Source organism: Bufo gargarizans, chromosome 5 (assembly GCF_014858855.1).
Source record: "Bufo gargarizans isolate SCDJY-AF-19 chromosome 5, ASM1485885v1, whole genome shotgun sequence".
NCBI lineage: Eukaryota > Metazoa > Chordata > Amphibia > Anura > Bufonidae > Bufo > Bufo gargarizans.
This window is the reverse complement of record NC_058084.1, coordinates 212,264,016-212,531,423: the sequence shown is the minus strand read 5'-3', so window position 1 is coordinate 212,531,423 and position 267,408 is coordinate 212,264,016. Positions and strand designations below refer to the sequence as shown.

Below are 267,408 nucleotides of genomic sequence, written 5' to 3'. Positions count from 1 at the left end.
TTACAGTGGAATGCAAAGATATTGTATTTAAAAAAAGTTGCGTGTTCCTTCCAAAGTCACATAATTGTTAAATGAGCTCCCTCTGTGCAAAATGTCATGGGAGTTTGAATACACTTGTTCTGAAAGTCCCTTGAGTCTGCAACAGTACTAGGCAACACGGAGAACAAGGATCTATCTAACTGAGTCAGAGACACTATACATTCCAAACGTTGAACACCCCATGGTGTACCATTGATCCACTAAAACAAAGTGGAACAAATAGACTGCTTGCCAAAACTCACAGACCAAGCAAGGAGGGCGTTAATTAGAGATTCGACTAAGATACCACTGATAACACTGGATGTGAGGCCTGTTTCACACTGGAGTTAATGGTTCATAACTACCAGGTGCAGCCATGCTCTGCCAGAAGTCCGTCGGGCCCCATTCACTATAATGGGGACTGGCGGAGTTCCGTTGGCAGAACGGCAAATATGCCAAGTGGCAGCCAGACAAATACTGCTGCACACAGCAGGTTTTTTTATTTATTTATTTTTTTGTCCGGTGCTCACCCCTGCAGCCTCTTCCTGTACTTATCAAACTGGCTTTTCTGAATTCTAGGTCAGACGAGCCGTGCTCTGAATGGTGAAGCAGGAAGACTTTTCCCCGCGCCACCATTCAGCCTGCAGACACGGATCACGCTGCTGGCCTGTGTGGGCGGAGCCTGAAGCCTGGTAATCTGCATAAGCCCCGCCCACACAGCTATCTGTGCCTGTAGGGAAGAGAGGACTGAGCTTCAGGAGCAGGACAAGGTGAGAGTTACTGTGTATTTTTGTTTTTAATACAGAGGGGTCACAGAGGAATTTTATTCCTATGGAGGGGCCACAGAAGGCATTACTACTCTGGAGGGTGCACAGAGGGCATTTCTACTATGGAGGGGGCACAGAGCCAGAGGGCATTGCTACAATGAAGGGGCACAGTGGGCATTATTACTGTGAAGGGGACACAATGGGGATTATTACTGTGAAGGGGGCACAGAGAGGGCATGACTACTGTGAGGGGTACACATCTGTACAAAACTACTGTGAAGGTTGTACAATGAGGGCAATACTACTGTGAGGGGGTACAATATTTTTTTTTTTAAGTATTGGAGGGGGGGTGCCAGAGAAAGGACCGCCCCGAGTGCCAAACACTGTAAGCATGCCACTGAAGCAGGGAACTATTTGCTCCCCGCTCCACCATTGAGCCGCCAGCGCTCCACAGCAGCACGATGTCCTCGCACATCGTTCTGCTGATCTGTGTAGGAGGAGGAGCTTGGCAGGCTGGGAATCGGCCTCTGCTCCTCCTACACAGCAGAGAAGTGCAGATCATGGGAGGAGCCAGTTGATTGAGGCGAGGTGTATTATTTTTTTTTTCACTTCCTGTGAAGGGGGCACATCTGGGCATAACCACTGTGAAGGGGGCACTGGGCACATATCTTGGCATATCCACCATAAGAGGGCACAAATCTTGGCATATCTACTGTGAAGGGGGCACATATTTTGGGATATGTACTGTGAGGGGGCACATATCTTGGCATATCAACTGTGAGGGGACACATTTTGGGATATCTACTGTGAAGGGGGTACATATCTTGGCATATCTGTGAATGGGGTACATATCTTGGCATATCTGTGAGGGGGGCACAAATATTGGCATGTCTACTGTGAGGGGGCACATATCTTGGCATATCTACTATGAAGGGGGCATATCTTGGCATATTTACTATGAGTGGGCACATATCTGTGAGTAGACCTGAGGGACTGAAACACTGGGTAGAAAATAAAAGTAGGCACATAAAGACTGATTCACATATTTCCGCTCTGTAGCATGTGCAGCAGCCCACTGTCAGGCGTCTGGGGTATCCCTTGCCCCTTAGGTAGAGGTTTCTACGAAATATGTCCCTCTTATAGAGCAAGTAGTTGTGACGCCAGTTGCAGTTAAGCAATGAGGACATGGAGTCCCCTTTGTAGATAGTAGTGGGGTACCCAGGTGTAGGTTTGCCAGAGTGGCCTACCATGTAACTGAACATGTTGTATACACGTGTTATGGTGCTCCTACCTGGATATTCTTGGATCTCAGGCGTGGTGGTCCAAAGCAAGTGCAAAAAGGGGTGATTAAAGAGGACCTTTCACTAGAATAAAAAAATCTAAACTAACTATACAGACATGGAGAGTGGCGCCCAGGTATCTCCCTGCACTGCCAGAAGTTAAGCCAATACCTGCTGATGACCAAGATAAAGTCTGGAAACTGTTTGAGTTACCGTTTATGCCAAGTAAAGTTGTGTTCAATGTTAATACAAAGTGTGGACTCCATTTATTCTACTTCCTTCATTATCCAAGTTAAAGAGGACCTTTCACTAGAATACAAAATCTAAACTAACTACACAGACATGGAGAGTGGCACCCAGGGATCTCCCTGCACTTACTGTTCTCCCGGTATAGTCTCCGGTATGTTCATATGTTAGGCTCCACCCAGTGGAACCTGCCGGCGTCTCCTTCTCAGGCTATGAGCTGAGCGCTGCTATTGGCCAGTGCTAAAGCATGGGAGAAAGAGACGCCGGCAGGTTCAACTGGGTGGAGCCTAACATATGAACATTGTATAGAGGGATGAGGGGGCACACTCATAAGAAGAACACTTACAGGGTGATGTACACTAAATTTAATAAGCAATAAAAACAAACCCCTAAAATACACATAAAACATACATCAAAAATAAAAATAAATTATGAATATGCGATATGCAGCAATCAAATGCAATATATTACAACAGGATGACGCCAATGTCCCACTGGTAGATGTAATTGCTGTCGTGTTGTTAGTACACAATATGGTGATGATATGACCTTTAGTGTTCCATTTGGGAATTTGTGGCGTCAAGCTTGTTGATAATAAGTGTCCCTCACTATAGGTGTAGCACTCTAGCCCCTTTGGGGTGATGTTATAGAGCCCGCACCGTGCTGTGTCTCAGGACACTATTCCAACTGGAGATTAGGTATCTCAGAGTTAAAGTCCTGTGTCTTTGAATACGTGTGGCACTCCGTTCACTTAAGATATAGTGACCCGGATCAAATGTTAAAGTCCAATGTATGACAGAGATGCGTGTGTGCCCTCCAGGTTACTTACTTAGATTCTTCGCCGCTATGTCTTTCTTTTCTTACCCCTTCCTGCTGCGTAGCTGCAGCGCTAGTCTCCCAGGTAGCCGTACACGGCTGTGGCGTCCCACGTGACCTGGTCTCTGGAGTTCAGGGTAGACGCTTGTGTATGACGTCACTAGTCTGCGGCAGTAACTTTGGTAATGGAGGTTAATCACTTTCGTTTTAAGATCGCTGATGTTTTTCGATCTTTGTTGATGTCCAGCTTCTTTTGTATGTTCTTAGGAATCCACGCTCACTCTGATATGCCAGACGCGTTTCAAGGTATTACACCTCTTCCTCAGTGGCCACCGAGTGAGTGGATTCTCACTCCTTATATATCCTGTTGTTCCACCCACCAATTAGTTGTGCCTATTCTAATATATGGGGTGGATTTGATCGCCGTTTTTCTTCCATAAAATGAATAACATTCACAATTACAATTGTGCTAAAAATATAAATGTGCTAAAAATATAAATAACAATATTCCCCTATATCTTAAAAAAATGAAAAAATGAGTATATTAAGGAAACAAGAACAAAGAAACACAAAAACGCATTAAATAATAATATAAATATATGCGTTTTTGAGTCCATTGACCTACATGGTATCTATATGATCTTGCTAGATACAAAAATGCAAAAACCGCATGTGACATAATTCACATTGATGCGGTTCCAATGCGGTTTTTGTAAAAATTTAGTCCTGACCATATAGGCTATTTATAGACCATCTCGAGCATGTTTTAAGATATAGGGGAATATTGTTATTTATATTTTTAGCACATTTATATTTTTAGCACAATTGTAATTGTGAATGTTATTCATTTTATGGAAGAAAAACGGCGATCAAATCCACCCCATATATTAGAATAGGCACAACTAATTGGTGGGTGGAACAACAGGATATATAAGGAGTGAGAATCCACTCACTCGGTGGCCACTGAGGAAGAGGTGTAATACCTTGAAACGCGTCTGGCATATCAGAGTGAGCGTGGATTCCTAAGAACATACAAAAGAAGCTGGACATCAACAAAGATCGAAAAACATCAGCGATCTTAAAACGAAAGTGATTAACCTCCATTACCAAAGTTACTGCCGCAGACTAGTGACGTCATACACAAGCGTCTACCCTGAACTCCAGAGACCAGGTCACGTGGGACGCCACAGCCGTGTACGGCTACCTGGGAGACTAGCGCTGCAGCTACGCAGCAGGAAGGGGTAAGAAAAGAAAGACATAGCGGCGAAGAATCTAAGTAAGTAACCTGGAGGGCACACACGCATCTCTGTCAACTTATACATTGGACTTTAACATTTGATCCGGGTCACTATATCTTAAGTGAACGGAGTGCCACACGTATTCAAAGACACAGGACTTTAACTCTGAGATACCTAATCTCCAGTTGGAATAGTGTCCTGAGACACAGCACGGTGCGGGCTCTATAACATCACCCCAAAGGGGCTAGAGTGCTACACCTATAGTGAGGGACACTTATTATCAACAAGCTTGACGCCACAAATTCCCAAATGGAACACTAAAGGTCATATCATCACCATATTGTGTACTAACAACACGACAGCAATTACATCTACCAGTGGGACATTGGCGTCATCCTGTTGTAATATATTGCATTTGATTGCTGCATATCGCATATTCATAATTTATTTTTATTTTTGATGTATGTTTTATGTGTATTTTAGGGGTTTGTTTTTATTGCTTATTAAATTTAGTGTACATCACCCTGTAAGTGTTCTTCTTATGAGTGTGCCCCCTCATCCCTCTATACAATATACCACTTTCTTTGGTCCTGAGGGTAGGACCTGAGGGTGAGCACCTTTCCATACAAATTACTAGTGAGCCGCTGTATTCTTTTTACTGTATTAACATATGAACATACCGGAGGCTATACCGGGAGAACGGAGCAGCGCCGAGGTATAACAGTAAGTGCAGGGAGATCCCTCGGCGCCGCTCTCCATGTCTGTATAGTTAGTTTAGACATTAAATGCATATATAAATATAACATCACTGTCCCTTGTGAGCAGGAGTAACACGTGACCCAATTGACCCTTGTGTAGTGCCCATCCCTACCTAGTGGGACACTACATATTCAGAGAGCTATCACTGTTATTTGTGGCGTTAAATATGACTGTAGGTGACAGATATTACATTATTTGTACTCAGAGAGTTATCACTGTGCTATTTATATTGTTACATAGGACTGCAGATAAGACTTTTATGGAATATTAACAAGAGTCATTCTCCCATAAAAGTAAATGGAAGCAGCCACACATGTTGAGCCACCTCTCCATACACTGCCATATACAATTGTTCTGAAGATGTAATGTCCCGGAGTGCCATTACCACTCCTTGCTACCACTTCCATTAGGCTAATATAAAGTGTCTTCTAATGCAGTAGTGTATTTATCTTCACCATTCATATTTATTCATGTAAAACTGCTATGTTCATGTAATTACCTGGTCTATCACTAGGTGGTGGCAACACTTGGCAGTGCTAGTTGCAGGGAATGGACTGGATTGTCCATTCTCTCTCTCCCTCTAGATCAGTGCTTCTCAATTACTTTCTGTCATGCCCCCCCTAGGAAGAAGAAAACATTTCGCGCCCCCCGTGCGACTGTAAATAGTATCATTTGTCTATAAAATTGTTATAAGTACACCTCTGCATAACATTGAAGTGAAATATTGTATGGGGGGGGGGGGGGGGGTCGTATCTACTTGTGGCTCCTGTAATGGATATTGACCCTTATTATTGGTGTCCTCCTGCGGTGTGCTTTGTACCCCTTCCACTCCCGCATTCCTGCTATTATGCCCTTTTTTATCTAGGTTACCTCCAGGGCTTAGTTTACCTGCAGAGCGTCTTTTTGCACCTTCCCCCTCCTCCTTTTGATCCAGGGTACTGCCTTCTAGTTCGTATACTTTTTCCTCCTCCATCCCCTGGTTACTATTTCTTTTCCCCTTTTCAGTTATATTATCAGATTTTGTGTTTGTCCTACCTCCTCTCCTTGCCCCCTGCCCTTCATGTTCTTTCTGTGCTTCAGCTCTTGTTTTCTCACCTGGTGATGCTGCGGATGTATCTTTGCGACTCTGCCTTGATGACATGCCGGCGTCCTGCTCTTTCTCCTCTGTGAGTGGCACTAGGAACCGGCGTATTGATTCCTGTATGTCTCCACGGGTCCTCTGCATGTGTCAAGTGCGTTGGCGGTCACGTGGTCCTCCGCGTCGGGCTGCTACTGGGGCTGCGCTGGGAAAATATCCAGTGATCGCGCCGCGCTGCTCTCTCTCTCCAGCCGTAGAGTTGCTAGGCAACCGACGCCGTGTGGGACGCCGCTTGCGAGTGAGTCGGATAATCCGATCTGGACATCCAATATGACAGTGTTTGCCGAGGTCAAACGAGCCCCCCTTTGCGGAGCCTCGCGCCCCCCCCCCCCTGGCGCGCCCCACTATTTGAGAAGCAATGCTCTAGATGGAGGAGAGGGAGGAGTTTAGTGTTAAGGAGAGTAGTCTAACCTACCCCCTCGTAGGGGAGAGATTGTGTGAGGTGTCTTGTCTCACTTAAACCCTGCTGGGGAAGACAACAGGCCTGGTCCTGTCTGGACAGGTTCTGTTAGTCCTACACCAGCCTTATAACTGGAGGTTGTGCAACACCAAGCATAAGCAAGCTTGAGTTACTCTAAGCCAGGACAAGAAGTTCCTAGGATTATCTACAGTAAGAAACTGACTACTGACATGAGCTGAGCGAGCTCCAGAGAGGATACAGCAGAGAGGAGTTTGTTGCAGAGAGAAGTATTCACCTGCCATTTGCCTGCTGAAACCTATTGATGACCAAGATAAAGTCTGGAAACTGTATGGAATACCGTTTATGCAAAGTAAAAGCAACTGTTTACCAAGTCTGGACTCAACTATGTTCTACACCATCCAAGTTCAACTACCCTTTTTTGCATTGCTTCGGACCACATCACGTCTGGGATCCATGGATATTCAGGTAGGAACACCGTGACACGTGTATATAACATCTACAGAGACTGTAGGCCACCCTGCACCACTCTGACAAAAAGTAGGCACATAAGGACTGATTCACATATATCTGCTCTGTAGCATGCTCTGTGTAAGGGATTTGGTAACATCTATAATACATGCAGTTTCATTGCTGCAAGTGTTATACCAAATGTCACAAGGGGGCCCACTGAGACTTTATCGCCCAAGGGCCCAAATGAACCTGGAACCGGCACTGGGTTTTGTTCCTGATAATCGTACCAAGCACTGGACAGTGTAAATCCAGCTTAAAGGGTATAGCCCTTTAACTCAGGATCCATACAAGATAAAATTACTCAATACATTTGATAATGTAAGTTGTAAAACTGTAAATTCTCATGCACTTGTGAGCGAGAAGTAGCATTTTGGGTACCATATACCAAGATACTGTATGTGAGGTGTATAACACTTTTTAACACTCGTTTTAATTCTAGAACTCACTGCTGATTTAAAGTGGAAACTCGCATGTAGTGGATGTTCAGCTCCCATGAGATAACCACTGACTCTGAGCATGGATCCCGAGGTGTGTCCACACCCTGTATACACTTGGAAAAGGAAGAAGGTGATTCCAGCGAGCGTAAAATAATGTCTTCTTCATTGAAACACATTCACAGTAAAAAAAACACCCATCTTGCACTGTGTCTGATGAGTTTTTTACTCATAGACGTTACAATCGTAACGCATCAGGCAGCACAAGATGTGCGTTTTTTTTAATGTCCTAATAATATCCTAATAATAATAACCCTGCCTGTCTGAGTGAGGATGGGGAGGAGCAGTGATGTGAGCTGTTCCTGTGCTGGCTTGGCTCCAATAAAGCTGGCCGCAGCACATTGGGGCGGAGTATCCTACACCATTGTTCTATACAGAGATTTCAGCGGAGGGCACAGGCAGGATCAGCTAGGTGTGTTCCTGCCAGTACAGCACTCACTGCAGTGTTATATTGTACTGTATGCATTCTGTATGCACTGCAGTGAAAAGTTCTTTGGAAAAGCCCAAACTTCTGGGACCACATTTGCTTGTAAACCTATAAAATCTATAAGGTATATTACAAAAAATAATAGGGTGTTTCTAACTATTTAAAAATATTTTTTGAAAGTTTAGATATACTTTAATTCATAAATTTATTTATTTTGCAGTTGTTTTTTTCCCCTGGTACACAGCTCCTAATTGTCTCCATATATACGGAGTGTGCTTAGAGACCACCAATGTTTTTATTCCAAGTCTGTCCAAGGTTGTCAGAGTTACCCAAGAGTTCACCCACTGTACTTTGGGCCCTGTGCTTTGTGTTCCTTTTTTTTTTTTTCCGGTAGCGTGTATGTACCATACCATACTTTAGCACTTTGGTTTATTACGTATATATATTTGTATGTGTGTGTGTTGTCCTGTACTGTTCCTTTAATTTTACATGTATACAATTGTTTGGTACTTGCTTCAGTACTTATGGTCTGGTGGCTGTTGATTGCTATAAGAGATGGAGGATTGTTGGCAGGTATTTGTCACCTTGACTGCTATGTTGTTGGAGGCTGTCATGCAGGGTCCTCATTGTTGGGGGAGATATGTTGTGACATAACACATAGACTGTGCGGTAAGTGCTCCACAGCACTAACTACAAGAAATTTGTGAACCAATAAAAAGTGTTGTTCCTGCCAGAAGGGTTGTTGAGAATATTCCTATGGTAGCAGAGTCAATCCAACATCAGAGAAGGTTCTAGTACATCACAGTGGAGCCTAAGCAGACCTGGTCCAGTGGCTTGAGGATATAGCTTCTGTGCACCACGGTAAACCCATAGAAAGAAGCTCAGTGGAGCCAGGTTAGAGAGCAGCCTAGGAAGTCTGTCATAAATTAATGATTTGTTGCTATGGCTGTTCACTACAGAAAAAGCTAAGATTAGGTGGGCGGAGGAAGGAGCTCCCCTGTGGGGAAACACTGTGAAGACAGGAAAAGAGGGTGGATGCCTTTACGGTACAAGTCAAAAGTTTGGTCACATCTTTTCATTCCATGGTTTTTCTCTTTCTTTTCATTTTCTACATTCATATTCAAGACATGAAAATGATGAAAGAACACATATTGAATAAAACAGTAAACAAAAAAGTGTTAAACAAACCAGAATTAGTAGAAGTAGCCCCGTTTGATGGCACCTTTTCATTCTCTTGGCATTCTCCCAATCAGTTTCATGAGTAGTAAACTGGAAAGGTTTTACAACAGTCTTGAAGAAGTTCCCAGAGGTTCTGCTTTTCCTTCACTCTGAGATCCAACTCATCACAAATTATATCAATTGGGGGAGGTAATTGTCAAAGATAGGAGGTCATCAGACACTCAATCACCCTTGTTCTCGGACAGATATAGCCTTACTACATAACTTGGAGGTGTTTTGGGGTCATTGGGGCATATTTACTAAGGGACTTACGAGTATTTTAGACGTAAGATAGTCGCAAGTCCCATTTTTTTAACTACTCGTGCAATAATATTTAGTTGCACGGCCAGTCTTAGGCCTCTTGCATATGACCGTATGTATTCTGTGTGGTCGGCAAAAAATACGGATGACTTCCGTTTGCATTTCGTATTTTGCGGAACGTAACAGCTGGCACTTCATAGAACAGTACTATCCTTGTCTATAATGCGGACAATAATAGGACATGTTCTTTTTCTTTTTTTTTTTACGGAACGGAAATACGGAAACGGAATGCACACAGAGTACCTTCCTTTTTTTTGCGGACCCATTGAAATTAATGGTTCCATATACGATCCGCAAAAAAAAAACGGAACGGAAATGGAATGAAAACATGTTCATGTGCAAGAGGACTTACGCTGTATCTGCCAGTTGGGCGTGACAGAGCAGGATGGCGGCATGTCAAGGGCCGTGTCATGGCTGGGACTCCGGCCCTGGCAAATTTACTTACATTTACATCTTGAAACAGGCGTACTGTAACAGCAGCTGCTGTGCGCCGTTGTTCTTCTGCTTACTGCTGCTGTCCTGGGCGGGCTGCCATAGATGCGACTCGTCATAAATGAACTGAATCTAATGGCAGCGCAGAGAGGAAACTAAGACTGACGTAAGAGACGGTCTTAGTATATGTGACCCATTGTCTTGTTAAAAAGAAATGATGGGATGGCTTGTTGCTGCAGAATGCTGTGGTAGCCATGCTGGTTAAGTGGGCCTTGATCTTTGAATAAATCAGTGTCACCTGCACGCCATCACACCTCCTCTTCCTCCATGCTTCTTGATGAGAACCACGCACATCTTCTCTGTGTCTTACAAAAACATGGCAATTGGAATAAGAAAAATCTTATAGTTTAACTCAGAAGACCAAAGTACAGATTTCCACAGGTCTAATGTTCATTCCTTGTATTTCTTTGGCCCAAACAATTTATTTTTATTGCTGTTCCTCAGTAGTGGATTCTTTGCAGCAAATTGATTTTTGCAGTCTCCTCTGAACAGTTGATGTTCCGGTACTTGGTCTCTGTAAAGCATGAATGTAGGCTTTAACCTAAGCTAATGGTAATTTGTGGTTTCTGAGGGTGGTAAGGCTATGACTACACGGCACAGTTGTATCACAATGACGCTAATTAGGACAGCATCGTATAGTTGGTCTGTACTGTTAATGGCTGTGCAGTGTTGTGGTAGCCATTAACAATACAGACCGCCTAAACGGTGTGGTCCTAATTAATTTAATTAGAACCTGCTGCAGCTTGCAACCACAACACGACCACACCGTGTGGTCACATCCTAACAACGTTATCTTCTGCAGCAGAGGTAATTCTAGGTCTTCCTTTCCTGGAGAGGCCCTCATGAGAGCCAATTTCATTGTGGCATTTAGTAACATAGTACATAAGGCCGAAAAAAAGACATCTGTCCATCCAGTTCGGCCTGTTATCCTGCAAGTTGATCCAGAGGAAGGCAAAAAAAAAAAGAAAGTGAGGTAGAAGCCAATTTTCCCCACTTTAGGGGAATAAAAAATTCCTTCCCGACTCCAATCGGGCAATCAGAATAACTCCCTGGATCAACAACCCCTCTCTAGTAGCTATTGCCTGGAATATTATTACGCTCCAGAAATACATCCAGGCCCCTCTTGAATTCCTTTATTGTTCTCACCATCACCACCTCCTCAGGCAGAGTTCCATAGTCTCACTGCTCTTACCGTAAAGAATCCTTTTCTATGTTTGTGTACAAACCTTCTTTCCTCCAGCCGCAGAGGATGTCCCCTCGTCACAGTCACAGTCCTGGGGATAAATAGATGATGGGATAGATCTCTGTACTGACCCCTGATATATTTATACATATTAATTCGATCTCCCCTCAGTCGTCTTATTTCTAAAGTGAATAACTCTAATTTTGATAATCTTTCAGGGTACTGTAGTTGCCCCATTCCAGTTATTACTTTAGTTGCCCTCCTCTGGACCTTCTCCAGCTCTGCTATGTCTGCCTTGTTTACAGGAGCCCAGAACTGTACACAGTACTCCATGTGTGGTCTGACTAGCGATTTGTAAAGTGGTAGGACTATGTTCTTATCACGAGCATCTATGCCCCTTCTGATGCAACCCATTATCTTATTGGCCTTGGCAGCAGCTGCCTGACACTGTTTTTTGCAGCTTAGTTTGCTGTTTATTAAAATTCCTAGATCATTTTCCATGTCAGTGTTACCGAGTGTTTTATCATTTAGTATGTACGGGTGACTTGCATTATTCATTCCCATGTGCATAACTTTGCATTTGTCAGTGTCAAACCTCATCTGCCACTTATCTGCCCAAGCCTCCAATCTATCCAGATCCCTCTGTAGTAGTATACTGTCCTCTTCAGTGTAAATTACTTTACACAGTTTAGTGTAATCTGCGAAAATTGATACTTTACTATGCAAGCCTTCTACAAGATCATTAATAAATATATTGAAGAGAATAGGGCCCAATACTGACCCCTGAGGTACCCCACTAGTGACAGTGACCCAATCTGAATGTGTACCGTTAATAACCACCCTCTGTTTTCTATCATTGAGCCAGTTACTTACCCACATACAGACGTTTTCTCCCAGTCCAAGCATTCTCATTTTATATACTAATCTTTTATGTGGTACAGTGTCAAATGCTTTGGAGAAGTCCAGATATACGACATCCATTGATTCGCCGCTGTCAAGTCTAGAACTTACCTCCTCATAAAAAAACGATTAAATTAGTTTGGCATGACCGATCCTTCACGAAGCCATGCTGATATGACATTTTTTGCTTATTTCCGTTAATATGCTCTAACATAGCATCCCTCAGAAAACCTTCAAACAGTTTACCCACAACAGATGTTAAACTTACCGGCCTATAGTTTCCAGGCTCTGTTTTTGGACCCTTTTTGAATATTGGCCCCACATTTGGCATGCGCCAATCCTGTGGGACATTCCCTGTCAGTATAGAGTCCGCAAATATCAGAAATAAGGGTCTGGCTATGACATTACTTAATTCCCTTAGGATACGGGGGTGTATGCCATCCGGTCCTGGCGATTTGTCTATTTTAATCTTTTTAAGTCGCTGATGTACAAACCGGATTCCCAAAAAGTTGGGACACTAAACAAATTGTGAATAAAAACTGAATGCAATGATGTGGAGATGGCAAATGTCAATATTTTATTTGTAATAGAACGTAGATGACAGATCAAATGTTTAATCCGAGTAAATGTATCATTTTAAAGGAAAAATACTTTAATTCAAATTTTCACGGTGTCAACAAATCCCAAAAAAGTTGGGACAAGTAGCAATAAGAGGCTGGAAAAAGTAAATTTGAGTATAACGAAGACCTGGAAGACCAATTAACACTAATTAGGTCAATTGGCAACATGATTGGGTATAAAAAGAGCTTCTCAGAGTGGCAGTGTCTCTCAGAAGCCAAGATGGGTAGAGGATCACCAATTCCCACAATGTTGCGCAGAAAGATAGTGGAGCAATATCAGAAAGGTGTTACCCAGCGAAACATTGCAAAGACTTTGCATCTATCATCATCAACTGTGCATAACATCATCCAAAGATTCAGAGAATCTGGAACAATCTCTGTGCGTAAGGGTCAAGGCCGTAAAACCATACTGGATGCCCTTAAACGACACTGCACCACAAACAGGAATGCTACTGTAAAGGAAATCACAGAATGGGCTCAGGAATACTTCCAGAAACCATTGTCAGTGAACACAATCCACAGTGCCATCCGCCGTTGCCAGCTGAAACTCTACAGTGCAAAGAAGAAGCCATTTCTAAGCAAGATCCACAAGCTCAGGCGTTTTCACTGGGCCAGGGATCATTTAAAATGGAGTGTGGCAAAATGGAAGACTGTTCTGTGGTCAGACGAGTCACGATTCAAAGTTCTTTTTGGAAATCTGGGACGCCATGTCATCCGGACCAAGGAGGACAAGGACAACCCAAGTTGTTATCAACACTCAGTTCAGAAGCCTGCATCTCTGATGGTATGGGGTTGCATGAGTGCGTGTGGCATGGGCAGCTTGCATGTCTGAAAAGGCACCATCAATGCAGAAAAATATATTCAGGTTCTAGAACAACATATGCTCCCATCCAGACGTCATCTCTTTCAGGGAAGACCCTGCATTTTTCAACAAGATAATGCCAGACCACATTCTGCATCAATCACAACATCATGGCTGCGTAGGAGAAGGATCTGGGTACTGAAGTGGCCAGTCTGCAGTCCAGATCTTTCACCTATAGAGAACATTTGGCGCATCATAAAAAGGAAGGTGCAACAAAGAAGGCCCAAGACGATTGAACAGTTAGAGGCCTGTATTAGACAAGAATGGGAGAGCATTCCTATTTCTAAACTTGAGAAACTGGTCTCCTCGGTCCCCAGACGTCTGTTGAGTGTTGTAAGAAGAAGAGGAGATGCCACACAGTGGTGAAAATGGCCTTGTCCCAACTTTTTGGGGATTTGCTGACACCATGAAATTCTGATTCAACATATTTTTCCCTTAAAATGGTACATTATCTCAGTTTAAACTTTTGTTCCGTGATTTATGTTCTATTCTGAATAAAATATTAGAAGTTGGCACCTCCACATCATTGCATTCAGTTTTTATTCACGATTTGTATAGTGTCCCAACTTTTTTGGAATCCGGTTTGTACTTCTTCCTGGGTCAGACAGGACACTTTTAATGGGGAATTTATTTTTACATTCTGCATGGCATCTGACAGTTTATTTTCCTCAGTGAATACATTGGAGAAAAAAATATTTAACAGCTTTGCTTTTATATAATTGAAGTTTTTATGACTTCACTTGAGGATACCTTCAAAGTTATTGACATTTTCAGGACTGATTGACCTTCTTGTCTAAAATGAATGATGGACTGTCATTTTTATTTACAATGCCTTCATGATACAATATTACCAACATATATGGTCTTTCTCGGTCATCATAACTTAAAACTAGATTCAACATACAGTGCTTCAGCCACTGCTGATATCTGGTTCACGTGATTGGAAGATAAAACCAATCAACATGGCCATTTCACTGGCAAAACACCTGTACTGGCTTTCTAGTAGCTCATCTCTACACTACAGTATGTAAAAAAAAAGTTAAGTAAAAAAATAAAAACGCCATGAAAAACAGGGAGATTTATCAAAACTGTTGTAAAGGAAAACTCACTTAGTTGCCCATAGCAACCAATCATATTCCACCTTTCATTTTAAGAGCTTTTTTGTGGGATGATGTCCCGCTGGGAGCACAGGACCTTTCCTGCTACATACAGTGAAAAGTGAGGGGCGTTTAGACAGGTGCACTCCCGTCTTGACAGCCATTAAAATGTTCCTTTGCTTTTAAAATCCTAAGCCTTCTAACGTCCTAAAAAAATGTAATAATTATAGTGGATGGCACTCCTTGTATAACTGTCGGTGCTCAGTGGTAGTGATCAATATGAAATAGGAAAAGACCACGGCACTCGTTTAAAGTTATCAGAAATGGTTCTCCTATTTCACTAAAGAAATAAAATTACATTTTTCCCTTTCATCCACGACAGCACGGTGAGAGAGAGGACCCGCCCCCAAAGACAGGAAACCTGTACAATAAAAAAGGCAGAGACTCTCCTCCACTTCAGTGTGGTTTCCTGTCTCTGAGGGGAAGCCTACATGCAAGAAAAGGAACTCTTCTTTATTTTTGCACCCCTTATCCAGGCCCCTTGGCCTTGGGCATACCTGCAGTCCCCAGGCCGATGGCGGGCGGCATCACTGATGAGCCGGGGGGTTCCTTTGCAGAGATACCGCAAGCCTCCAGAGGGAGCTCTTTGGGCTTTGGGGGATAGACGTGGCATGGGTGGAAGGCCGGGCGGAGGATTCCTGGTAGGGAGGAGTGGAGCTTCGGGGCCTGAGCAGCGGTAGCAAGATGGCAAAGCGCAGAGCGCCATGTGGAACGCAGCGCAGAGCGTCATGTGGGATGCAGTGCTGAGTGCGCTTTGATGACATCACACGCCGAAAGGGTGCGTGCTTGCGCGCCGGCAAGCAGCTTTTCTCTTCTTCCATAAGTACACAATAGATATATAAAGATTGCATGGTGGTGTATATTTCTCCTTGAAAATGGAGGAGGACAAGGTGTAAGAAGATGTGGGGTCTACCCCTACTCTTACCCTAGTACCTGAGTGAGAGGGTGAGTGTTGGCTGACAAAATATAATTGTCACCACAAATAATGAAATATGTTGTATAATCCTACAATATATCTGACAAGTCATTATAAATAATATGACCATCTTTTAACTAATAATTTATTCATTTCTAACTCATATTTTATGTTCAGTCATAGAATAGCATTCATACATACTTACATGCACCTACTCTCATAACACAGCAGCTGCTCACATCACTCTTACATCATCACATGCTCATATAGCCAATTAACGTCAATTAATAAAATGATGCAATAGAACCCATAAGTATGTATATTTTGTAATGTGTATTATAATAGAAATTTCAGTTATAAACCTGAAATACTACATTTCTGGACCACAAATAAAAACTATATAGTATTTTGCATAAACTTAAGAACCTTGAATTTCCAGAATTTTTGTCTTTCTATACCATTAACCTATTCTTAGACAACACAAATGTCATCATGTGTTCCTATCAATCAACTGACCACATGCTTTGACACAGGCAGTGTGGGGGGAAAATTACTTAATGGGGGCAGTGTGGCGGACAAATTTATTAATGGGGGCAGTGTGGCGGACAAATTACTTAATGGGGCAGCGTGGCGGACAAATTACTTAATGGGGCAGTGTGGGGGGCAAATTACTAAATGGGGCAGTGTGGGGGGCAAATTACTTAATGGGGGCAGTGTGGCAGACAAATTACTTAATGGGGGCAGTGTGGCAGACAAATTACTTAATGGGGAAAGTGTGGGGGCAAATTACTTAATGGGGCAGTGTGGGGGGCAGTATTACTAATGAGAGCATTCTAGAAGGGAATTACTATTGGTAGGACTATGAGGAGTACTATTACTATGGGGGGCACTAATATTTCTTCAGGATAGTATTTGGGGGTATTGGGGAGCACAGCAAGCTGCAGGATAACACTGCGGGGACTCCAGGTTGGGGGATGATGATAGAAATGTGAGGAAGCTAAGATGTCTGTGTGTCACACTCTGCAGAGACAAGGCGGCTGAGGAAAGTGTCTGGACTGAATGGAGAAGATGATGACAGAGAAGATCTACATCCAAGGAGACGTCACCTGGAGGCCCTGGATATGACAGATATGTGCTGCTTTTTAGCAAATACAGCAAAATGCGGTGTGTGGGGGGAGGATCGATTTAGAGAACTGGGCCAGGGTTAATGCAAAGTGTTAATATGCACTGTGAATATAAGCCCCGTACTGTGTTGTCACTGTGCATATTAACCCTTTACTGTGATGCATATTAAAGGGGTACTCCGGGATAGGAAAATAAATCTCCTATCCAAAGGATAGGAGATAAGTGTCTGATCGGGGGGGGGTCTGGCTTTTGGGATTCCCCACGATCTCCTGTATGGTACTCCGTATCTCCTTGTGCCCGGAGCGGTGGTCAACACTCCCCCTCCATGTATCTATGGTAGAGCCACAGATACAGCATTTGTGTATCTCCGAGTCTTCCATAGAGATACATGGAGAGGGAGTGTTGACCACACTACCGCTCCGTGCGGTGGTTGACACAGCTTATTTCTTGATGACTGAGCCAGGGCACCGTACGGGAGATCACGAGCATCCCAACAATCTTCGTGGGGGCCTCATGTTCGAGTTTCGCCTAAGGCCTCACAAAGTCTAAAGCCACCTCTGTCTATGTAATTATGAAACTTATTTAGTAATGTGGAGAAAATTGCTATGGAAGGAAGATTTTACTCATTTCGGTCAAATGCTGCTTCATAAGAAATTTTCGACTGGAGAAAATATAAAAATGGAAAATATTAAATACAACAGAAAATATATTTCCTAGCAAAATTATCTGTATAAAGAATATACAAAAATCTTATTCTTCTATTCTCTGACCTCCTATGGTTTAGAGAGAAATGTCTCTAGACTCAAGACATATGAGAATAGGATCCTGTTACTTTTACAATTATAGCTTCTGTCTCCTATACCAGGCATGCTCAAACTCTATATGTCCTTGTACAAAAATAGAAAAGAGAGGATGGAACCATAATCTAAATACATGGTTTATCCTACAATGTGATTATCTTACAACAAGTATCACATTCCTCTGTATATACTTATGTATATCATACATTGTCTTATAATTAATCAGAACTTTTATTTAGCTAACTTTAATGGGAAAAACTAAATCTTATCCTTATCCAGGCCATTACTAATATGTCTGTCCTCAATAGACTTATTTCTAGCCAATACTTAAACCTATTCTCATAACCATTACCTCTCTATTGATGAGATCCTGAAATATCTTGCTCAATGTGACTGGTTTAGAAATATAAAAAACTATTAGTTCATTTAAGAAATCCATTGACTGCTTTTTCTTAAAGGGAACCTGTCACCTGGATTTTGGGTACAGAGCTGAGGACATGGGTTGCTAGATTGCCGCTAGCACATCCGCAATACCCAGAGCTTGAAAATATTACTCTTCTCTGGTCACACAAGTAAGATATGACTCTTTTATGTTAATTTACATAATAGGCGGGAAGTACAAAAATGCATAATACTTATTGAATTTGTCTGCAAATTAAATTAAAAGTGTAATTTATATGTTTAGGGAAACACAATAAATTACTCTAACAAAATAAACCTTTAGAAATGCTCAGTGAGGGTAGCATAGTAGAGGTGACAGGTTCCCTTTAAATGTTTCATCAATAATGACAGGATAATCACATTTAAAACCCATCTGGTTCTGAATGTCTATACCTTTGTCCTCTAGATTATCTCCCTTAGAAATTTCGATCTTTTCCCTTCTGCAGATCCTTCTCTGAAGTCAGTCTATTTAGATCTACCTCAGAAATCTGTTCAATGACAATGGTATCTGTGGATTTGTGTGTGCGACTGATTTTATCATATGATAGGGTCTAAACATTACATGTATTTTTCTGCGTTCCTCATAAAGATTATCTTTGCTTCTTTTACATGTATATGATATTTTAGTCTTTTTAGGCCGGAATTTGGTATTGTTACATCTGCCTTTGTATGTGATGGAGACTGCTTCATATTTTTTTTCTTCATAATGTCCAGAAACTTTGCAGCCTGAAATAATGTTTGTTTCTCTGATGCCAACACTAATATAGAAGGCTCTAAAAATTTGAACTTTCTGACAAACATGTGAATGATATGTGAAAGTTTGGCATTCTCAATAACCATTTTGTATGTTCATTCAAACATGGACAAATTCAAATGTGGATTCCTTTCTGCCAATTTTTTATTCCTTTAGAATTTCATATGTGGACATACTGTCACTTCTAGTGCACCAAATCAGCTCTTTTAATCTTTGTACATCATTATGAAAAATCCATTCTTTTGAATCATTATCATCAACCGGTTTCATTGCTAGACTCCTAAAAAAAATTCACAGAAAGCCACAATCTATATAATATATTCATTTGTTTATTTGATAATTCAAATCCGTCTGCGAGGCTCTCAAAAACCTCAGAATTCCTGCACACATGGAGGTTTGCATCATATGTGGGGATTTCTTTGCATATTTTCATTAATTGCTTCTGCAATTTTAATTGTAAGCTGGCCTCTTTAATATGCAATGTCTGCTGGTGTAAATACTTGTTATTGTCTACTGACACAAAGTCACCTTCAGCAGAGATCTGCAATGTCTTCTCTTGTTGTACTGACCCTTCCTCATCTATATGATTAAGGTCACCTTCAGCAGAGATCATACATATATGTTTCATCTCATCCTGCTGAGTTCTCATATCACCATTATTCTTACTTTCCTCTACTTTATTGTCATTTCCACCCTCAATTAATCCATCTTTGCAGATCGCAGCATCTGCGGTTGGAACTTCACTAGTACAATTATCTGACAATAATCTGTGAAAGACCTTCAGCATATGGAAAATATTCTTTATTTTCTCTGTCTCTTTTCTGACTAAAATACGCTTACAGTAGTCTATCTTTTTGTTTTCCTTTTCACATTCTGCATATAAATCAAACCAAATCTTCTGCAAATCATGCTTTTCACTAGGCTTAAACGTAAATTGTAATCTACTCTTATCAGCAATAGAATTTATTATTTCCATACTCACAACCTCAGTAGATTGAAGGCTGGGCTTCTGTCATCAGCACGTCTTGGTACGTCTGGCACTTGTTGTCCTCCTGCAGAAGTTTCTTAGATTCTCTAACTTATTAAAGTTTGATAATTCTTTTTGAGTTCTCTCTTCCCCCTCTTCAAGCTTGAATATGCGGTATGGTAGCTCGCCAATTGTAATAACGCTCCAAATGTAAAATATTTATGTATGAAAAATGTATCAAACTGATTTGGTAAGCCTCTCCAAATCTAATGTATGCTTATTTGGAGTAAAGAATACCTGGGGTACTCATCACCAGGATTCAACAATAGTTATATAAAAAATTAATAATGCCATTTATTTTCAGTCTTCATAAGAGTTGATTACTTACAGAAATAGTTTAGGAAAAGTCTTAATCTATTGTCCATGAATGAATGTTGAAAGTCCTTGAAGTATAATTGTTGAAGGTCAGGAATCCCCTTCTCAAGGCTCCATGTGTCTTCATCTCTAGCTAGCAATAACAACCCCCAACAGACTTGAGAGTAAGTGTAAGAAGACCACCCATTGTCTGTCCCTGTCAGTCATTTATACCATAGATACAGGTGTGTCTTTACTAATGTATGTGCTTATACATTGTCATATATGGTAGACTTCAAATATAGTTCTTGACGTCCTCACACAGACATCACATCACCCTTGTGTATTACTATAAATGGTGTGTAATGTATGATTTAATACATACTTTATATTAAATATCAATTTATATTATGTCACATATTATTTAACAATAGTCACCTTGACTCCCCATTAGGCCAGTACTCCTCAGATTCTGAGTTAGAGGAGGTATCTAATATATACCCTGAAATTTCCTCTTTTTCCTCCTCGAATGAGGAAGGGGGAGACCTTGCTTTCCAGCAGAGGATATAGATAAATTACTAAAAGCAGTAAGATCTACTATGGGGATTGAGGAAGCTAAGGAGCCTAAATCTTTTAAGGACGTTATGTTTGGAGGGTTGGAGTCCAGACATCATAAAACCTTTCCGATACATAAAAATGTCACGAGCATGATTAAAGGGGAATGGAAGAAACCAAATAGGAAGGTTTTTATTTCTAGAAGTCTAAAAAGGAAGTTTCCCTTTGAGGAAGATGATTGTGTAACCTGTAAAAAGGCTTCAAAAATTAATGTTGCAATTGCTAAAGTCTCCAGAAATTGTTCTTCCCTGATTCTAAAAGACTAGGGTCGAGCGAACCCGAACTTTACGATTTTCAATCGGTGGGAACATCCTCGCCAAAAGTTGGTACAGTACGGAACACCTTGACGCAGTTAGATAAATATCTTAAATTCCCACCTCCATTAAGTAAGACGAGGAGCAATCAGAAACAGTGATGAAACTGAAAATCTGTCAAACAGGGTAGGAGAAAATAGGGCATTAGAGGAAGACAATCAGATGAGCAATATTGACCTCAAACTAGCGGACATACTGGAGGCAGTTAAAACAACTAATCAATCTTTAAGCACTTTGACAATAACGGTGGCAGCAGTGCAGACTGACATCTCAGTAATTCCAGATGACCTAAACAAAATGAGGAAACATATAAAAGAGTCCGAAATGTTAACTACAGAATTGCAAATAGAAACCAATCAGATAAAAAAAGGATTGAAGCAGTCGAAAGTGACAACAAAGCACAAGAAAAAATGGCGGATTTGGAGGACAGATCCCGGAGAAATAATCTTAAATTAATGGGCTTTCCGGAAGGAGCAGAACGAGACGATCCTAAGAGCTTCATCCAAAAATGGTTATCAGACAACGTAAGAGTCGCAGAAGGAGTTCTAACACATACAGTGGAGAGAGCGCATCGCATCCCAATAAGAAAATTACCACCAGGGTCAGCACCAAGGCCACTGTTAATTAGAATGGCATCCTCAAGAGACCGAGATGACATCCTTAGATGGAAAAGAGAGATACAAATGGTGAAATATAACAACGCTAACATAGAGATATACCCAGACTTTTCCAAAACAACGCAAGACAAAAGAAGAGAATATAAAGATGTAAATAAGAGATTGATACACTCCCAACTAAAATACTCTATGATGTATCCAGCGAAATTACAGGTTATCTATAAAGAAACAGTTCAATTCTTCTCCAACCCAAGTGAAGCAGCAGATTGGATGGACTCTAAGGGCATTAAATAACTTATCTGCACTAATATAGAGGGGAGCTGGGGGGGGTTGACGGCGGGGGGGAGGGGGGATAGCCTATAGTTAGAGACCTATGAGTCACATTTAGCGACTCGCAGGTCAGTAAGGGAGTAGGGGTGGGGGGGTGTGAGGGAGGATTTTTTCCACGGGGGACTGTCGAGGTATTGATGGTATATTGCTGGGTGTGCCCCTGCCCCTCCGCCGTGTGCTGTCATGGAAAAAAAAATATATATAAAAAAAATATACATATAAAAAAAAAATTGCAAGAATATTGACATGGAATATTTGCGGTTTTGCAGATAAAATTAAGAGGTGCGCTGTGTTTGACTTAGTCTCTAGACATCTACCGGCTATAGTGGCCCTGTTAGAAACACACCTATCAGGTGAAAAAGTGGCAGCGCACGGCAGAAGGAGATGGGCCTCTCACGAATACCACTCTTGTGATTCCACATATTCTCGTGGAATTAGCGTTTATGTGCATAAACAGGTAGACTATGACCCAATAGAACAATTAATTGATCAAGAGGGTCTGTATATTTTCCTCCACTGTCGTTGGCAGGGTCAAAGGAGTATTATCGCTTTTATATATATATTCCACCTCCTTTCACAGCAATGGTGCTACGTAAATTGATGGATTATATTTCAACACGAGAGGAGTGCTGGTGATGGGCGATTTCAACTCGGTCATGGACGTAAAAATAGACAGGACATCCACCATAACCAAATATGAACAAAACGCCAGTTCAAATACATTACTATTCAGAATGTGCAACGAAATGGCACTGGTTGATATATGGCGATCTCTCTATGGAAATAAGCAAGTATTTTCCTGCTTCAGTAACACATACAGGTCCATGTCGCAAGTTGATCTGGCCCTCGCCAGCCCCGGGCTCATCAACCGGGTAAAAAAAATGAATTATGAAAGTCACGGTATTTCCGACCACGTTCCGGTCATGGTATTAATCGATAGCTTCAAAAAACCAAACAAAAATAGGATTTTTAAACTTAACCCACATTGGATGACCTTGATTAAGGATATGGATAAGATCAATGTAGAAATACAGTCCTTTTGGAGTGACAACATTAATTCAACACATATCCACATGGTTTGGGATTCGCTCAAGGCATACCTCCGAGGTATAGATTCATACCAAATTAGGAAACAGAAGAATTCCTTTGCCCAAACTCAAAAAGAAATAGAAGAGACGCTTCACCGATATTGCAGGAGATCACTCAGGTTAATACCCCAGAAAAACAACATCAATTAAAAAAAGCGCGTGACGAATATAAACAATACCTATATAAAAAAGCGCAGAATAAAATGTTCTTCCTGGGGCAGAAAACCTTCAGTGAATCTGGTAACCCAAGTAGATTGCTATCCACAATAATAAAAAATCAAAGAGGGAGTAATAATATTATGGGAATTAGGACAGAGGCAGGAAACATCCTACGAGACCCTGATGACATCTTAGGAGAATTCACTCGATATTTTTCCATGCTATACCAGGCAGGGCCTATAGATCAGGGAGGAAAAATAGATCAATACTTAGACAACATTAAGATCCCGGAGTTTGAAAAACAAGATATTGAATGGTTGAATAGACCGATACAACTGATCGAGTTACAAACCACACTGAAATCCATTAAGGGCAATATGTCTCCAGGGCTGGACGGTTTTTCATTCAAAATATACCGTAAACATGAGGGAATTATCCTTCCCCAAATGTTGGAAGTACTAAACCAATCCTGGAAACTGGGTTCTCTACCTCCCTCATGGATGGAAGCAATCATGACATTAATCCCCAAAAAGGAGAAGGACCCGTTGTTGGTAACCTCCTACCGCCCCATCTCTCTGATGAACACAGATTATAAAACTCTTGCTAAATTGTTAGCCAACAGATTAAAAAACGGTCATTCACAAAGTTGTCCACGTGGACCAAACCGGGTTCGTTCCAAAAAGGAACATACAGGATAATGTAAGGAGGGCGTTTTTGAATATACAGATGGGGGATGGGGAGGACTGCTCCATCCTGTCTTTGGACGCGGCCAAAGCTTTCGACAGGGTGGAGTGGTCCTTCCTCTGGAGAGTGCTGACACGGGTGAAAATAGGTGAACACTTGTCCAGATGGGTTCGCATTCTGTATCAAAATCTGTTATCCAGAGTCTGGATTAATGGAGAATATTCCTCCCCGTTTCCTTTGACTCGAGGACCGCGTCAGGGATGCCCCCTCTCCCCTTTGCTCTTTTCGTTGTTCCTGGAGCCAATGGCATGTAAAATCAGAGCAGATGAGGAAATATAGGGTTTTGGGTGCGAGGGAGAAGTTGACAAAATAAGCCTATACACAGACGATATTCAGCTTTTTCTAGGGAGGGGGTATTTGGATCTGCCTAAGGTTATGGAAAGCGTGGACAACTTTGGACGCCTATCCGGATACGAAATAAATTGTGAAAAATCAAAATTTCTCCCATTAAGACATCCAGTTCCATCGGGTTGTAACTCTCGGGTTAGTACACTTGGCCCCATCATACTCTTTATTTTATCTGGGCATCCACATAGGGACTAAATTAGAATATTATACGAAACTGAATATACTCCCAATAATAGATAAAGTAAAGGAAAAAATCAGAACATGGTTAAAACTTCCCCTGTCACAAATCAACCGTATAGCCCTTATAAAAATGACACTTCTACCAATGTTATTATATGTACTAAATACAAGTCCAATAACTATTGAAGATATGTTTTTCAATAAACTAGAGACCCTTTTTAATGAATTAATATGGGGGTGCAAACGGGTTAGAATCAAAATACAATACTTGTACAAAGAAGAGGGAGGAATCTCTGTCTCTTTTTTAAAGGGATACTATGTAGCCGCACAATTAAGATGGTGTGTGAGAAACCGAAGGAATAATTGTATTCGACTAATTTTTAGGGAGCACTGTAGACCCTGGGAGGATCTCTTTTATATCCTTGAAACAGGTAGCATTGAGAAGAAAACAATAATAAACCCGTTTAGTAGAATGCTTCGGCACATTTGGAAACAAGTTAGGCTCATGGTCGGAATATCTCAAGCGGTTCAGTTTACCCCTCTGTGGGGGAACGTTCACTTACCACAAGTTATGCAATTAGTGGATATTGAATATTGGGAAAAACAGGGGATACACTAAATTTCACAGGTTTTTGATAGAGGACAGGTTAAGCCATTAACCAAAATCCTTGTAGACACTACATTAGGATTCATTGATAAATTTCGATATGAACAGTTACGACACGCCATACACTACACTGAAAATAAGAATTAGTCAATTATCGCACGGAACACTTTTCTAGATTTCTGTTATGACACAACGTTAAACACTCCTGCTATATCTCATATTTACGCAAAGTTAAGATATGAGTACATAAAACTGATCACATTTAGAGGTGAGGTAAAATGGGAAAAAGACCTGCAGAATGTGGAACCGATCCCATGGGACATTGTTTATAGAAACATCAAAAGGTCTACGGTCTCCCCTGCCCATACATGGATCCTCTTGAAAATTATACACCGTCTATATTACACACCAGCACTATTACACACTATTTATAAAGACAGAGAACAGAATTGTTACAAGTGCAATAAAGATAGAGGAGATTATAAACATCTACTGTGGGAATGCACTGGCATAAAGGATTACTGGTTCAAAATATTCTGGAAACTGGAGAACAGCTCCCTCATGAAATATGAAGCATGTATTGAATATGTGATCTTGGGTACTCTTCCAGAGATAGATAAAAATAAAACCGAGCAACTTCTTTGGTTTCGGGGCATAGCCCTGGCCAAAATAATAATAGTTAAACATTGGGGTTCCACAAAATATCCAAATCTCCAGGAATTGTTGTGCTTTTTCATAAGTGTAAACAGTTATATCTACTTATTTTAGTTATAATGGGTATTCATTGCCTTTAAGAGCAATGTTGATTTATAGTCACTGTTTTGTATGAAGTTTCATGTAGGCCAAAGTAAGTCCATGAGAAGATTACTGTGCCGTTCAAAAGCTAGTGTTATTGTAACAATATATTATACATTTAGAAAGTTAGAAGATACACCGCACCTGCAGATTCTGAGGCTTCATTGTTTTTCCTATCTGAACATGAATTCCACAGTGTGAGAATGGTCTAGATGTTCCTCAAAGTATATATTCATGTATCAAAGTTTGTCCCTCAGCCCTGAGACAAGGCCTCTAGATGTCAGAGGTGTGAAGTATTGAAAATATTAGGCATGTATGAGTTAACCCTTAATGGTATGATGTTTATTGCTTATACAACAGTGCCACCTAGATATAAGCAGTTAATACTACATCAGTAGCAAAAGTGCATTCTGGGTAGTATTATGACGTCATGCTCCTTATCAATGCACACACCCATCCAACAATTATTGGAAAGTTGCAAACTCTGAGGCCGTGTTCATCTGATAAGTTTTGGGTTAAGAAACCAGTTACCAGACAAAAAAAAAGGAGAAAAAGAAAAAAAAGAGAAACAAACATTTGGATTATAGATCTCTAGAGAATCATTGGGATTATCGGGAAAAACTCTTGAGAGCTGGCTGCCCCAAGACTCTGCACATCACTTGACCATTGGGTAATGTATATTTTGTTTTATGTAGTATTGATCTAAATTAATTGGCTTGATACTTAGCCAGATACCCGCTCATTTGCGGACGTGTAACGTTAGTTGCTACTTCAGTATTTTCTCTGATTTTAGTTACGATGCATATAACTGAAAAAAGGGGATAATATTGGAGAAACTCTTTGTTGGGAATCTTTGTATTCCCTAGTTTGATATCAAGCCAATAATTTGTAAGTTTTGTTGCAATACTACCATTATCTGAAGATTGGTCATCATTTTTGGGCGGAGCAAGGGCTCGTATCTGTCATCTTCTTGATTGAGTTTTCCGCATAATCCATTGATTATATATCTCTCACAGATTTAAAGCTGTATTGCATAATATTTTTGTGTTGGTTGAGTAGTGTTTGTTGGTATCATATAGTGGTGAATTCTGGGTACTGCATATCATTGTATATTATTGAAATTTATGTTGATTCATTTTTGTTTGTATTTTAACCTATTGTATAATAAACCATTTATATTTTTGCATAGACGCTTGTACCCTGTTTTACTAATTGCACAAAATAATCAGGTTCTTGATTGAACTCTTTTGAGATGTTTATGTCCATCTCACAGGTCAATATAGTTTGCATAATTTTTTTTTGGACCCGATAATTTTTTAAAATATTTATATAAAGCATTTGCTTTATATACCCGACATAAAATGGAGGCCCCAGTAGCGAGATCGAGTTAATTCTTTGATTATTTGTGCAAATAGTAAACCGTTCCATACGTTTCTTGGCTAACCAGATTATTCATAGATCTCTGTATAACTTTATTGTAAGAAAATGAGTACAGCCGGTAGTGAAGCCGGTTGTGATGTTGCAACAGGAGATTGTCCATCTAGCCCGGAGCAGTTAATCCATAACGTTGTTGAATATGTAAATTCACATTTAGATTTGGATCATGATGTGGCTGCATGGATAAGTGAGTTGGCAAAAGCCAAGAGAGAATGTGTGGATGTATGGACGCCACTTGGCACAGTCAGGAGACAACTAACTTATCTTGATGTGCTTAAAAATACTGCCGGCAAAAACCAACACCTTTTAAAGATGTTTTCATCAATTTTGTATGCATTATTAGAGGTCAGCATTTTCTCAGAGAGTAGACATATGCATATAACGAAAATAAAAGCATGTATATCCCATATGGAAGAAAGATTAGAATCTGCAAAGGCTTTGATCGAGGACTTAAAATGTGAGCTCGATCACAGCCATGCTGCCTATCACAATTTAAAAAGTGAGGCAGAGGAGCTGCACATCCGTTATAGCAGTCTGCAGCAAACAAATGAACTAAGCCAAACTGTAGCTAATGTTCAAAGTGATCTGTCTGATCATGAGGGATATCCAGACCCTCCAATTCTCACACCCCAAAATGTAGATATGTCATCATCACATGCTCTTAAAGCGCAATCCATCCGAGACCTTAAGCCCCCTGAGGGTGATGGCATGATTGCACAGGAGGCCTTAACCCAATTAAGTCAGGCGTGTCAAGCTGTAACCGCCTTACTAGGCGCTAGCGACGCAAAAGGCCGCAGAAGTGCCCCTCCACGTCCTCCTCTAGAGAGGAATGTTAGGGTTAAGTCACCTGTGCCAAGTGGGTCTGATGGAAGTGAGTGAAGCGTAAGTGATTGTGACAGTGAGGTGGGAAAGCGTGTGATCCATTCCATACCACGCAGGCATAAGATTGCTCATCAGGGGGATGAGCGTTTCAGACGACCAACATATGCTGAGGTGGTCTCTAGAAAGAAAAATACTCAGTGTTCAGAAAAGGATCAGAACTCCTCGAGTATTATTACGTTTTTAAATGTCACTGTGCCTAAATTCTCTAAAAAGGGTTCTCCTGAAATTGCCGATCACTCAGAAGTGTACCAGTCCACCATGGATTCTTTAAAATTGTATTTTGATGCGGACAGGATCAGATTCCTACCATGGGCATTTGATGGTAAATATCGCCACTACTTTACTTCATTTAGGGAGAGGGGAATTCAGGATTGGCAGGATGTTTTGCATGAGGTCAAATTAGAATTTGGACCTTATCGTACTGTGACTGCTGCAAAACGTGATATCTATAAACTCAAATGTAGACCCAATCAGAGTCCCCGGGAATTCATCCCTATCCTCAAAAATGCCTATGGGTTGGCGTATAGATCCCCAAACTGGGAGTCTGAGGAGTTCAAACAGCTGTTTTATGATGCAATGCCCATGCAAATTAAACTTAGCTTGGCTAGAGATCTTGATCTCAAAGCTCCCTTGGACAGGTTGGTGATGGCTGCCACCTCACTGTATAACATCAGTGAATGCCATGCTACAGGTGAGAGGAGATATAAAAAGTCCAAAGAACAAAGCATAGCAGAAGCTAAGGTAAACCCTAGCTTCAAATTTGAAACGCAGCCACGTAAATACCCTCAGTCTACAGGACCTGTCCAAATCAACACCTAGCGACAACAGGTAGGACCCAAGCAAGCAAGACCTCAGAGCTCCAATGGGCCAGAGGGGAATAACTCCAGTGCTGGGAGGTTTAATTACCGTCCCCAGTATTACAATAGGGGTCCCCAGGGATACAGGCGCTGAAACAACAGGCCCAGACAACAGAAGGAAAATAGGCCTGAATCCCCTACCTCACCTAGAAGTCGGTCACCCACTTCTAATAAGGGCACACCAGAAGTCCAAACTGTGCGCAAACCAAACAATCGTTTGGATCAGTCGGCAGATAAAGTGGCCAAATTACAGGAGATCGTTAATAAAATGTCCCAGGTGTCAACTGGAAAACAGCCTGAGTCTTTATTAGGGGCAACTGCAGGACCCAGCTCAGCCCCATAATGCAGGCAGGGCAGGGTCAGAGCTCAGGCCGGTGCAAGGCTACTGAGATGGTTGTAAAAGAATCTAATGTGATTTCTAATCCTACTTTGCCTTGCAGTGTTCTTGTCCCTAAAATTGAGGCCAAGGAGGAGATGTCTAACATGTTGTCTATATTACAGTCTAATCATGATGATTCCTGCACTAATGTGTCTTCTCCAGTTAGTGATCTTATCATCTCAGCGTCAACCTACGAGCTGCCGTCTGTAAGCTGTGATGTGATCCAGTGTTCTCCAAAGGTGGGGGCTGCTGCTGCCACCGTCGAGCAGCTGGAATTCCAAGAATTCATCAGAGGCCGCGACGCTGCAGAAAGGTCAAATCCTTAACAAATGTCAAATAAGTGATCATCCGAATTTTTTATGTGATTTGTTTCAGATAGAAGGCCGATATTTTCTTAATTTCTATCTCCAAGGTGAACTAATCGGACTAATCAGGGGTTTACTTGACACAGGATCACAAGCCACTATATTGTCATATAGTTATTTCCAACAGGTATTGGAGGTGACAGCAAAGAAGCCAAAACTGAAATCGTTTGATGGCTCTTTGATATGTGTCAACAGAGACACTTTGCAGCTCACCAATACATGGAGAATCCACGTAAGCACCTTCAACATGCTTTTGCATTTGCCCAGAAGAATCTGGAGAAAGCAGCCATAAGCGCCAAAACCTACTATGATCCGAAGGCTACTCAAAAGGAGTACCAAATTTCCGATCAGGTTTATCTCTATAACTTCGCCCGGGATCAGGTGAAGAAAAGTAAGTTCCTGCATTCCTGGAAGTGTCAGAACTATTGGGTATAAATAAAGTCCATAAGTATAAGGCCTATATAAGATGTATGGACATGAGCCTAAGGGACAACCATTTTGTCTTATTTTAAAAGTGCAGGGTGAGTTCTGGATTTTAACTCTGAAATTACTAATCTAAGGTTTACGATGTGTACCAAAGTGTTTACCCAAGTCTGTTTTTGTGAGAAGGAGATGTCCCAAGATCTAATGAAAAGTAATTGCCTAGATAAGACAATGTATTAGAAATGTGCTGAGTTTTGATGATTTTCAGTGAATAGAAAGACTCTAATCTTTCTTTATGGTTTTTATATTAATCAATGTATGAGTAGATTGATTTTTATATCATCAATTTGAATACGTGTGCTGTATATATAAGAGTATGGTCCTTATAGCTATATTCAGTTTTAAGATTAGAAACGAGGTACAAATTCCTCTGTCATTTTTAGAATCTCTCCCAGAAGCAAGTTAATTATTTCTTTCCTTGAGGTTTTCTTGAATGGAGAAATGTGGACACAGGTGATCATAAACAAACCCTGTCTTTTCCCCAGAACAATGACTTGAGAATGGTCATGTGTATCTTGATTTAATTAGGTCTGGTCAAAAGATTTAAGAATTAATTTAGTCAAACAAGGTGTTTGACTAAAGACAAAAGCCATTGTCTATTCAAGATCTTTTCAAGGTTTTGTCTGAAACCTTAGTTAAAAATTATTTCTAGTGAATAAATAAGAGAAAGAAGTGTGTGCTTCGACTTTTGTATGGAGTACTAGTGCCATCTAGTGTTAGGGTAACATAAAGATCTAGGGTGTATTTTCCCTAGAGGGAAAATACTAGAGGGAGGTTCTATTAATTATAAAGTGAGGTCACTAGTTAATAATAAAACTTGGCCAAGCCCTTTCTAAGATAGGATAAAAAGATGGTATGTGCTGACAGAAAGGATCAATCTCTAGAGCTCTCTCTCTCTCTGACCATCTTCAAAAAGACCATCCTGAAGGGACGATCATCAAGGGAAAAGACCAGATCCAGCCCTGACCACCTTTTCAGTCATTGGAGGCAGCCATCTTAGAACCATTGAAACTGATTTCTGCTAGCTGACATTTTGGTATAGTATAACCTTACCAATATTTTATAGGATAATTAATTATTTTAATACATATCTATATATATTCAATTAACCATACCTTGTGTATAGTATCTGTTTTGGAATAAGATTGGGGTGTACCTGCAGCATCATCCTGAAAATTATTCCAATGCAGGGAGATTGATAATATACTGGTGAAAACACGGTATTATCTCCAAGGAATTGAATTCAGTTCTAGACCGATATGGTTGATTATATATATATATATATATATGTATATATAGAGAAAAGATAAACCAGATTTGGGTTTAATCAGACATTTGTCGGCTGAGAGAAATCAAGTATTAAATTGATTTTAAATATAATTGAGGGGTATCATTATAAGAAGGCATAATTGTGTATATATATATATATATATATATATATATATATTCTCAATTATTTTAGACTTTCTCACTATTTTGCATATCATTGATTGAATTTTATTATCACCATTTTTTTATATATATTATTTTGCACTATAAATTGTATTAATAAATTACATATATATTTTGTCTGTAACTGGGTTTTGTCTTCAATTTAACGCAGATCACGAGCTTGTTTTAGCGTGATATTTTTGATAATAAATTAGAATCTCCTTTATTACAGATTTTAATTTATTCACATAAATAATATAGACTGTCAATCGGAGACAGCATAAATATTCCGACAGAAGGGACCCTATGTCGTCACTGACAAATTGTCACCTGTGGTCTACAAAATCAAAATTCCTAAGAGGGATGAATTTATAGAGAAATGGGTGCACATTAATCAAGTACGTGTTTGTCATCCTAAGTCACAACTTCGCCAAATGGAAGGATTGCCGGATGATGAAGAGTAAAGAGATATCAAGGTTCCAGCTAAAGACGGAAACCCAGGATTGGTATAGTATGAACATACAAATGTACTAACCTATCCTCATGTATTTTCCTCTGTAACTAATTATCTCTTGACTCACTTTTGTATCGAGAACTTGCTCTGTCTAAGAAAAGAAATGTTACCAAATCAAAGATGTATGGTAGTGTTAACTCTTTTCTTGCAGGAGTGATAAAAAGTGGAAGATGTATGTACTTATATTTGTCATACAATATATTACAGGCGCAAAATGGCACAGAGGGTTGTTGCTGTTATCTACATCGTCCTGATCTTGGGGAAGGAGTTCCAGGCCGAGCCGATTGCTGTACCAGGCCCTTTATCTGGGATCATGCTACAGGATACCACGGGATTCATCTTGATGAATAAGAGGGTTCTATCCCAAAAGATCTACGTCAGTTTGGATCCACGTGTCTTCGTCGAGAGACAGTTCAACATTTCTGAGATTTTGTCTCCGGAGATAAAGATTTGGTATCAAATGCACATCGGCTATTCCCAAGAAAGGATTACACAGATCCTGGAACAGACGAGGAAAACCATTACCAGAGAACAGTTTTCAACAAGTTGACGACCAAAGCGGTTAATTTCTGCAATTATAGCCGCCATAATATTTGTCGTAGTGGGCACTGTCATTGCCACTGGTTTATCAGCTGTTAATTCCATCTCCATTAAGACATTGGAACTTGAGATTGGTTCACTGAAAAGGAACCTGATGAGTATTCATGCATATTCCATTGTAGAGGATACTATCGTTACCACCAACTTACACTCAAAGTTGTTGACTCATTCAATAAATCTTCATGAGAGTCACGAACAGTTTAAACAAGAACTAATGTCTCTGAAGACTCCGAATGAAAAGCCCTTTGTGACATTCCAATATAGTCCAACTTCTCTATTGGATTACATTGTAATGAAGGGGGATTTGTTGTGCTTTTTCATAAGTGTAAACAGTTATATTTACTTATTTTAGTTATAATGGGTATTCATTGTCTTTAAGAGCAATGTTGATTTATATTCACTGTTTTGTATGAAGTTTCATGTAGGCCAAAGTAAGTCCATGAGAAGATTACTGTGTCGTTCAAAAGCTAGTGTTATTGTAACAATATATTATACATTTAGAAAGTTAGAAGATACACTGCACCTGCAGATTCTGAGGCTTCATTGTTTTTCCTATCTGAACATGAATTCCACAGTGTGAGAATGGTCTAGATGTTCCTCAAAGTATATATTCATGTATCAAAGTTTGTCCCTCAGCCCTGAGACAAGGCCTCTAGATGTCAGAGGTGTGAAGTATTGAAAATATTAGGCATGTATGAGTTAACCCTTAATGGTATGATGCTTATTGCTTATACAACAGTGCCACCTAGATATAAGCAGTTAATACTACATCAGTAGCAAAAGTGCATTCTGGGTAGTATTATGACGTCATGCTCCTTATCAATGCACACACCCATCCAACAATGATTGGAAAGTTACAAACTCGGAGGGCGTGTTCATCTGATAAGTTTTGGGTTAAGAAACCAGTTACCAGAAAAAAAAAAAAAGGAGAAAAAGAAAAAAAAGAGAAACAAACATTTGGATTATAGATCTCTGGAGAATCATTGGGATTATCGGGAAAAACTCTTGAGAGCTGGCTGCCCCAAGACTCTGCACATCACTTGACCATTGGGTAATGTATATTTTGTTTTATGTAGTATTGATCTAAATTAATTGGCTTGATACTTAGCCAGATACCCGCTCATTTGCGGACGTGTAACGTTAGTTGCTACATCAGTATTTTCTCTGATTTCAGTTACGATGCATATAACTGAAAAAAGGGGATAAAATTGGAGAAACTCTTTGTTGGGAATCTTTGTATTCCCTAGTTTGATATCAAGCAAATAATGTATAAGTTTTGTTGCAATACTACCATTATCTGAAGATTGGTCATCATTTTTGGGCGGAGCAAGGGCTCGTATCTGTCATCTTCTTGATTGAGTTTTCCGCATAATCCATTGATTGTATATCTCTCACAGATTTAAAGCTGTATTGCATAATATTCTTGTGTTGGTTGAGTAGTGTTTGTTGGTATCATATAGTGGTGAATTCTGGGTACTGCATATCATTGTATATTATTGAAATTTATGTTGATTCATTTTTGTTTGTATTTTAACCTATTGTATAATAAACCATTTATATTTTTGAATAGAAGCTTGTACCCTGTTTTACTAATTGCACAAAATAATCAGGTTCTTGATTGAACTCTTTGAGATGTTTATGTCCATCTCACAGGTCAATATAGTTTGCATAATTTTTCTTTTGACCCGATAATTTTTTTAAATATTTATATAAAGCATTTGCTTTATATACCCGACATAAAATGGAGGCCCCAGCACATGGGGCACATTATTAAATCTGACAGAGATTTGAATATGATACTCACCTTAAATCCATCAGTAACATACAGACGGGGCAGGAACATTAAAGACCAGTTGGTTCATAGCCACCTAATGGAGAAGGGAGAAAATCTAGAAAGACCGGTTGAAAGATACCAGGGATCTTCTCCATGTGGTGACTGCTCCTTTTGTAGATATGTCCCTCGTATCAAAAAGTATATAAACCCTATAGATAAGAAAGAATATGAAATTAAACAACTCATAACGTGTAAAACACAGGGGTAATATACTTGGCATCATGTCCATGCCCAAAGCTATACGTGGGCAAAACAGTACAGGAGTTGAGACGTCATATCTCAGGACACATCAGTAGTATAGAAACCGGAAAAGATACATCAATTGCCAGACACATAAAATATTTCCATAATAACAAAAGCTCTGTTTTACGATTCTGGGGCATTGAAAAATTAGTCCTAGGACCAAGGGGGGGAAACCTTGATAAAATACTCCTACAGAGTGAGGCCCGATGGATTTTTAGGTTGGGCACAATGAGTCCACAAGGCCTTAATGAAGGATTTTCCTTCACAGCCTTTATCTAAACACTAGTAGGTACACCTTCTGAAATAATACTATGAAGAAAAATATATATATATATAAAAAAAGAAAAATACAATACCTGGAAGAATGAAAGATAGTAACCCTCAGATCATTGAACCACTCCGAATCGCATCCCTCACTAAAAAACATAGGGACAAAAGATAAAAAGAACGGTTAAATACATAAAATAATAATTATAAGGGATTAATCCCAAGTACCCCATTAACTAGGGGCATATATATGTACAACGATGTCATTCCTCTAATCTGGAGGTCAGAAAGTATATGCATGCGTAATAGAAGTATAGAAGTACTGTCATAAGGTTCATGACCCTAGATGTACCAGCTGTAGTATATCATTGAAAATCTAAGAGTCTACATGCAGGCGTAAAGTAATATATGAATATTAATATAAGTACCTGGACGCGAAACCTTTGACTTACATAAAGTCTCACGCATGCGCAATGTCATTATAAGTTGAGAATAAGAATAAAGCGCTTGCGTGAAAATACTATACTGGAGAAAGCTAAGGACCTTATACATGCGCACCGGAGATTGATAAAATGCGATGAGAGCATGTGGAGAACTGAGGAATTAGCATATACACAGAACATATGCCATCGAGAAAAGTTTAAGATCTTGCGCATGCGCACTCTCCCCTAGACCGGAGTTTAATGCGATGCGAAAAAATAAGGCACAAAGCTAAAGATCTTGCGCATGCGCATAACTTCATCTCCTTCCGGATCGGAGGTTAAAGTCCCTCTGCAGACGCAGAATCAATGAGCAAGTAAGGAAGTGATCGGATGACGGGGAAACACTAGGAAGACACTATGATAGGGTTACTAACCTGTCACACAGGAAAGCTTGATAGTGAATGGCTACATATTAAGTAACGATCCTCCCCTAACATTTAAAAGGGTGTAGCAGGAAAGCATTCTTGTTGACAGTAGCTCCATCCCCTGAAGAAGCCACATCTAATGGTGAAACATGTTGGGGGAGCTCGTGTGTTAGTTTTTAGATTAGGAGCGATGGGGACCGAGTGTTGTAGCAGGGAGTAACTGCAGACTCAAACGTGCTTCAACACCAGTGATTGAGAATCACCTAAGAGAAAAGTGATTGCAAAAGCAACGATTTAGGATTAATGCTAAAGTCTATCTCCAGCAATTGCTCAAACAGACAAATAAAGGAAACTCACCGCTGACAAAATAAGCGTTGAATGAGCGAATGCTAGGAGATAGTATATAAGGGTGAGGCAACCCTTTTCTCAACCACCAGATTCCCACCGCACCTATAGTTTTAAACTATTCTTTGTTCTCCCACCAGTATATATTTTTATAAATAAAATGAAATAAATGTTATGTTTTAATAGACCAAAAACTGGAGTTTATTAGCCTAGGCAACTAGACTATTTGAATTAAATTAACTGTTTTACTGATTGCACAAAATAATCAGGTTCTTGATTGAACTCTTTGAGATGTTTATGTCCATCTCACGGGTCAATATAGTTTGCATAATTTTTCTTTTGACCCGATATTTTTTTTTAATATTTATATAAAGCATTTGCTTTATATACCCGACAGAATGGACAGAGTATATGAATATGGTAAAGGAATATGAACAGAGTCTTGCCCAAACAGTGGGGAAAAAAGCAGCCTGGCTGCGGATATGTGGCAATTGGAAGTGAGAACATTTAGCGCCATGACAGTGGCTTCGCGGAAAAAAGGGGGAAAGGGGGATAGTGGGAGGGACGGGAGGGTAAAGATAAGAAGGAGATTTAACACATGGTGAAATAATGCTGTATTATATTTCTTTTGATATTGAATTGGCATATTGTAGATTTCTATTTTTGAAAATAAAAAAATTACTAAAAAAATAAAAAAATAAAAATTGTTGGTTGAAAAAAAAAAGCACATTTTTTGTGCTAAATAGTACATTTGCAGCCTGCGCTGCATTTCTGACATTCCACTAAAACCATGAATTACTGCTGTTACATTGTTGGTTGAAAAAAGTACACTATTTGTGCTAGATAGTACATTTGCAGCCTGCGCTGCATTTCTGACAGTCCACTAAAACCATTAAATACTGCTGTTATATTGTTGTTTGAAAAAAACATCCTTTTTGTGCTAGATAGTACATTTGCGGCCTGCGTTGCATTTCTGACAGTCAAATAAAACCGTTAAATACTGCTGTTACATTGTTAGTTGAAAAAAACTCACTTTTTGTGCTACATAGTACATTTGCGACCTGTGCTGCATTTCTGACAGTCCAATAAAACCGTTATATACTGCTGTTACATTATTGGTTGAAAAAAAGCACACTTTTTATGCTACATTGTACATTTGCAGCCTGCGCTGCATTTCTGACAGTCCACTAAAACCGTTAAATACTGCTGTTACATTGTTAGTTGAAAAAAACTCACTTTTTGTGCTACATAGTACATTTGCGACCTGTGCTGCATTTCTGACAGTCCAATAAAACCGTTATATACTGCTGTTACATTATTGGTTGAAAAAAGCACACTTTTTATGCTACATTGTACATTTGCAGCCTGCGCTGCATTTCTGACAGTCCACTAAAACTGTTAAATACTGCTGTTACATTTGCGTCTCACTCAGGACACGTGGGAACTGCAAAATTACTGTGAAACGACATTATCACATTACATGTCATTTTGCATTACAACACCTGTTGTATCCCTGTTCATACGCTGGTCTTTTGTAATTAATACATCCCACCACTAGATGGGGATAGCACTTAGGTCATATAAATACTTAGGTCAGGCTTAGTGTAAAAGAGGGAGAGTGTGGAGGAAGGTAGAGAAAAGTGAGGAGATGAGAAGAGCCAGTTGTTAAGCTGAGGCTACACACCACAGATCAGTGGGTGAAGCCAGCTGCAGAAATGAGGTAGAGCCAAGGTATGAGGCACAGGAGAGCGTTTTCCTTCTGTGATCCTCTTAGTTCCTGCATCATACAACCAGAGGATAGTGTTTTTGTCCCTGGAAGAAACCCAAGCTAAAGAGAGATATCGGTGATAATAGCCACTATTAAAGGCTTAATGGGCACCTTTGCACATGGTGGAGGACAATCTAGCTACAGGCAGCCTCACCATGCATTGAAGAATACAGATTAGCTACCTGTTCAAGGGCTTGGAAGAAACAGAAAGAATAGGACTAAGCATACCAATAAGCATTACAGACACCTCACCAAATAACTCTGGTTCACAAGGGACCTGAAGCAAAGTCACCTACCAGAAATACTCATATAGAACCACAAGCTAAGTCTAAACCCAGCCAAACCTATTAACAGTGGATCAACAGAATTTCTCTAAAGACTGTATTCTGTCTGGATGTATATGTCGCAACTGGAACCAACATCAGTAAAAGTTGTGAGTTGTATCCTACCACTGTCTACTTCATTGTACCACCATTAACGGTACTGGCGTCACGACAAATAACACCAAGGGACCCAGCCACCACAAGCACCCTAAACACCACTGCCATCAAGGGCACCTCAACCTCCATCTAGGCTGATGCTTCCCTACCACAGAGCGTGCCCTGGAGGATTTCGTGCTGTCTTCCTCAACACTGTGCTGCCAGCCCAGGGAGGCTTTCTGCTAACCATGAGTAAACCGTTGAACTGTGTTATTATTTGGCCCCTCATCGGCCCACCGTGCACCTCATGTGTTGCCCCTGCGGTTCTGGCTGGCTGCACATTGTTGGTTGAAAAAAGCACACTTTTTGTGCTAGATAGATATATATTTGCGGCCTTCGCTGCATTTCTGTCAATCCACTGAAACCAATCAATATTGCTGTTACATTGTTGATTGAAAAATTCTAATTTTTTGTGACCGTGAAGTAATGGTATTAAATTCACCTGTCACACTGTTGTGTGACCTCAAGATTTTTTTGCTTTTCTTTTTGACACTGGCACAGCCAGTTCAGTCACTGAACTTAATTGCTGACTATTGGCGGTTACATTGTCGCCTGACATCTGTTAGTTTGGTGGGTCAAATAAGGGACGTGGCGCTGGTCGTGGTGCTCCTGGTGTTGGTGGGGCTCCTGTTGCAGGGAGAGGATGTAGTGCCAGCTACACGCACAAGTGAAACACCTTCCTCAGGTGCGAGTAGGCGACAGAACCTTCAGCGTTATTTGGTAGGCCCGAATGCTGCTCTACGAATGGTGAGGCCAGAACAAGTACAGGTGATATTAGATTGGGTGCCTGACAGCGCCTCCAGTTCCTTCACATTGTCTCCCACCCAGTCCCCTGCTGAAAGATCAGAGTTGGCACCTGCTGCCCATGGCCATTAGTCTTTCACATCACCCCCTTGCAAATCAGTCTGAGCCCCAAGTCATGCAGCAGTCTCTTCTGCTTTTTGATGACTGGTTTCCCAGGGCCATCCACATAGCCCTGCCCCAGAAGTGGAAGAGATTGAGTGCATGATGCCCAAGCACTTATGTTTCAGGATGAGTACATGGGAGGACCACCGCAGCACGTCTTGGATGATGATGAAACACAGGTGCCAGGAGCTTTCGAAAGTGTGCAGACCGACAAGGAGGGCAGGGGTGAAGATTGTGTGGAAGATGATGTGAAGGACAATGAGGTCCTCAAACCCACATGGAATCAAGGTCATGCGAGTGACCTGTGTAGTTCGGAGGAAGAGGCGGTGGTCGCACAGAGCCACCAGCACAGCAAAAGAGGGAGCAGGGTGCAAAAGCTGAGCGGCCGTCCTCTAGACAGTATGCCTGCACCAAGGGACCGAGCACACCAAAGCCAGTCCAAGGAGTTCCCTGGCATGGCAGTTCTTCAGACAATGTGCTGACGACAAGACACGAGTGGTTTGCACGTTGTGCAATTAGAGCCTGAAGTGAGGCATAAACGTTCTAAACCTGAGCAACCTACATGACCAGGCATCTAAGTGCAAAGCACTGGCTGCAGTAGAGTAGACACCTCAAAATCCAAGAAAGGTCTCTGGCTCCTTCTGCTTCCTCTCCTGCTGCAGTCTCGGCCTCTTCACCCCCCCTCTGGAGTGACAGTGGCACCTGCCACCCCGCTAACAGAGGATGTGCCAACAGCGCCACCACCTCGATCACCAAGCATCTCCACAATGCCCCATGGAAGCGTTCAGCTGTCTATCTCCCAAACACTGGAGCGAAAGAGGAAGTACCCCCCTACCCACCCACGATCCCTGGCTCTGAATGCCAGCATTTCCAAATTCCTGGCCTTTGAAATGCTGTCATTCCATCTGGTGGACACGGACAGTTTAAAGAATCTGATGGCGGTGGCTGTCCCACAGTACGTTATGCCCAGCCGCTACTACTTTTCCAGACGAGCCATCCCTTCCCTGCACAACCAAGTGGGGGACAAAAGAGGTGTGCACTGCGCAACGCCATCTGTGGCAAAGTCCACCTAACTACGGATACGTGGACCAGTAAGCACGGTCAGGGACGTTATATCTCCCTAACAGCACACTGGGTAAATGCAGTGGCGGCTGGGCCTGAAGAGGATAGCAGTTTGGCGCATGTCATTCCACCACTGAGGATTGCAGGGCATTTCTCTTTGCTTCCTGTTGCTTCCTCCTCCTAATCCGGTCAGCGTAACACCTTCACCACCAACTTCAGCACAGCCAGGGGTAAACGACAGCTGGCAGTTTTGAAACTTATCTGTTTGGGGGACAAACCCCACACCGCACAGGAGCTGTGGACGGGCATGGAACAACAGACTGATGAGTGGTTGGTGCCAGTGAGCCGAGTCATTCCTTTTGCTCCTTTAGAAGAAATAGAGAAGGAGACAAAATAGAGATGGAAGACAGATTCAAACAACAAAGGAAAGGAAAATGCTTCTTCTTTAACCAGTCCAGTGGGGATAGAAAGAAATCAAATCTACAATGACGCCGGGGAGGGGGAGGGGGGGAGGGGGGGGCTAAGAGATTCTCTCCCTGCTTATATCTGTAAAGAATAAATCAACAAATCTCCCTGCTTGTTCTCTTATCTCCGGAAGCACGTGGGTCCTGGATATTATTCGTTCAGGGCTAAGACTAGACTTTTGTTTGTGTAGTCCAGACAAATTTGTGGTGACAAAAATGCAATCCTCAAGACAAAAATGCAATCCTCAAGACAAGGAGTTTCTGCCATGGAGGAAGAGGTCTTAAAATTAGTAAGCAACTCTGCCCTGGTTCTGGTTCCAGTAGGAGAGGAAGGAAAAGGGGTTTACTCCCCTTTATTTCTGGTAAAAAAAAGCCATATGGCTCTTACAGAACAATCAAACTTAAAAAAGCAAAATTTGTATATCTATGTAAAAAAAAAATCAAGATGGAGTCAATAAAGTCGGTAAGGAATCTGCTTTTTCCCTTCTGCTTCATGGCGGTATTAGACCTAAAGGACGCTTATTACCATGTCAGGAGCATCAAAAGTTTTTGAGGGTGGCAGTACAGGTGAAGGGAAATTTTCTTCAGTCTTACAGATAATAAAGAAGTTAGGTTGGATCTTAAACCTGGAAAAGTCACATCCTGTCCCCTCTCAGGTTCAGGTGTTTTTGGGTCTCACGCTGGACTCTACAGTCCAGAGATTTTTTTGCCAGAGGAAGAAATCTTAAACATTCATCGGTTAGTTTTGAACATATTCAAGAATCCAGTAATCTCTGTCAGACAAGGAATGTTGATCCTGGGCTCTTTCACAGCTTGCATCCTTGCTGTGAGTTGTGCTCAATTCCATTGCCCTTCAATGGGAGATTCTCTCCTTCTGGGACAAGGTGAAGGTTCCCTTAGAAGCAGTATTGAAGATCTCCGACCAGACCCTTAAAAATCTATCATGGTGGTTTGAAAGGGAAAACTTAGTTTAGGGAGTTCCTTAAAAATTGGGGGAACTAGTGTGCCTAACTACAGATGCGAGTCCATGGGGTTGGGAGGCACACATTCAGAGCTCCTTCCTGCAGAGCAGTTGGGAAGGCATAGAAAGAGGGGGCTCTCCCAACCTCAAGGAATTAACAGCTGTGCGGGCTGCATTAATCTCTGCTCTCCCCATGCAAAAAGGTACAAATGTGAGGATTATGTCAGACAACAAAACAGTAGTGTCGTATATAAACAGACTGGGTTACGAGATGTTGGAGCCTGATGATGGAAGCTCAAAAAATTCTGACCATTGCGGAAGAAAACTATTTGTCAATCTCTGCGGTGCATATCTGAGGGGTGGAAAACCGTCAAGCAGATTTTCTCGGTAGCCATCCCCTGTCTCAAGGGGAATAGAGTTTGAATCAAGTAGTCTTCGAAAAGATCGTAGCCTTATGGGGTCGGCCAGTAATAGATTTATTTGCAACACAAGGTTCTTTTCCCTAGATCCCAGGGGATCCCCTTGTGGCATAGATGTCCTCCTTCACAGGTGAGATTTCCATCTCTGCTATGCCTTTCCTCCAATACCATTAATTCCAAGGTTCCTGAAAAAGATCATGGAAGACATGGCAAGGGTAATATTTATTGCTCCGTTTTGGCTAAGAAGGACCTGGTTTACGTGGCCCAGGATAATGTCGGTTTCAGACCCCTGGGTTCTCCCGGAATCCCAGGATCTTCAGAGTCATGGCCCAATTTTCCACCCCTCAGTAAAAAAAATTCCATCTGACTGCATGGAATTTGAAAGGAGCCTACTAGCCAGAAGATTTTTTTCTGATAAACTACCATCTTGAAAAATAAATAATGTCGCACTATTGCCATTTACTGCAGAGTTTGGCAAAAATTATTTGAATTTTCAGGCATAGAATTTGATTCTATTCCTACAGTACCTCCCTTAGATCAGATTTTGGAGTTTCTGCAGAAGGGATTAGAGTTGGGTTTAGCTTTTAGTTACTTTAAAGTCCATGTTTCCGCCCTTTCAGTACTTTTTGGCCAGGATGTCGCAAGTTTCCCATGGGTCTCTAGGTTTTTAAGGTGATTAGTAGATCTTCTCCTTTGTACTCCCCTATAGTTCCCCCTTGGGATCTGAAATTGGTATTAGGAGCCCTGACAAAAGTCCCCTTTGAACGTTTGAGGGAGGTCTCGATTAAAGTTTTAACACTGAAGTTAAGTCTCTTGATTGCCTTAACTTCCACCCGTAGGGTAAGTGAAATCAAGGCAATTTCAGCCAGTCCCCCGTATACTACCTTTTAAGAAGATAGTGTTTTGATCAGACCTGACCCAGCTTTCCTTCCTAAAGATGCCTCTAAATTCCACAGGTCACAGAACATTGTTCTCCCGGGCCTTTTTTCAGAACCCAAAGAATGAGGAAGAGAAATCTCTTCATTGTTCAGATGTTAAAAGGGCTATGTTGCAGTATCTGTATTGCACTAAGGAATGGAGGAAGTCCTCCTGCTTGTTTATTCTCTTCCAGGATATCAACAAAGAGAAGGCAGCTACAAAAAGCAACAATAGCAAGGTGGATTACTTCAGCCATATCCTTGGCCTATACCTCTTTGGGTCAGCCTCCTCCTGTGGGTCTAAAGGCACACTCTACAAGGATGGTAGCTGCCTCTTGGGCAGAGAGAGCTAACGCCTCTATTGAAGACATTTGTAGGGCAGCAACATGGTCCTCTACTTCTACCTTTTTCAAGCATTATGCACTGTGTCTGTGTTTTTATTGTTACAGGTTACAGGGTAATCTTGGCCACTACAGCTGCAGTGAAAATAAAACTACCCTAGTCTCACTACTGTGCATTTATTATAACACCCTTGGTAGTTTTTTTTTCTAAACAGCATTAGTGCCAATGGTGGATGAACCATGAACATGACCATCAATAATGAGCTATCTTTTGGCTCTTTATTGATCGTAGACCCTATGATTGGCACATGAACAAGCAAATGCTTGTTCATTGTTCAATCTTGTGCCCTTTCATATGAGCCCTTGTGGGAGTCACGGTCCATCAGCATCATCAGGAATTAATTAACAAATTGTAATTTTACAGTTTAATTAATGATTTCCCGATGATGCTCTGACATAACTAGTGTGATTACCAGAAGGGACACGCAAGGGACATACAGCTGTTAAAGGGGTATTCACATTAGACAATGGGGGAATATCGCTAGAATATGCCCCCATTGTCTAATAGGTGTGGGTTCCATCGCTGGGACCCGCACCTATATCGAGAACAGAGCGGGGAGCACTGTTGCTGGAGGACTACAGATTTCCCGGGGTCGTTCCAATACCAATCGCTAATCACCACCTCTCCCATAGAAATGAATGGAGGGCGGCTGCGCATGCGCAGTGCGCCCTCCTCCACTTTCGGGGCTCCGTTCTCAATATAGGTGCGGGTACCAGCAGTGGGACCCGCACCTATAAGACAATGGAGGCATATCCTAGCGATATGCCCCCATTGTCTGAGATGAGAAAACCCCTTTAAGGCCTCTTGCACACGACTGTATGCCATCAGAGACATATGGTTCGTGAGCGGGCCATATGTCCCATAGTGGCATTGATAGTGCGCACAAGAGTACACAGCATCATAGTGTACAATGATTCTGTGCAAGTCGAGCTGCCAGTGGGGCTATTGTCTAGCAATAATAGATCATATGAGTGTGGGACACAAGTGTGGGGCACAACATGGTCAGCATGATGATGCTATGTACTCCCGTACGCACGATCAATAACGATCAGGGACATATGGCCCGCTAACGAACACTATACATCTCTTAGTGCATGTAGTCGTGTACAAGAGTTCCAAAGGTGTGCTCTGTGATCAAAGCTGAAACCGGACCGACTTGGAATTTCAACAAGACGGCCCCGGAGAGATTAGCAACGGAGCATTTAATTTCTTCTAGCTAATGACAACCCTGGGGATCTGAATACATGAAGTGGGGGGACACTTTGAGATGCTACTCAATATAAAACAGATCCGCTAAACGGATGCAAAAACAGAAACGAACGTGACAAACGGATGCGCATTACAGACGGATCCATTTGTACGGATCCGTCTGAATGGCTTCCGTTTGTCTCCGTTTAGTCATTTTATTGACGGATCCGTTCCAAATGCGTTTCAAACGGATCTGTGAAATGCCAGTGTGAAAGTAGCCTTAGTTTGATGCATGTCCCATGCCTCGGGTGGATGAGCTTATTGAGAGGATGGCCAAGCCCTGTATTTTTCTGTTTTGGACCTCACCAAGGGTACCCTTGACAGAGGCTGCCAAAGAGAAAACTGCCTTCATCACACCAGAGGGGCTGTACCAATATAAGGTGTTACCCTTTGGTCTGCAAACTACCCAAAGTGCAGGCTGTAGTGGACTCCCTTAGGAAGGCTGGACTGACCGCTAACCCAAAGAAATGTGCAATAGTGTTAGAGGAGACCTGGGGTACATCATTGGACGTGGAGTTATCAAACCCTAAGTGAATAAAATAGAGGCAAGTAAAGTCGTTCCTGGGAATGGTGGGCTATTATATCAGGTTCCTTCCCCATTTTGCCACTTTAGCAGCTCCGTTGACAGGGCTCTTAAAGGGAAGGAAGTCCGTGATGGTCAGCTGGAATGACCAGGCGGAAGAGGCTTTTTCCACGTTAAAGTCGATCCTGTGTGGGTCACTGGTTTTGCTGATGCCCGACTTCAAGAGGGAGTTTGTGGTACAGACTGATGCCTCTGAAGTAGGCCTCGGAGCTGTACTCTCTCAGGAAATCAATAGAGAGGAACATCCAGTTTTTTTGTTGAGCCACAAACTTACCCCAGCCGAGTCCAGGTACAGTATAGTGGAGAGAGAGTGCCTGGTCATCAAGTGGGCACTCGAGTCTCTTCGCTATTATCTGTTGGGGAGAAAGTTCCGTCTGGTGACCGACCACTCTTCTCTCAAGTGAATGAGCCAAAGAGAGGACTGCTCGGGTCACCAGATGGTATTTGTCATTACAGAACTTCAAGTTTTCAGTGGAACACAGGGCAGGCCGCTTGCAGGGAAATGCGGATGCCTGTACCGGGTACACTCTCTGGCAAGTGTTCACCCCCTCAGGGTTGAACAAAGGGGGAAGGTATGTAGGAAGGCGCAAGGGACCGTCGTGGATGGAAGGTATGTGTCACCAAGTTTCCTGGCCTCGGTGAAGTATTTTATGTGTCAGCAGCAGCTATTGCTAATTGACACCTTGAGAGTTAGCATGGCTGTCATAGCTGATCTGGGACGGCCACGGCCGGCGCCACCTGTAAGGCGACCTAGGCAGCCGCCTAGGGCGCAATTTAGCAGGGGGTGCCGGAACCATCCGGTTTAAAAAAAAAAAAGTTTGTTAAGTGGCGCCGGCCCGCTACTAACTATAGGCCTGGACTGTGAACACGTGTAACACGGAGATGAGCGCTTCCTCAGGACAGCGATACAGATGGCTGTGCAGCAGAGCAGGGGAGGGAGAGGTGTGTCCCTTCCCCTTCCTCTGATAGGCTGCAGGCACTAGGCCGGCAGCCTATCAGAGGCCGGCGCAGGCGGCGCAATGACGTCATCGCGCCACCTGATCCCTGAGCCGTACAGCGCGGGACACAGGCCGGAAGAGGCCTGCATCGCATTGCTGATATGGAGGTAAGTATAAGTGTTTTTTTTTGTTGTTGTCAATACTGGTGGCTACCGGGCTGGCACATGATGGGGGGCTCTGGCTACTGGCACATGATAGAGATAGGGGGGTCCTATGGCTACTGGCACATGATAGGGGGGCACTATGGCTACTGGCACATGATAGGCGGGCCCTATGGCTACTGGCACATGATATGGGGGGCTCTGGCTACTGGCACATAATATAGGGGGGCTTTGTCTACTGGCACATGATATAGGGGGCTCTAGCTACTGGCACATGATATAGGGGGGCTCTGGCTACTGGCACATGATATGGGGGGGGGCTCTGGCTACTGGCACATGATATGGGGGGCTCTTATTACTAGCACATGATTGGGGGGCATCTATGAGGGCACATTATACTGGCACATTATTGGGGAACATCTATGGGGGCACTTTTTTACTGGCACATTGGGGGCACTTATTACTGGCACATTATTGGTGGGCACTATAGGAGCATCTACTAAGGCCACAAATAACGGCTATTTTATATGGGGCCTCTGTATAGGGGCATTTTATACTGGGACACATTATGGTGGGTACTATGGGGAAGACGGGAGAGGAGTACTATGTGGTCATCTACGGGGGCACTGAGAAGGGGTATTTTATACTTACAAATTATGGGGGACACTGAGGGCATCTACTGGGGCACTATATATGGAGCATTTTATACTGGTACATTATGGGGGGCACTAGGGGGGAGGGGGGAGAGGAGCACTATGAGGGCATTTACTGGGGGCACTATATAGGGGTATTTTATACTGGCACATTATGGGGGCACTATGGGGACATTAGCTCAACTGGGGGCATTACAAGGGGGTATTTTTTGCACTGAAACATTATAAGGAGAATTATTTCTACTGGGGGGGGGGGGGCATTATGGTGGGCTTTATTACTCCCCCATTTTATGACCCCTAGTAGCAGCACCAGCCTCTCCCTGCTCTGCTATTCCTCTGCCCCTTCTCCAAATCCTTATTATGAAATCTTTCTCATTAGGATAAAACACAACATCAGCTCCGCCGAGCCCCCGGCCAAAGTGTTGAATGGTGTCCGAGATCCCCAAGGGTCAAGCCAAGTAAAGTTTTCATATGAAATATGTTTATGTTATACACATATAGCCTACACTGTGCCCCACAATATACAGTTTCTTCTGTAAAAGTCATCAAGTGTCATGGGGGGGGGGGGGGGCCTTATTGTTTTTCGCCCCAGGCTTGTTTCTTTAGCTATGGCTTAAGTTATGGTAGTTATTCTCCACCATTCTTAATAGGGGGCAAAAAAATCCTTGCACCAGCCCTGGGGACGGCTCTTACTGGGAGTAGTCAAAGCGTTGGGTGGGTGACTACTCCCCATGTTCCAGGCCGGGTTTTGCCAGGCATAAAAACCAGCCAGCACTGCCAACTGCATGGATTTACCTCCCTCTGACAGTGGAGCTCAGGAGTCTGTGTGTCTGGATGAAGACTTGCTACCTGTTTGGCGTGAAAATAGGTTGGTGCTGCTATCAGCAAGGACTCTTTGAGGCAGACTTGCCTCATGGTGTGAATTAACACCAACACCGCAAGGTGACTTTTTGTTTGATTATGACTGCTTGTTTTGTCATTCGCCTGAAGTGTGAACATCACCTCTACTAAAGTGAGCTGGAGCTAACCTCTACACAGGGCCAGTTTTAGACAAAATGTGGCCCTGGGCGCAATTAAAAGCGGGGCCCCAAATTCTGAAGTAATGTATCAACAGTCACATTTATTCACTTGACGCAAGGGGAGAGGTCACCACTGTGGCCCACAATTGGTTGCAGGCAGCATCAAAATTGATGATGACATCCAGGGACCTGAGCAGAGGCCGGAGAGCACCGGACCCGAGAGCCAGTGTCAGGAAGCAGGTAAGGCCCAGTTCACACACTTCAGTTATTTGGTCCATTATTTCCATCAGTTATTGTGATCCCAAACCAGTAGTGAAGGCTACTCAGAGATCAGGTATAATGGAAAGATTTCCTCCTGTTCTGTGTTTTTGACCTGCATCTGGTTTTGGCTCACAATATTTGATGGAAATAACTAAAGTGTGAACTCAGCCTAAGGGCTCATGTAGAACGGCTGTTGCTCGTCTGCAATATATGGGCACCGACCGTGTGCTTACCATATCATGGATGCGGAAACATTCACTTGAATGGTTCTGCAATCCAGAAGGACCAGTGTGGAACGGAGGCACGGAACCCCACAGAAGCACTACGGAGTGCTTCCGTGGGGTTTATCTCCATGCCTCCACACCACAAAAAAATAGAACATGTTCTATTTTTTTGCGGTGTGGATGGATCACGGACCCATTCAAGTTAAATGGGCCTGTTTCCATCTGCGAAAATCGCACGGATGGTGCCCGCGCATTAGGGACCTCAATTTGCGATCCCCAAAGCACGGAACGTCCGGCACATGTTTGTGTGCATGGGCCTTAAGTATGCTTCCCTTAGCAACTTTGCCAGGAGACTTGCTTAACTTGCACTGTTTTTACCTGATGAAGGTGAGAAATTCCCCGAAACGCTTTGTATATCTTGCAATAAAGACCTCAACCTTCATTAATCTGGACCGTGGTTGGTTTCTTGCACCATGGGAGAATCTGTTACTTTGGAAAACAATCAGCCCTTGTTATTTATTGCAGCATAGAGAGAAGAGAGGGGCCAGCAGCAAATATTTCAGGTCATAAGAGAGTGACATTCTGAGCTCACAAGTAAACCATGGGAGCAGGCTAGAGGAGGCCATTACATTCACAGTGCAGGGCCTCCGGTGAGAGAGAGGAAGGGGGCAGGGCCAAGGTTTGCCTGACTACTGTGGAGCAGATGCTTAAGATGCAGCACCCAGCATCTCACTACAGCATAAGAACCCTGCGGGCTACAGTGGGCGGGAGACCAGGGACCAGCGCTCCTTGCTGTGCTGTCTGTGCTCTTCTCAGGTGCATCCACCAGCTCTCTTCCACATCAGCTCTCTTCCACATCTCAGCAGAGGGCCCAATTTAGGGATGGTGGTCCTAGGCAATTGCCCTGTTTGCCCCCCCTAATGCCAGCCCTGGATGTCTTACTACATCTGACAAGTAAAGTTCCTGTTTAGTTTAACTACTGTCTCATTCCTCATTCTTCTGCTCCATCTCTTAATTGCACCTTACGGTGCTGGCGTCACGAACACAGGGGCCCAGCCACCAAAACACCCTAAGCATACACACTACCATCAAGGGCACCTCAACTTCCATCTGGCTGGTGTTCTTTGGAATACAGAGTGCCCTGGAGGAGTGCTGTCTTCCTCATCACTGCACACCGATCCAGGGAGCTACAAAACCGTGAGTATGAATACTACCCCCATCAGCCCCCCATCTGCCCCTGCAGTCTGGTCCGCTGCAGAAGTATGAATCGAGCCACCAGAAGAGGCAATATGGACAATCACAATATATTAGTAGGTGCCTTGTATTACATAGTTTGTGAGACTTAAATAAGACATCTGTCCATCTAGTTCAGCCTGTTATCCTGCAAATTGATCCAGAGGAAGGTAAAAAAAAACTGTGAAGTGGAAGCCAATTTTCCTGATTTTAGGGGAAAAAAAAATCTGACTCCAATCAGGCAATCAGAATACAGTCCGGTCCGATGAAGAAATATGAATCAAGCCACCAAAGGAGGCAATATGGACAATCACAATATATTAGTAGGTGCCTTGTATTATATAGTTTGTGAGGCTGAAATAAGACATCTGTCCCTCTACTGTAGTGTCCCACTAGGCAAATGTGGGCACTACACAAGGGTTAATATGACCATTGTAAGGGATATGATGTTTTATGTGTGTTTTCCTATTGTCTTTGTATCAGGCCTGTTAGGGTGTAGTTCCTCCTCCTAGACATTAGAGGGAGATAGGGAGCCCCTAATATATATAGTTAGGCCCAGACAGGAAAGAGTAGTGTAGTCCAGGAGACTAGTAAGTGCACACTAGCCAGATTGAGGATATTGAGTCATAGTTAGCTCAGAAGATTTACACCAGGAGAATGGTTTGCCTCCTGAGAGAAACCAAGTTCCCATAATCAGAGCAGAGCCAGAATTCCAGCTAAACAAAGGAGCTGAAGGGCAGAAGGATTCCCCCTATAGCAAGGATATATACCTTATGAAATTTTCTACCAAGGATAAAGCCAGCATTAGGGCATACGGGCCTTGGGATTGAGACAGCCAGGAGTTCTAAGGAATAGTGCACAGGATTTCTGAGGAAAAGGTGCAGCCTGGTCTGTAAGTGTTTTTGCTCTCTGAGTATCTTGCAAAGAACATTGTACCTGCCATTGATGTAAAAACCTGCTATTGATTGATGCTGCCATGTGGAACTGAACTCAGACTTTATAAAATTAACTGTTTCAGTAAAGGAAGTTTGGTTCACAACAACGTGTTCCTCAATTATTACCACTATCAATCGATGTGCCACCGTTACAGGCACTGGCGTCACAAATCTTAAAGGGACCTTGCCCCAGGCACATTAAATACCTGCAACATCCAGGGCACCTCACCCAACATCAGGCCTGGTCCCTACATACAAAGAGTGCCCCAGAGGACCCCTGTGCCAGCCTCTCCATCACTGCTGTACGCCTGCCCAGGGTCCCCCTACAAACTGTGAGTAACCCAAAGCAACCCTCGTATGCCTATTAACTGTGACCTCACATCGCAATACCCTGCAGGGCTGCGTACTGCACTAGTTCAGCCTGTTATCCTGCAAATTGATCCAGAGGAAGGTAAAAAAAAAAAACGTGAGGTAGAAGCCAATTTTCCTGATTTTAGGGGGAAAAAAATCCCTGACTTCAATCAGGCAATCAGAATACCTACTCAATCAATGACCCTTCTCCAGAAATCTAATATTTACAGTGGGATGCGAAAGTTTGGGCAACCTTGTTAATCGTCATGATTTTCCTGTATAAATCGTTGGATGTTACGATAAATAAATGTCAGTTAAATATATCATATAGGAGACACACACAGTGATATTTGAGAAGTGAAATGAAGTTTATTGGATTTACAGAAAGTGTGCTATAATTGTTTAAACAAAATTAGGCAGGTGCATAAATTTAGGCACCACAAAAAAGAAAATAAATCAATATTTAGTAGATCCTCCTTTTGCAGAAATTACAGCCTTTAAACGCTTCCTGTAGGTTCCAATGAGAGTCTGGATTCTGGTTGAAGGTATTTTGGACCATTCCTCTTTACAAAACATCTTTAGTTCATTCAGGTTTGATGGCTTCCGAGCATGGACAGCTCTCTTTAAGTCACACCACAGATATTAAATTATATTCAGATCTGGGGACTGAGATGGCCATTCCAGAATGTTGTACTTGTTCCTCTGCATAAATGCCTTAATGGATTTTGAGCAGTGTTTAGGGTCGTTGTCTTGTTGAAAGATCCAGCCCCGGCGCAGCTTCAGCTTTGTCACTGATTCCTGGACATTGGTCTCCAGAATCTGCTGATACTGAGTGGAATCCATGCGTCCCTCAACTTTGACAAGATTCCCAGTCCCTGCACTGGCCACACAGCCCCACAGCATGATGGAACCACCACCATATTTTACTGTAGGTAGCAGGTGTTTTTCTTGGAATGCTGTGTTCTTTTTCCTCCATGCAAAACGCCCCTTGTTATGGCCAAATAACTCAATTTTAGTTTCATCAGTCCACAGCACCTTATTCCAAAATGAAGCTGGCTTGTCCAAATGTGCTTTAGCCCACCTCAAGCGGCACTTTTTGTGCTGTGGGCGAAGAAAAGGCTTCCTCTGCATCACTCTCGCATACAGCATCTCCCTGTGTAAAGTGCGCCGAATGGTTGAACGATGCACAGTGACTCCATCTGCAGCAAGATGATGTTGTAGGTCATTGGTGCTGGTCTGTGGGTTGACTCTGACTGTTCTCACCATTCGTCGCTTCTGTCTATCCGAGATTTTTATTGGTCTGCTACTTCGAGCCTTAACTTGAACTGAACCTGTGGTCTTCGAATTCCTCAATATGTTCCTAACTGTGGAAACAGACAGGTGAAATCTCTGAGACCGCTTTCTGTATCCTTCCCCTAAACCATGATGGTGAACAATCTTTGTCTTCAGGTCATTTGAAAGTTGTTTTGAGACCCCCATGTTGCTACTCTTCAGAGAAAATTAAAAGAGGAGAGAAACTTACAATTGACCCCCTTAAATACTCTTTCTCATAATTGGATTCCCCTGTATGTAGGTCAGGGGTCACTGAGCTTACCAAGTCAATTTGAGTTCCAATAATTAGTTCTAAAGGTTTTGGAATCAATAAAATGACAACAGTGCCCAAAGTTATGCACCTGCCTAATTTTGTTTAAACAATTATAGCACAGTTTCTGTAAATCCAATAAACTTCATTTCACTTCTCAAATATCACTGTGTGTGTCTCCTATATGATATGTTTGACTGACATTTTTTATCGTAACAACCATCGTTGTTACGGTATTTACGCTCCATAGATGTAATTTGATTGTAGTATCTTCAATATTGGGACCTATTCTTCTAATCACGACAATTAACAAGGTTGCCCAAACTTTCGCATCCCACTGTATAACCTGTAATATTTTTACACTCCAGAAATACATCCAAGCCCCTGTTGAGCTCTTTTAGTGAATTCACCATCACCACCTCCTCAGGCAGAGAGTTCCATACTCTCGCTGCTCTTACTGTAAAGAATCCTCTTCTATGTTGGTGTAGAAACCTTCTCTCCTCTAGAAGCAGAGGATCTCCCCGTGTCCCAGTCCTGCAGATAAATAGATGATGGGAGAAATCTCTGCACTGATATATTTATACATGGTTTTTAGATTTCCCCTTAGTCATTTTTTTTTCTAAACTGAATAACCCAATTTTTGACAATCTTTCTGGGTACTGTAGTCCACCCATTCCACTTATTACTTTAGTAGCCCTCCTCTGAACCCTCTCCAGCTCTGTAATGTCTTTCTTGTTCACAGGAGCCCATGTGTGGTAGTGATTTGTAAAGTGGCAGGACTATGTTCTCATCACAGGGATCTATGCCTCTTTTGATGCAACCTATTATCTTATTGGAGTATTAACTTTGTCTAAATGATAAATGACATTTGCTGAAGTGAGACAACCCCTTTGTAAAATATGGAAACCATTGTGTTCTTGGGAACTTTCAATGAAGCAGAAATGTTTTTGTATCCTTCAACAGATGTGTGCATCCATCCTGTCTCTGTGCTCTACAGGAAGTTCTTTCCTTGTTATGGCTTGGCTTTTGCTCTGATACACATTGTCAGCTCTGAGAACTTATATAGACAGCGGTGTGTCATCCAAATCATATCCAATCGACTGAATTTACCACAGATGGACTCAAATCAAAGTGTAGGAACATCTCATAGATGGTCAAGTGAAATGGGAGGCCCCTGGAGTGAATTTTTAAATGTGATAGCAAATAGTCTGAATACTTTTGTTTTTCCTTTTTATTAAATTTGCAAAAATTCTGTTTTTGCTTCCTCATTATGGAGCATTGTGTGCAGATTGGTGGGGAAAAATTGTTACTTTTGTATTATAGCACAAGGCCACAACATGACAAAATGTGGAAAAAGTGAAAGGGTCTAAAGGCTTTCCAAATGCATTGTAGATTAAGAAAAAAAGTACATGAACTTTCACAGGTTTCCCTCAAATCATAGAGAGCTAAGCTTTAAGAAGCTAAGATCTCCCTCTATCAGTAGAACAGATACACTGTGCATCTCTTTCTCTCATAGGCCCTAATCACCCCTCCTGAATTGAAGGAGACTGTAGCCAAAGGGACATGGTGGTCTACAGAGCAGCCAGTTTGTTCTAGGTGGGTGTGAGTCCCTGAAAACTTCTGATATGTCTCTTGTGATAGATCAGACAACAGAATTATGGCAGGTTTATTACTCTGTATAGTTGGCATTTTTGCTTGAAAAATTGATGATGTTTTTAACAACTTGACAGAAGGGAACAACTCAAGGACTTATTTTACTGGTGATTCATTATATTAAATTATTTTATTTCACGCTGCAATACTATTTTCGTATAACTGATTGAGCCACAAAAGTTTACATTGCATCTGAGCATCTCAAATTTCCTTGATTTTTCACACCTAACAAACCAGTCACAGTTGGAAAATGAAATTCCTTTAGGCTTAATTACCTAGTCTCACTTGCATAAAATATTTATCATGGTCATTTTTATTCCACTCAGATAGCTCGCATATCTGATCCAAAGATATCCATGTGAGCACATAACTGTTCTAAGAAAACAGTGTGGTACCGTGTTAGGCTTCTTTCACACTCGCGTTTTGCCTGATCCGGCAGGGATCAGCCAAAACGCTTCTGTTTCTGATAATACAACTGTCTGCATCTGTTATAAATGGATCCGGTTGCAATATCTTTAAAATAGCCAAGATGGATCCATTGTAAACGCCACTAAAAGTCAATGGGGAATGGATCCGTTTTCTATTATTTCTGATAAAATGCTGCGGTTTGCTCTCTGGTATGGGAACACAACCAAACGGAATGGAATGAATTTTGGAGAATTCTGTTCTGATCAGTTCAGTCTTGTCACCATTGACAATGAATGGGGACAAAACTGAAGCGTTTTTCTCTGGTATTGAGATCCTTTGCCGCATCTTAATATGGGAAAAGTGAAATGCAAATATGAAAGTGACCGCAGCCAGTACAAAACAGATTTATGTATCTCATTAAGAGAAACAAAATCAAAGTCTTGCAAAGTCTGATACTTTTTAATGGCTAACAAAAATAGAAGCAATGACGTTACACAGCGAACTGTCAAGACAACTTAGGTCTCTTCATAAGGCATGATAGTTTCTGAAAAAAACAGCAATTCATTTATATATTGCTGTTCTTTCAAATACTATTATTCCTGAGGAAGAGAACCAAGTTTTCTTGAAAGCTCGCTATGTAACATAATTGCTTCTATTTTTCTTAGCCATTAAAAGTTATCATGCCTCCAAGACTCTGATTTTGTTTCTTTTATAGAGAATTGGAAGGATGATCAATTTAAAGCTTAACCTTTATTGAAGTGCAATTAGAAGAATAGGTCCCAATATTGAAGATACTACAATCAAAAAAGGGACTTTTATCAATTGCCCTTTGCTACTATGTCCAATTGGAGCCCCATCTCGGCTTTGGACAATTTGTTTGGTATCAGGGCGGCACGGATGGTATCTATTTCCATGCGCCCCGGCTACCAAACAGCCCGCAGCTCCTTTGCGTTTCCCTGATGAGCTTTTTACTCATCATAAAGCGAAACGTGCATGTAGGGATAAGGCAGGAGAGGGCTCAGTAGGGCGCACCACTTCCAGGGTTAGGTTCCTGTAGCACCTGGTTGCAGGGGTCCGTGACTAGGTGATCAGGGATAGTGTAGGACCTTGCAGGGAATTTCAGGGCAAGGTAGCTAGCTCTCCTAACCCTTCCTTGTCATCTTTTATAGCCTCGGACGACTGCTATTATCTACCAACGGCGAGGCCACTGCTGTACAAGGAACGTATCTACTGGAGAGGTAGGACCAATGGTTACACTTATAGGTGCCGCCGAGCACGGTATTATTGCATCTTGAATACTCTTGGCTACCGAGTGTTAATACTTATCAAGGGTCTTCCTATTGACGCTCCATAGATGTAATTTGATTGTAGTATCTTCAATATTGGGACCTATTCTTCTAATTGCACATCAATAAAGGTTATGTTTTAAATTGATCATCCTTCCAATTTTGCTATATGATTTAGGTGGTCTGGTTCAGTTATCTAGTTATCACTTTGTTTATTCATTCTTTCATTGAGAGCAATAAATGACTTATCTGTTATGTAACGTTACCAAGGTTATGATATTTGCTGAACTTAGCTACCCAGCCTTTAAATGTCTCTAAAGGTTAACACTTGAGTCTTAATTTTCCTGCTTCTTATATCTGCCTCCTGTTGTCTAAGATTCTAAGTGCATAAATGTGATTATCTATCTATCTACAGTTAGGTCCATATATATTTGGACAGAGACAACATTTTTCTAATTTTTGTTCTGTACTTTACCACAATGGATTTTGAACAAAACAATTCAGATGCAGTTCAAGTTCAGACTTTCATCTTTAATTCAGTGGGTTGAACAAAATGATTGCATAAAAATGTGAGGAACTAAAGCATTTTTAAACTCAATCCCTTCATTTCAGGGGCTCAAAAGTAATTGGGCAAATTAAATAATTGTAAATAATAGTGTAATTTCTAATACTTGGTTGAAAACCCGTTGTTGGCAATGACTGCCTGAAGTCTTGAACTCATAGACAGCACCAGACGCTGTGTTTCCTCCTCTGCCAGGCCTTTACTGCTGCAGTTTTCAGGTGCTGTTTGTTTGTCGGCCTTTCTGTCTGAAGTTTGGTCTTTAACAAGTGAAATGCTCTATTGGATTCAGATCAGGTGACTGACTTGGCCATTCAAGAATATTCCACTTCTTTGCTTTAATAAACTCCTGGGTTGCTTTGGCTTTAAGTTTTGGGTCATTGTCCATCTGTATTATGAAACGCCGACCAATCAGTTTGGCTGCATTTGGCTGGATTTGAGCACACAGTATGTTTCTGAAAACCCCAGAATTCATCTGGTTGCTTCTGTCCTGTGTCATATCATCAATAAACACTAGGGGCCCAGTGCCACTGGCATTCATGCATGCCCAAGCCATCACACTGCCTCCACCGTGTTTTACAGATGATGTGCTATGCTTTGGATCATGAGCTGCACCATGCTTTCGCCATACTTTTTTCTTTCCATCATTCTGGTAGAGGTTGATCTTGGTTTCATCTGTCCAAAGAATGTTCTTCCAGAAGTGTGCAGTTTTTTTAAGATTTTTTTTTTTTTTTTAGCAAAGTCCAATCTAGCCTTCTTATTTTTGAGGCTTATGAGTGGTTTGCACCGTGCAGTGATTGTGAACCCTCTGTATTTACTTTTATGCAGTCTTCTCTTTATGGTAGATTTGGATATTGATACGCTTATATCCTGGAGGGTGTTGTTCACTTGGTTGGCTGTTGTGAGGGGTTTCTCTTTACCATGGTAATTATTCTGCAATCATCGACCACTGTTGTCTTCCGTGGGTGTCCAGGTCTTTTTGTATTGTTGAGGTCACCAGTGCTTTCTTTCTTTCTCTCTCATCATGTACCAAACTTGAGTTTTTGTTATCACAGATTGTTTCACCTGCATTGAGAGCTCCTTTGACCGCGTATTTACTTCTCAGCAAAATATTCAGAATGCAGGCGCCACACCTCAAATAAACTCCAGACCTTTTATGTGCTTAATTGAGAATGAAATAATGAAGAAATTGCCCACACCTGCCCATGAAACAGCATTTGATGGGCAATTCCTTTAAAAACAGGGTGCCTTTGGTTAACTTTGCGGAGGTGCATTCTCTTCCAATGCTTGCAGTGACCTTGGACGCCGAAAAAGCGTTTGATCGCTTACATTGGGATTACGCTTTTTCCACTCTCCGATGGATGGGGTTCTCAGGTCCGATTATTCATGCCATCTCCAGTCTGTACTCGCACCCCTCGGCGAGAGTATGGGTTAATGGTATCCTGTCGGATCCGTTCATAATCACTAACGGGTCGAGACAGGGCTGTCCGTTGTCGCCGCTTCTATTTATTTTGGCATTGGAGCCACTGGCACAACACATCAGAAACCTGCCCACCATCTCTGGGATTGTAGTTGGTAATAGAGCCCACACAATTACCCTATACGCTGATGACATCATTCTCACGTTGACAAACCCCTCACAATCCCTCTCGGCCACATTCGATGTGATCTCTCACTATAGCTCCCTCTCGTATTACAAGATTAATAGCTCGAAATCTCAGGCCCTCCCTATCAACATTTCACCTGCAGATTTAGCCACTCTGAAAGCTTCCCACGACCTGGACTGGCAGTGTTCAGAGGTTCCCTATTTAGGAATCAAGGTCACCTCGCCCTGTTCTTTATTATACACACAGAACTATGTCCCCCTTCTCAATACCTTGTCTACGGACTTCGCGAGCTTCTCTATGCAGACAATCTCTTGGGTGGGTAGGATTGCATCGTTCCAGATGATGACCTTGCCTAAGCTGATTTATATCTTTCGGGCCCTTCCAATCCCGATCCCAGCTGCATTTTTTCAGAAAGCCCAGGCATTATTGGGCAAGTACATATGGGGAGGTTCTAAGCCTAGGATAGCTCGCGAACTCTTGACCAGAAGGAGACGCGCTGGTGGAGCGGGTCTCCCAAACATTAGAGATTATTTTATAGCAATCGGCCTTTCCTTTGCTAGGGAATGGTGGGCGTCGAGTAATGAAAAAGCGTGGCAACAGATTGAGAGCCATGCGTTGAAACACGTTCCGGTTAGAGATTACTTAATCCACCTGTTGTGGGGTCCTGCTTCCCTCGCACCCACGCTGCTCACAATATCGCATGTGGGAGCCCTGTGGACCACCATACATAATGCATCGAAAGATGATTCATCCCAGCTCTTCAAAATAGCCTCCACACGGGCTATCGAGTTGTCCATACCCGACATTAACTTAGCGCCTTGGCGAGATAAAGGGGTCGTCACTATTTCCCAACTGATAGCTGACCACTCAATTCTCCCGTTTCCTACCATTCAAAGTGCTTTTGCATTACCTCACTCTGAATTTTTCACATATTTAAGAATACGTCACTTCCTTTCAAAGACCCTTCAATCCCCTCCACAGATCAACTCATCCGTGATGCGATTATTCCAGTTTCCCTCCCTGTTCAGAAAACACTCCACAAGATCACTTTATGACATACTGGGGGATAAAGCTTCTTTTGTTAAATCCCCTCCTGTCCTCAGATGGGAAAGGGATCTAAATAGGACCTTTTCAGAGGACTCATGGACTGATGCTATTGGATTTGTAGCTTCAAATTTCAAGTGTGTCACTCACTATGAGGCAGGTCTAAAAACCATCCTACATTGGTACTTTACCCCCCAGAGACTTCATATAATTTATCCTTCTACATCGCCATACTGTTGGAGAAACTGTGGAGGAGGCGGATCCTTACTCCATGTCCTATGGTCATGTCCCATCCTAAACGACTATTGGAAGTCAGTCTCCCGTTTGGTTTCAAATTTAGCGAGGTGGAAAATAGACCCATCCCCTGAGTTAGCCTTGTTGTTTATTGGGATTAAGGAAATACCGCTCCCGAATAGACACATTGTAGGCCATGTTTTGCTCAGCGCCAAATTGGTAGTTACCCGGCACTGGAAAAGTCAGATCCCTCCTTCGATTTTCGAAGTTATACAAGAGATTAATCAGACTTGCAGGTATGAACATTCATTACCCCCATCAACCATACCCATTAAATTGAGACAGGCGACTTGGAGTGAGTGGATCAGTAGTCCCTTCTACTCCCCTTGAGGAGGGAGTCCGGGATACAGGCGGAAGCAGCGGAGATACAGCTGAAATACGATACGGGTATTTCTTAACCCTTCCTTATGTGTGTTCCTCCCCCATCCCTCCGTTATTTCCTCTTCCCTAGAGGAGGCCTTACCCTAGGTTGCTCTGTGGTTATCCACAGCTCTTGGTTTGATCTGTTTATACTGTTGGTGTATACGGCGGCATGGCCTATGCTGCGGAATGTGGATAACACCTGTAGGTGTTTTGGCGTTACACCTGGGTTACTGCTGATATGTACGGTTATGGTGTATTGTGCATTATTGTGTGGCAGTGGCTGCGCCCACTGATGTATTGTCATAACGCATCTTCTCATCTGACTACTGTGATGGTGTCTATGTCCGAATACTTCTTTGTTTTATTGATAAAATAAAAAACTATTGAAACTAAAAACAGGGTGCCACATGTAAAGGAGCTTCATCAAGCTTTAATGTGGATACCCTCAAATGAAAGTTAAAAGTCTGGACTTTATATCCATGTCCATTATTTAACTATAACCTGAATACGTTTTAGTAAGCAGGTAATAAAAGCAAAATTTGTGTTAGTGTCCAAATATATATGGACCTAACTGTATCTATCTATCTATCTATCTATCTATCTAATCTGTCTAGTGTTAACACCAACATTATTCATAGTATTGCATTCAACATCTTTTAAAGTTAGGGGATGGGGGGAAACTAGATTCCACCAGATTTTTAAAAAATGTATTTATTTTTTGACTGGTATAAGGGATAGTAATGAGCGGCAGGGGAAATATTCGAATTTGCGGTATTTCACAAATATTTTGCAGAATATTCGCCATTTATTTGCAAATTCAAGATTATATTCTTGATTGTGAAAATCGGCAATGTATTATTCACATAATGCGCGCAAAATACTGGCGTGGGCCACTTATGCTACAGTTTTTAAGCTGCTATAAGTTCCCTGAGACTGGAGAAAATGGTTGGCACGGCAGAACATTAGAATAGCTTTATATGCAGATAGAGTGCTTCAATATATTTGTGCTTGAGAATTTTTGGCAATTAATGATGCGCATATTTTTTCACAAAACGTGCAACTTGTGACATCACAGCACTATGTATGGCCAGCAGAACCTATTACACTGCCTAACAACCTGCACTGGAACCTATCATCTACACTATAGATCAATCTAACCTAAACTGACTATCACCCCCTATCTGAATTATACCTATATATGTTAACTGTCTAATGTAATACAACAAAGCACAGAGCACAGCAATGACACTGCTGTCTCTTTCATAACTGCAATAAACTTTAGAAAATAGCTGCTGGGGAGGTTCTTATATAGTAAGGGGTAGGCAACTTTTCTATTGGTTGCTAGGGATGTTGCTAAGCTGTGACAAAGCCTTCTCATTGGCCCACAAGCTAGAAGAAGGGAGGGATGATCACCTGATGCATACTGTGCTAAAAAAAAATAATTACGAATATATAGCACTATATTCTAAATATTTGCGAATTCTCAAAGTGCCGATATTCAAGATAAAAATTTGCTTTTAAAATATTCACGCTCAACACTAATAAGTAAGGCATTTAAAAAGGTGTCAGCCATTGAATTGTGTGTGTGTGTGTGGGTGGGGGGGGGGGGGGGGGGTAGCGCACATGCTCTGATGCTGCCACATTCAAAATCACCTTCACCACTGATGTGCGGCAAGGTGGAACATGAGACCCCTGTTCTAGTGCTCAGGACAGAAATCATATTTTTATTACCTATGCTGTGTTCTTGGAGGAAATCCTCATAAAGATAGTGTCACACAGTTTTGATGCATTTTTTTGCACCAGAAGTGGGTTAAAAAGGGAATGAGAAATATAAGGGCTGGACTTACTGTATACTTCTTCTTCCTGCTGGATCCATTTCTGCCAAAGAAAAAGCTGTGTGCGATAACATGACGTTTGAAAAACTTTGCTGCTTTCTGCAACAAACAACACCCTTGTCCATGGGCTGTGCCTAAGGCCTCATCCACACAAGCGTGTGCCGGTGATATCAATGCATGGGCATTGACCATAGGGCTGTCGCATCACTTGAATGGGGTCTGCATCCAACGGTCTGCACTGTAAAAAAAAGTAGTGTATGCACTACTTTTTTTTAGGTGTGGATGCACAAACAGAAACCCCATGCCTCCATTCCGCATCAACCTTCCAGATTGCGGACCCATTGGTGAATGGGTCCGCATCCGTGATGCGGGGTGCACATGGCCGGTGCCCGTGTATTGCGGACCCACTGTTTGTGGGCCGCAATACAGCCACCGCCGGGCAACGGCCGTGTGCATGAGGCCTAATATTGTAATTCAAGCGATGCAGTTTATGGAATAGTTGTGCTCTTTTTTGGAGAAAGCAGCCATCTTCTTCTAGTCTCCTTTAACATTAGAGTGGATTTATATGCCAAAATTTATTGCGCAAAAGCAAGAGAGTCGTGGTTTCTAAACCAATGAACTAAATGTGTAAAGTAAATGCAAATATATGCGCACTACGTTATGGCCACCTACCAGCATTTGAAAATCCAGCATCTATTAGGGTATGGCCACATGTGGGAAATTTGGTGTGGAGTTACCTGTTATTTATGCCACAGATTTCACCCTTTGCATGGCAAAGGGCAAAGTCTACTGCAGAAATGTGTAAACTGCGAATCCGTAAAATGAAATTACAGGGTATACTCTATGTGTGGCTACACCATTGGGCTGCAGAGGGAACTCGCATACATTGCACAGGCTGGATGGAAGAGCATGCACGGACTGAGGACAGCAGCAGTCTATTAATGTTACACTGTTTGGTTATGTGGACATTGATGAAAGGAGAACTATTTTGTAATATATGTTGATTTTAATGTCCTTCTATTCATGGCCTAACCCTTTTAGGAGAGGATACAATTCAGTAATAATTTATTTTTAGTAAAATTAAGAATGATAAAATAAATTTTATTTATACAACAGTGCATAGTGAAAGAAAGAAATCGGAAATGTCAGGTACTGGTGGCACATAATCATCTCATCAGTGTCCACCTTGATCTCCAAATTGTTGTATAATTTCTTGATTGAAAGGATTCTGTTTTCCCAAAATTTCTGGCTGTTTTTGCAATATCTCCTCCCATATCAGATCTGCTCCAATAGCTGATGCAACCTGGAACAAATAGAGAATCAGTGGTCAAATCATAGTATATGCACAAATAGTTCGTTGCAGTATCTATCTGCATCAGCCAAACAAGTATTACAGTGCAACACCAAATACCACAGTGTAGCAAAAAATACTTCCCAAATACCACAAAAAAATATCAGAGTGATGCACAAAATACCTCCCCTGCAATGCCAAATAAATATGAAACAAAATACCTCCTCAATAGCACCAAATACCACATGGGAGCACAAAATACTGTGCCTCCCCAGAGGTGCCAAACAAATATCCAGTGCAGCACAACGTGCTTCCCAGCAGCACCAAACACAACAATGCAACATAAATTACCTCTTTTGCAGCACCAAGTGAAGCACAAAATACTTTCCCAATAACACTAAATACCACAGTGAATGACAAAATACTTCCCTATCATTGCCAAATATCTAGTGCAAAACAACATACCTCCTCAGGAGCACCAAACAAATACCACTGGGAAACACAAAATATACCCATGCAGTCACATCAAACAAATATTTCAAGGTAGATATCTCCCCAGCAGCACAAAATACATGCCTGTAACGGACCATGCCCAACAGTGCCAAATACCACAGTGCAACACAAAATACCTCCAAAGCAATGCCAAACATATACCAGCCCAGAAGTGCTAAGTAGCACCTTGCAGCTCAAAATAACTCCAGAAGTGCTAAGTAGCACATAGCCTCTCTCAGTTCCCTGTAACGGTACGTTTGTCCCATGATCCTAATAGAAGACCTCACACTAGCGTTAGGGATTACGTTATAGCTTTCCGTTATAACATGGTTATAACGCAAAATAACAGAATGCCCAGACAGAATGCAAAATGGAAGCCTTTAAAAGGCATTCTGTTTGCTTTCCGTCCTAATAGAAGTCTATGGGAAAGCATAACTGATCAGTCTGGGTCCCGTTATGCAAGATGGAAAACAAAGTCTTGTCGACAGGACTTTGTTTTCCGTCTTGCATACGGGACCCAGACGGATCCGTTTTGATTCCCATAGACTTCTATTAGGACGGGAAGCAAATGGAATTTCGCCTTTTAAAGGCTTCCGTTTTGCATTCCGTCATAATGCAAGTCTATAGGCAGAAGAACGCACAGAGCTTGGCAGTTACTAATAACAATCGAAAAGTCTCGTAATGAGGGCACACATTGTAATGTTTACAGTTTCTGGTGGACACACAGCTTAATGGTCATATTCGAAATAAGCTCCAAAAGCAACTCACACCAAACAAGTATCGAGTCAGCACAAACAGCCCTTTGTCACTTAGGTTGATTGAAGCCTTGGAGAATTCTGCTCTAAGGCACAGGCATTCTCCAGACTTTCAAAGCATCTAGTAAATCCGCCAGTAAAGAGTCCTTCTCAGACTCAGGCTAGGCTGCAACCCAGTACTGGTTAATAGAGTGAAGGTTTATAACACAAAAGAATGGCCAGACCCAACTCCTCACTTAGAGCAGGTCAGTTTGCTGCTGCAGTCCTCTGTAGGTACCATGAAGCTTGTCACAACCTGTTTTGCTCAATTACCCCCTTACTGTCACGGCTGAGGACGGGGAAAACCCTCAGCCGTGCGGTATCAGAAGGCGGATGGTCAATGCCAGGCCAGGACAGGAATCAGGGAGCAGGTCACCTCCTACACATCCCTAATTCTGACCCTGTCTCCTATCCGTATGAGCCAACCCTGATGGTAGGAGGGCTCATACTCCGGAACCTGATATTCCTGCTAGCCCTCAGGGTGGCCCTGGACTAGTTGCTGGGTAAGACGACCTGTTCCTCCTAGACACGGAGGAACAGGAGTCTCACTGGCCAAGCTACATAGAAAGGGGAACATGAACAGACATATGGCAATCACAGGTAAGTGAGACTAATACCACACTTACCTGCCACAGACACACAACCTGGAACCCATGTACAAGTGCTGCTGTCCACAACAACACAAAGGACACAGCACACAACAGACATCACACGGGAACCCAGGAAACCATATGCTGCAATAACAAGGAGACCAAACAAACATCTTCTAAACACCATACGTGAACTTATGACCACAAGGATGGCCCCCACTGGCAGATGGAATTACACAGGAGGCTGCTCCAGCTAGCCATGGCTGAAGTACCCCTCAGACTAGAGATATTCACTGAGGCTTTATAGGCCCAAGTAGCCACACCCAACAGACACACCCAGTGTTCACACACACAGAAGGGAATTAACCCTTCCAACACAAGGCAAGGGAAGACGGCCACTTAAAGGGGAAGTACACACATAAACCCACACTTCACCTGTTGCCGCGGGCAACGGCATGCGTGGCAATCATGTCCTGGGGATCAGCCATAGGGCTGAGACACTGCCACCACATGCACACAACACCACACGTTGCCACGGGCAACCAAGTGAAGGAAAGTGTCACAAAACACACCATAGGCCGTGACACTTACATATAGATTATGTTGGTTAGATTACCCAACTTTCAGTGACCCTTCTGGCAATTAGGCTAGGTCACTATGGATAAATTGCTGTGGGAGTGAGGCTTATCTATGTTGGTGGTGCTTGCTTAAAGGGGTTTTCGAGGACTTAAATATCCTCAGGATAAGTTTTCAATATCAGGTTGGTGGGGTTCTGACACTTAACAGACCTACTGATCAGCTGTTTGAAGCTGGCGCCGGAAACTAAACAGTGGACAAGGAAGAAAGAAGAAGACTCCACCTACTGTGTAGTGGTCATGTTGGCGTACCACAGCTCCCATTCATCCACAGTATCGTTTCTGGCAGCTGCTGAAAACAGCTGATCAGTTGGGTTGTTGGGAGTTGGTCTCCCAACATTCTAATATTGATGATCTAACCAATCTAATGTAAGAAGAGAGGTAACCGCTGCAGTCAGTTCTCCTGCAGCCAATCAGAAGTGTGTGAGAAGGGGGAACTGCTTGTTCTCTTTGGACACATAATAGAGAAATTCTATAAGTCATTTTCAGTTTTAATATGTGTGATCTGATAGGAATAATAACTAAAATACTCCACATAGCTAAACAGCTACAGTTTTTGCTAGCTCTTTTCATGATTTCTGTGTTTTTGTAGTGTAATAAATTGTACTTTAAAGGGAACCGGTCACCGGGATTTTGTGTATAGAGCGGAGGACATAGGTTGGTAGCTGGCCGCTAGCACATCCGCAATATCCAGTCCCTATAGCTCTGTGTGCTTTTATTGTGTAAAAAAACCGATTTGATACATATGCAAATTAACCTGAGATGAGTCCTGTCCCTGACTCATCTCACATACAGGACACATCTCAGGTTAATTTGCATATGTATCAAAATCGTTTTTTGGACACAATAAAAGCACACAGAGCTATAGGGACTGGATATTGCGGATGTGCTAGCGGTCATCTAGCAACCCATGTCCTCAGCTCTGTACCCAAAATCCCAGTGACAGGTTCCCTTTAACAGTTCACTGAAATGATTAATATTTACTATTTTAATGAAACTTTGGGAACAGAAAGTATAGTAAGTAGCAACCATTTTGCTAGAATGTGAACAGATGTCACTAGCTGAAAAAAACTATGGAACTGTTGAAATAGCACTAGACTTTGGATCAACTTAAACACTAATTAGAAATATGAATGACAAATTACAGACTAAAAAAACATTGCCTGCACTATTACTGAAAGTACACAACAAAAGCATTCCCTGATGCATTTATATGAATACTTGGGAATAACATGATTTCTTGTACAAGGACTAATGGAAAGAAATGAGCGAATCGATTCTAAACAAACCAAATTTGACCCAAATTTTCCAAAATTCAGGTTGAATCTGAATTTTGGGCAATTCGATTCCAGCTAATTTCTCAAAATGGCATCAGCCATTTTCCAGATCAGAAGACAGGAAGAATGAAGAAGGATGATCATATAACCACAGGGGATGTGTGTGTTTGCCACCAAAAAGTTACTTTTTTTGAAACAATTAAAAATATAGAACGTTAAAAATCCTACAGAGCAGCATCCCAGATGAAGATCAAATCATCTATATATCTTCTAAAAAATAAAATATTCTGGAGACCAATTCTCCATAGAAAGATTCATTTCCTATCTACAGTTGTGTTCAAAATAATAGCAGTGTGTTTAAAAACGTGACTAAAGCTCAAAATCCTTCTAATAGCTTCTATTTCCATACACACAAATGCATCGGGAACACTACACATTCTACTCCAAATCAAAACATGAAGAAAAATATATCAAATTTGTGTTGTTCCTCTAAAAGAAATTGAAGAAAGGTGAATATTAGACTGTTCAACAAAATAGCAGTTTGTATTCTTCTTTACAAACTCAGACATTCACTATATAAACTGAAAAATGTTTGAAGATTTTCCTTTCCTTTGAATCACTTAACTAATATTTAGTTGTATAACCACTGTTTCTGAGAACCACTGTACATCTGTGTTGCATGGAGTCAACCAACTTCTGGCACCTGTGAACAGGTATTCCAGCCCATGATGATTGGACTACATTCCACAGTTCTTCTCTATTTCTTGGTTTTGCCTCAGAAACTGCATTTTTAATGGCACCCTACAAGTTTTCTATTGGATTAAGATCCAGGGATTGGGCTGGCCACTCCATAATGTAAATCCTGTTGGTCTGGAACCAAGATGTTGCACGTTTACTGGTGTGTTTGGGGTCGTTATCTTGTTGGAACACCCATTTCAAGGGCATTTCCTCTTCAGCATAAGCCGGCATGACCGCTTCAAGTATTCTGATGTATTCAAACTGATCCATAATCCCTGGTATGCGATAAAAAAGGCCAACACCTTAGTATGAGAAACCTCCCCATATCATGATGCTTGTGCCACCATGATTCACTATCTTCACAGTCTACTGTGGCTTGAATTCAGTGTTTGGGGATCGTCTGACAAACTGTCTCCAGCCACTAGACCCAAAAAGAACAATCTTACTTTCATCAGTCCACAAAATATTGAGCCATTTTTCTTTAGGCAAATCAATGTGATCTTTGGCAAATTGTAACCTCTTCAGCACATGTCTTTTTTTAAACAGTGGGACTTTGCGGGGGCTTCTTGCAGATAGCTTGGCTTCACATAGGTGTATTCTAATTGTAACAGTACTCACAGGTAACTTTAGACCTTCTTTGATCTTCCTGGAGCTGATTATTGGGTGAGTCATTGCCTTTTTGGCTATTCTTCTATCCACTTGAATGGTAGTTTTTTGCTTTCTTTCACGTCTTTCAGGTTTTGGTTGCCATTTTAAAGCATTTGTGATCATTTTAGCTGAGCAGCCTATCATTTTCTGCACTTCTTTATATATTTTCTTGTCTCCAATCATCTTTTTAATCAAAGTACACTGTTCTTCTGAACAATGTCTGGAACGACCCATGTTCCTCCGAATTTCAGAGGGAAATGCACTGTAACCAGCATGTACAACATTTTCTGCCTTCCTTCCTTAAATAAGGGCAATAAATGCCACCTGTTTTTCAAAGAATTAATGACCTCACTCATTGAACTCCACACTGCTATTATTTTGAACATGCCCCTTTCAATAAGTGATTAAATTGCAGAGAATCAGCAGCATGCATGGCATGACTGTTGGCAGGGCTGGTTCTAGGTGAAATGGGGCGCTGGGGCGAAAAACAATAAGGGGCCCCCCATGACACTTGCTGACTTTAACGTCCTGTATTGACACTGGAGATTTAATTTGTGGACGTTCATACAAAAGAAACTGTGTATTGTGTGGTGCAGTGCATGCTATATGTGTATAACAAACATATTTCACTTGAAAAATTGCAATTACTTGTCCCTTGGGGATCTCGGACACCACTTTAACACTTTGGCTGGGGGGCTCGGTGGAGCTGATGTTGTGTTTTATCCTAATGAGAAAGATTTCATAATAAGGATTTGTAAAAGGGGCAGAGGGATAGCAGAGCAGGGAGAGGCTGGTGCTGCTACTAGGGGGTCATACCATGGGGGAGTAATAAAGCCCACCATAATGCCCCCCCAGTAGAAATAATTCTCCTTATAATGTGACAATGCAAAAAATACCCCCTTGTAATCCCCCAGTTGAGCTAATGTTCCAAATAGTGCCCCCATAATGTGCCAGTATAAAATACCCCTATATAGTGCCCCAGTAAATGCCCCCATAGGGCTCCTCTCCTCCTCCCTCCTAGTGCCCCCCATATTGTACCAGTATAAAATGCCCCATATATAGTGCCCCAGTAGATGCCCTCAGTGTCCCCCATAATTTGTAAGTTTAAAATACCCCTTCTTAGTGCCCCAATAGATGACCCCATAATACTCCTCTCCCCCTTCTCCATAGTACCCACCATAATGTGTCCTAGTATAAAATGCCCCTATACAGAGCCCCCATATAAAATACCTATTCTTTGTGGCCTCAGTAGATGCCCCTGTAGTGCCCACCAATAATGTGCCAGTAATAAGTGCCGCCATAGATGTCCCCCAATAATGTGCCAGTAAAATGTTCCCCCATAGATGCCCTCAAGCACGATGACGTCATTGTGCCACCTGCAACGGCCTCTGAAAGGCTGCCGGCCTAGTGCCGGCAGCCTATCAGAGGATCAGGGAAGGGACACACCTCAACTGCCCCACAGCACAGCCCTCAATCTCTGTCCTGAGGACGGCGATACAGATGACTATGGAGATGAGCGCTTCCACATTGGAAGCGCTTATCTCCCTTTGTGACCGTCTCCCTTTGTGACTGTCCTGCCGCCACTGCCCCCACTTGCTGCCATGAAAATATAGTTAGTTGTGGGACGGCGGGGGCCCCTAAGAACTTGGGGGCCCTGGGGCGATTGCCCCCCTTGCCTATAAGTGCCGGTGTGAACCGAGAGCAAGGCAGGTGGTTTGACTCCGCAACCAGAAAAGAGTGCGTACGCAGAGGTCAAGATTAAGAAAATTGCATTTACTATAAATTAATAAAAGCAGGTTAACAGTGAAGTTACAGAGATAAAGACAAGCAAAATATTCAAAACAGTATAAACAATACAAGTCAGATACTGCAACAATTTTCACCTTTGCTGTGTCCGTATTCGCAATGCAGACACTAAGAAATAACAGTCCCAGGAACTATCCCTAACTGACCCTAACTTTCAAGCGGGTGCGCACCCCCCTTATCCCAGTGGTCCAAGTGGACCTCTTACAGTTTGTGGAAGTGCACGGTGGGGCCCGATGTCGTCCTTTTCCTTTAACCAGCGCAACAAAGAAGTCCTCCTCAGCAGGCCGGAAAACCAGTTGAATATAATCCAGGATTATTACAGTTACTGTCCGGTACCTCGACAGCACTGTGAGTCTCTTTACTGTTTGGGGCAATCCACTCAGCACAATCTCGGCTCCACAGGTTAGTTGCTGCACAGTCCTTTTTAACTTGGCTTCACTAAATGCACGGTCTCTTTATACTCCATCCGTCTCTAGACTGAAGTTCACACAGCTTGGCTGCACAGGAACGTCCTTTAGTATCTCCACACACGTCTTACACAGCACAGAACTTGTTTTCTTTCTTGCCAAGATGGCAGCCGTTATAGTTCCTGTCTCTCTTCCTCTTTCTTCCTGCTCACACTGAGGCAGGCTGACATCATAAGGGGCGTATCACTTCAACACTTAACTGCTGCCTTAAAGAGCCAGTATCACATTAATACACTTTCTCTATGGTAAACTTCAATGCAAATTGGTCCTATGCTGCCATCTACTGACCAAACGAATACTGCAGGCATTTACATTTATCTGTATTACTGAAATAGCATTATACATTAAATTTTAACACAATTTACCAGGATAATGAAACTTAGAGACATTACATGACTGCTTCTTACACCGGCCCTGACTGTTGGATTTCCATTACTCTACTACACCTGCTAGTAAATTATTTGCCATGTAGAAATATTTCTACCAAAAACGGTGATTGATCAGGTTAGTGATGTCTGACTGCTATTATTTTGAAAACAACTGTAAATGCTAATGACTGGGGTATTTCCTTTACAGGGGCATGCAACAGGAGTAAAACAAAATTTTGGGATCTGGAGATTTTTACCCAAGGTAACGAAATTAGAACACGTACATTTTTTTAAAAGGTGGACAGTAATAGTTACATTGATTATACCAGTACACACTATGGGAAATGGAATCACAATATCCCTTTTAGTCAATTTAAGAGGATAAGCTCATTTGCATATTAGAAGAACATTTTACCCAACAATGCTGCGACACTCTAGATTCATCCAAAAGCAGTACCCTGATAGCATTATCACCGATGCTAAGAGAAAAACATCCACAATGACACAATTGGAATGCCTTGTCCCCAGACGGAAACAACAACAAGATTTCGACAAAACTCATATAGCTATAATTTCATTACTACTTACAATCAAAATCACAATGGTATAAAAAGAGCCCTAGGGAAACATTGGCATATTCTCAAGAGAGACCCTATTCTCAGCAAAATTATTTCGGAGGTACCTCTCCTAACCTATAGTAGAGCACGTATGCTGAAAAATATTCTTGCACCCAGTAAGATAAGATATGGGAAATTTCAGTAGTAACTACTAGTAACCCAGATAGAACGGATCTCAAAGGCAGTAGAAAATGTGGACATCTAAGATGCCTGTGTTGTACGACTATGGTATTTGTCAGAAAGCCTCTTTTATTAGCAGGGTTATATAGGGTCTTTCCCTATTCTCAGCAATTTAGACGGCGGCTCCACACGTTATTTACATACTGGAATGTCCGTGTAATTTACAATACATCGGACATACCATCCAAACACTGAGAAACAGATTAAATAAACATCGCTCTAACATCAAAAAGAAGTGCCCTAAACATAGTGTCTCTAGACATGCGGCTGATTGCCATGAGGCCAGTTCGGTTGGCTTCACAATCATTCCAATAGAACAAATTCCGCCACACCAACAGAAGGACGTCCAGTACATCAGACTTAAAATCCAGTCCGGTATTTTACCCCACCTGGATGCTGGGAGGAAAATATCTGTTTTCCCAGACAAAACCTCTCACAGTGTCAAAATATATATATTTGTTATCATTATTTCCACCTTCATCCATTTTTATTTTATTAACATTCATTTCTATATATTAATTTATTTATAAACAAATTGTTTTTAATACCATCATTTTTTATACCACGAGATGTGTCTTTCGACATGGTTGTTTAAGAAATGAGAAGTAACTCATTGCACCAGTTGGGGTTAAATAACTTGTTGCCAGCTGAAAGATAATCGCCCATGCAGTAATTATCCAATAGGAGGCTTATAACTATTTGCTTAGTTAAATCCAGGTGGCAACTTTTTGGGGGGACAGGCGGTGTATATTTATGCATATAAAATTTTATTCATTCATTTATATTGATTTATATTAAAAAATGTTATTATTGTATATGCATTGTTCACCACAGTCCTATTCATAGCTATTCTTGTGTGACACTTTTCACAGAGATAATAGGTAGTGCTGCGCCTGCTGGGATCCCCAGCTCTAAGGTAACAAGTCATGTGACACCTCAGCTCAGACCCCAATATGAATGACCCCCAATCAGACCTCAGATAAGAGCCCCATGCCTCATAGCAGCCCCCGGTGCCTCTCCAGCAGCCCCCAGTGCCTCTACAGCAGCCCCCCAGTGCCTCTACAGCAGCTCCCCAGTGCCTTTCATCAGCCAGTAATAACAGCCCGCCAATCATGTGCCAGTAATAACAGCCCCCCCAATCATGTGCCAGTAATAACAGGGCCCACCCCCATTATGTGCCAGTAATAACAGGCCCCCCCATTATGTGTCAGTAATAACAGGGCCCCCCCAATCACGTGCCAGTAATAACAGGGCCCCCTATCATGTGCCAGTAATAACAGGGCCCCCCCCATCATGTGCCAGTAATAACAGGGCCCGGCCCCCCCAATCATGTTCCAGTAAAATTAAGTATCGTATAGATTTAAAAAAAAACTTACCTCTTTGGAGCGATGCGAAGCAGGCCTCTTCCGGCCTGTGTCACGCGCTGTATGGCTCAGGCGGCACGATGACGTAATCGCGCCGCCTACGCCGGCCTAGTGCTGAGGAACTGTGTTTGAGCAGAGAAGCTAATGGATCCAGGAGTAATAGGACCTCCTCTGTGACCACAGCTGCAGCTGACTGAAGCTGATAGTTGTCCAAGAACCAGATCCTCTCCGGGGAAAGGAGGATTTTTTCCAGGAAGGCTAAGGAACATACCCTGTGGGACCTCATGTTTGCAGGAGAGACTGTTTGTTTGGTTCAGAGACATCAGTGGATAAAGAGCAGACCCGGGTCAGTAAGATCGTACACACATCAGTGGCGTAACTACCGGGGAAGCAGCTGCTTCGGGGCCCGGGCTGCTAAGGGGGCCCGGCGCCCCGGCAGCGTGTGTGACAGACTCAGTTTATTTTCAAGTTAGTTAAATATCGTGTTCAGGGCCCCTTCACAGCAGCTAGTATGATCTAATTTTACTGTCTGCTAAAGTCTCCTAGTCTGGGATTCAAACCCACAACCTTCAATCTAGCAGTGTATTAGTGGCAAAGCATTTACCCTCACAGCCATAAAGGCTGCATTACAACTCAATGAAAAAATATGAGACTTCTACTGTTATAGCCGGTTAATTGTACATCTATACACATGACAGCTGCCCAAACACACCTATCACTGCTATATCTCTATATGACAGCTGTCCCTGCACACTCAGCTCTGCTATATCTCTATATATGACAGCTGCCCCAACAAACCCAGCTCTACTACATCTATACACATGACAGCTACCGAAACACAGCCAGCTCTGCTACATCTATACACATGACAGCTGCCCCCCAACACACTCAGCTCTGCTATATCTCTATATATGACAGCTGCCCCAGCAAACCCAGCTCTACTACATCTATACACATGACAGCTGCCGAAACACAGTCAGCTCTGCTACATCTATACACATGACAGCTGCCCCCCAACACACCCAGCACTGCTATATCTCTATATGACAGCTGCCCCCAACACACTCAGCTCTGCTATATCTCTATATATGACAGCTGCCCCAGCAAACCCAGCTCTACTACATCTATACACATGACAGCTGCCGAAACACAGTCAGCTCTGCTACATCTATACACATGACAGCTGCCCCCAACACACCCAGCACTGCTATATCTCTATATGACAGCTGTCCCAGCACAATCAGCTCTGCTATATCTCTATATATGACAGCTGCCCCAGCAAACCCAGCTCTACTACATCTATACACATGACAGCTGCCGAAACACAGCCAGCTCTGCTACATCTATACACATGACAGCTGTCCCCAACACACCCAGCACTGCTATATCTCTATATGACAGCTGTCCCAGCACAATCAGCTCTGCTATATCTCTATATATGACCGCTGCCCCAGCAAACCCAGCTCTACTACATCTATACACATGACAGATGCCCAAACACACCTATCACTGCTATATCTCTATATGACAGCTGTCCCTGCACACTCAGCTCTGCTATATCTCTATATATGACAGCTGCCCCAGCAAACCCAGCTCTACTACATCTATACACATGACAGATGCCCAAACACACCCAGCTCTGCTACATCTATACACATGACAGCTGCACCAGCACACTCAGCTCTGCTATATCTCTATATATCTATCTACTGTATAGCAATACTTAGAGATATATAGATGTAGCAGAGCTGGGTGTGCTGGAGCAGCTATCATATATAGAGATATAGCAGTGCTGGGTGTGTTTGGGCAGTTGTCATGTGTATAGATGTAGCAGAGCTGGGTTTGCTGGGGCAGCTGTCATATATAGAGATATAGTAGAGCTGAGTGTGCTGGGACAGCTGTCATATAGAGATATAGCACTGCTGGGTGTGTTTGGGCAGCTGTCATATGCATAGATGTAGCAGAGCTGGGTTTGCTGGGGCAGCTATCATATATAGAGATATAGCAAAGCTGAGTGTGCTGGAACAGCTGTCATATAGAGATATATCTGAGATACTGCTATATCTGTATATGACAGCTGTCTCAGCACATTCAACCCTGCTATATCTCTATATATGAGCAGCTGTCATGTGTATAGATGTACACTTAGCCAGCTATAACAGTAGAAGTCTCATATTTTTTCAGTCAGCAGCAAGGCAGCTAGTATGGTCTAGTGGTTAGCTGCTTTGCCTCTGAAGCAGAAGGACATGGGTTCGAATCCCAGCAGAATCTTTTCTGAAATACAAGCACTGACTCCATATATGGACATACAAGGCTGGACACAGGAAGAGGCTGCATCGCATCGCTGACATGGAGGTAAGTAGAAGTGTTTATAATTTTTTGTTTAATACCCGACTGTTACTGCACATGGGGGGGAGAGGGGTTGGCACCTGATACTGGCATATGGGGGGGGAGAGAGAGTGGCACCTGATACTGGCATATGGGGGGGAGAGAGAGTGGCACCTGATACTGGCATATGGGGGGGAAGGGGGGGTTGGCACCTGATACTGGCACATGAGGGGGAAGAGGCACCTGATACTGGCACATGGGGGGGAGAGGGGTTGGCACCTGATACTGGCATATGGGGTGGGGGGGGGAGGGAGAGAGGCACTTGATACTGGCACTTTTTTGTGTGGGGGGGGGGGAGATGGCACTATGATACTGGGACATGGGGGGGGGAGAGGCACCTGATACTGGCACCTAGAGGGGAGAGGGGGGGGGGTTGGCACTTGATACTGGCACATGGGGGGGGAGAAAGGAACCTGATACTAGCACATGGGGAGGGGGAGGGAGAGAGGCACTTGATATTGGCACTTTTTTGTGGGGGGGGGGGGGGTGGCACTATGATACTGGGACATGGGGGGGAGGAGAGAGGCACTTGATACTGGCATGTGGGGGGGGGGGGTTGGCACTATGATACTGGCACATGGGGGAGAGAGGCACTTAATACTGGCACTTTTTTGGGGGGGAGATGGCACTATGATAATGGGACATGGGGGGGAAGAGAGAGGCACTTGATACTGGCACATGGGGGGGTTGGCACTATGATACTGGCACATGGGGGGTGGGAAGGAGAGAGGCACTTGATACTGGCACATGGGGGGAGATGGCACTATGATACTGGGACATGCGGGGGGGAGAGGCACTTGATACTGGCACATAATGGGGGGCATCTATGGGGACACTTACTGGCACATTATTGGGGGGCATTATGGGGGACACTAGGCCGGCAGCCTATCAGAGGCCGGACACTGAGGGGCATCTACTGGGGCACTATATATGGGGCATTTTATACTGGTACATTATGGGGGGCACTAGCAGGAAGGGGGAGAGGAGCACTATGGGGGAATTTACTGGGGGCACTATATAGGGGTATTTTATACTGGCACATTATGGGGGCACTATGGGGACATTAGCTCAACTGGGGGCATTACAAGGGGGTATTTTTGCACTGTCACATTATAAGGAGAATTATTACTACTGGGTGGGCATTATGGTGGGCTTTATTACTCCCCCATGGTATGACCCCCTAGTAGCAGCACCGGCCTCTCCCTGCTCTGCTCTCCCTCTGCCCCTTCTCCAAATCCTTATTATGAAATCTTTCTCATTAGGATAAAACACAACATCAGCTCCGCCAAGCCCCCGGCCAAAGTGTGGAAGTGGCGTCCGAGATCCCCAAGGGCCAAGCCAAGTAATTGTAAGTGTTCATGTGAAATATGTTTATGTTATACACATATAGCCTACACTGTGCCCCACAATATACAGTATACCTCTACACTGTGCCCCACAATATACAGTATACCGCTACACTGTGCCACACAATATACAGTATACCTCTACACTGTGCCCCACAATGTACAGTATACCTCTATATTGTGCCCCACAATATACAGTATACCTCTACACTGTGCCACACAATATACAGTATACCTCTACACTGTGCCCCACAATATACAGTATACCGCTACACTGTGCCACACAATATACAGTATACCTCTACACTGTGCCTCACAATGTACAGTATACCTCTATATTGTGCCCCACAATATACTGTATACCTCTACACTGTGCCACACAATATACAGTATACCTCTACACTGTGCCCCACAATATACAGTATACCGCTACACTGTGCCACACAATATACAGTATACCTCTACACTGTGCCACACAATATACAGTATACCTCTACACTGTGCCACATAATATACCTCTACACTGTGCCACACAATATACAGTATACCGCTACACTGTGCCACACAATATACAGTATACCGCTACACTGTGCCAAAGGAGTGGGGTTTACACAGGAGGAGGGAGATGCGAAGCGCGCTGAGGGGGGCCCTTACAAATATTTGCTGTGGGGCCTAGTCACTTCTAGTTACGCCCCTGCCAGGCCTGTAGTTAGATAGTTAGGGTCTCTGCTTTGTGTCAGTTCTAAAGAGTTGCTACTGGTACTACAAGGACTCTATTACTAATAGGGACATTGCACATTTGGGAGCTGATAAACACCCCCACAAAACTCTTCAATTTTAGCATTTTGCTCAGGAGTAATAATCAGGCACGTGTTACCGGAGTAGTCATGGGAGGGGGAATAATAGAGAGCATGTTAAGATTGTGAACTGTTGTGTTGCACTGCAGGCCGGCCCGTCCTAAACACCCAACCAATTGTTTGTGTTTGTTTCAGGGTAATAATAGGTACAGAGAGGCAGTTTTAGTTGTGCCTGCCAGTAGGTAAATTATGGCAAAATTTCCGCTGGCATCCATCAGGGGACGCCTTGCTGTGCAACACAGGGGTCTCAGCCTTTGGACTGGGTGTATGTAAATTTATTTTATGTTCTCAACATTTGTGGTTGTGTTTATTATCACGTGTTAGTAAAATTCGGTTTGGCAAAAGCTGGTGTTGGAGTTGCTTTCCTCGTTGGTGGCTTCACTGTATCCTGGGGAGCCCACCCTGGTACACGGGTTACAAACACAACAGTAATCATGGGTGTTACTATAGAGTGGGGAAGACAGCTGTATGGGCAACATATTCCACTGTATAATGTGGAGAGAGAATCTGAATCGCACCTCCTCATTCCTATACTAATGACTAGAGATGAGCGAACTTCTGTTTTAAGTTCGGCGTCTAAAGTTCGGCTTCCGGTTAGCGGAGAATCCCGATCTGGAACCGGATATGGATTCCGACTTCCGTTGTGGTCCGTGGTAGCGGAATCAATAATCGGCCATTATTGATTCCGCTACCACGGACCACAACGGAAGTCGGAATCCATATCCGGTTCCAGATCGGGATTCTCCGCTAACCGGAAGCCGAACTTTAGACGCCGAACTTAAAACAGAAGTTCGCTCATCTCTACTAATGACTACTGTACGTATTTTGTGGCTGTTGGATCCCGTTGCCTGCTGGTGCGGTGTGGAGGTGCGGTGGTCGCCGCGCAGCGCTGCGCTGTGGATAGAGTAGGTTCCCACTTAACAAGAGGCAACCTTGTCGCGGTAAGTGGGCCTATGCTCTTTGATCAAACTGTATACTAATGCCTCTTTTAGGGCACAGAAAATGTTTGATACTTGTGCTGTATAGCCATGTTTATCAATAGAAATGCTGCAAAATACGTACAGTAGTCATTAGTATAGGAATGAGGAGGTGCGATTCAGATTCTCTCTCCACATTATACAATTTATATGCTTTAACTTCTTTTTCCCCCCTCTGAGTCAGCACTCCTCCCCATGTGGCACAGGTGCTTTTAATTTAGCAGTAGTCTGCAAAGGGTTAAATAATTCCTACCCCATCTCAGTTGAAGTTCCTGAGAAGCCGTGAACAGGTGATCCCTTTGCACCAGTTCACATGCGGCGCTGGACGGTGGCCACCGCTGCTTCTGTGCCGTGTAGGTGGAGTGATGGGACCCGAGGCCTAGGTGGGGCTGCATTGTGGCTGTTGGATCCCGTTGCCTGCTGGTGCGGTGTGGAGGTGCGGTGGTCGCCGCACAGCGCTGCGCTATGGATAGAGTAGGTTCCCACTTAACAAGAGGCGACCTTGTCGTGGTAAGTGGGCCTATGCTCTTTGATCAAACTGTATACTAATGCCTCTTTTAGGGCACAGCAAATGTTTGATACTTGTGCTGTATAGCCATGTTTATCAATAGAAATTCTGCAAAATACGTACAGTAGTCATTAGTATAGGAATGAGGAGGTGCGATTCAGATTCTCTCTCCACATTATATAATATTCCACTGTATGCCTATGCAAAGGGACATGTTACAGTCTTCCATCAGATATATGCATGGGGGATACCTCCACAGAAGGCTCACAAGGTGAGGCTACTACAGTTCCATACTGCTGATACTTCACATCACAATGTTCAACCAGAAATGACCATGGTGACTGGTACCACTATATTTAAGTTGCTAAAGAAGGCACTACTCATGATTAAATTCACTTGCAGGTTCTATGACACCCAGTCACTTTATGGTGGTCACACTTTTACATAAAGTGCATCGTGGTTGATAACGGAAATGAGATATCTTTCTTATAGAATTTTATGATGTTAGAATACATGACTGCTCTTCTCTAGAAACAGCATCACTCTTGTCCATAAACTGGTATTTCAATCACTTAAATGGAGCTAAGCTGCAATACCAGACATACTGTAACCCATAGGCAAGGGTGGCATACTTTATAGAGAAAACAACCAGGTTTTTCTAATTTCATATTTATTGTCTTCCTGTGGAGCATCCTAGACATATTCCATATTCCATATGAAAAGCTTTAGACATAATCAGGCATGTATTAAAATATGATCCCATATGTTCCCTACCTGATTAGGATGAAATCCATCTACTGGCTCCAGGAGATCCCATGGGTTTCCGCCAAAACGCTCCCATTTGGCATTCACTGAGAAAAAAAAATAGATGTGATTTTACATGAAATGCTTGTTGGATTTTAAAATATTACTTGATCATCTTCTCTCTGTAATGGATAATTTGGGGTTTTCAAGTTTATAATTAGGGATGAGCGAACTCGAACTGTATAGTTCGGGTTCGTACCGAATTTTGGGGTGTCCGTGACACGGACCCGAACCCGGACATTTTCGTAAAAGTCCGGGTTCGGGTTCGGTGTTCGTCGCTTTCTTCGCGCTTTTGTGACGCTTTCTTGGCGCTTTTTGAAAGGCTGCTAAGCAGCCAATCAACAAGCGTCATACTACTTGCCCCAAGAGGCCATCACAGCCATGCCTACTATTGGCATGGCTGTGATTGGCCAGAGCACCATGTGACCCAGCCTCTATTTAAGCTGGAGTCACATAGCGCCGCCCGTCACTCTGCTCTGATTAGCGTAGGGAGAGGTTGCGGCTGCGACAGTAGGGCGAGATTAGGCAGATTAACTCCTCCAAAGGACTTGATTAACTGATCGATCTGCAGCTGTGGATCATTGAGCTGCTGATCCTCAATTGCTCACTGTTTTTAGGCTGCCCAGACCGTTTGTCAGTCACATTTTTCTGGGGTGATCGGCGGCCATTTTGTGTCTTGTGGTGCGCCAGCACAAGCTGCGACCAAGTGCATTTAACCCTCAATGGTGTGGTTGTTTTTTGGCTAAAGCCTACATCAGGGTGAAGCTGTCACACCAAGTGCATTTAACCCTCAGTAGTGTGGTTGGTCAAGCTATCACACCAAGTGCATTTAACCAGCAATAGTCTGTTCATTTTTTGGCCATATACTAAATCAGGGGCAAGCTGCGCCCGTCACCAAGTGCATTTAACCCTCAGTAGTGTGGTTGGTCAAGCTGTGACACCAAGTGCATTTAACCAGCAATAGTCTGTTCATTTTTTGGCCATATACTACATCAGGGGCAAGCTGCGCCCATCACCAAGTGCATTTAACCAGCAATAGTGTGGTTATTTTTTGGCCATATCCCAGTCTAATTCTGTCACTAAATCCATACCGGTCACCCAGCGCCTAAATACTAGGCCTCAAATTTATATCCCGCTAAATCTCTCGTTACCGCTGTCCTGTTGTGGCTGGGAAAGTTATTTAGTGTCCGTCAAAGCACATTTTTTGTTCTGGGTTGAAATACAATTCCCAATTTAGCAATTTAAAAATTTAGTGGTTTCTGCTGTATCAGAGCTATTTGAAATCTATCCCTAAAAGGGTATATAATATTCAAGGTGCACATAGGGTCATTCAGAATAACTTCACACACCCGCTACTGTGCATTTCCAAGTCTAATTCTGTCACTAAACCCATACCTGTCACCCAGCGCCTAAATACTAGGCCTCAAATTTATATCCAGCTAAATCTGTCCTTAGTGCTGTAGCTGGGCGAGTTATTTAGTGTCCGTTCAAGCACATTTCTTGTTCTGGGTTGAAATACAATTCCCAATTTAGCAATTTCATAATTTAGTGGTTTCTGCTATATCAGAGCTATTTGAAATCTATCCCTAAAAGGGTATATAATATTCAAGGTGCACATTGGGTCATTCAGAATAACTTCACACACACCCGCTACTGTGTATTTCCAAGTCTAATTCTGTCACTAAACCCATACCTGTCACCCAGCGCCTAAATACTAGGCCTCAAATTTATATCCTGCTAAATCTCTCGTTAGTGCTGTAGCTGGGCGAGTTATTTAGTGTCCGTTCAAGCACATTTCTTGTTCTGGGTTGAAATACAATTCCCAATTTAGCAATTTCATAATTTAGTGGTTTCTGCTATATCAGAGCTATTTGAAATCTATCCCTAAAAGGGTATATAATATTCAAGGTGCACATTGGGTCATTCAGAATAACTTCACACACACCCGCTACTGTGTATTTCCAAGTCTAATTCTGTCACTAAACCCATACCTGTCACCCAGCGCCTAAATACTAGGCCTCAAATTTATATCCTGCTAAATCTCTCGTTAGTGCTGTAGCTGGGCGAGTTATTTAGTGTCCGTTCAAGCACATTTCTTGTTCTGGGTTGAAATACAATTCCCAATTTAGCAATTTCATAATTTAGTGGTTTCTGCTATATCAGAGCTATTTGAAATCTATCCCTAAAAGGGTATATAATATTCAAGGTGCACATTGGGTCATTCAGAATAACTTCACACACACCCGCTACTGTGTATTTCCAAGTCTAATTCTGTCACTAAACCCATACCTGTCACCCAGCGCCTAAATACTAGGCCTCAAATTTATATCCTGCTAAATCTCTCGTTAGTGCTGTAGCTGGGCGAGTTATTTAGTGTCCGTTCAAGCACATTTCTTGTTCTGGGTTGAAATACAATTCCCAATTTAGCAATTTCATAATTTAGTGGTTTCTGCTATATCAGAGCTATTTGAAATCTATCCCTAAAAGGGTATATAATATTCAAGGTGCACATTGGGTCATTCAGAATAACTTCACACACACCCGCTACTGTGTATTTCCAAGTCTAATTCTGTCACTAAACCCATACCTGTCACCCAGCGCCTAAATACTAGGCCTCAAATTTATATCCAGCTAAATCTGTCCTTAGTGCTGTAGCTGGGCGAGTTATTTAGTGTCCGTTCAAGCACATTTCTTGTTCTGGGTTGAAATACAATTCCCAATTTAGCAATTTCATAATTTAGTGGTTTCTGCTATATCAGAGCTATTTGAAATCTATCCCTAAAAGGGTATATAATATTCAAGGTGCACATTGGGTCATTCAGAATAACTTCACACACACCCGCTACTGTGTATTTCCAAGTCTAATTCTGTCACTAAACCCATACCTGTCACCCAGCGCCTAAATACTAGGCCTCAAATTTATATCCTGCTAAATCTCTCGTTAGTGCTGTAGCTGGGCGAGTTATTTAGTGTCCGTTCAAGCACATTTCTTGTTCTGGGTTGAAATACAATTCCCAATTTAGCAATTTCATAATTTAGTGGTTTCTGCTATATCAGAGCTATTTGAAATCTATCCCTAAAAGGGTATATAATATTCAAGGTGCACATTGGGTCATTCAGAATAACTTCACACACACCCGCTACTGTGTATTTCCAAGTCTAATTCTGTCACTAAACCCATACCTGTCACCCAGCGCCTAAATACTAGGCCTCAAATTTATATCCTGCTAAATCTCTCGTTAGTGCTGTAGCTGGGCGAGTTATTTAGTGTCCGTTCAAGCACATTTCTTGTTCTGGGTTGAAATACAATTCCCAATTTAGCAATTTCATAATTTAGTGGTTTCTGCTATATCAGAGCTATTTGAAATCTATCCCTAAAAGGGTATATAATATTCAAGGTGCACATTGGGTCATTCAGAATAACTTCACACACACCCGCTACTGTGTATTTCCAAGTCTAATTCTGTCACTAAACCCATACCTGTCACCCAGCGCCTAAATACTAGGCCTCAAATTTATATCCTGCTAAATCTCTCGTTAGTGCTGTAGCTGGGCGAGTTATTTAGTGTCCGTTCAAGCACATTTCTTGTTCTGGGTTGAAATACAATTCCCAATTTAGCAATTTCATAATTTAGTGGTTTCTGCTATATCAGAGCTATTTGAAATCTATCCCTAAAAGGGTATATAATATTCAAGGTGCACATTGGGTCATTCAGAATAACTTCACACACACCCGCTACTGTGTATTTCCAAGTCTAATTCTGTCACTAAACCCATACCTGTCACCCAGCGCCTAAATACTAGGCCTCAAATTTATATCCTGCTAAATCTCTCGTTAGTGCTGTAGCTGGGCGAGTTATTTAGTGTCCGTTCAAGCACATTTCTTGTTCTGGGTTGAAATACAATTCCCAATTTAGCAATTTCATAATTTAGTGGTTTCTGCTATATCAGAGCTATTTGAAATCTATCCCTAAAAGGGTATATAATATTCAAGGTGCACATTGGGTCATTCAGAATAACTTCACACACACACGCTTCTGTGCATTTCCAAGTCTAATTCTGTCACTAAATCCATACCGGTCACCCAGCGCCTAAATACTAGGCCTCAAATTTATATCCCGCTGAATTTGAATACAATACATTGGGCCAAATAATATATTTGTTGTTGTGGTGAACCATAACAATGAGAAAAACATCTAGTAAGGGACGCGGACGTGGACATGGTCGTGGTGGTGTTAGTGGACCCTCTGGTGCTGGGAGAGGACGTGGCCGTTCTGCCACATCCACACGTCCTAGTGTACCAACTACCTCAGGTCCCAGTAGCCGCCAGAATTTACAGCGATATATGGTGGGGCCCAATGCCGTTCTAAGGATGGTAAGGCCTGAGCAGGTACAGGCATTAGTCAATTGGGTGGCCGACAGTGGATCCAGCACGTTCACATTATCTCCCACCCAGTCTTCTGCAGAAAGCGCACAGATGGCGCCTGAAAACCAACCCCATCAGTCTGTCACATCACCCCCATGCATACCAGGGAAACTGTCTCAGCCTCAAGTTATGCAGCAGTCTCTTATGCTGTTTGAAGACTCCGCTGGCAGGGTTTCCCAAGGGCATCCACCTAGCCCTTCCCCAGCGGTGAAAGACATAGAATGCACTGACGCACAACCACTTATGTTTCCTGATGATGAGGACATGGGAATACCACCTCAGCATGTCTCTGATGATGACGAAACACAGGTGCCAACTGCTGCGTCTTTCTGCAGTGTGCAGACTGAACAGGAGGTCAGGGATCAAGACTGGGTGGAAGACGATGCAGGGGACGATGAGGTCCTAGACCCCACATGGAATGAAGGTCGTGCCACTGACTTTCACAGTTCGGAGGAAGAGGCAGTGGTGAGACCGAGCCAACAGCGTAGCAAAAGAGGGAGCAGTGGGCAAAAGCAGAACACCCGCCGCCAAGAGACTCCGCCTGCTACTGACCGCCGCCATCTGGGACCGAGCACCCCAAAGGCAGCTTCAAGGAGTTCCCTGGCATGGCACTTCTTCAAACAATGTGCTGACGACAAGACCCGAGTGGTTTGCACGCTGTGCCATCAGAGCCTGAAGCGAGGCATTAACGTTCTGAACCTGAGCACAACCTGCATGACCAGGCACCTGCATGCAAAGCATGAACTGCAGTGGAGTAAACACCTTAAAACCAAGGAAGTCACTCAGGCTCCCCCTGCTACCTCTTCTGCTGCTGCCGCCTCGGCCTATTCTGCTGCTGCCGCCTCGGCCTCTTCCTCCGCCTCTGGAGGAACGTTGGCACCTGCCGCCCAGCAAACAGGGGATGTACCACCAACACCACCACCACCACCTCCGTCACCAAGCGTCTCAACCATGTCACACGCCAGCGTTCAGCTCTCCATCTCACAAACATTTGATAGAAAGCGTAAATTCCCACCTAGCCACCCTCGATCCCTGGCCCTGAATGCCAGCATTTCTAAACTACTGGCCTATGAAATGCTGTCATTTAGGCTGGTGGACACAGACAGCTTCAAACAGCTCATGTCGCTTGCTGTCCCACAGTATGTTGTTCCCAGCCGGCACTACTTCTCCAAGAGAGCCGTGCCTTCCCTGCACAACCAAGTATCCGATAAAATCAAGTGTGCACTGCGCAACGCCATCTGTAGCAAGGTCCACCTAACCACAGATACGTGGACCAGTAAGCACGGCCAGGGACGCTATATCTCCCTAACTGCACACTGGGTAAATGTAGTGGCAGCTGGGCCCCAGGCGGAGAGCTGTTTGGCGCACGTCCTTCCGCCGCCAAGGATCGCAGGGCAACATTCTTTGCCTCCTGTTGCCACCTCCTCCTTCTCGGCTTCCTCCTCCTCTTCTTCCACCTGCTCATCCAGTCAGCCACACACCTTCACCACCAACTTCAGCACAGCCCGGGGTAAACGTCAGCAGGCCATTCTGAAACTCATATGTTTGGGGGACAGGCCCCACACCGCACAGGAGTTGTGGCGGGGTATTGAACAACAGACCGACGAGTGGTTGCTGCCGGTGAGCCTCAAGCCCGGCCTGGTGGTGTGTGATAATGGGCGAAATCTCGTTGCAGCTCTGGGACTAGCCAATTTGACGCACATCCCTTGCTTGGCGCATGTGCTGAATTTGGTGGTGCAGAAGTTCATTCACAACTACCCCGACATGTCAGAGCTGCTGCATAAAGTGCGGGCCGTCTGTTCGCGCTTCCGGCGTTCACATCCTGCTGCTGCTCGCCTGTCTGCGCTACAGCGTAACTTCGGCCTTCCCGCTCACCGCCTCATATGCGACGTGCCCACCAGGTGGAACTCCACCTTGCACATGCTGGACAGACTGTGCGAGCAGCAGCAGGCCATAGTGGAGTTTCAGCTGCAGCACGCACGAGTCAGTCGCACTACAGAACAGCACCACTTCACCACCAATGACTGGGCCTCCATGCGAGACCTGTGTGCCCTGTTGCGCTGTTTCGAGTACTCCACCAACATGGCCAGTGGCGATGACACCGTTATCAGCGTTACAATACCACTTCTATGTCTCCTTGAGAAAACACTTAGGGCGATGATGGAAGAGGAGGTGGCCCAGGAGGAGGAGGAGGAGGAGGAGGAAGAGGGGTCATTTTTAGCACTTTCAGGCCAGTCTCTTCGAAGTGACTCAGAGGGAGGTTTTTGGCAACAGCAGAGGCCAGGTACAAATGTGGCCAGCCAGGGCCCACTACTGGAGGACGAGGAGGACGAGGATGAGGAGGAGGTGGAGGAGGATGAGGATGAAGCATGGTCACAGCGGGGTGGCACCCAACGCAGCTCGGGTCCATCACTGGTGCGTGGCTGGGGGGAAAGGCAGGACGATGACGATACGCCTCCCACAGAGGACAGCTTGTCCTTACCCCTGGGCAGCCTGGCACACATGAGCGACTACATGCTGCAGTGCCTGCGCAACGACAGCAGAGTTGCCCACATTTTAACCTGTGCGGACTACTGGGTTGCCACCCTGCTGGATCCACGCTACAAAGACAATGTGCCCACCTTACTTCCTGCACTGGAGCGTGATAGGAAGATGCGCGAGTACAAGCGCACGTTGGTAGACGCGCTACTGAGAGCATTCCCAAATGTCACAGGGGAACAAGTGGAAGCCCAAGGCCAAGGCAGAGGAGGAGCAAGAGGTCGCCAAGGCAGCTGTGTCACGGCCAGCTCCTCTGAGGGCAGGGTTAGCATGGCAGAGATGTGGAAAACTTTTGTCAACACGCCACAGCTAACTGCACCACCACCTGATACGCAACGTGTTAGCAGGAGGCAACATTTCACTAACATGGTGGAACAGTACGTGTGCACACCCCTCCACGTACTGACTGATGGTTCGGCCCCATTCAACTTCTGGGTCTCTAAATTGTCCACGTGGCCAGAGCTAGCCTTTTATGCCTTGGAGGTGCTGGCCTGCCCGGCGGCCAGCGTTTTGTCTGAACGTGTATTCAGCACGGCAGGGGGCGTCATTACAGACAAACGCAGCCGCCTGTCTACAGCCAATGTGGACAAGCTGACGTTCATAAAAATGAACCAGGCATGGATCCCACAGGATCTGTCCGTCCCTTGTCCAGATTAGACATTAACTACCTCCCCTTAACCATATATTATTGGACTCCAGGGCACTTCCTCATTCAATCCTATTTTTATTTTCATTTTACCATTATATTGCGAGGCTACCCAAAGTTGAATGAACCTCTCCTCTGTCTGGGTGCCGGGGCCTAAATATATGCCAATGGACTGTTCCAATGTTGGGTGACGTGAAGCCTGATTCTCTGCTATGACATGCAGACTGATTCTCTGCTGACATGAAGCCAGATCCTCTGTTACGGGACCTCTCTCCTCTGCCTGTGTGCTGGGCCTAAATTTATGAAAATGGACTCTTACAGTGGTGGGTGACGTGAAGCCTGATTCTCTGCTATGATATGAAGACTGATTCTCTGCTGACATGAAGCCAGATTGTCTGTTACGGGACCTCTCTCCTCTGCCTGGGTGCTGGGCCTAAATATATGCCAATGGACTGTTGCAGTGGTGGCTGACGTGAAGCCTCATTCTCTGCTATGACATGCAGACTGATTCTCTGCTGACATGAAGCCAGATTGTCTGTTACGGGACCTCTCTCCTCTGCCTGGGTGCTGGGTAGTGTTGAGCGCGAATATTCGAAAAGCAAATTTTTTTCGCGAATATCGCAACTTCGCGATTTCGCGAATATTTCGAATATAGTGCTATATATTCGTAAAAACGAATATTCGTTTTTTGTTTTTCCCCCCCCCCCCCACAAAATTACAGTACACATATAATTGATTGTTTCCCAAAGGTCCAACAGCTCAGATCTTACTCACATTGCCTAGAAAGTGATTGAGGCGCGAATCTTCGTAAGGCGATTTTATTAGCGCACATGCGAATATCGGCACGTCCCAGAACAGAGGCAAAGGGCTTTGCATTCATACATTAGTGATTGAATTGAGCTGCGAATCTTCGTAAGGCGATTTTATTAACGCAAATGCAAATATCTACACTTGTCCCCAGAACAGAGAGGCAAAGGCCTGTGCATTCATATAGTATAGCACCATATTCGCGAATACGTAGAACTTCGTAAAATTCGATTTACGAATATTCGTATTTTTTATTTTACTTTCCACCTTACAGATTACATTGATCTGTACTCTGTCAACTACTGTCATCACCCCCCACTGTATCTCGATTGATTCCCAAAAGTCTCACATTCCCTAGAAAGTGATTGAGGTGCGAATCTTCGTAAGGCGATTTTATTAGCGCACATGCGAATATCTACACTTGTCCCAGAACAGAGGCAAAGGGCATTGCATTCATACATTAGTGATTGAATTGAGTTGCGAATCTTCGTAAGGCGATTTCATTAGCGCACATGTGAATTTTGCATAGCATATGTATTATCGCATATGCGAAATAATAACGAATTTGAATAATCGCGAATATTTTACGAATATTCTTTCGAATATTCACAAAATTTCGCGAATTCGAATATGGGACATGCCGCTCAACACTAGTGCTGGGCCTAAATTTATGACAATGGACTGTTGCAGTGGTGGCTGACGTGAAGCCTCATTCTCTGCTATGACATGCAGACTGATTCTCTGCTGACATGAAGCCAGATTCTCTGTTACGGGACCTCTCTCCTCTGCCTGTGTGTGTGCTGGGCCTAAATATATGCCAATGGACTGTTGCAGTGGTGGCTGACGTGAAGCCTCATTCTCTGCTATGACATGCAGACTGATTCTCTGCTGACATGAAGCCAGATTCTCTGTTACGGGACCTCTCTCCTCTGCCTGTGTGTGTGCTGGGCCTAAATATATGCCAATGGACTGTTGCAGTGGTGGCTGACGTGAAGCCTCATTCTCTGCTATGACATGCAGACTGATTCTCTGCTGACATGAAGCCAGATTCTCTGTTACGGGACCTCTCTCCTCTGCCTGGGTGCCGGGGCCTAAATATCTGAGAATGGACTGTTCCAGTGGTGGGTGACGGGAAGCCAGATTCTCTGCTATGGAACCTCTCTCCAATTGATTTTGGTTAATTTTTATTTATTTAATTTTTATTTTAATTCATTTCCCTATCCACATTTGTTTGCAGGGGATTTACCTACATGTTGCTGCCTTTTGCAGCCCTCTAGCTCTTTCCTGGGCTGTTTTACAGCCTTTTTAGTGCCGAAAAGTTCGGGTCCCCATTGACTTCAATGGGGTTCGGGTTCGGGACGAAGTTCGGATCGGGTTCGGATCCCGAACCCGAACATTTCCGGGATGTTCGGCCGAACTTCTCGAACCCGAACATCCAGGTGTTCGCTCAACTCTATTTATAATCAGTTTGACACTGTGTCTGTGCTATGCTGAAATACAGATCTCCATGCCCCAATTTTCTGGTGGACATTTTTCACCTATACATCCTTTTGCAAAAAATATACATACAACACATTTGGAGGATGGACACCCAGCTTTTTGTACTTCATAGCAAAAGACACACATCAAAGATGACACAAAACAATGTTCGATTAATAGCTGAACATTTTGGCTTCATGAAACATATCTTATTAGCATTTGCTTCTCCAGAACTAGAGAACAAATTATGGAATCACCCTGTAATTACCATTTCTAAAAAGAAATACGTGCATAAGTCAAAAATGCAGATTAGTTTGCAGGTTAGGTGATTGTCACACATGTGTGTCCGAGTCAAGGTAACCGCACTGCTGGGCACACTTGGTCTAGCCACAAAAAACAACAAAGGTTCAGTCCAGGAGAACATGTATTAGTGCCCTAAAAGGGACTGTTTATAGATCTTAAAGGAAGTCTCTCCCCTTGTTTTTGCTTATTAAACTAAGCATGCTTTTAGGTAGTGCTAGAAGAGATATTTAAATAGTTATCACTCTTATGGTAAGCTGTTGATTCAATTAGCAGAAAAAAAGAGTTTGAACACATATGCAAATATATTGTTCGGTTCACCACAGGCAGGTCTTTTCCCTTTGATGCACAGTTTTTTCTTCCATTGCAGCAGCCTGGGAGTTGGAGCAGAGGATGGGAGTGGTAGTAGCTCTGGCTGTTACAGTTAATCACAGTGGCTTTCCTCACACCGTTGCTACCTAGAGCCATGCAGTGAAAGGAGGGTGCACCGTGATGTAGAGTGTTTGTATGGGTGCAAGGCAGGGCATATGTAATGGCCGACATATGTTGCAGGAGGCCAGACAAGTAACCAGGCCAGGTGTAGCAGAATAAACGTGTCTCTCAGGAGTTGTAGTACATTCAACAATAGAAAAACACATTTCCAACTGTACAAAGTGTAATTCTTCCCAGATAACAGGGTATGGATTTAGGCAAGGATGGGAGTTATGGCCCTCTTCCCTATCTGTCTCATGTCTCTTCAGGCAGAATTGATGGGGGCATTCGTACTCCTGCAATGGTGGCTGCAATGTCCACTGAGAGATACATGGTTTTAGAGATATTAGGTCGTGTTCAGGTGTGAAAGGTGTCCTTCACTTCAGTAAAGTAATAGCAGCTTTTGGTAATTACCTTACTGACTCTAATGAGGACTCCGTCTTCTCCTTTGTCTTATGTGAGATTGTGAAACAGCTCTTATTGCATGAACACTGTTATTTTGCCGTTTGGCCACAAGAGGCCGCTGTTTCTCCACACAGCTAAACAGACTGCTCAGACTCAAATATTCATAGGAGGTGGAGCTGTGTATCTGGAGGAAGGAAGCTGGCATCCATCTTAGTTGCAGACTGGAAAAGTGTGTGAGAAGAAATCCATTAACATCCAAGTGTGAAATCACCCTTTTGCGACCAGGACTGCAGCCAAGTGAAGCTGATCATGTCAAAGACCCGGATCCCATCCAGGAGAAGGAGTACAGCTGCCAGGATCGCTGATGAGAGCTGAAGAGCAAAGCAACAGACGCTGCCGTATCACACGTGTGTTGGATCAGCCTTTATTCAGTTCGCAGTCATCAGTGGAGACAGAGCAGACCTGGATCGGTAAGACAGAGCGTGCACGCACCTAAATACTAGAGACTGTTACGACCAGAGGATATGGATCTTCTGGGTCAGTGGATAGAGGGTTGGACTTTAGCCCTGTATTGCTGACTGCTGACTCTCAGAGTTAGGATACTGGTATTTGCACCAGTCACCCAGGACACTGCTAACCGAAGCTGTGTGAACAGAGTCTAGTACAGGCAGGTAAGCGGAACAGAAGAACTTTACTAGTAAACGGAAAACAACAATCACTTGCAGTAGAGGCAAAGACAGTTCAGAGTTATGCAGTGTGCATATTAAAGTGGTCGCGTTGTCAGGCGTAGTGCAGGGTCAGGAATCCAGGCAGACTTACAGGAGGTGGTGGGCAGATGAGTAGTCAGACAGTGCACAGGTCGGTAATCCAGGTGATCCAATAAACAGACGGCAGGCAGATTCGTAGTCAAACAGAGCAGAGGTCAATAGTCCAGGCAATCCAGCAAGCAGACAGTAAGCAGAGTCGGGGTCAAACGAGGCAGAGGTCGGAATCCAGGATATCCAATAAAAAGAACACTGAAGGAAGCTTCAGCGAGAGACAAGAGGTACAACAACCACGCTTGGTGAAGCTGCCTTAAATACTCAAAGCCCCGCATCCGGGTGGGGACGATAATCAGGACCCAGCTGCCTACTCCCATAAGACAGGGAGAGGGGCGCATGTGTTCAGTATAGCGCATCAGATGACACCTGGCATTGAGGACGGATGCAGCGATATGGGGGCGGACACCTGCGTCTCCTGCGCGGTAAACCAGCCCTGGGACCCATGACGTTGAGATGTGCAGACAGGGATCTGTCACGCTGCGGTGGGGACACGGACCCAATACTTACAGAGACTGAGATCAAACCTGCTGGTAGTTAGTTAGTGTCGCTGAGTGGCAGGCTACCACGAATTGCGGCTTGTTTGTCACAATGACTTATCAGTTAAAGATCGGGTTCGCTTCAGAGAACAGAGAGCACTTCACCATAATTTCCAGTTACCCCAGCATGTTTATTAGGAGTGATATATATTAGGCATGTGCCACATTACAGTTTGGGAAAAGGGAGGGGGATAGTACTGTATAGTCTGGTAAGATTGTAAGCTGCTGTGTCGCACCGCGGGCTAGCCTGTATCTCACACACACACACGATTGTTACTGTTCTTCAGGGTAATAACAGGTATGGCGAGGCAGAGTTAGCTCTGCTCGCAGTAGGTAAATTGTGCAAGTGTTTTCCGGCTACCATCGTAGGGCGCCATGCTGTGCAACACAGGGGTCTCAGCCTCCGTACTGAGTGTATGTAATCAGATTTTTTGTTCACTGCATTTGGAAGTGTGTTTGATATTCCGTAACAGTAAAACAAAGTCTGTTCTACAAGAGCTGGTGTCAGATCCATTTTCCTTGTTCGTGACTTTGCTGTATCCTGGGGAGCCCACCCCGGTACACGGCTTACACTTAACTTCTTCTCTCTTTCTGTGGATCATGCAGAGATCGATAAGCCCCTCTTATTCCTTGCTATCTGACAGGGCCAGACTTCTGAGAACCTGATACCGTAATCTTGTGTGTGTGTGCCATTTGCCAAAATTACAGAATACACTTTTCTTAGTACACTTCTTCTCTCCAGGACAGGAATGAAATGATGTACTGTGCATGCTAAAACTTTTTATATGTGTTCAAACTTTTGTACTTCTTCTGCTAATTGCAACGCTTACATAATAAAGGTAATGATTTAGATGTCTCTGCTAGCATTACCTGACTCTATGCTTAGTTTAATAAGCAAAATCAATGTGAATGATTCCCTTTAATGAGCTGTTGTATTTGGCTAATTGAAAGAAAACATATCCCCAACGAGAGAGTTGTTAGCTGACACAATGGAAAGGATTATCACACTTAGATAATGTTGATTAACTGTGTGTAAAATTTGGTGCAAGTATAAACAAAGTTATAAGGTTATTAAAAGGAAATATGCAGGTAGACCAGGGAAGACATCAAAGCATCAGGATAGAAAACTCAAAGCAAAATGGTCAGAATCAGTTCTGTTTGTGACAGAACTGTTAGGCTAGTTTCGCACTAGTGACAACTGTTCTGGTTTAGCTGGATACTACCTTTCCTCTCCGGAGCCTATTGACTATAATGGAACTCATCCGCCACGCAGCATTAGTGCGGAATTTAGCAGGACAAACTGCTGCTTGCAGTGGTATTTGTATGGCCAAATCTCAGCTCTAATGCCGGAAACAGGCCGGATCCCTGGGTACCATTACAGTCATAGGGGCCTGGCGGTAATCTGGCAATTTCTGGCTATGATGACAGATGTTATTAACTCCAGCAGGCTGTTACTCTACAGGGTTTAGCACTACTGTGAAACAAGCTTAAGGCTAATTTCAGATGAGCGTGTCCACTGCAGGAGTTCTCTCCTCTGTACTCTTCTGCTGGCTGTGAGGAAGTGTCTACAGAGCATTGCACAAGGAAGATATGTAGAGGGAAGATCCTGTGTGTATCAGCAATGTCATTACACTGTACAGCTAGGACTCCACACATACAACATGAGTTCCCAGCAGTCAGACTGCAAGCATGGCAGCACTTTTATTCACTCCCTTTGAAAAGCAGGGGAGGGGAAAGGCAGTATCTGTTGACACCCACAAATATTCATGAAGAAACCTGAGAGATTGTTGTTACATACCGCCACACCTCTGTAACTACATGTCAACAAAGGGCCTGAACAGAACTAGGGAAATGAGGAAATACAATCTTTTTCTTTTTTTTTTGCTTAAAATTTGCTTAGCCTATGTATATATTGCTAACATCACATTTACAGTGCTTTTTCTTTTTTTTACATAACTCAGACAATCCCTTTAAAGTGTATTTCCAGCTATACAACTGTTGCTGCTCCCATTCGCTTATAGGTTAAATCTTCGAAAGCAGAGATGAAGCATGGAAAGACAGGAGTGAATGAGTCCAAGCAGTCTGTTGGTTGGAGCTTGTGGAGTCTTTTACTGTGGGTTTTGACCACGTATATTCACTGTAACTCTGCAGTTTATGAGACATCACATGGCAAGTTTGTAAACCAAAAAGTGATAGTTGACACTCCTAGGCCTCATGCACACGACCGTTGTTTGGGTCCGCATCTCAGCCGCCGTTTTGGCGGCTCGAATGCAGACCCATTTATTTCAATGGGGCCGCAAAAGATGCGGACAGCACTCTGTGTGCTGTCCGCATCTGTGGCTCCGTTCCCCGGCCCCGCTAAAAAAAATATCATGTCCTATTCTTGTCCGCGCTTTGCGGACAAGAATAGGCATTTATATTGCCGGCGTCCGTTCCGTTTCTGCAACACGGGCGCCTTCTGTTTTTTGCGGATCCACGGTTTGCGACCGCAAAAAATGGCACAGTCGTGTGCATGAGGCCTTACAAAGTATTTGCCAAACCTTTCTCTACAGCCCTCAGATTATAGGATTTTACCACCTATAGAATTTATTCACATGTTGCAGTTTTTTAAATAACTTTTCCACGATGTGTGAATAAACCCATAATGAGCAAATGGACTATAAATTGAATCTAGATGCTTTGCTAATGCTAGAAATGGCTGTTTTACGTTAAAGTTTAGAGTAACTATTTAATTGCTGGAATCTTTGGTAACTGGTGGTTTAGAAGTTTACTCACAAGCATATTATCAATGGGCACCTCCTAACTGACTGCCATCAAGTGTCATACCAAGAATGCCAAGTGATTTTTCATCTTCCCCAAGATGCTGGAAATTGCACTATTAACTGTACCGCACAGAAAATATTTCATGGTCCTATCCTTTGCCTTTTCTGGTATAACTTATTTCTAATGAATACTGCAAGAACAGAATAAGCCGAAGCAGAAAAATAAGTTACAAGAAATAAGATCCATTTCTAAAGGGAATACCGCAAGACATTATTTTGATTAAAGATATTTATGCACATAAACCCAGCAAGCATAAATGACTGTAAATGATTGTAACACAATGCTCATTGCACTGCGAAGTGATACAGGCAGACAAGAATGCATTCCGGCTCTATGAAATATTTATATCTCAGTTCTGTAACATTAAATCAGACTTGATGCATACACGCATAGACAATTGGGTGAGGGAACTGAGCGTGGAAAAGCATTAGCAGTTTAACTTTATTCTCTTGTATAGAACCGCATTATATTACCATGGTGTTTCATGTAAATGTAGAAGCCTTATGGGTAAAAAAAAAAAAAAGAGCTCTTTTGTACCGAGTTATGTGTTATGACAGTGTGGGTGGAATGAAATATGATGGTACCTCTCTGAAATATTTAAATCAGTGACCTGGGAAGTTATATCCCAGAGACATAAGCAGGCAATATATTTCTCTTCCTCTGAGGTAAAGTTGAATATTTTATTAAAACGCAAAATATACAATTGGTGGTTTAAATACATTTTGAAAGGACACAAATGTGTTGGTACAAAATTAGGGGTTTTCTGGGAGTGTAATATTGATGACCTAGCCTCAGGATAGGTCATCAATATTAGATTGGAGGGGGTATAACACCCGGCACCCCCGCTGATCAGTTAATTCAAAGGGTTGCAGACCTCAAAAGTGCATTTCACCATCTTCACGTTTTTGAGGAGGAAAATAAGAAAAAAAATATTTTTTACCAAAACATGTGCTTTTGGTGGGCTTTGAACTAATGGTGGTCTGTGCATGACACTATTATGGGGGGATCTGTGGATGATGCATTGTTATGGGGGGATCTGTCGATGGCACTGTTATGGGGGGATCTGTCGATGGCACTGTTATGGGGGGATCTGTCGATGGCACTGTTATGGGGAGGGGCATCTGTGGATGGCACTGTTATGGGGGCGATCTGTGGATGGCACTGTTATGTGGGGGATCTGTGGATGGCACTGTTATGGGGGGGATCTGTGGATGGCACTTTTATGTGGAGGGGCATCTGTGGATGGCACTGTTATGGGGTGGGGGATCTGTGGATGGCACTGTTATGGGGTGGGGGATCTGTGGATGGCACTGTTATGGGGTGGGGGATCTGTGGATGGCACTATTATGGGGTGGAGGATCTGTGGATTACACTGTTATGGGGGACATCTGTGGATGACATGCTATATATGTGTCATCCACAGATCCTCCCCATAACAGTGTCCCCCAATACACCGGGCCCTGCCGCTCACAGTAGTAGTTCTAAACAGTAATCCTTAACCTCTTGATAACTTTAACTAAAGTTGCCCTCTCCCCTGTATCAGCATTTACTAACAAGCATCCGGAGCTGGCAGAGCGGCTGGCAGCATTACGTCTGACGTTGCGCACCTGCTCCGCCTGCTTCATTCAATGTCAGTGAGTGACGTAACGCTACCAGCCGCTCTGCCTGCTCTGGATGCTCGTTAGTAAGTGGTGAAACAGGGGAGAGCGCAACTTTAGTTAACGTTATTAAGAGGTTAAGGATTACTGTTTAGAAGTACTGCTGAGAGTGGCGGGGACAGAGTACAGTGACTGCCCCGGCGCCGCCACAAGTTCCCGGATTCCAGACCCTCCTTTCTCCCTGCTGCTACATCGCAGTCTGTGATGCTACAGCATCACAGACCGTGATTTTAAATGGCAGCATTCGCCCCATGGTGGGGAAAAAGTGCATCTTATGGGGTGAAAAATACGGCAAATCTCTGCTTTTTTTTGAACTCAGTAGCCATGTAAGTATTAGTGACTGTAAGTGTTCTCTGAATGAGTGTGCATACAGAGCTAGTTGTCAATCACTGATCGGATCGCCCACATGGCTACTGAGCTCAGAAAGAACAGAAATTTTAATAAATTTTAATTTTTATTATATATTTTCCCACAAAACTATATATCAATCTGTTCATCTACTTGTCACCGCCAGCTCTGTGAGAAGATCTGGCAGACGTTCTTCTCTATCTGTTGTATGATGTTCTTTGTTTTGGTTTCACTTTCTTTTTTCCTTCTCCCAGCTGTTACCTATTTGCATGGATTGTCTCCCTTTATATTCCCTCTCATACTGCCTCACTTTGCGGTTTATACTTCTTCCTGGATTGTGTTCACTGCTGGAGGCTGCTTCTCCTGATTCCTCAGATAAGTCTGTTTCCTTTTTTTGTGTTTCCATTCTGGCTTGATTGTAGGTGACCCTGACTCCATCCGTATTAAGTGCAGGTCGTGTCCCCTCACTATTATAAGGTTTTCAGGTGCCACATAGTAAAAGGTACGAGGGCATGCAATCGTCTACCATTAAGACCTTGGCATGGGCATAGCAGTCAGGGAGAGCTCTAGGGGTTTTATAGGGCTCACCCATATGCTCCTTAGTTTGGCATCAAGCCAGTCGGATGTTTATTTATAAGTTCCAGCTTTCTGCAACACCATCCATAACACTACTCCTGCTCTATAATATGCTGCCTGCAGATTCCACTGCATTTCATGGTGACAGGTTCCCTTAAACTTAAAAGGGTTTTCCGGGCCCTACTATATTGATGACCTATCCTCAGGATAGGTCATAAATATCAGATTGGCGGGAGTCCGGTACCCGGCACCTCCGCCGATCATCTGTATGAGCAGTGGTGAACAGGAAGAGAGACGGGAGACGGCATGTACGCATGTGCCATCTCCTCATACAGATGATTAGCAGGGGTGCCGGGTGTGGGACCTCCACCGATCAGATATTGATGACCTATCCTGAGGATAGCTCATCAATATTAGTGATGAGCGGCAGGTGCCATATTCGATTTCAACGAAATTCGCAAATATTCGATAGAATATTTGTTGAAATCGAATATTCGTCATTATTCTTGTTATCGCGATTAATATGCGATTTAAATAATCGCGTATTGCGATTTTAACTTAAAGGCTATTCTCCTATTGACATAGCAATGCGATTATTTCAAGTTATAATAATCAAATTTCGATTTTAACTTAAAGGCTACTCTCCTATTGAAATAGCAATGCGATTATTTCAAGTTATAATAATCGAATTTCGATTTTAACTTAGCACTGCTATATTCCATATTCGTTAATTCTAGCCTAATATGGAATATAGCAGTGCTAAGTTAAAATCAAAATTCGATTATTATAACTTGAATTAATCGAATTGCGATTTCAACTTGGACCTGGTTTACTATGGTTGGCTTGGTAGAATTAGCGAATATGACGAATATATTCGTTATATTCCACAAAACGAATATGGCGAATGTATTCGTTATATTCCACAAAACGAAGATAACGAAATATTCTCCATCTTCGTTTTAGCTACCTATTCATCAACTTCGCTAATTCTAGCAATCATATAGGAAAGTTTACTATAGAGACAGCTATAGAGAGAGCTTGGACATAATATCGCTATCATAACTACTGCTCTGCACGCAGCCAAATCGGCAGAGTGAGACAAAAATTTGCATAGAAAGATAGCCTAATCCCTAATTAAATAAATAAAAATACATACAGTACAAATATATATTACTGCATATGGTGTTACTTTACTTTATGAATAAAAATGAATAATTTATATACATGTATATGTGCGTGTATATAAATATATATTATAATTATTATTATTTATATTATAATATAACTTGTAATATATTTTTATATTTGTAAAAAATGCATTGCTAGTTATCAATAATATCAGTATTTACATTTCTATGCAGTCATGCATTGCGATTGGTAGTGGAACTATGTATATACACAATATACTGCTGCACTGGATATAAATATAACATAAAAAAATTCTGGGGACTTAAGCTTATATTAGCAAATGTATATCAAATGAACTTCACTGAGGCTCTGAATAAGGTTGCACCCCATACCCCCTCCCCCTACAGGCAGTCTGTGAATTAGATCGCACGCTATCTCTCTACACACTGATGCCCTGCCCTCCCATTCACTGAAAGCCGGTAGACAAAAGGAACTCCCTGTTTGGGGGAAGGGGGGTATTGTCTGCAGGCTGAAAGTGCAGGTTATTTTCTGGCTGGAGACCCTTTCACTGCGCTTCTGGTGGAGTACGTGTTTATTAACTAAAATCAGGACAATAGCTAAAATAATGACCAGCAATAAAAAATAGCAATACATATAAATAAGTGATAGATCCAGGAGCATACACAAACAAATAAATGAATATCCCATAAATACTGTAGGTCCTTCACTAACTGCCTGCTGTCTTGTTATATGGCAAATTCCATTAAAAGATCGAAGCGCTGACATTGATAGTTACTTACCAACTACTGACACCTTGTCTATACTGCAACAAATTGCTGTGAACTTTGATATATATATATATATATATATATATATATATATATATTCTCTATTCTCCTATTCTATGCTGCTACAATTATATTAGAATATGGAAGTGTCTTATTCCCCTCTGTGAATTGGAACACTATCTAACTTTGCTACATAAACTATGATATTTATGGGATATAAATTTATTTGTTTGTGTATGCTCCTGGATCTATCACTATTTTAAATTTATTGCTATTTTTTATTCATTGCTATATTTTATTGCTGGTCATTATTTTAGCTGCTATATTGATTTATTATATGTAAATATATTTTATATATGTATATTATATATACATTTACATATAGTATAATTAGTGTAATATTGTATTATTTTAATACAGAGGTTATCTATATATGTCCATTATACTGTACAATACATTATATCTAAATCACCATACCTCATATGGATCATGGAATAAATAATTATACAATATTACACTAATTATACTATATGTAAATTTACATATAATATAAATACTGTATTAACATTCAGCCACTATAGGAACATAGTTAATAAATACACTGTATCCACTACTTCAGAGAAAAACAAATAAATAAAAATAAATATGGAAAACTCCATCAAGATACAAAACAATATACACTTGAAGGATAAAAAAAAAACAGATGAATGCAATAATATTGATTGTGTATCTGACATACTTGAAGCAAACTATCTTATTACTTGAAATTGGGACATTCTCTAATAACTTTCTTATCCCCTAAACACTGAAGGTATTTACATGCAAATCGCGATTCATATGCTAATGCAGCCCTTCATTAAGGTTGCAAGTACATACCAAAGGATCGACTAATGGCGTACATTGCAGTATTATACCTCAGTATCGCTGACTACACTGCCTGCGCCTGACTGGAAGCAAACTATCTTATTACTTGAAATTGTGACATTCTCTAATAACTTTCCTACCCCCACTCTCAGTATGGCTACAATAGGATCTAAGGCCCCTTTCACACGGACGAGGAAGGGGTGGAGGGGTTAAAAATAGGGCTCATGGGGTTAAGAATAAATAAAAAATAATAAACTACTGTACAATGGACTAACTATACATTCATATATTTATGTACTGAATCACAATTATGATTCAGTACATCTAGAATATTAGACTATATATTTGCATATGCAGCTCTATAATATATCTGTATACACCGCTCCATTATGTCTTTAGATCTGTGATACAAGTGGATTAGATTTGGATAACACCTGGTGATACATTGTACCAGATTTTGTGCGGTCTACTGCATACAGATATATAATAGAGCGGTGTGTACAGATATATAACGAAGTGTTGTATACAGATATGTAATGGAGCAGTGAACAGTATACAGATATATAATGTAGTGGATATAGAGTGTATTTATTAGCTATGTTCCTATAGTGGCTGAATGTTATTGCAGTATCGAAAAACAACATGTACAGTATGGATACATTTGTATTTAGCAAAGCCTTTTGAACATTTCCTCCTTGAGGGCAGCCCCCCTCCCCCCCCCCCCCCCTTCTGCCAGGACAATTCCCACACCTATTCTTGCTATTCTTAATGTTGGATCTCTTTCTCCACAATTGCGCAATGGAAACCTAATATGAATTATGATGTTAACACTGACACCATTAAAACAAATAATATTGTTACATGAAAAACAAAAATAAATAATTAATACAGCTCCAGCGCTGGGTAAGTTTTAAAATACACCAAAAGTTTACAGGCAAAAATAGACCAATATATACAGCGTTGCTGCTATATTGATTTATTATATATAAATATATTTTATATATGTATATTATATATAAATTTACATATAGTATAATTAGTGTAATATTGTATAATTATTTTTTTAATACAGAGGTTATCTATATATGTCCATTATACTGTACAATACATTATATCTAAATCACCATACCTCATATGGATCATGGAATAAATAATTATACAATATTACACTAATTATACTATATGTAAATGTATATATAATATAAATACTGTATTAACATTCAGCCACTATAGGAACATAGCTAATAAATACACTCTGTATCCACTACTTCAGAGAAAAACAAATAAATAAAAATAAATATGGAAAACTCCATCAAGATACAAACCAATATACACTTAAAGGATAAAAAAAACAGATGAATGCAATAATATAGATTGTGTATCTGACATACTTGAAGAAAACTATCTTATTACTTGAAATTGTGACATTCTCTAATAACTTTCCTACCCCCACTCTCAGTATGGCTACAATAGGATCTAAGGCCCCTTTCACACGGACGAGGAGGGGCTGGATGGGTTAAAAATTAATAAAAAATAATTTAACTCACCTTAATCCACTTGTTCGCGCAGCCCGTCTTCTCTTCTGTCTTCTTTCTTCAGGACCTGGGTAAAAGACCTGTGGTGACGTCACTGTGCTTATCACCATGGTGATGGATCATGTGACGGACCATGTGATGAGCGTAGTGATGTCACCACTGGTCTTTTACCCAGGTCCTGAAGAAAGAAGACAGAAAAGAAGACGGGCTGCGCGAACAAGTGGATTAAGGTGAGTTAAATTATTTTTTATTAATTTTTAACCCATTCAGCCCCTCCTCGCCCGTGTGAAAGGGGCCTTAGATCCTATTGTAGCCATACTGAGAGTGGGGGTAGGAAAGTTATTAGAGAATGTCACAATTTCAAGTAATAAGATAGTTTGCTTCCAGTCAGGCGCAGGCAGTGTAGTCAGCGATACTGAGGTATAATACTGCAATGTACGCCATTAGTCGATCCTTTGGTATGTACTTGCAACCTTAATGAAGGGCTGCATTAGCATATGAATCGCGATTTGCATGTAAATACCTTCAGTGTTTAGGGGATAAGAAAGTTATTAGAGAATGTCCCAATTTCAAGTAATAAGATAGTTTGCTTCAAGTATGTCAGATACACAATCAATATTATTGCATTCATCTGTTTTTTTTTTATCCTTCAAGTGTATATTGTTTTGTATCTTGATGGAGTTTTCCATATTTATTTTTATTTATTTGTTTTTCTCTGAAGTAGTGGATACAGTGTATTTATTAACTATGTTCCTATAGTGGCTGAATGTTAATACAGTATTTATATTATATGTACATTTACATATAGTATAATTAGTGTAATATTGTATAATTATTTATTCCATGATCCATATGAGGTATGGTGATTTAGATATAATGTATTGTACAGTATAATGGACATATATAGATAACCTCTGTATTAAAAAATAATTATACAATATTACACTAATTATACTATATGTAAATGTATATATAATATACATATATAAAATATATTTACATATAATAAATCAATATAGCAGCTACAATAATGACCAGCAATAAAATATAGCAATGAATAAAAAATAGCAATAAATTTAAAATAGTGATAGATCCAGGAGCATACAAAAACAAATAAATTAATATCCCATAAATATCATAGTTTATGTGGCAAAGTTAGATAGTGTTCCAATTCACAGAGGGGAATAAGACGACACTTCCATATTCTAATATAATTGTAGCAGCATAGAATAGGAGAATAGAGAATATATATATATATATATATATATATATATATATCAAAGTTCACAGCAATTTGTTGCAGTATAGACAAGGTGTCAGTAGTTGGTAAGTAACTATCAATGTCAGCGCTTCAACCTTTTAATGGAATTTGCCATATAACAGAGACAGCAGGCAGTTAGTGAAGGACCTACAGTATTTATGGGATATTCATTTATTTGTTTGTGTATGCTCCTGGATCTATCACTTATTTATATGTATTGCTATTTTTTATTGCTGGTCATTATTTTAGCTATTGTCCTGATTTTAGTTAATAAACACGTACTCCACCAGAAGCGCAGTGAAAGGGTCTCCAGCCAGAAAATAACCTGCACTTTCAGCCTGCAGACAATACCCCCCTTCCCCCAAACAGGGAGTCCCTTTTGTCTACGGGCTTTCAGTGAATGGGAGGGCAGGGCATCAGTGTGTAGAAAGATAGCGTGCGATCTCATTCACAGACTGCCTGTAGGGGGAGGGGGGATGGGGTGCAACCTTATTCAGAGCCTCAGTGAAGTTCATTTGATATACATTTGCTAATATAAGCTTAAGTCCCCAGAATTTTTTTATGTTATATTTATATCCAGTGCAGCAGTATATTGTGTATATACATAGTTCCACTACCAATCGCAATGTATGACTGCATAGAAATGTAAATACTGATATTATTGATAACTAGCAATGCATTTTTTACAAATATAAAAATATATTACAAGTTATATTATAATATAAATAATAATAATTATAATATATATTTATATACACGCACATATACATGTATATAAATTATTCATTTTTATTCATAAAGTAAAGTAACACCATATGCAGTAATATATATTTGTACTGTATGTATTTTTATTTATTTAATTAGGGATTAGGCTATCTTTCTATGCAAATTTTTGTCTCACTCTGCCGATTTGGCTGCGTGCAGAGCAGTAGTTATGATAGCGATATTATGTCCAAGCTCTCCCCCCCCCCCTCCCTCCACCCTGGTGTAACAATCTGAATATACAACTGGGACATAATATCGCAATCATAACTACTGCTCTGCACACAGCCGAATCGGCAGAGTGAGAGTGGAGCCGGACACTGCGCTGCAGTATGTGCCGGTAGTATATAAGTCTTTGTCTTTGCTGTGGATAGTAGGGTTAGGAGGGGGAGGTGACTTGGATTGACAGCCTGGGGAAGCAGCCCTATGCTGGATGAAGGAGTGTGAGAGCGGAGGAATGTAATTACCTAGTTGAAATCGCCATGCGATTACTTCGAGTTATATTAATCGCATGACGATTTCAACTTGGACCTGGTTTACTATGGTTGGCTTCAATGGCTTGGTAGAATTAGCGAATATGACGAATATATTCGTTATATTCCACAAAACGAAGATAACGAATGAATTCGTCATATTCCACAAAACGAAGATAACGAAGTATTCTGCATCTTCGTTTTAGCTACCTATTCATCAACTTCGCTAATTCTAGCAATCATATAGGAAAGTTTACTATAGAGACAGCTAAGTTTAATTCGCTATGCGATTATATTACTTAGCTTTTTTTTTATAAATAGAATAATTATAATAATTATCAGGTATTATAATTATTCCATTTGTTTTTTTTTTAAAAAGCAGTCATATAATCGCATAGCGAATTAAACTTAGCTGTCTCTATAGTAAACTTTCCTATATGATTGCTAGAATTAGCGAAGTTGATGAATAGGTAGCTAAAACGAAGATGCAGAATACTTCGTTATCTTCGTTTTGTGGAATATAACGAATACATTCGCCATATTCGTTTTGTGGAATATAACGAATATATTCGTCATATTCGCTAATTCTACCAAGCCAACCATAGTAAACCAGGTCCAAGTTGAAATCGCAATTCGATTAATTCAAGTTATAATAATCGAATTTTGATTTTAACTTAGCACTGCTATATTCCATATTAGGCTAGAATTAACGAATATGGAATATAGCAGTGCTAAGTTAAAATCGAAATTCGATTATTATAACTTGAAATAATCGCATTGCTATTTCAATAGGAGAGTAGCCTTTAAGTTAAAATCGAAATTCGATTATTATAACTTGAAATAATCGAATTGCGATTTCAACGTAATTCTCAAATCCGACAGTACATTCTAGTATATGGAGACGTTCCCATGGTGATGGGGATGCTCCATGAGCACGCAAGTCGGCAGAAGCGGCAACGGGCACTGACTGGAGCTGCCAGGAAGCCAGGAATCCAAAGGACAGGTAAGAACAACTTTTGGGAAGTGGGAAAGAAAAAAATTAAAAAAAAACCCGAATATTCGAAATATCGAATTTATATCACTATATTCGCGAATTAGCGAAGTGCCGATATTCGCGAAAAAAATTCGATATTCGAATATTCGCGCTCAACACTAATCGATATAGGAGACCCTAGAGAACCTCTTTAAATTGTATTTTGCCCAATCACATCATGTCAATATCAACAAGGAAAAACAAAGGCAGATCTAGCCCCCTGTTCTAGTTTATCTCCACAGGCTGAAAACTCTTACAGACCTACACCTGCTCTTAGCTACAGTCATAACCAGTATATACAAACTACATCTGACAAAAAAAATAAAAACCTCCTCTGCCCTCATGGTTGACTACCATAAATCAGTGTAGGTAACATGAATCAGTCTAGAGCCATTTTCTAGTAACTGTTGAGCAATATGATTGTAAGATGACAAAATGGCACTTACTAATATAGTTATTGTTCATATTCTCTGCAATTTTATATACTTCATAAGGTATGCGTACTTGTTTTTGAAGTATTTTGTGGAGGTCCTGTCCATAAAATGGCTGCTGATGGAGGGTCATGTGACCAGGGTACTCATTCAGTTTCTTCCACTCAAATACACTGCACCTGCATTAAACTTATGTGGTGTATTTGAATGGAAAAGGCTGAGTGAGGTGTATTTTTTTTTTGCCTGGTCACATGACACTGCATCAGCGGCCATTTTATGTGTAGGTATCCTGTGTGGACAGCACAGGAGATTTACACGCCAAGTGGACATGAAATATAGCAAACAACACAGAAAATCAACAAAGGCTATATTAGTAAGTGTCATAAAGTTATCTTACTGTTGAGGAAGGGTTGAGACGTATGCATACATATATATCCATACATGCATGCAAATACGTGCATGCATGTGTGATATATATGCATGCACTGACTGCCACATCATAGGATGATGTGCCCAGATGTGCCCAGCATCTGTGCACATCTGCCCCTAGTGGTCATTGTGGCCCCTGTGGAAAATACATGCCCCACAAAACACTTAACCCTGGCATTGCTGAATCCCTAACCACCTAACAGGAGCATCCCTGTTCCCTATACTATCACTTGCAAGGTATTAACCCTTGCATTGCTGTATCCTAACAGGAGCATCCCTGTTATCACTTGCAAGGTATTAACCCTTGCATTACTGGATCCAACCCTTGCATTGCTGGATCCCTACCCTTTAGTTCCCCTTACCCTAATCCTACTCCTTCGTCGTACTCTTAGGGATAGAATTAGACAGGTGGGGTGGGCTGCTAATACGTGTGTGTGTGTATTGTATAGATAGTTTGTGGGTGGAATTTGGGAACCGCGTAGTGTAGTTTAGTGCTGTATTTATAGTACTGTATTGTTAGTGTATTGCGTGCGTAGTGTATTGTTGGATATAACTATCTGTGTAATGTGTGGTTATTAGCGATAGTTAGTTTAGTAAGGTGCATGCAGTTAGCTTAGTGATTAGTGTAAGGCAAAGTATAGTGAAAGTATGATATTAGTATATAAAAGGTACAAATAGGCGGAGTCATCAATAGACGGCTCCTCCTATTTATGAACATTAATTATTGTGCAAAAACTAGGGATGCTATAACCACCCATACTGAGCCTGTGTGTCATATAGCATGTCTGATACAAGGGAACAGGCTAATTGGTGGTAAGTATTCTTATTTCAAATATGAATTAGTAATAGTATTTGTCAGTTCAGTTTCATTAAATGCAGTTGGAAAGGTTTACCTTTCTGGTACAGATTTTCATAGTAACTAAGTTCAAAGTTACTGAACTTTACAGAGGTTGTTATTTCCCAGAGAACACTGGATAGCTGCTCAGCTCTCTAGAATAGAAAGTAAAACAACATCATCTACAAAATCCTAAAATAATAAAAATGCTACATATCAGATTACAACTTGTTAGTATAGATACAATACTCACAAAAAGTTTGAGATATTTCGCTTGTGGGTGACCTGCGCCGATGACCTCTTCTTTTTCGGTGACGTCATCGGCGCACTGAGGGAGTGCTGAGGAGGCGAGCCTCCTTATCTCAGAGCACCTGCGCCGAATCAACACAGGCGCGCGATTTTTGAAATGCTGACAGGGCCGGCCGGAGGAGGAGATCGTGGCTGGCCCTGTCAATCAACAGAAGGAGGGGGCAGTTTTCTGCGGCTGCTACCAGCAAGTAGATGCCCTACTTGCTGGTAGACAGGTAATTAGCATATCTTAAAAGTAAGTTTTTTGCTAAATCTACTGAACGAAAATTATTAATAACATAATGTATGGCAATATGGCAGTCTAGGGATTATAAGTATACAAAAAAAAATGAGTTTAGTGGGGTGACAGAAGCCCTTTAATGTGACCTTTTCTAAACTTCTGAATGCACATGTCCAACTGTTCAATGTTTCAGTACTTTTTACGCAACTTGCTGTTCTCTAACGAGGAGTTTAACAGCAAAATTCACAACAGGTGTTTGATCCATGAATCGCCCAATAAATTTCCTGGTTCAATTAGAATTGGTATTTAAACAGTCCTTATCATGCTGTTCACATTTTGACATCATGAGACCAAGACGACACCTAACAATTGATCAACAGTACCTCGCCATTGTGGGGCTTCAAGCAGGATGTTCTCAGACAGAAGTGGCCACTGAGCATAGAGTGTCATCAGCAGGTTGCAATAGAGATACAAAGAGACTGGAAGAGTCACAGAAAGGCATAGAAGTGGACGTCCTTTGTCCACATCCCATACTAATGACCTCTCCGTTGTAAACAATGCCCTGCAGAACCAGATGATGAATGCCACACAACTCCAGGCACATTTAAGGGAGGTGAGAGGGACCCAAGTGTCACGTCAGACCATTCAAAACTGTTTACATCAGTGTGGTCTCAGTGCTAGACTACCTTGAAGAGTACCTGATCACCAGCCTCATCGTTTTGCATGGGCCAGGGAGCATCTACGCTGGATGAGGGACCAGTAGGCCTCAGTGCTTTTCACTGATGAAGGTTGATTCACGCTGAGCAGAAATGATGCCACCAACGATGTTGGAGACGTCAAGGACAGGGCTATGCATCAGCCACTGTTGTCACCAGACGAGCCTTTGGTGGTGGTGTTACAGTGTGGGCAGATGTGTCTAGTTAATACAGAACTTTCCTATACTTTGTGAATGGTACAGTGACAAGCCCATATTACTTGAATAACATTGTGCCTCTGCATGAACAACACAGGCCTAATTTCATCTTCAAGGATGAAAATGTTAGTTCTCCCACCATACATAGTGTTTTGCATTTCGGCTGACAAGTTCAACTTTGGTCTCATCTGATCAGAGCATCTTCTTCCACATGTTTGCTTTGTCCTCTACACGGCTTGTGGAAAATTACAAACAGGACATCTTATGGTTTGTGTTCAAAAATGGCTTCTTCTTGACACTCTTCCATAAAGGTTAGATTTGTGGAGGACACGACTAATAGTTGTCTTGTGGACAGTTTCGCCCACCTGAGCTGTGGATATCTCTGTAGCTCCTCCACAGTGGACCATGGGCCTCTTGGCTGCTTCTCTAATTAGTGCTCTTCTTGCCTCGGATGTCAGTTTAGGTGGACGGCCATGTCTTGGTAGATTTGCAGTTGTGCCATACTCCTTACATTTTTGGATGATGAATTGAACAGTGCTCTGTGAGAGCTTGGGATATTTTTTTTATAACCTAACCCTACTTTACACTTCTCCACAACCTTATCCCTGACCTGTGTGGTGTATTCCTGTGTGCTGTTTGATCACTAATGTCCACTAACAAACCTCTGAGGCCTTCACAGAATAGCTGTAGTTATACTGAGAATAAATTATGCACAGATGAACTCTATTTGCTAATTAGGTGACTTCTGAAGGCAATTGGTCACCCTGCATTTTATTTAGGGGGTATCAGAGTACAGGGGCTGAATAAAAATGCATGCCACACTTTTCAGATTTTTATTTTTTAAATATTTTGAAAACAATGTATCATTTTCTATTCACACATACTTGCTACTTTGTGTTGGTCTATCACATAAAATCCCATTAAACAGATTTAAGTTTGTGGGTGTAACAGGAAAGATTGGGATTTTTCAAGGCACTTTAAGGATTGAGCAGTTGGATTTCAACCACCAGATCATTTAGTTCTTGGGGAGGTAAGCGACTGTCAGAGGTAACTGGCATCGGCTTTCTCCCCACTCCCCGTTCAGCACTTTTATTTGTATGGGTGGATTGGAGAAACAGCTTTCCGCAAACAAAATGCACATGGCCAGCCTTACAATCAAGGACAGGCAATTTTCACACAGTTCCACACTCTGTTACTACTATGTCATCTTAAATTATCTATAATTTCGAACAAACTCAGATTGAATCTAGATCATATGTTGCCACATACAGAAGAGATGGCTTCACACGTTATATATTTACACTTAAGAAAGCCTTGTTATCTCTCTACCTTTTCTTGCTCATCCGAGAGGGATGTTGGGTACCATGTGCCCATGTGCACCATGTGCCCTCCCTATAAGGTGTTTTTGACTTTGTAGCTACACATTTGTTGCTGCTGGAGATTTGCATTTAGAACAGCAACCCCAGCAAGGTAAGTACATGTCAAGGTAACATATTGGAAGTGGTACCCTGTCAAAGTTACTGAGTTCTTCAGAACCCATTCCAACGCTAATGATAGCATGGCGTATAGTTAATATTGTGCCCTTTTTAATAAGTGTGACTAAAATGGCTAAATCCACCAATTAGAAGGGTCATGCACATATCTTGAGCCATACAGCGCACAATGGCAAATACAATAAGCCTATTCATTTTAACACAACTAGAGGTAAATCATATACTTTCTGTAGACCATAATTCTTACCTCTGTGGTTAGGTTTCGAATAGTTTCATTCTTGTTCATCCAACCTTCACATGGATTACTCTATAATTAGAGCAAATAACACATAATTTAAATTCAGTATAAAGAATATGATTATTATGCAAATCAATTCAGATGAAAGAAGAACAAAAATAATTCAATGAGACCTGAAAAACTGAAGCAGTGACTGTTAACTCAGCTCACTTTTAATGAGGTGAAAGAGTGTCATAAATCAGGTGTCATTGCAGTTTTTCAAACCAATGAGCCTTTACACATGACCATTCCAAATAAATAGAACAAGGAGAAAATAATCAGCTTCTGTTGTTGCTCTGGGAGAAAAACTATTACATAGAGTCCTATATAAAAAAATTGAACATTTTGGTTACCTTAAGACAGCTCAGGAAGCTGTAGAACTGTGCATATGTGATGTCCTTATTTAATTGTCCTGTTCAAGATAAAACATAAATTTAAAGGCTATGTACACCTTCGGAGGCAAATTTTTGCCCAATTTTTTTTTTTCAATTGGCCTTTATTAAAAATATTAAGCCGCTATGTCACAAAGTCTTAACTGTTTTTCTAGCATTAGGACTTGTACTTTCACTTTGTGCTGGTCATCTAATAAACATTATCTCTAAATTACTGAGAGGTCATAAACACTTATTTAAGCCATATTGTTATCAGTAAGATATGAACTGCACTATAATGAGTGATTATAAGGTCAGAGAGCAAAGGTAAGGAGTCTATCAGCTCCTGGTCTAACGAAAAAAAAAAAAGAAAATCCAAAGGGTGCTACTAGAGCATCTCAGCTATGTACAAAAAAAAGGACTCCATATTTTTAATAAAGACCAATTCAAAAAAACACTTTTAGCTTAAAATGAGTATAATGCAATAATAGTAAAAATTGCCCCAAAAAATTTGCCTTTAAGCTGACATTTCACTCATCAGCACAGCACACACAAAATCTAAAGATAGATGGATACAGTAGATAGATAGGATAGATAGCTGTACATAACATACAGTAGATACATAGGATAGATAGCTTTACATAACATACTTTTGCACTAAATGCTTACATAATAATATTCTGGCTACATGTAGCCACCACTAGGTAGAGCACACTTCATATAGATTCATAGCTCTCATTGAATTTATTTGGAGTTAAATTTTTTAGCAGATTTTACAATTTCATTCAATGATGAAGTAAAATGAAGCAGTAGGAGCAATTCAATGCTAGGCCTTTTTTTCGCCACAGGCTCTATAGCAGAGGCAAAGTATGCCTTTATGGCAGATATGCCACTGATATCTCTACAAAGTAGGTATATGGAAGCAATACATTAAGTATAGATTACCTAATGGGTGATATCTATCATGTAAGTTATTCCAGAGAAAACGTCCATCTGCTAGTGACATTAAAATCACATGACTTCCTTTGGGCAAATTCATATCCAAGTACTCCAGTTGCTTCATGACATTAATCTTCATGTCCTTAGGAGTCGTCATGTGTTTCAGTGTGTCTGATAAACTTAAGGACAAGTGATATAGATTATTTACAGTTTTTTATTGGCAGGAATCCATTATGTATCACATATTTTTACATGCCCTCTTGTATTGTATTGTGTTCTCTATAGAGCAGCGCTCAAACATGCCATAGAGACTATGGGCATCTTTGCAACTATTTTATTGCTCTCACTGAAAAAAATGCACCAAACGGATATATCACTGACTATACTAGCTGGTCATACAAGCAGATATTAAAAGCTGAGACTTTTGCCAATATATTCCTGTCAGGAAGATATCGGAGCCCATCATGCACCACGTCACGGTCACTCAGCATGGCAAGGGGTCCTACCACTAAGCTACCTATGGTGTGAACAAGGTCTGAAGGTGATGTAATCCAGCTCACAGCCAAGCTTCCACACAACCGCATAGCAGGACAACTAATGCAATGTGAACACAGCCAGACTAAGCCACACCCATATCAGACCATGTGATGGAGGTCTCCAGGTGCAAAAGAATGTTCAATTGCCAAATAAAGGCACACATTCAATACATATAATATTAAAAGCTGAGACTTTTGCCAATATATTCCTGTCAGGAAGATATCAGAGCCCATCATGCACCACGTCACGGTCACTCAGCATGGCAAGGGGTCCTACCACTGCGCTAACTCTGGTGCACTAACTATGGTGTGAACACGGTCTGAAGGTGATGAAATCCAGCTCACAGCCAAGCTTCCACACAACCGCATAGCAGGACAACTAATGCAATGTGAACAAAGCAAGACTGAGCCACACCCATATCAGACCATGTGATGGAGGTCTCCAGGTGCAAAAGAATGTTCAATTGCCAATTGGTGCATGATGGGCTCCGATATCTTCCTGACAGGACTATATTGGCAAAAGTCTCAGCTTTTAATATCTGCTTGTATGACCAGCTAGTATAGTCAGTGATATATCCGTTTGGTGCATTTTTTTCAGTGATTTATATCATTGTATTTTCATCCGCACAATGCTCCAGTCTGTGTAGGATGCTTCTGTGGTGCATGTGGACTGCGCTGGCATCCTCCTTTGTACGCATTATTTGCTGGGGATGGTCGTTTGCTGCGGTCAACATGCGGTGGGACTGCTCCCCCAATGAGAAACACGCTACAGTGTTTGGGGTTTCATGAGGCAGCTCCCCCATACTTGCCACTGTATTTCTGTGGTTCACATGTGGTGGGACTGCTCGCCCAATGAGAAACACGCTGTGTTTGGGGCTTGGGCAGTTCCCCCATATTGGCCACTATAGTTCTGTGATTTTATTTTATTGCTCTAATGCATGAATCATTTATAAAGTTGAAGCAACTTTAAAATAGTCTTAAAGGGGTTACCCAGGAAAATATATTTATAACCTCACAATAGGCTATCAGTATCAGATCTGCGGGGGAGGGGAAGGGGGGGGGGGTGACGCCCAGGACCCCCGCTGATCAGCTGCTAAAAGAGACCTTTAGTGATGGCCTTGTTGCAGCTTAGCCACATTTAAGTAAATATACCTTAAGTCAGTATACCTAAACTTTCAAGAATTTTTTTAAATTGTTTGAAATACCAAAAATATTTTTTGTAATATCATTTCTTTATTGATTTTATTGTTTTACAAGAAAAAGTGGACCCCACAGTTCAGGCCTACCAGAAGGGCTCTTCACTGTAGTGCACACAGAATGCCTACACCATAGCCATATATGCAGTGCATGGATTCTGATTTCTACAATATACACTGTAGTGAGCGCACACCTCGCTGCTTCTACCTGTGCCCTCTGCTGAAACCTCTGCCTAGCCCTTCCCTGGCTGCTTTGCCATTGCCTGGCCCTGTCAGTGAAAGCAGCTAGGGAGGGGCTGGCCACAGAGTGAAGCTTGGCTGCAACAAGAGCACAGGTGATGCCCTCATTGCACCAAAGGCCTAATATTAAGAAAAACAAACATAACTCAAGAACAGAGCATCGGATCAGCAAAAGAAAAGCAGGTGAAGCACAGCTATGTGTCTATGCAAACAGTTGGGTAGAGAGGTTCTGTCACCTAAACATACTGCTTTATATAGTTAAAGAGTACCTAAGGCTACTTTCACACTAGCGGCAGGTCTGATCCGACAGGCTGTTCACCCTGTCGGATGTGTCCTGCCGCTATTTCGCCGTGCCGCCGGACTGCCGCTCCATCCCCATTGACTATAATGGGGACTGGGGCCGGAGCTCCGACACAGCACGGCAAAGCACTAAAAGTGCTACATGTCCGACTTTTTAGTCTGGCGGCCTCTCACCGTGCACTGTTGTGCTGCGCCGGAGCTCCGCCCCATCCCCATTATAGTCAATAGGGACGGAGCAGCAGTCCGGCGAAATAGCGGCAGGAGGGATCCGACAGGGTGAACAGCCTGTCGGATCCGTCCTGCCGCTAGTGTAAAAGTACCCTAAACTGTTGCATAACATTTTGAAATAAGCTGCCATATATGTACACATGATTGATAGCATTATATCCATCCATAATATGACATTATCTGTCATTTTTAACAGTTTTCTCCTTTATTTGCTGCATCTCTAATTCTCAATTGTCTATGAGCTGGTGGGTGGAGGGTGGGTGGAGAGCACTGTTCCTCACACCTACCCTCTCCATATACCTCTACAGGATGATGTAATTTGATCCTCCAGTGAGTAGGTAGCCTGTTCTGGTCTCACAAGATGGACATCTCCTCATTTAAAAAAGGGAGGGGGATGAAAAGAAAACAACTGATAACTTTAGAACAAAGACATTTTTCTCTGTCTATTGATTTATAAAAATTTGTTTGAAAGTACAGTGACCATTTAAGTCTACTTTCACACTAGCGTTTTTGCTGGATCCGGCAGGGTTCAAGCAAATACTGCTTCCGTTACTGATAATACAACCATCTGCATCCGTTATGAACGGTTCCGGTTGTATTATCTTTAACATAGCCAAGACGGATCCGTCATGAACACCATTGAAAGTCCATGGGGGGCGGATCCATTTTCTATTGTGTCCGATTGTGTCAGAGAAAACGGATCTGTCCCCATTGACTTGCATTGCTCCGCATCCCAGGATGGAAAGCAAACTGCAGCCTGCTGCGGTTTGCTCTCTAATATGAGAACGAAATTGAATCCATTTCGGAGTACTCAGTTCTATTCAGTTACATTTTGTCCCCATTGACAATGAATGGGGACAAAACGGAAGCATTTTTTTTCCGGAATTGAGACCCTATGACGGATCGCAATACCGGAAAATATTAACGCTAGTGTGAAAGTAGCCTAAATCACTTATAAGCACTGCAAAAACTCTAGTAGCTCAAGCCTAAAACAATATATACATCATCCATATTTTATCTGATTAATACGTACTGATTGCAGACATCATTACCAATCATGGCATAGAAAACTATTGCAGGTTTATCGAGTTTCTGATCTCTCGCCATACTGAAATAATAAAAAGTGAATTATTGAAAACCCGGTGCAACTTGAGAATGCACTGAATTATGTTGTTTGTACAACTCCATGATAAATATCATATTCTTTAGGAAGTTATAAAGCAGTCTATTGTCATTCATTGATACATACAGTCCTGATCAAAAGTTTAAGACCACTTGAAAAATGGCAAAAAATCATATTTTACATTGTTGGATCTTAACAAGGTTCCAAGTAGAGCTTTAACATGCAAAAAGAAGAAATGGGAGTGAGACAAAAAAATGTGAGCATTCAATTAATTGAAAATAACTATTAAACTGAAACAGGCTGTTTTTCAGCTGATCCAAATTTTAGGACCACATGCCTTTAAAAGGCCAAATCTGTGCAAAGATGTGGATTCATTGTCATTTTCTGTCAGGTAGTCACATGTTGTGATGGCAAAGGCAAAAAAACTCTCCCTTTTTGAATATGGTCGGGTTGTTGAACTGCATAAGCAGGGTCTCTCACAGCGCGCCATCGCTGCTGAGGTGGGACGCAGTAAGACAGTAATTTGGAATTTCTTAAATAATCCTGAGGGTTAAGGAACAAAAAAGTCAAGTGGAAGACCCCAAAAAATGTCATCAGCACTGAGCCGAAGGATCCAATTGGCTTTCCGTCAAGACACTGGACGATCCTCGACCCAAATTAAGGCCCTTACTGGTGCTGACTTGCAGCTCCATAACCATCAGACAGCATCTGAGACTGAAGGGCTTCAAAAACAAAAAACGTCTTCAAAGACCTCGTCTCCTTGAACGCCACAGAACTACTTGTTTGGACTTTGCAAGAGAGCACCAAACATGGGACATTCAAAGGTGGAAGAAAGTTTTATTCTCTGATGATTTTTTCTTTAACCTTGATGGTCCTGATGGTTTCCAACGTTACTGACATGACAAGCAGATCCCACCTGAGATGTTTTCTACGCGCCACAGTGGAGGGGGCGCCATAATGGTCTGGGGTGCTTTTTCCTCCAGTGGAACAATGGAGCTTCAGGAAGTGCAGGGGTGTCAAATGGCCGCTGGCTATGTCCAGATGTTGCAGAGAGCATTCCTCATGACTGAGGGCCCTCGTCTGTGTGGTAACGACTGGGTTTTTCAGCAGGACAACTCTACAGTTCACAATGCCCGCAGGACAAGGGACTTCTTCCAGGAGAATAACATCACTCTTTTGGCCCATCCTGCGTGTTCCCCTGATCTAAATCCAATTGAGAACCTTTGGGGATGGATGGCAAGGGGAGTTTACAAAAATGGACAACAGTTCCAGACAGTAGATGGCCTTCGTGCGGCCGTCTTCACCACTTGGAGAAATGTTCCCACTCACCTCATGGAAACTGCTTGCATCAAGCATGCCGAAACGATTTTTTGAAGTGATAAACAATAACGGCGGAGCTACTCATTACTGGGTTCATGTTTGGAAGTTGGATTTCTGTTTTGAGGGGGGTTTCTTTTTTTTTTTTTGGAGGTGTGGTCCTAAACTTTTGATCAGCTGAAAAACAGCCTGTTTCAGTTTATTCGTTGTTTTCATTAAATTGAATGCTCAAAAAATGTTTTGTCTCACTCCCATTTCTTCTTGTTGCATGTTGAAGCTCTACTTGGAACATTGTTAAGATCCAGCCATGCTAAATATAATTTTTTGCAATTTTTCAAGTGGTCTTAAACTTTTGATCAGGACTGTATGTTGCACAAGCTATGAATTACAGCTTTGAAATGCTCCTCTAAGAGAATCCAATGTGCTGTTGAGCATTTCTTCCCAGTCACCTCATTTCCTTCTATAACAGACTGTATGCTCCAGGATTTGGAACAGTTTTCCAGTTGATTATGATGCATTGTTTGAGCATGGGAGTAGTAGTAGAAAACATTGAGGTGGTAGTCCTTGTTTTCCATAATTCTTAGCAGTGAGGAGCAGAGCTTAAAATCACAAGCAGTATAACAGCTGCAAGATATGCTAAGCTAGGCCAGAAGCCTAAGACTTAGTCCATGCTATGAGGCCCGTAACTGAAGTGTTAACCTCACAGGATCATCTCACATTGGAACTGAGCACAGTGGAAAAACAATGGCTGTGTTCAAGCTGTGTTCTCCTCACTAGAAAAGATCAGGGAATGTGGTCCAGCCACACCAGTACATGCCCAAGACATAATTTAATTAGTAGTAGAAAACATTGAGGTGGTAGTCCTTGTTTTCCATAATTCTTAGCAGTGAGGAGCAGAGCTTAAAATCACAAGCAGTTTAACAGCTGCAAGATATGCTAAGCTAGGCCAGAAGCCTAAAACTTAGTCCATGCTATGAGGCCCGTAACTGAAGTGTTATCCTCACAGGATCATCTCACATTGGAATGAGCATAGTGGAAAAACAATAACTGTGTTCAAGCTGTGTTCTCCTCACTAGAAAAGATCAGGGAATGTGGTCCAGCCACACCAGTACATGCCCAAGACATATTTAAAGACTACTACCAGTGTTTTCAACAAGTAAAGGTAAAACACTACAAAGAATACAGCATGCTCCATTGAATGCAGAGAGATGTTAATATATCAAACAGCAAAAACTATTTGCCATTTATCTACTAGTAGTGTCCTGGTAGGACAATACAATTGGTAATGCACATCCCAAAGCAATATCTAATAGAAGGCTTAGGATTACCTTTTCAAATATTTCTGTAAATTTTCTGATGATCCTCCTGTCAAAAAATAAAATAGGAAAATCTAAATCTGGTAATGTTCCTTTCACTAATTTGATAAATGCTTGGATAATAACAAGACGGAAGAAGAACTGAGGTGGAACGTGATTTTAAATAAAAAAATATATGTAGTCTTCAACATTTAGCTGTTTATACTAGATCACACAAGGTAAAAATGCTATGGTAAATTAAAAAGTACTTTATTAATAACATCAGTGGCTGCTAATTATAGCAGAACTACTTTATGTTAAAAACCACACTGATGGGCAGAAAAGCATTGTAATCTGCAGGGGCCAACTAGAAACTTAAAGTGGCCCTGGAAAAAAAACTAAAATTGGCCCCATGTTGTAGGTGGGTCCAAAATGACAGAAAGCAGGGCAAGCAGAAGTAGGTAGGGCCAGCAATACCATAGTGCAGCACAAAATACTGCCTCAGCAGAACCAAACACCACAGTGTAGAACAAAATACCCCTGCTGCAGTATTCAACTGTATCACTGTCCTGAGGATGGCGATACAGTTGAATGCACGAGGATACCTGCGGCTGCCAGCCAGGGGCAAGAGCACCTGATACCTCTAGTATTCATTAATGCTCAGAGCTTCAGATCACTATGTACCTAGCCATTGGCTGTGAGGAGGGCTTGTCGGCCCCTGGGCAATGGCCCACAGGAAAATTTCCCTGTAGGGTCTATGGCCTGGTAGTCAGTATGATTATTCATATATAGTTCATGCTATTTATTCTCCATGTGGTCTTGGATTGATATGTTCCATATTGGTTTAGCACTTACCACTTTATATATAGCATTGGTCTGCAATTTATTGTCCTACCTAGAGACCTTCATTGGTATAGTGTGGTATGGAGTCCATGTACTTATATATACCTGTGATCTTGTAATCATTGGTACACTAATATTTGATCAGCTCTTTTATTGGCCCCATGTGCTCTGCATTTATTTGTGGATGCTCCATTTTTACATGTTTTATTGAGTTGTTACATCAATTAAATAAAGTGTGCCCATTCAATAAACATTTGAGATCTTGTTTGTTCTTTGGAGGTATTAACATTTTCTGATGTGTTTTCATAAGACTAGTTCCTACTGAGCCCATTTTTGTAAGTTGATATTAGAATAACTGAGTTAATTCACTTGTCTGGTCTGAGATTTGTTCAGAATATTTTATGGACTGGTGGATCAGCAATCTGGTAAAACCATTTATCTCTAGTCACACAACAGAGTGAAAACGGCCATTTATGTCAATGGAGAAAACAAATTAATGATTTGTTTTCTAAAGATACTCAACTTTTACATATAGTTACAAACCTTTTAAAAATAAAGAAGCTTACTTTAAGATTTCAAGGTAATATACATGTGCATTCAGTGATTGCTATGTATGTTATATGGCATACGCACTGGGAAATGCTCCTGGCGCGTTGCCTGAATGCACTCATAGCCCACTAGGGATGCTAAAAGAGTGTCCTAGGCTGGTATACATGGTATACTTTTACAAATATTGATCAGGGTATATGTCTGAATATATTTACCAGTGTATACTGTACATGAAATGGATGCCACAAATGTGATGTGATAAGAGTACTAGTCTTTTTTTTGGCAGCAAAATCTTGATATATGATATGCAGTAGTATGATATAGTACACAGTATCAGAAAGGGATGCCTTGGGCCCACCAATAAAATTATTTTTGGGGGCCCACTGTAAAGCTATAGGAAAATCCTACCTAATCATCCATCGGCAGCAGCAGAAAGATGCTGCATTATGATTTCTTACTGGCGTCCCTGCAGTAAAAGGCAGGTCCCTGGAGAAAGAGGATACTGGTTGGCCTGACTCTGTACCTACAAGTCATCTCAGCATCTGATGCTTCTATAATAATCAACTGGGTAGTTTGTTAAATAATCTGCCCAGTTTTTTATATGCAGACCTAGGCTGGTTGAGGTGCTGTATGCTAATTATCAATATGTAGTGCAGTAAGTCTACTGTGCCATGTGCCACTTGTGCAGGGGGCGAGGGACTAGGGGCCACCTTGCTCAAGGGTCCACCAGAAGATTTACCTGTTCCACTGTGGGCCAGTCCAAGCCTGCTAGTGTATTCCTGTTTGGACTTAGGCAATGGCTGCATGATCACATTTTTGATGTAGCTTTGGAAGTTATAATCAGAAGTGGATCATAAAAAGAAAGGAAGTATAAAGAACAGATACAACTTTTCTGAATTCACTCCTGGTTTTGGCTTCCAAAACTTCATCAGAAAACCTGACCATGTAGCCATACCCTTACAGTATGTATCCACAACTAGTTTGATTCCCTTGCATTTGTACGTAAATAGTTCTCTGTGAGGATTTAATAGTGCCGTCAGGATTATTTTTCTCAATGTAAAGATACATACCATTCCTAGCTATGTTCTGGTAATCTCTGTGGTTGCAACGGTTCCATTCTCTTAACCGTAGATATAATGACTGTGTCCATCCCCTAAAGAAAAGAAATACCTGTCACTTAGAAGCAGCGATATTCTAGTGGACAGAACAGGCTATATACTAGATTGCTGTCACCTGAAAGCTTTTTTAAAACATATTTCTTTACTGCTTGTACTATATTTTATTACTTGTGTTAAAGAATGAGAGGCACTGTTACTGGATTTCTTACTAGCTGTACCCCTGCATCCTGAATAATCATCTTTTTCTTGGGCACTAATGCAGGCAGAGTTTTCTGCATCAAAATTGTCAGCTAAAGGCGAATACAGTTGCTCACTTCCTCACCCTGATCACTTTGTACTGGAGTTTACCTTGTTTTTTGTGCAGGGGCGCAGCTAAAGTCTCATGGGCCCTGGGCAAGAGTTTAGCTTGGGCCCCCTTCTCTCTGTGCTTTGTGGCCAGAAGCAAGGAAGCACATAGCCTTCGTGCTGCCTGAGGCAAAAATTGAAAGGCACCCCCACCATGTCAAAATCTTGACTTTATCCCCTTCCCTCCAGCCAGAGGTGTAACTTGACCTGCATGTACTTTCTATAATTCTGTTGTCTTCTTATCTGGTCTTTGAGCCCACTCAGGCTTCTAGTCTTAGTAGCAACTGCTACCCCTTATAGCTGTGCCCCTGATTTTGTGAGTGATATCCCCTTAATGCTTCATACTGACCTGGAGAGCTCAAGATGAGACTGCATGCACTATTTTCATTTAGAGTGTGCACAATTTGAACCTTTGCCTATTTAGATAATCCTCAAGGAACGATTATTGTGATCATTTAAAAGGGATGACAGATTTCTGAATTATCTTTTTCTTCAGGAGACTTTAATTTACTATATATAATTTACAGTCCAGTGTCTTACCCGATTGTTGAGTTCTGAAATCCAGTGTATAAAGAAAACTGAGGCCAGTCAAGTTCATTAGAAATAGCAAGCGCCATGTTTGAAAATGAGCTCTAAACAATAAAAGAATAGTGTATATATTATATATTACATTAATACTAGATTTGGTGGAGAATGTGCTTTTTCTCTCATTGTTTTTTCCTTGAGCTGTAAGTACGAATGACATTAAATGAAAGTCTGATTCGTGAGTCATCACTCAGTGAGGACTGGAAATACCTGCAGAGTCTGTAATTTACTAAGTGACAATAAAATGGAGAAGAGAGAACAAGTTCCCAGGAAATGTCTCTTATAGACATTAGTTCTTGTAGTTAGAATTCTCACATGTGACTTCCAGGGTGAACTTCAACTAGACTCAACAACTAAAACTCTGTGTACTATGGCTGGAACTGGATTACTGTTCAAGGCGGTTGTTCCATGAAGGCCTTAAGCATATAGGTGAAGAGACGATGAGGATAAAAAATGGAGCTAAAATAGAGCATTGCTGCTATAACACTGGTTTAATGGGGAAAAACTTAAAGCTAAGTGCATGATGAGATGATAACAGTGCAACGCATTTCAAGAACGTGCCACTCTCTTTTTCAAGCAGAGGGAGTGGCACACTCTCAAAACGTGTTGCACTGTTCCTCATTTAAATGCAACATTTCAGCTCAAAATGAGCCTTTTTCATGCACTAACTACTGCATGAGAAATACAAAGCTAGCCTGGTTTTTGCTGGCATTTTCTTGCACTTTCTGAATTTTTCTGTGGCATATTTTGCAATTGGGTTTTTAAGTGCGTTTTTATTTTTAAGTAAAGACACCAGGTCCAGATGTTGGCTGAAGATCTATGATAAATATGAAATGCAGGGCACACAAGCAGTTTTTTGGCTACTGACGTTTTTGTTAGTTAGGTGCAATTTTTGTCTTCCTGGGTTCCTGAATGACATTCCATTTGTCCGCTCTATTTAAGTCTGATTGAATGATACAACTTTATCAGTGCTGCATGGTGGCTCATTGGTTAGCACTGGGGTCAAATCCAACTAAGCATAACTTCTGCTGGACACACTGATTGACTCTTTTCTATGATTACCTGTTGCCAGGGGCGTAACTACCATAGCGGCAGACCATGCGACTGCTATGGGGCCCAGGGCAAGAGGGGGCCCAGCCTTAGTTGGGATTATCTCCTTTTCTACTGGAGGTAAAAACTTGGTCAGGACTCTACCGTCTAAAGGAACAACTTTTCGTAAATAAGGCAGTGGAAAAATGGCCCAAGGGTCATTGAAAGGGGTTTAGGCAGAAACCTACTGTCCTGTGTGGGGGGCCTGGTTTGATCCTTGCTATGGGGCCCTTACTTATCTATGTATGCCACTGCCTATTGCCTTTATATTTAAATCATTAGGGGTGTTACTAGTCCTAGGTGTGCTGTGTCAGCTCCTAGGTGTGCCGAATGCTTGAAAAGGAAGGAGGGGGACTTCCGGTTCCGGCGCCGCCATGTGAGGACGCAGTGCACGGAGCTCCTGCTTACCGCCGACCACCGCTTTCATTTTGCAGCGCAGGGCACTGATCTTCGGCCCTAGGAGACGTCCGACTGGCACCGCTTGCGTGGACCGAGGAACTGATGGACAGATATCTTCTCCGGAGCGGGCAGAAGTTTACAGGTGCGCAGATGGCAGCCTCACAGAGCGCGGCAAAAATGGCGGACTCTCAGCCACTGATTTTTCGGGAGGAGGGCTCCCAGAGTTCTCAGGGTGAGGGGTCCCCCCTGGGTGGCTCGGTCCCTTTAGACTATAAACAGCTAGCCATTGAAGTGGCAATGCGGATCATGCCGGATATCCAGAAAACGCTGGAAACGACAATAATGGCCTCTTTTAACTCCTTGAGGGAGGAGGTCAATCAAACCAGCGTGCAAGTGGGGGCCCTGGAGAAAGAGCTGCGTTCTTTACAGCAGCAAGCAGGGGACGCTGAATCCATGTTAAAAGCCCAACAGCAGTCCCTGGATTATTTGAGATTTAAAGTGGATGACCTGGAGAATAGGTCCCGCCGCAACAATCTGAGGTTGGTGGGGCTGCCTGAGTCCGTAACGCAACCAGACCTTTTGGATATATGTGAAAAGGACTTGCCGGAGGCCCTGGGCTTAAAGTTTTTCTGTCGGGTGGAGCGGGCCCACAGGATTGGCCCGGATAGGGGCGCTACTAAGCTCTCTAATAAGGAATCTCCACGAGGGGGGGATGGACGGCCTCGTCAAGTAATTTTTAAATTGCTGGACTTCAATGACAAGGTGGCCCTACTTCGCAGTTTTCGCAGGAGAAGGCACCAGATAACTATCAGAGGTCATAGAATCTTATTATTTGAGGACTTTTCGGCTGAGGTGGCGAAGAAGCGCAAGGCCTTCAGCCCAGTCTGTACTGCACTTTACCAAAGGGACATCAGGTTTCAACTTCTTTTCCCTGCGGTTCTAAAGATCCACAGAGCGCGCGGCGAAACTATTACCTTTAGATCCCCTTCTGAAGCAGAGGAGGCCTTGGATGCAATTGTGGATTCCGAGCCGCGAGATGTCCCCTTATCTCCTCAGCGGCCTAATCTGAAGGACTCATTGGGACCAGCTGTTCGCCGAGGGAATGACCGCTCGCAATCTGACCTGGATAGGCCCTCCAGAAGGGGGCGCTGATACTCCTCAAGTTGCTTTTTGTTCGGGACTTATTCCTGAGGGGTGGTATCTGTTAATGCTGCTCATTTTTCCTAGCTCATGGATATGTGTTTTCTGCTCCATGCGTCATGTTGGGGCCTTCTTTTGGTCAGTCGTACAGTTTGCCATTGTTTAGGCTAGGTATGCAGGGGCTCTGCCATGGTGGAAAAAAGGAAAGTCTATAACTAGATTAAGTGACGACTGATACCATCTAGTTGTAACCTGCTTAGCAGGATATTATTTGCTGCCACACACCTAGGCAGGGTTATTGTTGTATTTCTATTGGTTTTGCTTTTTGTTTTTCCTCTCTCCCTCCCTCCTCTCTCCTTCCCTCTTCCCTTCTCCCTTGGCTTTCTCTGTCCGGGGATCCGGGCACACCAGAGCTGAAATGAAAATCATCTCCTGGAATGTCAAGGGGTTACGCACCCCACAGAAACGGTCCAAAATTTTGCGCCACCTGAAGCGTCTTCGGCCTGACGTGGTTCTCCTGCAAGAGACGCACCTGGAGGACAAAGATTTTTTTCGTATGAAAAAGTTCTGGGTAGGTTCGGTATATGGATCCTCGGCCAGAGAACGCAAAGCTGGAGTACTCACATTATTGCATAGAAATTTCTCAGGGAAAATGCTTTCAGAATCTCATGATAGTGAGGGCAGGTGGCATAGGCTTTTAGTTGAGATTGGAGGGATATCTTATAGTATTCATAATGTTTATGCCCCAAATGACAATAACACCCCCTTTTACGCTCTTCTGGAAAACAGATTGCTGGTAGATGGAACTCACAATAAAATTGTGGGTGGTGATTTTAATTCAGTCGCATCTGTTGTGGAAGACCGGAAGAGGGATGGGGGGCCGGGTGGAGTGCAAAGGCTCTCTGACAAGGTTATACCTCCCCTTCTAACCTCTACAGGGTTGTATGATACTTGGCGCTCTCTGCATCCTGATGACAGGGAATACACACATTTTTCGCATGCCCACAATGCATGGTCTCGTATTGACTACCTCTTCCTTCCCTTGCATATGTCATCTAGGGTGGTATCTGCCGAAATTCATGACCTGCTTATTTCTGATCACTCACCTGTCTCCATTTCTATGCAGGATTCTTACCCTAGAGGAACTGATTTTCTGTGGCGCTTTCCTTCTTTTCTGGCCAAAGATGACAACTTTAAAGATACGCTACAAGGTTGGTGGTGGGAGTTTCAGGGTGACAATCCTCGGGGTGCATCGGATGTTTCGAACCATTGGGAGACTGCTAAAGCGGTCCTGAGAGGTCGAATTCTCAGTTATGTTAGTAATTTGCGCAAGGTGGTGGCAAAACAATATCAAGAGGCTAGCGCGGCCCTTAGGCAGGCGTATACTCAATTCCTCAGGGTGGCTACCGCTCAGCACAAGGAGGCTTGGATAGCAGCTAGGAACACCTTCGAGGTATGGGTGGACAAAAGGGAGGAAATGTATAGGTCAGAATTCCAGACGGATCTGTTCAGATTTGGCAATAAGTCAGGCAAAATGCTGGCTAACCTAGCTCGGGGTAGGAGAGCTCCTACGGTCATAACAGCTCTGAGGGGGGAGTGGTCCAAACCAATCCTAAATTGATAAATGATTTGCTGGGGTCATACTATGAGCGTCTCTACAAGGACACTCCAGAGGACCCGGAGAAGGGTGCGCGCTTTCTATCTGGGGTCAAACTGCCGTCCCTGACTGAGGAACACTTGGGTTCTCTAAATGCGGAAATAACTGATGAGGAAGTACTCCGCATAATACGCTCCTTGCATAATGGAAAGGCGCCAGGCCCTGATGGATTCTCAGGGGAATTCTATAAAGTGCTTCAAGACAATCTTGCCCCCACGTTAACGGAATATTTCAATCACTTACTACACACAGGTAGCTTTCCTGCCCATGTAAATGTTGCCCACATCAAATTGATACTTAAACCTAATAAGGACCCACTAGATCCAGGCTCGTACCGCCCAATCTCACTTATTAACCAGGATTTAAAGATCTTGACGAAAATTTTGGCCGACAGGCTGAGCTTACTAATGCCTGCCCTGATAGGTCCCTCCCAGGTAGGTTTCATTAAAGGGAGGTCGGGGGTGGCCAATATCAGGAAGGTATTGGCGACTTTGGATTGGGTGCGGCGCCGCCCTCAGCCAGCCTCGGCCCCTATTTTGTTGGCTTTGGATGCGGAAAAAGCCTTTGACTCCTTGCGGTGGGACTGGCTGGGGGTGGTGCTCGATAAATTCAGGATTTTCGGGGATATTCGCACTTTTCTGAAGGGTCTTTATTCCAGCCCAGCGGCGCGCATCCATACGGGTGGTTTCCTGTCTCAGATCTTTCCTCTTCAGAGAGGGACTAGACAGGGTTGTCCGCTTTCCCCCCTCCTCTTTGACCTAGCCATAGAACCACTGGCTAGATTTTTAGAGGACTCTGACTTATACTCTGGTATCACGATTGGTAAGAAGGAGGTCAAATTAGCCCTGTATGCTGACGATCTTCTGATTTTCATGGACGCTCCTCAGCGACACCTAGGCCCCTTAATGGAGTTCCTGAGTTTTTTTGGGTCTTTCTCGGGCTATAAAATAAACTCGACCAAAAGCGAGATTCTGGAGTTACATGCCACTAACCCTCCGCAGATTTGGCAGGACGTGGGTTTCTCTCTCTCTGTGGTTAAAAAGTATGTCACTTACTTAGGGATCAAAATAGGGAAGCTCCCAGGGTCACTATACTCGCTAAATTACCCTCCCCTTATTGCGAAAATTCTATCAGAACTACAGAAGTGGCATTCCCTGCCCTTATCTCTGCTAGGAAGATGTCAGCTTATTAAAATGATGAGTTTCTCTAAGTTGCTCTACCCCCTCCAAACGCTTCCGATCCTACTGAAACACTCTGACGTCACTGCCCTAAACAAAGCGTTTACCACGTTTTTGTGGTCGGGCAGGCGCCCTCGTATCTCTCTCTCGAAGCTTATGCTATGGAAACCAGAAGGAGGGGTGAAATTCCCAAATGTACGGGGTTACAATTTAGCATGTCTTATGCGCCACATATCCGACTGGGTACATGATACCGATCTTTTCTCCAATAGGGAATTAGAACAAAACGTAGTAGCTCCTTGGAACTTGGTTTCGTGTCTTCACTCTAACATGGCCGCGTTGCCTGGGGATATTAAATCCTCGCTTTTATTGAGAGATACGATGGCAGCCTGGAAGGCGATTAGGAAGGCAATGGGTTTGCCTCATGCAATCTCAAAATGGTTACCGTTGTGGGGTCATCCAGAGTCTCCGCCAGGTACTAGTTTGAGACCCCCGGAGCTGTGGGTATCTAGAGGTTTGACCAAGGTGGAGCATCTGATGCACCCGGGGGAAAAGCGCTGGCTGACTCCAAAGGAATTGAAGGAGAGATTCACCCTACCGGACTCCCATTTTCTGCAAATAATGCAGATTTTGGGTTTTTGCTCATGTAGACTGCGTGATCTATCAAAGGAGGCGGCCTCAAATTCCTTTGACGAGATTCTTAGTTTCTCCCCCCAAACAGTTTCTCTCTCTAGGTTGTATAGGGCCCTCTCGGGCAATTTCACGAAAGCCAAAGCGTCTACACTTTTTAGGAAATGGGAGCTTGTCACCTTGGATGATGAGATTGGGGTGAAAATCCTGGAAGGTTGGAGTAAGGTACGTCAGTGTGTGATCAGTGAGACCTGGCGTGAAACTTTTTTTAGAATGATGCATCGAGCGATCTATGGTTTTAACTTCCCAGTCACGCCTCAGTTTCCGGACCGCATCACGCATTGTCCAAATTGCAAATTGGCGGCCACGGATTTCTGGCATGGCATGTGGACCTGTCCTGAGGTTGTAAAGTTTTGGGCTGTGGTGATTGCGTATGTCAAGACTACCTGGTCGGTGGAATTGCCTGCAGAATCCCAGACCCTGATTTTCCATTATATACGTCCAGAGACACCGACTAAGATACCGATTATAGTACACTCTGTCTTATTGGTAGCTAAAAGAGTACTGCTCCAGAGATGGCTCACGGATGCCATGCCAGACATTCCAGCAGTGGTTTCTGAACTGAGGACTCTATTGGGGTTTGAGAGGATTGAAGCATCTAGACACAAGGAAGGTTCGGCTTCCAAATTCTTCAATAAATGGCGTGCTTTTATTGAGGTGCATCTTAGTCCGACAGAGACTAGGGAATTGGTCAAACCATTTCAGTGTACATCGTGGTATCTTAAAGCATCTCTGGGTAATACCTTGGGACCCCTGGCAGTATAGTTCTGCCTCCCCCCCCCCCCCTGTCTATCCCCTCCCATTTCTTTCCCTTTTTTTTTTCTTCTTTTCTCTATTACTTTTGTTTTCACCTACTCGTTTAGTTAAAACTAAAAATGCAGTCAGATTTGTAAGTGCTGTACTCATGTTCCATGTGATACTGTGTTTGGCTCCCTGGCTTTCCCTGAAGGTCGTGGGGGGAAAGCATGTACAATGTATGTTGTTTGGATACATGACTTTTGTGTTATATTTCTTGTGATTCTGCTTTCAAATAAACAGAATTTAAAAAAAAAAGAAAAGGAAGGAGGGGACGATAAGTTGTTACTGACATGGAGACATTTTCTTGTTTTTTTGTAAAGATCCCTGCACCAGCCCTAGCAGAAGCAGGCAGTGCAGGCTCTGCCTCCTCATCCTTATGTTTGGTAACAGAAAGAGGAAGGATTTGGAGCCAGTCCTGAGTCATCCCCTTTTGTTCTGTCTAGCAAAGAGCTACTTGTATATGGCCACTGTTAAGGTGGACAGCATATTTATTATACGAACAGCAACTAGTGTCACCAGGGTCAGATTTTGAGTATCTGCTCACAACCATGGTCAGAGTTGCCAAACATCCAGATATTACTGGACAGGCCATAAATATAGGAGACTTTTCTCCAGTGTCTGTGAAAAAAATAGACGTGTCTGTGACTTTTTTTTGAGGCTGGTGGTACTTAAGAAGGTTACTGTGATTGTAAATATCATTTTACAGCCCACAGTAAATACTAGTGATGAGTTCTTATCAGTATATTGACCTACAGATATGTATTTATTATCATCTTTATCATTCATTATAGTTTTCCAATTTGTCCATCTGTGATTTTTGGATAAGTTGCCCATAAAAACAAAATATTAATCAAAAATCAAATATGCACATAAACATAGGTAGGGAATAGGGTCAAACATTTAATAAAAGTGTCAATATGGCAAGGTGAGGGAGGCAAGGGAAAAACTTGCCTAATAAACCCTAAGGCCAAATTCAGGCAGCTTTTCCAATTTCCATCCACAAAACATACCTGGACATCCGAATGGTGTCCAGATTAATTTATTTGAATGAATGTGTCTCGTACAAGAATAATACATGCAGAGAAGTGAAGCATGAATTGCATAATTTACTTTAAAGAGTTTACTTTTACTTTACATAATTTGCATAATGACATATTAATAATTACACAATTATATAATTATGTAATAATTATTATAATTATGTAATAATCACAACAGTTATGTAATAAAGCCATGCCTGGCTGTCCCCAATTTTTTTCAGGGACTTGGACAAGCAATGTAATTTTGATGTAGGGCCATTCATACAAAATGTACACCTGTCTATAAGAAAATTTGTGGATTTTTTTTTCTTATCATGAGGAAGTTGGCTAAAAAACATCTGTCCAAAATAATATTCTGTAATCTGTGAATGGATGAACATTGTGGTTTGATCCTTATTATTCTGTATGTGGGATTGTATTCTGAAATATAATAAGATTTATGCAGATACATTTTGAGAAGTATAGATTTTGCTACCATTGTGCCGAATATATTAAAGTAGGCAAAGTAAAAAAGAAACTGAAAAAAAGATTTTTCACTAAAGGCTGGTCGATAACCACAGGCGAGCAGAGCACTCATGTAATGGATTATAGATGAACAGAGGAGAATAGATGTTCTTTCTGAAATTCTCATGCACACTTGGTGCCTTAGATAGAAAGAAATACATCAATCTACCTAGAGGAAAAGAATATTTGTGGGGAGCCTGCTCCTTCTCTTATTTCTAGAGGATGTGATATTTAAGTGGAGCATGATCATAGAAAGAGACAAGATCTTATTACAAAGTATAGATGAACGTTGTGTTCAGATGTTTGAAGAGATAAAGACAGTTGTGGAAAGCCTCCAAACCCACTTCTTCTGTGACAGTTTTGATACATGAGGAGGACCATTTTGTGTGTATGTGTGTATACTATCCATTGTACATGGTTCTAGCTTACATACAAACCTTAGACATAGTCAACGGTGTCATCCACTCTGGGGGTATGTGGAAATGAGCAGCGGCAGAGTCTCCTAATATTATAATACCCTTTGAGTCAGTACCTGGAAAATACATTCAGTATTTATACAAAACCATAATGAAGTACATTGAATAACTGTGCTTAAAGGGAACCTGTCATGTGGATATTTGATTATAATCTAACTAATTATATACAATCATTAACTACAAAAAAGTACCTTAGATGTATTCACTTACTGGTGTGACAGATGGTTACCTCATAATATACACACAAAGATGCCACATGCCGCATGCTAATGAGCTGATTTGAGTCCAGCGTGATGTCATTGAGTCCAGCGTATATTTAATTCAGAGCTATAGCCACTCCCCTGCCCACCTGCTGCTGATTCATATGGAAAAAAACTGTCAATCAGCAGCAGGTGGGCGGGGAGAGTCAGAAGCTCATGAATATTCATGACTCATCATTATCAGCTGGAGCTTTTCAATACAAGATGTTGGCAGATTGACTGGGTCAATTAAAGAAAGTGACCCAGCATTTTGCTAAGAGAATCAGTCACTTATTTATGTTGCCCTTAGTTAGGACACCATAAAACTGGTGACAGGTTCCCTTTAACCACTTCAACCCCCCCTAGCTGAAACACCCTTAATGACCAGGCCACTTTTTGCACTCCTGCACTACACTACTTTCACTGTTTATTGCTCGGTCATGCAACTTACCACCCAAATTAATTTTACCTCCTTTTCTTCTCACTAATAGAGCTTTCATTTGGTGGTATTTCATTGCTGCTGACATTTTTACTTTTTTTGTTATTAATTGAAATGTAACGATTTTTTTTCAAAAAAATGCAATTTTTCACTTTCAGTTGTAAAATTTTGGAAAAAAAACGACATCCATATATACATTTTTCACTAAATGTATTGCTCTACATGTCTTTGATAAAAAAAAAAATGTTTGGGTAAAAAAAAAAAAAATGGTTTGGGTAAAAGTTATAGCGTTTACAAACTATGGTACAAAAATGTGAATTTCCGCTTTTTGAAGCAGCTCTGACTTTCTGAGCACCTGTCATGTTTCCTGAGGTTCTACAATGCCCAGACAGTACAAACACCCCACAAATGACCCAATTTCGGAAAGTAGACACCCTAAGGTATCCACTGATGGGCATAGTGAGTTCATAGAACTTTTTATTTTACCTTGGGGTGTCTTCTTTCCAAAATGGGGTCACTTGTGGGGTAGTTATACTGCCCTGGCATTCTAGGGGCCCAGATGCGTGAGAAGTAGTTTGAAATCAAAATCTGTAAAAAATGACCGGTGAAATCCGAAAGGTGCTCTTTGGAATGTGGGCCCCTTTGCCCACCTAGGCTGCAAAAAAGTGTCACACATCTGGTATCGCCGTACTCAGGAGAAGTTGGGGAATGTGTTTTGGGGTGTCATTTTACATAAACATCCAGCAAGTTAGGATATATAAATATAAAGTGGGTTATGTATTCAAAATTATTATAGTCCAGCTAACTAGTAACCCTAACAAGATTAATATTTATAAATTTTATTACTATATAAACAAAATGTCCAAACATGTCCAGGCGTACACCAGGCCATCCATACGATTAGGCCAGAGTGTATGAATTAGAAAGCCCTAAGCTTTGAACCTAAATCTTGGCCCTAAGCCCAGGGGCGGCCCCTGATGGTGGAGACCCCCTGTCCTCGAACCTAACTATACACTCCTATTGTACCCTAGTACTTTAGGTTAGTAAGGGGCCTAGATTTAAATGTGGTGGGCTGGTGTAGGCGTGGACACGGAGGATCAGTGAAAAAAAACGCACAGTGTATACAACCCTGCCCATGCAGAGATAAGCAGGTACACGGTGCAACAAGTTAAATCTACAGACACCAACAAAAAAGGATGGTATATAATATCACAGACTAAATCTGTGTAAATCCCAACCCCTTTCCCCCCACTATGTGGGATCATCAGGGGGTAGATAGAGATACGGTAAATAAATGAGAAAAACAAAAGAAAATAACCCTGTCAAACGGAAGGAAGTCCAAACGGTGTTGGCATATCCATGATATATCCGTATGGCAGGTGGTGTCAAAATAAAGACATACAAGATTAAAAGATTAGACAAATGAAATTCCTGGGAGGTCTTAGAGGGAAAAGGAATATTTATACCAGACATCTTGAGCTACCAAGTATGTGCATGTCACAACAAAAAGATGGATATCTGTAAAGAAAAAGAGAGAAGGTACATGCTACATAATGCGTCCAGGTGTACTTAAACATAACCACCCGGTAATGTGAGGCGCCACCACCAGCATATGCCAAATCAGGAGATAACTCACTGAATCAAGACAGGATATAGAGCACAATGGTGGCCAGGATTGATACCAAGAGGCACACATCACAGTCTTCAATGTACTGGTACTCAGTCTTATTATGAATGTCCCAGGATCATTCAGAATCAGCGTGACGACACACTAAGAGGTAATATAATACCACGTAAAGGTAAAGTCAAATAGGCCAGCGGACAGATGTAATAAAATGCGGAAGTTACCTTAGGATGTTGATTAGATAACGTAACCCGGCCTCTCAGGATATGGCCATCCACTGGTTAAAGTCCACTTAGTGACAAGAAAATGCATGTCACAGATAGGAACATGAAATCAGCTCATGTCTAGGCGTCATATAATAAAATTTACTCACTGTTGGTGGTGAATCCCTCAGGTAAAGTGGATGTCCTTGCCCTCCCAGGGTCCAATAGTTAATCACTAAAACTGGCCATATTTATACTAAATGCCTAATTGATAAATGGCATTACCTGTCTTAGGGCGGTCCCTCCGGAGCGTATATTCATATTGCCGCCATGGATACGATCTGTGCTGCAGTCAAAGCGGCGTGCGTTCCACTGTGGAACGCTCGCCGCCGAACATCCGGTTTCACCGTCCGGATGTGACGTCAGGGAGCCATGCGTTCCACTCTGGAACGCAGGCTGATCCCCGACCAATACAGCGCAAACCAAGCGCTTAGATGTGGCGTCATCAAAGTAGGCCCTGCGCTCCAAGCTGGAACGCATAGGGCCAAGTAAATATAGAAAGATTATCAAGGATCTAGACCTAACCGATACACATTTATAAAATAACAGAGGCTAGATAGCTCATGGGTGAAAACACACTATGAGTCACTGCCAGTCAGGCGATATTTAGAGATAAATTAAGCAGCAGATAGAAATCAGCTACACAGGTCGATGATAATAGATTTATCTGAATGAATATACAAGGAGGGATATAGAGAAACCCTAAAGACCTTTCCAGCGCGTAAATCAATAAATGGCCATTGTGAGGACAAAACGTTTATACAATAGTGGATATAAATCTAAAGATAGAGAGATAGTTAAACCAGTGAAACGGTTCATATTCACTGTTCACGATACTACATTTAGTGGGTACTTCACGCACCCGGCCCAGTTTCCATGGACAATACAGTCAACCCGAGCTCATATGTAGCCGGGATAGAGGACAGGGGTGGGGAAAAAAGGGGGAAGGGTAGGATGGGGAAAGAAAGGAAATAGGAACGTGGCAGGCAAAGGCCAGAGGGCCTAAAGGAAAAATAGGCTACAAAAAACAGGAGAAAGTCAGTCTTTCATTCAGACCGAGGGGGGATTGGGACCGGAGTCTATGGATCCATTCACTTTCCTTTTGTAGGATCCTCCTGTCCCAATCCCCTCCTCGTGGTGATGGATGTATTATTTCAAGCACCGTGAACCGAAGGCATGCGGGATCGCCCCCATGATGATCGTTCACATGTGTCGCTACCGGAGTGATCTCCTTGTTTTTAACATCATTGATGTGTTCTAGGATACGTCTTCTAAGTTCTCTGATGGTCTTACCAACGTAGTCAAGGGGGCAAGTGCACTGGCATAAATACACAAGTTCCCTAGAGCTACAATTAATGAAGTCGCGTATCTGAAAAATCTGACCTAGCGTGGATCCTGTAATGGTTTTGGCCGTGTTCAAGAATGCACAGGCCTTACAGCCACCACATTTATATACACCAACTGGTCTACGGTCCAACCAGGTACCCACTCTGACCGGTGTTGTAAAATGACTGGCCACCAAGCGATCCTTGAGGCTTCTGCCCCGTCGATAGGACACGGAGGGTCGTTCGGTCACGACCTGATGGAGATCGGGGTCCATCCTCAAGATAGGCCAGTATTTATTTAGGATTTTTCTGCTATCCGGATTAGCGGTATCAAAGTTTGAGATGATTCTCAACGGTTGGGGACTGTCTGTTGTCCTCATTTTAGGACTAAGTAGATCCTTACGCTCTCTGGTCCGTGCGTGCTTAAAGGCTTCCCTAAGGACCGGTTGTGGGTAGCCCCTAGCTGTGAATCGGTCTTCAAGAACCTTAGCCTCCCTAAAGAATGCTTCATCACTGGAGCAGTTCCTCCGTACCCGGAGATACTGTCCCCTGGGAATGCCCCGTTTAAGGGAAGGAGGGTGGTGACTGCTCCAGTGAAGAAGAGAATTAGTTGCAGTTGTTTTCCTGTGTATATTGGTTGATAAACGATCCCCCACTATTGTTACCTTGACGTCAAGAAAGGTAATAGTCGACGGATCGTATTCAAAGGTAAAGTGGAGTCCAATGTCGTTCACGTTCAGGTCCGAGACAAAGCGTTTAAATTCACAGGAGTCGCCCTTCCAGACGACGAAAACGTCGTCTATATAGCGGGTCTATAGCTGGATATTTTTGGACCACCAGACGTCGCGGTCTGGAAAGACATGAGTATCCTCCCACCAGCCCAGGAAGAGGTTTGCGTAAGTGGGGGCACAAGGACTGCCCATCGCCGTCCCCCTGAGCTGGTGGTAGAATTTAGAGTTAAAGAGAAAGAAGTTATGAGTAAGGGTATACTCAAGTAACCTAATAATAAAAGCATTATGTGAGTTAAATTGAATGCCCCTGGCGCATAAAAAGTACTCAATAGCCCTAAGGCCATGTTGATGCGGAATAGAGCTATACAGTGACTCAACGTCAATGCTGCATAACATGCACTCAGGGTCAAGGGTTAGGGCATCAATTTTGTTGAGGAAGTCCATTGTGTCCCTCGTATATGCTGGGAGGAAACAACGAACTCCCTCAACACCTTGTCCAGATATATCCCACAATTCTGGGTAAGTGAATTAATGCCTGACACAATGGGACGACCCTTAAGCGGGCTAGTCCCCTTGTGGATCTTCGGGAGCCCATAGAAGGTCGCAATCAGGGGTTTATTCGGTAGGAGAAATTCAAATTCCGATGGCCCGATCACTTGGTTCTCCAAACCGAGCAATAGGATCTGTTTAAGCTCGGCTGAAAATATCTGGGTCGGATTGGAGGGTAGAATTCTGTAACCCTCCTTGTCCTTCAACAACTCCAAGCACATATGCATATAGGTCTCGTTCTCAAGTACCACCAAATTCCCGCCTTTATCTGAAGGTTTTATTATGATGCTGTGATCCTGTTCCAGAGATCGTAAAGCCTTCATCTCTGGGATAGAGAGATTGAAGGCCTTAGGGCCTCGTTGATTAAGGTCTTCAAGGTCACGTATCACCATCTGCAGAAAAATATCTACGTATTCATAGTTGGCGGGTGGTGGCATTTTCTTACTCTTAAGTCTCAGTGTGGTAAAAGGGCCTGAGCCAATAATTCGAGTGTGGTCCCTGTTAAGGTCAGTGAGGGTTTGAAGGTCATCAAAGTCATCTTCTTGGAGACCAAGTCTAATACATGTGTCTCTATTCGAGACCCTGAAAAATTTCTGCCATTTTAGTCTCCTGCAGAAGAGGTGGAGGTCCTTAGTCCAAGAAAAAAGACTGAAATTAGATGTAGGCACAAATGACAGGCCTCTCTTAAGGACCTCCACCTCAACCGGAGTGAGACTTCGTTTAGACAGGTTAATAATTTGAAGGTCTGTCACTGTCCCTTGTCCAGTCGGCCACGCAGTGGATATGGCATCACATCTTTCTCTAAAAAAGAGGATGAAGAGGGTTGAGGATTGGTCTGAGTATGGTTCTGAGTATTGGAGTAACCAGAAGGAGGTGAGGAAGAGGAGGTATTCATATACCCTGATCCTCGTGTCATTTTACATATACCCATGCTGGGTGAGAGAAATATCTTGGCAAAAGACAACTTTTCCCATTTTTTTATACAAAGTTGGCATTTGACCAAGATATTTCTCTCACCCAGCATGGGTATATGTAAAATGACACCCCAAAACACATTGCCCAACTTCTGAGTACGGCGATACCAGATGTGTAACACTTTTTTGCAGCCTAGGTGGGCAAAGGGGCCCACATTCCAAAGAGCACCTTTAGGATTTCACCGGCCATTTTTTACAGATTTTGATTTCAAACTACTTTGCACACATTAGGGCCCCTAAAATGCCAGGGCAGTATAACTACCCCACAAGTGACCCCATTTTGGAAAGAAGACACCCCAAGGTATTCCGTGAGGGGCATGGTGAGTTCCTAGAATTTTTTATTTTTTGTCACAAGTTAGTGGAATATGAGACTTTGTAAGAAAAAAATAAATAAGAAAAAATCATCATTTTCTGCTAACTTGTGACAAAAAAATAAAAAATCTAGGAACTCACCATGCCCCTCACGGAATACCTTGGGGTGTCTTCTTTCCAAAATGGGGTCACTTGTGGGGTAGTTATACTGCCCTGGCATTCTAGGGGCCCTAATGTGTGGTAAGTAGTTTGAAATCTAAATGTGTAAAAAATGACCTGTGAAATCCGAAAGGTGCTCTTTGGAATGTGTGCCCCTTTGCCCACCTAGGCGGCAAAAAAGTGTCACACATGTGGTATCGCCGTACTCAGGAGAAGTTGGGGAATGTGTTTTGGGGTGTCATTTTACATATACCCATGCTGGGTGAGAGAAATATCTTGGCAAAAGACAACTTTTCCCATTTTTTTTATACAAAGTTGGCATTTGACCAAGATATTTATCTCACCCAGCATGGGTATATGAAAAATGACACCCCAAAACACATTCCCCAACTTCTCCTGAGTACGGCGATACCACATGTGTGACACTTTTTTGCAGCCTAGATGCGCAAAGCGGCCCAAATTCCTTTTAGGAGGGCATTTTTAGAAATTTGGATCCCAGACTTCTTCTCACGCTTTCGGGCCCCTAAAATGCCAGGGCAGTATAAATACCCCACATGTGACCGCATTTTGGAAAGAAGACACCCCAAGGTATTCAATGAGGGGCATGGCGAGTTCATAGAATTATTTTTTTTTTTGGTACAAGTTAGCGGAAATTGATTTTTTGGTATTTTCTCACAAAGTCTCCCTTTCCGCTAACTTGGGACAAAAATTTAAATCTTTCATGGACTCAATATGCCCCTCAGCGAATACCTTGGGGTGTCCTGTCGACATCAAAGGCTGGTTTTTTGTGCCATGGGATTATCTATTTTTGTCTCTTTTTTTTCCTTTGGATCCATTTGCCTTCCTGGGGACTCCAGGCATCCCTACGTGGAAGAGCTCGTATCCCTGGCTGCATGACCACCCACCTCTGGGGTTTGCAATACCCCTCTTCAAGCCCACAGTAGCATTGTGCCTATTATATGCACAACATGACAAGGTGAGCCTCCTTTTGGAGTGATTTATGTACATTTTACCTGATTTTATTACCCTATGGTGCGCCTATTTTGTTTTTCATAGAGAAACATCACTTGTTATACTGATAATTCAATAAATATCATAACAGTAGGCCTCATTTATTACTTAGTGCTATATCCAATCTAAGCCCTACCGTGTGCTTAAACTGGCCACATGTGAGGTATTGCTGTACCCTGGAGAATTAGGTGAACAAATTATGTGGAGTATGCCTCCAGTAGCATAAGCTGCACACATAATATTGGGCATTGAAATAACATATCTGCAAAAAATTATAATTTTCAATATGCACCAACCGCTGCAAATATTTTTTGAAACTATTTACTATGTAAACTTTGTGGATGCAAAAATCCTCCATGTGAACATACCCTAAAAACCACAATAAATATGCCATGTATGGGACCCAGTCTGGCAAGTTTAGGGTCCACATTTATGGCATATGTGTCCTGATACTTTATTCAAAAAATAACTACCAAGAGGAAGAGTCAGCTTACACTGCTTTTTATCTTTCACAGTATATCAGTGAAAATCAATTGGACACTAGATGAAGTATGGTGGTTTAATAGAGGAAGTTGAATGGCTATAGTTTCACATTAACTGCAAACATGGTACATGCCCATAAATGGCTGCATTATTATTATACCTTTTTGATTTCCTGCTTGTAGCTGAATTATCAAAAAAGTTAGCAAAGTTAAAAAAATGTATTCTGTAAAGTTGTTTGCTGCATAAATATATGAAAACTGAGCAACTTGGTTTGCATTGGGACTCCAATATACCTAGAGGATTGTTTTTTTTCCATGTAGCTAGAGAACGCATAATGGTCCTTTTAGATTTATTTAGCTAGGGACACAATGAGCCTCTACCATAGAAAGAAAATTACCACTAACTGAACGTGATATACTATATACAGTTTAGTAGAATCATCACATAAAGCAATATCATTTTGTATATACAGTATGCTATAAAAATAAGCCCACAAATATATAAAATATACAATAACCTTCACAGAATTTTTTCTCATATGGGAGTCCATCTTCTGGGTCAAATCCCTTGAAAATAAAAAGATTAAAAAATCTGATTGTTTCATTGGGTTCAGCAGGATGGAATTAACAATTTGGTCAGAAAATTGTGTAAGCCTTGGGTGACATGGTGAAGTCGCCTGAAAAAATGCTCCCCTGCAGAATCTTATCACTACCACCTTTTTTATTATTTGTAATTTAGAAAAATATAATGTGGTATTCACTTTTCCAATGTACCATTTACAATGGACCATATGACGTAAGTGAGCATGGTACTGAGTAATGGTGACATTTTTTTAATCATTTTTAGGACCAATATCACCAGATAGCACAAAGCCTATCCGGTCTTTTTCCAGTTGGCTTATTGGGTATGTTAAAGCTATCCCTGGGACCCCCTCTGTTCATGAGAAATGAATGGAGTGGTGGGTCGGGCATGTGCACAGCCACTCCATTCATTTCTGGTGGAGGTCTGGAGATAGCCGAGTACAGTTCTTGGATTTCTCAAACACTACCATAGAAATAAATAGAGCTGCTGTGCGCATGTAAGACCAGCCAATCCGTTCATTTCAAGGGGATCCAGAAGGTACGGGGGCCCCATTCTTGTGATCAGTGGGGGTCCTACCACTAGGATCTAATAATATCTAATAGTATCTAATAACTTAACATAACCGGAATACTGCTTTAAGACAAACTTAAAGGGAAACTGTCACCTATCTGAGGTGTGCATAAAGTAATGACAGAGGCCCTGATTCCAGTGCTCGAGTCTGTCCTGTACTGGTTTATTTGACCTAGTTTTCAGAAAATCAATGTTTATCAGCTGCAACCCTGAGTCCTTGTACTCGTGATCCGCTGGCTCTAGCTGCCCTCCTGCTGCTGATTGACAGCTTTTTCCCTTTTACTTTGCATAGGGAAAAAGTGGTCAGTTATCAGAAGATAGCCGGGGGAACCACAGCTCATAAATATTGAGGACTCCAAAGAATATGCACATGACTGACTAGACTCCAGAGCTGTTTCTCACTACTTCAAGCCGACCAGTAAGTGTCACAGTGCGGAAATCAGGGTTTGCAGTGACAGATTCCCTATAAAGTGAAACTGAATAGTCATCTTTTATTATTCATGTCATGCGTAGATCCATTTTTTTCGTGTTGTTTTTAGATCCATGAGTTAAAAATAATATGTTATCTTTAATTTATGGGTTGTCACATTTTTGGTTGATATGCACAAATGTGTTCTTTATTAATTTCTATGCAAATTATGGGTTCAATGCAGTGAGGGGCGAAGACTATCCATTCAGTGCAGCTCAGCTCTGCAGCTTTTCATACTGGCCATAACAGATGTAGGTAGGCCGTTACAGCCCCCTATTTCAATCACAACAAATCTCCCTCTCTTGACCACACAGGTACAACTTTTGTACTGTAGACCACTGAGGACAATGATTGGTGGCAGTGGTACCACAGAGAACACTGCTGAAAAAGGAGATGAGAATATGATGTTTTTTTCTTTTAGCTATTGCAGGGGTTGTCTGGGAATTCTTTATGTAATGTTTTTATTATTTTTATGAAATGTAAGTGAACATTTACAAAACAGTGATATATTGTCATATAATATTTGTATAATAGCTGGTCAACAGTACAGTTCATCTTTTACATGAAGGACGAAACTGTCTGTAATAGAAGTGTACATGGTTGTACCAAATTTCTGGCTTGCCCAAAAGTAGTTAGCGGTAGAAAGGGTAATACAATGACCCCCAAAGCCAGGATTCCCCATAGAACAAATAATTATAAGGTGTGAAAAATGGGATAATATAAAACCACACCTAGTCAATTTTTTTAGGGTTTACTATCCCCCAACTCTCCCAAAGCCACATCAATAACAGTCACTTTCAAATTACAATCCAGTGGAATCATCACTCTGAGAAATACAGACCCAAAAGGGCTAATCCATAAACTTTGAAAGTTGCAGTCTCTATTCAAAAGAACCTTCCACTGGGACTGATAGATCTATTAGTGCGGGTCTCCACCTGGGCCTCATTGACACCAGAACTACCACAAACAACTTACCAGGCATGCTCAACCTGTGGCCCTCCAGCTGTTGCAAAACTACAACTCCCAGCATGCCCTAACAGCCTACAGCTATCAGCCTACAGCAGGGCATTGCGGGAGTTGTAGTTTTACAACAGCTGGAGGGCCGCAGGTTGAGCATTCCTGACTTAGCTGAAAAAACAAAACAAATCTAAACCAGTAAAGTAGTGAACTAATGGCCAATCTAGTTTGGATCTCTCCTGTCCATCTCATTATACAGATGCACAAGAGGGTTTGATCACCCCTACTGCCTCATCAAGGCACAGGGCAGAGGACAATCAAGGGCACTATACAAATACAGGGACACCTGTATTCAGCACAGATCACCAGTAGCGATGAGCGGCAGGGGCAATTTTCGAATTCGTGATATTTCGCGAATATTTGGGTGAATATTCACCACATATTCGAGAATTTGCGAACTCTTGCTCTCCAGGCATTATTTTCTTGATTGTGAAAATTCACATAAAAAATTTGCATGAACAGGAATTAAAAAAAAACACGAATATTCGCAATTCAGAATATATTTTGCGATATTCGAAATATTCGCAAATTCTCAAAGTGCTGATATTCGCGATTAAAATTCACAATTCGAATATTCGTGATCAACACTAATCACCAGTAGGCCTGGGCATGCACAATACAATACTGACTGTGGGCAGGGGCATCGATGAAGGCAGCGTGGGAGCGTGGGATTTCAGGCGCAGAGGACAGTGAAGTCAGGAGTATACTAGGCTGACTTACAGCCAGACAGGGGAGGAGCTATCGCCTAGTAATGCCTGGGAGCCCGGGGACTTGGAGCAATAGACAACTCTTGCAAGTTTGATGTGTATATGGCTTTAAAGTTCATTTTTGGACCATCAGAGCAGCAGACAAGGCAATAAAAGGTACCATTTGTGAACTGTATTTGTGACGACAGTGTAATTTGATCAGTTGTACATCAGTAAAAGACTCCATTTAAAGTATGCTCCAGAGATTGAATATAAAGGGAGATACTATAGTTATATAAGTTAGTGATTGGGTATTATCCACTCCCATGAATGTATTTTTTATGTCATCATAGCAGAATACTCAGAGCCCATAGGGGACTGGTGGGCCTTTTAGCAATGGAAATACCTCGATAAGGAGCCCTTGTCCGAGAGTTCTAATTATCTGTGAGGCAGGGGCAGCTTAGATACAATAGTCTCCAAAAATATATATAAAACCTGATGCTTGAAACTAGTTGTAGTATACGGCTCCATACAAATGTATGATTATGAAAATGCTACCCTGGCTAGGTGCTAGGACAGCAAGCGTGCAAATCAGTATTTTCCATATTGTACTTATTAGAGTGAGAGAAAATATAAACCTCATTCAAACGCATGTTCATTTCATGTAAAGTATCATATGCAGATCATTTCCATCCATAATAAGAGTGTTATATAATTGTACTAAACTCACCCATATTCCATTGCAATTTGAATCCTGTAGAGCATCCCAGTCTTTGGGGCTAAATGAGATGATAAAAAAACACATCTATTAATCATTATTTCAGCTCAATGCTCCTTTGTGTTGCTTATGTGAGACATTATAGTTACTGACGACAGTTCTTTCCTTGTCCCTGCTGAATCAGAGTCCATTTCTGAAATCAGTGATTAGCATAATAAACCTATGAAATCTGACCATCTGCTGTATAGTTGAATTGCCCCTGGCTTGTCATTCAAATCATGTATTGTAATAAAAGAAAAATGATAAAAGCATTTCTACAAAACATTACAATTATTATAATACTGAATAAACCCGGAGCAGCTCCATAGTACACTTATTTTCTGAAAAACTATGCAAGACATAAGCATTGTGGACAGAGTCAATTTTGATGAGTTGAACATTTTTTTATAAGATAGCATTAAACCTCTTATATATGGCAAAAGTCATTTTGAAAAACAATTTGCAAGCATGAAAATCATATGGATCTGCACAATTTGACCATAAAGAAGACTCTCACCTAAAATAATAAATAATATGTATGCCTTTCCTTTTTTTTTGGTCCTGCACTCTGCTTCATAAGTTTCTTGCATTTAAGGGGTTTTCTGGGTGTTTAATACTGATGACCTATCCTCAGTATATTAAAGTAAATAATGTGGAGAGCAGCACTGCTGACTCTTTTAGGTATGCAACAGCCCATCCATGGCACCGGATCCACAGTAATCCATATGTAAGTATTCAAATAGAAGTTGACGACAGCATATTCATCTAAACGTCCTTTACTAGTCGTTACTCCATGAACAAGAAGGACAATAAAAAGCAGCGTTTCCACTACACAGCTTGATAAAGACTACTGTGTAGTCGAAACGTTGCTGCTTTTTATTGGCCTTCTTGTACATTGTTCATGGAGTAATGACTAATAAAGGACATTTGGATGAATATGCTGCCGTCAACTTCTATTTGAATACTATCCTCAGTATATGTCATCAATATCTGAACAGTGGGGCTCTCACCCGGCAGCACCACCAATCAGCTGTTTGAGGAGGCCGCAGCGCTATGGTGAGCTCCTTGCAGGTCACCAAACACAGTGGCCTCCATAGTGGCTGTGCTTGGTATTGCAGCTCAGGCTCATTCACTTGAAAGTGGTGACTAGGCCACATGACTGAAGAACAAGACATCACTAGACTAGCAAGAGGCCGCAGTGATTACTAGAGCGCTGTGGTCTCCTCAAATATGTGATCAGCGTTGGTCCTGATTCCCGGCACCCCTGCCAATCTGATATTGGTGACCTATATCAACCCTGTTAATAACCCCTTTAACCTTATGCCTGGTTCATATGTGATATGGAACCGCTTCAGTTCTGACATGCTGTTTTGGTCAGTCTCTTTGAAAAGTGACTTGTTTAAAAAATGGGTATTTTAAATATTTCCTTTTACCTTAACATGACACATTGCATATTATCTTGCTTCGGAAATTCATCCTGTATATTGTTAAAGTAGATCTTCTGCAAAATGATTCATGCCGTCTCCACATTATCGTAATGAAGAACACAATGTGCTCTGATGAACCTGTCCTTGGACCATAATACCATCATTCTGGGTGAGTAATCTTCAAGTAGAGCCATGTTATATCTGGATTCTAGAGCTGCTCATAATGCAGAGTAAGGACAAGTGCTCATCCCATATATCTCATGCGTTGTATAGAGCACTATAGGACACGTTCATTTAATTATGAAATAATTCATAATAATTCCATAATAATTAAATAATTATTTTTTTTCTCCTAGGCTTTACACTATATCACTCACATTATATAATTTGCCATATATCATTCGCACTATATCATTAACATTCACACTATTTAATTTACATTATAGCATTCACATTCACACTATACCATTTACATTTGTTGCTTGTTAAAAACATACCAAAATTATAGTCATAAATCAATCTCGTTCATACGCAAATACTTTACATACTGTATTGAAAATAGGACCAGGCACTCAAATATGGAACTCCCTAAAATGGCAATATAAAAAATTAATAAAATAGCAAATATCATTAAATGCACACAATAACAGCAATAAATAAATAAAATCGCATTATTACACAATAGCAGCAATGGATAATGCATATAAGACCACAATCAATTGATGTACATCAATAAAATTGGTCTCCTTTTGTCAATGGGCCTTGCCTATATATTATATGTTATATATATATAATTTTAGTTCCATATAATGTGGGAATACATTTGTTGAGGGTATGAATAATAGTTGCAAGATAAGTGAATTATTGCCCTTGCTGGATGAACGGTTGCATATTAAACATTATGGATGTTGACTGGCTTTATCACGGAATATGAGTTTGTTTTGAATTAAATTTTATATTAAATATTATCTGTATTGTATTTAAGCAGCAATAGCATATAAAACACAATGGGGAAAAAAACGCAAACGCACAGAAACCGCATTATCAAGGAAACATTCAAATATTGGAAAATCCGGGTCTTCTATACCTCTTTGGGATGATGTGATTCCGGTTCGGATTTTAGCGTCTGCCATAATCCAATATAAAAGGATGTGGGGAAACATTTCAAGGTTACTGTAACGGACCGTTTCAGCAGACAAGGGGTTAAAATCCATTTAGGCGATATGCCCCTTTCTAAGACACAGGCACAGCTACTGCAGAACACCAAACTCCCGAACTGAATACAAAATAGCACTCCAAACTGGAACCTCGCGAATAGCTGCTAGCAGACAAACAGGAAAAGCATACAATCAGCTTACACTCCTGGCAATCAGTCTCTAACAGCATACAGGGAATCCCCCCAATAACGAGACAAGGCTCCGTGTTGAGGGTCAAGCAGTGGTCTGACGTGCTGGCACACCCAGCCTGGTTTTTATTACAGTTGTTGCAAATACAGTACAGATACAACACATCCCCACAAATGCATCATGGTTTCCTCCTCTCTGTCCCGGAGACAACTGAGAAGTAATCCAATTATCTCTCAGGACAAAGGGAAATCGCCAATACACATGTGGAGACAACAGGACAGACATCACCATTTAAACACACAATGGGACAATAGAGACACACCCAGCATATTCCTCCCTTCTGTCTATCCACCCAACTATCTCCCAAGCTGACAAGTTATACTTATTATAAATTGTTACAACTTTGTGAGTTTACATTGTCCATACATATAACTTACATCAATTTAAACAGTATAACTTGGGGACAAACCTATCCAAAATTCACTTGAATAGGTTCAGGGGTTTAAGAGTTAGTATAGGCCATAATCCTGAGGCAAGAGGCTTTTAAACAGCCCCCTCCAAAACACCGTGGCGAGGTTGGTTTTGCCACACATCTCTTCCCCCCAGGGAAGACTAACCAGATACCTGACTTCACGCCGGTCGGTACCTGAGTTAGTCTGGCAGGCCACCCACAACCAAATACTGGACCTGTTGAATTTAGTAGCTTGTCTCTGTCCAGTGAATCCACCAAGGTTATATTGGTAGCTGGTACTCCTGGTCTCTGAGTTGCTCCCTGGCTTGGAGTGAAGGTTGCTTTGTGGGCAGGGATCAGCGGTACTCTGCCCTGGTACCAGCGCTACCATGGAAGAATCCTGGTTGGAGTCTGGTTGTTGGAGGGGGAAACCGACTGTCTCCCCTTTGGCTAAACAGCCCTGTTGCTGGGGGACAGGACCGACTGTCCCTACCCCCTGTGCTGTACGTGCAGAGACCACGGTCCCATCTGCACTGTTGTGGGGCTTACTGTCTCCCCCTGGTGCGTTAAGCTGCCGTTGGGGAGAGGGGGTAACGAGCTCCTCTCCCATACATACTTCCAGCCGCTGGGGAGGGCGACCGACCGCCTCTGCTCCCAATACAGTGTCCTGCTGCTGGGGAAAGGAGACTGGGCTCTCTATTCCCTGTGGGACACTCTGCCGCTGGGGGACAGGACTGACTGTCTCTGCCCCCTGTAACTCTGCCTGCCGCTGGGGAATGGAGACTGGGCTCCCAATTCCCTGTAAATCACCCAGCCGCTGGGGAATGGAGACTGGGCTCCCAATTCCCTGCAATTCACACGACCAATAGGGAGAGGGGGTAATAAGCTCCTCTCCCATACATACTTCCATACTCTGTGGAGGGAGACCGACTGTCTCTGCTCCCAATACAGTGTCCTGCTGCTGGGGAAAGGAGACTGGGCTCTCTATTCCCTGCTGGACACTCTGCCGCTGGGGAATGGAGACTGGGCTCCCAATTCCTGGCACATCACTCGGCTGCTGGGGAATGGAGACTGGGCTCCCAATTCCCAAAAAATTATGCTGCTGCTGGGGGGCAGGAACAACTACCTCTGCCCCCTGTAACTCAGTCTGCCGCTCGGGAGGGAGGACGCTGCTCTCATCTCCCTGCATTTCACACTGCCGCTGGGAATGGAGACTGGGCTCCAAATTCCCTGCAGGACTGGTGAAGAGACCTCGGTCCCATCTCCACCGGCCACCTGGGGTTCTTCCCAGTAACACTCCACAATATCTGCCCAGCTGAATGGGTCTGGATCCGGGTCTGTCATCTTGCTGTCCTGCTGAGCCTTCCCAATGGAGTGGAAGAGATCTCGGTAGTCCTTCTCCAATTCCCACTCCAGGGTTGCTAGGTGAGCCAGGTCTTGCTCTACCTCATGGGGGTCATCCCACTCATGCCTAGCCTCCCTCTCATAGAAAATGTCCTGAAGTCTGGACTGTGCAGGGCTCCCGAAGTCAGGTTCTGCAAAGGACTCCCATAACAAGCCAGGACCATCAAACTCCTCTCCCTCTGGCTTGTCATGTTCGGCTGTCCAGGGTATATACTGTGCCATATACCACCAGAGCGCCTGGTAGGCATCCTCCAGCCATAGCTCCTGCCATACCCGGTGCTCTAGTTCCTTCACCCATTCCTCCAGGTGCTGCTCTCCCAGGAAGGGCATCCGCAGGGCCACTTGCTTCTGCAACCGCTGCTCTTCACTGGGGAGACTCTCACCCCGCTGGTATTGTACATTATCCAGGGCCTGGTACCAGATGCCTTTCCTTAATGCATCCTGGCCATCCAGGTCCTCCTCCTCGTATAACACTGCTGGTTACATCCTGCAGCTGTCTGGGTCGCTGTACTGGGACATGTGTTGCCCTTAAATTGTAGAATCCACAGAAATGGTGTCTCCTGTAGCTGTCCTTCTGGCTGTAGGAACGATCCCGCAGCTTGCCACCAATTGTAACGGACCGTTTCAGCAGACAAGGGGTTAAAATCCGTTTAGGCGATATGCCCCTTTCTGAGAGACAGGCACAGCTTCTGCAGAACACCAAACTCCCAAAGTGGATACAAAATAGCACTCCAAACTGGAACCTCGCAAATAGCTGCTAGCAGACGAACAGGAAAAGCATACAATCAGCTTTCACTCCTGGCAATCAGTCTCTAACAGCATACAGGGAATCCCCCCAATAACGAGACAAGGCTCCATGTTGAGGGTCAAGCAGTGGTCTGACGTGCTGGCACACCCAGCCTGGTTTTTATTACAGTTGTTGCAAATACAGTACAGATACAACACATCCCCACAATGCATCATGGTTTCCTCCTCTCTGTCCCGGAGACAACTGAGAAGTAATCCAATTATCTCTCAGGACAAAGGGAAATCGCCAATACACATGTGGAGACAACAGGACAGACATCACCATTTAAACACACAATGGGACAATAGAGACACACCCAGCATATTCCTCCCCTCTGTCTATCCACCCAACTATCTCCCAAGCTGACAAGTTATACTTATTATAAATTGTTACAACTTTGTGAGTTTACATTGTCCATACATATAACTTACATCAATTTAAACAGTATAACTTGGGGACAAACCTATCCAAAATTCACTTGAATAGGTTCAGGGGTTTAAAAGTTAGTATGGGCCAAAATCCTGAGGCAAGAGGCTTTTAAACAGCCCTCTCCAAAACGCCGTGGCGAGGTTGGTTTCACCAAAGTTACCACTGAGGAAGGGTTTAAAAAATAAAAATAAAATGAAACGCGTATGGTTTATACCTTGTACCGGCATGCTGGGTGTACTGTCTTCTTTGTTAATGTGTGTGTTCATATGTGTGCCTACAGCGCCATCTAGTGACCTTTATATCGTCTGCCTTGTTAAACTATGCATATTCATTAGGTCACCTGACTTCCTGCTCACAGTGCTTTGTGGGAAAGAGACAGGCACCTTCCTCCTTTTCCCTTCATCTCATGGAAGGAGCAGCTGCACTTTGTTTGTCTTTTACTAAAGCATCGTCGGTAAGGGATTTATTAATGTTTTTGAATAGGTTTTGTGTACATTGTGCTGTACATTCAGTTATTGTATGTTCATTTTCCTATAGTTTACCTTATCTACTGCCAGTTAATAAAAACCACAGACTACAGAAACAAGTCTCATCTTATTAACTAGTAAAATGGTGATATCTGCCTGTTGAATTGCATATAGACCCCGGGGGTACATGTTGTGAGAACAGGACACTGGGATAGTAATTTCCCTGGACTTTAAGCTCAACGGCTGTGTTAGAGACCGGCGATCACTGAAGGAACCTTCGCCCAAAAGCTCCGGTCATATGAGCTTTAACAAGTCACGTGAGCGGACATTTAGTTGTCGTCTGGTTCATTGCGAACATTTCAAGTTCCCGTAAGGATAAGAAGACACCGGCTGCGTTAATAGGTGGGACAATGGAGGACATGTCCTCCACCTTGATACACTATCGCACTGTGTCTATTCGATACCCTAAGTTCCTGTGATTATTTGCTTACGTTTTGTTTGCCTGAAACCTTTGGTAGGAGCATTATACAGGACTGACCACCCTATTGAAGCTGAACGCAACCATTTGAAAGGGTGATATCAGCAAGTAATATACCAATATATGAATTGCGGTTCTACATTTTAACATATTTGGACCTTCTGATGTACATCAATTGATTGTGGTCTTATATGCCTTATCCATTGCTGCTATTGTGTAATTAATGTGATTTTATTTATTTATTTATTGCTGTTATTGTGTGCATTTCATGATATTTGCTATTTTATTAATTTTTTACACTGCCTTTTTAGGGAGTAAAACCTCCATTAAACAGATATTTCATCTGATTCCATATTTGAGTGCCTGGTCCTATTTTCAATACTATATTTCTTGCTTTCTGTGACTGGGTGGGTCACAAAGGCCAAGAGCACCTTATCCTGATTACTCAGCTGTAGCTATCCACAGTCATTTTGTTTGACTTTACATACTGTACCCACACTAAATTCCATGGACTGTGGCATGGATAATACAGTAACTGCAATTTGGCGTTGTAATGAAAAGCAGGAAGTGCTCAACCGCATATGCAGTGGCGCATCTATACCGGGGGGGGCGGGGGGGGGCAGATCCTGCACTTGTGGTCCGCTGCTAATGGCAATCCCCAGCAAAAATACATACAATGGAGGATGCCCGCAGCAGAGCACAAGTACCACAATAGACATCCTACACAGGATAGCAAATGTGTGGATGTGATAAACAATAAAACAAAATAACAATAACTTTTACAAAGACAGGTGCACTCTGCGGTCTTACTGAACCCTCATACTGATGTAAAATTGAGAGATTAGCCAACATATCCTACTGTGGAGAACATGCCTGAGCCCGAGCACCGCGCCAAGGTTTCTGAAGTAGCTCGGGACCTAACGCTAAACCTACCTGTGTCGTATGGGCAATACCAGGGGCCAGTGGGCAAATTACAGGAGCGTAAGGTCCGACTCACAGCAAACTCCCAGTTACCTCCAGCATGCAGCCATGCTTACAATGGGAGGAGGGAGAGAGCTTTGAGCCCCACCCAAGACTGGCTCATGGTATTGCCCATATAGCACAGGTAGGTTTAACGTTAGGTCCCAAGCTACTTAAAAAACCTTGGCGCTGTGCTCAGGCTCAGACATGTCCTCCACAGTAGGATATGTTGGATAATCATCCGTATGAGGGTTCAGTAATACCGCAGAGTGCATCTGTCTTTGTAAAAGTTATTGTTATTTTGTTTTATTGTTTATCACATCCACACATTTGCTATCCTGTGTAGGATGTCTATTGTGGTACTTGTGGTCCACCACGGGCATCCTCCATTGTATGCATTTTGGCTGGGGATTGCCATTAGCAGCGGACCACAAGTGCAGGATCTGCCCCCCCCGCTATAGATGCACCACTGCATATGGGGTTGAGCACTTCCTGCTTTCCATTACCACGCCAATTTGTAGCTTAAATATAGAATTGTTTGGAGGTGTAAGGTGTAAAAACTCCTAGTCTGAATGTGCCTTTATTTCCATCTACAGGCAACATTCTGGTGCACATGTGAGGCCTGGGCTATATCAGCCAGTCTTGGATGGGGCTCAAAGCTCTCTTTCTGCTCCCATTGTAAGCATGGCTGCATGCTGGAGGTAACTGAGTTTGCTGTGAGTCGGACCTGTAATTTGCCCACTGGCTCCTGGTATTGCCCATACGGCACAGGTAGGTTTAGCGTTAGGTCTCGAGCTACTTGAGAAACCTTGGCTCGGTGCTCGGGCTCAGACATGTCCTCCACAGTATGATATGTTGGCTAATCTCTCAATTTTACATCTGTATGAGGGTTTAGTAAGACCGCAGAGTGCACCTGTCTTTGTAAAAGTTATTGTTATTTTGGATGATACAGTAACCAACCGCATGGCAAATCCACTTCTTCAATCCTAAAGGGAACCTAGCAGTATGTTATACAGTAGTATTTGCTGAGCAATTTGATATACAGTTTTGTGGGAAAAGATTCAATATAACCAGTGTCTCTTTCTTTGAAGTCAAGTAGGCGGTCCTATCAGTGACTGACAGCCTTCCCTCTATTACTCTGACTACAGACATAGCTGTAAATCACTGATAGGTCCGCCTCCTTTTACTTCAAAGCCCATAATTAGCAGGAATTTAAATGAATGAAATGCAAATTATTCAGAATCTTATCTCATAAGATTATATCAATCTGCTCAGCTCCTTCTGCTCTATAACATTTTGCCAGTAGCTCAGACACCATGTTCAATGTGACAGGTTTCCTTTAATGTTCTATGCAGTAAACATACTACATATCCATGCCCATTCCATAATACAATCATTGTCAAAAACAAAACAAAAAAAACACTGGGATAGAAATACCAATGCCATGGCACAGAATTTTTCAGCAGGATAATGCTTGTCCACATACAGCAAGGGTTTCCCAGGAATGTCTCCACCAAATTGCAACTCATCATTGGCCTGCCTGGCTGCCAGATTTATCACCAATCTATCAATTTTGGGACTAGTTGGGATACCAACAAATATCAACATTATATTCATACATATAAAGTTTCATTTGATTCCAAAAACTTCTCGGAGCGTTATTTTTTATGTTAATGAGTGTATATTGATACTTGACTCGAATGTCCACTTTTGACAATAACTTTTTGATAAAAGTCACCCAACTATCAGCTAGTCACGGCTTGCTCTGTTGCTGGAACCCTCTGTGATCAACTGTAAACTGTGGGAGAACTCAGAAGCAAGTGGTCAATAAACCTGCAGTGCCACAATGGGAAAAAACAAGGAACACACAGTCTTCACTAAAATCAATGGTCTTTCTATGTAATGTACAGGTGTACTGGTTCCTTAAAGGCGCATTTACATGGAACTGGTTATTGGAAAGAAATGTTCACACGAAAGCTCGTTCCCAATACTCGGCCCATGTAAATGTGCCTCCAATGACCTGATAAATGAGCAAATGCTTTTTCATCAAGTAAATTCATCTAATAAATCTTATATGCAGCATCTAAATCAAAATTTACTGACAGCAGATCTTGATGTGTTAACAGCGATCTGCTGCCCAGAAACAATGAATCTGTACCAGGACAAGCAATATCAGTAGCCATTGCTCAACTCCATACAGTTACCATCTCTGATGATCAGGTAATTATTGGGAAGGAACTGTTCCTTACCGATAATTGCTTGTTCAGTTGCTGTATATAAATGTGCTATTACAGCAAGACTTTTTTTAACTGCTCTTTTTCTTAAATGTGCACATAGGTCTTTGTTCTCTTTCTATTGTACCAGGTTTGGGGCATTTATATGGGCATTTAACTGCATGCTATTGTTTCTGATATTAAGGTTGGTGCCTACCACTTCTTTGAATATGGTAACTCATTTTCCCATACAGTTCTATCAACTATATTGTCTAAAGGGAAAATAAAAACAATCTATTGAAAATAAAGAGATTAAGACACGGCTTTGTATTCAGAGTTTTGAATAGAGGTGGCTCACTCCCTGAACAATGAATAGGGTGGGTGCACCTACAGAAAAGATTTCACCCAATCTTCAAAAATGGTAACAATGTAGAAAAAGTAGTAGGGCACACCTACATTTGGGTACACATAGGAAATTTATTATAGATTTATTCATACAACAGTATATAATAATATCACATAAAACCAGATTAAACAAATATTTGCATGCGGTTACTGCGTAGATAAAAAATAAAAAATAAAATCGCTAAAAAAATGTCTAAAAAAATGCAAAATGTCACTGGACGAAATGATCCTAAATAGAGGAGTCTTTTCACTAAGTCTTTCTCCAAGTTGTAATATTAATATCGCAAGTCTAGTCCCTCAGTCCGTGTAATGTGAGGTTCCCAGAGCAGTTTCAATGTAATAGAAGGGTAATTTTGTTACTTATGTTTCTTTTACTTGAATCACTTTCTGTGTGTATATCGGTTCAACATTTATTTATCTACTCACACTTATGCTGGCTGTGTTGCGGTTTATCGTGGCGTCCCACGTATAGTCTGCTTGCAGTCAGCGGTATTACTTCCTGAGTGTGGATCCAGGGATCTTCGGTAGTGAATTGCAGGGGTGCCGTAGATAGGAATTTGTAAGTGAGAATCACTGCCAGGTGCTTGAATCAAGCTGCAGGTTTGTTCTTACTCCGGCATCAGAGTTTACTTTCTCCTGCCAATTCTTTTTAATACCGATCCCTCTCCTTGTGGTTAGTTTGAAGCGCTTCAATGTTCCAGCTGCATATCCAGTCTTATGGGATCCCCTCTCACCAAACGCGTTTCGGAGTTGGCTACGACTCCTTCATCGGTGGCTAGTGTTCCCATATGACTGGTCATCTTTTATACCCAGTTATCCAGGTGTCAATTGATTCAGGCATGTTCAAAACCTGAAATGGAATTCTCTGGGTATTCATACTGCCATTATGACGGCCGTGCTTATATCTATAGTTGTAATGCAAAACTTGAAAGGTTAAGTGCGATTCATAGATTACATATGATTGTCACCTTCATTGTTCTTTCCCAACATTGTAGCCAGCATGCGTTATTGCTGCGGTATTTCTTAAAGGGAACAGACATTGAATCATGGTGTCTTTTATGTGGCTTTCTATATTGCATCATATTGAACAGACACAAGTTTTTATCTCCATATTTGAAAAATTGTGACATATTGTATTCTATTTTCTCCCCTTTAAAATAGGTTAGTTGGTTGCTATGTCATGTTCCAGATAATTTTAACCCTATGCAGGTATTCCTGCCTTATATTGCATTCGCTCATAGGAATAATTTTTCTCCATTTTTTCGTATTATTATTCTCTACATATTTTATTGAACGAATGTTGGTATTGACAGGCATAGGGTAACTTAAAGTATATGGAACATATATTTTCAACTGGTTTATTAACGGTCTAAGCGTTATTCTCTGTTGCTCTTGCTGTTCTAAGTGGGTATTAACCCTTTTAGTAATATTGCATCTTTCTGTATCAAGGCTGAATAACTATTCTTTATAGTAACCTATCAACATAAGAATAAAACAGTGATATATAAAAGGTATTTATAGATAAAAATGAATATCATTAATGCAGTGTTATAAAAATATAAAATCATAAATAATTTGTAAGAATATTTGAAACGTCTTCTTTGATGACATGAGGTAGAATAAAGGGAGTGAGGTCGCCCACCGAGGAGGGGCCCGCATAGAAAACAACTCGCGGGTCCTCCCTTGGTGAAGGACCCCCCCCACCCTAAAGGAAGCCATATAACTCCAACTCAGCATTCAATCCTGCTGGCAGGAGAGTATTGAATTTAAAGATATGCCTAGATTCCATTCTTGACATCTTTTTGATATGGTGGGAACCATATCAAAAAGATGTCAAGAATGGAATCTAGGCATATCTTTGAATTCAATACTCTCCTGCCAGCAGGATTGAATGCTGAGTTGGAGTTATATGGCTTCCTTTAGGGTGGGGGGGTCCTTCACCAAGGGAGGACCCGCGAGTTGTTTTCTATGCGGGCCCCTCCTCGGTGGGCGACCTCACTCCCTTTATTCTACCTCATGTCATCAAAGAAGACGTTTCAAATATTCTTACAAATTATTTATGATTTTATATTTTTATAACACTGCATTAATGATATTCATTTTTATCTATAAATACCTTTTATATATCACTGTTTTATTCTTATGTTGATAGGTTACTATAAAGAATAGTTATTCAGCCTTGATACAGAAAGATGCAATATTACTAAAAGGGTTAATACCCACTTAGAACAGCAAGAGCAACAGAGAATAACGCTTAGACCGTTAATAAACCAGTTGAAAATATATGTTCCATATACTTTAAGTTACCCTATGCCTGTCAATACCAACATTCGTTCAATAAAATATGTAGAGAATAATAATACGAAAAAATGGAGAAAAATTATTCCTATGAGCGAATGCAATATAAGGCAGGAATACCTGCATAGGGTTAAAATTATCTGGAACATGATATAGCAACCAACTAACCTATTTTAAAGGGGAGAAAATAGAATACAATACGTCACAATTTTTCAAATATGGAGATAAAAACTTGTGTCTGTTCAATATGATGCAATATAGAAAGCCACATAAAAGACACCATGATTCAATGTCTGTTCCCTTTAAGAAATACCGCAGCAATAACGCATGCTGGCTACAATGTTGGGAAAGAACAATGAAGGTGACAATCATATGTAATCTATGAATCGCACTTAACCTTTCAAGTTTTGCATTACAACTATAGATATAAGCACGGCCGTCATAATGGCAGTATGAATACCCAGAGAATTCCATTTCAGGTTTTGAACATGCCTGAATCAATTGACACCTGGATAACTGGGTATAAAAGATGACCAGTCATATGGGAACACTAGCCACCGATGAAGGAGTCGTAGCCAACTCCGAAACGCGTTTGGTGAGAGGAGATCCCATAAGACTGGATATGCAGCTGGAACATTGAAGCGCTTCAAACTAACCACAAGGAGAGGGATCGATATTAAAAAGAATTGGCAGGAGAAAGTAAACTCTGATGCCGGAGTAAGAACAAACCTGCAGCTTGATTCAAGCACCTGGCAGTGATTCTCACTTACAAATTCCTATCTACGGCACCCCTGCAATTCACTACCGAAGATCCCTGGATCCACACTCAGGAAGTAATACCGCTGACTGCAAGCAGACTATACGTGGGACGCCACGATAAACCGCAACACAGCCAGCATAAGTGTGAGTAGATAAATAAATGTTGAACCGATATACACACAGAAAGTGATTCAAGTAAAAGAAACATAAGTAACAAAATTACCCTTCTATTACATTGAAACTGCTCTGGGAACCTCACATTACACGGACTGAGGGACTAGACTTGCGATATTAATATTACAACTTGGAGAAAGACTTAGTGAAAAGACTCCTCTATTTAGGATCATTTCGTCCAGTGACATTTTGCATTTTTTTAGACATTTTTTTTAGTGATTTTATTTTTTATCTACGCAGTAACCGCATGCAAATATTTGTTTAATCTGGTTTTATGTGATATTATTATATACTGTTGTATGAATAAATCTATAATAAATTTCCTATGTGTACCCAAATGTAGGTGTGCCCTACTACTTTTTCTACATTAAGACACGGCTGTCTGAAAGAAAATAGATTAGTTAATGGCCCATCGCTGCTTCTTTACTTTTGCAGGATAAGCAGAGTTGCAAACAATACATTGTACTGTCAGTAATGGAGATAAACTCACCTTCGTCCAGGATAAATGGAGCTGTTTATGTCATTACAATCTCTTCCTCTCCAGTGATATCCTCGCAATGACTGCAGACAAGAATGTACCAGCTTATCAATGAAGCACCAGAGCTTGATTATACTGCCCAAAGTTCATGCATTCTGAGTGCCGATGGATGAGAACACATCCATAGCTACTTTTTGCACCCGCCTGATTACACAGGCTAATGCAAACTGAATGTGACTATCGGCAGCGAGATGTGCTGTCGATAATTGGGCATCTTTCATTCTGATGAAAGATGCCTGTCAGCCAACAAAGGAACGTTTGCCCATTTATCGATAGACTGATAGATTGTACAGAAAAAAAACATGGAAAATAATGTACAATAGATGCAAGCATTATATACGGACTAAGCCCTCACTCTGATATGAAAAAATCTGAGACACTCAGCCAATATATTTTGATCAAAACAAATCTGTGCCCGCCAACCCATACCAAGGTTGTCTCAGTCAGGCAGGTCCTACTCTAAACCTACCTATGCCGTTCGGCATCTACATTAAGGAGAGCAGACACCTGTATGTAGATGCCCAATGGCATAGATAGGTTCAGAGTGGGATCTGCCTGACCGATACCACCTTGGCTCTGGTAGGCGGCACAGATGTGTTTTGATCAAAATATATTGGCTGTGAGTCAGCAGATTATATCATATCAGAATGAGGGCTTAGTCCATATATAATGTTTACTTCTATTGTGTTAGTGCATTCTTTTCCGTAATTTTTTTCTTTATAAATGTTGCCATGTACATCCGCATATTCAGTTATCATATCGTGCAGGATGTTTTGTATCACCCGGCGTATGAGACGACCCCCGACTTTTGAGAAGATTTTCATGTGTTAAAAAGTTGTCTTATACGCAGGAAAATACTATATATATATATATATATAAAGGTAACAGCCAAAAACAAGACAGATTTAGCTCACATTGAAGTTTGAACTCAATAATACATCTGTTTGCAGGAAACTCTATATCTATACAGGGAATGTATACCTTTATACCACAAAATTACTATAAATCCTATAAAGATGTAACATGAAAAAGATCTTCAGGTTAGGGTCCGTTGTTTCTTTCCTGATCTGTTCCGTTTTTTGCGGAACAGATCAGGACCAGTTCTGGACCCATTCATTTTCAATGGTTCCTGGAAAAAATCAGACAACACAATGTGTGCTGTCCGTTTCCGTTGTTCCGTTCCGTATGTCCGATTAAATATAAAACTTGTCCTATTCTTTTCCGCAAAAATCGGATCCTGGTACAATACAAAGTCAATGGTTCCGCAAAAAACGGATGACATTCGTATGTCATTACGTATGTCATCCGTTTTATGCGGAATCCGTTCCTGGAAATTAAATCCTGCCCACAGAAATCAGTTATTCACTTTTTTTTTTCAATTTTTTTTCAAAGAAATCCAAACAACTTTATTTGCTTTGTGAAATTTATACATGTTTCCGTTTTTTGCGGATCCGCAAAAAACGGATGACATACGGATGACATACGGAAACATTTTCAGGAACAACGGATCCGCAAAAAACGGACCAAAATTCGGGATATAGAAAAATACTGACGTGTGAATGTAGCCTTAGAGTTACACTTTAAGAATATGTTCTTAAAACAGGAAGAAAATTGAAGATTTTAAGTACACAAAATAAATGTAGTCAGCGACTTACAGGAAATGCACTAAAGTTATCCTGGTCATAGTCTTCTGCTGGTACTGACCTAGGAGATTATGTTAATCATTAGTAGTATGTCATTAGTAGGTGTAAAAATGTATAATAACACACTTTTTTAAATACATTTATGAACATTTGGCTTAGGACTTACATGCCTGTTTTGCGGCAACAGAAACCCAAGTTCAAATTATATATGCATTAATATATGTTTCTTATGTGAGAACAAATGTTTTCATTGCATATTAAGTGGATAGAAACATTAAGGGTCATTGGGAGTTATTAAATTGAAAGGGGTTTTCCAAGTGTTTAATACTGATGACCTATCCTCAGGATAGGTTATCAGTATGTGATCAGTGGAGGCTTGATGCAAAGAATGGAAAAGAGAGTGGAAATATCAAGGAAGTTCTATCATCTCTAGTATGTTGACGACAGGATTGACTGCACAAGCATCAGTGTGGATGGAGTACATTTCACACCTTTTAAACAATCACAATTCCTTCGAAGCACCTGGCTGCTTAATGAAATTCTGATGTTCTTGCAGTGGTCTGGAAGTAACACATTCTGTATGAGAAGCACTATTGTGCTCACAGCTAATTGCTAAATGTTAATACTTACGAGTCTATTGTTTGGCAAATCATTCTGAACAGCGGAAGTGAACAAATCTTCAACAGAACTCCAGAGAAGGTTTTGTAGTCTTGCTGTAAAAATGTATAATATCGAATTATGTTATTGAGAAATATGGACAAATGCATCTATTGTTGATACATCTTTTTTCACTCTGTGAAAGGCTATTAATATTGTGTGCCAGTTACCGGATTATATTCTATGACTAGCAGATTAGTGACTTTTATGGTTATGCCCCTAAAATACCAGTAAAAGAAATGTATTGACAACCAGGCAGTGAGCTGTGCAGCAAGGTTGTATTTAGGTTCAATACAAAACCTGGAAAAGGGCTTGGTTTGCCGGAGTTGGGAGAGAGAAGGGCGGGTAACCAACAGCCACTCCACTAGGGTTGGAGCTGTTAATGAGGCTAATTAGCAGATAGCTGGAAAGCTCCTTTAAACAAGCCCTAAGAGACTATGCTCCCACTCCTGACCTGGGGGGAAGGGGGGGGGGGGGGGGCAGGGCCAAGCCTGAGGGCGATACGAGCTGAATCTATATGGGCTGTATGGGTATGACCTGTATCTGTGTTTGAGGAACTGGGAGGTGGTCTAGGTTCCTGATAGTCAGGAGTTAATACCATGCTTCATTAATGCCTGGACAAGGCTAGGGGTTTGCTTTGCTTTACTTTGCACTGTGATGTGACTACTTGTTTGACCTGTGATGACAAAATTAAAACTGACAGAGGTCAGTTGCACCCAAATTCCTGTGTCCCTGCTGTGGATGCAAACTGGAAAATGATTCCAAATGAAAAATGTTTTGTATGATCGAACACTAAAGAAATTAATTTATTAATTGTGCAGCAAACGTGGAATGAATGAAATAATGTATAGACCAGCTACATACAAATATGTTTACATATATGAGAAGCTAATCCAGACACTTATGCAGAAGTATAAGTAACTATACAACTTATATTGACGTCAACTGTAGAATTTCCCAATTACTAGGACTAAGTGGCTTTCTTATGAGCTTACCATATAGTTAGACGCTCTCACTATCTTTTCAGCTTGCTTGATTGTTCTTTTTAGTCCATTCTGAAAAACAAAATTCAGTAATTTATAAGGCTACTTTCACACTAGCGTTCGTCGGTCCGCTCGTGAGCTCTGTTTGAAGGGGCTCACGAGCGGACCCGAACGCAGCCGTCCAGCCCTGATGCAGTCTGAATGGAGCGGATCCGCTCAGACTGCATCAGTCTGGCGGCGTTCAGCCTCCGCTCCGCTCGCCTCCGCACGGACAGACGGACAGCTGAACGCTGCTTGCAGCGTTCGGGTGTCCGCCTGGCCGTGCGGAGGCGTGCGGATCCGTCCAGACTTACAATGTAAGTCAATGGGGACGGATCCGTTTGAAGATGCCACAATATGGCTCAATCTTCAGGCGGATCCGTCCCCCATTGACTTTACATTGAAAGTCTGGACGGATCCGTACGAGGCTATTTTCACACTTAGCTGTTATATGCTAAAATAATGCAGACGGATCCGTTCTGAACGGAGCCTCCGTCTGCATTATTATGATCGGATCCGTTCAGAACGGATCCGATCGAACGCTAGTGTGAAAGTAGCCTAAGGTGGTTGTTTTTTGGACAGATTTTTTTTAAGTCACATGCAATATTCTACTTCCTTTCCAGGCTCTTTAAAGTCCTTGAAGGACCAGAGAAGGAAGGTGATGAGTGCAATGCTCTTCTGTTGACATCTTTACCGGAGCTCATCAAGAGAACAACAGAGTTGTCATGCTGTTATCCAAATTCTACTAATATACGATTTCACAAACAGATAATATCTTTCCCTCACAGTAAACTAACAACGGCTTCCCCATCCATATATGAGGTTTATCTATTTGTGCTGACTGCAACAGAAGAACAATACTTGTATTTAATTTTCTGTTTCAATAAGTCTTTATTGTTTTTGTTTTTTTTAAGAATTGTTACAATGTAGAAGCAAGTTTGTCAACTTACTTAGGCTTCTTTCACACTTGTGGCTGGGTGTTCCGGCCCCAGGTCCGGCAGACAGTGTTGGGAATTGGCAGGTCGAAAAAATAGCTGCATGCAGCATTTTTTTGTCCAGACAATTTTCAGCATGTTTGCCAGGTAGCGGGTGGATCTCTGCCAGACCCCATTATAGTTAATGGGGTTCTGCAGGCAGGTGGCAGTAAATGGCAATGCTGTGCCCAGAGAACTCCAGCAGGCTTTTCTCTACCAGAACAGCCTGCTGGAGCGCTTTGCCGCAGGTGTGAAGCTAGCCCTTTAATGAATAAGATAGTAAAAGCATAAACAAACAAGGTGGAGCCACATTATAATTACACAATGTCACATAATGTAACAATCTAACTCAATGTAGTCTAGATTACAGTAAGCTGAAAGTAATATTTATTATCCAAATAAAACAAAGTAATAAAAAGAGACAGAAAAAAGCAAAATATAAAAGGATCAACTGAGGTTCACTATCAAGCGCGGTTTACAGCTATTCTAGATCTAAATTGACATTGAGATTGTGTACAGGCTAGGAGCTCTGGGTTTTTGCAGATCTGCCCTGTTTGTTGTTACTCTTAGTTATGATTCTCAAATACATATACAGTATTTAATATTTACTTTCCTAACTATGTGTAGAATACCTGGAGCTATTGGAGTTTTTCCAGTTTTTTGCTGTAGGCTGTATAGAAGCTGTAAGTATGTGACAAAGAACCATTCTTTGCAAAGAAAGATACTTATATTAATATTCAATCTCAGTAAGTAGCATTCATGTAGCATTTACATCCAGATTTTGAGGGGTTGATTAAATGAGATTTGTAATCTCTAACCAGAATGGAACAATATTGTATTTAATTGTTGAAAGTAGAAAGAAAAACATGAATTCTTAAAAAAATAGTTTCCTATGAATATTGAGTTAAAAAATATGGTTTAATCTGTTTAAAAATGTTTCTGGGTGCCATGTTGGTGCCTAGGGCACACGACTGGAATTGGTTTTGGGGGCTCTCCTTATGGCTACAAGGAAATATTACCTGTTCTGTTTTTTTGTTTAAGTTATGTATTTTTATTAACATTTTGCTAAATTAACAGAACAAACAACCCCCCCAATATACAAATCCATAAATCGCTTCCAAAAGATGCTCTCCATCCATCACAGTCGAGTATGGTAACTTCGCCACCACATACAACAATAACTTGTATATCTGTACCTCACAACCCCCAATTCCCCCCTCCCAACATAGAATAAAGCACCAAAATATATTGCATACTATAGTGTCCGTGGGCGAGAGGTTCAGCTCGCCTCCATCCACCAAATGAACACCAACCACATAATAAAATAAAGGACCGCCAGGCATCGAGCCGTCGTTACTATTAGCATTAGAGTGTCATCAGCCTTAACAATCACACCAGGCCCAAGCGATATCTATGAAGTTCCCGGGAAGCCAATCCAGAGTTATCAATCCAAGACGCCCAGAGTTTCTCACATTTAGCTAGGGCCCCCCCTCTTCCTATAAACCCCCCTTTCCAGATTAAGCAGCCAAATAATCTTGGCTATATATTCAGTTTTACTGAGGCTGCCCTCATCCAGCCAATGCTTAGCAATCAGTTTACGTGCCATATACAGCATTCTGGCCACCGCCATTTTTCCTGGCTCGGTGCTTGGCAGATCCTCCACATATCTCAAGACACAGACAAAATGAGTCATATCCAGTGCAACAGAATACAAAGAATTAATAAGTTGTACCACAGAGCGCAGACCACAACATGTGCAGCATACCTGCCCCCTCCCCCCCCAAACCAGGGAATGGGATTTTTATTATTTTAAATTTGGGATTTTTATTATTTTACACGTTACTGTATATCGTATATCACAGACAGCTAGAACATTGCTCTATTACCTATGTGATGAGCCTAAATACCTAATTACAAGCTGGCATAAAATTGACAAAGTCTTTGACATCCACATTAATCTACCGGTAAATTATGTTCTTCCACCTGGTACATTTTCACGTCAAAAGAAGTAGGCATTTTGCCCATGTATGCCAACTGTGTCACTGATTAATGCGGGTGCTATAAAAGGATGTCTCAAATTAAGCATCTCAGTTTTGTGTCATTTTGCTTTTTTCACAAAATTGCTTTGCAGGCAACTTAAAAGGAAAATCTGAATACTGTATATTTCTGACAGGGGGCTGCCTGTGGCCAAAAAGTGCTTGAAATAATTGTTAAAGGTTATTTTCAGCTTTTTTGAGAGTTTGGTATATAACTTTCATAGTTATAAACCTTTGTATGAAACAACCTGCTGTGACAAAGTTTGCAGTTTTCAAAATTAAAAACTTTCCCTGATGTGCGGAATGAATTTGTTTTCTCTCTATACACAAGAGAAAACGTTAAAAGCTTAACTGGCAGCCAAATGTTCGGCTTTAAAAATTATTATCAGACAGTGAGTGTAAAGCTGCTCTTGAGTCACTGCCGTAAAATAAGAGCAAGCCATTAGTTTCTACTTTGTATAACAGCTAAATGTTACTCTCTCTAGCAAGGGGATATACAGTATGTGTCTAGACACCTACAGAACACCTATGTTACTGTATATACTCTTGTTGTACCAACTCTTGACGCTTAGCACCTTAGAAGCTGGAAAAAAAATCAAAAGGGGATGTAATTAGAAAAAATACACAATTCTGCCGTTGTTCTTCCCATCTTTGTTTTTATGGTGTTTACTGTCTGTCAAAATGACACAATGGACAGACTTAGGGCTCATGCACACGAATGTATTTTCTTTCCGTGCCCATTCTATTTTTTTGCGGACTGTATACGGAACCATTCATTTCAATGGGTTCAGAAAAATCGAACATGTCCAATTACTGTCCACATTATGGACAAGGATAGTACTGTTCTATTAGGTTCCATTCCGCATAAATATTTTTTATGGATCCGTTTTTTGCAGACCGCAAAATACATACGGTTGTATGCATGAGCCTTAACTATTAATAATGTGCCAGTTTGCAGAGTAATTTTCACTAAAAAGCAATGTACAATACATGAGCATCAAGTGCTCAAGACACTTTTCTAACCTTTTTATGGCTCACCTAAGGGGGTAAGGTTTTTTATGGGGAAATGGGTTTCTTAATAGAGATGTCACGAACATAAAATTTTCCGTTCGCGAACAGCCATAGACTTCAATAGGCAGGCGAATTTTAAAACCCACAGGGACTCTTTCTGGCCACAATAATGATGGAAAAGTTGTTTCAAGGGGACTAACACCTGGACTGTGGCATGGCGGAGGGAGATCCATGGCAAAACTCCCATGGAAAATTACGTAGTTGACGCAGAGTTGGATTTTAATCCATAAAGGGCATAAATCACCTAACATTCCTAAATTGTTTGGAATAACGTGCTTTAAAGCATCAGGTATGATGTTGTATCGATCAGGTAGTGTAAGGGTTATGCCCGCTTCACAGTGACAGACCAAACTATGACAGACCAAACTCCCCGTTTAACGCACCGCAAACAACCGCAAACAGTCCATTTGCACAACCGCAAACTCCCCGTTTAACGCAAGCTACTGTGACACCAGATATGAGTAGTGGGCACAGTACACGCTGTGGGCCTGACACACACGCTGGCAGGCAACTGCAATTATATTACAGTGAAAAAAAAAAAAAGCAGACTGATGTACTAGCCCTAAAGAGGGCTTTTTGGGGTGCTGTCAGACCACTGTCCTTATAGCAGATCAGATGAGTCTTTCAGGACTGGAGTGGACACTGAATACACTGGCCTAGCTATCGATTTCCCTATTAAATCAGCAGCAGCTGCACTGTCCCTCCTCTCACTAAGAATGCAGCTTCCGAATGAATCTAAGATGGATGCTGTCCTTGCTTTTTGATAGGAGATGGGAGGGTCTGGGAGGGAGGGTCTGCTGCTGATTGGCTGGAATGTGTCTGCTGACTGTGAGGTACAGGGTCAAAGTTTGCTCAATGATGACGTATAGGGGGCGGACCGAACATCGCATATGTTCGCCCGCCGCAGCGAACGGGAACTGTTCGCCGGCGAATAGTTCGGGACATCTGCTAATTCTTAATTGGAAGAGGTTTGGCTTAAATGTGCTTCTGTGATGAAAAAAATTACCAAAATTATGGTACTCTTTTAAAGTAAAACTAAGTTAACTTGTAGATGGTGTAAACTTAGGCTAGATAGTCTTTAGATGAGACAGATTTATCGTCCAGCATCAGCCACTGTGATGTCTTTCTACATTTAGGCCTCATGCACACGACCGTTGTTTTATTTGGTGTCCGTTGTGCCGTTTTTCGTGATTTTCTGCGGACCCATTGACTTTCAATGGGTCCGTTGAAAACCGGCTACTGCACAGTTTGTCATCCGCGTCCGTGATCCGTGGTTCGAGTCCGTCAAAAAAATATAACCTGACCTATTCAAGTCAATGGGACCTTGAAAAAACACGGAGGCACACAAGATTGTTAACTGCGTCCGCGTCCGTTATTTTCCTATCATTTGCATGGCAAACCTGTCATAGATTTTTTTTTTACTTTCCTTCATGTCTGGTGATCCTCCAAAAATAAAGCAAGACACACGGAAACAAAAACGGAAACGGATTACGGAACAACGGAACCCCATTTTGCGGAATGGAACACAACAATGGTCGCGTGCATGAGGCCTTATACTGTATTACTATTAGACAATATTCGTAAATCTACCCGGTTTTCTTTATTGTCAGTTCAATATGATTATTACTAAGATTAATAATAATAATACAAAATGTATATAGTTTTTGTATTTAAAAAAACTTTGACTTTTTTTATTTACCTAACTTTAAGTCCCCCTAGGGGATTTGAACATGTGATCATCAAATTGCTTCTACCATTGGGTTGCTTCTACAGGAAAATTGCTATGTTCTTCTTGCGCCCTGTGACCGAATGGCTCTGGATATCTTGCCCTGGGGGGAGGGGGGTTTGGTTATAGTATTTTTTTATTTTACTCACTTATTTAGTGCTGACATATTCCATAGCGCTTTACAGACATTATTGTCACTTGCTGTCTTGCACTGGAGCTCACAATCTAAATTCTCTGTCAGTATGTCTTTGGAGTTTGGGAGGAAACTGGAGGAAACCCACACAAACACAGGGAAAACATACAAACTCCATGCAGATGTTGTTGGACTGGAGCCTAGGACCCCAGTGCTAACCACTGAACCAACGTGCTTTCTACGCGTTATACCCTTTTCACTGGATAAGGGAAAACTATCAGACTAGTGGGGAGTCCAACTGCTGGGTCCGCCCATTTCAATGAAGACATAGCTTAGCATGTGCGATTCAAAGTCTGTGGGACTACTGAGCGCTGCACTCAGCAATCTCCAGTAGTGCCATAATGATGAGATGGAGCAACAGAACACGTGCTTGACCGTACATTCAATTCATATGGTGCATGAGACCTTCACAAAAATGAAGTACATAGTTTAGTGTCATTTGTAAAATATTTTACTATTCAAGCCTTCTACAAGATCATTAAAACAAGACTGAAGAGAATAGGGCCCAATACTAACCCCTGTGGTACTCCACTAGTGACAGTGACCCAATCTGAGTGTGTACCGTTAATACCCACCCTCTGTTTTCTATCACTGAGCCAGTTACTAACCACATACCAACATTTTCTCCCAGTCCAAGCATTCTCATTTTATATACTAACCTTTTATGCGGTACAGTGTCAAATGCTTTGGAGAATTCCAGATATATGACATCTATTGATTAGCTGCGCTCAAGTCTAGAACTTACCTCCTCATAGAAACTGATTAACTTAGTTTGACATGACCGATCCCTTATAAAGCCATGCTGATATGGTGTTATGCCTTTATTTTCATTGAGGTACTCAAAGATAGCATCTCTTAGAAACCTTCAAACAGTTTACCCACAAGAGATGTTAAACTCACTGGCCTATAGTTTCCAGGCTCTGTTTTTGGACCACTTTTGAATATTGGCACCACATTTGCTATGTGCCAATCCTGTGGAACACTCCCTATCAATATAGAGTCCTTAAATATCAGAAATTATGGTCTGTCTATGACATTATTTAATTCTCTAAGAATACAAGGCTGTATGCCATCCTGTCCCGGTCTATTTTATGTCTATTGTAATGTTTTTAAGACTGATGCACTTCTTGGGTCAGACAGGACACTTTTAATGGGGAATTTACTTTTACACTCTGCATTTCATCTGACAGTTTATTTTCCTCAGTGAATGCAGTGGAGATTTTTTTAATTTTTTTTATAGCTTTGCTTTCTACTTGCTCTATTCAACTCCCCCTTATCACTCTGTAAATGGTCAACACCTTTAGATTCATACTTTTTACCAGTTATATCATTGAAGAACATTTTAGGGTTAGTATTACTCTCTTTGGCAATGAATCTCTCTGTCACTAGTTTGGCTGCTTTTATTTGTCTTTTACATATTTGTATTATTTTCCTTATAGTTTTTTAATGCTTCCGTGCTGCCCTCCTGTTTTAGTGATTTTAAATGTTTTCTTTTTGTCATTTACTGCTTTCTTTACAATTCAATTTATCCACATAGTTTTTTTTCTTGCTCCTTACCCTTTTATTCCTATAAGGTATGTAACTCTCACAATTAAGCCTCATTCACACGTCAGTGTTCGATCAGTGATTTCCATCAGTGATTTTGAGCCAAAACCAGGTGCGGCTCTAAACACAAAACAGGTGGAGATCTTTCCCTTATACCTTATGTCTGTGGAGGCTCCAATCCTGGTTTTGGCTCACAATCACTCATGGAAAAACACTGACGTGTGAATGAGGCTTTAGAGTTTAGGATAGTTTTAAAAATATCAGATTTTGTGGCTGCATTTTTATTTTTGAGGAAATTGTCCTAGTTAATGTGGCCAATGGCCTCTCTTAGCTGGTCAAATTTAGCTTTTTTGAAGTTTGGTATTTTTGTGCCTCCCTGAAGAAACACATCTGTTGTCAGGTCTAAGTCCAGTATGGCCATCCCTCTATTCGGGCCCTTAACCAATTGGGAAAAGTATATGTCTTTGGTTATTGCCAATAACCTGCTTCCTTTATGAGAGCTACAGCTTTAAGTTTCCAAGTCTATATCTGGGTAGTTGAAGTCTCCTATAATATCAACCTCATTATGATTTGCTGACTCTTCTATTTCCCTTACTAAAAAAATAAAAATAACTAAGAACTGAAGCTCATAAACATCTAATTATGAAAAAATAATTTATTGTTACATAATAAATAGTTAATATATTACCATTAAAAAGGAAGGAAAGGAGCAAAAAACACCATCCCGGCAACACAGATCACTGACTCCAAATATATATGTATAAGATCAGGAATACATCAATAACATATATTATCATCATTTGTAAAAGGTGAGTCCTAGTGAATAATATAAAGGGGAGAAACAACAGATGGTAGTACTGCCCATGATGCAAACAGTACTCAAGTGAGGCACTTTTTAGTGTAATGCATCTTTAAGCTACAGTAAATACGATCTGAATCATGCAAGATATAATATGACCTAGTGTCCTGAATATATATATGAAAAACAATGTGCACTATGTAGGTGCAAAAGACTCACTGATGATGTTTAAGACCTGAATGCCTGGGATGGCATTACCCCAACGTACGTTTCGGCGTGCCATAGACTTCTATTATGATAGAATGAATAACGAAATGCCTCCAAAGGCATTCCGTTATGCATTCCGTCATAGAATTGCGTTATGGTCCGTGGTAACGGAATCCATAACGAAGTTCTGCTCTTACCACCAAAAGAAAGCGTGAATGAATTTCAAAATACGAAATTCGCTCATCTCTAGTGACTTCACATGTTCAATTCCCTCACTTATATGTTCCTGGAGTGTGGGCTTTAACTATCCTTTCTAAACAGACTGTAATCCTGTACGTTAACTGCCCAGTCATAGCTATCATCCAGCTATGTCTTAGTTATTCCCACTATGTCATAGTCCTCCTCACATATCACTACTTCCAGTTCACTAGTTTTATTAGTCAGGCTTCTGGCATTAGTGTACATACAATTAAGAGGTTTTTGTATGTTTTTTACCCTACACCTTTCCTTATGAACTGTTCTAGTCCCTACTTCAGTTCCTCCCCTAGTTTCATTACCTCGCCACAGGTCTCTATCTTCCTCTCCTATAATTGAATTACTTACCCCAGTCCCTAGTTTAAACACTTCTCCAACCTTCTAGCCATCTTCTCCCCTAAAATAGCTACACCTTCGCCATTGAGATGCACCCCATCCCTACAATACAGCCTGTAGCCAACAGAGAAGTTGGCCCAGTTCTCCAGGAACCCAAACCCCTACTTTCTATACCAGTTCTTGAGCCACTTGTTTACCTCCCTAATCTCCCGCTGCCTTGTGTGGCTCGTGGTACAGGTAGTATTTTGGAAAATACTACCTTTGAGGTCCTTGGCCTGAGCTTGTGACTAGGGATGAGCGAATCAACTTCGGATGAAACATACATTGTTTGAATACTGTACTGAGCGAGTGCTCCTTACAGTATTAGAATGTATTGGCTCCTATGAGCCAAAGTTATTACTTCACGAAGTCTCGCGAGACTTCGCATAACTTCATAAATCAATTTCTACTGCAAAAAAAACATTTCCCAAACTCCGGTTCGGTTCCAAGGTACCACTGAACTGACATCCCCCTCATCTGCTAACCTTGCAAACTTGTTGGGGTGTGCCAGGTTAACATTTGCACTAAACAGTGCCAGAAAATTGTTGCATTTTTTTAATAAAATCAAGCCAATAAATACATCCAAATAGTAGAATAATAGTAGAATTAGAGGTGGTGATAGACAACATTATTATTTATTATATTATTACTGATTATATTTATTTCATTTAATAAGTATTTCTAGAATCAAGCTATTATTATTCTACTTATATATTTTGTGTTATTTGATGTGTGTCTCATCTGTGACATTTCACTTCTGTGTTTGCTCCCATTGTTCCTTCATTATTTTAAATGTCTTGTGTCCTGCTATGTTTGTATACCATGATTAAGCGCTAAGTGTGCGAAACATGTAGGTCTGCTGGACATTTTTCTCTTTTATGGATTTTTTATGTTCTTCAATAAAAGCTACCAATGTTTTAGATGATGGATTTTCTTCTTTGTTTTGTATCTGAAAGCCAACAAATAGGTGGTGTAAAATAAGACTAGATTTTATAAATATGCACCAGAATCATCATCCAGCATAAGCCACCGTGATAAATCTCCTAAGTTTGCAGGGGAGCATATTACTCTTAAATAGGGAATTAATGGGCTAATGGCACAGGGACTAAAGCATTAGTCTGTACATTTTTGTTGGGTAGGAGAGGTTAACTACATTTGGGAGTACAGTTGGTAAAGTGTGAAGACCCCTCAAGGACGTCCCCAGATTTCCACTTCGTAAAATCTTTAATTATGTCATTATTTTATCAGGAGATTCTACAGGTGCTATTGCACAAAGTGAACTGCTCACAAAAGTAGCACCAGACAGTAATTATGGTATCACTCAGCCTGATTGAATAAAGGGTATCTTGTGTCCTGGCTACAGCTCGTAAAGATTTGCAGTGCTTTGTGGCCAATCAGAGAGGCAATGTAAGGTGCACACGTATCTTTTCAGGTTCCCTTTAAAGTATAACTGTCATATTATTATTTTTTGGAGTATTGGATTGTGGTGATTAATATCTCCTTGGTGGCCCTATTTCAACTTTTCACTGTGTATTCAATTACCCCTTAATTCCACAGTTTTGTTCCCTGTACTGCCTACTTTTACCTGTGTTTAAAATAAGGTTGCTAGGCATGGTCTGTCTATGTGTTGAAGGACAGAGGACACAGAAGCACGCAGCGTGCAGGGTCAGATTACTGACAGCCAGGGACTGTAAGTAAATGATTAAAGCCAGGTCCTCCCCTGCAGCTGATAACAGTACCTGGGCTGTGTGCACTTCTCCCTGTCCCAGCGCTTGGCAGACGCTCCCTCACTCAGCAGAGCTGGAGGATGCAGAGTTGAAGCAGCTCAGACCAGGGAAGGGAGATCTGCCATCTGCTCAGTGTATAAATGAAAGCAACATGTGGTAAGGGGACCCCTTTGTGCTGCAGGAGATTAACCCTTTAGGGGGAGGGCTCTGGTTACTGACACTTTTGGGGGGCTATTGTTACTGGCTAGTGAGTGCAGGCTGGATTAGCCTCAGGGTGAGGGCAGTGGCGGCCATCTTAACTGAATAGTGAAATTGCAGTTTTATGCAGACTAGTTGCTAAGGGCTGAATCTTATTAAATATGGGTAAGTCAGTCTAATAGTAACTGATTCTGGAATATCATGTTATTAGTAACTACATATATGAAAATTGAAATTAGGGTCTAAGTGTGACAGTTATCCTTTAAGAGCACTTTCATCTCAACCATTTACAGAGGCTGTAGTCAACTATATTTCCTATTCTGTAGCAACAGGATTATTAAGCAACCATTATTTAAAATTTCAGTGCTGCAAATATATACAATGCACATACAACCAGAGTTATATACAAACTGGACAAGAAATAAGCTTTATTAATGAACATGGGTTTGCTTCTTTCCTTGGTTCCATACTTTAAAGTATTGGCTCCAACCTAGAATCTCTCAGTTAATTTAAAAATGTTGTTTTTAAGATGCAATGCTGAAATACAGATGTCATTGGGATTCATCATTAACTTTCTTTATATTGATTTTTGTTCCTAAGAATATGCTTTAATTGGGAAAGCCATGACAGATGGGCACTGGCTAGATATGTTCTCTATACTGTAACAAGAGTAAGAAATGAATTGACTTAGAATTGATGATAATGTAAAAAAAACTTTAGACTATAATCTACAGCGCTCTGTTCTCCCACATATTAGATTTTCATTGCAGCAAAATTATATTAAAGAGGTTGTCTGAGTTATTAAATATACTCCCCAAAGAAATTGTATAAAATAACAAGATGCAATACATACCACCAGTTTAATCCTCCTCCAGCATCACTGCTCTGTTCCTCCCCCCTAAGTTGTTTACTTGGCTGCAGTGGTGATGTGATTGTAGGGGCCGACTGGGAACCTAAAGTTACCCTTGGAAAAAAAGCCTAAAAGTGGCCCCATGCTGTAGGCGTATCCAAATTGACAGAAGGCGAAGCAACAGAAGTATGCAGGCCAAAAATGCCTTAGTGCAGCATAAAATACTGCCCCAGCAAAATCAAATACCGCAATGTAGCATAAGATGCTGCCACCTCTGCACCAGTATTCAACTGTATAACCTTCCCGGCGATGGCAATACAGTTGAAATTAAGAGGGGACCTATGGCCACCAGCCACATGCATAAGTACCTGATGCTTTCAGCACTAATAAATCCTGAGAGCATCAGATCGTTAGGTACCTCGCTGGCAGGGAAATTTACCTGTAGGGTCTATTGCCAATTACTGGCTTCAATGAGGTGGGTACACAGGCATGTCACCAGTAAAGAAAGCATGCCAGGGAGAAACAGCACAGTGGTGGAGGGATTAAAATCACTTTGAGGAGCTTTTTGATATACTTGGACAGCCCCTTACATATATTTATACATAGCACATTTACATTTGTAATGTTCATATAGTACAGATATTATTAGTATTTCTTTGTAAGTAGCAGGCGCAATGACGGGGAATGACGATTGCACTTCCCCCGTCATTGAACCCCTCAGATGCAGTGTTCATCACTGATCTCGGCATCTGATATAAAAATAGAGGCCTTTCAGGGGTTAAAAAAATAAAACCTCATCCATTTGAGCATGAAGAGGCCACTGCAGCCATCTTGATTGAAGATTCCACACGAAATCTCGTGCGGTGCGTGATGACATCATCACATATATGTCTCCGCACATGAGGTTTCACACGGGACCTTCAATCAAGCTGGCCACAGAGGCCTCTTTGGGCTCAAATGGATGAGATGAGTATAAGGTTTTTGTTTACGCCATTTCAGGGAAAACTGATTTGTTACCACGAAGTACAAGGAAATTCGGCTTCACAGAGAATCAAATTTACCCAGAAATTCGTATCGAAGTCCACTTCGGATACTTCGATTCTCTCAACCATAGTTATTATTGTCTCTTTGCGATAACTTTCTGTATCTTATTTTACTTGTTGATATTTTGTTTAATAAAATATGATTATTATTGATTTTGATGTCTTTCAATTACAATTATCAATTACAAGTACAGTCAATTATTAGTGTTGGTCACTTATTTATTGAGGAAAATGAGTCTTGTGTTCAATCTCTATCAATCAATCTCACTGCAATCAAAGGCTGATTGATCTTCATATCACATGTTTGTGAAAGTGTATCATGCCACAAACAAGAGATTTCTGAGGACCTCAGAAGAAAAGCTGATGGCCATTAGACAGGAAAAGGTAAAAAAAACATCTCTAAAGAGATTGGACTCCACCAAGCCACAGTCAGACAGATTGATGGTCACTTATTAAGACTAGTGTTTTAGACGGAATAACCCCTATAGCTGACAGTGGATCCGCCGAAGTTATAAAGAGGCGCTGGCCACTACATAATTTAGATGTATCCAGTGCCAGTCTAAATGTAAGCCAGATTCCTTGCAAAAATTCCTCCAAGCTGATATGCAGGACTAATCAAGAATCTCTGGAAATGTTTTGTAGTATGTTCACATACTTTTGCCGCTCATGGACATGTAATACTGAATAATTTTTCTCAATAAATAAATTACCAACTCTAATATTATTGACTCATTTGTTTGCCTTGGTTATCTATATCTACTTTCAGGATTAGTGTGAAATCCAATATAGTCTGGGTCAAATTTATGCAGAAATATAGAAAATACTGAAGGGTTTACAAACTTTCAAGTACCACTGTAAATTTCAGCAGATGATTTGGGATAGACTGGATGCATTGGCTGTCATACAGACCGTGCCCAAATATACACTTTTGTTGGCCATTTGGCTAATGGACCTCTAGGGAATTTTAAACAAATTTGGAAAGCAGCTATTTATAAGTGGGAGACCCAGATAATCAGAAACTGTAAATGAAACTTATCTTCTCATGTATAGTTAAACTGAGATTTTGTTGAAAGTAGAATAACAGTTTAACTGCTACATAAAAATGTCAGATAGATGGAAACTGAATAGAGTTTACAGATTACTGCAGAGAACTCTAAAGCCTAGATTTACAAAAGTCTAATGGTTTACCAAAAAAGAGCTATGGCCTAAAACGTGCTGTTTAGCACCAAAATTATGCCACAATTCCGGAGTAAAATTTTGCCTCAAAGTAAGCGAAAAGTGCCTATCCCTGCACCACATTTATCATCCAGCCTGAGCCCCTGTGATAAATGTGCTTCAGGTCTAGACAGTCTAAGCTTACACCATCTCTAGGATCAGTAAATGTGGGCCTCAATGTTCTTCAAATAGCTCTTCATATACCTCCCACAACCCACAGGTGCCCCAGGGAGTATTTGTATCATACACTGCATGCAAATTATAAGGAAATTCTTTGTCCATGTGATATGTGAGTGCTCTCATTGCTACTTGAAGGCATCTTGGCTGTTAGGAAAGATCACTATCCGCATTCCTTATTATTATTGTGCTAGTAGATAGCCTGTCTCAGGATGGTGACCGTAATAGAAGATGCATCCACTTAAAGGAACACTGACAGGCCTTCTGAGCATAATTAGCTCTTTATATGCCCCCCTAGGTCTTATAATAAGTTTTCAATTCATATAAGTATTATCCCTGTGCGCATTGTAAAACGTTAAAAATAATCTTTATAATCACCTGTCCTTTCTGCCCAAGGGGCGTTCTTTGTGCCGCATTTGTGCCCAGCCGCGTCCCAACTGCTGGATCCTTAGACACGCCCATCTCATTAGTATTCACTTCGCTGGGTGGTATTTTCCTGTCCCCGACATTCGGAGATCCTGCACATGCGCCCGGCACCCTCGCTCGCCAGGATCACATTGCGCCAAGTGAATACTAATAAGATGGGCGTGTCTAAGGAGACGGCAGTTGGGACGCGGCTGGGCACAAATGCGGCACAAAGAACGCCCCTTGGGCAGAAAGGACAGGTGATTATAAAGATTATTTTTAACGTTTTACAATGCGCACAGGGATAATACTTATATGAATTGAAAACTTATTATAAGACCTAGGGGGGCATATAAAGAGCTAATTATGCTCAGAAGGCCTGTCAGTGTCCCTTTAAGGGCAGTGGATCCCAGACAATGACTGAAATCTGTTTATAAAAATATCCAAGTTCACTGGAATTACTTAGTGGAATTAGGAATAATAGTTGTAATTCAAAGGCATCAGCAATTCTGAATAAATAAAATATTCAGGACAAACTGCCCCACTGGTCTAATTTCGTAGACACTGCTGGAATCTACTCTCCAAGAGTGGACTGGGAACTTAAAGTGGCCCTGGAAAAAAAAATGTAAAAAAATTGCCTCATTGTTGTCGGTGGATCCAAACAGACAGAAGGCAGGGCATCTCAAGTAGATGGGGTCCATATAAGTTCTCAGGGTCAGTAATACCAGAATTCCATCCCACATAACCAAATACAGTACCACGGTGCAACACAGAATACCTCCGCAGAAGCTGTCCCTCTGTGGTGGCCATCAATAGCTGCCATGTTCTGTCCACCTCCATTTGTCTCTAATTAAGATGGCGTAGGAGGCCTAAAAGGTGAGATGTGGACCACAGCACCAATCCAGTCCTACATTCTGCCTGGTCTCTTCTAATAAGTTACCCCAGTAGTATGTACCAGGCCAGCTGCAATGAGGAGATATCGGGTAACCATATAGGCATCAGCCCACCAGGAAAATCCTCTGTAGGGTCTATGGCCAGTCCACCACTGCTACTCCCCATGCTTGGGCAGCAGGAACCGCTTAGCACAGGAGCCACTAAGCATGGACCCCTTGTGCTTGCTAGTGCTCACATCACACAGTATTTTACTGTACAGCGTTTCGATGTGGACGCTGAATGCAGCAGGAAGCACTGTGCACAGTAGCCAGTCACCACCTGGCGTGGTGCCACCCACATGACGCTGTACATCCCTGTACAGAGCCTCCATGTGGGGACTGAATGCAGCAAGAGCAGCAAGCCACAGGTCATGGCAGGGCACAATGGAGTGAGTTCTTCCTCCGCTTGTCACCACCTACATCACACTATCCATTCCTGTACAGCTCTTCAATGTGTTTTCTACTTATTAAACCCGGCCTGGTGGTTTAATCAAGTGGAGAGGTCAAGATCAATAACTTACACTCAAAGCACTACATACACTATATCTATATCTGACAAACACAGCCCTGCTACACACACACACACACACACACACACACACAGCACTGGATACACAACTAACAAACACAGCCTGCTACATATATATCTCTTCTTTACATTTACATCACAATATTCTCTTCCTGGTTCTGGACCCTTCCACTTGTGACATCATCAAAGGTTCTTTAGCTTGCAGTGATTGGAGTTTTTACTATACCTTAGGACCTTTCAGCATGGAGATGGCTGTATTCGTCTTCAAGATTGCACCCCCCCAAACCTGCTCTGATAATACAGGTCGGTGTCAGGCAGGCAGAGACAGAAGTGTGCTGAGGCCTCTCTCACTGATCCAGCAGAGCGCTGTATGAGGTCACTGCCAGATCATTAACCACCTCCGCCCCCCCTAGCTTAAACCCCCTTAATGACCAGACCACTTTTTACAATTCTGCACTACACTACTTTCACGGTTTATTGCTCGGTCATACAACTTACCACCCAAATGAATTTTACCTCCTTTTCTTCTCACTAATAGAGCTTTCATTTGGTGGTATTTCATTGCTGCTGACATTTTTACTTTTTTTTTTATATTAATTAAAATTGACCGAAATCTTTGCAAATAAATGACATTTTTCACTTTCTTTTTCAAATAAAACTTCATTTCTATATAAAATTTTCTCTAAATGTATTGTTCTACATGTCTTTGATAAAAAAAATGCAATAAGTGTATATTTATTGGTTTGGGTAAAAGTTATAGCGTTTACAAACTATGTACAAACTATGGTGCAAAACAATTAATTTACGCACTTTGACTTTCTGAGCACGTGTCATGTTTCCTGAGGTTCTACAATGCCCAGACAGTAGAAACACCCCACAAATGACCCCATTTTGGAAAGTAGCCACCCTAAGGTATTTGCTGATGGGCATAGTGAGTTCATGGAAGTTTTTGTTTTTTGTCACAAGTTAGCGGAAAATGATTTATTTTATTTTTTTCCTTGCAAAGTCTCATATTTCACTAACTTGTGACAAAAAATAAAATTTTACATGAACTTACCATACCCCTCACGGAATACCTTGGGGTGTCTTCTTTCCAAAATGGGGTCACATGTGGGGTATTTATACTGCCCTTGCATTTTAGGGGACCTAAAGCGTGAGAAGTAGTTTGGAATCCAAATGCATAAAAATGCCCTGTGAAATCCTAAAAGTACTCATTGGAATTTGGGCCCCTTTGCGCACCTAGGCTGCAAAAAAGTGTCACACATGTGGTATCGCCGTACACAGAAGAAATAGGGCAATGTGTTTTGGGGTGTATATTTGCATATATACCCATGCTGGGTGAGATAAATATCTCTGTAAAAGACAACTTTTCCCATTTTTTTTATACAAAGTTGTCATTTTACAGAGCTATTTCTCTCACCCAGCATGGGTATATGTAAAAATACACCCCAAAACACATTGCCCTACTTCTTCTGAGTACGGAGATACCACATGTGTAACACATTTTTGCAGCCTAGGTGCACAAAGGGGCCCAAATTCCAATGAGTGCCTTTAGGATTTCACAGGGCATTTTTTACACATTTGGATTCCAAACTACTTTTCATGCTTTAGGGCCCTTAAAATGCCAGGGCAGTATAAATACCCCACAAGTGACCCCATTTTGGAAAGAAGACACCCCAAGGTATTCTGTGAGGGGCATGGCGAGTTCCTAGAATTTTTTTTTTTTGGGCACAAGTTAGCGGAAAATGATAATTATATTTTTTTCCTTACAAAATCTCATATTCCACTAACTTGTGACAAAAAATTTAATTTTACATGAACTCGCCATGCCCGTCACAAAATACCTTGGGGTGTCTTCTTTCCAAAATGGGGTCACTTGTGGGGTATTTATACTGCCCTGGCATTTTAGGGGACCTAAAGCATGAGAAGTAGTTTTGAATCCAAATGCGTAAAAAATGCCCTGTGAAATCCTAAAAGTACTCATTGGAATTTGGGCCCCGTTGCGCACCTAGGCTGCAAAAAAGTGTCACACATGTGGTATCGCCGTACTCAGAAGAAGTAGGGCAATGTGTTTTGGGGTGTATTTTTACATATACCCATGCTGGGTGAGAAAAATATCTCTGTAAAAGACAACTTTTCCCATTTTTTTTTTACAAAGTTGTCATTTTACAGAGATATTTCTCTTACCCAGCATGGGTATATGTAAAAAGACAAATGATACAGGTAATGAGTGCAGAGTAGGAGGGCTTCTTAAAGAGGACCTTTCACTGGAGTTTGTTGATTGAGATAAGTACCTGTACTTGCGGAGTACCCCCCAACTGCCACCCTGCCTGTTTTGTTTAAATAGACCTCCTATGCCGCACTCTGCGCCCCGGTATTTTCCCCGCTCAGGAGCAATGGGGAGGAGACACAGTCTTTCTCTGTGGGCGTCTCCTTCTTCCCTGGCTGTAGTGCTGTCCAATCACAGTGCAGAGCGTCACAGGGAGAAAAAACCTTCCTGTTTGTAATGCTCTCTGATGTGAATGGACAGAGCTAGCCCCAGGGGAGAAGGAGGCGCCCACAAATAAAGACTGCGTCTCCTCCCCATTGCTCTGATGCTCAGTATTTGAACTGGGGAAAATTCCTGGGTGGGGGTGCACAGCGCGGTGTAGGAGTGCTATTTTAACAAAACAGGCAGGGTGGCAGCATCAGCGGGGGGTACCCCGCAAGTACAGGTACTTATCTCAATCCGGTGAAAGGTCCTCTTTAAAGAAAAACTAACAGATCTGTGAGAGACAGAATTATTGCTGGTTGGTAGGTGATCAAATACTGTATATTCCTGCGTATAAGACTACTTTTTAACACATGAAAATCTTCTAAAAAAATCGGTGGTCGTCTTATACGCCGGGTGTCGTCTCATATGCCGGTATACAGCGTGCTGAAACTTACTTCCTAGCAAGACTGGAGAAGCTGTCCTTCTCCAGCTTCAGGGACAGGCGCCCTCTAGCTGAGCCACCGTGTGCTGCATCCCGGCCAGCCGCTCCTGAAGCAGCCCCCTCTTCCTGCTCTCAGTGGTTTTCTCATGCCGGCAGTATCACATTGCGTACTACCGCTCAGATCGTCTTGAAGACAGGGAGGGCTGGGCAGGCAGGGAGAGCTGACCCACCCAACCCAAGCAGGCTTTGTATGCAGTGTGCACAGAAAATACTGGTACATCGCTTGCTGTGATTGGCTGGTTGTTGTATACTGGGTTGGATTGGCGATTCTGAGGGAAGGCAGGGGGGAGCAGGAGCATCTGCACTTCAGCCAATTCTAATGTTGGCGGATCTCTAATGAAGTTTGGTGTGCATCTTATCTGTGGTGAAAAAACAGAGTCTATCTGGGGAGCAGATACATGTGGTGGTGAATACAGTACAACACCAGTATCTGTACCTGTACATACAGTACAGCACCAGTATCTGCATCGGTTCATACAGTATAGCACCAGTACATACAGTACAGTATACAAATGGCTAACGGTCAAGACCCCATCATGGCTCTACCAGCAAGAAGAAAGAAATATGAAGCCAGTTTCAAATTTAAAGTTGTAAACTTTGCCATGGAACATAATAACTGCGCTGCTGCAAGACAATATGGAGTAACAGAAAAGATGGTTTGTGACTGGAAAGCAAATTAAAAGCATTAAAGAGTATGCCAAGGGGTAAGTGTGCATTAAGAAGAGGCACCCCACATTAGCCAGAACTCGAAAAACATGTAGCAGACATGGTGAATGATGATCACAAAAACGGTTATGTAGTGACACGAAATAAAATACGTTTGTTTGCACTTCAGTAAGCCAAATCTAACCCAGATCACAGCAACAGATTTAAGGCCACTGCATCCTGGTGTACTAGATTCTTGGAAAGGCATAGTATGGTACTGAGGCAAAAGACGAAAATTGCACAACAATTACCTGCAGATCTTGATGCCAAAGTAAATGCTGCTGGAGGGGTAGTCTTATACGGCGAGTATAGACCAAACCCTATATTTCAACTGGAAAAGTTGTGGGTCGTCTTATACGCCCAGTCGTCTTATACGCCGGAATATACGGTACTTATTTTATGCAATAAAATGCATTAATTATTTCAAAATTATACAATGTGATTTTCTGGATATTTTTAGATTCTGTCTCTCACAGTTGAAGTGTATCTATGATAAAGATTACAGACCTCCCAATTCTTTGTAGGTGTGAAAACTTGCAAAAATTGCAAGTGTATCAAATACTTATTTCCCCCACTGTATATTAGATATTTAGTGTGTTCTTACCATGGGCTTCTCATATAGATAACAGACAGGCTCGTGTGGTTCAGCTTTACACAGCTTTACTGCATAGCATATGACATCTGCTTTCAGTTTACGACTTAACCTTGGGAGACAACATAAAAAATGAATTCAGCCCCTTTGTGTATGATTATGTAGCTTTGGTAAACTCACATGACTCAAGGAATTAAGAAAATTAAAATACTTAAATATTACCTCTCAGCTGAATCTGTGTACGATTGGAGTTCATGAGGAAACATGAAGTACAGAGAGGTGGTAGGGGTGCGGTAATAAGCAGCAGCACTTTTCTGCATCCTCATATCCCCATTTTCACCCAGGCAGGCCCTCTGATATGAGCATTGGAGCATTTCATGCTCCGATGCTCTCCCTTGCCCTGCACTGTATCGCGCAAGGTAAGGGCTGTTTATTTATATTTTTCCACTGCTAGGCAGACGTTTCCTCATAGCAGTGTTCCTGGGGACGTCACTGATGGACGGGCTTCAGCGCTGCCCTCGTTTTTTTTACAGACTTGGGCAGCTCTAAAGCCCGCCCATTAGTGCCGGTGACGTCACCAGGCTCACTACTAGGAGGAAGCCTCCGCCTAGCTTTACCCATGGAGAGCCCGGGACCTCATCGTATCTCCAGAAAAAGCCTTTGCAGGGCCCCTATGCTCTGATGCTCATGTCAGAGGGGCTGCCTGGGTGAAAACATGGATATGTCTGGGTTCAGAGCTGAACCCTTTTAAGAGTTTTCTATACATTTCTGCACCAAGACTGCAGCAAAACTCACAATTTCTAATTTTGGTATAGAATCAGTGTGGTTTTGCCACAGATCTCACCCTTCATTACAAAAGGTTGAAATTTGCAGATAAAACTGCAAACATAATTGACATGCTGTGAATTTGGAAACCCGCATGGCAGGTCATTTTCTGCAGAAGCTACATAGACCAGCACATCAACAATTGTGAATTGTCATATTATCTGGAGTTATTATCTAGAACTGTAAATGTTCTATGAAGTAAGCTTTAAGAAATGAATTAAACATAACTAAAACAGTCTCTTGCCTCCTCAAATACAACCTTTCCTTCACACTTTCCTAATCCCTGGGGCTTTTTTGGTCACATACGGTATATAGTTTTCTAATTTCCTTACTGCAGTTTGGGTCGGTATGCATCACTGCCACTTGGTCTTTGTCTTTAGCTTTTCTACTGTTCTCAGTTTTATTAATTTCACCAATTTGCTTTCTACATAAGTAATACATTTCACCTATTTGTTTTAATCATGCATTATTTACTCCTACCATATTGTTATATTCATGTTGGGCTGATTTCAGCATACTGTATATACTGTCCGATGTAAATAATGTAGATTGGTATTGTAGTAATTATATGACTTTACTTTTGCTGTTTTTATCTCACTATATAAATTCTCTGTGTGCCTAGTGCCATAAACCTTGTTAACCTCCTTCCAGTCAATTTCTTTTGTTGTCTACTCCCTGCTTTCTAAAAGCCCTAATTTTTTATATTTTTATTGTGAACTTGTTTTTGTCTAGAAAAAGTTGTACTTTCTAGTGGCACCTTTTAATATTTCATTCAATTTATTAGGAAGATAGAAAATTGGTGGAATTGTAAAAAAATACAATTTTTTTTTTTTACAAAATTCATTGTGCAGTAAAAATGTTGTGTTACCTTTATTCAGCTGTGTTATTCACATAAAGTTTCTTTCCATCCTATATTCTGACACGTATAACTTTGAAAATGGAGGCATAGCTATATGTATAATTATGAAATTTAGCATACAGAAGTGTCCTAGAGCCCCACAGAAGTCTATGGGTGCCCTATTACTTTCTGTACAACCTGGAGAATGTGTTGAATCATAATACAGTTTTATGCCTGAGGTCCTAGAGGAATGAACACAAATTAAAGTACTTGATGTCTCAATGTTTTCTTTTCTCTGTGCCAGGATGCCTACTTTTATACCATTAAACGAGATGTAGAATGAATGCAGCTTACAGTTTGATTAGATCAGGTCCAAAGAGTTTGGCTATGAGGGAACAGATGCCTTGTAGACCTCCCTGCTCTGTGGAAAAAAATATATTGTTCATGCCATAATCTCAAGATCCAAAGTGTGATACAGCATTTAGCTTTGAAATTAAAGTGTTAATTAAGTATAGGTTATGACTAAAATATTGCTTACCAGGCATGTAAGAACACAGGAACTCCATTGCCTTTTGTGCTGAACTGTTATGTACTTGAGCAAGTTGTTCCACCAGGGACACTATGAGAACACATCCTAGTAAAAATTGAAAAGGGACAAAATTATGCATTTAATATACTACACGTGTACATGTTTAAACTAATGATGTACAGTATATCACTATTTTCTAAATACATCATACATAAAAAACTATATATATATATATATATATATATATATATATATATATATATAGTGGGGGGGGGGGGGGGTTAGCTCTTCTCCGGGGGTCATTCACACAAGTATCTTCGCCAGAGACTAAGTTTAAGGACCAAACATCGCTTTTATTTGGTGCCTCAGCAAAACAAACATAAATCATACAAAATAAACACCTGCCCGGCTGGGCTCTAGCTAAACAAGGTATCTTCCTAGCACCATTCGCACACGGTAATTGCAAGCGGCTTTCCCAGCCCAGTGTCCCACAGCCGTCTGGCTGTACAGAGCTCTGTTCACACATGGTCTCATATCCAGTACCTTTATGGGGGAGTGTGGCCCAGTAGTCCCTCCCACTCCGGCCTCGTGACCCTTGTGGCCAGGGTCGCGGCATCCCCCAATGCTCCGGCTAGCACTTAGCCTCGTGGTCCCTCAGCCAGCCCAGCTGAGACCACTAATACAGAGCCTCCAGCAGGACCCTGTTGCACAACAAATCTCTTTCCCCTAGACTGACACCCTGGGAGGTGTTTTATGCCAGCCCGAGCACCTCCAGCTGGTCTCACTTGTGGTGGAATAGAGGTGTGAGCCGCACTATCCACTTCTTCCTTGCCTCTCACCTCTGTGAGATCTGTCAGTATCTCACTATACACATATACACTCACCTAAAGAATTATTAGGAACACCATACTAAAACGGTGTTGGACCCCCTTTTGCCTTCAGAACTGCCTTAATTCTACGTGGCATTGATTCAACAAGGTGCTGATAGCATTCTTTAGAAATGTTGGCCCATATTGATAGGATAGCATCTTGCAGTTGATGGAGATTTGAGGGATGCACATCCAGGGCACGAAGCTCCCGTTCCACCACATCCCAAAGATGCTCTATTGGGTTGAGATCTGGTGACTGTGGGGGCCATTTTAGTACAGTGAACTCATTGTCATGTTCAAGAAACCAATTTGAAATGATTCGAGCTTTGTGACATAGTGCATTATCCTGCTGGAAGTAGCCATCAGAGGATGGGTACATGGTGGTCATGAAGGGATGGACATGGTCAGAAACAATGCTCAGGTAGCCCATGGCATTTAAACAATGGCCAATTGGCACTAAGGAGCCTAAAGTGTGCCCAGAAAACATCCCCCACACCATTACACCACCACCACCAGCCTGCACAGTGGTAATAAGGCATGATGGATACATGTTCTCCTTCTGTTTACGCCAAATTCAGACTCTACCATTTGAATGTCTCAACAGAAATCGAGACTCATCAGACCAGGCAACATTTTTCCAGTCTTCAACAGTCCAATTTTGGTGAGCTCGTGCAAATTGTAGCCTCTTTTTCCTATTTGTAGTGGAGATGAGTGGTACCCGGTGGGGTCTTCTACTGTTGTAGCCCACCTTTCTATCCCATTCTGACATTCAGTTTGGAGTTCAGGAGATTGTCTTGACCAGGACCACAACCCTACATGCATTGAAGCAACTGCCATGTGATTGGTCGACTAGATAATCGCATTAATGAGAAATAGAACATGTGTTCCTAATAATTCTTTAGGTGAGTGTATATATATATATATATATATATATATATATACTTAATAAATGACGAGGCAGCACTTCCAGCTTTTGGTGAACGGGTGAAGACCCCAAACTTTAATCCAAGCAACGTTTTGGCCTGCTCAATGAGGCCTTTATCAAGCTTCATTGAGCAGGCCGAAACGTTGCTTGGATTAAAGTTTGGGGTCTTCACCCGTTCACCAAAAGCTGGAAGTGCTGCCTCGTCATTTGTTAAGTATATATCGTGGAGGAGGGGCCGGCCTCTGTGGGGAATTGCACGCAGTTCACGACTTCTGACTGTGCTGCTGCACTATTTGTGAATTTTATATATATATATATATATATATATATATATACACCGTATTGACACACCTGACCATAAGACACACTTAGTTTTTAGAGGAGGAAAAAAAGGGAAAAATTGTTTTTCATCAGATCTCAGCTCAGAGCTCCAATCAGACCTGCAATGTTAATCATATCTCAGATCAAACCCCAATATTAATAAGACCCCCAATCAGACTTCAGCTCAGACCCCATGTTATTAAGATCCCCAATCTGACCTCAGATCAGACCCCCATGTTACTAAGACCCCAAAACAGACCTCAGATCAGACCCCTATGTTAATAAGACCAAGAAGTTAATCAGACCTCAGATCAGCCCCCCAAAAAAAGAAATCAACTTATTTCTCCTGCTCCGGACAAAGCCACCGCTCCCATGATCTAGCGCTTCTCCTGCTCTTACTGCCATGCTGTGCTGTGACCAGATGTCACGGAGTGTGAGGTAACAGAGTGCGCTGACGTCGTCATGCTGTGCGCAGGTCACAGCACAGCGTGCGGAGCCCTGCAGGAGAAGACCAGGAAGCGGTGAGTACAGAGCCGCCACAGGGGGTGCTGCCTACACTACTCCCCGATCCTGCTGTTCTAATGAGTGCTCATTATTATTTGCCCCATAATATGCACTGACATTGACATTTGGGGGGAGTGAGCACATCTTTTAGGGGGAAAAATCTCGTGTATAAAGAACATTGTTTGTTCACAATTAATGATGTCCTCAATAGTAATGGACAAACATCGGCCAGAACGATTTGCGAACACGATCGCGCGAACGTGGCGGGTCCCATTCACTTTAATGGCAGGCGAACCTGAAAAACCTTCAGGTCATATTTGCAGCCACCAAATACTTACGAGAAGTGCACAAATAGTCCCACAACATGGACAGTGACATACTAGAGGGGGATCAATGACAAAAATTCCCATAAAAAATATGTATTTTAATCAGGGGACATTTTTATGCGTCTTAAAGGGAAATTCTCAATAATGTGCCCTGCTGGAGCCTAGAATTTTTTTTATTTTAGGCCATGGGAGTACGGGCCCTAAAAATGAGGCATTCACCTGGCATAAAAAAAATTGTGATTATGTGGCTTGAGGTACATTATGCTGTCACTGAATAACAATTTTACTGTAGGCCAATGGAGTATAGGCCCCAAACATTAGGCATTCACCATACAGAAAAGATCAAGTGATTATGTGGATGGAGGTATATTAGACGGTCATTGGATATCAATTTTACTGCAGGCCAGTACAAATACATGTCAAATGCATATGTTAAAAATAACTAAAAATATAAAATTGGATTAAAAACATGGCTAACGAAATCCCCCCTCTTGAATAAACTCCAAATGATAATAGGTGAAATTCGATAACACGTGGTCGTCATAGGTGTTGATTTCCTCCGAGGCCCCAACAATTAGGCATTCACCGTACAGAAAAGATAAATTGGCTGGAGGTATATTAGACGGTCATTGGATATCAATTTTACTGCAGGCCAGTGGAGTACAGTCCCCAAACATTAGGCATTCACCGGACAGAAAAGATCAAGTGATTATGTGGCTGGAGGTACTTTAGGCGGTCACCGTATAACAATTTTACTGTTGGCCAGTTAGATTACAGGCCCCAAAAATTATGCATTCACTATACAAAAAAGATCAAGTGATTGTGTGGCTGGAGGTATATTAGACGGTCATTCAATATCAATTTTACTACAGGCCAGTAGAGTACAGGGCCCAAACATTAGGCATTCACTGTACAGAAAAGAACAAGTGATTATGTGGCTAGAGGTACAATAGGCGTTCACCGTATAACAATTTTACTGTTGGTCAGTTAGATTATATGCCACAAAAATTATGCATTCATCGTACAGAAAAGATCAAGTGAGTATGTGGCTGGAGGTATATTAGACGTTCATTGGATATCAATTTTACTGTAGGCCAGTGGAGTACAGGCCCCAAACATTAGACATTCACCGGACAGAAAAGATCAAGTGATTATGTGGCTGGAGGTATATTAGACTGTCATTGGATAACAATTTTACTATAGGCCAGTACAAATACCTGTCAAATAGATATGTTTAAAAGAACTAAAAATATAAAATTGGATTAAAAACATGGCTAACGAAATCCTCCTCTTGAATGAACCCCAAATCATAATAGGTGAAATTTGATAACACGTGGTCGTCACAGATGTTGAATTCTTCCGAGGCCCCAACAATTAGGCATTCACCATACAGAAAAGATCAAGTGATTATGTGGCTAGAGGTATATTGGATACAAATTTTACTGCAGACAAGTGGAGTACAGGCCCCAAACATCAGGCATTCACAGGACAGAAAAGGCCTTTTATGCCACTGTATTTACATAAGACAGGGACCATTCTTTGTTCTGGGTGGTGGCGGATATGTGTGGGCTGGCATGAGGAAATTCAGTTAAACATGGTCGTCACAGGTGTTGAATTCCTCCGAGATACATGCCTCATTCATTTTTAGAAATTCGAGGTAGTCAGAGGTAGTCCACACTGTCGTGAACTAGGCGAGTGCGCTTATCGGTCACGATCCCCCCTGCTGCACTAAACGTCCTTTCAGACAGGACACTCAACGAGGGGCAAGCCAAGAGTTCCATGGCAAATTGTGCCAGGTCTGGCCACAGGTCAAGCCTGCACACCCAGTGGTCCAGGGGTTCGTCGCTTCAATGGGTTGGCTGCAAGAATGATCTCATATTCGAAGTGACCAATAAATCTTCAAACCGCCCTCTTCTTGCATGCGCGGTAGGATTGCAACTGTTTATCTGTGGGTGAAAATTCTTCTGCCAGCGCCCACAACACCAGAATGCAGCATCACTCGCAGCAAGGCCTGGAAATGCTGTATTCTGACAGCCCTCTGTGATGCTGGTAACATGTCCGCTATTTTGTGTTTGTACTGGGGGTCTAAGTATGTTTCCACCCAGTATTGGTCCTTGCCCTTTATGCTATTTATACAGGGGTCCCTCTTCAAACACTGGAGCATGAGCGCCCTGGCTCCTGCTCATCGCCCAGGAGAATGTCGTCCTCGATTTCCTCCCCCATCTATGGACAACACCAGGGATCCCCGAAAAGTTTAAAGCCTGCTATTCTTGCTCCTCCTCCTCCCCTTCCCCAGGCACCATCCTTCTCTGACTCCTCTTCAGACTCTTGCTGACTTGTCTCAGATGGAGTAGCCCCCCCCCCGGGAATTCATTCTGCATTGCGACTTCCTCATCTTCCTGTTCCTGCTGCTCGACGGCTTGATCAATGACATGACGCAATGCACACTCCAGAAAGAAGGCATAAGGTACGATGTTACTGATGGCGCCCTGGCTGCGGCTGACCAGTTTGGTGATCTCATCAAATGGCCGCAGAAGTCTTCATGCGTCACATGAGCAGCCACTGGCGTGGTGAAAAGAAACCAAGCTCCCCAGAACCTGTCCTGCTGCAGAGTTCTTACTGGTAGTCATTAATGGCATGCTGCTGTTGGAGCAGCCTATCAAGCATATACAAGGTGGAGTTCCAGCGCATCGGTCTGTCACAAATCAGACATCTGATGGGCAGGTGGTGTCGCTGCTAAACGTCAGCAAGGCGAGCCATGGCTGTGTAAGATCTTCTAAAATGGCCAGAGATTTTCCTGGCCTCCCGCAAGACGTCCTGGACCCCGGGTCATTTGGCAACGAATCACTGCATGACTAAGTTCAGGATGTGCGCCATGCATGGCATGTGTGTCATTTTGCCCTGTTTCAGCGTGCTCAGCAGATTAGCACTATTGTCGCACACCATTTTATCAACTGTCAAATTGAGCAGGGTTAGCCACTGATTGGCCTGTGACCGCATAGCTGAAAGCAGTGCAGGACCGGCGTGGTTCTTGGCTTCCAGGCCTAACAGCCGCTGCACAGCATGGCAACGTCTCACCTGGCACATCGAATAGGTTCTGGGGAGCTTGGGGGTGCAGCGGAAGAGGCGGTAGGAGTCAGCCAAGGAGGAGACGGAGGATGGAGTAGGAGGAGGAGAAAAAGAGGCAGGCCTGCATGCAATCCGTGGCAGTAACACCAAATCCACATGGGAGCCACGGGTTGCATGCTTGACAGCCGTCAGAAGGTTAACCCAGTGGGCAGTAAAAGTTATGTACCTTCCCTGCCTGTGTTTGCTAGACCACGTGGTCAGATGTATCTTGGCACCGACACTGTGTAGAGGTTTTGTGCCCTATTATTTTATTTGTTAGACTATCTAAATTATTTTTTCACTTTGAGCAGCCATAGGATCCCAAGTTCAAAACAGTCTTCTGTCATGACATTACTTAAGGCCCCTTTACACGGCTCAATGTTCCAGAAGATAATCACTAATGGGCGTTCATATGTGTAAACGCTTGTCATCAGGTTATAGGAACATTGGTGCGGTCATCTAAATCCTAATTTAGTGGCGACAGAACGTGCTGTCTAAGCCGCCTATGCTGCCGACAAATAATGATTCTGTATTGGGACGAGCGATGGTATTAGCAATCACTCCTCCCCATACTGTGAAGGAGATCACTGCATGTAAATATGGCAGTGAAGAGCAGGCTTTTGGAAGGAATGCTTCCTTCCTGGCAATCCCTTATTACATCGAGCCATGCCATTTGGTGTATGAGTAGTTTTGCCATACACAGCGATTATATAGTTTGTTACATGATTGCTACCTCCAGAAGAAGTTGTATTATCACTGCCTCTATTTGATAGACAGAAGTAGAAAAGAGAGAAGTGGTAATAAACCACCTCTGTCTTTGCAAACCAAAAACCAACTAGGAGAAGTAGAGGCTTAAACCTACACCATACACTTACAAATCGGATTCCCAAAAAGTTTGGATACTATACAAATCGTGAAAAAAAATTGAATGCAATGATGTGGAGGTGCCAACTTCTAATATTTTATTCAGAATAGAACATAAATCACAGAACAAAAGTTTAAACTGAGAAAATGTACCATTTTAAGGGAAAAATATGTTGAATCAGAATTTCATGTTGTCAACAAATCCCCAAAAAGTTGGGACAAGGCCATTTTCACCACTGTGTGGCATCTTCCCTTCTTCTTACAACACTCAACAGACGTCTGGGGACCGAGGAGACCAGTTTCTCAAGTTTAGAAATAGGAATGCTCTCCCATTCTTGTCTAATACAGGCCTCTAACTGTTCAATCGTCTTGGGCCTTCTTTGTTGCACCTTCCTTTTTATGATGCGCCAAATGTTCTCTATAGGTGAAAGATCTGGACTGCAGACTGGCCATTTCAGTACCCGGATCCTTCTCCTACGCAGCCATGATGTTGTGATTGATGCAGAATGTGGTCTGGCATTATCTTGTTGAAAAATTCAGGGTCTTCCCTGAAAGAGATGACATCTGGATGGGAGCATATGTTGTTCTAGAACCTGAATATATTTTTCTGCATTGATGGTGCCTTTCCAGACATGCAAGCTGCCCATGCCACACGCACTCATGCAACCCCATACCATCAGAGATGCAGGCTTCTGAACTGAGCGTTGATAACAACTTGGGTTGTCCTTGTCCTCTTTGGTCCGGATGACATGGCGTCCCAGATTTCCAAAAAGAACTTCGAATCGTGACTCGTCTGACCACAGAACAGTCTTCCCTTTTGCCACACTTCATTTTACATGATCCCTGGCTCCAGTGAAAACGCCTGAGCTTGTGGATCTTGCTTAGAAATGGCTTCTTTTTTGCACTGTAGAGTTTTTAGCTGGCAACGGCGGATGGCACGGTGGATTGTGTTCACTGAAAATGGTTTCTGGAAGTATTCCTGAGCCAATTCTGTGATTTCCTTTACAGTAGCATTCCTGTTTGTGGTGCAGTGTCGTTTAAGGGCCCGGAGATCATGGGCCTTGACCCTTACGCACAGAGATTGTTCCAGATTCTCTGAATCTTCGGATGATGTTATGCACAGTTGATGATGATAGATGCAAAGTCTTTGCAATTTTTCGCTATCTTTCTGCGCAACATTGTGGGAATTGGTGATCCTCTACCCATCTTGGCTTCTGAGAGACACTGCCACTCTGAGAAGCTCTTTTTATAACCAATCATGTTGTCAATTGACCTAATTAGTGTTAATTGTTCTTCCAGGTCTTCGTTATGCTCAAATTTACTTTTTCCAGCCTCTTATTGCTACTTGTCCCAACTTTTTTGGGATTTGTTGACACAGTGAAAATTTGAATCAACGTATTTTTCCTTTAAAATGATACATTTACTCAGATTAAACGTTTGACCTGTCATCTACGTTCTATTACAAATAAAATATTGACATTTGCCATCTCCACATCATTGCATTCAGTTTTTATTCACAATTTGTTTAGTGTCCCAACTTTTTTGGAATCCGGTTTGTACAAATAGTGCAATTTAAAAGCCCAAAACCATGCGATGAACATCTAGAAAAGTGATGGCTAACCTTGGCACTCCAGCTGTGGTGAAACTACAACTCCCAGCATGCTCCATTTATTTCTATAGATTTCTGAGAGCGGCCAAGCAAGGGGGGCATCTTGGGAGTTGTAGTTTTACCACAGCTGGAGTCCCAAGGTTAGCCATCACTGATCTAGCGGGTAAGGTATTTCCCTATAAATAGTCCTGATGAGTAAGCTAGACATGTCATAAGGGTCACATCAATAGAAGTCCAAGCTGCTAACCACTGATGAGTATGCACAGTACCTAGCATTGATAGTAATAAAGAAATAACCATGTATAGATAGCTCCACTTAAAAATCAACAGGAGGTGAGTAAACCTGCTCTCTCTATATATTTTCTAAAACTGGTTGACACAGAAGAACTGAACATTTTATGCGATGTGATACTTAGTGCTCAGGTATTTTTGCATATATTAAACTTTCACAATATCAGCAACATAAAAACATCTGAATCAGCAATACTTCCTGACATCATTTTTGTGCAAATTTCTTTTAGGACATGGACAAAGTTGGCACAGCTTGTCATCTGCCGGACAAGCAAACAAGTTCCATTCTCCTGGGCAAAATGTTTTCAGATGGAATGTAGCCAAGCGAACGCACGCATTGACCTGTGAAAACTGCACAATGCTCACATACTTTTATTACGTAGGTGAAGTCCATCTCTATTAAACTATTTTATATCACAAAGATCTTTGAATAATACTTTCCCAGATATGCTATGAGTAAGACCAGGTAGACATGTAGACAGGTAGTCTACGTGGCAGAATTATCACAGTGGCCCAGGTGGTACGATAAATCTAACACATCTTCTTGTCTAGACATGTCACAACTTTCAGCTGTTTTACTTTCCTATTTTTACAATAGATATTTTAGAGCATTTTGGTGCAAAAAGTCCAATTTGAGGCCACACCCCTTTCAACTAAGCCACTCCCTTGTCGAGCATGGCAAGAAAACACTACATGTGACTTTTTGTGTGCCAAAATGCACCAATTTTTTTTACTAAATCAAGGAGCTGAATCAATAGTGAATATGGGCTGGAGTGTTTTTCTTTTACATAGCAATGATCATTTGCTTTTCAGATACATTAGATAGATAAAAAACAAGTAAATTTTACTTTCCCATATTTTTAGATGCATGCATAGATGATGGTAATAGGATTATTTTTTTAAATTTAAAGTGTATTCTAGGTAAACCATAAGTGAACTCCCAACTGTCCCCCAAAAAATCAACACGTGGCAGAAAAATCTGCTGCATATTTGGCAATAGATTTTATAGAAAATCCATAGCAAACTCTGCATGAGTAACATGTACATTTTGCTGTGGATTTGCAGCAGATTTTTGAAAGGTGAAAACCTGCAACAGAAACTGACATGCTGTGTGGTAGTGGCGTTACAGACACCAGTCTTAGTATGAAGTCTGTCGTCATAGAATGCACCAATTTAATAAGAGGCACAGGTCTTTTAATACATTTGGTGCATCTTTAGGCAGTCTGTGCTATGAGCTAGCTTAGATTTGAACTCTAATTTACACCAGATTTTGTTGTAAATGATAGAATATATGTCTGACCATAGGAGGCCATGGCCATGGCCCTATATGCCCTGCCCACTTTTACCACCACTTTGGAAAAGTGATGAGAAGTGGAAAGTCACAAATTAGAGCGTCATAATTTGCTATTTTTTATGCTACAATAATGTTGTAACACATTTGACAAACCCTCAGCGCACCTGACGGGCACACCAAGCTTTTTCTTATGGATTCTGTGAGAATCCATTATTAAAGAAATCTAGTGCACATATTAATTAGCAGGTACTTCTATATAAGCTAAGGCAATGAACATCATACAACACCATACAGGTCCTTGCAGGTGGTATTGCCACATGCATAAGACCCCAAAAATACTGAATATCGTTACATGGTCTCTTAGGGGGGCAGGTATTTATTGAGTTAGCAAAACAGATTATGACATTGCTCTGTACATGAGATGAAGGTGTCATGTAAAGCAAACAGGTGATCCCATGAGGATTAAGGATGATCACTATTAAGGCTGAGCTCACACTTCAGATATTTAGTCAGTTATTGTAATCAGTTATTGTGAACCAAAACCAGGTGTGGGCCAAAAACACAGAATAGGTGCAGAACTTTGAATTACACCTGATATCTGAGAAGGCTTCACTACTGGTTTTGGCTCACAATAACTGATGGAAATAACTGACCAAATAACTGAAGTGTGAACTTGACCTAACTTGAGCTGAAACATAATTGTTTTCCTAGAGTAACATTTAAATGTTGTAGTGCAGTATTTCAGGTATGGTGGCACTAGTATGTAATATACATAATCTGTATGGGTCTTCATTGCTGAGAGTGTTATGCTTCATAAGTCTTAATGTATAGCAGTGACCTTTGCATTTACTAGTTAAAAGAGACAATCTACTTTAAGCAACTTTGAGAAAATATTTAATAAAATTCGATTTCTACATGACAGTAAATGCGACTGACACAAACTATACAAAAACCAATTGAAATATATATATATATTATTTTTTTTTACCCCCTTTGAATATTTTTTTTATTATTTGCAATCCCTGTTAGCATTGCTAGAATAACATGCTGTCAGTTTAGTTTATTTTTCATTATACTTTCAAATAAGGATTTGGATACAATTTTAAATAATGAATGAAAAGATGATAAAGCAGAGTGAAGCTCACAGAAAAATTAATAAAAGTAAATATGTATAATGTATCACATCACCAGGCACCGTCATCCAAAGTGACTCTATATGCAATTACTCCAAGACCTTTCCATGAATAAATTATCTTCACCTTTCTTTAATACTTTGATCCTTCTTCACTAACCTTTGTGATTTTTGGATCATAATGAACAGAAATATCTCAACATATTTCTTCTACATAGTGCTGGTGTTTTTTTTTATATTTTACCAGCACCACACAAGATTTAACCTACAAGATATTTTGCCAATTGCACCCAATAAATAAAGGTAGGAAGCTCACCAGCTCACTTAGCTGTAATAAAAATCAGATATAAATGGCTGGCTCAAAGTGAAATAACAATAAACTATTTATTAGATCATAGATATCTGGATAAAATATATAACTATAAAAAGTACCGTAAGTACAAAAGATAAAGAATACACTATCCACAGTCACGGTCCCTAATTCATATCCAATTGCGGAGCTCACACAAAGAGGAACCCAATTTCGGAAAGTAGACACTCTAAGCTATTCGCTGATGGGCATAGTGAGTTCATAGAACTTTTTATTTTTTGTCACAAGTTAGCGGAAAATGATGATGATTTATTTTATTTTTATTTTTTCTTACAAAGTCTCATATTCCACTAACTTGCGACAAAAAATAAAAAATTCTAGGAACTCGCCATGCCCCTCACGGAATACCTTGGGGTGTCTTCTTTCCAAAATGGGGTCACTTGTGGCGTAGTTATACTGCCCTGGCAATTTAGGGGTCCAAATGTGTGAGAAGAACTTTGCAATCAAAATGTGTAAAAAATGACCGGTGAAATCCAAAAGGTGCACTTTGGAATATGTGCCCCTTTGCCCACCTTGGCAGCAAAAAAGTGTGACACATCTGGTATCGCCGTACTCAGGAGAAGTTGGGGAATGTGTTTTGGGGTGTCATTTTACATATACCCATGCTGGGTGAGAAAAATATCTTGGTCAAATGCCAACTTTGTATAAAAAAATGGGAAAAGTTGTCTTTTGCCAAGATATTTCTCTCATCCAGCATGGGTATATGTAAAATGACACCCCAAAACACATTCCCCAACTTCTCCTGAGTACGGCGATACCAGATGTGTTACACTTTTTTGCTGCCAAGGTGGGCAAAGGGGCACATATTCCAAAGTGCACCTTTCAGATTTTGCAGGCCATTTTTTACACATTTTGATTGCAAGGTACTTCTCACACATTTGGGCCCCTAAATTGCCAGGGCAGTATAACTACGCCACAAGTGACCCCATTTTGGAAAGAAGACACCCCAAGGTATTCCGTGAGGGGCATGGCGAGTTCCTAGAATTTTTTATTTTTTGTCACAAGTTAGCGGAAAATGATGATTTTTTTTTTCTCTTTTTTCCTTACAAAGTCTCATATTCCACTAACTTGTGACAAAAAATAAAAAATTCTAGGAACTCGCCGTGCCCCTCACGGAATACCTTGGGGTGTCTTCTTTCCAAAATGGGGTCACTTGTGGCGTAGTTATACTGCCCTGGCAATTTAGGGGCCCAAATGTGTAAGAAGTACCTTGCAATCAAAATCTGTAAAAAATGGCCTGTGAAATCCGAAAGGTGCACTTTGGAATGTGTGCCCCTTTGCCCACCTTGGCTGCAAAAAAGTGTCACACATCTGGTATCGCCGTACTCAGGAGAAGTTGGGGAATGTGTTTTGGGGTGCCATTTTACATATAACCATGCTGGGTGAGAGAAATATCTTGGCAAAAGACAACTTTTCCTATTTTTTTATACAAAGTTGGCATTTGACCAAGATATTTCTCTCACCCAGCATGGGTATATGTAAAATTACACCCCAAAACACATTCCCCAACTTCTCCTGAGTACGGCGATACCAGATGTGTGACACTTTTTTGCGGCCTAGATGCGCAAAGGGGCCCAAATTCCTTTTAGGAGGGCATTTTTAGACATTTGGATCCCAGACTTCTTCTCACACTTTCGGGCCCCTAAAAAGCCAGGGCAGTATAAATACCCCACATGTGACCCCACTTTGGAAAGAAGACACCCCAAGGTATTCAATGAGGGGCCTGGCGAGTTCCTAGAAATTTTTTATTTTTTGCATAAGTTAGCGGAAATTGATTTTTTTGGTTTTTTTCTCACAAAGTCTCACTTTCCGCTAACTTAGGACAAAAATTTCAATCTTTCATGGACTCAATATGCCCCTCAGCGAATACCCTGGGGTCTCTTCTTTCCGAAATGGGGTCACATGTGGGGTATTTATACTGCCCTGGCTTTTTAGGGGCCCTAAAGCGTGAGAAGAAGTCTGGAATATAAATGTCTAAAAATGTTTACGCATTTGGATTCCGTGAGGGGTATGGTGAGTTCATGGGAGATTTTATTTTTTGACACAAGTTAGTAGAATATGAGACTTAGTAAGAAAAAACAAAAACAAAAAAAAAATTCCGCTAACTTGTGCCAAAAAAAATGTCTGAATGGAGCCTTACAGGGGGGGGGGGGGGGGGGGGGTGATCAATGACAGGGGGGTGATCAATGACAGGGGGGTAATCACCCATATAGACTCCCGGATCACCCCCCTGTCATTGATCACCCCCCTGGTAAGGCTCCATTCAGACGTCCGTATAATTTTTACGGATCCATGGATCGGATCCGCAAAACACATGCGGACGTCTGAATGGAGCCTTACAGGGGGGTTATCAATGACAGGGGGTGATCAGGGTGATCAGGGTGATCACCCCCCTGTCACTGATCACCCCCCCTGTAAGGCTCCATTCAGACATCCGCATGATTTTTTACGGATCCATGGATACATGGATCGGATCAACAAAAAACATGCGGACGTCTGAATGGAGCCTTACAGGGGGGTTATCAATGACAGGGGGTGATCAGGGTGATCACCCCCCTGTCACTGATCACCCCCCCTGTAAGGCTCCATTCAGACATCCGCATGATTTTTTACGGATCCATGGATACATGGATCGGATCCACAAAAAACATGCGGACGTCTGAATGGAGCCTTACAGGGGGGTTATCAATGACAGGGGGTGATCAGGGTGATCAGGGTGATCACCCCCCTGTCACTGATCACCCCCCCTGTAAGGCTCCATTCAGACATCCGCATGATTTTTTACGGATCCATGGATACATGGATCGGATCCACAAAAAACATGCGGACGTCTGAATGGAGCCTTACAGGGGGGTTATCAATGACAGGGGGTGATCAGGGTGATCACCCCCCTGTCACTGATCACCCCCCCTATAAGGCTCCATTCAGACATCCGCATGATTTTTTACGGATCCATGGATACATGGATCGGATCCACAAAAAACATGCGGACGTCTGAATGGAGCCTTACAGGGGGGTGATCAATGACAGGGGGGTGATCAGGGAGTGTATATGGGTGATCACCCGCCTGTCATTGATCACCCCCCTGGTAAGGCTCCATTCAGACGTCCGTATAATTTTTACGGATCCATGGATCGGATCCGCAAAACACATGCGGACGTCTGAATGGAGCCTTACAGGGGGGTTATCAATGACAGGGGGTGATCAGGGTGATCAGGGTGATCACCCCCCTGTCACTGATCACCCCCCCTGTAAGGCTCCATTCAGACATCCGCATGATTTTTTACGGATCCATGGATACATGGATCGGATCAACAAAAAACATGCGGACGTCTGAATGGAGCCTTACAGGGGGGTTATCAATGACAGGGGGTGATCAGGGTGATCACCCCCCTGTCACTGATCACCCCCCCTGTAAGGCTCCATTCAGACATCCGCATGATTTTTTACGGATCCATGGATACATGGATCGGATCCACAAAAAACATGCGGACGTCTGAATGGAGCCTTACAGGGGGGTTATCAATGACAGGGGGTGATCAGGGTGATCAGGGTGATCACCCCCCTGTCACTGATCACCCCCCCTGTAAGGCTCCATTCAGACATCCGCATGATTTTTTACGGATCCATGGATACATGGATCGGATCCACAAAAAACATGCGGACGTCTGAATGGAGCCTTACAGGGGGGTTATCAATGACAGGGGGTGATCAGGGTGATCACCCCCCTGTCACTGATCACCCCCCCTATAAGGCTCCATTCAGACATCCGCATGATTTTTTACGGATCCATGGATACATGGATCGGATCCACAAAAAACATGCGGACGTCTGAATGGAGCCTTACAGGGGGGTGATCAATGACAGGGGGGTGATCAGGGAGTGTATATGGGTGATCACCCGCCTGTCATTGATCACCCCCTGTAAGGCTCCATTCAGACGTCCGCATGTGTTTTGCGGATCCGATCCATGTATCCATGGATCCGTAAAAATCATGCGGACGTCTGAATGGAGCCTTACAGGGGGGTGATCAATGACAGGGGGTGATCAGGGAGTGTATATGGGTGATCACCCCCCTGTAAGGCTCCATTCAGACGTCCGCATGTGTTTTGCGGATCCGATCCATGTATCCATGGATCCGTAAAAATCATGCGGACGTCTGAATGGAGCCTTACAGGGGGGTGATCAATGACAGGGGGGTGATCAATGACAGGGGGTGATCAGGGAGTGTATATGGGTGATCACCCGCCGGTCATTGATCACCCCCCTGTAAGGCTCCATTTAGACGTCCGTATGCGTTTTGCGGATCCGATCCATGTATCCGTGGATCCGTAAAAATCATACGGACGTCTGAACGGAGCCTGACAGGGGGGTGATCAATGACAGGGCGGTGATCAATGACAGGGGGGTGATCAGGGAGTTTATATGGGGTGATCATGGGTGATCAGGGGTTTATAAGGGGTTAATAAGTGACGGGGGGGGGGGGTGTAGTGTAGTGTAGTGTAGTGTGGTGTTTGGTGCGACTGTACTGACCTACCTGAGTCCTCTGGTGGTCGATCCTAACAAAAGGGACCACCAGAGGACCAGGTAGGAGGTATATTAGACGCTGTTATGAAAACAGCGTCTAATATACCTGTTAGGGGTTAAAAAATTCGGATCTCCAGCCTGCCAGCGAACGATCGCCGCTGGCATGCTGGAGATCCACTCGCTTACCTTCCGTTCCTGTGAGCGCGCGCGCCTGTGTGCGCGCGTTCACAGGAAATCTCGCGTCTCGCGAGATGACGCATATATGCGTGACTGTGCGCCAGCCTGCCACCTCCGGAACGCACATGTGCGTTAGGCGGTCCGGAGGTGGTTAAAGGGAATCTGTTGCCAGCTTTATATCTGCTAAATCCCAACAGTTCCATCTCATGCCGATCAGGTTGGCATGGAGAGCCAGGAGTTCATGGATATTGGCTCAATGGCAGGTGACCTGACACAAGCTTGGGAGGGGGAAAGTGAAAGCCAAAGGGCTTAGACAATATTTTGTTCTACTGTAGACAAGACACTGAAGAAAAGCTCCTGCTTTAGCCACTTACAGCTTGTCACAAGACTGTGAGTAGGAGGTGGAGGGGGGAAATGGGTGAGCTCCTTAAAAACAGAGAAAATACTTATTTATATATTTCTCAGTTTTATTTGTAATATGGGACAAGAGCTGGGATATACAGCATTTTTGACATGGGGATATGGTGGTACAGTTCTTAATGACATCATTATATATTTAATATCACAATAGATCCTAAAAGACTTGTGATAGGAATACTCAAAAACTCACTTTTTTTTTTTTTTAGATATACATTATATATTTCAGTCATTTGTTCATACTGTAAAGTGGCACAGTAGGTAATTGACAGCCACTATATGGAGAACTTGCATAGAGCAAGCAAGGCGAGCATGCTATACAGCTATGAAAATAGCTAAACACACGCACTTAGCTGTTTCTATTCCTCCCATAGAGCTGTGTGGAACAAAGAACGTTCCAATAAGAACATAACCTAGTAAGGTTATGTTCACATATGCGGCTGCCAGATTCAGCAGGGAACAGCCTGCTGGAGTTTACAGGATCTGGCATTGCCAGATTCTACAATTCATTGGTGGATCCCCATTTACTATAATGGGATCCGGCGGTGATCTGGCTACTTTCCAGCATAAATGTCAGGTTTTGGGGGGACAAATATCACAGCATACCAGCCATTCATGCCGGAACAGGCTACCGGAAGAGCCCACTGTATTTAGAAATGTAACATACCCTAACCTAAAACAAGCCTAGTAATTGCAAATAGTATTGTCCTAGGACACATTAACAAGGAGTGTTGGAAATCTAAGCAGTAAGGCATTTCATCTATACATTAATCAGGAATTCTAAGTATGATATCTTAAGGACAGTCAACTTGAGTCCTGGTCTCAAACTCACTGAAAACTTTTGGGAGCAGTTGAAACCATGGCTGTGGCGCAGAACTAATCACTTAACATCAGAGCCTAGGAGAAATAGAAGTTAGGAGCAGCACTGCAGTCGGCTTATGCAGAGTTCTGATGGTGTGATGCAGCAGATGGACAAGAGACCCCAGATCCAAGGCGGTCCACAGAACAGTCGAAAAAAGGTAGAGGATCACAGCAGCATATCCATCTAAAAATCTTTATTGTGCGAGATACCAAGGCACAGTGTACAAAATCACACAACGTTTCGGCTAGGTTAAGCCTTTGTCAAGTGTATATTACAATGTCACAGACTCACATAAATATAGATAAAACACACCCACATCGTTAATTACCTAATAGGTGACAAGATTCAACTTGCAGCTTGCCACAGTGAGTTCTCACATCAATAATGGGTAGATAGGAGCATACATAGCGGTCTCACCTGTGTCCAATAGACCATGGCAGCAAGGCATGCATTCCCCAGCGTTCGGCTGTACTGACTGCGCCAATGTCCACAACGTCATATAGTCGCGGCCGCGCATCTCTGTGCGCATCATCAAGTGTCGACTGTGAACGGCCCAGCAGTGTGACGTAGAGCAACATCATCAGCGCCCAACCAATCGGAGGCGCATGTAACAATGGCATCAAGGGCCGGCATCTAGGTCACGTGCCCACAGAGAGCGGATCACATTATCGCTGTTTGATGTTGTGCATTACGTCGCACTGCTGGTATAGAGCATTGCCCCATTGATATAAGTTATCAAACCTGCTGACATGAGGGTAACAAGGATTCCTTCTTAGGGGTGTGCTTATATAAAATTAAAACATAAAAACATATATATACAAATACATACACGGAATGAGGCTCTATCTGAGTCCTGCCACATTAAACTCCAAATTGAGTCCAAAGGGCTGTAAGGATCTCAGTGTGTAAATCCATTTGAGTTCTTTTTTTCTCAATATGGCATCCTTATCTCCGCCCCTACGAAGGGTCCCCACACTGTCAATAACCCTTAACCTCAGTTGGTTAACCGAGTGTCCGGCATCCACAAAATGCTTGGCCATGGACTTATCCATGCTTGCCTTGCAGATCGTGCTCTTGTGCTTATTGATCCGTTCGCGGATTTCCATTGTAGTCTCACCTACATAGATGAGACTACAAGGGCATTGGATAATGTATACCACGTCTCGAGATCTGCAGGTAAAATATCCATTGATCTTATATTTTTTCCCGCTGTATGGGTGAGAGAAGTGGTCTCCCTTTAAAATGTTTCCGCAGTTACAACAAGACAAGCATGGATAAGTCCCATTTTTCCGTGGGGCAAGAAGCATCTGTGAATCAGATACATGGCCATCAATATCTGATTTGACCTATCTGTCTCGTAGGCTAGGGTTCCTCCTATAGGCCATCATCGGCGGGGACTTAAATTTATTGATATCAGGCAATCCTCTTTGTAGGATATGCCATTCTTTCCTAAGAATGTGAGCTATGTCACCACTGTCCCGACCGAAGATGGATACAAAAGGAACCCTAGCCCCGGACCTGATTTTAGTGGATTTCTGGAGCACTGACTCCTGGTCAACCAAAGAGACCCTTTGTTTGGTTCTGTCCAGCAGTGTCTATGGGTAACCACGTTCACCGAATTGTTCACACGTAGCATCAGCCCTCAGTGCGAACGTGGAGTCCTCAGAGACAATTCTCCTGACCCTTAGTAGCTGACTCCAAGGTATGGAGTCCAGCATACGTCGTGGATGGTAGCTATCATGGGTCAGGAGAGTGTTTCTGTCAGTGGGTTTTTGATAGAGGTCCGTACCTATTAGACCCTCTACCACATATACCCGTACGTCCAGGAACTGCAGTTCACTATTGGACCACGTAACCGTGAACTGCAAACCCGGTGTTCAGGTGTAGGTGGAAATCCTCCAATTAATTGACCATACCCGTCCAGATAATGAAGATGTCGTCGATGTAGCGCCACCAACATAGGACCCTCCCAATAAAGGGGGATTGGTATACCGGTCTGTCCTCCACCTCGGCCATAAAGATATTAGCGTAGGTGGGGACCACGTTGGACCCCATGGCCACACCTCGCTTCTGTTGGTAGAAGGTGTCCCCAAAGAGGAAATAATTTCTCCTCAGGACCACCTCCAAAAGGAGGAGGACAAACTGGCACACCCCCGGAGAGAGTCCGATGTCGGCCAGGGCCACATCGACGACACCAAGCCTATATGTGTGGTCAATGGATGTGTATAGGGACACCACGTCAAAACTAACAAATAGAAATTTGGCTGGCAATTGTAGCTCATGTAGCTTAGATAGAAAATGTCCCGTGTCCTTAATATAGGATGGGACGGAGGTCGCCTGGACCTGCAACAGCCTGTCAAGGAAAACAGACAAAGGGTTAAAGACAGAATCCCTGCCAGACACAATCGGTCGGCCAACCTCTTGTGTATTTTAGGGAGTACGTACATCATCGGGGTGACCGGGTGAAGCACAGTAAGGTATTGACAAAGTCCATCGTCAATAATGGAATTTTGCAGTGCTTCCCCTAAGATCACCCCAATGTCATGCATAATATCCCATTTAGGATCTCCCAGAAGTTGTGTATACACTTCCAAATCATTCAATTGTCTGTTAATTTCCCTGACATACATCGCAGTGTCCATGACGACCACCGCCCCACCCTTATCCGCCGGTTTTATGGTAATACGGGCATCTCTTTCTAATGACACTATGGCTTCACGTTCTGGCTTGGATAGGTTATTCCTGCCCTGACCTGTGGGTTTCAGGGTTTCAATCTGCTTGTGAACAATCTGTATATAGGACTCTATCACATGATTAGTGTGAGGGGGAGAGAAATAACTTGGTTTCTTTAGACCAAACATATTACACGTCAATTCAGCAAAGCTCTTATTTTTACATACAACAATACCCTTATGGGCGGTGCTTTTGGGGGCAAAAAAGCCCTTTAGGCGTAAGTTCCTAAAGAACCACTGCAGGTCCAATTCTAGCGCGAACCAGTCCCTTTCAGTTGTAGGGGAAAAGGTAAGGTCATGGCCTAATACCTGCATCTGTTCCATAGTAAGTTGTACTGAGGAGATGTTCACTACCAGGTGCCTCATCTCCTGGGATTGCGTCTCGTTGTTTTTGGTGGTATCCCCCTGGTCTTGCCCGAAGTCAGGGGTAGCTTGCTTTTTATAGCTTTTGTGGTGCTTCCTTCCACCCCTGCGGCATCTCCGCCGCCTTGCTGGCCTAAAAAAACAGCTGATGTGGAGGACTCATCCGTAGAGTCTGAATCAAGTGTAGAGAAACCAAAATGTCCTCGATCAAACCGTCGGTTACGTCTTTTTCTAGGTCTATTCTGGGGTTGCGGATTGCGCCAGTTATAGACCTTCCACGAGACAGATTGGTCAAATCAGATATTGGTGGTGGTGCATCTGATTCACAGATGCTTCTTGCCCCACGGAAAAATGGGACTTATCCATGCTTGTCTTGTTGTAACTGCGGAAACATTTTAAAGGGAGACCACTTTTCTCACCCATACAGCGGGAAAAAATATAAGATCAAAGGATATTTTACCTGTAGATCTCGAGATCTGGTATACTTTATCCAATGCCCTTGTAGTCTCATCTATGACTACAATGGAAATCCGCGAACGGATCAATAAGCACAAGAGCACGATCCTGCAAGGCAAGCATGGATAAGTCCGTGGCCAAGCATTTTGTGGATGCCGGACACTCGGTTAACCAACTGAGGTTCAGGGTTATTGACAGTGTGGGGACCCTTCGTAGGGGCGGAGATAAGGATGCCATATTGAGAAAAAAAGAACTCAAATGGATTTACACACTGAGATCCTTACAGCCCTTTGGACTCAATTTGGAGTTTAATGTGGCAGGACTCAGATAGAGCCTCATTCCGTGTATGTATTTGTATATATATGTTTTTATGTTTTAATTTTATATAAGCACACACCTAAGAAGGAATCCTTTAGTTGTGGCAATTTTCTATGCCGCATGCCTTAGGCCCTTTTTTGTGTCATCTATGGCCTTTACATTTAATCAGTGAGTAGTCGCCCTTGTTACCCGCATGTCAGCAGGTTTGATAACTTATATCCATGGGGCAATGCTCTCTACCAGCAGAGCGACGTAATGCACAACATCAAACAGCGATCATGTAGTCCGCTCTCTGTGGGCACGTGACCTACAGTACAGACCAAAAGTTTGGACACACCTTCTCATTCAAAGAGTGTTCTTTATTTTCATGACTATGAAAATTGTAGATTCACACTGAAGGCATCAAAACTATGAATTAACACATGTGGAATTATATACATAACAAAAAAGTGTGAAACAACTGAAAATATGTCATATCCTAGGTTCTTCAAAGTAGCCACCTTTTGCTTTGATTACTGCTTTGCACACTCTTGGCATTCTCTTGATGAGCTTCAAGAGGTAGTCACCTGAAATGGTTTTAACTTCACAGGTGTGCCCTGTCAGGTTTAATAAGTGGGATTTCTTGCCTTATAAATGGGGTTGGGACCATCAGTTGCGTTGTGGAGAAGTCAGGTGGATACACAGCTGATAGTCCTACTTAATAGACTGTTAGAATTTGTATTATGGCAAGAAAAAAGCAGCTAAGTAAAGAAAAACAAGTGGCCATCATTACTTTAAGAAATGAAGTTCAGTCAGTCCAAAAATTGGGAAAACTTTGAAAGTGTCCCCAAGTGCAGTCACAAAAAGCATCAAGCGCTACAAAGAAACTGGCTCACATGCGGACCGCCCCATGAAAGGAAGACCAATAGTCACCTCTGCTGCGGAGGATAAGTTCATCCGAGTCACCAGCCTCAGAAATCGCAGGTTAACAGCAGCTCAGATTAGAATCCAGGTCAATGCCACACAGAGTTCTAGCAGCAGACACATCTTTAGAACAACTGTTAAGAGGAGACTGTGTGAATCAGGCCTTCATGGTAGAATATCTGCTAGGAAACCGCTGCTAAGGACAGGCAACAAGCAGAAGAGACTTGTTTGGGCTAAAGAACACAAGGAATGGACATTAGACCAGTAGAAATCTGTGCTTCGGTCTTATGAGTCCAAATTTGAGATCTTTGGTTCCAACCACCGTGTCTTTGTGCGACGCAGAAAAGGTGAACGGATGGACTCTACATGCTTGGTTCCCACCGTGAAGCATGGAGGAGGAGGTGTAATGGTGTGGGGGTGCTTTGCTGGTGACACTGTTGGGGATTTATTCAAAATTGAAGGCATACTGAACCAGCATGGCTACCACAGCATCTTGAAGCGGCATGCTATTCCATCCGGTTTGCGTTTAGTTGGACCATCATTTTTTTTTCAACAGGACAATGACCCTAAACACACCTCCAGGCTGTGTAAGGGCCATTTCACCATGAAGGAGAGCGATGGTGTGCTGCGCCAGATGACCTGGCCTCCACAGTCACCGGACCTGAACCCAATCAAGATGGTTTGGGGTGAGCTGGACCGCAGAGTGAAGGCAAAAGGGCCAACAAGTGCTAAGCATCTCTGGGAACTCCTTCAAGACTGTTGGAAGACCATTTCAGGTGACTACCTCTTGAAGCTCATCAAGAGAATGTCATGAGTGTGCAAAGCAGTAATCAAAGCAAAAGGTTGCTAATTTGAAGAACCTAGAATATGACATATTTTCAGTTGTTTCACACTTTTTTGTTATGTATATAATTCCACATGTGTTAATTCATAGTTTTGATACCTTCAGTGTGAATCTACAATTTTCATAGTCATGAAAATAAAGAAAACTCTTTGAATGAGAAGGTGTGTCCAAACTTTTGGTCTGTACTGTAGATGCCGGCCCTTGATGCCGTTGTTACATGCGCCTCTGATTGGTTGGGCGCTGATGATGTTGCTCTATGTCACACTGCTGGGCCGTTCACAGTCAACACTTGATGATGTGCACAGAGATGCGCAGCTGCGTCTATATGACGTTGTGGACATGCGCAGTCGGTACGGCCGAAGGCTGGGGAATGCATGCCTTGCCGTCATGGTCTATTGGACACAGGTGAGACCGCTATGTATGCTCCTATCTACCCATTATTGATGTGAGAACTCACTGTGGCAAACTGCAAGTTGAATCTTTTCACCTATTAGGTAAATAACGATGTAGGTGTGTTTTATCTCTATTTATATGTGAGTCTATGACATTGTAATATACACTTGACAAAGGCTTAACCTAGCCGAAACGTTGTGTGATTTTGTACACTGTGCCTTGGTATCTCGCACAATAAAGATTTTTAGATGGATATGCTGCTCTAACATCAGAGTCTGACCTCATATTCTGCAATGAATGGGGCAGTCACAGAAGTGATTTTCTAATATTTAAATATTCATACATTTTTACATTCTCCAGTGTAATATAAATATAATTCAATTTACAAAATCTTCAAGTAGACGGCATCTCATATCTGATTGCAATCTAAACTTTGCTCTAAATAATTATTATTTATTATTCAATTCCATAGCGATTAATTTTAGATTTGCAATATCTCACATCTATGAAAGTATTTTTAAGTACTTGGGCTCTTTTAGTTTTTGCTTGTCTAAATTGTTTTTAAGTTTAGTGAGAGATGCTATGGTTTAAATACACAAATACTGTATTATAAAAGAGCATCAACTCCCTAAGGCTAAATTTTAATCAGAGACATGAACACAGACAGAGAGAGCAAAATAGAAGGTCAAGTGTATTTTACATGGAATGGGCACTGATATCACATGACTAAAACTAAAATGCTAAATTGGTGAAATATGTAATGCATTTTCGATTAGCACGTGAAAAGCATGATGAATGCTGGTTGGTACATTGATTATAACTGAACAATGATCAATGACTTTAATTCCAGGAAAACAACTCATTGATTGATAACTACATTTATCACCTCTAACTGCAGATGTGCCAAATTCAAATATAAACCTAAAAATCCTCTAAAATATAAAGCTGTAATCAATTATTTGATCATTCTCTGAATATACAAAATAAAGCCACCAGCTACAATTATCCATTACATAGTTAAACATAAGAGACAAATACTCGTTTTCATCATACATAATGCATACTATATACAATAAAAATATTGGACATTTTGGGTATGGGTGGGACTGCAGTGGCTTTTGTCTCCACAGCATACAGAATATTGATGGAATGACCCATAAGCATGAAGGAAAAGTGGAGGAGAAGCATCACAGTTAAGATACTGTAACGGTGAGCCGGCGACGTGCTCTCTCCCTGCAGTGCCACCGGCATCCCATTCATGAGGAGGAGCGGCCGTCGATCTCATCTCCATGGTAACAAGGGGCGGAGAGGACCCGGCCTCGCACGCCTCTTCAGCGTGGCCAGCGTCCTTCGTCCCCTAGACAACGTGCAGGCGGGGAACTAAGCGCCGATGTCAATGAGTCTGCGCTCAGGTGTATTGATGTGCTGGACATGGGTCAAGTGACGCTGGCCACGTCACGTGACCCATCAATTAAACCTATTTAAACAGGTAACCTGCTGGCTACAGGTTGCCTGTGATTGGTCTTGTTACCTCACTAGCGTTCTCTGTATGTGTGACTACTTTTGTTTGACCTCGCCTTGTATTTGACTTCAATCTTGTGTTACCCCTTGTACTGACGCGACCTCTTGGCTCCTGACCTCGGCTTATATTGACTTCGATCTTGAATTACCCCTTTGTGCCCTTGTTACCTCCCGGGTCTAGACCTTGGCTTCCATTGGTTTCAGTTGTGGTTTTACCGAGCCTGGGAAGCTTGTTGCTTCTGTGTTTTCTGTCCTTGTCTTATGTTTTCTCCCCTTGTTGTTTCCTCCCTTTAGGCCCCTGCACGTACGTAAGCTAGGGACTGCCGCCCAGTTGAACCCTGTCGGTTAGGACGGACCGTGCAAGTTGGTAGGGATATGGGAGTGGGTGGAGTTTAGGGCTGCACTTATTCCTACCTTTTCATGACAGATACAGAATATACACCAGATTCTGTTCTCTATATGCAACAATAAAATAATAGCAGAATTCAGGATGTGACACCCTTATAGGCTACCCCCTGAGGTCTATGGGATGTGTGGCCATCAGATTCCTCACTCCCCTGCAACCAATAGGCTTCCCCTCTGGTGGAACCAAACTTTGACCTGGGTTTGCCGCTGGAGACCAAAAGCTCTTCCTTGGCTTGAGCTGAGGTGTACCCTGCCCCTCCCAGGACCTTCTCACTATGAGGGACAGGCATTGGTTTATGGGGGCCCTTCTATTATGGAGAGGGTTTGCAATAAACCTCATCTTTGTGCCCATTTTTGTGTGGCACCCTGCGCTTTTTTGCACTTGGGTGAAGAAAGTCATTTTCCTAGGGATTTCAAAAAATTGCAGAAATTTAAAAAAATTGACCCTTTTCACCCATCTTAATCCACATTTTAAAGGGACACTAAACCCAGAATCCAAACAAAAAAACAACAACCAAACATTAATTAATCTCCTTATATGTCATTGTTACTTGATCATGTTTCATAAGATATCACAATTGCAGGCCATAGAAGATAAAATAAAAAAAGCTGTGCATTCTTCTCTCAGGCTGCAGCCATGTTTTCACCCCCTCTCGCTCTCCCCTCTGATGGTAGTGAGCCAGGGATATTAGGAGGAGGGGCTGTTTTTGTTTGGATAATTTTTGTCTACACAGTGAGTGCGGCCATTTTGTTGGAATGAATATCCTAGTTACCAATAGTACAAAATAGATACAGTAACAGTGCATGTACATAGTACCACCCATAGTACATACAGCTGAATTCTGCGTAGTTATCCAGTGATAATTCCTCCCTTCACTACATAGTTGTGCAGATTTGCTTTTCGCATCTTTGAAAAGATGGATAGCATGTGGAGGTATGCTAGAGACTAACTTTCCCAGACTGCAGAATGCCAGATCATCCTACAGTCAGGTCCATATATATAGACAACTTTTTTCAAATTTTTTTCTGTACATTACCACAATAGATTTTTAACAAAACAATTTAGATGCAGTTGAAGTTCAGACTTTCAGCTTTAATTCATGGGTTGAACAAAATGATTGCATAAAAATGTGAGGAACTAAAGCATTTTTTAAACTCAATCATTTCATATCAGGGGCTCAAAAGGTAATTGGACAAATTAAATAACTGTAAATAAAATGTTAATTTCTAATACTTGGTTGAAAACCCGTTGTTGGCAATGACTGCCTGTAGTCTTGAACCCATAGACAGCACCAGACGCTGTGTTTCCTCCTCTGCCAGGCCTTTACTGCCGCAGTTTTCAGTTGCTGTTTGCTTGTGGGCCTTTCTGTCTTTATCAAGTTTAGTCTTTATCAAGTGAAATGCTCTATTGGGTTCAGATCAGGTGACTGACTTGACCATTCCAGAATATTCCACTTGTTTGCTTTAATAAACTCCTGGGTTGCTTTGGCTTTATGTTTTGGGTCATTGTCCATCTGTATCATGGAACGCCAACCAATCAGTTTGGCTGCATTTGGCTGGATTCAAGCACACAGTATGTCTCTGTGTAACATCATCAATAAACACTAGGGACCCAGAACCACTGGCAGCCATGCATGCCCAAGCCATCAAACTGCCTCCGCAGTGTTTTACAGATGATGTGGTATGCATTGGATCATGAGCTGTACCATGCCTTCGCCATACTTTTTGCTTTCCATCATTCTGGTAGAGGTTGATCTTGGTTTCATCTGTCCAAATAATGTTCTTCCAGAAGTGTGCTGTTTTTTAAGATGTTTTGTGAGCAAAGTCCAATCTGGCCTTCTTATTCTTGAGGCTTATGAGTGGCTTGCACCGTGCAGTGAACCCTCTGTATTTACTTTCATGTAGTCTTCTCTTTATGGTAGATTTGGATATTGATATGCCTATATCCTGGAGATTGTTGTTCAATTGGTTGGCTGTTGTTTGGGGTTTCTCTTCACCATGGTAATTATTAGGCTATCATCCACCACTGTTGTCTTCCATGGGCATCTAGGTATTTTTGTATTGTTGAGGTCACCAGTGCTTTCTTTCTTGCTCAGGATGTACCAAACTGTAGATTTTCCCACTCCTAATAGTGTAGCAATTTCTTGGATGTTTTTATTTTATTTTTGCAGATGAAGGATGGCTTGATTCACCTGCATGGAGAGCTCCTTTGACCGCATGTTTACTTCTCAGCAAAATCTTCATAATGCAAGCACCACACCTCAAATCAACCCCAATCCTTTTATGTGCTTAATTGAGAATGAAATAATGAAGGAATTGCCCACCCCTGCCCATGAAACAGCCTTTGAGTCAATTGTCCAATTATTTTGATCCCTTTAAAAACAGGGTGCCACAGGTAAAGGAGCTGAAACTCCTAAACCCTTCATCTTATTTTAATGTCCATATCCATTATATAACTATAACTTGAATATGTTTAGTAAACAGGTAAAACAAGTTAAAAAAAAACTACATTTGTGTCAGTGTTCAAATATATATGGATCTAACTGTATTTATGAATCGTAAAATCCCAATACTGCAGAATACCTAAAAGCCACGAAAAACTGATTAAGAATCCCAGTTACAAATCCTCCATACTGTAACATAGCTAGACAGATTTGTCATTTAGGATCCCAGGAAAGCTTGATAACACATTATGTGGATCTGTAATAGGGAATGCTAAATACTAAGTCTACCTAAATAAATTAATTTCCTCACTCCAGATTTGCCTTCTAGGATCCTGGGAAAGCTGAGTTACTTGCACAATTTTTGGGAGCAGAATTTGAGGCAGATTTTCCTGCAGGTTTTTCAGCCAAAGTCAAAAACGGATTTCAAAAGATTGGGAAGTATAAAGGCTAGGACTTGCTTCTCATTTCTGCTGGATCTACTTCTGGCCTTGGCTCAAAAACCTGCAGGAAAATCTGCCTCATTATCTGCTCCATAAAAGTCTGTGTGAATTTAACCTAAGGATAACATTACGTGGACAGTGTACAGATCCACAAGACTTGTAATCCAGATGTCCAACTCTTATCAATGTGAAATTTGCCTAGTAGTCAGACAGTGAGAAATCCCTCCTGCCTATATATTGGTAAACCAGCTGAAGATGGAAGCCTGGGAGGAGGGAAGCCCTCCTCTGATTGCAGAAAATCTGTTAAAATAGTTTACTGTAGCAGCTTGGAGATACTCATGCAGAAAGAGCAAACTTTACTTACCGGTCTATGATTTTTTTTATTTCTTGCTTGGGTTTAGTGGCCTTTTAACTTAATTTGGATGCTGCATTTCTTTTACAAGAATCTAAAATCTTTTGTGTATATACGAGTATTGAATTTGAGTACATTTTTAATAAATTTGATTTTGAGAATTTTATAATGGTACGTTTTGGCTACCTGTAGTTCACATACTGCAATATTTAGGTTCACAATAAATGTTCATGCTGTTGTAATGCAATAAACATTAGACAGGGAGGAAGTAGAGGCATTTACAGTGTCTCTCCCTCAGTGTCCCCGTAAGACTACCTGTTGTGAGAGAAGAAGGGGAGCTTTAGAGGGAGACATTGATTTGGGTCAGAGTACAAAGTACAGCTTGGCTATCACATCAGGAAGAGCCCACTTATTTAGCAAGCATGGAACAAGCAAATTAAAGGGGTTATCTAAACTATAAAACTTGCTGGTGGCGGAGTCTGGGAGCAGAGCCACATGCACACAGCTGAGTGAGCTCTGCTGTGGATCGGCGGGGATGGGGATTATTAGCCTCATATCATCAGCCAAAATGGGCAAACTTACCAGAGACAAAACCAATGACACTCCTTGCATTATTAAAGCAGCTGCTGGTCAAGGAGATTTGGACAGGTTTGTGAAAAAGACAGGTGCGCTTCACTCAAGACGACAAAACAAGATGGCGCAGAGCTCTGAGAGTGCCCAGCAGCACGAGGCCAAGGACTCAGAGGAGGGAGAGGATCTTGAAGCGGCGGTCTTTGCCCCTCGTGAAAACCTACCAGTTTCCAGGGCGTTCATGCACCAATTACTTGCTGAAGCCCTGGACCTGTTGGTTCAAGAACTTAAGGACTTTAAACTTGATTTAAAGCAGCTTGGGGAGTGGATGGAAACAGTTGAGGTTTCACAGGCCATCATGGTGGACTTTAAAACGGCGATCTCCCACAATATGGATTACACACAGGCCCACCTAAACTACTTATACAACCAGCTGGAGGATCAGGACAATCGTGGGAGGGAAACAATTGGAGACTAAAAGGTTTCCCAGAAACCATCCAGGCAGATGCCATAATGCCTCTGTTGTCTTATTTTTTCACAAACCTTTTAAGCACAGAGACAGCTGCTGACATTACACTGGAAAGAGCACCACCGAGCCCCACGGAGCAACCAAGGGACATAATCTGTAAGTTAAAATCCTGAAAGCCAATAGGACCTCTGCACCAGTAACTTATGCAGGCTCTGCTCTTTCTATATATCAGGACTTGTCCCCACTGACCTTAAAGAAAAGAAAATATGAGCACTAAAACCGCTCCTAGATGTCTTGAGAGACCGTAAGATCCTCTACCGATGGCTGTATCCCTTCGGATTACTAATTAACACTCCTGAAAGGAAAATTGTAGTCCGTACACATGCAGACCTCAGATGCCTATATGAGCACCTAAATATTGCAGACCTATAGATTGTCGACTGAAACCCGGTGGTACCAGGAAGACCCCAGCGACAAAAGAGAAAGTCTGGGAAACTTACACCAAGGAGGATTGCTCTTGAAGTTGACTCAGAGACTTATTGGACTTCTGAAAATGTAATAACATCCAGGATCACTAAGTGGGGTGAGACAGAGAGGAGCATTCTAGCTTTCTTAAATTGAATGTTTTATGACTTTACATTTCTCTCTTTTCTCTCTCTCCTTTATTGTCCCAAATATTTTTAACTAATGTAAAGATATCTCTCCTTTAAGAAAGATTTGTCTATGTTACGTTAACTGTCCGCTCCCTCTATAAGATCCTCTAGGTAGCAGTCTACGCCCATCATATTCACCCACATGTCTGTGGATAAGTTGCTCCTCCTCAACGGAGCTATGTTCAGGTTTCTTTTATTACCTTATTTACATTATGTGCACCTTTGCAGTTACACGCCATATGTTGGAGAATGTCAGCTTCTCGCTTTGGAAACAAGATTCTGGCAGTAGTTCTGTTTTTTACTGTACTGCACCATGCCTTTTCATTGTAACTCGAATAGCTGGGGTGGACAGAGGCACATGGAGAATACGTGATATATTAGACAAAGGACTGGAGGTCTCACTCTTCACTCCTCTCCTTGTGCCACGGATGGCTCTCAAAGCGCCCTAGGCTTATGTCAATGGCTATGATTAAGGTTTGCTCCTATAATGTCTGAGGTATGAATGCACCTGCCAAGAGGAGTCAAATATGCAATATGCTAAAAAAAACCTGAAAGCAGATGTCCTGCTGCTACAAGAGACCCACTTTAGAACAAAACACGTGCAACGGTTGGGACATCTTGTTAACAACCAATGGTTCCACAGCACAACTCCAGATTCAGCCTCCAAAAGAGTTAGCATAGCCCTTCATAAACAGCTCTTCTCGGAGGTGCTTTTGACTTTCGTAGATAGTGAGGGTAGATATATTTTTATTAAAGGAGCGTTAGGGTCACAGGTTTATACATTTGGAAATTTATATGAGCCAAATACATCTCAGGCACCATTGTTAAGGGCAGCATTTCACAGGTTTGCAGACGGCATAACCATCCTGGGTGGAGATTTGAATGTAGCCTTCCACCCGGAAATGGACACATCCACAGGTACATCATCAATATCACATCTTGCACTTAGACATATCCGCAACAACATCGCTAAGGCGGGCCTGGTGGATTGAGGGAGAACAATGCACCCTAGACATAAAGATGTTTTATATTACTCCCCAGCGCATGCTTCTTATCAAATGCTAGACCATATCTGTGTCTACCTCACTACTGCCTTATTGCAAAAGTGCATCAATGGGGTCCATGATCCTGTCCGACCATGCTCCCATATATTTACAGTTCTCATTGACTAATACTCCCAAGAAGGAAATGGTATGGAGATTAAACGAAGTGCTCCTACACAATTCAGACAACATAAAACAACTAGTCGGGAAGCTTGAGGAGTATTTCGCACTTAATGAATCAGCGGATGTCTCGCCAAGCGTGGTCTGGGAAGCACATAAAGCAGTGGTGAGAGGACATTTCATATCATTGGGGTCATATCTTAAAAAAAGAAGGGAAGCTGAGATTCTAAAACTGCAAGCCCAGATTCAAGCACAGGAGTCATTACATAAACGCCAACTCACTCCCGACATCCTTCATGACTTAGACCTTCTTAGAGCCCAACAAAAAATATACTCAAAGAGAAAACAGCAAAGGTATACCTATCAGCCAAATTCCCCTACTATGCCCATTAAGACAAGGCCTCTAAATTTTTGGCTTAACCAGTAAAAAAATAAAATAAAGTTCATTCATATATACACAACATACAATCCTCCTCAGCTCAAACATTATTCCATACCGATCACATAGCAAACAGATTTCAGATGAACACCAGCCTAATAGTCAACATCATCCAATATGTCCATAATAGCTCCACACCCTTAGTCCTTCTTGGCACGGGCGCCGAGAAGGCATTTGATTGGACCTACATGACAAAAGCTATGCAGTGTTTCCACATTCCTGAGGGCTTCATCAGGGCGGTCATGGTAATGTACAGAGAACCTAGTGCTCGAGTTCTAATAAATGGCATACTATCCCCTGCATTTAAAGTCAGTAATGGCACTAGGCAAGGGTGCCCTCCATCCCCGCTTTTGTTTGTCCTATCCATGGAACTTACAAGCTTTTACGCTTGACCAAAGGATTCAGGGAATTAAAATCCAGAAATATACACATACCCAGGCCGCCTTTGCAGATGATCTACTCTTAATCATCACCAGCGGTTTATGCAGCTGGACCACTTTGGTACCCTCTCTAATTTTAAGGTACTGTAAACCTTAATAGACAGTGACTTTAGACCTTCAAATGCAAAGAATGCTTGAGGGATGTACACCCTTTACATGGGCGCCACGCAGTATTCCCTTCCTGGGCATCAACCTTACTCCTCACCCTTCAGATCTATATCATGAAAACTATAAAAATTTCCCACACACCATAAGCACCCTCATTAAAACATGGGATGTATCATTCCCTTAATGGTCTGGAGGAAGATCCCTTATTGACACAATCCTCCTCCCAAATATACTATACTTCCTGCAGGTATTGCCAATCCCTATTCCAAGGTCCATTTTTGTACACTTGAGAAAAATACTCAATTATTCCACGTCCAAGCAATTAAAATGACCAGAAATGGGGGCCTGGGAATTCCAGATTTTCACTTATACTACAAGGCCACCCAAGGACTGAGAGTCCTGGAATGGCTACACAATCCACCAGGTAGATTAGACATATCTATAGAACAATCAATGACACACACACCGCTGCGCTCCATAGCTCTGACTAAATCATATAGGACAGATCACCTGAGAGACATCCCTAACGCAGTGACTCACAACACCATTAAAGTATGGTATGCTGGGCTAGTAGAAACCCTGCTCACAAACCCACTAACCCCCCCTGCTGCAACGCAAGGATGTTATGTGGGACTCCTCCCCATAGTTTAGGTCATCACTGACTGAGGCCTGCAAAGATAACACAATAGCACTATGGGATATACTTAGAGAGCATAATGACAGGACAGACACCATTGAGGGACTGCCATTCCCAGATCTCACCCACTTCCAGAGATCCCATCTCGTGCATGCTATAAAAAAAACTACAGATATCATGCAACACTATCCCTACATGCTTTGAACAGATGGCTATTGGCAATAGAGAGCCCCTCAAGAAAATATCCAAAATATACACCCCACTTCTCCCGAACGACCTGTCAAAAAAACTGCATTCATTGTCAAATGGGAAAAATAGCTAAATATCTCATTTTCAGGTGAGGAAGTAAAAGCTCTATTGGCACAAACACCCAAGGTCGCTAGATGCGCTCGTCTCCAGGAGAATTATTACAAACTGCTCACAAGGTGGTACTACACCCCAGAGAGACTACATGCAATGTTCCCTACATTATCCCCAACCTGCTGGAGATGTCTCCAACATGTAGGCAAATTTATGCATATTTGGTGGACATGTCCAGTTATCGTCCCTTTTTTGGACCACAGTGGGTGACGTACTGACCAAATTACACGATAAAAAAGATCCCGTGAACACCACAGCTGTGTCTGCTAGGCATATTAGCCCCATCTTATAATAACCAGTATAAAAAGCCGTCTGTATCAGCATCGTCTGGCAGCGGCGAGAATGCTGATAGCAGCAAATTGGAAGACAACTACACCCCCACCAATTCCATTGTGGTTACTCAAATGCGACCAGGTGTACCATATGGAGCAACTGGCCAATTGGGAATCAAAATCAAACCTATTTGAGCATATGTGGGGAGCTTGGAGAAAATATAGAGAACCACTCTCAGCCGAAATAAACTAAAATGACCCAGACATTCACTTAACCCTCTGATAGGGAACATCTCATTTAGGCGATACCTGCCTCTCTTCAGACCAGTTGTGTTAATAATGTGTTATGTGCATGTATAACATTGTATATAAAGATGCAATATATCTGAGTCTTTCAATAAAGAAAATGACTGTTATATTCCTGTATAAATCACAGTGATAAAGAGATGGGAAGACCTGAACTTAACTTAGATGTACAATATTATTGATAATCTGTATACTATACACAAGAAATGTTATTGTACCTCTGCAACATATGCTTTTCCTATGTTGCTGAAGTTGTTTTAACAATAAAATGTTTTAAAAACAAAACTATACAACATGCCCCCCAATGCCCAGGCCCCTCGTATAGATCATAATTACCCAGCTCTATGGCACTAACCCCTGCACGGCCACTGCTTCATCTCCCCGTTGTGCGACAGGGGGAGCAGCCAATAGGAAGCCACGGCGTGGACAAGCCTCCCTAGCATCACAGGAGATGCTAGGGAGCCTAGTCCCCGTCATGGCCTGCTATTGGCTGCTCCCCCCATTGCCGGATGATTTCTGGTTGCATCTAATATAAAGTGGATTCAAATAGTCTTCAGACCCTTTCACCTTTTTAACTTTTTTATGTTGTGGCCTTCTGCTAACATTCAAAAAAAAAATTTTTTTTGCTATCATGCTACGCTCAATACCCCATAATGATAAGGTAAAACCAGAATATTCAAAATCTTTGCTAATTTATTGAAAAGGAAAAACTATACAATTTACTCAGGACTTAGTTGAAGCACCTTAGTTATTGATTACTGCCTCCAGTCTTCTTGGGTATGATGCCACAAGGTTTGCATACCTGGATTCAGGGATTTTCTGTTATTCTTCTTTGCAGATCCTGTCAAGCTTTGTCAGGTTGAATGGGGACTGCCTCTCCAGAGATGTTTGATTGGGTTCTAGTAAGAGATCTGTCTGGGTCACTCAAGGATACTCACCGAGTTGTCCCTGAGCCTCTCCTGTGTTGTTTTGGCTGTGTGCTTAGGGTCATTGTCTTGTTGGAAGGGAAACCTTCAGCCCAGTCTGAGGTCCAGAGCACTCTGGATCATGTTTACATTAAGAATATCTATTTACTTTGCCCCAATGAGCTTTCCCTCAACCCTGAGTAGTCTCCCTGTCTCAGCCACTGAAAAAACTTCCCAGAGCATGATGCTCCCGCCACCATGCTTCACTGTAGGGATAGTATAAGGCAGGTGATGAGCGGGCCCAGTTTCTCCAGACATGACTCTTAGTTGGTTACATCAGAGAACCTTGTTTATCACAGTCTAAGAGTCCTTTAAGTGCATTTTTCAAAACTCCAGGCAGGATTTCATGTATATTTTATGTGAATGGGTGTCTTTCTTGCCACTCTGCCATAAAGGCCAGATTGGTGGAGTGGTCTGAGCACTGACAGGCTGACCCCCAACCCCTTTAACCCCTGTAGCAATGCTGGCAGCACTCATACGTCTTGTCACGAGGGTGTCAAGAGCCACGTCTGACTCCGTTATACCCGGGGTCAGGAAGTCGCAGCAGGTGGCTGCGCGCTCTATGTCTAAAGATCACGCTGTTTCTTAATGATATTTTTCTGTGTTTGCCTTGCAATCCTTTTTGTCTCACTCAGGGATCCGTAGCTTCTCCTCCTCAGCTGTTTCTTGTCTGTCACTCCCAGCCTCCATAAAGGCCAGATTGGTGGAGTGCTGCAGTGATAGCTGACTTCTGGAAGTTTCTCCCATCTGCATGTAGGATCTTTGGAGCTCAGCCAAGTGACCATTGGGTTCTTTGTCATGTCTATTACCAAGACCCATCTCTCCCAATTACTTAGTTAAGGTCTTTCCAAACTTTTTTGATTTAAGAATTATAGAGGCCACTGTGCCCTTGGCAACTTTCAGAGCAGCAGAAATTGTTTTGTACCCTTCTCTAGATCTGTGCCCCCATACAATCCTGTGATTTACAGTTCTTCCCTCCTTATTGTTTGGTTTTTGCTCTGATATATGTTGTCAGCTGTGAGACCTTATATAGACAGAAGTTTGTATTTCAAAATCATATCCAATCAACGGAAGTTACCACACTCTAATCAAGGTGTAGAAACATCTCAAAGATGATCAAGAAAATTGGGAGCCCCCCAGAGCTAAATGTCAAGTGTAATAGCAAAGGGTCTGAATACTTATGCCCATGTGAAAGTTTGGTTTTTCCTTTTTGAAATAAATTTGCTAAAAATTCTAAAGTTCTGTTTTCGCTTTCTTATTATGCGGTATTGAATGCAGATTGATGGGGGAAAGCTACATTTTTTATTTTAGCACAGGGCCGCAACATAACAAAATGTGAAAAAAGTTGAATGCACTGTACATCTACAGCTAAATAAGGAGGGGTTGTGATTTTTGTAATGGTAGGTTCACTTCAATGGGTCATCCTGCCTACCACTGTCATGTGTTAATCTGCTCACACAAGGCACAGAGGTATATTTGCATGATTATTTTTAATCCTACCGACTTGCATTGACACTATGCATTGTGTGATATCCTGAGGCAAACTATTTATGCAAGGCCACACATTGTAACTATCTTTACAGCATATTTTTCCTCTTCCTGTAAGATTACAATGTGACCCTTTATTTATCCCTCAAGCTTTTTATTCAACACAATCAATTATGTTCTGATCAATATACTGTACTGTTAAGACTGTTATCATTCAGATAAGGATAGTGGTTAAAGACAACATAGATCATTGTTTTATTATTACTTATTATTAAAATGTTTTTGAACAACCTGTGCTACCTTTCCTCAGGAAAGGTGATAAATGTATGATTCCTGGGGGTTGAACCTCTGGGACTCCCTAAGGGAACTGCTAATGGGGTATTTACATGTGCCGACCTAGTAGGCAATTATCAGAAAGTGACCATTCCTTCTTGATAACTGCCTGCTCGTCAGTGGAGGAAAGAGCTGCGTTTACATGCGACAATCACCTCCGCTGTATGGGGACGAGTGATTTATTGCGCCGTAGTTCGTCCTTCATTGTTTCTGGGCAGCAGAGTGCTGTCTAAATAGAAAGTTCAGCTACCCAGAAACATTGATTAAGGTGTCAGCATGAAAGATCTTTTCACTCCATAAAGGGGTATTTTACCTTTACACAGGCATATTATTGGGAACGAGTGTTCTACTAACATTTGTTTCCAATCGGACCGACAGTTGTGAGGTGTAAATCCACCTTAACTAGAGTGCTTGGTGATCTCAGGCATTCTCATAAAAATGAATGGAAAGTTGATTACACTGTTTAATGGTTGTAAGCAACTTAGATCTCTGTGTGCAAGTTACCACGCTTGGACTCACACACAAACCTTACAGCATTTTAGAACATGGGAATTTATGATTATTTTTTATCTTTCTTGTTACCTTTCCTAAAGAGGATAGAGATTACCCTTTTGGCATTATCCACTGTACATGTACGATGTACTGTATGAGCGCAGGGGAAATATGATACAGTGATTCATGCAGGGTGCCGAGATGCTGCATGGCAACCTGGGACCTCATGAGGGGCCAATGTAAGTAGTCCTGTTACACAAACCAGAAGCATAGTGCAATAGGATAACAGTAAAATAACTATAGACTGCGATATACACTGCAGTCTATGGTTCAAGCGATCAAACACTCACATCTTTATGTCCTCTAGGTGACAAAAAAAAATTGAAAAACAGTTAAACCTAAGCAGCAGGAGGACCGCTTCACAGGTGCAGAGAATGGCACTGGAGAAAGGGCTTTTAGTTTAACAAATGATTTTATATGTAGGCAATTGAGGGGCTTGGAAACCCCTTTAAAAAATAAACATACAGTATCTCACAAAAGGGAGTACACCCATCACATTTTTGTAAATCTTTTATTATATCTTTTCATGGGATAACACTGAAGATATGACACTTTGATACAATGTACAGTAGTCAGTGTACAGCGTGTATAACATTGTAAATTTGGTGTGCCCTCAAAATAACTCAACACACAGCCATTAATGTCTAAACCACTGACAACAAACGTGAGTACATCCCTAAGTGAAAATGGCCAAACTGTGCCCAAAGTGTCAATATTCTGTGTGGCCACCATTATTTCCCAGCACTGCCTTAACTCTCTTGGTCATGGAGTTCACTAGAGCTTCACAGGTTGCCACTGGAATCCTCTTCCACTCCTTCATGATGATATCAGGGAGCTGGTGGATGTTAGAGACCTTGCACTCCCCCACCTTCTGTTTGAGGATTCCCCACAGATGCATAATAGGGCTTAGGTCTGGACACATGCTTGGTCAGTTCAGCACCTTTACCCTCAGTTTCTTTAGCAAGGCAGTGGTCGTCTTCGAGGAGTTTTTGGCGTCATTAATTATTATGTTGGAACACTGCCCTGCGGCCCAGTTTCTGAAGAGAGGGGATCATGCTCTGCTTCCCTTAGGCCCCTTTCTCACGGGCGAGTATTCCGTGCGGAGTTGAACGCATTGCACCCACACTGAATCCCGACCCATTAATTTCTATGGGGCTGTTCACATGAGTGGTGATTTTCACGCATCACTTGTGCGTTGCGTCAAAATCGCAGCATGCTCTATATTCTGCGCTTTTACGTAACGCAGGCCCCATATAAATGAATGGGGTTACGTGAAAATCGCAAGCATCCGCAAGCATCCGCAAGCAAGTAACCTAACCTAAGCCCGAACTTCTGTGAAGAAGTTCGGGTTTGGGCACCAAACATGCGTGATTTTTCTCACGCGAGTGCAAAACGCATTGCAATGTTTTGCACTCGCTCTGAAAAATTGCACGTGTTCCCGCTAGGCACCCGCACATTTTCCCGCAACGCCCGTGTGAAAGAGGCCTTAATGAACTGTAGCTTCCCACAGCCAGCAGCACTCACACAGCCCCAAACCATGACACTTCCACCACCATGCTTGACTGTAGGCAATACACATTTGTCTTTGTACGCCTCACCTGGTTGCCACCACACACACCAGACACCATCTGAACCAAATAAGTTTATCTTGGTCTCATCAGACCATAGGGCATGGTTCCGGTAATCCATGTCCTTAGTCTGCTTGTCTTTAGCAAACTGTTTGCAGGCTTTCTTCTGCATCAGCTTCCTTTTGAGACAAAAGCCATGCAGAACAATTTGATGCAGTGTGCAGCGTATGGTCTGAGCACTGACAGGCTGACCCCCAACCCCTTTAACCCCTGTAGCAATGCTGGCAGCACTCATACATCTTGTCACGAGGGTGTCAAGAGCCACGTCTGACTCCGTTATACCCGGGGTCAGGAAGTCGCAGCGGGTAGCTGCGCGCTCTATGTCTAAAGATCACGCTGTTTCTTAATGATAGTTTTCTGTGTTTGCCTTACTATCCTTTTTGTCTCACTCAGGGATCCGTAGCTTCTTCTCCTCAGCTGTTTCTTGTCTGTCACTCCCAACCTCCTTATATTCCCCTCTCCCACTTCTCTGGTTGCCAGATATAGAGCTTCCTGCCTGGACTTCTATACTGACCCACTGGAGCTGTGATCCCTGGTTGTTGTTCCAGAGTGTTACCCTCCGGATCCCTGTTGGGCTTTTTGTTGTCTTCTGTTGTCGCCCACCTGGGATTATATGTTGTCTGTATTGTCTTTCCTCCCCTTGGTGTTTTCCTTTAGAGTAAGTGGTGCGGACTAGTGCTCCCACCGCCCTATTCACTACCTAGGGCTCATCTTAGGGAAAGCCAGGGTTTTAGGCACGTGATTGGCGTACGGGTGAGGAACCCGTCTAGGGACGTCAGGGCAGTCAGGTGCCAGCCTCAAGGTGAGTTAGGGGTCACCACCTTTCCCTCTCCCTTGGACAGGGCCTTACCTTTTCCCTCCCTTTGTGTCACGTATGTGATCGGCACGCCGGTCATGTCATTATATCTGGCCATTATTTTTTGTAGGTAGGAAAAAAAAAAATATATATATATATTTTTTTTCTCTCTCTTTCTGCCTATTTAGAATCCAGCATGGATCCTATTGCTGCTTTGGCAAAACAACTTCAAGGCCTGTCTTTGGAGGTGGCAGGATTGAAGGCGTCAGTCCTCCAGCAACAGCAGCAATTGCAGCAGACCGCAAGCCCAGCGGTTGCTATGGGTAACCAGGTTGCTGCAGAACCCAAGGTTGTTCTTCCTGACAGATTTTCTGGGGGAAGGGACAAATTTGTGACGTTCCGTGAGGCCTGTAAGTTATATTTTAACCGCTCCAGGACCGCCGTATGCAGGATTGCGTCCTGCCGGCGGCCCTGCTCTTCTGGGTGGACGCATATACGCGTCCTCCCGCGAGAGCCGAGATCTCCTGTGAGCGCAGGCGCGCGCGCTCACAGGGACGGAAGGTAAGAGAGTGGATCTCCAGCCTGCCAGCGGCGATCGTTCGCTGGCAGGCTGGAGATGTTTTGTTTTTTTAACCCCTAACAGGTATATTAGATGCTGTTTTGATAACAGCGTCTAATATACCTGCTACCTGGTCCTCTGGTGGTCCCTTTTGTTTGGATCGACCACCAGAGGACACAGGTAGCGCAGTAAAGTAACACAAAACACTACACTACACCCCCCCTGTCACTTATTAACCCTTTATGAACCACTGATCACCCCTGATCACCCCATACAGACTCCCTGATCACCCCCTTGTCATTGATCACCCCCTGTAAGGCTCCATTCAGACGTCCGTATGATTTTTACGGATCCAAGGATACATGGATCGGATCCGCAAAACACATACGGACGTCTGAATGGAGCTTTACAGGGGGGTGATCACCCATATAGACTTCCTGATCACCCCCCTGTCATTGATCACCCCCCTGTCATTGATCACCCCCCTGTAAGGCTCCATTCAGACGTCCGTATGATTTTTACGGATCCACGGATACATGGATCGGATCCGCAAAACACATACGGACGTCTGAATGGAGCCTTACAGGGGGGTGATCAATGACAGGGGGGTGATCACCTCATATACACCCCCTGACATTGATCACCCCCCTGTCATTGATCACCCCCCTGTAAGGCTCCATTCAGACGTCCGTATGCGTTTTGCGGATCCGATCCATGTATCCGTGGATCTGTAAAAATCATACGGACGTCTGAATGGAGCCTTTCAGAGGGGTGACCAATGACAGAGGGGTGATCAGTGACAGGGGGGTGATCACCCCATATACACTCCCTGATCACCCCCCTGTCATTGATCACCCCCTGTAAGGCTCCATTCAGACATTTTTTTGGCCCAAGTTAGCGGAAATATTTTTTTTTGTTTGTTTTTTCTTAGAAATTCTCATATTCCACTAACTTGTGTCCAAAAAATAAAATCTCACATGAACTCACCATACCCCTCATGGAATCCAAATGCGTAACATTTTTTAGACATTTATATTCCAGACTTCTTCTCACGCTTTAGGGCCCCTAAAAAGCCAGGGCAGTATAAATACCCCACATGTGACCCCATTTCGGAAAGAAGACACCCCAAGGTATTCCGTGAGGGGCATATTGAGTCCATGAAAGATTGAAATTTTTGTCTCAAGTAAGGCTACTTTCACACTAGCGTTCGGTATTCCGTTCGTGAGCTCCGTTTGAAGGAGCTCACGAGCGGACCCGAACGCAGCCGTCCAGCCCTGATGCAGTCTGAATGGAGGCGGATCCGCTCAGACTGCATCAGTCTGGCGGCGTTCAGCCTCCGCTCCGCTCGCCTCCGCACGGACAGGCGGACAGCTGAACGCTGCTTGCAGCGTTCGGGTGTCCGCCTGGCCGTGCGGAGGCGTGCGGATCCGTACGGATCCGTCCAGACTTTCAATGTAAGTCAATGGGGACGGATCCGTTTGAAGATGCCACAATGTGGCTCAATCTTCAAGCGGATCCGTCCCCCATTGACTTTACATTGAAAGTCTGGACGGATCCGTACTAGGCTATTTTCACACTTAGCTTTTTTTTGCTAAAATAATGCAGACGGATCCGTACTGAACGGAGCCTCCGTCTGCATTATTATGGGCGGATCCGTTCTGAACGGATCCGCCCGAACGCTAGTGTGAAAGTAGCCTTAGCGGAAAGTGAGACTTTGTGAGAATAAGCAAAAAAAAAAAAATCTATTTCCGCTAACTTATGCAACAAAAAAAAAATTCTATGAACTCGCCATGCCCCTCATTGAATACCTTGGGGTGTCTTCTTTCCAAAGTGGGGTCACATGTGGGGTATTTATACTGCCCTGGCTTTTTAGGGGCCCTAAAGCGTGAGAAGAAGTCTGGGATCCAAATGTCTAAAAATGCCCTCCTAAAAGGAATTTGGGCCGCTTTGCGCATCTAGGCTGCAAAAAAGTGTCACACATCTGGTATCGCCGTACTCAGGAGAAGTTGGGGAATGTGTTTTGGGGTGTCATTTTACATATACCCATGCTTGGTGAGAGAAATATCTTGGTCAAATGCCAACTTTGTATAAAAAAATGGGAAAAGTTGTCATTTGCCGAGATATTTCTCTCACCCAGCATGGGTATATGTGAAATGACACCCCAAAACACATTCCCCAACTTCTCCTGAGTACAGCGATACCAGATGTGTGACACTTTTTTGCAGCCTAGGTGGGCAAAGGGGCACACATTCCAAAGTGCACCTTTCGGATTTCACCGGTCATTTTTTACAGATTTTGATTGCAAACTTCTTCTCACACATCTGGGCCCCTAGAATGCCAGGGCAGTATAACTACCCCTCAAGTGACCCCATTTTGGAAAGAAGACACCCCAAGGTATTTTGTGATGGGCATAGTGAGTTCATGGAAGTTTTTATTTTTTGTCACAAGTTAGTGGAATATGAGACTTTGTAAGAAAAAAAAAATAATCATCATTTTCCGCTAACTTGTGACAAAAAATAAAGTTCTATGAACTCACTATGCCCATCAGTGAATACCTTAGGGTGTCTACTTTCCAAAATGGGGTCATTTGTGGGGATTTTCTACTGTTTGGGCATTGTAGAACCTCAGGAAACATGATAGGTGCTCAGAAAGTCAGAGCTGCTTCAAAAAGCGGAAATTCACATTTTTGTACCATAGTTTGTAAATGCTACAACTTTTACCCAAACCATTTTTTTTTACCCATACATTTTTTTTTATCAAAGACATGTAGAACAATAAATTTAGCGAAAAATTTATATATGGATGGCGTTTTTTTTGCAAAATTTTACAACTGAAAGTGAAAAATGTAATTTTTTTGCAAAAAAAATCGTTAAATTTTGATTAATAACAAAAAAAGTTAAAATGTCAGCAGCAATGAAATACCACCAAATGAAAGCTCTATTAGTGGTAAGAAAAGGAGGTAAAATTCATTTGGGTGGTAAGTTGCATGACCGAGCAATAAACGGTGAAAGTAGTGTAGTGCAGAAGTGTAAAAAGTGGCCTGTTCATTAAGGGGGTTTCAGCTAGCGGGGTTGAAGTGGTTAAGCTGCACCCTTACTCCTGAGGTAATGAAGAACAGGGGGTGGGGATTGTTATTTCCCTGCTTCAGGGGGACCCGCAATCCTGGGCGTTCTCTTTACCCACTGATTTCCAGGCTCTCCGGTCTGTGGATGCATTTTTTGGGGCCTTGGGTCTCATATATGATGACCCTGACCGAGTCGCCCTAGCTGAGTCGAAGTTACGAAGACTCCTACAGGGAGATTGGCCAGCAGAGGAATATTGCTCAGAGTTCCGTAGATGGGCTACGGATACTCAGTGGAACGACCCAGCTCTCAGGAGTCAGTTCTGCTCTGGGTTATCCAAAAGGGTTAAGGATGCGCTTGCGCTGTATGAGACTCCCCTTTCCCTTGATGCTGTTATGTCCCTCTCTATCAGAATAGATAGACGTCTTAGGGAGAGATTGAAAATTCCTGAGCAATTGGTAACCCCTCCCAAGCAGCAGTTAGTCTGTACGGACCTAGAAGAGCCTATGCAGCTAGGAGGAACTACTCGTCAGGTCCGTCCTCCTGAGGCTCGCCGTAGGCGTGGGGCTTGTTTTTTCTGTGGGGGGAGGGGTCATTTCATTAATGTCTGTCCTTCCTTTCTCAAAAACAAAAGACCGTCGGAACTACTGACCCCAGGCTGTGTGGAGGATGTCAGCCGGGGGGTATACGTCTCCTCCATACGAACATCTCAATTTGTGTTGCCAGCGGTTATTGTTTTTGGTGTTAAGACGGAGACTATTTATTTCTTTCTAGACAGTGGAGCAGGGGTAAATTTGATAGATGCCCATTTTGCCCGCACTATGGGTTTGTCTCTCTGTACGCTACAGAGACCTATTCCCATATTCGCTATTGATTCTGCTCCTCTGTCTCAGAGAAACCTCACTCACATTGTCCATAACTTACACCTTCGGGTAGGGGACCACCATAATGAGTGTCTTTCAGTTACGTTCTGGAGGGCCTTCCCTCTCCTGTGGTATTGGGTCTTCCCTGGTTGGTAGCGCACAATCCAGTGGTAGATTGGCAGGCCAGGGAGATATTGGAGTGGAGTGAGCATTGCAGAGAAAATTGCTTAAATAGCAATTGCTTAGTCGCCTCCATAGCTACCCTACCTACATTTGTTTCGGACTTTGAGGACGTTTTTTCTGAAAAGGGTTGTCAGAAGTTACCACCTCACCGTCCTTATGATTGCCCGGTTAACCTGATTCCCGGTGCAAAATTACCCAAGACCAGGTTATATAATCTTTCGGGTCCCGAGAGACAAGCCATGAAAGATTATATCTCCGAGAGTCTGGCTAAGGGACACATCAGACCCTCTTCTTCTCCCATGGCTGCAGGGTTTTTCTTTGTTAAAAAGAAAGATGGGGGCCTGCGTCCTTGCCTAGATTTCCGCGAACTAAACCGGATAACCATCCGAGACCCATACCCTCTTCCTCTCATTCCTGACCTGTTTAATCAGATTGCGGGTGCTGGGTGGTTCTCCAAACTTGATCTTAGGGGGGCCTACAATCTGATTCGTATCAAGGAAGGGGATGAGTGGAAGACAGCTTTTAACACCCCTGAGGGGCATTATGAAAATCTAGTCATGCCTTTCGGTCTGACCAATGCTCCTGCTGTCTTCCAACATTTCGTTAATGATATTTTTAGTCATCTTATCGGCAGGTTTGTGGTGATATACCTAGATGATATCTTAATTTATTCGGCTGATCTGAAAACACATGAAGTACATGTCAGACAGGTACTGCAGGTCCTACGGACGAATAAATTATATGCGAAAATTGAAAAGTGTGTCTTCGCCGTTCAGGAAATACAGTTCCTGGGATATCTATTATCTGCTTCAGGATTCCGTATGGATCCTAGGAAGGTCCAGGCAATTTTAGATTGGGATCTTCCTGAGAACCTTAAAGCACTGCAACGGTTCTTGGGGTTCGCAAATTTCTATAGGAAGTTCATTAAAAATTATTCGGTGATTGTCAAACCCCTTACTGACATGACTAGGAAGGGGACTGATTTTTCTAAATGGTCTGACGCCGCTAAAATTGCATTTTCCTCCCTAAAAGAGAGGTTTACCTCGGCACCTGTTCTAATTCAACCTGATGTCTCCCAGCCTTTTATTGTTGAAGTAGATGCGTCAGAGGTGGGAGTGGGGGCTGTATTGTCTCAGGGTCTGTCTCCTGGCAAATGGCGTCCTTGCGCTTTCTTTTCCAAAAAATTATCTGCAGCTGAGAAGAACTATGATATTGGAAATAGGGAACTATTAGCTATTAAACTAGCGTTTCAAGAATTGCGTCACTTCTTAGAGGGGGCAATCCACCCCGTTGCGGTGATTACGGACCACAAAAACCTTCTGTACCTCGAATCGGCTAAGCGTCTCACCCCTAGACAAGCTAGGTGGTCGCTATTCTTTACCAGATTTAACTTTTTCATCACCTATCGTCCTGGAGCAAAAAATACCAAGGCAGACGCATTATTATTACTGGAGGGGGTAATGTTAGTGATCCGGTACCCATTTTACAAAGAGGAGTGGTTGTCTCTGCTGTACACTCTGTTCTGGAGGGGAAGGTGTTAGAGGCCCAGGGGGACGCCCCGGCCTCTTGCCCCTCAGAGAAATTGTTTGTACCGTTAAACCTGCATCTCGAATTATTAAAGGAACATCATAATTCGGCACTTGCTGGGCACCCAGGTAGTAAAGCAACCTTGGCGCTATTGTCTCGTCGTTTTTGGTGGCCAAGGTTGCGTCAGGATGTAATGGATTTTGTGTCTACCTATTCTACTTGTGCACGCGCGAAAGTCTCTCGTACACGTCCAGCAGGGTCTTTATTGCCACTTGTCATTCCCAATAGGCCTTGGACACATCTATCAATGGATTTCATCACTGACTTACCTTTGTCTGTGGGTAAAACAGTTATCTTGGTAGTAGTAGACAGGTTTAGCAAAATGGTACACTTTATTGCATTACCCGCACTACCTAATGCTAAGACTCTTGCTCAGGTGTTTATCAGTGAAATCGTGAAGCTTCACGGGGTCCCTTCCGATGTGGTTTCGGATTGGGGAACCCAGTTTATTTCAAAGTTTTGGAAAGCTTTTTGTTCCCGTTTGGGGGAACACTTGTCCTTTTCCTCAGCTTTCTATCCTCAGTCAAATGGACAGACTGAGCGTACCAACCAAAACCTTGAGCCATATCTAAGGTGTTTTGTGTCTGAAAACCAAGAGGTGTGGTCATCATATTTACCGTTAGCTGAGTTTGCTATAAATAATCGCCGTCAGGAATCCACTGGCAAGTCACCATTTCTCGGTGCATATGGTTTTCATACTCAATTTTGTACTTTTAAAGAAGGGGGGTCATCAGGGGTTCCCGAAGAGGAGCGGTTTTCGTCATCTCTTTCATCTGTATGGCAGAAGGTGCAAGCTAACTTGAGAAATATGGGAGGTAAATACAAATGCATGGCTGATAAGAGACGGTCGCCAGGTCCGGACCTAGGAGTGAATGACTATGTGTGGTTATCTACTAGGAATATTAAGTTAAAGGTTCCCTCTTGGAAACTGGGTCCTAGGTTCATTGGTCCTTACAAAATAGTAGCCATCATTAACCCCGTGGCTTTTCGCCTAGAGCTACCTCAGACTTTTAAAATTCATAACGTCTTCCATAAGTCGTTACTCAAAAAATATGTTCCACCTCTAGAACCATCACCGCTACCACCTCCTCCTGTTATTGTTGATGGTAATCTGGAGTTTCAAATATCCAAAATTGTTGATTCTCGTCTGGTCCGCTGCTCTCGTCAATATCTGGTGCATTGGAGGGGTTACGGTCCCGAGGAAAGAATGTGGGTTCCAGCGTCAGAGGTAAACGCCAACAGGTTAGTTCAGGCTTTCCATGCCTCTCATCCTGAGAGACCTGGTCCTGAGTGTCCGGAGGCCCCTCGTGGTAAGGGGGGTACTGTCACGAGGGTGTCAAGAGCCGCGTCTGACTCCGTTATACCCGGGGTCAGGAAGTCGCAGCGGGTGGCTGCGCGCTCTATGTCTAAAGATCACGCTGTTTCTTAATGATAGTTTTCTGTGTTTGCCTTGCAATCCTTTTTGTCTCACTCAGGGATCCGTAGCTTCTTCTCCTCAGCTGTTTCTTGTCTGTCACTCCCAACCTCCTTATATTCTCCTCTCCCACTTCTCTGGTTGCCAGATATAGAGCTTCCTGCCTGGACTTCTATACTGACCCACTGGAGCTGTGATCCCTGGTTGTTGTTCCAGAGTGTTACCCTCCGGATACCTGTTGGGCTTTTGTTGTCCACTGTGGTCGCCCACCTGGGATTATATGTTTTGTCTGTATTGTCTGTCCTCTCCTTGGTGTTTTCCTTTAGTGTTCGTGGTGTGGACTAGTGCTCCCACCGCCCTATTCACTACCTAGGGCTAATCTTAGGGAAAGCCAGGGTTTTAGGCACGTGATCGGCGTACGGGTGAGGAACCCGTCTACCGGACGTCAGGGCAGTCAGGTGCCAGCCTCAAGGTGAGTTAGGGGTCACCACCTTTCCCTCTCCCTTGGACAGGGCCTTCCCTTTTCTCTCCCTTTGTGTCACGTATGTGATCGGCACGCCGATCATGACACGTCTATTTTGAAAAAGACAACCTCTGGATATGATGTTGAGCATGTGCGCTCAACTTCTTTGGTGGACCATGGCGGGGCCTGTTCTGAGTGGAACCTGTCTTGTTAAACCCCTGTATGGTATTGGCCACTGTGCTGCAGCTCAGTTTCAGGGTGTTGGAAATCTTCCTATAGCCTAGGCCATATTTATGTAAAGCAACAATTATTTTTTTAAGATCCTAAGAGAGTTCTTTGCCATGAGGTGCCATGTTGAACTTCCAGTGACCATTATGAGAGAGTGTGAGAGTGATAACACCAAATTTAACATACATGTTCCCCATTCCCACCTCAGACCTTGTAACACTAATGAGTCACACGACACCAGGGATGGAAAATGGCTAATTGGCCACAATTTGGCCATTTTCACTTAGGGATGTACTCACTTTTGTTGCCAGCCGTTTAGACATCAATGGCTGTGTGCTGCATTATTTTAAGGGCACACCAAATTTACACTGTTATACAAGCTGTACACTGACTACTTTACATTTTATCAAAGTGTCATATCTTCAGTGTTATCCCATGAAAAGATATAATAAAATATTTACAAAAATGTGAGGGGTATACTCACTTTCGTGAGATACTGTAATTGATATTGCAACATTCATAAATGCATGAAATATTAAAATATCATGCAATTTATTCTATACAGTGAAAGCATTAGCACTTATGGTCATAAAAAGCCAGGAGGAATTAACAAAAAGGAAAAACGAATAATTGCCTGTGTCTTCAAGATGGATAAAAGTAAACTCTGTGGGGCATAGTCATACCATACCTACTCAAATACATTAATACATTATTTACAATGAATATATTATGACTCACTTGTAACTGGAAGAACAAGGAGGATCTGATGAGATATTGCAAATACAGTATGCCAGTCCCAGTGGTATCTGCAATGGTTTGTTGTAATGTTGCACTGTACACCAGAAGGTGAGTTATGGTTGGCATAAGGAATGGGGCTAACCCCATTCCACCCCTCTTGGTAAGAGTGAGGAACCACATCCGAATTGCTCCTGCTCCAAGAAATAACTTATGTGTGGGACTACTAGTCCATAAAGACAACATTACAGATATTTTGCAAAGCTACAGTGTTACAGTCAGAAGAGTGACCAACAACCATATCTATCCAGACTTTGCTGCAGGTGAGGGACCATGGCTCAGACCTTTACCTACATCCAGGCCAGGCCATCTAAAAAAAAGCCTGCATTACAAAGTGGACACCTACAGCCACAAGTTCCAGCTTTCAGCCAGAAGTTCGGGAGAGAGACATCAGCAAGTTAGCATACCAGACATGCTGTTATCTGCACCTTTTTGCCAGTCACCATACCTCATCATCTGGAAAGAGAAACTGGTGTGTACAAACAACTGCTGGGTGTACTACAATGCTATTTTGCACTTGGTAAAGAAAGACTTTTATTCTTCTACTTCTGGCCTGATTCGTTATACCACCTTTCCACTGCACTGATCTCCAAGGAGCAACAGCCTAAGGATCCATTCACACGTCCGCAAAATGGGTCCGCATCCGTTCCGCAATTTTGCGGAACAGGTGGAGACCCATTCATTTTCAATGGGGCCGGAATGTGCTGTCCGCATCCACATTTGCGGATCCGCACTTCCGCATCCGTGCTTCTGTTTCCGCAAAAAAATAGGACATGCCCTATTCTTGTCTGCAATTGCGGACAAGATTAGGCATTTTCTATTATAGTGCCGGCGATGTGCGGTCCGCAAATTGCGGAATGCACATTGCCAGGGTCTGTGTTTTTCGGATCCGCAAAACACTTACGGACGTGTGACTGGATCTTAAGGGAGTACACCGTGACACATCTAATCATCAGGACCAGTATCGCTACAATACTTTGCATCGGCTCCTCAGGGACTGGCTGCACAAACCTTCAGACATCGCTATTTATAGATATCACTAAGAGTCTGACAATTTATGTCCAATAATACTTTCTGAAATCATTGCTACTCTTCCGAAACGCCATGTGTCCCTCAGTTTTACAGATCAAAACCTAAAGTTAATGCTGTGAACTAAGATTCTATCTCAGTTTTTAATACTTTTACATTAAAACCTTACAAATACCCTTCAAATGGAGTAGCTCATGAACTTTCCTAATAGGTACAATTACAACATCAGTTCAGGTCTGCTTGTGTGAAATACAGTCTTAAGAAATTATAGTCTGTCCCTATTTCCACTATATTCCCATTAACTATAACTGAGGTGCTTTATGCTTTTTTCTATTCAAAAGTGACATATAAAGTACTCTAATACTCCATACAGTAATCTATAGACTTTACACAAGCAATCGAGGTAGAAGTGCACATACCTATGCAAGACTCACGTGTGGATACTTCCAATGAAATCTTTGCTGCTTTGTCTGGATATGGTAAAGACTTGTTGCTCTGTGAGAAAGCCGCCAAGATCAGCAGGAGAAGCATGGATACAACTAGGCTTAGTCCCCTCATCTTCTCGGCCTCTGCCCGTCAGCACAGGCACAGTTCTGTTACTGGTCTCGTCAGATGACTAGCAGTAGGAAGTCCTCACACTAAATACACAGTAAATTGATGATAAGCTAGTCATTGCAGCTCTGGGAAACCAGTACATGTATAAAAAAAAAAAGGAAATACAACCAGGGTCCTTCTAATAAAAAAATAAAAAAAACGACAAGAACCAAACAACAAAGATAGAAAGTATGCTGAGAAGTGACAAACACAGCTGCCCGCCTTACTTCACTTCCTTTTGTCACTGTCATCATTATCTGTGTCACATGATGCCGAAGCGTGCATACAATGTACCAAACAGGGAAATTCTCTACCAGCTTGACAAGTTTTCGTAATGTGTGTAACTGGCTATAATAACAATGCAGAAATTTCCATATAACTCTTCCTGCTGCACTAAAACTATAAAAATGCTAAAACTTTCAGCATCACCTCATACCTCACAACTTTAGAAAATCACAAAGAGGGGCAATGTTGTCAATTTTTTTAATATTAAGTCACATCTCTAACTCCACCCAATGCATATCTAAACACACCCAATCCGGCCCAGTCCTCTTAGTTCCCCCCTACAGTTTTTTCCATGTGGTGCCCCCTCACAGAAGTTATGCCAACACTGTGCCCCTTTTTACTGTAGATATGCCCACATTGTGCCCCTACAGTAGATATGCTCACATTGTGATCCCACAGTTGATATGCCCACATTGTGCCTCCACTTGGAGATTCCCACATTGTGCTCCCACTGCAGATAGGCCAACATTGTGCCCCCACAGTAGCTATGCCCCCTTTCAGTAGTGCCACCTCCATAAAAAAAAAAAAAACTCTAAATACTTACCCCCAATGATCGTAGCACATCATGTGTTCCCAAGCAGGCATGACGCAGCCCCGCATTGTGCTTGTGTTGTGTAGAAGGAGCACAGGCTGATTCCCAGGCCTGCACGCTACGACCGCATCATACCTGCTGGGGAGTGCCAACAGTTGAATGGTAAAGGAGGGAGCGGATAGCTCTATGATTCACCATTGCAATCAACTTTTTTTTCTTTGTGTCCTAACCTGTGCAGTCCATACAATCCATTTAAGACCTCATGCTAAGGGCGCAAAGACAGTTGAGAGCGGGATATACTCCAGCCCTCTCAGTACTGCAGGACAGCCACCGAAGTCTGGGACTGTTTTAACAGATCTGGGATGGTTGGGAGGTACAGTATATGACCTGCTTTAAGAAATACAAAACACCATAGAAATTATAAGATTCTTCATATGGCATATAGAAATACTAATATGTGAAAGAAAAACTGACATTTTCTTCAAAACCGGACCATTTATCTCCCTTCCTAACCAGATATATGTGAAAGACAGATTTTTTTTCCAATTCAGTTATGTAAATGATTTTTGCATCTTTTTTTTTTCCGGTGATACATGGGGCTTCAGTTTTTTCATTTTTATTTTAGCATTTTCCTTTGTTTTTAGCATTTATTTATTTGTCTTTTACTAGCACATAAAAACTAAAATAGTATTTTAAATGATGTCCCCTTTTCATAAAAGTCATTTTGATATAGGGGATGTATGAGTTATGGTTGTCGGGGTGGGGATAGAGCTTCAGTGTGGTAGCATTTTTTTTATTACTTTCTTTTATTATTTTGTTTCACAAAACCTTTGGAGGCATGTAAACTTTAAATCTTTCTATTAATTTAATTTATTCTCTTACTGCAGCACCATTTTATTATTTAATTCTCAATTCACGTTACTGGCTGAGCAGACATTCCTTGTGTGTCAAGAGAGATGGGAAAGCAGAGACCAGTGGGAACCTGTTGGATTGCATCTGCAGAGGATTGTTGAGGCCAGTATCCCATTTATATGTTATTATATTATTCTGACTTGTTTTATAAAAAAAAAAAAGTGTAGTCCAGACAATCATCCCTTTAAGACTTCATCCACATGGCAGAGAATGTGCATGGAGCCTTTAGGGTAGGTGGCAGAGACCGTACTGCTCCCTAGTATGGGGCTCTATGACCTCTTTTTGCTGTCATACAATACTGAATGTCAGATTTGAAATGTCAGCTGTCTGGCTCCCATCTCGTGCAGCAAGGAGAGAGACCACCCTAAGCAAGCACTTCTCTTCCCTCATTCTCCAGATTGGCTGGGGGCTTAGCACTCTGACCTCCACTGATCGGAACTTTTGATATGTCCCTATAATAAGCTAAAAGTTGTATTAAAACACACTAACCCTTTAAGTGATCTAAGATACTGGTCAATAAAGTTGGTATTGGGCTGCCTACCATTCTTGCTATTTCTGAAAGCACAGTGACCCTTTAAATACCTTTTTAATCACATTTAAAATTGTGGCTGTGAAAGTGAAGAAGGGAAAAATAGGCTTCTATCAGGTAATGTGGTCTAGCTCACTTCTCATTCTACATTTCAATTTTAATTTTAGATTAATAGTATGTAAAAAGAACAATGTGGACCAGATGAGAAAATGGTAACATTAATAATATAATGTTGGCTCTCAACAGAGGCCCCAACAATGGAACATTGGTCACTGAAAGTAGATCAAATCCCCAGTAGGTTTCACACATATCATATTGGAACATGCTAGTTACTGTACACCCGAATGGCTCGCACAAACCGAGCCATGTGACCCGCCGCAGAATTGTATTGGCACGCTAGTTTAAGAATGAAGAAAGCACAGACCTCTTTTTTACAAAATGTATAATACGTTACTGTTCCTTTGATTAACTGTTACTATGTGACGGTTGTAACAATTTTACTGTGGAGGCTTGTGACTTTTCCTCCATTAAATGTAATATTTCATTGTTTAAAATAAAGCATTTGAAACTTAAAAATAAAAGAAAATAATATAATAATATATATATATATATATATATATATAAAATAATCTTATAAAAATGTTACTTTCACTATTATTAATAGTAGCACTAGTACTGTTCTTAGTATTAAAGAGGTTATGTAGAGGTTTTATATGGATGACATATCCTCAGGATAGGTCATCAATATCAAATCGTCAAGGATCCAACTGCCGTTGCCTCTGAAGTACTCTGAAGTACTTGTAATTTCACTGTGCCGCTTCTGCAAGGGAGATGACATATCTTCTGCGGCGGGTCACATGACATATAGAATAATGAAGAGAAAGCAGCGCCTCTTCTTCAAACAGATGATTGTTGGGGTCTGCCGGATGTCGGACAGCTCCGCCAGTCCTGAGGATAGTTCATCACTATAAAAGCCCTGCACAACCCCTTCAATAATGAATTTCAAGTTAACCCTTCTGACGTTTTAGCAAATACTTGTGTTCACCATCAAATAACAAAATGGAAGCATCTTTTCTAGAAGCCTACATGCACACCAATGTTTGTGTTTTGCGGTCCGCAAAAAAAAAAAAAACAGATGACGTCCGTATGGCATCCTTTTTTTTTGCGGATCCATTGTAACAATGCCTATCCTTGTCTTCAAAATGGACAAGAATAGGACATGCTCTATATTTTTTAGCTTTTTGCGGGGCTACGGGATAGAGCAACGGATGCTGACAGCACACGGAGTGCTGTCCGCATCTTTTGCGGCCCCATTGAAGTGAATGGGTCGGCACCCTGATGCGGAACCAAACCATGTTTGTGTGCATGTAGGCTAAACTCTGCATTATGTTGTTCCTCTGTTAAAGGGGTTTTCTGGGATTTAGGATAGGTCCTTGATATCTGATTGGTGGGGTCTAACTCCTGGCACTCCCGCTGATCAGCTGTTTGCAGAGGCTGCAGTGCTCCAGTGAGAGCTGAGGCCTCTTCCTAGACCAGTGACATCACACTCGTCAGTCACATGGCCTATGTACAGCCCAGTCACATTCAAGTCAATAGGCTTGGCCTGCAATACTAAGCACAGCCATTATACAATGTACAGCGCTAAAAGGAGTGCCGAGGCCTAGTCACCAGGTGCCAGACCCCCAAAGCTTAGATACTGATGATCTATTCGGAGGATAGATCATCAGTATCAAAATCATGCACAACCCCAACAATTGAATGTTACATTTGCCTTCTGAATGGGAATCTTCCTAATCTTTCAACAGTATCAGTGTAGGGACAAGAGCACCCTGTTTACAAGAAAAAGGTTACCCACCCGGTTGCAAGGGATAAATTTACTTCTCATGATACTCTATGCACAGAGAATGAATATACCCCATTTAATCAGCTGCCACTTTGCTCAACACAATTTCTGTGTCAGTTATCAGGGACGTGGTCTTCTACTCATGCTTTCTTTTTATTGAAGTTTTACTACACAGTCTCTAAGCCATGTCAGCCATTCTGCATTGCACAAATGTTGGCTAATGCTATGCATTCTCATGACTCCGATCGCATTGCTTTTACTGTGGAGCTGAGGAGTTAATACTGACTGGGGGCATGTGTAGCAGATGGACCCAGCTCAACGGAGTGACAGAAGGCATCCAAGCTCTGCTGGCCTTGTCAGGATAGCAGGATCTTTATCCAAGTCCAAGTGCTGAATAAATAAAAAATATCCAAGAATTAAAAATCAATCGTTTCCTGAAATATAAGTTAAAAATACCCCTTTAAATAATCAGTTAACAGTAATATCATCTGAAAACTCATTGTCCATAAGATGTTATCAGACGTTTGATTTTTCCATTTCGCTTAATTTAACCAAACGTCCTTTTCCCTGCAAGATGGGCTGCCCCGCACTGCCTCACACAGGCTGTCCTTTCTGACATTATCACTGGCACTCAGCCAGATGGGATGAGGTTCTACTTGTAGAAGGTGATGTCCTTCCACCTTTCTGTGGTAAGGTCTAGTGTTGGGCACGAATATTCGAATTGCGAATTTTAATTGCGAATATCACCACTTTGAGAATTCGCAAAGATTTAGAATATAGTGCTATATATTCATATTCACAAATATTCTAGATTTTTTTCCATCTGAACCCATGATCCCTCACTGCTTCTTGCTTGTGGGCCAATGAGAAGGCTGCAATGTCTTTGTCTGAGCTTAGCAACATCCCTAGCAACCAATAGGAAAGCTGCCTACCCCTTACTATATAAGAACCTCCCCAGCAGACATTCTCTACAGTTCTGAGAGAGAGAGCAGTGACATGATCCTATTCTGTATCCAATTACATTAGATAGTTAGCTCATATATATAATACAGATAGTTAGTGGGAGATAGTCAGTGTAGGTTAGATAGCGATATAGTGTAGCAGTGCAGGGTGTTAGGTAGTGTGACAGGTTCTGCTGTCCATACATGCATGCTACAGACATAGTGCTGTGATGTCACAACAATACTTAGTGCACCAATCAGTAATAGCTACTCAGACCTGATAAAATATGAAGTTGCATGTATTGCGCCAAAATATGCGCATCATTTATTGCCGATTTGCGCAACCGCAAATATATTGGAGCCCTCTATGTGCATATAAAGCTATTGTAATGTTCTGCCGTGCCAACCGGTCTCCAGTCTCAGGAAACTTCTAGCAGCTTTAAAAATGTAGCAAAAGTGACCCACGCCTGTATTGCACAAGCAATATGCGCATATTACATTGCCGATTTCCGCAATCAAGAAAATAATGTCAAATTCTCAAATTTGCGAATTTATGACAAATATTTGTGAAATATTGCGAATTAAAATATTGCCCCTGCCGCTCATCATTAGTAAGGTCCTGAGGCAGCGGTTTTCTTTCTGGAGTCGCAGCAGCAGTAACTCTGTACTGAAAAGCAATAATGCTGCAGCCCAAAAAAAACTGACTGACCATTTTTAGTAAGGCTGCATATCCTTCATCAGGCACAGTGACACCGAACCTAAGGCCCTGTGCTAGGTACTACAGTGATGTCTGTGGTAGGTCAATGTTTTTGTGCATAGAATATATATTTTTTGTATATATTACTTTGGTTTTATTGTGGCTTCATTATCATTATGGCAGGTAAAACCTGCCAAAATTAAAATGAAATTGAAAAATCTAAAATTATAATTAAAATAACGTTTTAACATTTTAATTTCATCTAGTGTCTGCAAAAGGCATGCCAAAATTCCTCCATTTGAATTTTATTTTCCAACTCTGTTGTGGAGCCTTTTTCATTTTCAATTTCCACTTTGTCAATTCATTCGCCTCTTCCTATAGTGTTTTTTTTGTTGTCAAAATCATAAATCAAATAAAAACACCACGTAGAAGCTGAAAATAGTAGATTGAGATTTCAATTTCATCTCTTCCAGGGATTTTTCCTGCCAAAAGTCAAATGGAAAAGAAAGTCCATTAGAATTTTCATTTTAGCATTGTACTAATATTCAGATTCATTTAAATGAGCAGTAGTGGGCGTGGTGCAGCATGTAAAATGTTGTTATTCAATTCCTGACTAAACAGACAGTGACTCTGTATGTCCACTAGAGGGCGCTGTGCTTCTCCACATTTCCAACAGCTAACACAGGATCAAGCTCATCATTCCAATAGATGGTGCTGTGAAGGTGAAATCTTAGTACTGTGCCGAATGCATACGATAAGATTATGAGTCTAATAGATGGCACCCTCTTTTTTAGGAGTGAATTATACTATGATTATGATTATATCATCAACTCTGCTACCCTGTTAGCCCCCTAGATGCTGTGCTGCCTATTCACCGCAGCATCTATGGGGTTAATCCGCTCTGCCATACTTGAGTGAGGACGTAGTACACATTGGTCCAGAAAAGTGCCAAAAAGCTTAAAAAGTCGCAAATTATGGTACACATATGTAATGCGCCATAATCGGTGACTTTTTTACAACACTATAGTGGCATAAGTCAATTAGTAAATCTCCTCCATTGTGTTTGTGCAACTAAAAATCAGGGTGCATGACTTGCAGAAATGCGGAGCATCCTTGGCATCACTGTGCTGATTGGTGGGAGAGTTCAGACCCCCTTGATCGGTATTGATGGCCTGCAATAGTGCTCAGCAACCTTTAGCCAGGAACACAGCTTAGCTATGTCCTATTCTTGTCCATGTTGCAGACAAGGACAGGCATTGTTACAATTGTTACAAAAAACAAAAAAAATTGATGCAATACTTATGCCACTACGAATGTCATCCGTATTTTTTGTGGATCCATGTTTTGCAAACCATAAAATATATTTTTGGTTCTATGTTCTATGATATATATAAGTGATTGCATTAGAGCAAAAGGATACGTTTATTGGGGAAAACTGTACGACTGAAAGGAGGCTCTAGTACTCTGTTGGGCCACCTCTAGCCTGGATACAAGATAAGATACGGTTGGGCATGGAGGCATACAGGTTCTATATGGTATGGGATCAAATGGATGAGGTGAGTGTATATATTTTTTGTTTTAACCCCTGATTAACCCCCTGATAAGCTGAATGTGACTCTCAGATATCGCAATCAGTGTTAAATTCGGCATCTGAAGGGATGAATGAAGGGGCGGCACAATTGCCGCTCCCCATCATTCTGTACGTTCCGTATGATGGAATGTGATTAATTACGAAGTAATTCGTAACAAATCGAATTTCTTGATGAAATTCAGCCGAATCAAATTTTTGAAAACTTTGCTCATCTCTAGTGACAAATCTGGCCACTGGACAGGCCAAGAAAGTGATGCAATATGGTGGAGACAACTACTAAAAAGCACATGCTGTGTACGGGTAGCAATATCCTGCTAAAAAATGTCAGTTGGAAGCCCTGCCATGAGAGGCAACACATGTGGCCGCAGGATGTCCTGCACATATCGCTGAGCTGTTAGTGTCCCTCGTGTCACCACTAGGGGTGAACGACTGTCATATGTGATGGCTTCCCATATCATCACACCAGCAGTTGGGGCAGTGTATCACGCCACAGCAACGACAGCATTGAAACACTCACTGTGAGGCCTCCATATTATAACCTAACTATTGTAAGATCCCAAACAGAACCTGGATTCATTGCTAAATTAATTTCTTTATCACATCTAGTTCTTTGTGCCCCACTCAGCAATAGTGCCCCTTTGTGCCCACACACTTTGACAGTGCCCTCTTTGTGTGACACACACACTGTAATAGTGTCTCTACACAGTAATTGTGCCTCCTTTATGTCCCCTCAAGTAATAGTAACCCCTTAGTGCCCCCTCACAGTAGTTTGACCCAATTAGTGCCCCCCTTAACAGTAGTTATGCCTCCCTAGTGCTTCCCCTGCATGAAAAATGCAGCTTTGCACCCAACACAATAGTTATGCCCCCTTAGTACCCCCGTGCAGTCACAATGCCTCTTTGTGCCCGAACACAGTAGCTATGCCCCCTTAATGCTCCACACTGTGGTTATGGCCCCTTAGTGACCCTACATAGTAGTTATGCTGCTTTGCACCCTGTCCTTTAGTACATTATTTGGAAGATATCAGTTAAAGGCATTGTCCGCTATTGGCTGCTTTCTTACAAGAAGAGCACGTTCAGAGGTTGTGTGCAGTATTTCTGCTCTGCCCCATTGACTCCAATAGAGCATAAATACAATGCCACACACAACACATGGACAGTGGTGGTGCTGTTTTTGAAAGACAGCAGCCATGCTTTTCTAATACTGGACAACCCCTTTAGGTGTCTTCTTTTGGACTATGTGCTGCTCCTGAGGCTTTTCAATAGAATAATGCAACAACTTTTGTGGTGTGACCACATGGCGCAGTCGTGAGCCATTCAGGATGCCGTCGGCTGTGGTGGAACCGCACAGGCAATTAGGCTGCAGCTGCACCTTCAATACCGCGCAGCCACTAATTGGGGTTATCCCATGATTATCTGATATGATAAAGATACTTGAGTGTACGTTCACTTAGAAAACATATCTATCACACTGCCTGAAGAACGTATTTAAAAGAAAATAATAGAGTATGTATTAATAACTGGTTAAAAGGGGAAAAATTCTGTGTATCACTTTCGTGACTTTCAGGCACCAGACTGAGCTGATGTAGTCAGGGATAAGTATTGACCCGCTAGACCTAAAACAGTCTGGACTAGATCCTAATCCTGCTAGCACATTGATGCTAATTAAATACAGGCTAAGGAATAAGGAAACAGTCCATGCATTTGAAGTAGGCTAAGGTGCACTAGTTGCAATCCTGCAAGGATCTGTGCAGCCTAGCAGTTTGCAGTGTATTAATAGTGGATGGCCTGTTTTGAGTCTTAGTCTGTATCGACACCAAATCTTGCACTCTGCTGTGTATGGTGTAATCCACACATAGCAACAGAACATCCATTCAGCATGCAGCACCTCAATAACAGCTACACATTCGAGTGCACACTAAGCTGCCTTAATCTGCACCCCCACTCTTGCGTAAACCACAGTGGGACTAGGTCTCAGATCGCATACACACTTATCTTCTGACCAGCTATTGAGCTTCTTCAAACATACATGCAACCCGCCTACAGAACCGTGTCCTAATCAGAGATCAATGGCTCAACGCGTTTCTACGTGACATACCCCATGTCATCAGGAACAAAAGTCTCTCTTTAGGTAGTCTGTGAAGGAAAGACTGCCCCACACTGTTACGTGTTAAGGCTCCGGCGCTATGACATTATCCCATGATTAATGTAAAAAATGAAAATTAGACATCATATAGTACATGGCAACCTCTTTATAACAATGATGGAACCAGCCCTGTAAATCACATGGATACTGAGATCTCCCTATTGATGCTAGATTTATATCAATCTGTTTGGTCTTGAGAAGAGTTGTCTAAGGGGGGGACATGATTAACCTATACAAATATATAATTGGGCCATACAAAAAATACGGTGAAAAACTGTTCCATGTAAAATGCCCTCAAAAGACAAGGGGACACTGCCTCCGACTGGAGAAGAAAAAGGTCAGTCTCTAGAAGCGTCAAAACTTCTTTACTGTAAGAACTGTGAATCTGTGGAATAGACTTCCTCAGGACGTGATTACAGCAGGAACAGTGGAAATTTTTAAAAAGGGTTTAGATTATTAAAAGTAAATTACATTAATGCTTATGAAAATGTGTAGAAATCTGAGTCTCACTTTCTTCTGGGATTTGCGTCCCCACCTATCCCTTGGTTGAACTTGATGGACTTATGTCTTTTTTCAACCGTATTAACTATGTGGCACTCTTGGTCATTAATTGTTAATCCTTGTTATGGAGGGGTATTGGTTGGACAGACTAAAGGAGGATGGGGTTTATATCGTGTTTTGGCAGGAGGATGGTCCTAGAGCCTGTAAACATGTGTGGGAGTTGGAGTCATCATACATAGTATTGTACAAGTTATTAAGAGTTGTCATCTCCTCTGGTGACAGTAATTTATAGAACTCTGCTGGTAGGCCATCTGGAACTAGGATTTTGGAAGTTGGGGCATTTGATGTGACTTGGTGTACCGCCTCTTTAGTGACTTGAGAGTTAGAAGGGTTTGTTGTTCTGGGAATGAGGACGGTAGAGGTAAAGCAATATTGGTCATGTTTATTGGTGTGCTCTTGTAGAGGTCTACAAAATATTTTTATAGTATAGATGCTATGATGGTTTGTGCATAAATGGTTGGTTTGAGGGTCTTGCAGTGTTAGGATAGGTTCCTAGGAGTTTTTCAGATTTAAAAAATGGGCAAGAAGGTTAGTTTCTCATCATTATAAATTATTTCTCTAACTCAATTGGAATTGGATAAAGGTGTCCAGAAGTTGGACTGAAGAGTAGGCCTGGGTTTTAGTTTAAGAAGGGGTATGGGCATATTGATTTTGAGTTTTTAAATAAGGTGGTTTGTAATTTGATGGACAGCTTATATGCTTTTTATTTTGCTATGTGCACAGTATGCTATAAAGTGGCCCTCATTACTGCCTTTGATGCTGCCCAGAGGAGAGGTATGTCATTGAAGTGTATGGTCTTGCCACATATGAAGTTTACCCATTTGGATATTATATAATTACAAAAATAATCCAAGTTGGTCAGATAAGTAGAGAAAACCTATAGGCAAGTTTTAGTGGATGTGAAGAAAGTGCTTAAATACTTTGCGTGCTGGACCCAACACATTTTTCACCTATGCCTTTAAGGCAAGTTTTCACCCTTGAAAAGTGGACTATAACTCTGAAAAGTGATAATGCTTCTCTTGCAAATTGATGTGAGAAATATGATGTTAGCCTTACAAGCATGTAGCCATTTTCGTGAATTATTGAGAGAAAACTTCACAGTTAGGATGATGTCTATTTTAGAAACATGACAAAGATCAAGTAACTGAAAAATTTCCGTTCTGTGAAATATATAGCGCATCCAGTTAGAACTCTATTGTGGAGTTAACCTTGAAGTTAACCCAGAGAGTCACCATGTTGCTCATAAGTGGAGGTGACTGCTGAATTTACATGCAGCGATCTCCTCCACAGTATGGAGAGGAGCGATCGATAATCTCATCGCTCGTCCCCATACAGAATCATTGTTTTCAAGCAGCAGAAGAAGTTTAGACGGCACGATCTGCTGCTGGCAAATGATGATTTAGGTGACCACACAAACGATCATATCACCCAATGAACAAGTGTTTTGCTTGTTTATCAGGTAATCACTTAACCTTTAGGGCTGTTTCACACGAGCGGATGCCGTGCGTGACATCCGCTCCGTGAAAGACAGCCAAGACCCGATGCGGACTGCAGAGGCACAGAGCATTAACATGATTGATGATGCTCCGTGCCTCTCTGTGATCTCTTTACTACGAAATCACAGTGACAACTTTATCTCACTGTGATTTCGTAGTAAAGAGATCACAGAGAGGCACGGAGCATTATCAATCATGTTAATAGTCCGTGCCTCTGCAGTCTGCATCGGGTCTTGGCACTCTTTCACGGAGCGGATGTCACACACGGCATCCGCTCGTGTGAAACAGCCCTTACACCACCAAATTATTGCTAATGAAAGTTCCTACAAACGCTTGTTAGCGATTATCTGGCCGATGTTCTGCCAGTGTAAAAGGTCCTTTAGTATCTCAAGTTTTGCTGTGCTTATAACATTTTATGTATACATCTTTTCTAAACCTACGGGTGATGTGGCAGTGATTGTTTTTCATTAGACATACCAAACATCCATACAAACCCATATATAAAACAATAAACTATCATATTGTATGAATGATTCTTGCTCAAGCAGTGACAAAAGTTTAGTAATTTACTTCTGCTTCTTCAAGACCAGCATATTCTGCAGTGCTGTATAAAGATCTGCTTCAATCTCTGCTCCCAGTTTACAATCTAGTTTCAGACACACACAAAAATTCATAGGTAGTCAAATAAGACTATGTTCACATATTAATTTTCATGTGAATTTCAGTTTGTATTCTACACTGAAATCTAGAGATGAGCGAATTTTTCAAAAATTCGATTCGCAGGTTCACCAAATTTTTTGGGCAAAAATTTGGGTTGATCCGAATAAATTTGCAGCAAATTGCATTAAAACAGCTATTTCCTGGCTGCAGAGAGCGTTTATGGTGATGTAGAACACTGTGGTGATGTTACCTTGCAGTAACATGCATAGGGAGTCTGCTTTGGTAGTGAAATAATACTGTGAGTCCGTATGACATGCAGATGACAGGCGTCGCACTTAGAATCACTTCACACTTCACTTATTTGGGCAATCACGGGGCCAAAACTGACCAAATAAATCAAGCATGACCTCAGCCTTACAGGTAGATGTTAGCTCCAAGAAGAAGCGCACTCTTTTTACACCGTCGTCAGCTGATGTCACATAAATGTCTACAAAACCTGTTCTATTAAACACTTATACAAGTAGAGCCCCCCGACAGAGTGGAGAGGGCGTCAGCAGTAAGTATGTTTCGACGTCACAGATTATTTTGCCCTTCCTCTGATCCGTCAGAACAACAACCCACAATAAACAGATCCTGTCTGTGGAGCATCCGTCTTCACTCGGTCAGCATTTGGTCAGTAATCCATCAGTATTGCTAATGCCAAAAAAAAACAGGAGTCGATCCAAAACAGAGATGACAAACAAAACAAAACATTGTCACATGTTATTTTATGTAATCAAAAAGAGAAAATCATATGTCAAAGAAATGCTTTAATCAAAGTATTTAGATATCCTGTTTGTAGATGCATAGTCGTTCCATTTGGTCCAGATCCCGAGATACTTCTTAAGAGTCCCTGCAATTGTCCACCTTAGTTTTTCAAATCTACTAATTATCGTAACTTCCTTTAGCCATTATTATTGATTGACATCGCTTATGTAATCATGCAATTATAATGGTGACGGATACCCTAATTTGCACTGTTTAAAGCTTGCAATGCCTTTGTTATATTTTTTCAATAAAACAAAAATTTACAACCAAAACAGAGATGACACGTGAACGGAATAGTTGCATGTCTTCTGTGTTTTGTACTAGGGATCGACCGATTATCGGATTTACCGATATTATCGGCCGATATTCAGGATTTTGAACGCTATCGGTATCGGCATTTATTTTGCCGATATACCGATAGCGTACTGGGAACACAGATCGCGCTGCTGTCAGCGCTCTCCGTGTTCCCTCAGCAGCAGCACAGGGGAGAAGGAGCAGTGTCTCCTCCCCCTGTGCTGCTGCCGCCAATAAAAGGACAGGGGACAAGAGGAGGGGAGGAGCTATGGCCACTGCGCCACCAATGAAGCTTAATCTCTCATTTATTCATATACAGGAGGCGGGAGCTGCAGAATCACATTGCCGGCTCCCGACCTCTATTAGCGTTAGCTGCGATCTGCGGTAGTTAACTCCTCAGGTGCCGCGGATCGCAGCTACAGCTCATAGAGGTCGGGAGCCGGCTATGTGATCCTGCAGCCAGCTCCCGCCTCCTGTATATGAATAAATTAGAGATTAAGCAGTGCGCCCCCCCAAGCCCCCCAGTATCAGACATTGGTGGCGCAGTGTGCCCCCCCTCCCCCCCCCAGTATTAAGCATTGGTGGCGCAGTGCGCCTCCCCCCCAAGCCCCCCCAGTATTAAGCATTGGTGGCGCAGTGCGCCCCCTCCCCCCCAGTATTAAGCAGTGGTGGCGCATAGGGCCCCCCCACCCCAGTCGCAGTGCGCCCCCCCCACAGGATTCCCTCTCCCCTGCTCCTCCGATCGGAGCCCCAGCAGTGTAATGCTGGGGCTCCGATCGGTTACCATGGCAGCCAGGACGCTATTGAAGCCCTGGCTGCCATGATAAGCTCCATGCTGCTGTGTGCACAAAGCACACAGCAGCAGGGACAGTGTGAGCTCCTATTCACCCTGATAGATCTCTATCAGGGTGAATAGGACAAGGGTTCTAGTCCCTAAGGGGGCTAAAAGTTAGTTTAAAAAAAAAGTTACAAAAATAAAAACACCAAAATATTGAATATAAATGAAAAATAAAGATTTACAAAAAAAATAAAAATACACATTAACAATAAACATTAATTTTCAGCAGATTTGTGGGAATTTTTATTATTTTTTCAAAAATGAAAATTCCCAGAATATCGGTATAAATTATCGGCTATCGGCCTGAAAGTTCACAAATTATCGGTATCGGCCCTAAAAAATCTATATCGGTCGATTCCTATTTTGTACCCACTCCAACATTTGGATACCAAATCATAAGTCAATTCTGATGGGACCATAAAGGCCTTACAGCTGCTACACACACAGGATCCATTGTGCACCTCATTTTTCCTTCCTTCTGACAGATCAGAAGACGGGTTAAATAAATGATGATGTCAGCCAAGCCAAAAAGGCTAAATAGAGGCCCAGTCATGAAGTGGGGAGGGTGGGAACAGCATGAGAAGTCCACAGAGTGACCCCATGACATAGTGGTAAAGTAGAAGCAGCATGAGGAGACTGGCGAGTTCTTCTTGGGGTAACTATGGCCCCCGCCGCACTAAACACCTGCTCTGATGCCACTCTACTGGCCGGGCAGGACAGCTTTTCCAGGGCAAACTCTGCTAGTTGCGGCCGCAAATCCAGTTTGGCTGCCCAGTAGTCCAGTGGATCTTCAATGTGGGTTAGCACGGTGCTGTCCAAGTATGCCACCAGCTTCTGGTTCAGGTCCTGCTCTATGTCTAGTTGCTGGTGAGTAGTTTCTTCACTATGCGGGTGAAGGAAGCTGCTCATCAGCAACTCTAGGCTCAGGCTGCCGCTGATGGAGCTGGTACTGCTCCTGCCACTGCACCCCTCCCCAGCAACCATGGCAGTGGAACGTGAGCACAGAGAGCCCCCCCGGTCAGACCTACGAGAGGATTGGCGATGGCGCAGATAGGTAGCGGCCAACCGACTACATAGGATGTCTCTATAGTAGTTCAGTTTGTCCTTCCTCTCAGCGGGTGTAAAAAAGGCCCCCATTTTGGACCGGTAGACAGGGTCCAACAAGGTGGAGAGCCAGAAGTAATCTCTCTGCAGAATGGTGACAATTTGGCTGTCACTACCCAAGCAACTGAGCATGCAGCGGGCCATTTGCATAAGTGACTCGGAGGGGCTCCCTGCCTCCAACTCCACTGCATACTGCCACGGTGTGCCTGGGTCATCTGCCTTATCTTCCTCCTCTCCCTTTTGCTCCTCTGGCTGCTCCTGCTCCTCCTCTCCTGTCACCTTGCTTGTGCTCCAATGTCCTCCTCCAGTTCATGTGGCCGTGAGATCTAGGTGCCACGTCTCCAGTCCCCTGCCCAGCCATATTTAGCAGCATCTGTTCCACAACATGAAGCAGTGGAATAATGTTGTTCATCCTGTAGTCCTGGCGACTTACAAATAACATGTCATCCTCAAAGAGCCTGAGCAAACGGCAGGTGTCACGCATGAGCTGCCATTGGCTGACATCAAAGTTACAAAGGGGAGTACTTCTGTCCGCTTGGATCATCAGGAAATCGTTGATGGCCTTTCTCTGTTCGTACAGTCGGTGCAACATATGGATGGTGGAATTCCAACGGGTGGAAACGTTGCATATCAGCCTATGTTGGGGGATTCTGTCCTGCCGCTACAGCTCAAGGAGTGTGTGCCTCGCGGTGTACGAGTGGCTATGCAAAGTTTCCTGGCCATTTTTATGATGTCTTGCAGATGGGTGTTAGACTTCAGGAGATGCTTGACAAACAGATTGAGCACATGTGCAATGCAGGGCACATGGCTCAGCCCTCCTTGATGCAGCGCCGACACAATGTTCTTCCCGTTGTCGGTCACCATGGTTCCGATTTTGAGTTGTTGGGGAGAAAGGATTAGATTTCTTGATGAAGGACACAAAGCAGTTTCTCCCCTGCGTGACTCCATTCGCCAAGGCAAACGAGGTCAAGATCAGCATGACACCACTGTGCCCTGCACATGTGGTATGCTGGAGGGGCACTGAATTGTCCCTGCAGTAGAGACTGAGGACACGGTGGAGGATGAGGAGGCAGACATTGTCGCTGGATCAATGGCGTGGCAACGTGGGGGTTGAAGCGGCGTCACCGGACCAAGTTGATGGTGTGGCTGTGCAGGAACCACATTCACCCAGTGGGCCGTAAAGGACATGTACTGTCCCTGACCATAGTTATAACTCCACATGTCGTATCTACCGTGCACTTTGGCAGACACCAAGAGGCTCAAGGACTGGCCCGCCTTCTGTTCTATATATTTGTGCAGGGCTGGTAGCGCCTTTTTGGCAAAGAAATGATGGCTTGGGACTCTCCACCTCGGCTTGGCACAAGCAATCAGTTCTATGAAAAGTGCAGAGTCCACCACTTGGAAAGGGAGGGATTGCAGCACCAATAAAAAAAATAATAATAAACACTTCTACTTACCTCCATGTCAGTGATGCGATGCAGCATCTTCCTGTGTCCCGCCCTGTATGTCCATATATGGAGTCAGTGCTTGTATTTTAGAAAAGTTTCTGCTGATTCGAACCCACAACCTGCTGTATCAGAGGCAAAGCACTTAACCACAAGACCATAAGCTCTGCCTTGCTGCTGACTAAAAAAATATGAGACTTCTACTGTTATAGCTGGCTAAGTGTACATCTATATACATGACAGCTGCTTATATATAGAGATATAGAAGAGCTGAGTGTGCTGGGACAGCTGTCATTTAGAGATATAGCAGTGCTGGGTGTGTTGGGGCAGCTGTCATGTGTATAGATGTACACTTCGCCAGCTATAACAGTAGAAGTCTCATATTGTTTCAATCAGTTGCAATGCAGCCTTTATGGCTGTGTGGGTAAATGCTTTGCCACTGATACATTGTGGGTTTGAATCCCAGACGCACCAGGAGACTTTAGGAGACAGTAAGATTAGATCACATTAGCGAGGGGGGCCTGGTCAGCTGCTGTCGCTGCTGTGAAGGGGCCCTGAACATGATATTTAAGTAACTTGAAAATAAACTGTCACACACGCTGCTGGGGCGCCGGGCCCCGAAGCAGCTGCTTCCCCGGTAGTTACGCCACTGCACATAAACCACAGTGATGACTTTCTGAGCACAGATAATGTAGTAGATGTCACCTGCAGTCCTATATAACACCACATAAACCACAGTGATGACTTTCTGGGCACAGATCATGTAGCAGGTGTTACCTGCAGTCCTGTGTAATGCCACAGATAACACAGTGATAACTGTCTGAGTACAGATAATGTAGCAGATGTTACCTGCAGTACTATGTAACACCACCGATAACACAGTGATGACTTTCTGAGCACAGATAATGTAGTAGATGTCACCTGCAGTCCTATGTAACACCACAAATAACATAGTGATAATTCTCAGTGCCTGGACTGCAAACTGGTGTCGCCTCCTCCTGGTTGCCCTGCAGTTTTGTTCTCTTCCACTTCTGGAAGGAGATGTCCCAACTAGGGATGAGCGAACCCGAACTGTATAGTTCGGGTTCGTACCGAATTTTGGGGTGTCCGTGACACGGACCCGAACCCGGACATTTTCGTAAAAGTCCGGGTTCGGGTTCGGTGTTCGGCGCTTTCTTGGCGCTTTTTGAAAGGCTGCAAAGCAGCCAATCAACAAGCGTCATACTACTTGCCCCAAGAGGCCGTCACAGCCATGCCTACTATTGGCATGGCTGTGATTGGCCAGAGCACCATGTGACCCAGCCTCTATTTAAGCTGGAGTCACATAGCGCCGCCCGTCACTCTGCTCTGATTAGCGTAGGGAGAGGTTGCAGCTGCGACAGTAGGGCGAGATTAGGCTGATTAACTCCTCCAAAAGACTCCATCCATTGATCGATCTGCAGCTGTGGATGATTGAACTGCTGCTATTGAATTGCTCACTGTTTTTAGGCTGCCCAGAGCGTTTTTCAGTCACTTTTTTCTGGGGTGATCGGTGGCCATTTTGTGTCTTGTGTTGCGCCAGCACAAGCTGCCACCAAGTGCATTTAACCCTCAATGGTGTGGTTGTTTTTTGGCTAAAGCCTACATCAGGGTGAAACTGTCACACCAAGTGCATTTAACCAGCAATAGTCTGTTTATTTTTTGGCCATATACTACATCAGGCTCAAGCTGCGCCTGTCACCAAGTGCATTTAACCCTCAATAGTGTGGTTGTTTTTTGGCTAAAGCCTACATCAGGGTGAAGCTGTCACACCAAGTGCATTTAACCAGCAATAGTCTGTTTATTTTTTGGCCATATACTACATCAGGGGCAAGTTGCGCCTGTCACCAAGTGCATTTAACCCTCAATGGTGTGGTTGTTTTTTGGCTAAATCCTACATCAGGGTGAAGCTGTCACACCAAGTGCATTTAACCAGCAATAGTCTGTTTAATTTTTGGCCATATACTACATCAGGGGCAAGCTGTCACCAAGTGCATTTAACCCTCAATGGTGTGGTTGTTTTTTGGCTAAATCCTACATCAGGGTGAAGCTGTCACACCAAGTCCATTTAACCAACAATAGTCTGTTTATTTTTTGGCCATATACTACATCAGGGGCAAGCTGCGCCTGTCACCAAGTGCATTTAACCCTCAGTAGTGTGGTTTGTCAAGCTGTCACACCAAGTGCATTTAACCAGCAATAGTCTGTTTATTTTTTGGCCATATACTACATCAGGGGCAAGCTGCGCCTGTCACCAAGTGCATTTAACCCTCAGTAGTGTGGTTGGTCAAGCTGTCACACCAAGTGCATTTAACCATCAATAGTGTGGTTATTTTTTGGCCATATCCCAGTGTAATTCTGTCAGTAAATGTATACCTGTCACCCAGCGCCTAAATACTAGGCCTCAAGTTTATATCCAGCTAAATCTGTCGTTACTGCTGTACTGTTGTGGCTGGGCAAATTATTTAGTGTCCGTCCAAGCACATTTTTTGTTCTGGGTTGAAATACAATTCCCAATTTAGCAATTTCCTAATTTAGTGGTTTCTGCTGTATCAGGCCTACTTTAAATACATCCCTAAAAGGGTATATCAGAATCAAGGTGCTGATAGGGTCATTCTGAATAACTTCACACACACGCTACAGTGCATTTCCAAGGCTAATTCTGTCAGTAAACCTATACCTGTCACCCAGCGCCTAAATACTAGGCCTCAAATTTATATCCTGCTAAATCTGTCGTTACTGCTGTACTGTTGTGGCTGGGCAAGTTATTTAGTGTCCGTCAAAGCACAGTTTTTGTTCTGGGTTGAAATACAATTCCCAATTTAGCAATTTCCTAATTTAGTGGTTTCTGCTGTATCAGAGCTATTTGAAATCTATCCCTAAAAGGGTATATAATATTCAAGGTGCACATAGGGTCATTCTGAATAACTTCACACACACGCTACAGTGCATTTCCAAGTCTAATTCTGTCAGTAAACCTATACCTGTCACCCAGCGCCTAAATACTAGGCCTCAAATTCATAGTCAGCTAAATCTGTGGTTACTGCTGTGCCTGTATTAGTGTAATACTGTACCTAAATAGATAGCCAGATAGTGTTAGGTGTCTGTAAAAAAAGGCCTGAATTTGAATTCAATACATTGGGCCAAATAATATTTTTGTTGTTGTGGTGAACGATAACAATGAGGAAAACATCTAGTAAAGGACGCGGACGTGGACATGGTCGTGGTGGTGTTAGTGGACCCTCTGGTGCTGGGAGAGGATGTGGCCGTTCTGCCACATCCACACGTCCTAGTGTACCAACTACCTCAGGTCCCAGTAGCCGCCAGAATTTACAGCGATATATGGTGGGGCCCAATGCCGTTCTAAGGATGGTAAGGCCTGAGCAGGTACAGGCATTAGTCAATTGGGTGGCCGACAGTGGATCCAGCACATTCACATTATCTCCCACCCAGTCTTCTGCAGAAAGCGCACAGATGGCGCCTGAAAACCAACCCCATCAGTCTGTCACATCACCCCCATGCATATCAGGGAAACTGTCTGAGCCTCAAGTTATGCAGCAGTCTCTTATGCTGTTTGAAGACTCTGCTGGCAGGGTTTCCCAAGGGCATCCACCTAGCCCTTCCCCAGCGGTGGAAGACATAGAATGCACTGACGCACAACCACTTATGTTTCCTGATGATGAGGACATGGGAATACCACCTCAGCAAGTCTCTGATGATGACGAAACACAGGTGCCAACTGCTGCGTCTTTCTGCAGTGTGCAGACTGAACAGGAGGTCAGGGATCAAGACTGGGTGGAAGACGATGCAGGGGACGATGAGGTCCTAGACATGAAGGTCATGCCACTGACTTTCACAGTTCGGAGGAAGAGGCAGTGGTGAGACCGAGCCAACAGCGTAGCAAAAGAGGGAGCAGTGGGCAAAAGCAGAACACCCGCCGCCAAGAGACTCCGCCTGCTACTGACCGCCGCCATCTGGGACCGAGCACCCCAAAGGCAGCTTCAAGGAGTTCCCTGGCATGGCACTTCTTCAAACAATGTGCTGACGACAAGACCCGAGTGGTTTGCACGCTGTGCCATCAGAGCCTGAAGCGAGGCATTAACATTCTGAACCTTAGCACAACCTGCATGACCAGGCACCTGCATGCAAAGCATGAACTGCAGTGGAGTAAACACCTTAAAAACAAGGAAGTCACTCAGGCTCCCCCTGCTACCTCTTCTGCTGCTGCCGCCTCGGCCTCTTCTGCTGCTGCCGCCTCGACCTCTTCTGCTGCTGCCGCCTCGGCCTCTTCCTCCGCCTCTGGAGGAACGTTGGCACCTGCCGCCCAGCAAACAGGGGATGTACCACCAACACCACCACCACCTCCGTCACCAAGCATCTCAACCATGTCACACGGCAGCGTTCAGCTCTCCATCTCACAAACATTTGAGAGAAAGCGTAAATTCCCACCTAGCCACCCTCGATCCCTGGTCCTGAATGCCAGCATTTCTAAACTACTGGCCTATGAAATGCTGTCATTTAGGCTGGTGGACACAGACAGCTTCAAACAGCTCATGTCGCTTGCTGTCCCACAGTATGTTGTTCCCAGCCGCCACTACTTCTCCAAGAGAGCTGTGCCTTCCCTGCACAACCAAGTATCCGATAAAATCAAGTGTGCACTGCGCAACGCCATCTGTAGCAAGGTCCACCTAACCACAGATACGTGGACCAGTAAGCACGGCCAGGGACGCTATATCTCCCTAACTGCACACTGGGTAAATGTAGTGGCAGCTGGGCCCCAGGCGGAGAGCTGTTTGGCGCACGTCCTTCCGCCGCCAAGGATCGCAGGGCAACATTCTTTGCCTCCTGTTGCCACCTCCTCCTTCTCGGCTTCCTCCTCCTCTTCTTCCACCTGCTCATCCAGTCAGCCACACACCTTCACCACCAACTTCAGCACAGCCCGGGGTAAACGTCAGCAGGCCATTCTGAAACTCATATGTTTGGTGGACAGGCCCCACACCGCACAGGAGTTGTGGCGTGGTATAGAACAACAGACCGACAAGTGGTTGCTGCCGGTGAGCCTCAAGCCTGACCTGGTGGTGTGCGATAATGGGCGAAATCTCGTTGCAGCTCTGGGACTAGCCGGTTTGACGCACATCCCTTGCCTGGCGCATGTGCTGAATTTGGTGGTGCAGAAGTTCATTCACAACTACCCCGACATGTCAGAGCTGCTGCATAAAGTGCGGGCCGTCTGTTCGCGCTTCCGGCGTTCACATCCTGCCGCTGCTCGCCTGTCTGCGCTACAGCGTAACTTCGGCCTTACCGCTCACCGCCTCATATGCGACGTGCCCACCAGGTGGAACTCCACCTTGCACATGCTGGACAGACTGTGCGAGCAGCAGCAGGCCATAGTGGAGTTTCAGCTGCAGCACGCACGGGTCAGTCGCACTGCGGAACAGCACTACTTCACCACCAATGACTGGGCCTCCATGCGAGACCTGTGTGCCCTGCTGCGCTGTTTCGAGTACTCCACCAACATGGCCAGTGGCGATGACACCGTTATCAGCGTTACAATACCACTTCTATGTCTCCTTGAGAAAACACTTAGGGCGATGATGGAAGAGGAGGTGGCCCAGGAGGAGGAGGAGGAGGAGGAAGAGGGGTCATTTTTAGCACTTTCAGGCCAGTCTCTTTGAAGTGACTCAGAGGGAGTTTTTTTGCAACAGCAGAGGCCAGGTACAAATGTGGCCAGCCAGGGCCCACTACTGGAGGACGAGGAGGACGAGGATGAGGAGGAGGTGGAGGAGGATGAGGATGAAGCATGGTCACAGCGGGGTGGCACCCAACGCAGCTCGGGCCCATCACTGGTGCGTGGCTGGGGGGAAAGGCAGGACGATGACGATACGCCTCCCACAGAGGACAGCTTGTCCTTACCCCTGGGCAGCCTGGCACACATGAGCGACTACATGCTGCAGTGCCTGCGCAACGACAGCAGAGTTGCCCACATTTTAACGTGTGCGGACTACTGGGTTGCCACCCTGCTGGATCCACGCTACAAAGACAATGTGCCCACCTTACTTCCTGCACTGGAGCGTGATAGGAAGATGCGCGAGTACAAGCGCACGTTGGTAGACGCGCTACTGAGAGCATTCCCAAATGTCACAGGGGAACAAGTGGAAGCCCAAGGCCAAGGCAGAGGAGGAGCAAGAGGTCGCCAAGGCAGCTGTGTCACGGCCAGCTCCTCTGAGGGCATGGCAGAGATGTGGAAAAGTTTTGTCAACACGCCACAGCTAACTGCACCACCACCTGATACGCAACGTGTTAGCAGGAGGCAACATTTCACTAACATGGTGGAACAGTACGTGTGCACACCCCTCCACGTACTGACTGATGGTTCGGCCCCATTCAACTTCTGGGTCTCTAAATTGTCCACGTGGCCAGAGCTAGCCTTTTATGCCTTGGAGGTGCTGGCCTGCCCGGCGGCCAGCGTTTTGTCTGAACGTGTATTCAGCACGGCAGGGGGGCGTCATTACAGACAAACGCAGCCGCCTGTCTACAGCCAATGTGGACAAGCTGACGTTCATAAAAATGAACCAGGCATGGATCCCACAGGACCTGTCCATCCCTTGTGCAGATTAGACATTAACTACCTCCCCTTAACCATATATTATTGTACTCCAGGGCACTTCCTCATTCAATCCTATTTTTTTTTTCATTTTACCATTATATTGCGAGGCTACCCAAAGTTGAATGAACCTCTCCTCTGTCTGGGTGCCGGGGCCTAAATATATGCCAATGGACTGTTCCAATGTTGGGTGACGTGAAGCCTGATTCTCTGCTATGACATGCAGACTAATTCTCTGCTGACATGAAGCCAGATTCTCTGTTACGGGACCTCTCTCCTCTGCCTGGGTGCTGGGCCTAAATATATGCCAATGGACTGTTGCAGTGGTGGCTGACGTGAAGCCTGATTCTCTGCTATGACATGCAGACTGATTCTCTGCTGACATGAAGCCAGATCCTCTGTTACGGGACCTCTCTCCTCTGCCTGGGTGCTGGGCCTAAATATCTGACAATGGACTGTTGCAGTGGTGGCTGACGTGAAGCCTGATTCTCTGCTATGACATGCAGACTGATTCTCTGCTGACATGAAGATGAAGACAGATTCTCTGTTACGGGACCTCTCTCCTCTGCCTGGGTGCCGGGGCCTAAATATCTGAGAATGGACTGTTGCAGTGGTGGCTGACGTGAAGCCTGATTCTCTGCTATGACATGCAGACTGATTCTCTGCTGACATGAAGACAGATTCTCTGTTACGGGACCTCTCTCCTCTCTCTGGGTGCTGGGCCTAAATATATGACAATGGACTGTTGCAGTGGTGGCTGACGTGAAGCCTGATTCTCTGCTATGACATGCAGACTGATTCTCTGCTGACATGAAGACAGATTCTCTGTTACGGGACCTCTCTCCTCTGCCTGGGTGCTGGGCCTAAATATATGACAATGGACTGTTGCAGTGGTGGCTGACGTGAAGCCTGATTCTCTGCTATGACATGCAGACTGATTCTCTGCTGAGATGAAGCCAGATCCTCTGTTACGGGACCTCTCTCCTCTGCCTGGGTGCTGGGCCTAAATATATGCCAATGGACTGTTGCAGTGGTGGCTGACATGAAGCCTGATTCTCTGCTATGACATGCAGACTGATTCTCTGCTGACATGAAGCCAGATCCTCTGTTACGGGACCTCTCTCCTCTGCCTGGGTGCTGGGCCTAAATATATGCCAATGGACTGTTGCAGTGGTGGCTGACGTGAAGCCTGATTCTCTGCTATGACATGCAGACTGATTCTCTGCTGACATGAAGCCAGATTCTCTGTTACGGGACCTCTCTCCTCTGCCTGGGTGCCGGGGCCTAAATATCTGAGAATGGACTGTTCCAGTGGTGGGTGACGTGAAGCCAGATTCTCTGCTATGGGACCTCTCTCCAATTGATATTGGTTAATTTTTATTTTTATTTTTATTCATTTCCCTATCCACATTTGTTTGCATGGGATTTACCTACATGTTGCTGCCCTTTGCAGCCCTCTAGCCCTTTCCTGGGCTGTTTTACAGCCATTTTAGTGCCGAAAAGTTTGGGTCCCCATTGACTTCAATGGGGTTCGGGTTCGGGACGAAGTTCGGATCGGGTTCGGATCCCGAACCCGAACATTTCCGGGAAGTTCGGCCGAACTTCTCGAACCCGAACATCCAGGTGTCCGCTCAACTCTAGTCCCAACGCTAGCGTCAGGACTTTAAGACTGGGCTTGTGAAAATTATATGTATTGTTTGGGTGGGCTGCCCTAGAATTTGAAACAGGCACAGTATAGCTTGAAGTCTGGGGCAGGGCCTGCTGCTGTGACAGGGAGTATGCCTACAACGGCCCTGAGTGGGAGCACTCTGCTCCTGTGCACATTCAGCATCTGTAGCCATGGTGGGCCCCCTTCCTTAGTGGGCTGGGGTGCCCCCCTCACCCTCCCGCTGGCTACACCTCTGGCAGAAACTCATAACTTTCTGTTAACTGATAGGTTTTCTATAATGCATACCAACACTAGCTTTTTTCATGTGCTGGTCGGGTAGGGTAAGTATTGGTGACATATTTTGCTATTTCACCATAGGGCAACATAGCACGTTGTGCTGACCCGATTGCATTTATGAAACAAACACTTACAATTCTAAGTCTATGGCTATACCCACTATTATATGGCTATTTCCAGTTACTGCAGTAAGACAAAATGATGTTGCCTAGTGTTTGTGTACCGAATTATTATTAAGTAAATTCTATTATGAGTGAATACATTGCTCAGTTAATTAGACTCCAATTAACCAGGCTGCTTTTGAAACAGTTTTTCAAATATTTGCAAGCATATGGCAATTCTTCTAAATGTAAAAGCACATTGTTTAGTGCATGACACCGCTTTATTGGCAATCATTTCTCAGGATTATAGCACTGGCAAGGAAATATATCACGTTTATGTGTAATGCCAGTTAACCAGAAGAGTATAAAGGCTATGAGGCAAACAAATAACTGTTAACAGAACTCAATGGAGAGAACATTTTGGATGGACAAAATACAATATGTACAATGTCAGTTTATTTTTCAGGGCCTCTAAAATTTTCCTGTTTTTTTGTTTACTGATATATGTGTGTGCATATATATATATATATATATATATATATATATAAAAGGCACGACTCCATAGTGTACTCTGGTATCCTACAGTGTTGATCCAAAGTAAGGTACATAAACCCACAAGGCAATGGGTAATTGTAGTTGTTTTAAAGTAAGGAAAATCAGATTTTTCACTCCCAAACTTATTTTGGATATTCTGACGTAAATAATTATAAATTAGCCGGGACAGATGGCAGAACCACACCCTGCCATCGCAATGCCCCCTTATTATTAGCCTGGCAAGTTGCAATGACATTGAAAAAATCGCAAAACTGGAGTTTGTTAGGCCAAAAAACATAGGGGGAATGATGAATTTCCCCCACATTACCTTGTTTTAGCTCTGCTGACTAGGCAGAATATGTCTTACCGTTATGTTTGCAGACATGGACACTTCAAGAGATTGAAAATCATGTCACAGTCCCCCTCTACCAAGTTTTTGATAGCAACAGAGCCTTTTAACAGAAACAAGGCCATTGAATTGACAAATATGGCCCCTAGTTCTCCCTACCAGCACCATCATTGGAATCAACTACAGAGGCCTAATAATCGCTGTCACAGGGGGCACAGCTGATGAGCTTAGATGTGACAAGGGCCCCAAGCCACCCCGAACAATAGGCAGCCCAGGGAGGCGCCGCTTATCCTGTATGCAGGATGTAATTCCAAGTATCCACTCTTTTCTGTATATATGGACACTGCCCAGTACCACTTCTTTTTTCCTGTACACCGAATATAATCCTCAGTATCTTCTCTTATTCTGTATATATGGACACTGCACAGTACCACTTCTCTTGTCCTGCAGGCTGGGTGTTATTCTCAGTATCTGTTCTTATTCAGTATACATGGACACTGCACAGTACCACTTCTCTTGTCCTGCAGGCTGGGTGTTATTCTCAGTATCTGCTCTTATTCAGTATACATGGACTCTTTTAATTAGAAAAATAAATAAATAACAAAAGGCCATAACAATATCTATACACAGAAACAAAACACATTACTAAACCCACCCCGACCAGTCCACCACCCCACTAGAACCTACAATACTATTCACACTTAAAACACTTTCATAACCCCATACTATACATATTTACATATTTGCATCTTACACATATATATAAAATCCATAAAATATATACACAATATACATAAACTATACACAGACTATATACAAATTATATACAACTTATAGAACTAAATCTAACTAACCCACCACCAGTCCACAGCAAATATGCAAACTGATAACCCCCAAAGTTCCAAGGGAATAAACCCCGAGCTTTGAGAAGTCCTAGTCTTTCCCCAGTCGGACTGGGGTCAGTCAGTTTGCAACAAACAAAAACACCCTTTATTTTTTTTTTATATATATGTATATAACATATAATAGAAAAGAAAAAATATATACACTCCCTTCCCCCTCCCAGCCCCCCTCCCAACCTAACTAAACCCCACTATAAACTTAACAATACTAATATAATACTAATATAATAATATATTATCACAATACTAACATAATACAAAACATACCTATATAATACACTATAAATACACTATAAATACAATATAGATACAATATAGACACCGTAATACTATTACACCTAAACCAGCTATGGTTCGGTACCCGTAAGCATTTCCATACTTACATTATTACAAAACAAAACAAAAACCTATAAGTGTGCTATATCAGCCCACCACCAGGAAAAGAGTACTACTCAGCTAAGGAACCCCAAAACAGAAGCCCCTCCACAGACGAGAGGCCTTGGGGTCCCCCCACCTTTCGTACTCAAGAGAGCGTACCTTTACCAGGTCACCCATGATGTTCCTATATACCGTCTCCACTGGGAGGATTTTGTGACTTTTCCGTGCACACCAGATGTGGTGCCTAACCACTGCACTAACTACGAATAAAGTGCGACGGTCCCTCCCACCAAGGTCTTTGAAAGCCCCATAGGCCCACTCCGCATAGGACAGGGGCGGCCAGCCTAGGCCAACCGATGGAAGCTCCCGCCCTTTTGTATACCTCTATATTAAAGAGACAATGAAGTAAGAAGTGGTACATGGTTTCCAGCAGGTTACCAGACTCCTCCCGGGGACAACCCCTTTCCTCTGAGTTTCTACACTTCACATTGTCCCTTACATATAGCTTACCGTGGAAGCAGCGCCAAGTCACATCCCAAACTTTCTTAGGGATCCTTTCTGAATTCAACAAAGACAGCCCACCCTTCAGATCCTGACTTGGGCAGTCCCTCAAGGCCAGTGGGGCCTGAAAAAGGTAAGATAGAACCTTCCTGTCAAGGGAAAACCTCGACATGGTCTCCACCTCTCCCTTCCCCAGACCCCACCGTCTCAGGATTCTCAGAATCCGGGCAACATAAGCCGGGAGATATCCATGTGACGCACGTAGGTCTTTCACTCGCCCTCCTGTCTCCCATTCCTGGAAGAAAGGCCGAAACCACTCCCTACAGGAAATTACCCACAAAGGAGCCGTACCCCAGAGAGACCCTGGCAAAACACAAACACTGCTTAGATACAAAAGCACGGGAATCAGGTAGGCTTTGCACAGGTGAACCCTTTCCCTGAGGGATAAAGACCATCCCTTCCAACGGTCCACCTTTTGGGCGACATCTTTTAGTCTACTCTCCCAATTTTGCTGATGATAATCTCCATCCTGGCCAAAATTGATGCCTAAGATCTTTACAGACTTCTGGGGTTCTGGAAGAGTGCCCTGGAGATCGAAGACAGGATCCCCTTCCCCCAGCCAGAGAGTCTCACATTTGTCCCGGTTGATCTGAGACCCAGAAACCTCTGAGTAGCGGTCCACCTCCGACATCACCCAGCTCACCTCCTCTTCCGAAGAGGCAAGAATGGAGACATCATTGGCGTACGCCACCACCTTCAGAGATGGCCCCCACACCGCCAGTTCCATCCCCACCCCCGCCAATGGTCCACGATCTACCCTTCTAAGGAAGGGATCAATCGCAAACACATACAGCAAAGGGCTTAAAGGACATCCCTGGCGGACACCAGAAGCCACCTCAAAAGGTCGACCCGACCAACCGTTAATCAACGGGAAACTCTCTGCCCCTTTGTACAAAGTTTTTAACCAGTCTACAAACCTCCCAGGTAGACAATACCACAAGAGAACGGACCACAGGTACTCATGGTTCACCCGGTCAAAAGCCTTCGCCTGGTCCAAAGATAACAGAAACCCTTCCCAAAGGCCCGCCCTGCCCCACTCCACGGCTTCTCGGACACCGAGAACGGTGCTAAAAGTGCTCCGACCGGGAACAGAGCAGTGCTGAGCCTCAGAAAGAAGTCTCGGTGCAAACTTCACCAATCTGCAGAAAAGTATTTTTGCCAGAATCTTCCTGGCCACATTGAGAAGCGATATGGGTCTCCAGTTCTCAATGCGGGATGGATCTTTACCCTTTGACAGAATAATCAGGGCTGACTTACCCATTGACTTTGGCAGAGTGCCCGAGGAAAAACACTCGTTAAACACTTCGGTCAAGAGAGGAACTAATTGTGGTCAGAGAATTCCACTTCCACGGCTTCTAAAGCCGAGAAAACAGCCTCCTCCTTTAAATAAAACCTATCTATTCTAGACCTACGATTTCCCTGATGAAAGGTGAAATCCACGTGGTCTGGCTTATGCCGTAAATGGACGTCCACCAGACGAGTATCCTCAACTATTCTAGACAACACAATGCTATCAGCATCCAGACCACCTTTGGAGTCTCCCCGATCACAGGCCCTCATCACATTGTTGAAGTCCCCTCTAAAGATCACTTGCCGGCTGGTAAAAAGAAAAGGCTTAATCCTCACGAGGAGACACTTGCGGTCCCACTTAGTCTGTGGGCCGTAGATGTTTATTAATCTCAATTCTTGTCTCCTCATGAGGACATCTAAAATCAGGCACCTTCCCATTTCTAACTCAATTATCCTCCTGCATTCCATTGTTTCAGCGGTCTTATAAAGTACCGCCACCCCGCTAAGTGGCTCGGCCGCAAGAGACCAGAAAGACGGACCTAGCCGCCATTCTCACTTGGCTTTTGCCAGCAGAGTTGTACTTGTTAACCAGGTCTCTTGCAAAAACAAAATATCAGCTTCAATACGGCTGAAAAAAATCAAAGGCCAGGAAACTAGCTGCGTCTGACTTAATACTGGCAACATTAATGTTTGCCAGTGCCAACGGGGTGAGTTCCGCCATCATTGATGATCGAGTTAGATAGCCTTCTTTTTCCCCACCCCCACCACCATCAGCATTTTCATCTGAACCATCACACTCCTTCTGTCTTTTCAAACATACAGAGACATCCATACCATCCTATTTGCCCAAGGTTCCAGGCTTGGCCCCCCCTCCAGAAGGTAATTTACCCCCTGAAGGACAGGGCCCAGCAGCCTGCGAGGAGGCCCCTGCGCCCTCTGGCACCACACTCTCCTGAAGCAGTTGAGGAATCCTCGTCAAGGGCCTGGTACCGATTAGAAACTTTCACCAGAGGGGACCAAGTTGATCCTTCCTTAAGCCTCTGGTCAAGGATGAGTGGGCCAGATGCCACCCTCGTCCAAGCTTTCGCCGTACGAGGAGACAGGGTTGGCGGATGGCTTAGCCTCCATAGGTTGGGCCTCTGGTTCCCCATCGTTGCTGTACCCCGGGTCACTACAACTGGGATCCTCAGCCAGACCAGCCGAAAGACCAGCTGAAGGGTCAGCTACCACCTGTTCCCTATCCTTGCGGTGTTGTTCTAGCCGCCTGATCTTGGATGGCCTTTGCTTCTTTGGATCCTGCCTGCTTCTTCCAGCGCTAGTAGTTCCAGCACTCATCCCCTCACCAACTGATTCAGTCCCGGCAGCAAGCTCCTCCCCAACCACAGACCCAGCCTCGCGGCTAGTGCCTGCCTGATCTTGAGCCTGGCCCTGAACCCTGTTGGCAAAGGTCCCCACAGAGGTTGCACCGGATCCGCCTAAAAGATGCAGCAAGATGACCAGTGTCCCCACACTTCGCACAAATGCGATCATCGCATTGTGCGCTGAAGTAGGTGGGACTGCCGCACTTGTGACAGACCTTTGGCTGGCCCCTATAGAACACGATAATACTATCCCTTCCTATGAAGGCAGAGGAGGGAATATGAGCAACAGAATTGCCCCGATCAAACAGCTCCACACTGAAGGTCCAGGCACCTGACCAGATGCCATGCTCATCGAGCACCTTGGCGGGGAACTGCCCCACCCTACCATATCGACTAAGCCAAGTCATGATGTCTACACTACAGAGTGATTCATTACAGGTCAAAACGGTCACTGTCTTCACAGTCGATTGGTGGGTGATGGCCTCAACGGCAAAACCCCGCAACTTCGGGGTGTTCTTCATCAGCTCATATTTAGACCAGAAAAGCTCCAAACCCTCTGGTCTAACAAAGCTGACGTCGAACATAGCGGTGCCGTAGGGATGTATGAGCGCAAAGATGTCATTTGCGACAAACACCGCCCCCAAGAGAAGTTCCACAACAGTCTTCCTAGAAGGAACTGCTGCTTCCTTACTCCTCCAATAGAGACGGGCCACATTCCTACAGTCCCTCCCCGGTGTGGGGTGAGTCCATATGATCTCACCCCTCCTTTGTTCTCGCAAGGCCCTAAAACCATGCCTTTCTGTCCAAAAAGCCAGGTCAACCGACCCTCCCTCTATCATGGAAGTTCTCAGTCCTTTTTTTAGGGCCTCCAGGAGGCACCGTTGCAAGTCACCCCCGCCCGAAACCTTGGGCAAAGAGTCACCCGAAACAACACCCACATATGTCTTTGTTTTTGCCATCCTCTCTCTCACATCATTCCTCATTGCTTCCTTCCGCATAACTTCCTCCTCTTCATCCACTTCCGTATCTGCAATATACTCCTCAATCAAAGCTTCCTCATCCACCATCTCAATTTATCCCTCATCCACAATTCCATTCACCAGTTCATTTGTATCCTCATTTATAACCTCGTTTACGTTCTCATTCACCCCCACAGCCACCTGCACATCATTAACCACAATCCCATTCACAACCACATTTTCATCCATATTTGTTTTTGCATCACCTTTTACTCCCCCTGGACTGGTCGGGTTCCCTAAAGAGACTGCAGTATCACTGGGGGCGGGCCCTGAGGAGCCCCCCGCAAAACCTGCAGGTGACTCCCCATCTCCCGCACCCCCCACTGCCTCCATGGCCTGCACAGTCCTGGGATACTCGACCATAGTGTTCTCCCCAGGTTCCAAAGTCTTTACACCTTCCACTGATTTTAATGGTCTTTTCGCAATTTCAACAGTTTTATCAGCTTCTAATGCTTTCTTTTCCTCTTTCACAGCACCACCACCTTGAACCTTGTCCGCCCTCCTCACTTCCTTGTCTGCCACACTGTTTTGGGTTTTACCCCCTGCGCTTTTTGTGACCACCCTACCACTACAGGAAGGGGGAGGGCACCATCCTCACCATCTTAGAATTAATTTCCTGCACTGTTTGACCCGATTTCACTACAGGAACCGGGCTGGGCACAGCAGCGGATTCAAAAGGCACAAATCGAAGCACTTCTTCCATTACAGTTTTATTTTTTTCCTTTCTGTTTTTCACCAACTCCTCCTCAGGGACCTCCTCATCCCCAAAACACAGTCTGCCCACCGAGGACTCCAGCTGCCTGACTTCCATCATTAGCCTTCCCCCAGACCCGCTTTCATCCCTGGAGACAGCTGCAACCAGGTCTGAGGGGTCCCCCTGGCCACAAGGCAGAGTGTCCGCCTCCGAATCCTGTGTTCCAGGTACTACCTTCCCTTGGCTCCCAGCCTGCTGCCCTGACAGACTGGGGCCAGGCGTACCGGATAGTCCAGACATGCCCTCAAATCTGCAGTCATTCCTGAATTTCTCCAAGAATGGGCCGCCATTTTCCACAATGGCGGTCCTCTTCTCCTCCAAAACCGCGATTACCTCCTCCAACTTCACCAGTCTGGAGGAGAGGATTGCCTTCTTTGTCTTAGGCGCCATTTTAACTTGCATTTGTACATTTTTATATTCCACATTTAGACTTTTTAATTCCCTCTTGACCTCCACATGTATGTTCAGAAAATATGCTACCAGGGAGGAAAAGGTTTTTGAAGACTCCTTAGGGCCCAAAATATCCCAATTATGCAGTCTCTCAACCGCTGGGCAGGAAGAACCCCCGACACCAGTCTTCTTTACAGTAACTTTGTCGCCGGGCTGAGGTAACGACACAGACATACCATATGCTGAATCACCTACCTCAGCCTCTGGCCTCATCACCTTCTCCATGGCCTTCCCTGTATCCCGTGCCACGGTCCGTCCGGCAGCTTGTCCAACCACTGTACTTTTCATGTTTTCACCCACTGCTTGTGCAGCAGTGGGCCTTTCCACAGCATCCTGCTTTCTTGGGTGCTGACTCAAATTGTCTAGAGAGGATTCCAAGCTGGCTGCTCTCCTGGGACCCCTCCGGACCTCACCTGGTACTCCATTGGGCTCACTGCAGGGATCGCAGCCGCTCCTAGTAGTGGGGCCCCTCCTTTACTTGCGACCGTGCGGCCGCTTTCTGCGAAGTCTTCATATCCGCATCGTCGGCAGCCTCCAGTAGTGCCGAGGTATCTAAGCCCAG

The 267,408-nt window shown here is 42.7% G+C and overlaps 1 protein-coding gene across 1 annotated transcript; it reads right to left on the bottom strand.

Moving 5' to 3' along the window:
* Positions 1-63,168: 63,168 nt before the first annotated feature.
* AOAH (acyloxyacyl hydrolase) lies at positions 63,169-234,122 on the bottom strand. Its single transcript, XM_044293042.1, has 21 exons — positions 233,726-234,122; positions 183,187-183,282; positions 183,003-183,069; positions 180,998-181,097; positions 160,430-160,489; positions 159,408-159,490; positions 158,790-158,838; positions 157,087-157,157; positions 142,972-143,020; positions 139,435-139,483; positions 130,770-130,864; positions 121,793-121,884; positions 120,860-120,942; positions 118,431-118,467; positions 115,696-115,770; positions 112,169-112,341; positions 111,206-111,264; positions 110,823-110,882; positions 107,699-107,795; positions 80,238-80,314; positions 63,169-63,423 (listed from the first exon to the last, which is right to left on the bottom strand). Exons 1-21 carry the CDS (start codon positions 233,862-233,864, stop codon positions 63,295-63,297), a joined length of 1,740 nt encoding a protein of 579 aa, XP_044148977.1. The 5' UTR covers positions 233,865-234,122; the 3' UTR covers positions 63,169-63,294.
* Between the last annotated feature and the right edge of the window lie 33,286 nt (positions 234,123-267,408).

Bases quoted from the DNA above. Each gene is read 5' to 3' on its own strand.
- AOAH (XM_044293042.1), bottom strand. From the start codon at position 233,864: ATGAGGGGACTAAGCCTAGTTGTATCCATGCTTCTCCTGCTGATCTTG. The intron at 160,490-180,997 runs GTAAGAACACAC...TTTGTTTTTCAG, and splicing joins ATCTATATGAGAAGCCCATG to AATGGACTAAAAAGAACAAT. The intron at 111,265-112,168 runs GTAATCTATACT...TATCTTGAACAG, and splicing joins TGATAGATATCACCCATTAG to GACAATTAAATAAGGACATC.